Source organism: Scyliorhinus torazame, chromosome 20 (genome assembly GCF_047496885.1).
Source record: "Scyliorhinus torazame isolate Kashiwa2021f chromosome 20, sScyTor2.1, whole genome shotgun sequence".
Classification (NCBI taxonomy): Eukaryota; Metazoa; Chordata; class Chondrichthyes; order Carcharhiniformes; family Scyliorhinidae; genus Scyliorhinus; species Scyliorhinus torazame.
In genome coordinates, this window is record NC_092726.1 from 136898690 (window position 1) to 137187047 (window position 288358).

The 288358-nt window shown below is 46.1% G+C and overlaps 1 protein-coding gene across 1 annotated transcript; it reads left to right on the top strand.

The window, feature by feature from the left end:
• The first annotated feature begins 257533 nt into the window (after positions 1 to 257533).
• On the top strand, positions 257534 to 258567 carry LOC140396789 (probable G-protein coupled receptor 139). The gene is made up of 2 exons (XM_072485507.1): positions 257534 to 257562; positions 257685 to 258567. Exons 1-2 carry the CDS (start codon positions 257534 to 257536, stop codon positions 258565 to 258567), a joined length of 912 nt encoding a protein of 303 aa, XP_072341608.1.
• Positions 258568 to 288358: the final 29791 nt, after the last annotated feature.

The window sequence follows — 288358 nt, forward strand, 5'->3', positions numbered from 1 at the left end:
ACCATTTATTACTAGATCATATGTTCAACTTTCATTGTATAATAATTTTAATAATTATTTTGAAATGCCTGTTGCAATGTTAATTCCATTTTATTCTTTAAAACTGCAATGGTTCTTTGCGCTTTTACCTATCCTATCGCATTAATGATGTATTTTCTGATATATCTCAATTTTTCGATTTATCAAAGGGCCGACTGTAGAAGCCAAGTATTTCAAATACAACTAGTATAGGTAAAAGATAGCTGTTTAAGCATAAATGTTGAGCCCCAGTTTTAAATACCCATTTATACAGCATAATTCACTTTTACTGAAGTCCGTTGTTCTGGCAAATGCATATTTTCAAGATAATGACACTGTCTTGTGCTAATTGTCAAGGTCAAGGGATTGAATACACAGCACCATTGTCCACAATGCAGATAACAGCTAGGTCAGAAAAGCTGATGTTGCACATTGAAGATGGACGGCTTGCCATCAAATCAAATGTGTTTGAGTCTAACCCAAACCAATTAGGATTATATTGGGGTGTAATTAGACGATTTAAGACAGATATGAAAGTGTATAACTGAAAAAGTTTCTCCCGGCCATTTTAGGTTAGGTTGGGTTAGGTTAGGTTAGGTTGGGGTTTTGTTGTCTTTGTGAGTATTGTTTTTAGTTTTTTAAGTTTTGTCTTTCTGTTAGTTTAGTCAGTTTTTGCCTTTGATTCTAGTCTCCATTTTAGTTTATGTCTTTTGGGGGTTGTCAGTTTAACAGTCTGTGTCAGTGATGTTAGTCCACTTTTGACTTTGAGTTTGAGTTTAGCTGAAGATTAGCTTTCTCTCTCTCTTCATGTTTCATTGCCAGACTTTGACCTTTTAAAAGTTACTTTCGAGCTGTCTGCCTAAGCAAAGAAAGATAATGTCTGTAATTCTCTGAAAGCTTCGAATTGTCTACGAATTGCCTTTTAAATGACTTTCAAATTGTAATCAAGCGACTACAAATAAAACAATTCTTTTTGGCACCTGAGGAGTTTATACTGCAAATTTCTGCTGAGTTGCAGTATTCGCAAAGTGCTACTGATAACCGAATAGCAGAGATGATATAAATTCCTTCAACTTTACACAGTCGAATAATACAAGGAATCGAACAACAACTTAACACAGTCTACAAAATATTACAAATCTTACAACTTGTCGTATTGCGCCAGGACTTGATTCATCAACTAAGCTTCCCCCAAACTTGGCGTAGTTCGACAGGTTAAGATTTCCTTAATTATAGTTTCCTTTACCTTTACAGGATGAGCCCTTTCGATTTCGGCGGCAGCGGTGCGCAGGGGCCTTCTTGGATGTGAGTAGTGAATTTTAAAAGCCTTACCTTTACAGGAGCAGCCCTTTGGATTTCGGCGGCAGCGGTGCGCAGGGGCCTTCTGGGAGGTGAATAGTGTATTTAAAAAGCCTTACCTTTACAGGAGCAGCCCTTTGGATTTCGGCGGCAGCGGTGCGCAGGGGCCTTCTTGGAGGTGAATAATGTATTTAAAAAGCCTTACCTTTACAGGAGCAGCCCTTTGGATTTCGGCGGCAGCGGTGCGCAGGGGCCTTCTTGGAGGTGAGTAGTGAATTTAAAAAGCCTTACTTTACAGGAGCAGCCCTTTGGATTTCGGCGGCAGCGGTGCGCAGGGGCCTTCTTGGAGGTGAGTAGTGAATTTATAAAGCCTTACTTTACAGGAGCAGCCCTTTGGATTTGGGTGGCAGCGGTGCGCAGGGGCCTTCTTGGAGGTGAGTAGTGTATTTAAAAAGCCTTACCTTTACAGGAGCAGCCCTTTGGATTTCGGCGGCAGCGGTGCGCAGGGGCCTTCTTGGAGGTGAGTAGTATATTTAAAAAGCCTTACCTTTACAGGAGCAGCCCTTTGGATTTCGGCGGCAGCGGTGCGCAGGGGCCTTCTTGGAGGTGAGTAGTATATTTAAAAAGCCTTACCTTTACAGGAGCAGCCCTTTGGATTTCGGCGGCAGCGGTGCGCAGGGGCCTTCTTGGAGTAGAGTAGTGTATTTATAAAGCCTTACTTTACAGGAGCAGCCCTTTGGATTTGGGTGGCAGCGGTGCGCAGGGGCCTTCTTGGAGGTGAGAAGTGTATTTAAAAAGCCTTACCTTTACAGGAGCAGCCCTTTGGATTTCGGCGGCAGCGGTGCGCAGGGGCCTTCTTGGAGGTGAGTAGTGTATTTAAAAAGCCTTACCTTTACAGGAGCAGCCCTTTGGATTTCGGCGGCAGCGGTGCGCAGGGGCCTTCTTGGAGGTGAGTAGTGAATTTAAAATGCCTTACCTTTACAGGAGCAGCCCTTTGGATTTCGGCGGCAGCAGTGCGCAGGGGCCTTCTTGGAGGTGAGTAGTGAATTGAAAAAGCCTTACTTTACAGGAGCAGCCCTTTGGATTTTGGCGGCAGCGGTGCGCAGGGGCCTTCTTGGAGGTGAGTAGTGTATTTAAAAAGCCTTACCTTTACAGGAGCAGCCCTTTGGATTTCGGCGGCAGCGGTGCGCATGGTCCTTCTTGGAGGTGAGTAATGTATTTAAAAAGCCTTACCTTTACAGGAGCAGCCCTTTGGATTTCGGCGGCAGCGGTGCGCAGGGGCCTTCTTGGAGGTGAGTAGTGAATTTAAAAAGCCTTACCTTTACAGGAGCAGCCCTTTGGATTTCGGCGGCAGCGGTGCGCAGGGGCCTTCTTGGAGGTGAGTAGTGTATTTAAAAAGCCTTACCTTTTGTAGAAGCCAAGTATTTCAAATACAACTAGTATAGGTAAAAGATAGCTGTTTAAGCATAAATGTTGAGCCCCAGTTTTAAATACCCATTTATACAGCATAATTCACTTTTACTGAAGTCCGTTGTTCTGGCAAATGCATATTTTCAAGATAATGACACTGTCTTGTGCTAATTGTCAAGGTCAAGGGATTGAATACACAGCACCATTGTCCACAATGCAGATAACAGCTAGGTCAGAAAATCTGATGTTGCACATTGAAGATGGACGGCTTGCCATCAAATCAAATGTGTTTGAGTCTAACCCAAACCAATTAGGATTATATTGGGGTGTAATTAGACGATTTAAGACAGATATGAAAGTGTATAACTGAAAAAGTTTCTCCCGGCCATTTTAGGTTAGGTTGGGTTAGGTTAGGTTAGGTTGGGGTTTTCTTGTCTTTGTGAGTATTGTTTTTAGTTTTTTAAGTTTTGTCTTTCTGTTAGTTTCGTCAGTTTTTGCCTTTGATTCTAGTCTCCATTTTAGAGATGTCTTTTGGGGGTTGTCAGTTTAACAGTCTGTGTCAGTGATGTTAGTCCACTTTTGACTTTGAGTTTGAGTTTAGCTGAAGATTAGCTTTCTCTCTCTCTTCATGTTTCATTGCCAGACTTTGACCTTTTAAAAGTTACTTTCGAGTTGTCTGCCTAAGCAAAGAAAGATAATGTCTGTAATTCTCTGAAAGCTTCGAATTGTCTACGAATTGCCTTTTAAATGACTTTCAAATTGTAATCAAGCGACTACAAATAAAACAATTCTTTTTGGCACCTGAGGAGTTTATACTGCAAATTTCTGCTGAGTTCCAGTATTCGCAAAGTGCTACTGATAACCGAATAGCAGAGATGATATAAATTCCTTCAACTTTACACAGTCGAATAATACAAGGAATCGAACAACAACTTAACACAGTCTACAAATAGTACAAATCTTACAACTTGTCGTATTGCGCCAGGACTTGATTCATCAACTAAGTTTCCCCCAAACTTGGCGTAGTTCGACAGGTTAAGATCCCATAAATTATAGTTTCCTATAATTGGCGTAGTCAGGCAGTCGGGGGGGAGTACTGAACGACCTTCGGAGGCCCAGGTGACGACGGAAAGCTTTGAAGATAATCGGAGGAGGTCGGGAACCTTCGGGAAGCTTCGGAGATAATCGGAGGAGGCCCAGAAGACAGCCGGAACCCACGGCTAGACTGGGGTAAGAAATATCTTTTTCACCCATTAAAAGTCTTAAAGCCGCATCAATCAGTACTTCGACCCTTGAAAAGAACATTTTTTATAGACTGTTAAATAAATCAAGTGCCAGTCGGTCGGTCAGACTATCAGGCGTGACTGGAAGATTAGTCACTGCAGTAACTAAAATAAAACGGCAGTCAGCGATCAAGAAAAGTTATGGCTGATCCAATTCAAAGTGTAGATTCAGAGCCTTTAGCAGACAGAAAATTACTCCCCACTACATCCAAGGGGGGTGCTGGAATACCAGATGTTTCTGTTGAAGATATGTTGGGGGATTGTAGATCTTTCACTCGCAGACATTTTAACCTATGTGAAACCTCAAAAAAAATTGAATCAAAGTATGATATCCCCAGAGGACAGTGGTCCTTCAATAATATCAAGAGAGCATGGGGAAAATGCACACGATTACACGGTGCAGAACGTGTAAAATGGTCCCTGGTAATTACGGGACAGATACACAGTCAGCAAGAGATCATTGTTAAAAATAAAAGTGATCATCAGCTTCAGTCCACTAAAGACCAACTAAGTGCAGTTCTTGAAGATTTGCAAGATGCAAAATCCAAACTTGAGCATTATGATGAAATTAGAACAGATTTGCAAAATAAAACCTCTGAACTCCAGCAGTTATCTGTTCAAATCGGAGAATTTCAAAATCAAGTTTTTAAAGTGGAGTCAAAATACCAACAATTACAATTAAATACTGAACGAAGTGATGATGAGTATAGGTCTACTAAAAGGCAATTAATTACAGTTGTTGAAGAATTGCAAGATGCAAAATCCAAACTTGAAACAGATTTGCAAGATGCAAAATCCAAACTTGAGCATTATGATGAAATTAAAACAGAATTGCAAGATGCAAAATCCAAACTTGAAACAGAATTGCAAGATGCAAAATCCAAACTTGAGCATTATGATGAAATTAAATCAGAATTGCAAGATGCAAAATCCAAACTTGAAACAGATTTGCAAGATGCAAAATCCAAACTTGAGCATTCTGATGAAATTAAAACAGATTTGCAAGTTGCAAAATCCAAACTTGAAACAGAATTGCAAGTTGCAAAATCCAAACTTGAAACAGAATTGCAAGTTGCAAAATCCAAACTTGAGCATTATGATGAAATTAAAACAGATTTGCAAGATGCAAAATCCAAACTTGAAACAGAATTGCAAGATACAAAATCCAAACTTGAATATTATGATGAAATTAAAACAGATTTGCAAGTTGCAAAATCCAAACTTGAGCATTATGATGAAATTAAAACAGAATTGCAAGATGCAAAATCCAAACTTGAAACAGAATTGCAAGATGCAAAATCCAAACTTGAGCATTCTGATGAAATTAAAACAGGTTTGCAAGTTGCAAAATCCAAACTTGAGCATTATGATGAAATTAAAACAGATTTACGAGTTGCAAAATCCAAACTTGAGCATCATGATGAAATTAAAACAGATTTGCAAAACAAAACCTCTGAACTCCAGCAGTTATCTTTTCAAATAACAGAATTCCAAAATCAAGTCTTTGAAGTGGAGTCAAAATACCGACAATTGCAATTAAAAACTGAGCGAATTGAACTTGAAAATTGCAAGTTAGTGAAAGAAAGATGTGTTTTAGAAAGAAATATAACCAGCGTGACTGAACATTGTAATTATTTGACAAACATGCTTTCTGTACAAAAGATTGAACAAACTCAGAAAGCAGTCCAAGCCACCCACCTAGTGGCACAATCGGCAATTGCACAGCCAAGATCAATTGTTAAACATAAATCATTTTCTCTGTCGGATGAATCAGACGAAGATAGTGTTCCTACAATACAAAATACTAAAGCAATTCGACTAGCCCCTTTAAAACACAAACGGGTTAGAGTTGGAAGCAAAAAAATAGAAGAAGATGGTGAAACTATCACTAGAAACATATTTGACCACCAATGGGTTCATGAACAAATTGATCCTTCTAAAATTGACGAATGGTCCAAGGGTCTTCCACACCCTAAAAAGGGCGGTAAGACCACATGGGATGGAATTCACAGATTACAAGCCATTTACAGTCTCCACCCATTTGATGGAGTACAAATTCTGACTATCATGCTAGGTACTCGTATAAGTTCAACCCTTAGAAATGAAGTAGAAGTTGCCCTTGGAGACGATATGCAAAATTTAGAAGGTGGTTGGCTAACAATCAAGAATTGGCTATTACAATTTCGCCCCCCGAGGACCAATTGGTCTAAGATCACAGCTTGCTTTCAAAAAAAGAATGAAGATATTCAGGATTTTGAGGAAAGATTTTTACGTACTTGGATGGAATATTCAGGGATGACACTCGACCAGGAAAATGACACATGGGATGCAAGCACTTTAAGTCCATTAAAAACGGCTTTTATAGCCGGTGTTAAACCTGGAGTTTCTGCTGCCTTGAATTTGGTTTTACCAGCTTGGGCCACAGCTGGCACATACCGAGACATAGTTGACCGATGCATTCAGATAGATCGTGGTTTGCACAATCAGGCAACTTTTAACACTGCAGCTGCTCAAATGCAGCCTATTTCTCAAATCCAGCCCATGTTACCTGCTGCTCCAGCGGCGGCTGTTGCAGCACCTGCAGGAATATCAGCAGTAACTACAATTTCACCACCAGCACTAGAACAAACATGTACCCTTGCTCCATTAAAATCACGTAAGAAAATACCACAATGTCTTTCCTGTGGTAGAGTAGGACACTGGATGGCAAAATGCTATCAAAAACAACGGATGGATTCAAGAGATGATAATGAAGTAGACAATGTTCACTACAATACATCTCCACCTCGTGGTCAACCATGTAACACGTACCAACAAGACACACCCAGTTTGGCTTCTGGTCAGCAACACTGGCTAAGCAACTACAACCATGGTTTGCTTTTACAGTTAATCAACAACAGTATCATAATAGCCCAACTGTTTACCACATGGCTTTACAGAATCATCTCAGGCAACTGCCTGTTCGGCCTTCCACCATTATCCAATATGAAGATGATGTTCTGATAACCTCTATCAATAAAGATGATCATGAGAAAGATTTACGGATGGTCTTGAACCACCTCAGTACTAACAGTCACAAAGCTAGCTTTCACAAAGCACAAACTGCCCAGAAAGATGTTTACTTGGGACAGAAAATTTCCAAACGAAAAAGGGAACTTACTCAGAAGAGAACGGCTGCCATCAAAGCAGCTAAAGAACCCTCAATGTATCGCTAAAAAGTTGCCAAGAACTGTCAACTTAAGAAAACTGTCATTCTGAACGTTGCTTTATTAATTTAAAGAAATTAACATATCTTGTTAGCTGTGTTTCCTTTAACAGAATCAACAAATTCATCTACAGAAAATCAAGATACAGCACAAGATTGGTTCAGTTATATATTTAATAAGTTATTGTATTTGATAATTTAAAATAAATGTTTGGAATTAGCCTGGAAATTAAAACTTCAAACAATGTGGAAGCTGGTTTAAAAAAAAACCCAACAATCTTTGATTAAAAGCCAAAAGAACAGATCGTTCAAAGAAATTTGATAACGGGAATTTGGCAGCAATCCAACTTTTACTCCCAGTCCATTTGAGTGACAAAAGAAAGTTTAAAGATGCGAATGGCATCATTCCAAGCGATACGCCTCTTTTTGTCTCTGTAAGAAAATTAACCCTTTCAACAAGCTTTTGTGTATTATCCAGAAGATGTCAAAGACTTGACATCAATTTTGATAATCATTTTACCATTTATTACTAGATCATATGTTCAACTTTCATTGTATAATAATTTTAATAATTATTTTGAAATGCCTGTTGCAATGTTAATTCCATTTTATTCTTTAAAACTGCAATGGTTCTTTGCGCTTTTACCTATCCTATCGCATTAATGATGTATTTTCTGATATATCTCAATTTTTCGATTTATCAAAGGGCCGACTGTAGAAGCCAAGTATTTCAAATACAACTAGTATAGGTAAAAGATAGCTGTTTAAGCATAAATGTTGAGCCCCAGTTTTAAATACCCATTTATACAGCATAATTCACTTTTACTGAAGTCCGTTGTTCTGGCAAATGCATATTTTCAAGATAATGACACTGTCTTGTGCTAATTGTCAAGGTCAAGGGATTGAATACACAGCACCATTGTCCACAATGCAGATAACAGCTAGGTCAGAAAAGCTGATGTTGCACATTGAAGATGGACGGCTTGCCATCAAATCAAATGTGTTTGAGTCTAACCCAAACCAATTAGGATTATATTGGGGTGTAATTAGACGATTTAAGACAGATATGAAAGTGTATAACTGAAAAAGTTTCTCCCGGCCATTTTAGGTTAGGTTGGGTTAGGTTAGGTTAGGTTGGGGTTTTGTTGTCTTTGTGAGTATTGTTTTTAGTTTTTTAAGTTTTGTCTTTCTGTTAGTTTAGTCAGTTTTTGCCTTTGATTCTAGTCTCCATTTTAGTTTATGTCTTTTGGGGGTTGTCAGTTTAACAGTCTGTGTCAGTGATGTTAGTCCACTTTTGACTTTGAGTTTGAGTTTAGCTGAAGATTAGCTTTCTCTCTCTCTTCATGTTTCATTGCCAGACTTTGACCTTTTAAAAGTTACTTTCGAGCTGTCTGCCTAAGCAAAGAAAGATAATGTCTGTAATTCTCTGAAAGCTTCGAATTGTCTACAAATTGCCTTTTAAATGACTTTCAAATTGTAATCAAGCGACTACAAATAAAACAATTCTTTTTGGCACCTGAGGAGTTTATACTGCAAATTTCTGCTGAGTTGCAGTATTCGCAAAGTGCTACTGATAACCGAATAGCAGAGATGATATAAATTCCTTCAACTTTACACAGTCGAATAATACAAGGAATCGAACAACAACTTAACACAGTCTACAAAATATTACAAATCTTACAACTTGTCGTATTGCGCCAGGACTTGATTCATCAACTAAGCTTCACCCAAACTTGGCGTAGTTCGACAGGTTAAGATTTCCTTAATTATAGTTTCCTTTACCTTTACAGGATGAGCCCTTTCGATTTCGGCGGCAGCGGTGCGTTGGGTCCTTCTTGGAGGTGAGTAGTGTATTTAAAAAGCCTGACCTTTACAGGAGCAGCCCTTTGGATTTCGGCGGCAGCGGTGCGCAGGGTCCTTCTTGGAGGTGAGTAGTGTATTTAAAAAGCCTTACCTTTACAGGAGCAGCCCTTTGGATTTCGGCGGCAGCGGTGCGCAGGGTCCTTCTTGGAGGTGAGTAGTGTATTTAAAAAGCCTTACCTTTACAGGAGCAGCCCTTTGGATTTCGGCGGCAGCGGTGCGCAGGGGCCTTCTTGGGGGTGAGTAGTGAATTTAAAAAGCCTTACCTTTACAGGAGCAGCCCTTTGGATTTCGGCGGCAGTGGTGCGCAGGGGCCTTCTTGGAGGTGAGTAGTGTATTTAAAAAGCCTTACCTTTACAGGAGCAGCCCTTTGGATTTCGGCGGCAGCGGTGCGCAGGGGCCTTCTTGGAGGTGAGTAGTGTATTTAAAAATCCTTACCTTTACAGGAGCAGCCCTTTGGATTTCTGCGGCAGCGGTGCGCAGGGGCCTTCTTGGAGGTGAGTAGTGAATTTAAAAAGTCTTACCTTTACAGGAGCAGCCCTTTGGATTTCGGCGGCAGCGGTGCGCATGTTCCTTCTTGGAGGTGAGTAGTGAATTTAAAAAGCCTTACCTTTACAGGAGCTGCCCTTTGGATTTTGGCGGCAGCGGTGCGCAGGGGCCTTCTTGGAGGTGAGTAGTGTATTTAAAAAGCCTTACCTTTACAGGAGCAGCCCTTTGGATTTCGGCGGCAGCGGTGCACAGGGGCCTTCTTGGAGGTGAGTCGTGAATTTAAAAAGCCTTACCTTTACAGTAGCAGCCCTTTGGATTTCGGCGGCAGCGGTGCGCAAGGGCCTTCTTGGAGGTGAGTAGTGTATTTAAAAAGCCTTACCTTTACAGGAGCAGCCCTTTGGATTTCGGGGGCAGCGGTGCGCAGGGGCCTTCTTGGAGGTGAGTAGTGTATTTAAAAAGCCTTACCTTTACAGGAGCAGCCCTTTGGATTTCGGCGGCAGCGGTGCGCAGGGGCCTTCTTGGAGGTGAGTAGTGTATTTAAAAAGCCTTACCTTTACAGGAGCAGCCCTTTGGATTTCGGCGGCAGCGGTGCGCAGGGGCCTTCTTGGAGGTGAGTAGTGTATTTAAAAAGCCTTACCTTTACAGGAGCAGCACTTTGGATTTCGGCGGCAGCGGTGCGTAGGGGCCTTCTTGGAGGTGAATAGTGTATTTAAAAAGCCTTACCTTTACAGGAGCAGCCCTTTGGATTTCGGCGGCAGCGGTGCGCAGGGGCCTTCTTGGAGGTGAGTAGTGAATTTAAAAAGTCTTACCTTTACAGGAGCAGCCCTTTGGATTTCGGCGGCAGCGGTGCGCAGGGGCCTTCTTGGAGGTGAGTAGTGTATTTAAAAAGCCTTACCTTTACAGGAGCATCCCTTTGGATTTCGGCGGCAGCGGTGCGCAGGGGCCTTCTTGGAGGTGAGTAGTGTATTTAAAAAGCCTTACCTTTACAGGAGCAGCCCTTTGGATTTCGGCGGCAGCGGTGCGCAGGGGCCTTCTTGGAGGTGAGTAGTGAATTTAAAAAGCCTTACCTTTACAGGAGCAGCCCTTTGGATTTCGGCGGCAGCGGTGCGCAGGGGCCTTCTTGGAGGTGAGTAGTGTATTTAAAAAGCCTTACCTTTACAGGAGCAGCCCTTTGGATTTCGGCGGCAGCGGTGCGCAGGGGCCTTCTTGGAGGTGAGTAGTGTATTTAAAAATCCTTACCTTTACAGGAGCAGCCCTTTGGATTTCTGCGGCAGCGGTGCGCAGGGGCCTTCTTGGAGGTGAGTAGTGAATTTAAAAAGTCTTACCTTTACAGGAGCAGCCCTTTGGATTTCGGCGGCAGCGGTGCGCAGGGGCCTTCTTGGAGGTGAGTAGTGAATTTAAAAAGCCTTACCTTTACAGGAGCAGCCCTTTCGATTTCGGCGGCAGCGGTGCGCAGGGGCCTTCTTGGAGGTGAGTAGTGTATTTAAAAAGCCTTACCTTTACAGGAGCAGCCCTTTGGATTTCGGCGGCAGCGGTGCGCAAGGGCCTTCTTGGAGGTGAGTAGTGTATTTAAAAAGCCTTACCTTTACAGGAGCAGCCCTTTGGATTTCGGGGGCAGCGGTGCGCAGGGGCCTTCTTGGAGGTGAGTAGTGTATTTAAAAAGCCTTACCTTTACAGGAGCAGCCCTTTCGATTTCGGCGGCAGCGGTGCGCAGGGGCCTTCTTGGAGGTGAGTAGTGTATTTAAAAAGCCTTACCTTTACAGGAGCAGCCCTTTGGATTTCGGCGGCAGCGGTGCGCAGGGGCCTTCTTGGAGGTGAGTAGTGTATTTAAAAAGCCTTACCTTTACAGGAGCAGCCCTTTGGATTTCGGCGGCAGCGGTGCGTAGTGGCCTTCTTGGAGGTGAATAGTGTATTTAAAAAGCCTTACCTTTACAGGACCAGCCCTTTGGATTTCGGCGGCAGCGGTGCGCAGGGGCCTTCTTGGAGGTGAGTAGTGTATTTAAAAAGCCTTACCTTTACAGGAGAAGCCCTTTGGATTTCGGCGGCAGCGGTGCGCAGGGGCGTTCTTGGAGGTGAGTAGTGAATTTAAAAATCCTTACCTTTACAGGAGCAGCCCTTTGGATTTCGGCGGCAGCGGTGCGTATGGGCCTTCTTGGAGGTGAATAGTGTATTTAAAAAGCCTTACCTTTACAGGAGCAGCCCTTTGGATTTCGGCGGCAGCGGTGCGCAGGGGCCTTCTTGGAGGTGAGTAGTGAATTTAAAAAGTCTTACCTTTACAGGAGCAGCCATTTAGATTTCGGCGGCAGCGGTGCGCAGGGGCCTTCTTGGAGGTGAGTAGTGTATTTAAAAAGCCTTACCTTTACAGGAGCATCCCTTTGGATTTCGGCGGCAGCGGTGCGCAGGGGCCTTCTTGGAGGTGAGTAGTGAATTTAAAAAGCCTTACCTTTACAGGAGCAGCCCTTTGGATTTTGGGGGCAGCGGTTCGCAGGGGCCTTCTTGGAGGCGAGTAGTGTATTTAAAAAGCCTTACCTTTACAGGAGCAGCCCTTTGGATTTCGGCGGCAGCGGTGCGCAGGGGCCTTTTTGGAGGTGAGTAGCGTATTTAAAAAGCCTTACCTTTACAGGAGCAGCCCTTTGGATTTCGGCGGCAGCGGTGCGCAGGGGCCTTTTTGGAGGTGAGTAGCGTATTTAAAAAGCCTTAACTTTACAGGAGCAGCCCTTTGGATTTCGGCGGCAGCGGTGCGCAGGGGCCTTCTTGGAGGTGAGTAGTGAATTTAAAAAGCCTTACCTTTACAGGAGCAGCCCTTTGGATTTCGGCGGCAGCGGTGCGCAGGGGCCTTCTTGGAGGTGAGTAGTGTATTTAAAAAGCCTTACCTTTACAGGAGCAGCCCTTTGGATTTCGGAGGCAGCGGTGCGCAGGGGCCTTCTTGGAGGTGAGTAGTGTATTTAAAAAGCCTTACCTTTACAGGAGCAGCCCTTTGCATTTCGGCGGCAGCGGTGCGCAGGGGCCTTCTTGGAGGTGAGTAGTGTATTTAAAAAGCCTTACCTTTACAGGAGCAGCCCTTTGGATTTCGGCGGCAGCGGTGCGCAGGCGCCTTCTGCGAGGTGAGTAGTGTATTTAAAAAGCCTTACCTTTACAGGAGCAGCCCTTTGGATTTCGGCGGCAGCGGTGCGCAGGGGCCTTCTTGGAGGTGAGTAGTGTATTTAAAAAGCCTTACCTTTACAGGAGAAGCCCTTTGGATTTCAGCGGCAGAGGTGCGCAGGGGCCTTCTGGGAGGTGAGTAGTGTATTTAAAAAGCCTTACCTTTACAGGAGCAGCCCTTTGGATTTCGGCGGCAGCGGTGCACAGGGGCCTTCTTGGAGGTGAGTAGTGAATTTAAAAAGCCTTACCTTTACAGGAGCAGCCCTTTGGATTTTGGGGGCAGCGGTTCGCAGGGGCCTTCTTGGAGGTGAGTAGTGTATTTAAAAAGTCTTACCTTTACAGGAGCAGCCCTTTGGATTTCGGCGGCAGCGGTGCGCAGGGGCCTTCTTGGAGGTGAGTAGTGTATTTAAAAAGCCTTACCTTTACAGGAGCAGCCCTTTGGATTTCGGCGGCAGCGGTGCGCAGGGGCCTTCTTGGAGGTGAGTAGTGAATTTAAAAAGCCTTACCTTTACCGGAGCAGCCCTTTGGATTTTGGGGGCAGCGGTTCGCAGGGGCCTTCTTGGAGGTGAGTAGTGTATTTCAAAAGCCTTACCTTTACAGGAGCAGCCCTTTTCATTTCGGCGGCAGCGGTGCGCAGGGGCCTTCTTGGAGGTGAGTAGTGAATTTAAAAAGCCTTACCTTTACAGGAGCAGCACTTTGGATTTCGGCGGCAGCGGTGCGCAGGGGCCTTCTTGGAGGCGAGTAGTGAATTTAAAAAGCCTTACCTTTACAGGAGCAGCCCTTTGGATTTCGGCGGCAGCGGTGCGCAGGGGCCTTCTTGGAGGTGAGTAGTGTATTTAAAAAGCCTTACCTTTACAGGAGCAGCCCTTTGGATTTCAGCGGCAGAGGTGCGCAGGGGCCTTCTGGGAGGTGAGTAGTGTATTTAAAAAGCCTTACCTTTACAGGAGCAGCCCTTTGGATTTCGGCGGCAGCGGTGCGCAGGGGCCTTCTTGGAGGTGAGTAGTGAATTTAAAAAGCCTTACCTTTACAGGAGCAGCCCTTTGGATTTCGGCAGCAGCGGTGCGCAGGGGCCTTCTTGGAGGCGAGTAGTGAATTTATAAAGCCTTACCTTTACAGGAGCAGCCCTTTGGATTTCGGCGGCAGCGGTGCACAGGGGCCTTCTTGGAGGTGAGTAGTGAATTTAAAAACTCTTACCTTTACAGGAGCAGCCCTTTGGATTTCGGCGGCAGCGGTGCGCAGGGGCCTTCTTGGAGGTGAGTAGTGTATTTAAAAAGCCTTACCTTTACAGGAGCAGCCCTTTGGATTTCGGAGGCAGCGGTGCGCAGGGGCCTTCTTGGAGGTGAGTAGTGTATTTAAAAAGCCTTACCTTTACAGGAGCAGCCCTTTGGATTTCGGCGGCAGCGGTGCGCAGGGGCCTTCTTGGAGGTGAGTAGTGTATTTAAAAAGCCTTACCTTTACAGGAGCAGCCCTTTGGATTTCGGCGGCAGCGGTGCGCAGGGGCCTTCTGGGAGGTGAGTAGTGTATTTAAAAAGCCTTACCTTTACAGGAGCAGCCCTTTGGATTTCGGAGGCAGCGGTGCGCAGGGGCCTTCTTGGAGGTGAGTAGTGTATTTAAAAAGCCTTACCTTTACAGGAGCAGCCCTTTGGATTTCGGCGGCAGCGGTGCGCAGGTGCCTTCTTGGAGGTGAGTAGTGAATTTAAAAAGCCTTACCTTTACAGGAGCAGCCCTTTGGATTTCGGCGGCAGCGGTGCGCAGGGGCCTTCTTGGAGGTGAGTAGTGTATTTAAAAAGCCTTACCTTTACAGGAGCAGCCCTTTGGATTTCGGCGGCAGCGGTGCACAGGGGCCTTCTTGGAGGTGAGTAGTGAATTTAAAAACTCTTACCTTTACAGGAGCAGCCCTTTGGATTTCGGCGGCAGCGGTGCGCAGGGGCCTTCTTGGAGGTGAGTAGTGAATTTAAAAAGCCTTACCTTTACAGGAGCAGCCCTTTGGATTTCGGCGGCAGCGGTGCGCAGGGGCCTTCTTGGAGGTGAGTAGTGAATTTAAAAACTCTTACCTTTACAGGAGCAGCCCTTTGGATTTCGGCGGCAGCGGTGCACAGGGGCCTTCTTGGAGGTGAGTAGTGTATTTAAAAAGCCTTACCTTTACAGGAGCAGCCCTTTGGATTTCGGCGGCAGCGGTGCACAGGGGCCTTCTTGGAGGTGAGTAGTGTATTTAAAAAGCCTTACCTTTAAAGGAGCAGCCCTTTGGATTTCGGCGGCAGCGGTGCGCAGGGGCCTTCTTGGAGGTGAGTAGTGAATTTAAAAAGCCTTACCTTTACAGGAGCAGCCCTTTGGATTTCGGCGGCAGCGGTGCGCAGGGGCCTTCTGGGAGGTGAGTAGTGTATTTAAAAGCCTTACCTTTACAGGAGCAGCCCTTTGGATTTCGGCGGCAGCGGTGCGCAGCGGCCTTCTGGGAGTCGAGTAGTGAATTTAAAAAGCCTTACCTTTACAGGAGCAGCCCTTTGGATTTCGGCGGCAGCGGTGTGCAGGGGCCTTCTTGGAGGTGAGTAGTGTATTTAAAAAGCCTTACCTTTACAGGAGCAGCCCTTTGGATTTCGGCGGCAGCGGTGCGCAGGGGCCTTCTTGGAGGTGAGTCGTGAATTTAAAAAGCCTTACCTTTACAGGAGCAGCCCTTTGGATTTCGGCGGCAGCGGTGCGCAGGGGCCTTCAGGGAGGTGAGTAGTGAATTTAAAAAGCCTTACATTTACAGGAGCAGCCCTTTGGATTTCGGCGGCAGCGGTGCGCAGGGGCCCTCTGGGAGGTGAGTAGTGTATTTAAAAAGCCTTACCTTTACAGGAGCAGCCCTTTGGATTTCGGCGGCAGCGGTGCGCAGGGGCCTTCTTGGAGGTGAGTAGTGTATTTTAAAAGCCTTACCTTTACAGGAGCAGCCCTTTGGATTTCGGCGGCAGCGGTGCGCAGGGGCCTTCTTGGAGTAGAGTAGTGTATTTAAAAAGCCTTCCCTTTACAGGAGCAGCCCTTTAGATCTCGGCGGCAGCGGTGCGCAGGGGCCTTCTTGGAGGTGAGTAGTGAATTTAAAAACTCTTACCTTTACAGGAGCAGCCCTTTGGATTTCGGCGGCAGCGGTGCGCAGGGGCCTTCTTGGAGGTGAGTAGGGAATTTAAAAAGCCTTACCTTTACAGGAGCAGCCCTTTGGATTTCGGCGGCAGCGGTGCGCAGGGGCCTTCTTGGAGGTGAGTAGTGAATTTAAAAAGCCTTACCTTTACAGGAGCAGCCCTTTGGATTTCGGCGGCAGAGGTGCGCAGGGGCCTTCTTGGAGGTGAGTAGTTAGTTTAAAAAGCCTTGCCTGGTCCCGTGTCTGTTCTTCTTTTCTGTTTTATTTGTTTTTATATAAGGCGGGAACCGGAAGTTCGACCTCTGGCAAGTCCCCCCCCCCCCCAACCAATAAATTCTGGTGGAGAGGAAACCCGAGACACTACACGTGTAGTGTCTCCCACCCGCCCTCCTCCTCTAACCTAATAATAAGACCCATTGGTGTAAGGTAAGTGCCAGATTATATTATTATTATATTAGCATTGTGCAGGTCAAGGATTGGAGGTGGAGGAGCAGTCTCTGTCAGCGAGAGAACCTGATAACATCTCGGACACTCAGAGGTAAGAAGGCAAGTAAGTGATTTTTACTTTTATACCTTTTTTCAAATTGTGTGTGTCGGGGGGAAACTGAAGTGACATCACAGAAAAGCTGTGGCCAGAGTGGCTGGTTGGGATTCTAACCTAAATTTTAAAAAAAATGTGAGTATTTAGGAACTAATTAAACATAATAACTTAATTATAATTTGGAGGATATCTAAGCCAGAGATCGGAGAGTATTATAGTTAGCTATCGCATTTCTATTGGAAATCTAGTGCTAGGAAACAGATAGTTGACAGTAACTTTGCAATTTTAAAAAAAGTATGAAAAAAAAAGACAAATTTTAATTTTAATTAATTGACGCAATGTCAGTTAGAGGGGTGCTGTGCTATGACTGAGATGTGGCAGGTCCGGGAGGCTTCCAGCGTCCCGGATGGCTTCATCTGCAGAAAGTGCACCCAACTGCAGCTCCTCACAGACCGCATGGTTCGGTTGGAGCAGCAATTGGATGCACTTAGGAGCATGCAGGTGGTGGAAAGCGTCATAGATCGCAGTTATGTAAATGTGGTCACACCCAAGGTGCAGGCAGAGAAATGGGTGACCACCAGAAAGGGCAGGCAGTCAGTGCAGGAATCCCCTGTGGTTGTCCCCCTCTCGAACAGATATACCCCTTTGGATACTGTCGCGGGGGATAGCCTATCAGGGGAAAACAGCAGCAGCCAGTGCAGTGGCACCATGGCTGGCTCTGATGTTCAGAAGGGAGGGTCAAAGCGCAGAAGAGTAATAGTAATAGGGGACTCTATAGTCAGGGGCACAGATAGGCGCTTCTGTGGACGTGAAAGAGACTCCAGGATGGTATGTTGCCTCCCTGGTGCCAGGGTCCAGGATGTCTCCGAATGGGTAGAGGGAATCCTGAAGGGGGAGGGCAAACAGGCAGAGGTCGTTGTACATATTGGTACTAACGACATAGGCAGGAAGGGGCATGAGGTCCTGCAGCAGGAGTTCAGGGAGCTAGGCAGAAAGTTAAAAGACAGGACCTCGAGGGTTGTAATCTCGGGATTACTCCCTGTGCCACGTGCCAGTGAGGCTAGAAATAGGAAGATAGAGCAGACAAACACGTGGTTAAACAGCTGGTGTAGAAGGGAGGGTTTCCGTTATCTGGACCACTGGGAGCTCTTCCGGGGCAGGTGTGACCTGTATAAGATGGACGGGTTGCATCTAAACCGGAGAGGCATAAATATCCTGGCCGCAAGGTTTGCTACTGTCACACGGGAGGGTTTAAACTAGTATAGCAGGGAGGTGGGCACTGGAGCAATAGGTCAGAAGGTGAGAGCATTGAGGGAGAACGAGAGAATAGGGACAGTGTGGCTCTGAGGCAGAGCAGACGGGGAGAAGTTGCTGAACACAGCGGGTCTGGTGGCCTGAAGTGCATATGTTTTAATGCAAGGAGCATTACGGGTAAGGCAGGTGAACTTAGAGCTTGGATTACTACTTGGAACTATGATGTTGTTGCCATTACAGAGACCTGGTTGAGGGAAGGGCAGGATTGGCAGCTAAACGTTCCAGGATTTAGATGTTTCAGGCGGGATAGAGGGGATGTAAAAGGGGAGGCGGAGTTGCGCTACTTGTTCGGGAGAATATCACAGCTATACTGCGAGAGGGCAGTGAGGCTATATGGGTAGAGATCTGGAATAAGAAGGGTGCAGTCACAATGTTGGGGGTATACTACAGGCCTCCCAACAGCCAGCGGGAGATAGAGGAGCAGATAGGTAGACAGATTTTGGAAAAGAGTAAAAACAACAGGGTTGTGGTGATGGGAGACTTCAACTTCCCCAATATTGACTGGGACTCACTTAGTGCCAGGGGCTTAGACGGGGCGGAGTTTGTAAGGAGCATCCAGGAGGGCTTCTTAAAACAATATGTAAACAGTCCAACTAGGGAAGGGGCGGTACTGGACCTGGTATTGGGGAATGAGCCCGGCCAGGTGGTAGATGTTTCAGCAGGGGAGCATTTCGGTAACAGTGACCACAATTCAGTAAGTTTTAAAGTACTGGTGGACAAGGATAAGAGTGGTCCGAGGATGAATGTGCTAAATTGGGGGAAGGCTAATTATAACAAAATTAGGCGGGAACTGAAGAACATAGATTGGGGGCGGATGTTTGAGGGCAAATCAACATCTGACATGTGGGAGGCTTTAAAGTGTCAGTTGAAAGGAATACAGGACAGGCATGTTCCTGTGAGGAAGAAAGATAAATACGGCAATTTTCGGGAACCTTGGATGACGAGTGATATTGTAGGCCTCGTCAAAAAGAAAAGGGAGGCATTTGTCAGGGCTAAAAGGCTGGGAACAGACGAAGCCTGTGTGGCATATAAGGAAAGTAGGAAGGAACTTAAGCAAGGAGTCAGGAGGGCTAGAAGGGGTCATGAAAAGTCATTGGCAAATAGGGTTAAGGAAAATCCCAAGGCTTTTTACACGTACATAAAAAGCAAGAGGGTAGCCAGGGAAAGGGTTGGCCCACTGAAGGATAGGCAAGGGAATCTATGTGTGGAGCCAGAGGAAATGGGCGAGGTACTAAATGAATACTTTGCATCAGTATTCACCAAAGAGAAGGAATTGGTAGATGTTGAGTCTGGAGAAGGGGGTGTAGATAGCCTGGGTCACATTGTGATCCAAAAAGACGAGGTGTTGGGTGTCTTAAAAAATATTAAGGTAGATAAGTCCCCAGGGCCTGATGGGATCTACCCCAGAATACTGAAGGAGGCTGGAGAGGAAATTGCTGAGACCTTGACAGAAATATTTGGATCCTCGCTGTCTTCAGGGGATGTCCCGGAGGACTGGAGCATAGCCAATGTTGTTCCTCTGTTTAAGAAGGGTAGCAAGGATAATCCCGGGAACTACAGGCCGGTGAGCCTTACTTCAGTGGTAGGGAAATTACTGGAGAGAATTCTTCGAGACAGGATCTACTCCCATTTGGAAGCAAATGGACGTATTAGTGAGAGGCAGCACGGTTTTGTGAAGGGGAGGTCGTGTCTCACGAACTTGATAGAGTTTTTCGAGGAGGTCTCTAAGATGATTGATGCAGGTAGGGCAGTAGATGTTGTCTATATGGACTTCAGTAAGGCCTTTGACAAGGTCCCTCATGGTAGACTAGTACAAAAGGTGAAGTCACACGGGATCAGGGGTGAACTGGCAAGGTGGATACAGAACTGGCTAGGCCATAGAAGGCAGAGGGTAGCAATGGAGGGATGCTTTTCTAATTGGAGGGCTGTGACCAGTGGTGTTCCACAGGGATCAGTGCTGGGACCTTTGCTCTTTGTAGTATATATAAATGATTTGGAGGAAAATGTAACTGGTCTGATTAGTAAGTTTGCAGACGACACAAAGGTTGGTGGAATTGTGGATAGCGATGAGGACTGTCTGAGGATACAGCAGGATTTAGATTGTCTGGAGACTTAGGCGGAGAGATGGCAGATGGAGTTTAATCCGGACAAATGTGAGGTAATGCATTTTGGAAGGGCTAATGCAGGTAGGGAATATACAGTGAATGGTAGAACCCTCAAGAGCATTGAAAGTCAAAGAGATCTAGGAGTACAGGTCCACAGGTCATTGAAAGGGGCAACACAGGTGGAGAAGGTAGTCAAGAAGGCATACGGCATTCTTGCCTTCATTGGCCGGGGCATTGAGTATAAGAATTGGAAGCAGGGACGATAGGGACATTTACGGGGCATCTTGACAAATATATGAATAGGATGGGAATAGAAGGATACGGACCCAGGAAGTGTAGAAGATTGTAGTTTAGTCGGGCAGTATGGTCGGCAAGGGCTTGGAGGGCCGAAGGGCCTGTTCCTGTGCTGTACATTTCTTTGTTCTTTGTTCTTTGTTCTAACTGTGGCCATTCAGTGACTCAGTTCCAGTTGTCAGTGTGTTTCTCTGGGTGTTTCCACTGCACTCTGGGGTGTAGCTGTCTCTAACTGTGACCATTCAGTGATTCAGTTCCAGTTGTCAGTGTCTTTCGCTGGGTGGTTCCACTGCACTCTGGGATGGAGCTGCCTTTGTAACTGTGACCATTCAGTGATTAATTTCCAGTTGTCAGTGTGTTTCTCTGGGTGGTTCCACTGCACCCTGGGGCGTAGCTGCCTCTGTAACTGTGACCATTTAGTGATTCAGTTCCAATTGTCAGTGTGTTTCTCTGTGTGGTTCCACTGCATTCTGGGGTGTAGCTGCCTCTGTAACTGTGACCATTCAGTGATTCAGTTCCAATTGTCATTGCGTTACTCTGTGTGGTTCCAGTGCCCTCTGGGGTGTAGCAGCCTCTGTAACTGTGACCATTCAGTGATTCATATCCAGTTGTCTGTGTGTTTCTCTGAGTTGTTCCACTGCACTCTGGGATGTAGCTGCCTTTGTAACTGTGACCATTCAGCGATTCAGTTTCAATTCTCAGTGTGTTTATCTGTGTGGTTCCAAAGCCCTCTGGGGTGTAGAATCCTCTGTAACTGTGACCATTCAGTGATTCAGTTCCAATTGTCAGTATGTTACTGTGGCTGGATCCACTGTACTCTGGGGTGTAGCTGTCTCTAACTGTGACAATTCAGTGATTCAGTTCCAATTGTCAGTGTGATTCTCTGTGTGGTTCCACTGCACTCTAGGGTTTAGCTTCCTCTCTAACTGTGGCCATTCAGTGATTCAGTTCCAATCGTCAGTAAGTTTCTGTGGGTGGTTCCTCTGCACTCTGGGTTGAGCAGCCTCCCTAACTGTGACCATTCAGTGATTTAGTTCCAGTTGTCAGTGTCTTTCGCTGGGTGGTTCCACTGCACTCTGGGATGTAGCTGCCTTTGTAACTGTGACCATTCAGTGATTCAGTTCCAATTGTCAGTGTGTTTCTCTGGGTAGTTCCACTGCACTAGGGGTGTAGCTGTCTCTGTAACTGAGAGCATTCAGTGATTCAGTTCCAAATGTCAGTGTGTTTCTCTGTGTGGTTCCACTGCACTCTGGGGTTTAGCTGCCTCTGTAACTGTGACCATTCAGTGAATCAGATCCAATTGTCAGTGTGTTTCTCTGGGTGGGTTCACTGCACTCTGGGGTGTAGCTGTCTCTGTAACCTGAGACCATTCAGTGATTCAGTTCCAGTTATCAATGTGTTTCTATATATGGTTCCACTGCACTCTGGGGTGTAGCTGCCTCTGTAACTGTGACCATTTAGTGATTCAGTTCATATTGTCAGTGTGTTTCTCTGTGTGGTTCCACTGCACTCTGCGATGTAGCTGCCTCTGTAACTGTGACCATTCAGTGATTCAGTTCCAATTGTCAGCGTGTTTCTCTGGGTGGTTCCACTGCACTCTGGGGTGTAGCTGTCTCTAACTGTGACCATTCAGTGATTCATAGAACATAGAACAATACAGCGCAGTACAGGCCCTTCGGCCCACGATGTTGCACCGAAACAAAAGCCATCTAACCTACACTATGCCATTATCATCCATATGTTTATCCAATAAACTTTTAAATGCCCTCAATGTTGGCGAGTTCACTACTGTTGCAGGTAGGGCATTCCACGGCCTCACTACTCTTTGCGTAAAGAACCTACCTCTGACCTCTGTCCTATATCTATTACCCCTCAGTTTAAAGTTATGTCCCCTCGTGCCAGCCATATCCATCCGCGGGAGAAGGTTCTCACTGTCCACCCTATCCAACCCCCTGATCATTTTGTATGCCTCTATTAAGTTTCTAGGCGTCCCTATAGCTCCAGGTTCTATCCTCACAATCTGCCTGACTCCAAGGAGGATTTATTTCTGGCCTACTTCTGCCAGTTGGATGCAGGGCACTCGGTACGAGTTACCAGGCCGTCCTGCAGACTTTTACTCAGGGTTAGTATCTTCTAGTCTACTAACACTCGCACCAAACTGAGTTTTATGTCCCCAAGATCCTACAGAATCCTTCGAAGTCAATCACCCATGACTTATCAAACTAAACTCGGCCGGTATAGTTTGCTCGCCGAGGAACTACTAATCGTCCAGGCGGCCCCGCTCAACCAGAAACTTCTAATAGTCGAGCCTCGACTCGCCTAGAGACTTCAATATTCTAGGCGGCCCCGCTCAACTAGAATCTTCCAATATTCTAACCTCCCCTCGCCGAGAAACTTCGAATATTCAAGTCGGTCCAACCTAGAAACTTTTAATATTCTGGGCCTCCACGCCGGGTGCCAAGGAGTAATTTAGAATGACCCGCTGGGCCCTGAAGACCCACAAACTTTCAACTTTCAAAATCAACCACGTTTGGGCGCCATGTAGTGTTTACCTCACCACTATTCTTAGAATTCCCTCTGTACCAAAACAGGGGTCAATTTATTCTGGGGATTCTCACTCCCCGACTCCTACGCAGACGTTAGCGGCTGCTATTCGGGTCAAACTAGTGTTTCAAGTTACCCCCGGTATAACCCGTATCTTCGTAGAAGAATTTTATTTACTTACCACTTAGTAACTTACACACGGGTCCAGCTTGCTAAGTGAAGTAAAGTAATCTTTTTAAAGAAAATAGTAATAACCACTCTTTCAGGTTATCAATTTCAACTTGACTTTATTTTCAAGTTAAAAGAGAATAACTACTTTTACAGAAAGGGTGAAAGATCTTTTCTTGTTCGGACCAGTTGCAGACTTTCAAGTCTCTCTTGACAATCAGTTTTCTTTAACTTTTGGTCTTCTGCTGACTTCTCTGGGCTGCTCGGTCTGTCGATGTTGCTCGTCCCATCACCGAGGAAGATTCTCTGATTATTTGCTCATTTTCCCCAGTTTTTATAGCCATTTGGGGCCCCTTAACCTCTGCACCTGGCACCCTTCAGACTGTCTCCTTGACAGCTTGAACGCTAGGTTTTAGCAGTTTAGCAGCTTCACCAGCGACAGCGCAGCTTCATCCTCACCAGCTCGCCATTCTGGACTGGACCTTTCTCGCTTTGCTTGACATGTAATTAATTTGTCTCTGCCTTATTTCGCACTCTTTTGGTTTTATGTCTTTTTCAATGAGTTTTCTCAGTTTCGACCCGGGTCATCTTCAGGTTAAGCTAATGTCATGTTTGGGTTACGCCCCCCCCGCCCCCCCCCCGAGTCTCACTTTATCTGCTTTGGCCATCTTCCAAAGGGTTTTAACTTCAAATGTGATGTACGTTATAATGTAACCTTGTCACCTTCTATTTTATTTAATTTGTAAATCAGTTGTTTCACTTTATTACCAGTGTCAGCAACTTTTCACACTTAACAGTTGTTCCTCATCGTATACTTTATATTCTGTCTGCTTTTCCTAATTGTTCAATAAAATAATTCATTACTTAAAGATTTGTGAAACACTGTTCCCTTTCACATAACTTTAAGAGTTTCTAAATCAATCAAATGTATTTTCTAACTTGTGAATTAAAATGAAGTTCCTATCCGTTTTCTTCCCTCTGTGAAGTTGTCAGCGTTGAAAACAGGCTGCTGCTGTTAACCCCTTGTGGGACTTCTCCCTTTCATTTAAAAGCCTCAGGCATTCTCAGTGTTGATTTCATGTTTCAAATGTCATATTCTTCTGAGTTTGCACAACACCCTGAAACAATCCCAAACTAATACCACTGTCCGCGCTCTCCCCATAGCCCTGTAACAATCCCGAAACTAATCCCACTGCCCCACTCGCTCCCCATAGCCCTGTATCCATCCCAAACTAATCCCACCGCCCCATTCTCTCCCCATAGCCCTGTAACAATCCCGAAACTAATCCCACTGCCCCACTCGCTCCCCATAGCCTTGTATCCATCCCAAACTAATCCCACCGCCCCGCTCTCTCCCCATAGCCCTGTAACAATCCCCAAACTAATCCCACAGCACCACTCTCGCACCACAGCCCTCTGTCAATTCCCAAACTAATCTCACGGCCCCACTCTCTCCCCATAGCCAAGTATCAATCCCCAAACTAATCTCACGGCCCCGCTCTCTCCCCATAGCCCTGTATCAATCCCCAAAATATTCCCACTGCCCAGCTCTCTCCCGAGAGCTCTGTATCAATCCCCAAACTAATCCCACTGTCCCACTCCCTCGCTTGAGCCCTATTTCAATTCACATACTACTCCCACTGTCCCACTCTGTCGCCTTAGCCCTGTATCAATCCCAAACTAATTCCATCGCCCGACTATTTCCCCATAGCCCTCTAACAATCCACAAACTAACCCCACTGCGCCACTCTCTCCCCATGGCCGTGTATCAATCCCCAAACTAATCCCACTGCCCCGCTCTCTCGCCATAGCCCTGTATAAATCCACAAACTAATCCCACTGCCCCGCTCTCTCCCCACAACCCTGTATCAATCCCCAAACTAATCCCACTGCCCCGCTCTCTCCCCATAGCCCCGTTTCAATCCCCAAACTAATCCCTCTGCCCCGCTCAGTCCCCATAGCCCTGGAACAATCACAAACTAACCCCACTGTCCCACTCTCTGCCCAAAGCCCTGTAACAATCCCCAAACTAATCCCACAGCACCACTCTCGCACCACAGCCCTCTGTCAATTCCCAAACTAATCCCACTGCCCCGCTCTCTCCCCACAACCCTGTATCAATCCCCAAACTAATCCCACTGCCCCGCTCTCTCCCCATAGCACTGTTTCAATCCACAAACTAATCCCTCTGCCCCGCTCAGTCCCCATAGCCCTGGTACAATCACAAACTAACCCCACTGTCCCACTCTCTGCCCATAGCCCGGTAACAAGCCCCAAACTAATCCCACTGTCCCACTCTCTCCCCATAGCCCTGTAACAATCCCCAATCTAATCCCTCAGCACCACTCTCGCACCACAGTCCTCTGTCAATTCCCAAACTAATCTCACGGCCCCGCTCTCTCCCCATAGCCCTGTATCAATCCCAAACTAATCCCACTGCCCCGTTCTCTCCCCATAGCCCTGTATCAATCCCCAAACTAATCCCATTGCCCCACTCTCTCCCCATAGCCAAGTATCAATCCCTAAAATATTCCCACTGCCCCGCTCTCTCCCGAGAGCTCTGTATCAATCCCCAAACTAATCCCACTGCCCAGCTCTCTCGCCATAGCCCTGTATCAATCCACAAACTAATCCTACTGCCCCGCTCTCTCCCCATAGCACTGTTTCAATCCACAAACTAATCCCTCTGCCCCACTCTCTCCCCATAGCCCTGTATCAATCCACAAACTAATCCCACAGCCCAGCTCTCCCCAATAGACCTCTATCAATCTACAAACTAATCACACTGCACGAGTCCCTCCCCAGAGCCCCGTATGAATCCACAAACTAAACCCACTGCTCGACTCCCTCACCATAGCCTTCTATTAATCACAAACTAATCCAACTGCTCGACCCCCCCTCCCCAGAGCCCTGTATCAATCCACAAACTAATCCCACTGCCCCGATCTCTCCCCATAGTCGTGTGTCAATGTACAATCTAAACCCACTGCTCGACTCCCTCCCCATAGCGATGTATCAATCCACAAACTAGTCCCACTGCATGACTCCCTCCCCATTGACCTGTATCAATCCCCAAACTAAAGCCACTGCTCGACTCCCTCCCCATAGCCCTGTATCAATCCACAAACTAATCCCACTGCCCCGCTCTCTCTCCATAGCCCTGTATCCATCCACAAACTAATCCCACTGTCGCGCGCTCCCCCATAGCCCTGTATCAATCCCTAAACTAAATCCACTGCTCGGCTCACTCCCCAAAGCCACGCATCAATCCGCAAATTAAACCCACTGCTCCACTCCCTCCCCATAGCCCTGTATCAATCCACAAACTAATCACGCTGCCCTACTCTCCCCCTCCATTGTCCTGTATGAATCTCCAGACATTTCCCACTGCCCCACTCTCCCCCGTAGCCCTGTCTCTTTCCCCAAACTAATCCCACTGGCCCACTCTCTCCCCGCACAAACTAATCCCACTCCCCCAGCCTCTCCCTGTTGCCCTGGATAATTCCACACACTGATCCCACATCTCTAGCCTCTCCCTATTGTCCTGGATCATTCCACATATAGTTCCCACTGCCCCAGCCTCTCCCTATTGTCCTGGATAATTCCACAAACAGATCCCACTGCCCCAGACTCTCCCTATTGTACTGGACCATTCCACAAACGGATCCCACTGCCCCAGCCTCTCCCTATTGTCCTGGATCATTCCAGAAACAGATCCCACTGCCCCAGCCTCTCCCTATTGTCCTGGATAATTCCACAAACAGATCCCACTGCCCCAGCCTCTCCCTATTGTCCTGGATAATTCCACAAAAAGATCCCACTGCCCCAGCCTCTCTCTATTGTCCTGGATCATTCCACAAACAGATCCCACTGCCCCAGCCTCTCCCTATTGTCCTGGATCATTCCACAAACAGATCCCACTGCCCCAGCCTCTCCCTATTGTCCTGGATCATTCCACACACAGAGCCCACTGACCCAGACTCTCCCTATTGTCCTGGATCATTCCACAAACAGATCCCACTGCCCCAGACTGTCCCTATTGTACTGGATCATTCTACAAACGGATCCCACTGGCCCAGCCTCTCTCTATTGTCCTGGATCATTCCACAAACAGATCCCACTGCCCCAGCCTCTCTCTATTTTCCTGGACCATTCCACAAACAGATCCCACTGCCCCAGCCTCTCCCTATTGTCCAGGATCATTCCACAAACAGATCCCACTGCCCCAGACTGTCCCTATTGTACTGGATCATTCTACAAACGGATCCCACTGGCCCAGCCTCTCCCTATTGTCCTGGATCATTACAGAAACAGATCCCACTGCCTCAGCGTCTCCCTAATGTCCTGGATAATTCCACAAACAGGCCCCACTGCCCCAGTCTCTCCCTATTGTACTCGATCATTCCACAAACAGGTCCCACTGCCCTAGCCTCTCCCTATTATCCTGGAAAGTTCCACAAACAGACCCCATTCCCTCAGCCTCTCCCTAAAGTCCTGGATAATTCCACAAACAGATCCCACTGCCCAGACTCTCCCTATTGTTCTGGATCATTCCAGAAACAGATCCCACTGTCTATGGCTTCTCCCTATGGCTCTGGATCATTCCACAAATAGATTGGACATCAAAGGTAGTGATCTCAGGATAACTCCCGGTGCTACGTGCTAGTCAGAGTAGAAATGACAGGATATATAGGGTGAATACGTGGCTGAATAGATGGTGTCAGGAGGGGGGTTTCAGATTCCTGGCGAATTGGGACCGCTTCTGGTGGGTGTGGGACCTGGAAAACCGGACCGGTTAAACCTGGGCAGGTCTGGAATTGATGTCTGCTGAGTGTGTGTGTGTGTGGGGGGGGGGGGGGGGGTGGGTGGGGGGGGGAGAGGTATTTCCTAGACAGGTTGGGGACGGTTTAAACTAATATGCCAGGGGATGTGAACCCATGCAAGGAGACAGAGAACGAAGGAGCAACGGCAAAAGCAAAAGGTAGAAAAGTGAATGAGAAAAGTGATAGTTGGAGAAACCAAGGCCAAAATTCAAACAGGGCAGTAGAGAATAATATTGGGAGCAAGAAAAACATTGTGAAAAAGACCAACTTTAAGGCTCTATGCCTTAATGCACGTAGCATTTTCAATAAAGTGGATGAACAATCGTGCAGATCGATATAAATGCGCATCATATAATTGGGACTACGGAGATATGGCTGCAGGGTGAACACGGATGGGAACTGATGTCCTAGGGTTCTCAGTATTTAGGGAGAACAGGTATAAAAGAAAAGGGCCTGGCGTGGCACTGCAGGTTAAAGAGGAAATTAACATAATGGTGAGAAAGGATTAGCTCTGACAATGTAGAATCTGTATGAGCTGAGAAATACCAAGGGACAAAAATAATTCGTGTGTGTCATATATAGTTGATTCGGAGACTAGTGTGCTGAATCAGAATAAAGGGAACTATGAGGATATGAGCCGTGAGTCGGCCTTGATGGATTGGGGAGAGTTACGTTAAAGGATGACAGTGGATAGACAATGGCAAACATTCAAGAAATGCCTGGAGGAACGACAGCAACTGTTCATTCCTGTCTGGCACAAAAGGAAAGCGGTAAGAGGGCCAATCCATGGCTTACAAAGGAAATTATAAATAGCATACGATACAAGGAAGAATCCTTGATCGGCCAAGAAAAATAATAGGGCTGAGGATTGGGAGCAGTTTAGAATTCAGCAAAGAAGGACGAAGGGATTGATGAAGAAGGGAAAGTACAATAGGAAAGGAAGCTAGAAGGGAACATAAAGACTGGCGCTTAACGTTTCGACAGATACGTGAAGAGAAAGAGATTGGTAAAATGAAATGTCGGCCCACTACAGACAGAAACAGGGGAATGCATAATAAGGGACAAAGAAATGGCTCAGCAATTGAATACATAATTTGGTTCTATATTCACAAACGAGGACACAAATCATTTCCCCGAAATGTTCGAGAATGAAAGGTTTAGTAAGAGGAAGAACTAAGGGAGATAAACATTAGGAGAGAAATGTTGCTGGGAAAACTGATAGAATTGAAGGTGGACAAACCCCCAGGGCCTGAGAATCTGCATCCCGGAGTGCTTAAAGAGGTGGCTGTGGAAACAGTGGATGTATTGGTGGTCATCTTCCGGGATTCTATAGACTCTGGATCTGTCCTGCAGATTGGAGGGCAGCTCACGCCCCTTCCATATTCAAAATGTGAGGTAGAGAGAAAGCTGGGAATTATAGACCAGTAAGCCTAAGATCGGTAGTGGAGAAAATGCTTGAATCCATTATCAAGGGCTTAATAGCGGAATATTTAGAAAACAGTGGCAGGATCAGTGAGACTCAGCATGGAGTTATGAAGGGAAAGTCATGCTTGATTAATCTATTATAATTTTTGAAAAGGTCACCAGTACAGTTGACAAGGGCGAGCCAGTCAATGTGGTATATTTGGACTTTCAGAAGGCGTTTGACAATGTCCCGCATGACAGATTATTGTGCAAAATTAAAACGCATGGGATTGGAGGACGTGTATTGAGGTAGATAGAAAACTGATTGGCAGAGATGAAACAAAGACTAGGGGTTGATAGGTCCTTTTCATGTTGGCAGACAGTAACCAGTGGGATATCACAGGGATCGCTGCTGGGACCACAGCTATTCACAATATATATCAATGATTTGGATGAGGGAACAAAATGTAACACATCAAAGTTTGCAGAGGATACCAAATTAGGTGGGATGGTAAATTGTGACGAGTATGCAGGGGTCCTACAGCAAGATCTGGAGGTTGGGCGAGTGGACAAACTAATGGCAGATGCAGTATAATTTGGATAAGTGTGAGGTTATTCATTTTGGAAGTAAAAACAGAAAGGCACATTACTACCTGAATGGTTGGGAGAGGGGAGTGTGCAGTGGGGCCTGGGTGTTCCTGCGCACCATTCGCTGAAGGCAAGTATGCTTGTGCAGCAGGCGTTAAAGAAGGCTCATGGTGGGCAGCACGGTGGCGAATGGTAGCACTGCAGTCTCACGGCGCCGAGGTCCCAGGTTCGATCCCGGCTCTGGGTCACTGTCCGTGTGAAGTTTGCAAATTCTCCCCGTGTTTGCGTGAATTTCGCCCCCACAACCCGAATATGTGCAAGGTAGTTGGATTGAACACAACAAATTGCCCCTTACCTGGAAAAATGAATTGGGTACTCCAAATTTTAAAAAAAGGCTAATGGTATGTTGGCCTTCATTGCGAGAGGTTTCGAATATAGAAGCAGGGATGTATTGCTGCAATTGTACAGGGCCTTGGTGAGGCCACACTTGGAGTATTGTATACAGTTTTGGTCTCTTTCTCTGAGGAAGGATGCTTTTGCTCTCGAGGGAGTGCAGCGAAGGTTTACCAGTTTAATTCCAGGGATGGCGGGACTGTCATGTGATGAGAGTTTGACTAGGTTGGGATTGTTCTCGCTGGATTTCAGAAGAATGAGGGGGGATCTCATAGAGACTGATAGAATCTAACAGGACTAGACAGGGTAGATGCAGCGAAGATGTTACCAATGGTGGGTGTGTCCAGAACCAGGGGTCACAGCCTGAGGATTCAGGGTAAACCATTTCGGACAGACATAAGGATACATTTCTTCACACAAACAGTGGCGAGCCTGTGGAATTCACTACCACAGGCAGTAGTTGATGCTAAAACTTTGAATATATTCAAGTGGCGGCTGGATATAGCCCTTGGGGAGAATGGGATCAAAGGCTATGGGGAGAAAGCAGGATTAGGCTCTTGAGTTGGATGATCAGCCATGATCGCCATGAATGGCGGAGCGGGCTCGAAGGGACAAATGTTCTCTTCCTGCTCCTATCTTCTATGTATTCTCTATGTATCTAAACACCCCGTCTGTACCTGCACCCTGCTTCCGCAAACACCATTCACTCTCTCCTATATACGTCCACCTCCAACTGCTTAAATCCTTCTGTTCTGTCTATTCCCAAGTCCATAGTCCACTGTCACCCAGACGCTCCCCAGCACAATCTATCCAATCAGTCCTAGCACGGTCCTGTACAAAAACCCTCAACGCCTTGGCCTTCTGTTGTCACACCCCTTCCCTCATACATACCTTCACACTGCACATCATCGTCGTCGGTTACCCTCCATACCTATCCACACCCTCTGTCTCATATCTTCAAGTAATCTATTAACCCCTCCAAATAATCAGCCATCCTGTCCACAAAACACGTGACCAAAACTTTCCACCCCACCGCTCCTAATGTCACTCCCTGTCCACACCCACACTTGCACATTCTCCACACAACAATGCCTTAATCAGGTCCCTTACGGCTACCAAACCTTTGAAACTCGAATATACGCAATTATAGCCAGGCCGTTTCATTGCCTTCATTATCCACTTTTCCACATCTTCTGCCAACTCAATAACCACCTCCACACCTCCACTATCATTCCTCCACTCATCATGCAACATCCATCTCATTTTCTTCCCTTCACCGGACCATTTTCAAGCTCTCCAAGGAACCCGCAGCTTGGCCTACTCCCAATGACGTATCTCTACAGCAATTACTATTCGATATTGACCACCGCCGTTCCACTTCAACATATTGTTGCCCTCCCCCAGAAGCTATTACAATGAGGGTCTACAGCGTTAACCACGTGGGAGTTCAGCTTCCCCCATTTCACCTCCATCACGTGTTCATCCTGCAGCACAATGCAACTGATGATTCTCTTCTCTGCGGCAATGTTTCAATTCCATCGCTACTACCCGTCCGGCTTCTGGCATCTCGAACCATATTCTAAATCAGCCCACATAGACTGCAGCATGTCAGTTTGAACTGCTCCTCTGAACTGCCTCATTCGCTGTTTCTTTCTGTTATTAGAATAATACCTTGACTTCAAATGTAATGACCATTGTTGCAGATCGACCAAAAAAAATGTTTGAAGTGTAAGCATGTTCTCAGGACAATCAATACTGGGGCTGGAGTCTCTAATCCCACGGCCGTGTCCACGCCATCGTAAACGGCATCGCATTTTACGTGAACGGGTCGCTCTCATGTCTAATTCTGGCCCCAACAGGCGCTGGAGCGGTTCGCGCCGCTCCAGCTACAGATCCCGGCGGGAACTGGGTACCGCAGGCTCCGTGCATGCGCAGATGCACCGGCACCAACGAGGACATGCACAGTGACGCCAGTGCCAAATTGCGCATGCGCAGTGGCCTCCTTCAACGCGCCGGACGCGATGCAACTTGGCACAGGGCTGCAGGAGCCGGCGCGCAGGAAAGGAGGCCCCCAGCCACATAGGCCGACCCGCCGATCAGTGGGCCCCGATCGCGGGCCAGGCAACATCGGAGTTCCCCCCTGGGGGCGGAACCCCCTCCCCCCTGATGTGCCATCAATGAACACAAGACGAGTAGTGAACGTAACTGAGGCTGTAATAGACTAAACAGAAAGCCTCCTGGCCTCTGATCCCGAACTGGGTCAGAGGCGGAGACCAGCCACCTTTATACTGAGCGTGAGGGGAGGCGGAGCCAGCCACCTTTATACCGAGCCCGAGGGGAGGCGGAGCCAGCCACCTTTATACCGAGCCCGAGGGGAGGCGGAGCCAGCCACCTTTATACCGAGCCCGAGGGGAGGCGGAGCCAGCCACCTTTATACCGAGCCCGAGGGGAGGCGGAGCCAGCCACATTTATACCGAGCCCGAGGGGAGGCGGAGCCAGCCACCTTTATACCGAGCCCGAGGGGAGGCGGAGCCAGGCACCTTTATACCGAGCCCGAGGGGAGGCGGAGCCAGCCACCTTTATACCGAGAGCGAGGGGCGGCGGAGACCTCGGGCAGTGGTTTGCCACATTACATGTAATGCAGTAGCCGTTTACCACAATACACATATTATACACTCCAGCGGTTTACCACATTCACCCCCTATTAAAAAGAAGAGTCCAGCGGGGGTGAAGTGGACTTAAAGATTAATTCTGTCGGGGGCCTTGATCTTCCGCCGTGATCGCCTCAGCCCCGGCTGTGGTGTGGGCACCGGTGTCGAGACGTACACCAGGAGCGTGTTGTCCACTTCCTCACCCAGTAGTTGAGTCGATGGAGGGCGGGGTGGGGGGGGGGGGGGGAGAGATGTATGGGCGAGGGTGGGGGTGATGGTTGCCGGTGGGCCTGTGGGTGCCAGTTCTTTAGGTAGGTGGGTAGAGGTGGGGGAAGACGGTGTAGGGTCGGGGGTGGTGGTTATGGTCGTTGGGGAACCTGCAAATGCTAAATCCCGGAGGGAACCTGTGTCCTGTCGCCCGTCATGATGTGCCACGTAGACATATTGTGGATTGGCCTGGAGGAGCAGGACCTTCTCGATGAGGGGATCTGATTCATGGCGCCTTGCATGCTTCCCGAGATGGACGGGCCCTGGGACTGTCAGCCAGGACGGAAGCGAGACCCTGGAGGTGGACGACGTGGGGAAGGCAAACATATGTTTGTGAGGGGTCTCGTTGGTGGCAGTGCATAGTGACCGGATGGAGTGCAGCGCATCGGGGAGGACCTCTTGCCAGCGGGAGACGAGGAGACTTCTAGACCGTAGGGCCAGGAGGACGGCCTCTCTGACCATCGCATCTCCCTCTCCACCTGTCTGTTGCCCTGTAGGGTTGTAGCTGGTCGCCCTGCTAGAGGCGATGACCTGGATAAGCAGGAACTGACGTAACTCGTCGCTCATGAAGGAGGAACCCAGATCGCTATGGATGGAGGTGGGGAATCCAAACAAGATGAAAAGACTGTGTAGGGCCTTGATGACGGTGGCAGCGGTCATGTCAGGGCATGTTATGGCGAAAGGGAAACCTGAGTACTCATCAATGACGTTGAGGAAGTACATGTTACGGTCAGTGGAGGGGCCCTTTGAAGTCGATGCTGAGGCGCTCAAAGTCGGTCTACTTGTGCGCTGGCACATGTACCGTGGGATAAGGCATCTGGGGGCGCATTGAGCTTCCCAGGTCGAAACAAGATATCCTAGTTGTAGGTGGAGAGCTCGATCCTCCAACGCAGAATCTTTTTTCATAGAAATAGTATTTACAGAGCAGAAGGAGGCCATTCGGCCCATCGAGTCTGCACCGGCTCTTGGAAAGAGCACCCTACCTAAGCCCACACCCCCACAACCCAGTAACCCCACCTAATCCCCATAACCCCACCCAACACTAAGGGCAATTTTTGGACACTATGGGCAATTTAGCATGGCCAATCCACCTCACCCGCACATCTTTGGACTGTGGGAGGAAACCGGAGCGCCCGGAGGAAACCCACGCACACATGGGGAGGACGTGCAGACTCCGCACAGACAGTGACCCAGGCCGGAATCGAACCTGGGACCCTGGAGCTGTGAAGCAATTGTGCTATCCACAATGCTACCGTGCTGTCGTTCCTGATTTTGCCCTGCTGTGTATTGATAAACCTGAAGGCAACCGACCGTTGGTCAGTGAGGAAAGTGAATCGCCTACCGGCCAGGTAATGTTTCCAATGTCGCAGAGCTTCCACAATGGCTTGGGCTACCTTTTTGACGGAGGAGTGTCGAATTTCGGAGGCATGGAGGGTACGGGAGAAGAAAGCCACGGGCCTGCCCGCCTGGTTGAGGGTAGCGGCGAGAGCAAAGCCAGACGCATCGCCCTCCACCTGGAACTGAATGGACTCATCCACAGCGTGCATCGCGGTTTTGGCAATATCTGCCTTGATGCGGTTGAAGACCAGATGGGCATCGGCCGTCAGGGGCAAACTGGTGCATTTAATAAGTGGACGGGCCTTGTCCGCAGAATTGGGGACCCACTGATCATAGTAAGAGAAAAACCGCAGGCATGTCTTCAGGGTCTTGTGGCAGTGGGGGAGGGGTAGTTCCAAGAGGGGGCGCATGCAGTCGGGCTCGGGCTCTAGGAGTCCGTTTTCTACAACTTAGCCAAGGATGGCGAGGCAGGTTGTGCAGAAAACGCTTTTTTCCTTATTATCGGTGAGGTTCGGGAGTTTAGCGGTGTGGAGGAAGTGCCGGAGGTTTTCGTAATGGTCCTGCTGGTCATGGCCGCAGATGGTGACATTATCTAATTACGGGAACGTGGCCCGCAGACCGCACTGGTAAACCATTCGGTCCATTTCTCGTTGGAAAACCGAGACCCCATTGGTGACGCCGAAGAGAACCCTGAGGAAGTGGTAGAGTCGGTCATCGGCCTCAAAGGCAGTGCATTGGCGGTCATCCGGGGAGATAGGGAGCTGGTTCTATTTGGACTTCAAGTCAACTGGATGAAGCTGTCTGTGCTCCGGGAGTCGGAAAGGCAGACCGTCTCGTGCCCCTTGATCCGGACGGTCATTTTAGATTTTGTGGGCTGATGAGGCCGGTCGAGCGTGATGGCAGCGAGCTTCAGAAGGTGACGGGTAGGCCTGTCGGAGGTAGAGGCGGCCAGCATACAACGGGTGAGCAGGGCTCGCGGGAGGCTGCATAGTGGTCCCAAGATGGCGGCCCCCATGAGTCGCGCATGGCGGGTGGCATCGGAGATGGCGTCAAAGATTGTGGCCCCCCTGGTTCGCGCGTGGCGGGTGGTGTACAAGATGGCAGCAAAGAAGTCGGCCCCATGGGTCCCACATGGCGGGCGAAATCGAAGATGGCGCAAAGATGGCAGCGCCCACAGGTCGCACAAGGCGGGTGGCGCGGCAGCTGGGGGCGGCTCCAAAGGGCAGCAGGCATCGCTGCTTGGCCTAGGTGTTTTAGGGAGATCTCGGACCTGGAAGGCTTTCGCAAAGCGGCCATTCCTCCCACAGCCGTTGCAAGTCGCGTTCCGTGCAGGGCAAGCTTTGTCTGGGAAGCTTACCCTGGCCGCGAAAGCAGCACTTCGGGCTTCCGGCGTTGGCAGGCTGCTGTGCAGCAGATGATTGGGCCGCACTCGAGTCGGATGATGGCGGCGCCCACGAGGTCCACGGGGGTGCCGTGTGGTCGGAGGTGTAGGCCTCCATGTTCTGGAAGGCGACATCCAGCGAGTTTGAGAGCTGCACTGTCTCTGGGAGGCCGAGTGTACAATCTAGCAATCGCTGGCGGATGTAATTCGATTTCATACCTGCGACATAGCCGTCCCTGATCAGCAGCTCTGTTGTTGGGTAGCCGATACCGCCTGGCAAGCACAGTTCCAGCCGAGTACCCGCAAGGCACGCAGGAATTCGGCTCATAATTCCCCAGGGCGTTGCCGCCTCGTGGCAAGAACGTGCCTCGCATACACCTCGTTTACAGACTTTAACATTGTCCCTTCAGCAGTATTATCGCCTCCGAATACGAGGGGCATCTCTGATGAGAAGGAAATCTTGCGGGCTCATCCGTGTGTTGAAATTCTGCTGCTTTTGGAGGTTGGTGAAGTCTTCAGTGGCGGATCTGAGGTACGCTTCGAAGCACCAGTGCTCGAATGTTGCAGTGGCGTCGGCTGCCTGTGGGTCCAGCTCCAGGCCTGAGCGATGAATTCATCTTAGACGTTTAGTCCATTAAATTGATGTGCCATCAATGAACACAAGACGAGTGGTGAACGTAACCGAGGCTTTAATAGACTAAACATAAAGCCTCCTGGCCTCTGATCCCGAACTGGGTCAGAGGCGGAGACCAGCCACCTTTATACCGAGCCCAAGGGCAGCCGGAGCCATCGGACAGTGGTTTACCACATTACATGTAATACAGTCGCCGATTACCACAATACACATATTATATACTACAGTGGTTTACCACCCCCCCTCCACAAGCCGATAGCCGATACCCGACCCTTACACGCCGAGGACCCGCCGGCTCAGAGCGTTTATTATGTATTTTCTTTTATTCCCTTTTCTTCTCATGTACTTAATGATCTGTTGAGCTTCTCGCAGAAAAATACTTTTCACTGTACCTCGGTACACGTGACAATAAACAAATCCAAATCCAAATCCAAGTTAGAACAGAGCAGGCGGCACTCGGCTCCTTTCTTATGGCCGATCCAGGCCGGAGAATCGCCAGGCCGTCCACGTAGAGTGGCCCGCGACCGGCTTCGCGCCAACCACGCTGGCGCCAATGGCGCCGATTCTCTGCACTGCGGAGAACCACGTGCTGGCGTCGGGTGGCGTGGCCCGTTCGCGGGGATTCTCTGGCCTGGCGCCGGGCAGGGAGAATCCTGACACACACATTTTTCGTTTAAAATTGTCGAACATTTAATAAATTATTACAGGTATTGAATAATGAGTGTGTGTTAAGTAAACTCATAAATAAGTGAAGAGGATGACGGAAAAATGGGCCATGAACTGGGATTAATTAGTAGAATGGTTCGGTGGAAATAAACATCAATATCCAATTGGACCCATTTGATTTTTACATTTTTTTCAGTGTTGTGAAGTAATTTGACAAATGAACAAATTGCAGTATTTGAGTGGGCTTCGCGTATTGGATGTAATTTCTTCACTCATTGGATTGCAGATATTGGTCAATTGAACGCTGGATAATTTTTACAACGAATAGATTATTTTAAAACATCACTTAAAATTATTTGACCTTCTGCTGATTGGATTTTGTAATGTTGGATGATAATTGTAATGTACTTGAAATGGGACAAGGAGAATGGGAGTCCCGTCTTCAGTAATGTTTCCCCCAACATTTCGCTAATTTCCCTATCAGTGTAAAGGGATATTTGATCGCACTGAGCAGCAGGTTTCTGAACTTTCTCTGGGTTATTGTGTAAATAGCTGTGTTGGTGCAGGAGCTCAGAAGCTGCAGCATTATCCCAGCCTGTTGAAAATGAGGAAAGGTAGCAAGTAGGGATCTGCTCTTGAAGGCCGACGTAATTCTAACGTAGATGAAATATATAACTGTTGTCATCCAGAGCAGGATAAAACTACTGGATATTGCAAAGAGTAACACAATGGATCGTCTCCGGTTCATCAGCTCAGGATCCTTTTCATCCCTGTCACTGCTGTGCTGCCGGAGGCTCATTCGGCCGCGACTGGCGATTAAAATGCGCCTGACGGTGACAATATTAAAGAACAAAATCAGAAAGAATGGAATCACTGGGATTAGCAGCTGCTCAATCCAAGAGTATGCTATCCAAATCGGCTCAATGAAAAAATCTGTGGACAGCTGGCATCCCCACGGCATCCAGCTGGAATAGGAGGAATACAGGAAGGGCCAGGGAATGTTCTTCAAGAAGAGCAGCGAGCTCACAGAGGTGATAACAACAACAGCGGTTTTCTCGGTGCAGTATTTTGTTTTCAGCTTCTGACAGCAAATGGCCACCAGGCGATCAAAGGTAAAAGACACCGTCAACCAAACAGAGATGTCGATTGCGGTGGGAGACATGAAGAGAATGAATCTGCACACGGGAGTGTAGAGCAGGAAAGTGTAATACCAATATATTGTAGCAATGCGATGTAAGATTACATTCCAGACAATAACCATGAGATCGGCTGCCGCCATCGCTACCAGATAGCGGGCGATGCATTTGGAGAGGCCACAGTTTTTGAAAGACAGGATTGCGATTGTGACGATGTTCACTGTGAGAAGGAGAATAGAAACCAGTTAGAATAATAATGTCACAAGCAGGCGCACATGAACTCTGCGATGCGGTTACTGTGGAAGTCGCCACATGCTTCGGTACACAGAGAGAAAATTCATAAAGTCAAATTCACATGTAACACACACATATTTCGTGACTTTCGGGAGGAAACCGGTGCACCCGGAGGAAACCCACGTAGACACGGGGGGAACGTGCAGACTCCACGCAGACAGTGATCCAAGCCGGGAATCGAACCTGAGACACTGGAGCTGTGAAGCAACAGTCTTGATGACTGTGTTACCGCCAGGTTATAGTCCGGGAAGAACATAACATAAGAACATAAGAATTAGGAGCAGGAGTCGGCCATCTGGCCCCTCGAGCCTGCTCCACCATTCAATGAGATCATGGCTGATCTTTTGTGGACTCAGCTCCACTTTCCGGCCTGAACACCATAACACTCAAACCCTTTATTCTTCAAAAAACTATCTATCTTTATCTTAAAAACATTGAATGAAGGAGCCTCTACTGCTTCACTGGGCAAGGAATTCCATAGATTCACAACCCTTTGGGTGAAGACGTTCCTCCTAAACTCAGTCATAAATCTACTTCCCCTTATTTTGAGGCTATGCCCCCTAGTTCTGCTTTCACCCGCCAGTGGAAACAACCTGCCCGCATCTATCCTAGCTATTCCCTTCATAATCTCATATGATTCTATAAGATCCCCGCTCATCCTTCTAAATTCCAACGAGTACAGTCCCAGTCTATTCAACTTCTCCTCGGAATCCAACCACTTCAGCTGTGGGACTAACCGAGTGAATCTCCTCTGCACACCATCCAGTGCCAGTACGTCCTTTCTCAAGTAAGGAGACCAATACTGAACACAATACTCCAGGTGTGGCCTCACTAACACCTTATACAATTGCAGGAGAACCTCCATAGTCTTAAACTCCACCCCTCTAGCAATGAAGGACAAAATTCCATTTGCCTTCTTAATCACCTGTTGCACCTGAAAACCAACTTTTTGCGACTCAGGCACTAGCACACCCAGGTCTCTCTGCACAGCACCATGTTTTAATATTTCATCATTTAAATAATAATCGATTTTGCTGTTATTCCTACCAAAATGGATAACCTCACATTTGTCAACATTGTATTCCATCTGCCAGACCCTAGCCCATTCACTTAGCCTATCCAAATCCCTCTGCAATCTTCCGGTATCCTCTGCACTTTTTGCTTTACCACTTATCTTTGTGTCGTCTGCAAACTTGGACACATTGCACTTGGTCCCCAACTCCAAATCATCGATGTAAGTTGTGAACAGTTGTGGGCCCAACACTGATCCCTGAGGGACACCACTAGCTTCAGACTGCCAACAAGAGAAACACCCATTAATCCCCACTCTTTGCTTTCTATTAATTAACCAATCCTCTATCCATGCTACTACTTTCCCCTTAATGCCATGCATCTTTATCTTATGCAACAACCTTTTGTGTGGCACCTTGTCAAAGGCTTTCTGGAAATCCAGACATACCACATCCATTGGCTCCCCGTTATCTACCGCACTGTTAATATACTCAAAAAATTCCACTAAATTAGTTAGGCACGGCCTGCCCTTTATGAACCCATGCTGCGTCTGCCCAATGGGACAATTTCCTTCCAGATGCCTCGATATTTCTTCCTTGATGATAGATTCCAGCATCTTTCCGACTACCGAAGTTAAGCTCACTGGCCTATAATTACCCGCTTTCTGCCTACCTTCTTTTTTAAACAGAGGTGTCACGTTTGCTAATTTCCAATCCGCCGGGACCACCCCAGAGTCTTGTGAATTTTGGTAAGTTATCACTAGTACATTTGCAATTTCCCTCGCCATCTCTTTTAGCACTCTGGGATGCATTCCATCAGGTACAGGAGACTTGTCTACCTTTAGCCACATTAGCTTGCCCATCACTACCTCCTTGGTGATAACAATCCTCTCAAGGTCCTCACATGTCATAGTCTCATTTCCATCAGTCACTGGCATGCTATTTGTGTCTTTCACTGTGACGACCAACCCAAAATACCTGTTCAGTTCCTCAGCCATTTCCTCATCTTCCATTATTAAATCTCCCATCACATCCTCTAAAGGACCAATATTTACCTTAGCCACTCTTTTTTGTTTTATGTATTTGTAGAAACATTTACTATCTGTTTTTATATTCTGAGCAAGTTTACTCTCATAATCTATCTTTCACATCGTTATAGCTTTTTTAGTTGCTTTCTGTTGCCCCCTAAAGATTTCCCAGTCCTCTAGTCACCCACTGATCGTTGCTACTTTGTATATTTTTTCCTTCAATTTGATACTCTCCCTTATTTCCTTAGATATCCACTGTCGATTTTCCCTCTTTTTACCGTCCTTCCTTTTTGTTGGCATAAAACTTTGCTGTGCACTGTGAAAAATCTCTTGGAAGGTTCTCCACTGTTCCTCAACTGTTTCACTATAAAGTCTTTGCTCCCAGTCTACCTTAGCTAGTTCTTCTCTCATCCCATTGTAATCTCCTTTGTTTAAGGACAAAACACTAGTGCTTGATTTTACCTTCTCACCCTCCATCTGTGTTTTAAATTCCACCATATTGTGATCGCTCCTTCCGAGAGGATCCCTAACTATGAGATCCTGAATCAATCCTGTCTCATTACACAGGACCAGATCTAGGACCGCTTGTTCCCTCGTAGGTTCCATTACATACTGTTCTAGGAAACTATCGCGGATACATTCTATAAACTCCTCCTCAAGGCTGCCTTGACCGACCTGGTTAAACCAATCAACATGTAGATTAAAATCCCCCATGATAACTGCTGTACCATTTCTACATGCATCTGTTATTTCTTTGTTTATTGCCTGCCCCACCATTATGTTACTATTTGGTGGCCTATAGATTACTCCTATCAGTGACTTTTTCGCCTTACAATTCCTGATTTCCACCCAAATGGATTCAACCTTATCCTCCATAGCACCGATGTCATCCCTAACTGTTGCCCGGAAGTCATCCTTAAATAACAGAGCTACACCACCTCCCTTACCATTCACTCTGTCCTTCCGAAAAGTTTGATACCATCGGACATTTAACTCCCAGTCGTGACCATCCTTTAACCATTTTTCAGTAATGGCCACTAAATCATAGTCATTCACGATGATTTGCGCCATCAACTCATTTACCTTATTCCGAATACTACGAGCATTCAGGTAAAGTACACTTATGTTGGCTTTTTTTTTTACCTCTGTTCTGAATCTTAACACCTCGATCAGTAACCTCTCCTAAGTTATATTTCCTCTTAACCTTTCTCCTAATTTTCCTTGTATTCGAACCCATATCTTCATGTAACAACCTGCCGCGTCGCTTACCATTAATGTTTTCACTTCCCGTTTTATTTATTTTAGTATTCCTGGTCCTATTCACTGAGCTCCCCTCAGTCACTGTATCTTGTACTCTGCCCTTTTTGATTTTTGATTATGTCTTCTCTGCCTTACACTTTCCCCCTTACTGCCTTTTACTTCTGTCCCTGTTTTACTACCTTCCAACTTCCTGCATCAGTTCCCATACCCCTGCCACATTAGTTTAAACTCTCCCCAACAGCTCTAGCAAACATCGGTTCCAGTCCTGCCCAGGTGCAGACCGTCCGGTTTGTATTGTTCCCACCTTCCCCAGAACCAGTTCCAATGTCCCAGGAATTTAAATCCCTCCCTCTTGCACCATCTCTCGAGCCACGTATTCATCCTCTCTATCCTGACATTCCTACTCTGACTAGCTCGTGACCCTGGTAGCAATCCCGAGATTACTACCTTTGAGGTCATACATTTTAGTTTATCTCCTAGCATCCTAAATTCAGCTTGTAGGGCCTCGTCCCGTTTTTTTACTATCGTTGGTGCCTATGTGCACCACGACAGCTGGCTGTTCACCCCCCCCTCCTCCCAGAATGTCCTGCAGCCGCTCCGTGACGTCCTTGACCCTTGTATCAGGGAGGCAACATACCATCCTGGAGTCTCGATTGCGTCCGCAGAACCGCCTGTCTATTCCCCTTACAATTGAGTCCCCTATCACTAAAGCCCTGCCATTCTTCTTCCTGCTCAGCTGCGCAGCAGAGCCAGCCACGATGCCATGAACCTGGCTGCTGCTGCCTTCCCCTGGTGAACCATCTCCCTCAAAAGTATCCAAAGCGGTGTCTCTGTTTTGCAGGGGGATGACCGCAGAGGACACCTGCAATGCCTTCTTACTCTTGCTCTGTCTTTTGGTCACACATTTTCTATCTCCCTCAGTACCTTTCACCTGCGGTGTGACCAACTCGCTAAACGTGCTACCCAGACGTCCTCAGCATCGCGGATGCTCCAAAGTGAGTCCATCCGCAGCTCCAGAGCCGTCAAGCGGTCTAACATGAGCTGCAACGGGACACACCTCTTGCACGTGAAGGAGTCAGGGTCAGTGGCCGTTTCCCTGAGCTCCCACGTCGCACACGAGGAGCATGACACGGGTCTGAGATCTCCTGCCATGTCTTAAACCTTCGGTTAACTTCAACAATTACAATTCCCCCCCCCCACCCCCCCACCACCACCAAAAAAAAAATTAAATAAGTAAATAATCAACAAAGAACAAAATAAATAAATATGCCAATGAAAAGAAAAAGAAAACAGAAACACTACTTACCAGTCACTTACCAGGGATAAAAAGAACGTCCTCCCCACCCAGCTTCGAATTCCCACCTAGATTCGAATTCCCAAACTCACTCTTTGCTGTCTCACTCCTGGCTGTCTTCTCTCTTGCTCACTGGGAGGACTCATTGGGAGTGAGTTTACAAGTTGCTCTTTTTAAACTGTCCTGAATTGATTCCCCCCCCCCCACCTGCTTTTCGATCAAGGTAGATTTACGTGACTGACACTTAACTGCCAACCAGTTATGTGAGTGGGTGAGGCACCCCTTGTTCACCCACACTGCACAATAGTAGCTTAATTTATATTAATTTAAACTCCTGAAATTTAAAAGGAGCTGCCTTACTGATTCAATTCAATTCCCACCTAGATTCAAGTTCCCAAACTCACTCTTCGCTGTCTCACTCTGGCTGTCTTCTCTCTGGCTCACTGGGAGAACTAACGTGATAATACGAAAATAACGGCGCGGTAGCATAGTGGTTAGCACTGTTACTTCACCGCGCCAGGGTCCCAGGTTCATTTCCCGGCTTGGGTCACTGTCTGTGCGGAGTCTGCACACTCTCCCCGTGTGTGCCTTGGTTTCTTCCGGGTGTTCCGGCTTCCTCCCACAGTCCAAAGATGTACAGGTTAGGTGGATTGGCCATGATAAATTGCCCTTAGTGTCCAAAAACGGTTAGGTTAGGTTACTGGGTTACGGAGATAGGTTTAAGTGGGCTGCTCTTTCCAAGGGTCGGTGCAGACTCGATGGGCTGAACGGCCTCCTTATGCACTGTAAACTCTATGATTCTATGATATTATTCTGTGATTCTGTCACTGGTCAACACTCAATATAGATAATCTGCTACAGTCAGGTTCAGTTGAAGTATCCAAGGTTTGATAGCCACACCCCCGGCGTGCTGCAATAATCTCCTGAATACCCAGTGCTTGGTGTTGTCGTACATTGCGGATTATCACCTCTCAGCTGTAATGCTATGTTTGAGACGTCAGAGGGCGTTGGATTAGCTGTTTCAATGGTTACATTAAAGCTGGGGAGAAAGCCGAGTTGCAAAGCCGATAATATCCACGGTTAGTGGTTTGAGGGGACAGAAAATAAGAATGATGAACAGACCGCCAGAGAACAAACCAATGATAAAAATGAGCAGTCTGATCAACCGCTCTGGAAAGATGATAGGAAACGGAGCGGAAAGGAGCAGAAAGAAAACACTGCGCTACATTTGAAAGGCAGTTCATCATTAAACATGCAGCTGGTCGGAGGTAAGAGAGTCCAAAGGGGCGGAAAAGGGTGTTGCAGAATATCTGACAAATATAAATTATCAGAAGAAAACATATCAAAATGCAAATGTCTGTTAATAAAAAAAAGTATCCGCACTGTAATGCAGTGGGACAAAGGACGCCTTCAGAGATAATCTACAATGAGTTTTCCAGATCAGATAGTTATTCTCATGTTCAAACTGAAGTACATTGAAAAATCATCACCATCTTTAGCTCAAAATTGAAGGTCAACGCAATACATTTGGCCGGTTTTGAAAATTATACAGAAACAAGTTCAAAATGTCAAGATCTAAAAGTAATTTACCAGGAACGCCGACCGTTGCGAGTACAGGATAGTACACAGCTGCTGACTCGGAAGATTTTGTCCAACGCATTTTCTGTGTCAAGGAATCGTGCTGGTGTTGGTGAAGATCTGTCCCCTGGTGTTTGACACAGTAAAGGGTCATGAACGGTTTATTTATATTAAACTGGATGATCAGTGATGCGAGGTCTGTACATCCCTAATGATGTTTTTCACAGGTTGCTCAACAAAGAAGTTACTGAGAGCAGCTGTGCTCTCACTGCAAGTCTCATTGGGGATTACATCACAATCTTAGGATCAGGCTCGAAGCTCGAAGATGCCGACTAAAGTTAACTATACAATGTTGCTCATTTCAAATCCGGGGCGAGTAACACTGTTTTTGCATTTGAATACTGGGCCCGTGTTGCCCATTCCCTCGCATCATCCCCTCACTCACAATGTCGCGCTCACAGTCCTTATTCTTATTAAAGATCCCTCTCCTTTATTTCTTTCAATTTCCCCAGATTATCTTTTTCTGGACCTTCCCCATTCACGTTTCCAAAATTATTTTCTCTCTTATTATGTCTCCCTTTTATAGCAAATCAATTTCACTTTGCCCCATCTTCAATTTACCTCCACTCTTTGCGTCACTGTCATTTGTTTGTGGCTCTAATTCTCACGTCTCTTCTCTGCTCTGCCCTGCTCACACTGCAATAACTTGGAGGACAAGTGGTGAGGATGGAACAGAGTTACAGAGGGACATACACAGATTGGGTGAATGAACAAAGGCTTGACAGATGGAATATCATGTAGGGAATTGTAATTTTATACATTGCTGGGAAGAATAAAGGTCCTGAATATTATTCAAATGCAGAAAGACAGCAGAAATATGCAGCACCGAGGCGTTTGATGAGAGGTGGGGGGGTCAGACATTAAAAGCCAGCAAGCAAGTTGAGCAGGTAATAGGCGCGTAAAATGGAATGTTGTTCTTTGTTTCACAGGCAGGTGAGCACACAAACAGGGAAGTCTTGTTACACCCGGACAAGGCACTGAATAGAGCACAACAGGATTCGTGGGTCCAGCTGACTACACTGGATTCAGTTATGTGTCAGGCAGAGCAAGGCCAGAAAGACACTTGCAAACACTTGTTGGAATGTGACATTGTTGTTTCTGTTTTTCTTTGTGCCTGGGAAATATCTATATAGGTCAGTGAAAATACTAAATTCGAAAACGTTGTTTCAAGTGGTATAGGAGGGCAGATATTTTGGCTCAGTTAAAATTCGCCAGAGAGGGAGTATGAAACACGATCAAGGTTGCATTGATTTGGTCAGGAGGTGCAACATGATTGAGATAGGAACGTCGGAAAAAGATCGACAGGTTTAATTACTGTTCTGGTTATGAGTGTAATTAAATGATTTCCTCCCAGAATAATAAATATGAAATTTCAGCTCAGAGGAAGATGTGATCGATTCAGACGCTCCAAACATTTCTATGCAACCTCATAACCTTTCACCGCTGTATGTCTGTGTGATACATTTAATGATTGTCTTAAGTCTGTTTCCATTCATACCGAACATTCAATGGAGTTAGTTTCTACCAATATAGCAAACGTCTCCCTGAACCCCCGCGCCGAATCAATATTATAAGACCGTAGGTCCATTAGACATAGGAACATAATTAGTCCATTCGCCGAATGAGTCTGCTCCGCCATTCAGTCATGGTTGTTATGTTCTTCCGTGCCTTGACCTCCTTCTTAAACAAGAACCTATCTATCTCTGTCTTAAAGACACTCAGTGATTTGGCCTCCACAACCTTCTGCGGCAAAGAGTTCCACAGATTCAGCACCCTCTGGCTGAAGACGTTTCTTCTCATCGCAGTTTTATAGTGTCGTCCCTTTAGTCTGATACTGTGTCCCCGGGTTCTAGTTTTTCCTACCGCTGGAAACATTCTCTCAACGAACAATCTATCCAGGCTGCTCATTGTTCTGTAAGTTTCAAAAAGGTCCCCCTCATCCTTCTAAATTCCAACGAGTAGAGATCCAAACGGCAGGCTCTCCATTCCAGCGATCATCCTTGTGAACCTCCTCTGGACTGTTTCCAAGACGAACACATCCTGCCTTAGATACTCGGCCCCAAACTGCTCACAATACGTCTAATGGGGTCTGGCCATAACCTTATACAGGCACAGACGTACATCACTGCTCTTGCATTCTATCCTCTCAACATTAATGCGACCATTGCATTTGCCTTCCTAACTGTCGACTGAACCTGCACGTTAATGGTTAGGTAATCTTCGACTCGGACTAGTGCTTCTCGTTTTCTCAGCATTTCTACATTTAGAAAATATTCTATGCCTCCATTCTTGATACCAAAATGCATGAACTCACACTTTTCCCCATTGTATTCAATCTGCTACTTCTTTGCCCACCTCCTGGCCTTCCCAAGACCTTCTGTCGCCCCCTGTTTCGTCAATAGTACCTATGCCTCCACATATCTTTGTATGATAATCAATTTCATATTGATTATCTTCCTTAAATGTTGTTCCATCTTCAACGTTTCATGGAAAACATTCAAAGTCTCTGAATTATTGCCAGGCAAAGAACTTTCATAATGGATCTGTGGTATTAACTGAAAGATATTTATGTTGGTCATAATTCGTGGTGTTTACAATTGGAAACGACACTGAAATGGTTGAATAGCAGGCTATGGATAAATACTTCTCGTAATGTAAATTGTGTTGTTGCCAAATATATATCACGCTTTTGTGTGAAACAACAGTTTAAATTGGCAACTTTAGCATAATGATGTCTCGTTTGAGACTACAAACAAAATCCGTCACGTTATACTACCACTCATTAAATATTACCTAACCTCCCTGCGTCTACCCCGCCCCGTGGAGTCTGTTACGATCTTCCTCCTCTTTACATTTATAAATTTTACATTTGCAAATTCTATTCGAACTGAGAGTTGAATAACAAGAGATGAGGGTAGAGTGATGGGCATTAGAGAGGCGGGGAGAAGAAAGGAAATATATTGAGAGGAAAGGAACGTACACGAGATGAATAGATTGATATGGGAGGGGATTGAAATAGTGCAACATGTCGGGAAGCTCTCAGAGTGGATTGTTGGCAACTGAAGAGTGGCTGGGAGGTAAAGTAAGGAGTGGAACCGAGAGGTTGAAAAAAAAGGTGTGGAGAATGAAGGCGGAAAAGGAGATGAGAGATGAGGGGAACAGAACAGAATTGTGAAGAAGTGAAAGTAGTGGAGGGTAATTTAAGGTGTGGAGAGGGAAGTTAGTGTAGGAAATGTGGAGTACTTTATTTGCAATTAAAGAGGGAGTAAGACCAGAAGACATAGGAGCAGAATTAGGCCACTCGGCCCATCGAGTCTGTTCCACCATCCAATCATGGCTGATACTTTCCCATCCCCATTCTCCTGCCTTCTCCCCATGAACCCTGATCACATTATTAATCAAAAACCTATCTATCTCTCTCTTAAAGACACTCAGTGAATTGGCCTCCACAGCCTTCTGCTGCAAAGAGTTCCACAGATGCACCACCCTCTGGCTGAAGAAATTCCTCCTCATCTCTGTTTTAAAGGATCGTCCCTTTCGTCTGAGATGGTGTGCTCTGCTTCTAGTTTTTCCTACAATTGGAAACATCCTCCCCACGTCCAATAGGTTTCAATAAGATCTCCTCTCATCCTTCTAAACTCCAACGAGTACAGACCCAGAGTCTTCAAACGTTCCTTATACGACAAGTTCCCCATTCCACGGATCATTCTTGTGAACCTCCCCTGGACACTTTCTAAGGCCAACACATCCATGCTTAGATAGTAAAACTGCTCACAATATTCCAAATAGGGTCTGACCAGAGCCTTTTACAGCCTCAGAAGCCTCAGAAGCACAACACTGGTCTTGTATTCTTGCGCTTTGACATGAATGCTTGCATTACATTTGCCTTCTTAACTGCCCACTGGACCTGAACGTTAAACTTAAGAGAACCGTGAACAAGGACAGCCAAGTACCTTTGTGCTTCTGATTTCCGAAGCATTTCCCCATTTAGAAAATAGTCTATGCCTAAATTCCTCCTTCCAAAGTGTATAACTTCACACTTTTCCACATGAAGTCCCCTTGCTTCCTCTATACTACCCGTCCCTCTAAAGACCTTTGTTTCATCTGCAAACCTGGCAACAGTGCCTTCAGTACCTTCTTCCAGATCATTAATCTATATTGTACAAATTTGGGACCACCAGTCATAATCAGGGGGAATCAGCAGATTAGGAAAGACGCAGCATGCATCTCATTCAAGGACAGTTTTTCTGTTTTGAAAACGCTGGAAGCGACGTTTAATCTGGGGAATGCACCAGAAACAAGGTCATTGCGCTGTGAGAAGTCCAATGAGCGTTTCTACTGCCGTATCTCTGAGTCCAGGTTGGCATTTGGCCTGACTGGTGCCAATGTCATGAATATAGGCAAACCCTTTCAGGGCATTCTGAAGATGGAGTGGGAACAGATAGAGGTCGTTGGTTACACTGGTACCAACGACAGAGATAGAAACAGGGACGAGGTACTGCGTCAATAATTTACAGTTTTCCGAGCAGATTGAAAAGAATGACGTCCGAGGTTAATATCTCCAGATCCTTGACTGCGAGGATTGGATGAAGGGGGGTATAACAGATGAATGCTACAGTGATGGTGTGGGCGAATAGGCTTTATTTTCGCGGCCAGTGATTCCGTTCCTGGGTCCGGCGCAACCTTTAAATCTCGGATGAGTTGCACCTGAATGGGAATGGAATCTACAACTTTGCGGTGGGTTTGCTAAGGCTGTTCGAGGGTGTGACAACTGGATTGGCGAGGGGAATGGGTCACAGTGTGCAGGTTCAGTAGGGGGTCACATCCAGATAAATACAGAAATAAAAACAAGTCAGTCTGGATGGGAGAGCAAAGATAAACTTGCTAGGGCACAAGGGAATCCCAAAATGTACAGGTTAGTTTGACAGGCTATGATGAATGCGCAGGGTATTGATTTACACATGCCAGTAATCTCACTGGAACGAAGGAGGTTGAGGGGCGACCTGATAGAGGTCGACAACATTATGAGGGGCATAGACAAAGTGGATAGTCAGAGACTTTTTCCCAGGGTAGAGGGGTCAATTACTAGGGGGCATAGGTTTAAGGTGGGAGGGGCAAGGTTTAGAGGCGATGTACGAGGCAATTCTTTTTCATAGAGGGTAGTGGGTGCCTGGAACTCGCTGCCGGAGGAGGTGGTGAAAGCAGGGATGATAGTGACGTTTAAGGGGCATCCTGACAAATACATGAACAGGATGGGAATAGAGGGATACGGAACCCGGAAGTGTAGAGGATTTTAGATGAGACGGGCAGTATGGACGGCGCAGGCTTGGAGGGCCGAAGGGCCTGTTCCTGTGCTGTTCTTTTCTTTCTTCTTGATCTTGTTCTTTGTATGTCGGGATTCACTTTCACATCAGATTATAATTCTCCTTTGAATTCTTCCTATCGAACCGGTCATCGCCACACACTCGGGCAGGGGATTCCCCATCCTCACCACTCGCTGTGTGAGAAAGTCCTAGTTTATATCATCATTGCTTCATTTACTCAATCCTTTAATCCAGAGCTGCTCGTCCTCAATCTTTTCACCAATGTGAACGCTTCTCCCCATCTCAGGTTGAGAGGGTTGTTAAGAAGGCGTACGGTGTGTTAGCTTTTATTGGTAGCGGGATTGAGTTTAGGAGCCATGAGGTCATGTTGCAGCTGTACAAAACTCTGGTGCGGCCGCATTTGGAGTATTGCGTGCAATTCTGGTCGCCGCATTACAGGAAGGATGCGGAAGCATTGGAAAGGGTGCAGAGGAGATTTACCAGAATGTTGTCTGATATGGAGGGAAGATCTTATGAGGAAAGGCTGAGGGACTTGAGGCTGTTTTCGTTAGAGAGAAGAAGGTTAAGAGGTGACTTAATTGAGGCATACAAGATGATCAGAGGATTGGATAGGGTGGACAGTGAGAGCCTTTTTCCTCGGATGGTGATGTCTAGCACGAGGGGACATAGCTTTAAATTGAGGGGTGATAGATATAAGACAGATGACAGAGGTAGGTTCTTTAATCAGAGAGTAGTAAGGGTGTGGAATGCCCTGCCTGCAACAGTAGTGGACTCGCCAACACTCAGGGTATTCAAATGCTCATTGGATAGACATATGGACGATAAGGGAATCGGGTAGATGGGCTATAGAGTGGTTTCACAGGTTGGCGCAATATCGAGGGCCGAAGGGCCTGTACCGCGCTGTAATGTTCTATGTTCTATCTCCTCCTGAATCCCTGTGATCTGCAAACCGCCACCAAAGCTCTGGTCAATCCTTTCTGTACTCTACACAATACCTTCAAATCCTTCCAGAACTATGGCGTCAGCAAGTGGACATAATATTCCTGCACAGAATTGTACAAGTTGAAAGTAACCTATTTGCTCTTGTTGTCTATTCATTATCTATAAAGTTGTTTACATGATACTGAATCCTACATTCACACAAAATGCTCCATTATTTATGAAATATTCTTCTGCTCTTGCTGTTTTTATCGATGTGCCATTTACTTTATACAGTTTCTACATGTTCGCCGCTCTGATATGATCTGGAAGCGGTCCCCTGAATTGTAAATTCCCAAACAGGATCCCAGTATTGTGCTATTCCGGGGTGCGGAGGAATGTGCTGACTCCACTTCCTCATTCGCCAACCTCGTTTGGTTGAAGGAAGGATAATGTAAAAGGAACGCACACCTGTGGCTAGCTTTGTAAAATCGTTCGTTTGGATTTGAAAGAGTCAATAACTAATTCCGCTCCCATATGAACTGCACTTGCACTGACTACTGTCCCCTCCCTGTGAACAGCCCCTACACTGACTAATTCCCCTCCCTGTGAACAGCGCCAACCCTGTCTAATCCCCCCCCCAACACTGACTAATTCCCCTCCCTGTGAACAGCCCCTACCCTGACTAATTCTCCCTCCCCGTGAACAGCCCCTACGCTGTCTCATTCCCCTCGCTGTGAACAGCCCCCACACTGACTAATGCCCCCCTCCCCGTGAACAGCCCCTCCCCTGTCTAAGATCCCTCCCTGTGAACAGCCCCTACCCTGACTAATTTGCATTCTTAATCACCTGTTGCACCTTTAAACCAATTTTTTGCGACTCATGCACCAGCACATCCAGGTCTCTCTGCACAGCAGCATGTTTTAATATTTTATCATTTAAATAATAATCCCTTTTGCTGTTATTCCTACCAAAATGGATAATCTCACATTTGTCAACATTGTATTTCCATCTGCCAGACCCTGGCCCATTCACTCAACCTTTCCAAATCCCTCTGCAGACTTCCGCTATCCTCCGCACTTTTCGCTTTACCACTCACTTAGTGTCATCTGCAGCACGGTAGCATTGTGGATAGCACAATTGCTTCACAGCTCCAGGGTCCCAGGTTCGATTCCGGCTTGGGTCACTGTCTGTGCGGAGTCTGCACGTCCTCCCCGTGTGTGCGTGGGTTTCCTACGGGTGCTCCGGTTTCCTCCCACAGTCCAAAGATGTGCAGGTTAGGTGGATTGGCCATGATAAATTGGCCTTAGTGTCCAAAATTGCCCTTAGTGTTGGGTGGGGTTACTGGGTTATGGGGATAGGGTGGAGCTGTGGGCTTGGGTAAGGTGCCCTTTCCGGGAGCCGGTGCAGACGCGATGGGCTGAATGGCCTCCTTCTGCACTGTAAATTATATGACAATAACTTGGACATGTTGCCCTTGGTCCCCAACTCCAAATCATCTATGTAAATTTTGAATAGTTGAGGGCCGAACACTGAACCCTGAGGGATACCACTACACTAGCTACTGATTGCCAACCAGAGAAACACCCATTAATCCCCACTCTTTGCGTTCTATTAATTAACCAATCCTCAATCCATGCTACTACTTTATCCTTTATTCTGAATGCCATGCATCTTTAACTTATGCAGCAAACTTTTGTGTGGCACCTTGTCGAAAGCTTTCTGGAAATCCAGACATACCACATCCATTGGCTCCCCGTTATCTACCGCACGGGTAATGTTCTCAAAAAATTCCACTAAATTAGTTAGGCACCACCTGCCCTTTATGAACCCATGCTGCGTCTGCCCAATGGGACAATTTCCATCCAGATGCCTCCCTATTTCTTCCTTGATGATAGATTCCAGCATCTTCCCTACTAAGGAAGTTAAGCTCACTGGCCTATTATAACCCGCTTTCTGCCTACCCCCTTTTATAAACAGTGGTGTCACGTTTGCTAATTTCTAATCCGCCGGGACCACCCCAGAGTCTAGTGAATTTTGGTAAATTATCACGAGTGCATTCGCAATGTCCCTAGCCATCTCTTTTAGCTCTCTGGGATACATTCCATCAGGGCCGCAGACTTGTCTACCGTTAGCCCCATTAGCTTACCCAACACTACCTCCTTAGTGATATCAATCATCTCAAGGTCCTCCCTGTCAGAGCCTCATTTCCACCAGTCACTGGCATGTTATTTGTGTCTTCCACTGCGAAGACCGACCCAAAAAACATGTTCAGTTCCTCAGCCATTTCCTCATCTCCCAATATTAAATCTCCCTACTCATCCTTTAAAGGACCAATATTTACCTTAGCTTCTCTTTTTTGTTTTAGACATTTGTAGAAACGTTTACTATCTGTTTTTATATTCTGAGCAAGTTTACCCTCATAATCTATCTTCCTATTCTTTATAGCTTTTTTAGTAGCTTTCTGTTGCCCCCTAAAGATTTCCCAGTCCTCTAGTCACCCACTAATCTTTGCCACTTTGTGCGCTTTTTCCTTCAATTTGATACTCCCCCTTATTTCCTTAGATATCCACGGTCGATTTTCCCTCTTTCTACCGTCCTTCTTTTTTGTTGGTATAAACCTTTGCTGAGCACTGTGAACAATCGCTAGGAAGGTTCTCCACTGTTCCTCAACTGTTTCACCATAAAGTCTTTGCTCCCAGTCTACCTTAGCTAGTTCTTCTCTCATCCCATTGCAATCTCCTTTGTTTAAGCACAAAACACTAGTGTTTGATTTTACTTTCTCACCCTCCATCTGTATTTTAATTTCCATCATATTGTGATCGCTCCTTCCGAGAGGATCCCTAACTATGAGATCATTAATCAATCCTGTCTCACTACACAGGACCTGATGTAGGACCGCTTGATCCCTCGTAGGTTCCATTACATACTGTTCAAGGAAACTATCGCGGATACATTCTATAAACTCCTCCTCACGGCTGCCTTTACCGACCTGGTTCATGCAATTGACATGCGGATTAAAATCCTCATGATAACTGCTGTACCATTTCTACATGCATCAGTTATTTCTTTGTTTATTGCCTGCCTCACCATAATGTTACTATTCGGTAGCTTATAGACTACTCCTATCAGTGACTTTTTCGCCTTACTATTCCTGATTTCCTTCCAAATGGCTTCAACCTTGTCCTCCATAGCGCCGATGTCATCCCTTACTAATATCCGGAATAACGTGGGTGAACTTGCGCATGGGTTGGTACCTGGGACTTCGATGTTGTGGCCATTTCGGAGACATGGACAGAGCAGGGACAGGAATGGTTGTTGCAGGTGCCGGGGTTTAGGTATTTCAGTATGCTCAGGGAAGGTGGTAAAAGAGGGGGAGGGCAAGGACATCTCGGAGATCTCGGTGTCCATGTACATAGATCCCTGAAAGCTTTGAAAGCAGACCAAGGCAGGCCAGCAGCACGGCTCAATTCCCGTAACAACCTCCCCGAACATGCGCCGGAATGTGGCGACTAGGGGCTTTTCACAGTAACTTCATTTGAAGCCTACTTGTGACAATAAGCGATTTTCATTTCATTTTTCATTAAACAGTACCCTACAATAAAGAGTCTATTTAACAGTGCCCGACAGTAAAAGGTCTATTTCAACAGCCCTAAAGTAAACAGTCTATTTAAACTGTGCCCTACAGCAAAGTCTATTTAAATAGTACCCTGCAATAAAGAGTCTATTTAAATAATGCCCTACAGTAAGCAACCAACAGTAATCAGTTCATTCAAAGAGTGTCCTACAGTTAATCGAGTCTAGTTAAACAGTCCTGCAGTAAACGGTGTCGATTTAAACAGTGCCCGACAGTTAAGAGTCTATTTAAACAATGGCCTAGAGTAAACCAAACATAGAACATAGAACACTACAGCGCAGTAAAGGCCCTTCGGCCCTCGATGTTGCGCCGACCTGTGAAACCACTCTAAAGCCCATCTACACTATTCCCTTATCGTCCATATGTCTATCCAATGACCATTTGAATGCCATTAATGTGTTGGCGAGTCCACTACTGCTGCAGGCAGGGCATTCCACGCCCTTACTACTCTCTGAGTAAAGAAGCTACCTCTCACATCTGCCTTATATCTATCTCCCCTCAATTTAAAGCTATGTCCCCTCAAGTCCCTCAGCCTTTCATCATAAGATCTTCCCCCCATACCAGGCAACATTCTGGTAAATCTCCTCTCCTTCCACATCCTTCCTATAATGCGGCGACCAGAATCGCACGCAATACTACAAATGCGGCCGCACCAGAGTTTTGTACAGCTGCAACATGACCTCATGGCTCCGAAACTCAATCCCTCTCCCAATAAAAGCTAACACACTTGTGACCTCTTCTTAACAATCCTCTCAACCTGGGTGGCAACGTTCAGGGATCTATGGACATCGAGACTGGGGTTTCTCTGCTCATCGACACTGCCAAGTATCTTACCATTAGCCCAGTACTCTGTCTTCCTGTTATTCCTTCCAAAATGAATCACCTCACACTTTTCTGCATTAAACTCCATTTGCTACCTCTCAGCCCAGCGCTGCAGCTTATCTGTGTTCCTCTGTAATTTGTAACATCCTTCCGCACTGTCCACAACTCCACCAACTTTAGTGTCATCTGCAAATTTACTCACCCATTTTTCTACGCCCCCCTCCAGGTCACTTATAAAAATGACAAACAGCAGTGGCCCCAAAACAGATTCTTGTGGTACACCACTAGTAACTGGACTACTGTCTGAACATTTCCCATCAACCACCACCCTTTGTCTTCTTCCAGCTAGCCAATTTCTGATCCAAAATGGACTGTTTATTGTAGGATGCTGTGTAAATAGACAGGGTTCAGACTGATTAGTGGGATGTTGTTTAAGTAGGCTATGTTTACTGTAGGACAATATTTAAATAGACTGTTTACTGTAGGCTACAGTTTCAATAGAATGTTTACAGTAGGGAACAGTGCAAATAGATTGATTACAGTCAGACACTGTGCAAATAGCCTGCTTACTGTGGGACACTGTTTAACTAGACTGTTGAAAGAACAAAGAATAAAGAACAAAGAACAAACACAAGTACAGTCAAGATGCACCTTATATGTCACTCTGGTCTCTGCTTCCACCACCTCCTACGGCAGCGTGTTCCAGGCATCCACTACCCTCTGTGTAAAAACTTGCCTCGTACATCCTTGTCCCCCGCACCTTAAACCTATGCCCCCCCCCGTATATTTGACGCCTCTATCCTAGGAAAAAGCCACTGATAATATACTCTGTCTATGCCCCTCATAATTTTGTTGACCTCAATCAGGTCGCACCTCAACCTCCGTCGTCCCAGTGAGAAAACAACGAGTTTATTCAACCGCTCCTCATAGCTAATGCCCTCCATACTAGGCAACATCCTGGTGAATCACTTCTGCACCCTTTCTAAAGCCTCCGCATCCTTCTGTTGTGTGGCTACCAGAATTGAACACGCCACTCCAAGTGTGGCCTAAATAAGGTTCTCTACAGCTGCAACATGCTTTGCCAATTATTATACTCAATGCCCCGGCCAATAAACGCAAACATGCTGAATGCCTTCTTGACTACCTTCTCCACCTGTGTTGCCCCTTTCAGTGACCTGTTGACCTGCACACGAAGATCTCTCTGACTGTCAATACGCTTGAGGGTTCTACCATTCACTGTGTATTCCCCACCTGCATTGGAACTTCCAATATGCATTACATCACATTTGCCCGGATTATACTTCATTTCCCATCTTTCCGCCCAAACCTCCAAACGATCTAAATCCTGCTGCATCCTCTGAGAGTCCTTATCGCTATCCAAACTTACGAATCAGACCAGTTACATTTTCGTCCAAATCATTTATATATACTACGAACAGCAAAAGTCCCAGCACTGATCCCTGCGGAACACCACTAGTCAAAGCCCTCCAATTAGTAAAGCACACTTCCATTGCTTCTATCTGCCTTCTATGACCTAGCTAGTTCTGTATCCATCTGGCCAGGTCACCCCTGATCCCGTGTGACTTCACCTTTTGTACGAGTCTACCAAGAGGGACCTTCTCAAAGGCCTTACTGCAGTCCATATGGACAACATCCTCTGCCCTACCTGCATCAATCATCTTTGTGACCTCTTCGAAAAACTCTATCAAGTTAGTGAGACGCTACTTCCCCTTCACAAAACCGCGCTGCCTCTCGCTAAGACGTCCATTTGCTTCCAAATGCGAGTAGATCCTGTCTCGTAATTTCCCTACCACTGATGTAAGGCACACCGGCCTGTAGTTCCCTGGATTATCCTTGTTACCCTACGTAAACAAAGGAACGACATTGGATATTCTCCTGTCCTCCGGGACATCACCTGAAGACAGTAAGGATCCAAAGATTTCTGTCAAAGCCGCAGCAATTTCCTCTCCATCCTCCTTCTGTATTCTGTGGTAGATCCCATCAGGCCCCGGCGACTTATCTACCTTAATATTTTTCAAGACGCCCAACACCTCGTCTGTTTGGATCTCAATGTGACCCAGGCTATCTAAACACACTTCTCCAGATTCAACATCCACCAATTCCTTCTCTTTGGTGAATGCTGATACAACGTATTCATTGAGTACCTCGCACATTTCCTCTGGCTCCGCACATAGATTCCCTTGCCTGTCCTCCTGTGGGCCAACCCTTTCCCTGGCTACCTCGTGCTTTTTACGTACGTGTAAAAAGCCTTGGGATTTTCCTTCACCCCATTTGCCAATGACTTTTCGTGACCCCTTCTAGCCATCCTGACTCCTTGCTTCAGTTCCTCCCGACTTTCCTAATATTCCACTAAGGCTTCGTATGTTCCCCGCCTTTTAGCCCTGACAAATGCCTCATTTTAAGTTGGGCCGAAGGGCCTATTTCCATGCTGTAAACCTCTCGCACTCTGTGACCCTATCCCATCTTCCAGCTCTGTAACGCTGCAGATTCGAGCACTCCATCTCTATGTCCAAGTGATTTTGAAATTTTCCTATGGGTGTCTGCCTCTATCATTCTCATGGACAATGGTCCCTGAGTGAATGAAAGGATCTGAGGAACAGGCAGGAAATGACTTTGAGGCAGAAGCTCAGCTGTGATCAAACTGGATGTTGGGGCAGGAGTGAGTGGCCGGGTCGTCTCACTATGTTGTCATTTACTATCAGTTCCAGTTGCCACAGCAATCGCAGATGATTATAACTGCGCGATAAGATTTTTAAGTTACATCTTTCCATCAATCACTTTAATGTTCGGGGATACAGTTCAGTTATCTGGTCTGCACTGGCTGTGAGGTTGGTGAAGGCAGATACAACAGTGGTTTTCAAATGTCAATGCGAGAAACGACAGCAATCAATTGCATGCCGCTGGGGAAAGGTCGGTCGAGTGGCATTGAATGATCTGCTAATAAAAGAGCCGCTGAGGTTAAACGGAATGAATGTCCTCCATCGGTACTTCGCGCACTTTTAAGTTTTTGGACACGTCTGGCTGTGAGATGATGTGCACCAACACACTGGAGTTTCCCTCAATGTTACCAACCACGGCGATTATGATCACGGTAATCCTTCATATACAATGTGTCCATGTTTGTGACCAGCGTCAGCTTTAGCTCACTCGTTACTTCGCAGCATCAACTTAATTGTAAGTTCGAACCTGTCTTACCGTGGGCGCTGCTTGGCGCTTTTATTATTTCCAAAACATGTGTTGCATAAATAAAAGCAGCAGCACATTTATAATTAGAAGTGGGTGTATTTTGTTTAGAGGTTGCATTCATTGTTTTGAAAAGGGGCTTGCGCCACGTGTTTACTTTCTGATCTCACACTGCGGAAACCCAAGTTCGATTCCAGCTCTGTACAATAACTGACCTATCACACTTTGTCAATTACTCACAACCTAAATGGGGGAAAGGAGCATTAACGATTATCTATTATACATTTTTTGAAATTTCGGAACAAGATATTTTACGCAGGCGAATTGATTAATCCAGTTTTTTCCACGTGAAACGCTGTTCCCCAGATCTCCAAGAACTCAGGGTGTTCGAAACATCCAGGACCAAGCAGTGCGTGTTATTGCTCCTCCTGCTACAGCATTCAATCCCTCCGCCACAGCCATCCCAGAATGCACCGCAATAACTCAACAAAGTTCGTTAGACATTTGTTTCTTAGACAGCACCTTCCAGACCTACGACCTCTGTCATTTTGAAGAACTAGACAAGCCCCTACTTGGGAAAATTACCAACTGCAATTCCCCCTTCAAACCACTCACCACTCCCACTTGGAACCAGATAAACGTTCCTTCAGGGTAACGGGGGAAACAATAATTTAGCTTCCTCCTTTAAAGCACGTGGGTGTACCCAAACCTCACGGCCTGCAACAATTCAAGGAGGCAGCTCACCACCACCTTCTGAAGGGCAACTAGGGATGGGCAATAAATTCTGTCCTAACCAGCAACTCTCACATCCAGTAAAAGTGATGTTTTTAATGGATTGGTGCTTTGAATTTCTGGGGCCTGGGAATTAACTGTTCTCCAATCTTCAAAAATAAATATACAGTACCCAATTCCTTTTTTCCAATTAAAGGGCAATTCCGTGTGGCCAATCCACCTATCCGGCAGATCTTTGGTTGTGGAGGCGAAACCCACGCAAAAGCGGGGAGAATGTGCAAACTGCACACGGACAGTGACCCAGAGCCGGAATCGAACCTAAGAACTCAGCGCCGTGAAACAGCTGGGTTAACCACTGGGCCATCTTGCTGTCCTTATTTGTCATTCTAACGGTGGAATGAATCATGTGCAAACGTGACACCACTGTTTAAAAAAGGAGGTAGGCAGAAAGCGGGTAATTATAGGCCAGTGAGCATAACTTCGGTAGTAGGGAAGATGCTGGAATCCATCATCAAGGAAGAAATAGCAAGGAATCTGGATGTAAATTGTCCCATTGGGCAGAGCCAGCATGGGTTCATAAAGGGCCGGTCTTGCCTCACTAATTTAGTGAAATCTTTTGAGGACATTACCAGTGCGTAGATAACGGGGAGCCAATGGATGTGGTATATCTGGATTTCCAGAAAGCCTTCGACAAGGTGCCACACAAAAGGTTGCTCCATAAGATAAAGATGCATGGCATTAAGGGGAAAATAGTAGCATGGATAGAGGATTGGTCAATTAATAGAAAGCAAAGAGTGGGGATTAATGGATGTTTCTCTGGTTGGTAATCAGTAGCTAGTGGTGTCCCTCAGGGATCTGTTTTGGGCCCATAACTGATCACAATTTACATAGATGATTTGGAGTTGGGGACTAAGGACAATATGTCCAAGTTTGCAGACGACACTAAGATAAGTGGGAAAGCAAAAAGTGCAGAGGATACTGGAAGTCTGCAGAGGGATTTGGATAGGCTAAGTGAATGGGCTAGGGTCTGGCAGATGGAATACAATGTTGACAAATGTGAGGCAATCCATTTTGGTCGGAATAACAGCAAAAGGGATTATTATTTAAATGATAAAATATTAAAACATGCTGCTGTGCAGAGAGACCTGGGTGTACTAGTGCATGAGTCGCAAAAAGCTGGTTTACGGTGCAACAGGTGATTAAGAAGGCAAATGGAATGTTGACCTTCATTGCTAGAGTGATGGAGTTTAAGACTAGGGAGCTTATGCTGCAATTGTATAGGGTGATAGTGAGGCCACACCTGGAGTATTGTGTGCTGTTTTGGTCTCCTTACTTGAGAAAGGACGTACTGGCACTGTAGGGTGTGCAGAGGAGATTCACTAGGTTAATCCCAGAGCTGAAGGGGTTGGATTACGAGGAGAGGTTGAGTAGACTGGGAATGTACTCGTTGGAATTTAGAAGGATGAGGGGGGATCTTATAGAAACATATAAAATTCTGAAGGGAATAGATAGGATAGATGCGGGCAGGTTGTTTCCACTGGCAGGTGAAAGCAGAACTAGGTGGCATAACCTCCAAATAAGGGGAAGTAGATTTAGGACTGAGTTTAGGAGGAACTTCTTCACCCAAAGGTTTGTGAATCTATGGAATTCCTTGCCCAGTGAAGCAGTAGAGGCTCCTTAATTAAATGTTTTTAAGTTAAAGATAGATAGTTTTTTGAAGAATAAAGGGATTAAGGGCTATTGTGTTCGGGCCGGAAAGTGGAGCCGAGTCCACAAAAGATCAGCCATGATCACATTGAATGGTGGAGCAGGCTCGAGGGGCCAGATGGCCTACTCCTGCTCCTAGTTCTTATGTTCTTATGTAACTTCTGCTTCAGAGGAAAGTGAATCTAATGTATTTCTAACAGCATGAATCCTTGAAGATAGAAACTATGTGTTTTCTGCAGTAAGGTGGAAGGGCGTGGTGTGCAATATACTCCATCATTAAACGCTTTCTCCCCTTTATCTCTTTACCATTCTCATTTATTCTGTTTCTGTTTTGTTTCTATTGATATCGGGTGAAGATTTGATTCGCTGTGGGTCTCTTAAACAAGACATTCTTCTACATTTTTTCCAGTCAGCCACATGCTGCGACTGCGTTGCTTTTTGCAACCACAGCAAACATGATGAATAATTGGAAATTCCCAACACTGAAGGAGTCTCCTTGTTCAACAATTACTGCTTCTGTGCCCATTATTACTATTATACAGATACATGGTCAGATTATTGAAGACATGAGTTGGGACATCTTGCTGAAGTTCTTCAGGACAGTTTGAAGAACACACTTCGAATATTGTGAACAGTTCTCGTAACACAAAGATAGAAAGGATATTATTAACCTAGAAAGAGATCAGAAACGATTTGCTCGGCTGCTACCGGACTTGATGTTTTGAGTTAAACGGAGCGGTTGGATAGGCTGGAGCATGTTTCCTGGAGGCTAGGGATGATCTTGACGTCGGCTATAAAATAATGAGGGGCATAGATGAAGTAGATTTTTCCAAGGTTAGTGGAATCCAAGCCTAGAGGGCATAGGTTTAATGGGAGAAAGGAGAGATTCAACAGGGTCCAGAGGAACAATTGTTTCACACAGAGGGTGGTGAGTGTCTGGAACGAGCTGCCAGAGGCAGTAATAGAGGCGTCTGCAATTCTGCCTTTAAAAAGCATTTACATAGATGTATGGAGAAGATGGGCATTTACATAGATATATGGAGAAGATGGGTATAGAGGAATATGACCAAATGTGGGCAATTGGACAGGCTTTGTGTAGTAAAACGGGGCTGCATGGACAAGTTAGGCGAAGGGCCTATTTCCATGCTGTAAACTTCGATGACCCTATGACCTGTCCCACCTTCCAGATCTGTGTCGCTGCAGATTCGAGCACACCGTCTAATGTCCAAATCGGTTTGAAATTTTACTGTGGGGGTCTGCCTTCATTTTTCTTACCGACAGTGAACTTTGAGGGAATGAAAGTATCCGAGGAACAAGCAGGAAATGACACTGAGGCAGAAGCTCAGCTGTGATCAAACTGTATGTTGGGGCAGCAGTGATTGGCCGTGTAGTCTCCCTATGTTGTAATTTGCTATCAGTTCCAGTTGCCACAGCACTCGCAGCTCGCAGGTGAATATAACTGCAAGGTAAGATTTTTAAGTTATATCTCTCGAATAATTATTTCAATGTTCTGGGACACAGTTCAGTTATCTAGTCTGCACTGCCTGGGAGATTGATGGAGGTGGAAACAACAGTGGCTTTCAAATGTCAATGCGAGAAACGACAGGAAATCAAATGCATGTCTCTGGGGAAAGGTCCATCGAGTGGGATTGAATGAACGGCTAATCTAAAGAGCCGCTGAGGTTAAACGGAATGAATGTCCTCCGTGTGTACTTCACGCACTTTTAAATTTTTGGTCCCGTCTAGCTGTCAGATGATGTGCACCAACACCTGGAGTTTCCCGTCATTGTTACCCACCACGGCGAGTATGATCACGGTAATATTTTTTTTAAAATGGGCACATGCTTGAAACCGACGTCAGCTTTAGCTCACTGGTTACTTCACAGCATCAACCTAATTGTAAGTTCGGACCTGTCTCGCCGTGGGCGTGTTAAATGTTCCCAAAACATGTTTGTTGCATAAATAAAAGCAGCAGCACATTTTTAATTCGAAGTGGGTGTATTTTGTTTAGAGGTTGCATTGATCTGTTTTGAAAAGAGGCTTGTGCCACGTGTTTACTCTCTGATCTCACACTGTGGAAACACAAGTTGTATTCCAGCTCTGTGCACTTTGAAGGTGGTTTGTGGAGGAGCTGTTGTCAAGTGACAGTTAACCCGAGTCAATTCTTCAGTGTTTCCCTCCCTACCTCCACCTCTAACCGAAAAAAAAGACAATCACGGTAAGGATCCCAGCCAAGTAAAGAGCAAGAGGGAGACTCGAGGGCAGGTTGAAGTGGAAAGAAGTAGAACTGTGACGTCACAGACTACAGTGAAAGAGCGCGAGGAGAGCGGCGGAGACCCAGTGAAAGAGCGCGAGGAGAGTGGCGGGGACACAGTGAAAGAGCGCGAGGAGAGCGGCGGGGACACATTGTAAGAGGACGAGGAAAGCGGCGGGTCACAGCGAAAGAGCACGAGGAGACTGGCGGGGACACAGTGAAAGAACGCGAGGAGAGCGGCGGGGACACAGTGAAAGAGCGCGAGGAGAGTGGCGGGGACACAGTGAAAGAGCGCGAGGAGAGCGGCGGGGACACAGTGTAAGAGCACGAGGAAAGCGGCGGGTCACAGCGAAAGAGCGCGAGGAGACTGGCGGGGACACAGTGAAAGAACGCGAGGAGAGCGGCGGGGACACAGTGTAAGAGGACGAGGAGAGCGGCGGGGACACAGTAAAAGAGCGCGAGGAGAGTGGCGGGGACTCAGTAAAAGAGCGCGAAGAGAGCGGTGGGGACACAGTAAAAGAGCGTGAGTAGAGTGCCGGGGACACTGTGAAAGAGCGCGAGGAGAGCGGCGGGGACTCAGTGAAAGGGCGCGAGGAGAGCGGCGGGGATACACGAGAAAAGAGCGCGAGGAGAGCGGCTGGGACACAGTGAAAGAGCGCGAGGAGAGCGGCGGGGACACAGTGAAAGAGCGCCTGGAGAGCGGCGGCGAAACAGTGAAAGAGCTCGAGGATAGCGGCGGGGACTCAGTGAAAGAGCACGAGGAGAGCGGCGGGGACACAGTGAAAGAGCGCCAGGAGAGTGGCGGGGACACAGTGAAAGAGCGCGAGGAGAGCGGCGGGGACACAGTGTAAGAGCGCGAGGAGAGCGGCGGGGACCCAGTGAAAGAGCGCGAGGAGAGCGGTGGGGACAGACGAGAAAAGAGCGCGAGGAGAGCGGCTGGGACACCGTGAAAGAGCGCCAGGAGAGTGGAGGGAACACAATGAAAGAGCGCGAGGAGAGCGGCGGGGACACAGTGAAACAGCGCCATGAGAGTGGCTGGGACACAGTGAAAGAGCGCGAGGAGAGCGGCGGGTCCACGTTGTAAGAGCGCGAGGAGAGCGGCGGGGACTCACTGAAAGAGCGCGAGGGGAGCGGCGGGGACACACTGGAAAAGAGCGCGAGTAGAGCGGCTGGGACACAGTGAAAGAGCGCGAGGAGAGCGGCGGGGACACAGTGAAAGAGCGCGAGGAGAGCGACAGGGACACAGTGAAAGAGCACGAGGAGAGCGGCGGGGACTCAGTGAAAGAGCACGAGGAGAGCGGCGGGGACACAGTGAAAGAGCGCGAGTAGAGCGACGGGGACTCACTGAAAGAGCACGAGGAGAGCGGCGGGGGCACAGTGAAAGAGCGCTAGGAGAGCGGCGGGGACTCAGTGAAAGAGCGCGAGGAGAGCGGCGGAGACTCAGTGAAAGAGCGCGAGGAGAGCGGCGGAGACACAGTGGAAGAGCGCGAGGAGAGCGGCGGGGACACAGTGAAAGAGCGCGAGGAGAGCTGCGGGGACACAGTGAAAGTGCTGCGGGGACTCAGTGAAAGAGCGTTAAGAGAGTGGCGGGGACTCAGTGAAAGAGCGCGAGGAGAGCGGCGGGGACACAGTGAAAGAGCGCGAGGAGAGCGGCGGGGACTCAGTGAAAGAGCGCGAGGAGGGCGTAGGGGACACAGTGAAAGAGCGCGTGGAGAGGGGCGGGGACACAGTGACAGTGCGCGAGGTGAGCGGCGGGGACACAGTGAAATAGCGCGAGGAGAGCGGCGGGGACTCACTAAAAGAGCGCGAGGAGAGCGGCGGGGACACAGTGACAGAGCGCGAGGAGAGCGGCGGGGACTCAGTGAAAGAGCGCGAGGAGAGCGGCGGAGACTCAGTGAAAGAGCGCGAGGAGAGCGGCGGAGACACAGTGGAAGAGCGCGAGGAGAGCGGCGGGGACACAGTGAAAGAGCGCGAGGAGAGCTGCGGGGACACAGTGAAAGAGCGCGTGGAGAGGGGCGGGGACACAGTGACAGTGCGCGAGGAGAGCGGCGGGTACACAGTGAAATATCGCGAGGAGAGCAGCGGGGACTCACTAAAAGAGCGCGAGGAGAGCGGCGGGGACACAGTGACAGAGCGCGAGGAGAACGGCGGGGACACAGTGAAAGAGCGCGAGGCGAGCGGCGGGCTCACAGTGAAAGAGCGCGAGGAGAGCGGCGGGGACACAGTGAAAGAGCGCAAGGAGAGCGGCCGGGACACAGTGAAAGAGCGCGAGGAGAGCGGCGGGGACACAGTGAAAGTGCTGCGGGGACTCAGTGAAAGAGCGTTAAGAGAGTGGCGGGGAGTCAGTGAAAGAGCGCGAGGAGAGCGGCGGGGACACAGTGAAAGAGCGCGAGGAGAGCGGCGGGGACTCAGTGAAAGAGCGCGAGGAGGGCGTAGGGGACACAGTGAAAGAGCGCGTGGAGAGGGGCGGGGACACAGTGACAGTGCGCGAGGTGAGCGGCGGGGACACAGCGAAATAGCGCGAGGAGAGCGGCGGGGACTCACTAAAAGAGCGCGAGGAGAGCGGCGGGGACACAGTGACAGAGCGCGAGGAGAGCGGCGGGGACTCAGTGAAAGAGCGCGAGGAGGGCGTAGGGGACACAGTGAAAGAGCGCGTGGAGAAGGGCGGGGACACAGTGACAGTGCGCGAGGTGAGCGGCCGGGACACAGTGAAATAGCGCGAGGAGAGCGGCGGGGACTCACTAAAAGAGCGCGAGGAGAGCGGCGGGGACACAGTGACAGAGCGCGAGGAGAGCGGCGGGGACACAGTGAAAGAGCGCGAGGAGAGCAGCGGCCTCACAGTGAAAGAGCGCGAGGAGAGCGGCGGGGACACAGTGACAGAGCGCGAGGACAGCGGCGGGGACACAGTGAAAGAGCGCGAGGAGAGCAGCGGCCTCACAGTGAAAGAGCGCGAAGAGAGCGGCGGGGAAACAGTGAAAGAGCGCGAGGAGAGCGACAGGGACACAGTGAAAGAGCGTGAGGAGAGCGGCGGGGACACAGTGAAAGAGCGCGAGGAGAGCTGCGGGGACTCAGTGAAAGAGCGCTAAGAGAGTGGCGGGGACTCAGTGAAAGAGCGCGAGGAGAGCGGCGGGGACACAGTGAAAGAATGCGAGGAGAGCGGCGGGGACTCAGTGAAAGAGCGCGAGGAGTTTGGCGTGGACACAGGATGAAGGTGCAGGTAGTATGGAGGAGGTGGGGAGGCTGCAGAAAGATTTAGACAGTTTAGGAGAGTGGTCCAAGAAATGGCTGATGAAATTCAACGTGGGCAAGTGTTGCACTTTCGAAAAAAGAATAGAGGCATGGACTATTTTCTAAACGGTGACAAAATTCATAATGCTGAAGTGCAAAGGGACTTGGGAGTCCTAGTCCAGGGTTGTCTAAAGGTAAACTTGCAGGTTGAGTCCGTAATTAAGAAAGCAAATGCAATGTTGTCATTCATCTCAAGAGGCTTGGAATACCAAAGCAGGGATGTACTCCTGAAGCTTTATAAAGCATTAGTTAGGCCTCATTTAGAAGACTTTAAGCAATGTTGGGCCCCACACCTCGGGAAGAACATACTGGCACTGGAGCGGGTCCAGCGGAGATTCACACGGATTATCCCAGGAATGGTAGGCCTAACATACGATGAACGTCTGATGATCCTGGTATTATATTCATTGGAGTTTAGGAGGTTGAGGGGAGATCTAATAGAAACTTACAAGATAATAAATGTCTTAGATAGGGTGGATATAGGGAAGTTGTTTCCATTAGCAGGGGAGACTAGGACGGGGGGGCACAGCCTTAGAAAAAAAGGGAATCACTTTAGAACAGAGATGAGGAGAAATTTCGTCAGCCAGAGAGTGGTGGGTCTGTGGAATTCATTGCCACAGAGGGCGGTGGAGGCCGGGACGTTGAGTGTCTTTAAGACAGAATTTGATAAATCCTTGATTTCTCGAGGAATTGAGGGCTATGGAGAGAAGGGGTAAATGGAGTTGAAATCATCCATGATTGAATGGTGGAGTGGACTCGATGGGCCGAATGGCCTTACTTCCACTCCTATGTCTTATGGTCATGGTCTTATGAAAGAGCGCGAGGAGAGCGGCGGGAACACAGTGAAAGGGTGCGAGGAAAGCGGCGGGGACTTAGTGAAAGAGCGTGAGGAGAGGGGCGGGGACACAGTGAAAGAGCGCGAGGAAAGTGGCGGGGACACAGTTAAAGAGCGCGAGGAGAGCGGCGGGGACACAGTGAAAGAGCGCGAGGAGAGTGGCCGGGACACAGTGAAAGACCGCGAGGAAAGCGGCGGGGACACAGTTAAAGAGCGTGAGGAGAGCGGCGGGGACACAGTGAAAGAGCGTGAGGAGAGCTGCGGGGACACAGCTGCCTGAGAAGCGACCTTCAGATTTTCGGCGGGAGCAGTGGCCAGGGGTCTGTCAGGAAGGTAAGTTTTCAACTTAAAAAAACTACCTTGAAGAGTGACATCACAGCAAAGCAGTGGCCTGATTGGCTTGTAAGGAAAGTGCTCCAATTAGCAGCAGCTGGGAGAAATTTAACTCTTCGTGTTTTGGTAAGTGTTGTGATTGGTAAGTAAAATCTTTATTCCTTTCACTTATTCATTATTTGATGTTATATTTGTAATCAGTTAAGGTAAAGTGTAAAAATGGCAGGAGATCCCAGACGCGTGGTATGTCCTCGTGCTCAATGAGGGAGTTCAGGAACGCGGCCGATGCCCCTGACTCCTTCATGTGCGGGAAGTGTGTCCAGGTGCAGCTCTTGTTAGACCGCGTGACGGCTCTGGAGCTGCGGATGGACTCCCTTTGGAGCATCCGCGATGCTGAGGAGGTCGTGGGTAGCACGTTTAGAGATTTGGTCATACCGCAGAATAGGATTGGTGAAGGAGGCAAGGAATGGGTGACCAAAAAGGCAGAGAAAGAGCAGGAAGGCAGTGAGGTGTGCTCTGCGGTCATCTGCTTTTAAAACAGAGATACCGCTTTGGATCCTGTTGGGGGAGATGACTCACGAGGAGAAGGCAGTAGCAGCCAGGCTCATGGCACCGTGGCTGGCTTTGCTGCACAGAAGGGCGGGAAAAAGACTGGCAGGGCTATAGTCATAGGGATTCAATCGTATGTGGAGTAGACAGGCGTTTCTGTAGTCGAAACCGAAACTCCCGAATGATATGATGCCTCCCGGGTGCACGAGTCAGGGGTTTCTCAGATCGGCTGCAGGCCATACTGAAGGGTGAGGGTGAACAGCCAGTTGTCGTGGTGCATATAGGCACCATCGATATAGGTAAAAAACGGGATGAGTCCTACAATCAGAATTTAGGCAGTTAGGAGATAAGTTAAAAAGGAGGACCTCAAAGGTAGTAATCTCAGGATTGCTAAAAGTGCCACGGGACAGTCAGAGTGGAAATTCAAGAATAGTCAGAAGGAATAGTGGCTTGAGAGATAGGGCAGGAGGGAGGGGTTCAGATTTTTGTGATATTGGAACCGGTTCTGGGTGTTAAGTAATGGGTTAAGAGACATTGCAATTAGTTGTCTCATTTATGTTCAGTATCCATTAATTCACACTAATATGTAAAGCGGCTTCAGGTGGCCTCTGTCAGTTGATGTATAGTTAAGGTTTTGTACAAAGGCCGTTGGAACGAAATAAATGGGTGTTTGTGAAAAAGGAACGGAACTTTAGACTCTTCAAATCACAGCAACTAAAACTTCAAACAATTGGTAGCAGAGGATGGTTGTCTGTGTAAATGAGAAGGGTTGGAAGATAAAACTTTTCCAGGTCAAACCAAGAGTGAGTGAGAAAAAAAAGGATATATGGCTGAACCGAGGATAAAGATGGCTGGATATGACTATCCTCCCTTGTTTTCTGGAAGGGAATCGTACGACCAATGGAGAAGTGCAGTCGTTATGTGGACGAAGGTAATTGCTTTGGGAAAGAGAAAACAAGGTATGACATTGGCTCTTTCTCTACCATATGGCAGTAAAATCCGAAACAAAGTGCTTTCTGAGCTGGAATTGGAAGAGTTAGACTCAGAAGAATGTCTGGAGAGTTTATTACATTATATGGATAAGATTTATAAGAAAGATGACTTGTTAAGTGCGTATGAAGCATGGCCGGATTTTGATAAGTTCTGGAAAATGGAGATTATCTTCATGGAAGATTATATAATGGAATTGGGCAGACTACATAAAAGGCTGCAGAAACAGAACCTGTAATTTCCACAGTCTGTTGGCCTTTAAATTACGTGACTATGCTAGAGTGAGCAACATGGATAGTCTCCTGATTTTGACAGGAGTTCAGTTTACTGATAAGGATACCTTATTCGAACAGACGACAAAAGCTTTACAAAAGTTTCTAGGGAAACATTCGATTCCGATGGCTCTGATGACCCAAATAGGTCAGCCTGCAATAAGGCAGAATATGGAAGATACATTACTAATAGAATGGCGAAGTCGTATGGTTACGAACAGGGCTCAAGACTATAGAAGGAGACCGAGACTAGGAAATTATGAAGACAGAATCCCAGATAGAACCTACAATAGGAAGATGAACTCCAGAAATGCACGGGGCATGATACATCGATGTTTTCGATGTGACTCTCAATACCATGATGCTTTCAACTGTCCAACTCGTTGTGATAGAGTGTTTGAAGCGACACATGACACGGAAGAGTCAGAAGAAGAAAATGATAGTGAACAGAAAGAAGGCATTGTCCTATTGACAAGCAGGTTTACGCCGGTATTGATGGTGTTGGTTGCAGGATCCTTCAACTGTGCTGTATTGGACAGTGCCTGCACATCTACTGTCCGTGGTATTGACTGGGTAAAATGTTACATGGACTCTTTGAATGCTGAACATCGTAACAAGGTGAAGGAATTTGAAAGTTCCACAAGTTTCAGGTTTGGGGATGATAATACTCTGAAGTCGCTGAAAAGAGTGGTGATCCCTTGCAATATTGCCGGAGTGAATCATTTCATTAGCACGGATGTTGTATCAAGTGAGATACCTTTGCTTCTGAGCAGACCGTTGATGAAGAAAGCACACATGAAACTGGATATGGAACAGGATAAGGCAACCGTTTTTGGAAAGACGGTGGACGTACAATTAATACAGTCGGGACACTATTGTATTCCATTACTGACAAATAATATTACAAGTAGAGTGGTTAAGGATGTGTTAATGGCAGTTGAAATGGGACTTTAGATGATAAAAAGCTTGTGGTATTAAAACTGCATCGGCAATTTGCACATCCGTCTACTTTGAGGCTGAAAAAATGATAACAGGATGCAGGGGTAAGGGATGACGACTATACTAAACTGATAGAACGGGTTCGTGACCGCTGTGAAGTATGTAGGAAGTACAGAAGGACACCAGCACGACCGATAGCAACCCTACCTTTGGCCAGGTAATTTAACGACATTGTGGCCATGGACCTTCAAATCTGGGATGAAGCAAATAATATATTTATTTTGCATTTCGTAGATTTAGCAACCAGATTTAATCAATCAACGCTTGTACGAAGTAAAGAAAAGAGAGTAATCCTGGATCAAATCGTGGAAAAATGGATAGGGACAGGAATGGGTCCACCGGCAAACTCCTTACGGACAATGGGGGAGAATTTGCTAATGATGAGTTTAGGGATATATGTGAAAACATGAATATCAGAGTTATAAATACGGCTGCAGAAAGCCCATTTAGTAATGGTGTCTGTGAAAGAAATCATGCTGTCAACGATGGCATGCTTCGGAAAATTTTGGCAGATCGGCCAAATTGCAGGCTAAATTCAGCTTTAACATGGGCAGTACATGCAAAGCATTCATTGCAGATGGTTGGGGGCTATAGTCCTTGTCAATTAGTGTTTTGTAGAAATCCAAAAATGCCGTCCATTTTGGATGATCAGCCTCCAGATTGGGAGGGAACTACATTTAGCTCTGGTTTTGCTGAACATTTAAATGCATTACATAGCAGTAGAAAAGCTTTTTTGGAAGCAGAAGTCACTGAAAGAATTCGCAGAGCTTTAAGACGTAACATACGGTCATCAGATGCCGTTTTTCAGCAAGGAAGCATGGTATACTATAAGAGAGAGAGTTCTAATGAATGGAAAGGCACAGGGAAGATCATAGGCATAGATGGCAAAACAATTATTTTGCAACATGGTAATCAAACTGTTAGGGTACATGCATCAAGGATAATGGGTACAGATTAAAATGCTCAAATTTAGACAGAGCAGTCAGACATCACGAGGAACCAGAGTCATCTGGTACGCATGTGTTACAGAACTATGAGGACCAATTAACTGAAATAGACAGGGTTTCTGTGGAGGAACACAACACTGCTGATGAATTAGAACACGCCATTTTTCCGAAAGGGCAACTGCCAAAAGTTGGTACAGAAGTGACATACTTGCCTGAAGGGTCTATTCAATGGAATGTTGCAACTGTTATTAGCAGAACAGGGAAGGCCACTGGGAAGTATAAACATGGGTTGATTGTACAGCATTCAGGGGAAGGAGTCAAGACAATGAATTGGGAAAACCAAGTTCAAAAATGGAGGGCACAGAAACGCAAGGAACAAGCAAAGAACAAAGAAATGTACAGCACAGGAACAGACCCTTCGGCCCTCCAAGCCCGTGCCGACCATGCTGCCCGACTAAACTACAGTATTCTGCACTTCCTGGGTCGGTATCCCTCTATTCCCATCCTATTCATGTATTTGTCAAGATGCCCCTTGAATGTCAGTATCGTCCCTGCTTCCACCACCTTCTCCGGTAGCGAGTTCCAGGCACCCGCTGCCCTCTATGTAAAAAATCTTGCCTCGTACATCTACTCTAAACCTTGCTCCTCTCACCTTAAACCTATGCCCCCTAATAATTGACCCCTCTACCCTGGGGAAAAGCCTCTGACTATCCACTCTGTCTATGCCCCTCATAATTTTGTATACCTCTATCAAGTCTCCCCTCAACCTCCTTCGTTCCAGTGAGAACAAACCGAGTTTATTAAACCGCTCCTCATAGCTAATGCCCTCCATACCAGGCAACATTCTGGTAAATCTCTTCTGCACCCTCTCTAAAGCCTCCACATCCTTCTGGTAGTGTGGCGACCAGAATTAAACACTATACTCCAAGTGTGGCCTAACTAAGGTTCTATACAGCTGCAACATGACTTGCCAATTCTTATACTCAATGCCCCGGCCAGTGAAGGCAAGCTTGCCGTATGCCTTCTTGACTCCCTTCTCCACCTGTGTTGCCCCTTTCAGTGACCTGTGGACCCATACTCCTAGATCTCTCTGACTTTCAATACTCTTGAGGGTTCTACCATTCACTGTATGTTCCCTTCCTGCATTAGACCTTCCAAAATGCATTACCTCACATTTGTCCGGATTAAACCCCATCTGCCATCTCTCCGCCCAAGTCTCCAAACAATGTAAATCCTGCTGCATCCTCTGACAGTCCTCATCGCTATCGACAATTCCACTAACCTTTGTGTCGTCTGCAAACTTACTAATCAGACCAGTTACATTTTCCTCCAAATCTTTTATATATACGACCAACAGCAAAGGTCCCAGCACTGATCACTGCGGAACACCACTGGTCACAGCCCTCCAATTAGAAAAGCATCCGTCCATTGCTATGCTCTGCCTTCTATGACCTAGCCAGTTCTGTATCCACCTTGCCAGCTCCACCCTGATACCGTGTGACTTCACGTTTTGTACTAGTCTACCACGAGGGACCATCTCAAAAGCCTTACTAAAGTCCATATAGACCACAGCAACTGCCTACCTGCATCAATCATCTTTGTGACCTCCTCGAAAAACTCTATCAAGTTATTGAGACACCACCTCCCCTTCACAAAACCATGCTGCCTCTCACTTATACGTCCATTTGCTTCCAAATGGGAGTAGATCCTGTCTCGAAGAATTCTCTCCAGTAATTTCCCTACCACGAAAGTAAGGCTCACCGGCCTGTAGTTCCCTGGATTATCCTTGCTACCCTTCTTAAACAGAGGAACAACGTTGGCTATTCTCCAGTCCTCCGGACATCACGTGAAGACAGTGAGGATCCAAAGATTTCTGTCAAGGACTCAGAAATTTCCTCTCCAGCCTCCTTCAGTATTCTGGGGTAGATCCCATCAGGCCCTGGGGACTTATCTACATTAATATTTTTGAAGACACCCAACACCTCGTCTTTTTTGATCTCAATGTGACGCAGGCTATCTACACACCCTTCTCCAGACTCAACATCTACCAATTCCTTCTCTTTGGTGAATACTGATGCAAAGTATTCATTTAGTACCTCGCCCATTTCCTCTGGGCCAACCCTTTCCCTGGCTACACTCTTGCTTTTTATGTACGTTTTAAATCCTTGGGATTTTCCTTAATTCTATTTGCCAATGGCTTTTCGTGACCCCTTCTAGCCCTCCTGACTCCTTGCTTAAGTTCCTTCCTACTTTCCTTACATTCCACACAGGCTTCGTCTGTTCCCAGCCTTTTAGCCCTGACAAATGCCTCCTTTTTCTTTTTGACGAGGCCTACAATATCACTCCTTATCGAAGGTTCCCGAAAATTGCCGTATTTATCCTTCTTCCTCACAGGAACATGCCGGTCCTGAATGCTTTTCAACTGACACTTGAAAGCCTCCCACATGTCAGATGTTGATTTGCCCTCAAACATCCGCCCCCAATCGAGGTTCTTCAGTTCCAGCCCAATGTTGTTATAATTAGCCTTCCCCCAATTTAGCACATTCACCCTAGGAACACTCTTATCCTTTCCACCAGCACTTTAAAACTTACTGAATTGTGGTCACTGTTCCCGAAATGCTCTCCTACTGAAACTGCTACCACCTGGCCGGGCTCATTCCCTAATACCAGGTCCAGTACCGCCCCTTCCCGAGTTGGATTATGTACATATTGTTTTAAGAAGCCCTCCTGGATGCTCCTTACAAACTCTGCCCGTCTAAGCCCCTGGCACTAAGTGAATCCCAGTCAATATTGGGGAAGTTGAAGACTCCCATCACTACAACCTTGTTGTTTTTACTCTTTTCCAAAATGTCTACCTGTCTGCTCCTCTATCTCCCGCTGTCTGTTGCGTGGCCTGTAGTAAACCCCCAACAATTGTGACTGCACCCTTCTTCTTCCTGACCTCTACCCATATAGCCTCACTGCCCTCTGACGTGTCCTCCCGTAGTACAGCTGTGATATCCACCCTAACCAGTAGCGCAACTCCGCCACCCCGTCTACATCCTCCTCTATCCCGCCTGAAACATCTAAATCCTGGAACGTTTAGCTGCCAATCCTGCCCTTCCCTCAACCAGGTCTCTGTAATGGCCACAAGATCATAGTTCCAAGTACTAATCCAAGCTGTAAGTTCATCTGCCTTATCCGTAATACTTCTTGCATTAAAACATATGCACTTCAGGCCACCAGACCCGCTGTGTTCAGCAACTTCTCCCTGTCTGCTCTGCCTCAGAGCCACACTGTCCCTATTCCCTAGTTCTCCCTCAATGCTCTCACCTTCTGACCTATTGCTCCCGTGCCCACCCACCTGCCATACTAGTTTAAACCCGCCCGTGTGACACTAGCAAACCTCGCGGCCAGGATATTTATGCCTCTCCACTTTAGATGCAACCCGTCCTTCTTTTCTGGGTCACAACTGCCCAGGAAGAGCTCCCAGTGACCCAGATAAGTGACCTGTAACTTTTAATCAGCAGGGAGAGAACCTGAGAACATCTGACACCCTGAGAAGGTAAGTAAGTGACTTTTACTCATTTTAACTTTTATTACCTTTTCAAATTGCGTGTGTGTGTGTGTGTGTGTGTGTGTGTGTGTGTGTGTGGGGGGGGGGGGGGTGGGAGGTAACTTACCTTCTCAGGGTGTCAGATGTTCTCAGGTTCTCTCCCTGCTGATTAAAAGTTACAGGCCTCCCTCCTACACCAGCTGTTTAGCCACGTGTTAACTACTCCAGCTTCCCTTTTCTTGCCTCACTGGCACGTGGCACAGGGAGTAATCCCGAGATTACAACCCTAGAGGTCCTGTCTTTTAACTTTCTGCCTAGCTCCCTGAACTCCTGCTGCAGGACCTCATGCCCCTTCCTGCCTATGTCGTTAGTACCAATGTATACAACGACCTCTGCCTGTTTGCCCTCCCCCTTCACGATGTCTCCGTTCGGAGACATCCTGGACCCTGGCACCAGGGAGGCAACATAGCATCCTGGAGTCTCTTTCACGTCCACAGAAGCGCCTATCTGTGCCCCTGACTATAGAGTCCCCTGTTACTATTGCTCTTCTGCGCTTTGACACTCCCTTCTGAACATCGGAGCCAGCCGATGTTCTGCTCTGGCTGCTACTGTTTTCCCCTGATAGGCTATCCCCCCCCCCCCCCCCGACAGTATCCAAATGGGTATACCTGTTCGAGAGGGGGACAACCACATGGGATTCCTGCACTGACTGCCTGCCCTTTCTTGTGGTCACACATTTCTCTGCCTGCACCTTGGGTGTGACCACATTTATATGACTGCTATCTATGACGCTTTCCGCCACCTGCATGCTCCCAGGTGCATCCAATTTCTGCTCCGACCGAACCATGCGGTCTATGAGGGGCTCCAGTTTGGTGCACTTTCTGCAGATGAAGCCACCCGGGACGCTGGAAGCCTCCCGGACCTGCCAATTCTCACAGTCAGAGCACTGCACCCCTCTAACTGACATTGCGTCAATTAATTTGTAAATTAAAGTTAAAAGGTAAAATTTAAAAATCTTTGTGACTGTTAACTATCTGTTTCCTAGCACTAGATTTCTACTATAAATGTGAAAGCTAAATACAGTACTCTCCGATCTCTGGCTTAGATGCCCCTCTAAATTATAATTAAGTAATTATGTTTAATTAGTTACCAATGCTTAATTTTTTTAATTTAGTGTAGATTCCCAACCAGCCACTCAGGTCACAGCTTTTCTGTGATACCACTTCAGTTACCTCCCCCCTCCCCCCCCCCCCCCACACACACACACACGCAATTTGAAAAGGTAATAAAAGTTAAAATGTGTAAAAGTCACTTACTTACCTTCTCAGGGTGTCAGATGTTCTCAGGTTCTCTCCCTGCTGATTAAAAGTTACAGGCCAGAAGAAAGAGAGATAACAAAACGTCCATTGATGTAACATTCCTCCCGACTGTTCTCTGATCCGGAAACATTGTTGCATCATTCCAATCCATTGTTCTCACATTCACAGCCATTGTTGTAACACGCCAGGCTGTGAATGTCAGATTTCAATGTCTCCGCTCACACCCTCTGGAGCTGCTTATCTCTCTCAGATGCCGAAGTGATGCTGCCAAAGAGATTATGGGAGAACAACTTTGAAAGGAGTCTCGGTTTAAAGAAAGTGGACTCTCTCAAGGGAAACAAGTTGGGTCCACGGAGACTGATCCGATTACCAGAACCTAAAATAGCAGGTAGTAGTAATTCAGGGACACAAGGCAATTCTCTGGGGTCCTGGGTTTGAATCCAACCAGGGCATTTGGAGGGATTGAATCCAATAAATATCTAGAATAAAATGCCGAACGATGACCATGAAACCATTTTCGATTGTGGTTAAAACCCAGCTGGTTCACTAATGTCCATCAGGGAATAAGAACAACCTGAGCAGTGGAAAAATCAGGTGCAGTTAACTATTTTCAGTGAGAAAGGATTTGAATCAGACATTGACTAAAATCTAACAATCAGCCTGGATATCACAGTGACGCCGAAGAATTGAGTTTTGTACATTGAACGAGATGAACAAGAAAGGAGAGGCTGATAATCATTGTAGCAATCTCTGCATTGCCAACTGTGGTGAGTTTCTAGAGATCACAGTTCGGGACAAAATTATTCGTTCTGACAAGACATGCGCAACACAAATCGTACCAGATTGACGAATGGGTTGGTCTCACATGCAGGCCAAGGTGGCCAGAAAGCTTGGGAATCTGTTGATCCACCTGACTGAACACACACTGTAACCTGGCTCCTTCACCATTTAACCCGAGCACGGCAAAGAGAATCTCAGGCCACCGGGATCGCCCCCGAAAATGGCAAACTCTTGTTGCTCTAATTCAGGGACATAGGACAATCTGGAGAATGACGGAGGACACAGAGAGATAATCATAAAGCTACATTCCTCTCCCTATCTCGAGAAAAGTGTCATGGTGGAATCACAAGCAGCAGACATCCCGCGCCACCAACCAGACCAGGACTAGCGTCAACCGGCCGGAGTTCTAATTGTGACCTAATAGTTCTAATTCAGTTATTTCCGAGACTCTGACGAAACTAAACATTATTCACAAGTTGCTGAGAAAAGTCTCCAGCACTCGGACGGGCCTGAAGGAGATGGAAGAACCCAGTATGCATGAAAGAAGAACCTTCGTAGTTTTGAGGAGCGCTCGCCCCTGTCTCAATCTACACACGTCCCTCTTTGTAATCAATAACGATCTCTGGCCTGTGCAGCATCAAATGTGAGAATATAGGGCACCTCCTAGTGAACGATTGAGTAGGAGGCATCCAGCCAAATGCCTCTGGGATACTGGAGGATCGCGCACCACTTGGTTCATACAAAGGTAAATCATGTTGAACGGTGTCTACGGTCACTTGTAAAAACGTGGAGAAACTGACCCTTTAGAGTTTCGACTGGAAGTCATATTGATTTTCCATTCTGCTCTCTTGAGTGAGTTATCTCTCGGACATAACACATCCTAGGCTTTGAGCGAATGTGAAAGTTCAGTTTATCCTTTATTGTTTGATAAAATGATGGAGAGTTAAAGATATAATCCCCGATTCCTGTGTCTAACTACACGGACCAAATGTGTGCCGTGGGTAAACTCTGCTTTCAGAAAGATAACCTGTCAGGGTGACCATTAGTGCAACAAGTGTTTGGAATCGAGAGCAGGTTTCAGCGCAACTCAAACATGATAGCAGCAGATTGTCAGCAGAGGTCGCTGTAGAGGGCTGGACCCAAGCTTCAGAAAGAATATGGGTTCCCCAAGGGATCACAAGAAAAATTGCCGAAAGTAATTAGCGGATTAGTGGGGCAGGAACTCCTACTTCCCGTATTCTCAGCAAATAATTCACCTACCTGGCGAGTTAAGAAGCCGCATGAATCCTGGCCCCTAAGTATCCAAAATTAAATAACACAACCCCTTTGACCTCCCTCACGGTAGTGAGCACTGTCGAAATATTGATATAACGAACAACACAAGCCCGAAATGTTACTGTTTTAGATGTTGGTCAATTTCTTTAAGAAAGGAACCCCGACACAAATTCACCTTCACCGTCCTGGTTCGCCAGTCCACCTGCACATGTTTACCGCAGGGATTTCACAATATTCCCATATTCCAAACCCAACATTTTAATTCAATATGAAGACGGCCTTATCCTCCAAAACGTACCGAGAGAGCAACACTGAGATATCCGCGATGATTTGCAAGGCCTTCTCGACATCCTGGGACAAAACGTTAAGCCAAAGTGCTGATATTATGGAAAGCCGGGTCACCAACTAAGGCGCTATGGTGACCTGGACGAATCGCAAGATAGAAAGCAAAAGGCTGTTGACCACCTGACAATTCCCGTTACCATCGATTGAAAACTCTTAACATTCAATTTTAGGATTGTTACAACATTGCTGAAACCACATGGACAGTGTTGCAACAAAAAGCGTCACCGTTGTCTGATCTAATAAAAAAGAACTCCCTTTGGAAGGGGACTGACCTGTTCACATAGGCCATTCGTGAACTAAAAAGACATTGACTCAGGAGCCAGCCATACAAACAGAATCCAGAATTACCTTTTGACATTCCGGTTGCGGCGATGGACGATACTATTTCTGATTCTTACGTCGATAGAATATAGAACATGGAAAAATACAGCAGACACAGAGCAGGCCCCTTGGCCCACGATGTGGTGCCGAACCTTTGTCCTAGATTACTCATAGATTATCATAGCATTTTCAGTGCAGAAGGACGCCATTCGGCCCATCGAGTCTGCATCGGCTCTTGGAAAGAGCACCCTACCCAAGGTCAACACCTCCACCCTATCCCCATAACACATTAACCCCACCCAACCCTAAGGGCAATTTTGGACACTATGGGCAATTTATCATGGCCAAACCACCTAACCTGCACAACGTTGGACTGTGGGAGGAAACGAGAGCACCCTCAGGAATCCCACGCACACACGGGGAGGATGTGCAGACTCCGCACAGACTTTGACCCAAGCTGGAATCGAACCTGGGACCCTGGAACCCTGAAGCAATTGTGCTATACACAATGCTACCGTGCTGCCCTTAAGAACAAATGTATCTACACTAGATCATTCTACCGTAATCCATGTACCTATCCAATAGCCGCTTGAAGGTCCCTAATTTTTCTGACTCCACTACTTTGCCAAGCAGTGCATTCCATGCCCCACTACTCTCTGGGTAAAGAACCTACCTCTGACATCCCCCCTATATCTTTCACCATTCACCTTAAATTTATGTCTGCTTGTAATGGTCTGTACCCCCCGGGGGAAAGGTATCTGCCTGTCTACTCTATCTATTCCCCTGATCACCTTCTAAACCTCTATCAAGTCACCTCTCATCCTTCTCCGTTCTAATTAGAAAAAGTCTAGCACCCTCAACCTTTCCTCGCAAGACCTGCTCTCAATTCCAGGCAGCAACCTGGTAGATCTCCTTTGCACCTTTTCCAAATCTTCCCCATCCGTGCTAAAATGAGGCGAGCAGAACTGTACACAGTACTCCAAATATGGCCTTACGAAGGTTTTGTACAGCTGCATCATCACCTCACGGCTCCTACTTTCAATCCCTCTGTTAATGAACGCTAGCACACCATTGGCCTTCTTCACAGCTCTATCCACTTGAGTGGCAACTTGCAATGATCTATGAACAGAGACCCCAAGATATCTCTGCTCCTCTAGGCATTTTCCACATTTGAACGCCACATACTGGCAGTTTCCTGGGCAGTCCAATTGATTACCCATGTAATTAGCACTAATCCACTCACTATCTCAGCAGTACAGAGTCCCCTCCAATTATTATTAGATGGACGCATAAGAGATGGAATTCTAAGTCAGGATCACAAAGCCCGATGAATGTTAAAGTTACAAGGGAAGGACATTCCTGTTAACAGACGTATTACAATCACTTTCCTAGCAGAAATCAGTAATAGCGGGGAAGCGCTGGACTGTCAGTGTGTGGCAGCACCCTGTCCCAGTGGACTACATCTGCCAAAATAAAACAGGGAGGTAGGGGTAGTGTCCAATAGCCCGGTAGAAACCAGAGAGCAACAGACAGACACAAACACCCACTAAAACATCTAATAGAGGGATCCTCGAATGAGGATGGAGAGAGGGAATTTCGGATGTGGTAATCATACGGTAAACAGTCAAGGGCAAGTGTTAGAGGCAAGAACATTGAACCTACCCAGTGCCATGAGCGCTCATAGTGTCTGATGAACAGTAGTAACATTTGCAGTCACCTACTCGGATCACTCCCCCCCCCCCCACACCCACCCACTCCAAACCACATGATATTGTTTCAGATAGCATGTATGTTTCTCATGGACTGACTGACTTTTTGCGGATAAGTGAAGCTGGAGGATTTGTGTTAATGGATGAACAGTCTCTCCCGTCGACCACCTTACTAAAATATGTAATCGAGAACGCCCAAGGAGGACAAAGTGGGGTAATTAAGGTAAAGATTCGCGATAGACCCTCGCCAGCAGGCAATCTAAATGCAGATGAGTTTGCTCCGCAAGAGGCCAGTTTGCTGCCCCGGTATTGGCAGGCTCGATTTGAGGGGCATTTTCAATTCTAAATGAACAATTTGTTTTCAAACCCATTCGAACCCATTCTCATCATCATTGAAGAAGCAGAAAAACAGGTTAAACATCAGGGAGGGTCTTGGTCTTCAAAATGGAAGATGCGTGTTGCCAACCCTAGATTGTAACTAAGTAATAAATCAATTTATTGCGGATTGGGATAATCATGGAATAGCAAGAACTGTAGACAGAATGAAGAACTTATGTTGGAGGCATGTTTTGATAAATATATAAAGCATTACATTGAAAAGTGCTTGATATGTGCCCGGAAGCACATTGACCGATACGATCATACAATCAGATATTCAGGCGCATAGAGGGGCCCTGGTCGAATTTGCAAATTTATTTTGTGGATGATCTTGCGCTTTGTTGAGAGTTGGGAGGTGGAGGGGGTTACACATATATATGCCAGCAACCAATGATACTTTCAACAAATTGGTCGAAGCATTTCCCTCAAAAGCCAAAACCACAACTGTGACGGCCGATAAACATGAACGCCATGTATTCGCCCAGTAAAAACTTTCCAACGTATGTTGGATCTCATCACTGTTCACACTTTACATGCAAACTGTCATGACCGTTTTGGAAATTCACCGAAACTGTCACATTGCGTCCCTCCCACAGTCAAGTGGATCGTGGAACATAGGAAGAAAATCTTGAAATCCATGAATAATGGTTTAGCTGGTTTAGGCTGGTTTAGCACACTGGGCTAATTCGCTGGCTTTTAAAGCAGACCAAGGCAGGCCAGCAGCACGGTTCGATTCCCGTACCAGCCTCCCCGAACAGGCGCCGGAATGTGGCGACTAGGGGCTTTTCACAGTAACTTCATTGAAGCCTACTCGTGACAATAAGCAATTTTCATTTCATTTCATTCAGAAGAAAATGTACATTCCCGTGCATGGCAAGCCGTGTCGCCTTTGTATCTAATGTATGTACGAGTTTCTATATACGGACTGACTGGATTCACTGCACATGACTTCATGCCGTGGTGATCTATTAACCGAATAAAGACACTACGTGGCCGGAATTGTCATATATCAGTCACGAAAACAGCAAGGATCTGATCTATTTCAGAGGTCATGGATCAATGGTGAGTATTTCTTGGTGTAAATAAGATGTTTGATGTTTTTTAGTTCATATGTGGTCATTAATATGTCTCCAGAAATGTAACTCTAAAGAAAATACAGTTTTTCATCAGGTTTCAGAAGATGATGTCAGGGAACCGAGGCTGAAGCTGCTCTGTGACATGTGTCAGCAGAACACATGGTGGTTGATGATGATATTCATTATCCTGCGCAATGGTGAATCATTTCAGCGTACCCCATCAATGTTAAATATCAGGAAGTTTGGTTTATTGCAATGATCTCTGCGGTCCTCTTACAATTGGTCTGGAATTTATCTTCACTCTCCTGTCTCTCAGTCTCCTCCGCACTCTCATCCTCAACTCCCTCTCCTACCTTCAGTCCTACACTTTCTCTGTCTCTCCTTCAGCATTAAAAAGACGAGCGGAATGGCGAGAGCAGGTACCATTTCAAATTCGATCATAAATGATAAGAAAAAGCCGAAGCTCCAAACAATATTATCGAGGTAGTAATTGTGACTATATCAAATTATTTTAACTATCCCTCCTGTCTCAATGACACAACTGGAATAAACTGTTATCTGTTGGTTTGTAGTTCTCTTCAATAATTGCTGCCACAGCGTATAGATAGGTGCCAAGAATATAACTGACTGTTAGCGCCTGGAAACCCAATCTATTTTATTCTTGGAGAACTGTGAGCACTTTCCGTCTCTTTATGGACGAAAGACGAGAACTGTGTTCGATAATTGACGATTATGATTAGATACTGGTCCAGTGGTATTGTCACAAGACACGTAATGCCACTAGACTAGTTAAAGTCACAACATAACAGCTCGCCAGATTTAAATTCAACTCCAAAGTCTGGAATTGAAAGCTCCTCTCGGTCATGGTGACAATGCAACCATCATCGACTGTCCTTAAAGAAATATCTGGTTTATCAGCATCCTTTAGGGAAGGAAATCTGCCAGCCTCACATGGTCTGACCTACATGTGACCCTCAGAGGTTGACTTTTAACCATACTCTGAAATGTTGAAGGGATCAGTGGTAGCACAGTGGTCGCTGTACGGCCCATGCATTATCTTTTTTAAAAATAAACTTAGTGTACCCAATTATTATTATTATACATGTGTTTGGAAAGATCCAGCTTAATCCAGGATAGTCAGCACGGATTTGTGAGGGGTAAGTCTAGCCTCCCAAGTCTGATTGTATTCTTTGAGGAGGTAACTGAGTACATAGATGAAGGTAGAGCAGTTGATGTCGTTTCCATGGATTTTAGTAAGGCGTCTGGCAAGATGCCCCATGGTCGGCTCATCCAGAAAGCAAGGAGGCATGGCATAGAGGAAAATTTGGCCGATTGGATCAGTAACTGGCTAACACATGGAAGACAGAGGGTGGTGGTAGACGGTAAATTTTCATCCTGGAGCCCAGTCACCAGCGGTGTACCACAGGGATCAGTGCTGGGTCCTCTACTATTTGTGATTTATATCAATGACTTTGATGATGGAGTTGAAGGTTCGATTAGTACATTTGCTGATGGCACCAAGGTTGGTGGAGTAGTGGATAATATGGAGAGCTGTTTTAGGCTGCAAAGAGACATTGATAGGATGCAGATGGGCTGAAAAGTGGCAGATGGAGTTTAACCCTGATATGTGTGAGGTGATTCCTTTTAGTAGGACACATTTGAATGCGGATTTCAAGGTTAACGGCAGGGTTCTAAAGAATGTGGAGCTGGGAGATCTCGGAGTTCATGTCCATAGATCTCTGAAAGTTGTCACTCAAGTGGATAGAGCCGCGAAGAAAGCCTATAGTGTGTTAGCATTTATTAACGGGGGGGGGGATTTAGTTTAAGAGCCGTGAGGTTATGCTGCAACTGTACAAGGCCTTGATTAGACCACATTTGGAGTATTGTGTGCAGTTCTGGTCATCTCATTTTAGGAAGGATGTGGAAGCATTGGAAAAGGTGCAAAGGAGATTTACCAGAATCTGCCTGGATTGGAGGGTAGGTTTTATGAGGAAAGGCTGAGGGAGCTAGGGCTTTTCTCATTGAAGCGAACGAGGATAAGAAGTGACTTAATTGAGGTGTCTAAGATGGTGAGAGTGATAGATAGATTGGACGTTTAGCGACTTTTTCCTCGGGTAGATGGACCTGTTACAAGGGGGCATAACAATAAGGTTCATGGTGGAAGATATAGGAGGGATGTCAGAGGTAGGTTCTTTACTCAGATAGTGGCTGGGGCGTGGAACGCACTCCCTATAATGGAAGTGGGGTCGGACACTTTTTGAACTTTCAAGCGGTTATTAGATATGCATATGGAGTGCTTAGAATGATTGGGAATAGGTTGATTTGATTTTAGTTTCAGACTAGTTCGGCACAACATCGTGGGCCGAAAGGCCTGTTCTGTGATGTCCAGTTCTATATTCCATGTTCTATGGTGTATTGTCAATCCCTTCTTTCTGCACCTTGTATTTCATATCCACAAAATGTTTCTCCCTCCCTCAACGTTTGTACATGCTATATAAAATCCTTGCTGAAATGTCACTGACAAATCAAAACTTGGCTCTCGGCACTGTGTGTACGACTCTTCTTCTGGTGTTCCCACAGCTCCGCCATTCGCTCTGACACTGGATTGCGAGGATACACGGCTCTTTGCTGTGGCAGCGACAGCTCATTCCCACCCGCATTTACCGATGAGTGCACGTTCCCAGTCTGTCTGTGCGATGAAAAAGCCTATCGTTAAGTGTATGGCAGAGGTCCTAATGCCACAATTTACCTGTGACATCTCACGCACCCCCAGCTATCTGGTGTATCAGCAAATTCGGTAAGTACCTTTAATGACATCCCCCGAACAATTTAATGTTACTGGCGATGATGGGGTTCCGGTCAATGGGTAAGATTTCAGCTTCATCAACACTCGAATATTTCAGCACAGGCGAGGGAGACTGCTGACGTCAGAATTAGGAGGTTTTGGAAGTCACGTTATCACCAATACGTCGAGATAACTCCGCTACCAGAGCACGAGGTGTCTCAGGGCTTTGTTACCCTAATCAGAGTATCCGCCAACCCCTCAGCTAACAGTGGGGCCTAGAACGTCCGCTCCGTCCCCTTTGTAGCAGACCTTGCCCCTCATCATTGTAAGCACACAACACTTTCCCTCACTTTACTATAGCTGTCACGATAGGAGCAACACGTTTTGCTATTCAGCGATAGCCACAGTCTCCGCAAATCTCTCTGACACCAGAGTGCTAGGATCCACCCTGCTAATGTTGCGACAGTGACAGTGGGTCCCCCCGCCTTTTGCCGCGGGAGTACTTCCGGTCCGCTGTCTCCCAACGACTCCGATGGGAAAATTGAAACACACAAATAATTGCTCCAAATTGTCAATCATTCATTTCTATACATCTCTGAATGCATCGAAAACCCGAAACAAATGGATACATTAGTACATTCATCAACTGCTCCCTGAAAATGGTTTGGGTTACGGCATAAATACAAGTGTTTGTGCAGCAGCTCAGAAGCTGCAACATGAAGCCAATTTCCAGAACCACATCACTCATCAATGCAGAATCTTCTATCAAATAATATGTCCGTCTCCATATAGAATACACCATTAAAACTGTCCATAACAGGATGAAATTCAACGAGATAACGAACAGCAATATGATTGATTTTGTTCGACTCTCCATCTCTGGGTCTCTAGAACTCTTCGCAGCATTGTTTGCCCGAAGTCGGCTGCGGGCTTTACTGCTCACCACTATGTGCCTGATGGTTGCAACATTAAGCAACAGAATCAGGACGAATGGGACACACGGGGTCACAATGTGATGCAGAAACTCGATGGCTATCCAAACAAGAGATAATTGAGTGGCGAATGTTATAATACAAAAGCTGGGTTTGTTTCTAATAGAGTACGAGTCTGACAACATGAAGTACCAAAAAATGTTTTTAAAACAGCTCAGCAGAGTCACTGTTCCGAGAACCACAGCAGCCACTTTCTCAGTGCAACATTTATTGCTCAGCTTCTGGCAACAAATGGCTACAAATCGATCAATGGTGAAAACCACAGTAAACCAGACAGAACAATCCGTAGCTGCATAAAGAAAAACAGCATGGATATTACACACAGGGATAAACCACAGGAAATAAAACCGCTCCCAGTAAACAATCGGGATGTGTCTGAATATTAGATCGATAATAATGACCAGTAGATCTGCTGCTGCCATAGCCAGCAGGTAGCGAGTGACACATCTGGAGAGTCCACAATTCCGATGAGCCAGGGTCACAATCGTAGCTACATTAGCTGGAGAGGAGCAAAATAAACAGTGAAATTCTGCAGCTGGACGGAGAGAAAACCGTTAGTTTGACAGAATGATTATTGATCCGGTTCAAATATTAGGTCGGCATGGTATACAGTGGTTGTTACTGTTCTTTCACAGCTCCAGGCCCAGGTTCGATTCCCGGCTTGGGTCACTGTCTCTGCGGAGTCTTGACGTTCTCCCCGTGTCTGCATGGATGTTATTCTCCGGATGCTGCGCTTTCGTCCCACTGTTCAAAGATGTGCAGGTTAGATGTAATGGCCATTCTAAGTTTCCCATAATGTCCAAAATGGTTTGGTGGGGTCTCTGGGTTATGGGGATAGGGTCATGGCGTGGGCCTGGGTAGCAAGGGATGAGATTGCAGAGCCTTCGGCTTTGATCATTGGGTCATCACTGTCCACGGGGATAGTGCCAAAGGACTGCAGAGTGGCGAATGTTGTTCCTCTGTTCAAGAAAAGGAATAGGAATGACCCTGGTAATTATAGGCCGGTTAGTCTTACTTCGGTGGTCGGTAAGTTAAGAGAAAAGGTCCTGAAAGATAGGATTTACCGGCCATTTGAAAAGATGCAGCTTAATCCGGGATAGTCAACACGAATTCGGAAAGGGTAAGTCCTGCCTCACAAATTTGAGTGAATTCTGTGAGGAGGTAACTAAGTGTGTAGATGAAGGTAGAGCAGTTGACGGCGTATACATGGATTTTAGTAAGACGTTTGATAAGGTTCCCCATGGTCGGCTTATGAAGAACGTGAGGAGGTGTGGGATAGAGGGAAATTTGGCAAATTGGATAAGTATCTGCTATCACAGAGAAGACAGAGGGTGGTGGTGAATGGAAAGTGTTCAGCCTGAAGACCAGTTACCAGCGGTGTACAACAAGTATCTGTGCTGTGTCCTCTGCTATTTGTGATTTTATCAATGACTTGGAGGAGGGGGCTGAAGGGTGGGTCAGTAAATTTGCTGATAACACAAAGATTTATGGAGTAGTGGATGAGGTGGAGGGCTGTTGTTGGTTGCAAAGAAACATTGATAGGATGCAGAGTTGGGCAGAAAAATTGCAGATGGTGTTTAACCCTGATAATTGCGAGGTGATTCATGTTGGTAAAAAACGTTTGAATGCGGATTGCAGGGTCAACGGCAGGGTTCTGAGGAATGTGGAGGAACAGATAGGTCTTGGGGTTCATGTCCACAGATCCCTGAAGGTTGCCACTCAAGTGGATAGAGCCGTGAAGAAGGCCTATAGTGTGTTAGCGTTTATTAACAGGGAGCTTCAGTTTATGATCCTCAAGGTTCTGCTGCAACTGTACAAGACCCTGGTGAGACCACATTTGGAGTATTGTGTGCAGTTGTGGTCACGTCACTATAGGAAGGACGAGGAAGCATTGGAAAGAGTGCAAACGAGATTTACCAGGATGCTGCCTGGTTTGCAGGATAGGTCTTATGAGGAAAGGTTGAGGGAGCTAGGGCTTTTTTCTTTGGAGCGGAGGAGGATGAGAGGCGACTTAATAGAGGTATATAAGATGATGAGGGGGGTAGATAGAGTGGACGTTCAAAGATTATTTCCTCGGTTGGATGTAGCTGTTACAAGGGGTCATAACTATAAGGCTCAGGGTGGGAGATAAAGGAGGGATGTCCGAGGTAGGTTCTTTACTCAGAGTGTGGATAGGGTGTGGAATCGACTGCCTGCTGTGATAGTGGAGTCGGACTCTTTAGGAACTTTCAAGCGGTTATTGGATAGGCACATGGAGCATACCAGAATGACAGGAAGTGGGACAGCTTGATCTTGTTTTCGGACAAGGCTCGGCACAACTTCGAGGGGCGAAGGGCCTGTTCTGTGCTGTACTGTTTTATGTTCGATATGTCACCGAATCCAGTAACATTCTTCGGTGATTGCTTCGCAAAGGACACAGACGCTATTGGCTGATGGGAATCCTTTATGATGAAAACGTCGATACTTTATAGAAGATTATAAAGAAAGTAGGAAGGTGGTCAAGACGGAGATTAAGAGGGCTGTGAAGGACCATGAAATATCCTTGGCAAGGAAGGTTAAGGTGAATCCCAAAGCATCTCATTCGTACGTAAAAAAACAAGAGCGTGACCAGCGAAAGGATTGGACCAGGTGAGTGGAGGTATCTATATGTTGAATCAGAGGACGTGAAGGGTACTAAGTGACTACTTTTCATTAGTGTTGATCAAAGAAAAGGACTTAGTGGAAGACGATTCTTGGGTAAGGTGCGTGGATAGTCTGGGTCATGTTGAAATCAAAAAGGAGGAAGTATTGGGTCTTTTAAAATATATTAAAGTAGATCCTAGTCTCCTTGGCCGGATGGGGTGACCCCAGAATACTGAGGGCAGCAAGGGAGGAAATAGCTGGGGCCTTAACTGACATCTTTGTGTCCTCATTGACCACAGGTGAGAATCCACAGGGGTGGAGAATAGCTGACGTGGTACCTCTATTTAAGAAAGGCAGCAGCGATATTGAAGGACATTATACGGCGTTGAGCCTCGCGTCGGCAGTAGGCAAATTATTGGACAGTATTTTCAGGGACAGGATTGATCCCCATATGGAACGAAATGGGCTCATTTGCGATAGACAGCATGGTTTTGTGAAGGAGTGGTCATGCGTCACTAATTTGATCGAGTATTTTTGAGGCGGTATCAAAGATGATTCATGAGGTGGATATCGTTTTCATGAATTTCAGTAAAACCTTTGACAAAGGACAGCATGGTGGCACAGTGATTAGCATTACCGCCTTACGATGCCGAGGTCCCAGTTTTGATCTCGGCTCTGCGCCACTGTCTGTGTGGAGTTCTCACATACCTCCCGTGTTTGCATGGGTTTTGCCCCCAAAACCAACAGATGTGCAAGGTAGGTGGATTGGCCATTCTAAATTAACGCTTAATTGGAAAACAAGCGTATTGCGTTTAAAACATTTATTAAAAAGAACATTTGACCAAGTGCCGCATGGCAGACTGGTGCAAAAGGTGAAGTAACACGGGGTCTGAGGTGAGGTGGTAAGATGGATACAGAACTGGCTCGGTCATGGATGACAGAGGGTAGCAGTGAAAGGGTTATTTTCTGAATGGAAGGCAATGGCCCGCGGTGTTCCACTGGGAACTGTGCTGGGGCCTCTGTTGTTTGGAGTTAATTTGAACGATTTGGTGGAAAATGTATCTGGTCTGATTAGTAAGTTTGTGGATGACACCAAGTTTGGTGGAGTGGCAGATAGTGTTGAGGATTGTCAGAGGATAGAGCAGGACATATATAGATTGGAGACTTTTATAGAGAAATGGTAAATGTGTTTTATTCAGGATAAATGCGAATTAATGTATTTTTGGTAGATCTAACATAGAGTGGAAATATGCACTAAATAGCAAAACGGAATATAGAAAATCGGAGAGATCTGAGCATACATCCAGAGATCTTTGAAAGTGGCAATACAGGTGGACAACGTAGTGAAGAAATCATACAGAATGCTTGCCTTCATTGGACGTGGCATTTAGTATAAAAAATAGCAAGTCATGGATAGAACCTTGGTGAGGCCGCAATTGGAATATTGCGCACAATTCTGGATGCCACATTACAGAAGGGTATGGAGATTTTGGACAGGGTGCAGAGGAGGCTTACCGGGATTTTTCCTGGACTGGAGGATCGTAGCTATGCGGAGATGGTGAATAGACTGTTTTCATTAGAAAGACGGAGGTCGAGGGGTGACCTGATAGAGGTCTACAATATTATGAGGGGCATAGATAGAGTGGATGGGCAGGCACTCTTTCCCATGGTGGACGGGACAGGCACCATGGGACATAGGTTTAAGGTCCGTGGGGCAACGTTCAGAGGATATGTGCGAAGCAGGATTTTTACGCAGATGGTGGTGAGTGCCTGGAACGCGTTGTCCGGGGACGTTTTGAAAGCAAATACATTAACGGCGTTCAAAAGGCAACTTTCAAAAACATTGATAGGATGGGCATAGAGGGATAGGGCACAAGGAAGTACAGAGTGTTTTGGTAAATGTCGATATCATGACCGGTACAGGCTTCGAGGGCCGAATGGCCTGTTCCTGTGCCGTATTGTTCTTTGTTCTTTGTTCTAATCATTTCTAGGTGACCCCTTCCAAATGATACCCATTTGTATCCAATTGTGCTGTCGATTGATTGACCTTACAAAGAGTGTTTCCTTTGATTATGTTTTGTTTCCTCCCAAATCAAATAAGCATCTTGTCCATTTGTACCAATAGTATTTCTAAATACAACCGTGATGTCATCTTTATCCAATACAGCAACACCACCTCCTGTTCCATTCTGTCTGTCCTTTCGGAATACTGAGTACCCGTGGACATTTAACTCCCAGTCACGATCCTCCTGCAACCATGTTTCAGTTTTCCCCGCCAAATCATACCCTTTTGTATCTATTTATGCTGTCAGCTCATTGACCTTATTCCGAAAACTGCGTGTAGTGAGGTACACGTTTTCCAAATATGTCCGACTGCTTTGTCTTTCGCTTGGACGATTTTCTTGCGCTCTATGCTTTTCACACATTCTGACCTCCTTCATTAATCTCTGGTAACAATGTGCCTCATCCACAAATTTCACTCCCCCAGTCACCTTACACTTTTTCCCCGTGTCCTTCCGCCTTCGCAGCGGATAGACTAGCCCCGACTGTTATTCTATTAATCTCTACCTCCTCATCACATGCTGACCTGCTGTTCTGGTTCTCATTAACCATTATACATCTTGTAGTTTTACCATTCCCTTCTCCCTATTTGCTAGTTGAAAGTCCTTGTGACCACCCTATTTTCTCCTTCCCGCGGGAACAATGTTCCCAGTCCAATTCAGGTGGACGCCATCCAACGGAACATATCCGTCTTGTCAACATACTGATGCCAGTGCCGCATGAAATGGCACGCCACCAGCACCGCTCGTTTAGCCGCGTGTTTACCTCCCTAATTTTCTCATTCCTGTGCCCGTTTGCAGATGCCTCGGGTAGTAATCCAGAGATTATAATCCTTGAGGACCTGTTCGATTCTTTTGTGCTTAGTTCATGATCATTCACAAAGAGGTCCTCTTTCCTTGTCTTTACTATGTTGTCTGTCCCAATGTGGGCCACTAAAACTGGATCATCCCCCTCCCACTCCAATATAACTTCACGCCAGTTAGAGATGTCCCTCGCCCTGCCACCGGGTAGCCAACATACCATGTGAAACTGTTGGTCCTGCTTATAAATGATGCTCTTTGTCTCCCTAATCATTGAATCCACTACTGCTACCACTTGTCTTTTTGCTTACCCGCTTGAATCATCATAGAATTTACAGTGCAGAAGGAGGCCAGTCGGCCCATCTAGTCTGCACCGGCTCTTGGACAGAGCACCCTACCCAAGGTCAACACCTCCACCCTATCCCCATAACCCAGTAACCCCACCCAACACTAAGGACAATGTTGGTTCTAAGGGCAATTTATCATGGCCAATCCAGCTAACCTGCACATCTTTGGACTCCAATACCACGGAACAGTGGTCAGCTAACTCATCCTCCCTACAGTCCTTGTTCCCATCAACAATTGAGCAAGTATCTCGTATCTGTTGGACAAAGTCAAGAGCTGAGACACCTACGTGCCTGAAGTTCGATACTTTCGACCTGCCACAATAGCAGCCACACGCTCCTGTCTGTCCCTGACCGCTGGCTGAATTCAAGGTAGTGTGCCTAGGTGATGTGTCTGCCTCCTGAAACACAGCGTCTCGGTATCTCTCCCCCTCCCTGATCTGTCGCAACGTCTGAAGCTCAGAATCCAACTCATCAAACCTGAGCCGCAGTTCCTCGAGCAACCAACACTTACTACAGATGTGGTCACTAGGAACCACAATGGGGCCCATCAGCTGTTACATGATGCCGGAAGAACACACCACGCGCCCCTGAAGCTGTAGGTTTTTAAATTATATTTTAATTTTTATCACTTTTAAAACATTTTTCATACTCCCCCATTACCTCAATATGAACACAATTTATACCAGGAAATGTAAAATGGATTTTAAAATTTGGACAGATTCCTTATTCGCCAAGAAAATCACATCTTCCTGTGATAAAACTCTTCACACCCCCTCCCCCTACCCCGTCCCCCAAGTCGGAACACTGTCAGTGAATCATGACACCCCTCTACATTGCCAGGGTCTGTTCGATAATTTCCTGCTCAGCTCTGCGTCCGATATTTCCGTTTCACCGTCTGCCAATTTCACCCAACTCCGTATTTTCCACCCAACTATAAAGCACACTCGTCCTGCCAAGTAGCACTCACAGTGCAGACAAACAATACTGACTGGCTTCCCTGTTTGGTGGCCTCAAAATCCAATGCTCTGCAAACAGAATTAAACCAGTTGCACAATCCAACAGATACAGTCGAGTGTAACTCAGCCGCATCCTGTTTCAGGAATTCAACTCGCCAAACGAGTAGCTTTCAATTACACGATTTGAGGGCTGATGTAGCTTTCAATTGAAGGTCAGTTTAATTACTAGTAACCCCCTTTTAACCAGTTGGAACTCACCACTTGAACTCACTGTTTTTTACCCAGCTTGAAAGCATTATCGTCCATCACGTAATAGTCTCAGCGCAGGCTCCTGGTGACAGAGAGCGCCAGAGATTGCGACAAAGAAGAGATACATATATCTGTACATTAACTTCAAAAAGGGATTAGGAACAGCCGTCAGTGGATAGATGTTACAGAAATATGGAAAAAGTCAATGAGCAGCGCGAAAGGGAATACATGTGCGTCTGCTTGCATCAGAATGAAGTCTTACAACACCAGGTTAAAGTCCAACCGGTGAGGCCGTGGAATGCCCTACCTGCTACAGTAGTGAACTCGCCAACATTAAGGGCATTTAAAAGTTTGTTGGATAAACATATGGATGATAATGGTATAGTGTAGGTTAGATGGCTTTTGTTTCGGTGCAACATCGTGGGCCGAAGGGCCTGTACTGCGCTGTATTGTTCTATGTTCTATGTTTGTTTCGAATCACTATCTTTCGGCCCACAGCTCCTTCATCAGGTGAGGAAGGACCAGAGGAAGGAACTGCGCTCCGAAAGCTAGTGATTCGAGACAAACCTGTTGGACTTTACTCTGGTGTAAGATTTCTTCTGTGCCCGCCCCAGTCCAACGGCGGCATGTCCACATCATGCATCAGAATGGTGATTGAACTGATGTTCTGTGATTTGCAGTTCAAATTACAGAGGCATGGATGTTCTGTGCGCTGCAATGTTTGGTAATCTGAAGTGTTTCGCTTATTACATTGGAGCTCTCGAGTCCTACTGTAATAAAGAGACTTGTTGACAATATGTGAGGAGTTTTCGAAGATAGAATTGGGGAAGTGATATTTTGCAGGTGATATAATAGAGATTTGGTACTGGAGATGATGTGGGTACGGGAATCACCTCAACGTGAAAGCAATTGCAGAGATTGTGAACTATCTTTTCTTAAGGCTCAGACATTGGACAGGTCAGTGAAGTTACATTGACGGAGAGGTAAAGGTGTTTCAGATTGAACTTGACAAAATGCATTTTCACATCCAAATATAAATGACAGCAAAATACCGTGGTTAACAATGGATTGGAGCAATAAAGACATAAAGTTTCTTACCAGGGACACCGAAACCAGCAAGGAAGGGATAGTAACCCGCCTGAATAACTTGGAGTGTCCAAAAGATCCGTTTTTCCAATGACATCCATTTATACAATGTAGAAAGTTGGTAAAGCGCGGCGAATAAACCCCTGTTTACTGTTGGAACATTCCAGTATTTTGTTCTCAGATTATGATCAACTACGATTGTTTTCAGATTCTCACCCATTGATGGAACATTCCTACCCACTGTTGTCAGATTCGGAAACATTGTTGTATCATTCCAATCCATTGTTCTCACATTCACAGCCATTGTTGTAACATGCCAGCTTGTGAATGTCAGATTTCAATCTCTCCCCTCGCACCCTCTGGAGCCGCTGATCTCTTTCAGTTGCCAAAGCGATGCTGTCGAAGAGACAATGGAAGCGCACCTTGAAAGGAGTCTCGTTTTAAAGAAAGTGGAATCCCCCAAGGGAAACAATTTGGGTCCACGGTGCCTGATCCGATTACCATTATCTGAAAAAAGCAGTTAGTCGTAATTCAGGGACCCAGGGTATTGTTCTGGGGTCTTGTGTTTGAATGCAACCAGGGCATTTGGAGAGATTGAATCCAATAAATATCAAGGAATAAATTCTGAACGATGACCATGAAACCATTTTCGATTGTTGTAAAAACCCAGCTGGTTCACTAATGTCCTTCAGGGAATAATAACAACCAGAGCAGTGAAAAAGCAGGTGCAGTTAACTATTTTCAATGAGACAGGATTTGCATCAGACATTGACTAAAATCAAACAATCAGCCCTGAATATCAGAGTGACGCCGAGGAATTGAGGTTTGTACATTGAACAAGATGAACACGAAAGGAGAATAATTGTAGCAATCTCTGTTATCAAAACTGTGATGAGTTTCGAGAGATCAAAAGTCTAAACAAAATTATTTGTTCTGACAAGACATGTGCACCACAAATGATACCAGATTGATTAATGCGTTCGTCTCACATGCAGCCCAAGGTGGCCAAAAAGCTTGGGAATCTGTTGATCCTCCCGATTCAACACACACTGCGACATGGATCCTCCACCGTTTAATCCGAGCACAACGATGGGAAACTCAGGCCACGGGAATCCCCCCAAATGGCAAAATGCTGTTGCTCGAACTCAGGGACACTGGGCAATCTGGGAAAATGACGGTGGGCACAGATAGATACGAATGAAGCTACATTCCCCTCCTTATCACGAGAGACCCGTTCCAGATAAGAGACATGGTGAACCCAGAAACAGGGCACATCCCGCGCTACCGACCAGACCAAGACGAGCGTCAACCGGCCGGTGTTATAATTGTGACCCACTCTGTCACTACTTTCCGAGAATCTTGCGAACCTAAACATTATGCACCAGGTGCAGAGAAAACTCTCCAACCATCGGACGAGCCTGGCGGAGCTCGGATGCACCAATATGCAGGAAAGAATAATCTCTGTCGTTTTCAGGGGCGCATGCTCCTGACTCACCTACCCCCGCTCCGCTGTGTAATCAATGACGGTGTCAGGCCTTTGCAGAGTGGTTCTGCAGCGTCAAATGTGAGAATACAGGTCGCCTGCTAGGGAGCGGTCGGGGAGGAGGCATCCAGTCAAATGCGAGTGATACTGGAGGTCACGACCACATTTAACCCCAGCAGCTCACCCCGAATTGAATGGCGCAATCAAAGGGAAATCATGTTGAGCGGTTTCAACGGCCACATGTGACAAGGTGGAGAAACTGACCCTGTAGAGTTTAAACTGGAAGTCATATTGATTTTCCATTCTGCTATCTTGACTGATTCTTCCCGAGGACGGAACACATCCTAGGCTTCGAGCGAATGTAAACGTTTAGTTCATCCTTTGACATAGCAAATTGTATTGCTTGACCAATTGATGGAGAGTTAAAGACATCATCCCCGATCTGTGTGTGAAAATGCTTGGACCAAATGTGTACCGTGTGCAAACTGTGCGTTCAGAAAGACAACATGTCAGGGGGTCCATTAGTGCAACATGAACTCTGGATTCGAGAGCCGGTTTCAGCCCAACTCAAATCTGATAGCGGCATATTGTCAGAGGGTGGTGGTTGATGGGAAATGTTCAGCCTGGAGTTCAGTTACTAGTGATGTACCACAAGGATCTGTTTTGGGGCCCCTGCTGTTTGTCATTTTTATAAATGACCTGGAGGAGGGCGTAGAAGGATAGCTCAGTAAATTTGCAGATTACACTAAAATCGGTGAGTTGTGGACAGTGCGGAAGGTTGGTGCAGGTTTCAGAGGGACATAGATAAGCTGCAGAGCTCGGCTGAGAGGTGGCAATTGGAGTTTAATGCAGAAAAGGGTGAGGTAATTGATTTTGGAAGGAGTAACAGGAAGACAGAGTACTGGGCTAATGGTAAAATCCTTGGTAGTGTGGATGAGCAGACAGATCTCGGTGTCCATGTAGATATGATGTGGACATGCCGGCGTTGGACTGGGGTGAGCACAGTACGAAGTCTTACAACACCAGGTTAAAGTCCAACAGGTTTGTTTCGATGTCACTAGCGCTGCTCCTTCCTCAGGTGAATGAAGAGGTCTGTTCCAGAAACACATATATAGACAAATTCAAAGATGCCAAACAATGCTAGGAATGCGAGCATTAGCAGGTGATTAAATCTTTACAGATCCAGAGATGGGGTGACCCCAGGTTAAAGAGGTGTGAATTGTCTCAAGCGGTGTGAATTTGTCTATATATGTGTTTCTGGAACAGACCTCTTTATTCACCTGAGGAAGGAGCAGCGCTCTGAAAGCTAGTGACATCGAAACAAACCTGTTGGACTTTAACCTGGTGTTGTAAGACTTCGTTCCATGTAGATAGATCCCTGAAAGTTGCCACCCAGGTTGAGAGGATTGTTAAGAAGGCGTACGGTGTGATAGCTTTTATTGGTAGAGGGATTGAGTTTCGGAGCCATGAGGTTATGTTGCAGCTGTACAAAGCTCTCGTGCGGCCGCATTTGGAGTATTGCGTGCACTTCTGGTCGCCGCATTATAGGAAGGATGTGGAAGGATTGGGAAGGTTGCAGAGTAGATTTACCAGGATGTTGCCTGATATGGAGCGAAGATCTTATGAGGAAAGGCTGAGGACCGTAAGTCTGTTTTCGTTAGAGAGAAGAAGGTTAAGAGGTGACATAATTGAGGCATACAAGATGATCAGAGGATTAGATAGGGTGGACAGTGAGAGCCCTTTTCCTCGGATGGTGATGGCTAGCACGAGGGGACATAGCTTTAAATTGAGGGACAATAGATATAGGACAGAGGTCAGAGGTAGGTTCTTTACTCAGAGAGTAGTAAGGGCGTGGAATGCCCTGCCTGCATCAGTAGTGCACTGGCCAACATTAAGGGCATTTAAATGGTCATTGGATAAAGATATGGATGATAAGGGAATAGTGTAGATAGGCTTTAGAGTGGTTTCACAAGTCAGCGCAACATTAAACGCCGAAGGGCCTGTACTGCGCTGTAATGTTCTATGTTCTAGAGGTTGCTATAGAGGGGCTGGAATCAACCTCAGAAATAATATGCGTTCCCCACGCTGTCAGAAGAAAATGTGCCGTAAGTAATTACCGGATAAGTGGGGCAGGGAGTCCTACTTCCCGTAGTCTCAGCAAATGATTCACCTATCTGGTCAGTAAAGATGCCGGATGCAACTTGGCCCCTAAGTATCGACTACCGAATATTGAAGCAAGCAACCGCTTTGGCCTGCCCCACGGTGGTGAGCAGTCCCGAGATATTAATATAACGACAAACGCAAGCACGAAATGTTACTGTTTTAGATATCAGTAATAGATATTGGTCAGTTTCCTTATGAAAGGAACCCCAATACAAATTCCCCTTATTCTCCAAGATATGCCGAGAGAGGAACACTGAGATATCCTCGATGATTTGCTAGGCCTGCTCGCCATCCTGGGACAGAACGTTAACCCAAAACGCTTGTATTATGAGAAGACGGGTCTCCAACTAAGGCGCTATGGTGACCTGGACGAATCGAGAGATGGAAAGGAAAAGGCTTTAGACCACCTGCCAATTCCCGTTACCCTCGATTTAAAATTCTTACAATTCGTTTTTAGGATTGTTACGATATTGCTGAAACCACATGGACAGTTTTGGAACAAAAAGCTTCACCGTTATCAGATCTAATAAAAAAGAACTCCCCTTGGATGGGGACTGAACTGTTCACATAGGCCATTCGTGAACTAAAAATACATTGACTCAGGCGCCAGCCATACAAACCGAATCCAGAATTACCTTTTGACATTCCGGTTGCGGCGATGGACGCTAGTATCTCTGACTCATATGTCCGACACAACAGACATTTTCCACATTTGAATGCCACATACTGGCAGCTTCCTGGGCAGTCCAATTGATTACCCATGATATTAGCACTAATCCACTCACTATTTCAGCAGTACCGTCTCCCCTCCATTAATTATTTTTGGGCGGATGCATAAGAGATGGAATTCTTAGTCAGGATCACAAAGCCCGATGAATGTTAACGTTACAAAGGAAGAACATTCCTGTTAACAGACGTATTACACTCACTTTCCTTGCAGAAATCAGTAATAGCGGGGAAGCGCTGGACTGTCAGTGTGTGGCAGCACCCTGTCCCAGTGGACTAAATCTGCCAAAATAAAACAGGGAGGTAGGGGTAGTGCCCAATAGCCCGGTAGAAACCAGAGGGCAACAGACAGACACAAACACCCACTAACACATCTAATAGAGGGATCCTCGATTGAGGATGGAGTGAGGGAATTTCGAATGAGGTAATCATATGGTAAACAGTCAAGGGCAGGTGTTAGAGGCAAGAACATTGAACCTACCCCATGAGCGCTCAGAGTGCCTGGTGAACAGCAGTAACATTTGCAGTCTCCTACTCGGAACACCCCCCACCCCCGCAACTGCATGCTATTTTTTCAGATAGCATGTATGTTTCTAATGAACTGAATGACTTTTTGTCGAACGCCGAAGAACAATATGGGGTAATTCATGTAAAGATTCGCCATAGACCCTCGCTGGCAGGCAATTGAAATGCAGGTTTGTTTGCTAAGCAAGAGGCCAGTTTGCTGCCCCGGTGCGTCAGATTCGAAGTGAGGGTCTTATTCAATTCCAAAGGAACAATTTGTTTTGAAACCCATTCGAACTAATTCTCGTCATCATTGAAGACGTCGAAAAACAAATTAAACATCAGGGACCGCCAAGGTATTCGAGGTGGAAAGATACGTGTTGCCAACCATAGATTGTAACTGGGTAATTAATCAATTTATTGAGGAATGGGATCGAGAAAGAACAGCAAGAACTGTGGAAAGAATGAAAAACTTATGTTGGAGGCATGGTTTGATAAATATATAAAGCATTATATTGAAAAGTGTTTGATATGTGCCGGGAAGGACATTGACGATCATAAAGGAGATCTCAGATATTCCAGGCGCATGGAGGGGCCCTGGTCGAATTTCCAAATTTATTTTGCGGATGAACTTGTGCTATGTTGAGTGGTGGGAGGGAGGAGGTTACAAAACAATATGCCAGCAGTCATTGCTACTTTCAACAAATGGGTCAAAGCATTTCCCTCAAGAGCCAACAGCACAACGGTGATAGCCGATACAGTGGAACATCATCTATTCGCCCAGTAAGAACTTCTCAAAGTATGTTGGATATCATCAAGGTTCACACTTTACATGCAAACTGTCATGACCCTATTTGAAACATACCAAAACTGTCACATTGCGTCCCTCCCACACACAAGTGTGTCGTGAAACAAAGGAAGAAAATCGTGACATCCATGAATTGGAAGGAAATGTACATACCCGCGCATGGAAAATAGTGTTATGTTTTGTTCTAATGTATGTACGAGTTTCCCAACGTGGCCGGAATTATCATCTATCAGTCACGAAAACAGCAAGGATCTGATGTCGTTCAGAGGTCATGGATCAATGGTGAGTATTTCTTGGTGTAAATAAGATGTTTGATGTTTTGTAGTTCATATGTGGTCATTAATATGTCTCCAGAAAATACAACTCGAAAAAATATTCCGTTTTCTATCAGCTTTCAGAAGATGATGTCAGGGAACAGAGGCTGAAATTGCTCTGTGACATGTGTCAGCAGAACACATGGTGGTTGCTGATGACATTCATTATCCTGCGGAATAGAACAGATCATTCTCAGCGATTTCCAGTCATGTTTGATATCAGAAAGTTTGATTGATTGCATTGATCTCTGCGGCCCTCTTAGAGTTGGTCTGGAATTGATCTGCTCTCTTCTGTCTCTCATTCTCCTCCCCACTCTCATCCTCAACTCTATGATTCTTCTGTCTTCCAGTTCCTCTGTGTCTCTTTCAGCATTATAAAGAAGAGAGGAAAGGAGAGAGCTGTTACCATTTCAAACTCGATCATGAATGAAAAGATAAAGCCGAACCTCCATACAATAGTATCGAGGTAATAATTCTGACTTTATTAAACTATTTTAACAATTTTTCCTGTCTCAATGACACAACTGGAATAAACTGTTATCTCTTGGTTAGTAGTTCTCTTCAATAATTGCTGCCACAGTCAGGAGCCAACAATAGAACTGACTGTCGGTGCCTGGACACCCAAAATCCTGAGTGAAATTTGAAGATCCGCCTGAAACACGCGCAATGAGCAGAGCAGAGCCACACTCATTATTCCAATAATGTACCAGCTTCCTTGGTGATGTTTAATACACCACATTGAACATCGTCACTGGACAATTAGCGTTTGATGTAATTTACATGTAAAATTCTTAATCCGGTTAATTCCGCCGGATAAAGCTGGCAAAACCGACTCAAGCTAGTGTAAGATCACAATCAGTGCACTTGATCTGTTCTTTATTTGTCAAGGCGTTTTATTCCGGGAATCATCGTATACACTTGTGTGTAACTAATTGAAGCAGTTTTGCGATCGGATTGACGTCATGATCAATCACAAGTGTAAACATCTACAGGATCTTTTTTTGAATGAATGAAAATCGCTTATCGTCACAAGTAGGCTTCAAATGAAGTTACTGTGAAAAGCCCCTAGTCGCCACATTCCGGCTCCTGTTAGGGGAGGCTGGTATGGGAATTGAACCGTGCTGCTGGCCTGCCTTGATTTGCTTTCAAAGCCAGCGATTTAGCCCTGTGCTAAGCCAGCCCCTCATTTTTTTGACTCATTTTACCATGTGCTACATTTTAAGTAAATTGTGGCAAGGTTTGTACACAGAACCCTTTGCCCGAGGCCCTGGCAACGATGTCAATCTATGTGCATGGAATGTTCTACCTGGAGATCGACTTGACGCCACGGCCTTCTTCTCTTTGCCAGAGGGCTGTACGTTCAAGTTATACACCAGGACTTGAGCTCAAAACATCCTGGATGACATTCCAGTACAGTAGTGAGGAGTGGAAGTGATTACACCGGGGAGAGGCCATAGAGGGTTAACGGCAGGCTTCTGAAGAATGTGGAGGAGCAGGGAGATCTCGAAATTCATGTCCATAGACCTCGGAATGTTTCCACCCAAGTGGATAGAGCCGTCAAGAAAGCCGACAGTGCATTTGCATTTATTAACAGGGGGAATGAGTTTAAGAGCCGTGAGGTTTTGCTGCAACTGTACAAGACATTGGTTAAACCACATTTGTAGCATTGTGTGCAGTTCTGTTCACCTCATTATAGGAAGGATCTGCAAGTATTGGAAAGGGTGCAAAGGAGATTTACCAGGATGCTGCCTGGATTGGAGGGTAGGTCTTATGAGGAAAGGTTGAGAGAGCTATGGCTTTTCTCATTGGAGCGAAGGAGGATGAGAGGTGACTTGATTGAGGTGTGTAAGATGATGAGAGGTATAGATAGATTGGACGTTCTGCGACTTTTTCCTCGGGTGGATGTAGCTGTAACAAGGGAGTACAACTATAAGGTTCATGGTGGAAGATATAGGAGGGATGCCAGAGGTAGGTTATTTATTAAGAGAGTGATTGGGGCGGCGAATGCCCTCCCAGCTATGGCAGTGGAGTCGGACACTTTACGAAATTTGATGTGGTTATTAGATAGGCACATGGCGCGCACTAGAATGATTGGCAGTATGTTGATTTGATCTTAGTTTCAGACTAGTTCGGCACAACCCGACTTTTTCCTCGGGTGGATGTAGCTGTAACAAGGGAGTACAACTATAAGGTTCATGGTGGAAGATATAGGAGGGATGCCAGAGGTAGGTTATTTATTAAGAGAGTGATTGGGGCGGCGAATGCCCTCCCAGCTATGGCAGTGGAGTCGGACACTTTACGAAATTTGATGTGGTTATTAGATAGGCACATGGCGCGCACTAGAATGATTGGCAGTATGTTGATTTGATCTTAGTTTCAGACTAGTTCGGCACAACCCGACTTTTTCCTCGGGTGGATGTAGCTGTAACAAGGGAGTATAACTATAAGGTTCATGGTGGAAGATATAGGAGGGATGCCAGAGGTAGGTTATTTATTAAGAGAGTGATTGGGGCGGCGAATGCCCTCCCAGCTATGGCAGTGGAGTCGGACACTTTACGAAATTTGATGTGGTTATTAGATAGGCACATGGCGCGCACTAGAATGATTGGCAGTATGTTGATTTGATCTTAGTTTCAGACTAGTTCGGCACAACATCGTGGGCCGATGGGCATGTACTGTGCTATGCAGCTGTATGTTCTATGTTCTATTTTCTACCCCTTCTTTCTGCACTTTGTATTTTATATCCACAAAATGTTTCACCCTCACTCAACGTTTGTTCATGCTATATAAAATCGCTGCTGAAGTGTCACTGACAAATCACAACTTGGCTCTCGGCACTGTGTAAACGACTCATCTTCTCCTGGTGTGGCCACAGCTCCGCCATTCGCTCTGACACTGGATTGAGAGGATACACGGCTCTCTACTGTGGCAGCGACAGATCATTCCCACCCGCATTTACCGCTGAGTGTACGTTTCCGGTCTGTCTGTGTGTTTTAAAAACCTCTCGTTGAGTGGATTGCAGACATCCTCATACTACAATTTGCCTGTGACATCTCCCGCTCCCCCAGCGATTTGGTGTGTCAGAAAATTCAGACAGTACCTGTAATGACATCCCGAGCTATTTAAAGTTCCTGGCGATGATAGGGTTCGGGTCAATGGGGAAGATTTCACCTTCACCTGCACTCGAAAATTTGACCGCAGGCGAGGGAGATTGCTGACATCAGAATTGGAAGGTTGAAGAAGGCACGGTATCCACCATTAAGTAAAGATAGCTCCGCTACCAGAGCATGAGTGCCTCGTGGCTCTGTTACCCTAATCAGAGTATCCGCCAACCCCTCAGCTAACAGAGGGGCCTCGAACGTCCGCTCCGTCCCCGGTGTAGCAGACCCTGCCCCTCATTATCATTGTAAGTAATTACCACTTTCCCTGACTTTTACCATAGCTGTCACGATAGGAGTAACATGTTTTGCTGTTCAGCGAAAGCCACAGTCTCCTCCAATCTCTCTGACACCAGAGTCATAGGATCCACCGTGCTAATGTTGGGAGAGTGACAGTGCGCCCCCCTCCCCACCGCTTTTTCCCATGGGAGTACTTTCGGTCCGCTGTCTCCCAAAGACTCCGATGGGAAAATTGAAACAAGAAATTAATTGCTCCAAATTGTCAATCATTCATTTCTGCACATCTCTGAATACATCGAAAAATCGAGGGGAGAGATTCAGAAGGGCCCAGAGGGTCAATTTCTTCACTCAGAGGGTAGTGAGTGTCTGGAATGGGCTGCCAGAGGTAGTAGTAGAGGCGGGTACAATTGTGTCTTTCAAAAAGCATTTAGATAGTTACATGGGTAAGATGGGTATAGAGGGTTATGGGCCAAGTGCGGGCAACTGGGACTAGCTTAATGGTAAAAACTGGGCGGCATGGACTGGTTGGGCCGAAGGGCCTGTTTCCATGCTGTAAACTTCTATGATTCTATGATTCTATAATCGAAACAAATGGATATATTAGTACATTCATCAACTGCTCCCTGAAAATGCTTTGGGTCACGGCATAAATACACGTGTTTCTGCAGCAGCTCAGGAGCTGCAACATGAAGCCAATTTCCAGAACAATATCACTCATCCACGCAGAATCATCTTATAAATAACATGTCCGTCTCCATGTAGAATAAACGATTAAAACTGTCCACAACAGGATGAAATCCAACGAGATAACGAACAGCAATATGATTGATTTTGTTCGACTCTCTATCTCTGGGTCTCTGGAACTCTTCGCAGCATTGTTTTCCCGAAGTCGGCTGCGGGCTTTACTGCTCACTACTATGTGTCTGATGGCTGCAACATTAACCAACGGAATCAGGACGCGTGGGACACACGGGGCCACAATGTGATGCAGAAACTCGATGGCTTTCCAAATAGGAGATTATTGAGTGGAGAATGTTATAATACAAAAGATGGGTTTGTTTGTAATAGAGTACGAGTCTGACAACATGAAATATCAAAAAGAAAATTTCAAACAGCTCAGCACAGCCACGGTTCAGAGAATCACAGCAGCCACTTTCTCAGTGCAATATTTATTCTTCAGCTTCTGGCAACAAATGGCCACAAATCGATCAACGGTGAAAACCACAGTAAACCAGACAGAACAATCCGTAGCTGCATAAAGAAAAACAGCATGGATATTACACACAGGGATAAACCACAGGAAATAAAAACGCTCCCAGTAAACAATCCGGATGTGTCTGAATATTAGATCGATAATCATGACCAGTAGATCTGCTGCTGCCATGGCCAGCAGATAGCGAGTGACACATCTGGAGAGCCCACACTTCCGCTGTGTCAGGGTCACAATCGTTGTACAGTAGCTGGAGGCAAGCAAAATAAACAGTGAAATTCTGCAGCTGGATGGAGAGAAAACCGTTAATTTGACAGAACGATTGTTGATCCGGTTCAAATATTAGGTCGGCATGGTATACAGTGGTCAGTACTGTTCTTTCACAGCTCCAGGCCCAGGTTCGATTCCCGGCTTGGGCCACTGTCAGTGCGGAGTCTTGACGTTCTCCCCATGTCAGCATGGATTTTATTCTCCGGAAGCTGCGCTTTCCTCCCACAGTTCAAAGATGTGCAGGTTAGGTGTATTGGCCATTCTAAGTTGCCCATAATGTCCAAAATTGTATGGTGGGGTTACTGGGTTACGGGGCAAGGGTGAAGGCGTGGTACTGGATAGCGTGCTCTTTCCAAGGCCGGTGCAGACTCGATGTGCCGAATGGCCTCTTTCTGCACAGTAAATTCTATGATTGTATGAAACATCGCACCGAATCCAATAACATTCTTGGGTGGTTGCTTTGTACAGGACACAGACGCTATTGGCTGAAGGGAATTTTTTGTGATGAAAACCTCGATGCTTTATAGAGGAGTGTAAAGAAAGTAGGAAGGTGATTAAGAGGAAAATTAGGATGGCTGTGGAAGGACCATGAATCTCCTTGGCAGGAAGATTAAGGTAAATCCCAAAGTACCTTATTCGTACGTAAAAAACAAGAGGGTGACCAGCGAAAGAATTGGACCACTTAAGGTGAGTGGGGGTATCTATATGTTGAACCAGAGGACGTGAAGGGTACTAAGTGAGTACTTTTCATCAGTGTTCACCAAAGAAAAGGACTTTGTGGAAGACGATTCTTGTGTCGGGTGTGTGGATCGTCTGAGTCATGTTCTAATTAAAAAGGAGGACGAATTGGGTGTTTTAAAATATATTAATGACGATACGCCTCCTTGGCCGGATGGGGCTTACGCCAGAAAACTGAGGGAAGCAAGGGAGGAAATTGCTAGGGCCTTAACTGACATCTTTGTGTCCTCATTGGCCACAGGTAGGATACCACAGGACCGGAGAACAGCTGACAAGGTATCACAGTTTAAGAAAGGCAGTAGCGATAATCCAGGAGTTTATAGGCCGGTGAGCCTCGCGACGGCAGTAGGTAATTTTTCTACTGTATTTTCAGAGAGAGAATTGATCCCCATTTGGTAAGAAATGGGCTCATTTGCGATAAACAGCATGGTTTTGTGACGGGGACTTCGTGCCTCACTAACTTGGTCCAGTATTTCTGAGGAGGTGACAAAGATGATTTATGAGGGATGTTGATTTCATGGATTACAGTAAATCCTTTGAAAAAACGACAGCACGGTGGCGCAGTGATTAGCATTACCGCCTCAAGATGCCGAGGTCCCAGGTTCGATGCCGGCCCTGGGCCACTGTCTGTGTGGAGTTCGCACATACGTCTCGTGTTAAGTGGGTTTCGCCCCGAAAACCAAATGATTGCAGGGTAGGTGGATGGCCATGCTAAAATGCCGATTAATTGTAAAAAATATATTGGGCACTTTAAATTTATTTTAAAAAATCATTTCTACTGTATTTTCAGAGAGAGAATTGATCCCCATTTGGTAAGAAATGGGCTCATTTGCGATAGACAGCATGGTTTTGTGACGGGGACTTCGTGCCTCACTAACTTGGTCCAGTATTTTTGAGGAGGAGACAAAGATGATTGATGAGGGGAGGGCGGTGCATGTTGTTTTCATGGATTACAGTAAAACCTTTGACAAAGGACAGCACGGTGGCGCAGTGATTAGCATTACCGCCTCAAGATGCCGAGGTCCCAGGTGGGACCTGTACAAATGGGACGGTCAGCATCTGGGTGGGACCGGAACCAATGTTCTCGGGGGGGGTGTTTGCTAGTGCAATTGGGAAGGGTTTCAACTAATGTGCCAGGGGGATGGGAACCGATGTAGGAAGTCAGTGGGGACAGAAACAAAAGGCAGGAAGGGAGAGTGTGTAAAGCATGACGAGAGAAAGCAGGGCAGAGAGCAAGGAAGGTCTACATTAAACTGCATTTATTTCAATGCAAGGGGCCTGACGGGCAAAGCGGATGAACTCAGGGCATGGACGGGCACATGGGACTGGGATATTATAGCTATGACTGAAACATTGCTAAGGGAGGGGCAGGACTGGCAGCTCAATGTTCCGGGGTACAGATGCTATAGAATGGATAGAACAGGAGGTAAGAGAGGAGGGGGAGTGGCGTTTTTGATTAGGGAGAACATCACGGCAGTACTTAGAGGGGATATATCCGAGGGTTCGCCCACTGAGTCTATATGGGTGGACCCGAAAAATAAGAAGGGAGAGATCACCTTGGTAGGACTGTACTACAGGCCCCCAAATAGTCAGCGGGAAATTGAGGAGCAAATATGTAAGGAGATTACAGATAGCTGCAAGAATAATAGGGTGGTAGTAGTAGGGGACTTTAACTTTCCCAACATTGACTGGGACAGCCATAGCATTAGGGGCTTGGGTGGGGGAAATTTCTTGAGTGTATTCAGGAGGAATTTCTCATTCAGTATGTGGATGGACCGACTAGAGAGGGGGCAAAACTGGACCTCGTATTGGGAAATAAGGAAGGGCAAGTGACAGAAGTGCTAGTGAGGGATCACTTTGGGACAAGTGACCATAACTCCATTAGTTTTAAGATAGCTATGGAGAATGATAGGTCTGGACCAAGAGTTAAAATTCTTAATTGGGGCAAGGCCAATTTTGATGGTATCAGACATGAACTTGCAGAGGTAGATTGGGGGATACTGTTGGCAGGCAAATGGACGGCTGGTAAATGGGAGGCTTTTAAAAATGTGTTAACCAGGGTGCAGGGTAAGCACATTCCCTTTAGAGTGAAGGGCAAGGCTGGTAGAAGTAGGGAACCCTGGATGACTCGAGATATTGAGACTCTGGTCAAAAAGAAGAAGGAGGCATATGACGTACATAAGCAACTGGGATCAAGTGGATCCTTTGAAGAGTATAGAGATTGTCGAAATAGAGTTAAGAGGGAAATCAGGAGGGCAAAAAGGGGACATGAAATTGCTTTGGCAAATAATGCAAGGGAGAATCCAAAGAGATTCTACAGATACATAGAGGGGAAAAGAGAAGCTAGGGACAGAGTAGGGCCTCTTAAGGATCAACAAGGACATCTATGTGCAGAGCCTAATGAGTTGGGTGAGATCCTGAATGAATATTTCTCATCGGTATTCACGGTGGAGAAAGGCATGAATGTTAGGAAACTAAGGGAAATAAATAGTGATTTATTGAGAAGTATGTGGAAAACAGCAGCAGCCAGAGCAGTGGCACCACGGCTGGCTCTGATGTTCAGAAGGGAGGGTCAAAGCGCAGAATAGTAATCGTAATAGGGGACTCTATAGTCAGGGGCACAGATAGGCGCTTCTGTGGACGTGAAAGAGACTCCAGGATGGTATGTTGCCTCCCTGGTGCCAGGGTCCAGATGTTTCCGAACGGGTAGAGGGAATCATGAAGGGGGAGTGCAAACAGGCAGAGGTCGTTGTACATATTGGTACTAACGACATAGGCAGGAAGGGGCATGAGGTCGTGCAGCAGGAGTTCAGGGAGCTAGGCAGAAAGTTAAAAGACTGGACCTCGAGGGTTGTAATCTCGGGATTACTCCCTGTGCCACTTGCCAGTGAGGCTAGAAATAGGAAGATAGAGCAGATAATCACGTGGCTAAACAGCTGGTGTAGGAGGGAGGGTTTCCATTATCTGGACCACTGGGAGCTCTTCCGGGGCAGGTGTGACCTGTATAAGAAGGACGGGTTGCATCTAACCCGGAGAGGCATAAATACCCTGGCCGCGAGGTTTGCTAGTGTCACACGGGAGGCTTTAAACTAGTATAGCAGGGGGGTGGGCACGGGAGCAATAGGTCAGAAGGTGAGAGCATTGAGGGAGAACTAGGGAATAGGGACAGTGTGGCTCTGAGGCAGAGCAGACTGGGAGAGGTTGCTGAACACAGCGGGTCTGGTGGCCTGAAGTGCATATGTTTTAATGCAAGGAGCATTACGGGTAAGGCTGATGAACTTAGAGCTTGGATTAGTACTTGGAACTATGATGTTGTTGCCATTACAGAGACCTGGTTGAGGGAAGGGCAGGATTGGCAGCTAAACGTTCCAGGATTTAGATGTTTCAGGCGGGATAGAGGGGGATGTAAAAGGGGAGGCGGAGTTGCGCTACTTGTTCGGGAGAATATCACAGCTGTACTGCGAGAGGACACCTCAGAGGGCAGTGAGGCTATATGGGTAGAGATCAGGAATAAGAAGGGTGCAGTCACAATGTTGGGGGTATACTACAGGCCTCCCAACAGCCAGCGGGAGATAGAGGAGCAGATAGGTAGACAGATTTTGGAAAAGAGTAAAAACAACAGGGTTGTGGTGATGGGAGACTTCAACTTCCCCAATATTGACTGGGACTCACTTAGTGCCAGGGGCTTAGACGGGGCGGAGTTTGTAAGGAGCATCCAGGAGGGCTTCTTAAAACAATATGTAGACAGTCCAACTAGGGAAGAGGCGGTACTGGACCTGGTATTGTGGAATAAGCCCGGCCAGGTGGTAGATGTTTCAGTAGGGGAGCATTTCGGTAAAAGTGACCACAATTCAGTAAGTTTTAAAGTACTGGTGGACAATGATAAGAGTGGTCCGAGGATGAATGTGCTAAGTTGGGGGAAGGCTAATTATAACAATATTAGGCGGGAACTGAAGAACATAGATTGGGGGCGAATGTTTGAGGGCAAATCAACATCTGACAAGTGGGAGGCTTTCAAGTGGCAGTTGAAAGGAATACAGGACCGGCATGTTCCTGTGAGGAAGAAAGATAAATACGGCAATTGTCGGGAACCTTGGATGACGAGTGATATTGTAGGCCTCGTCAAAAAGAAAAAGGAGGCATTTGTCAGGGCTAAAAGGCTGGGAACAGACGAAGCCTGCGTGGATTATAAGGAAAGTAGGAAGGAACTTAAGCAAGGAGTCAGGAGGGCTAGAAGGGGTCATGAAAAGTCATTGGCAAATAGGGTTAAGGAAAATCCCAAGGCTTTTTACACGTACATAAAAAGCAAGAGGGTAGCCAGGGAAAGGGTTGGCCCACTGAAGGATAGGCAAGGGAATCTATGTGTGGAGCCAGAGGAAATGGGCGAGGTACTAAATGAATACTTTGCATCAGTATTCACCAAAGAGAAGGAATTGGTAGATGTTGAGTCTGGAGAAGTGGGTGTAGATAGCCTGGGTCACATTGTGATCCAAAAAGACGAGGTGTTGGGCGTTTTAAAAAATATTAAGGTAGATAAGTCCCCAGGGCCTGATGGGATCTACCCCAGAATACTGAAGGAGGCTGGAGAGGAAATTACTGAGGCCTTGACAGAAATCTTTGGATCCTCGCTGTCTTCAGGGGATGTCCCGGAGGACTGCAGAATAGCCAATGTTGTTCCTCTGATTAAGAAGGGTAGCAAGGATAATCCCGGGAACTACAGGCCGGTGAGCCTTACTTCAGTGGTAGGGAAATTACTGGAGAGAATTCTTCGAGACAGGATCTACTCCCATTTGGAAGCAAATGGACGTATTAGTGAGAGGCAGCACGGTTTTGTGAAGGGGAGGTCGTGTCTCAATAACTTGATAGAGTTTTTCGAGGAGGTCACTAAGATGATTGATGCAGGTAGGGCAGTAGATGTTGTCTATATGGACTTCAGTAAGGCCTTTGACAAGGTCCCTCATGGTAGACTAGTACAAAAGGTGAAGTCACACGAGATCAGGGGTGAGCTGGCAAGGTGGATACAGAACTGTCTAGGCCATAGAAGGCAGAGAGTAGCAATGGGGGGATGCTTTTCTAATTGGAGGGCTGTGACCAGTGGTGTTCCACGGGGATCAGTGCTGGGACCTTTGCTCTTTGTAGTATATATAAATGATTTGGAGGAAAATGTAACTGGTCTGATTAGTAAGTTTGCAGACGACACAAAGGTTGGTGGAATTGCGGATAGTGATGAGGACTGTCGGAGGATACAGCAGGATTTAGATTGTCTGGAGACTTGGGCGGAGAGATGGCAGATGGAGTTTAATCCGGACAAATGTGAGGTAATGCATTTTGGAAGGTCTAATGCAGGTGGGGAATATACAGTGAATGGTAGAACCCTCAAGAGTATTGAAAGTCAAAGAGATCTAGGAGTACAGGTCCACAGGTCATTGAAAGGGGCAACACAGGTGGAGAAGGTAGTCAAGAAGGCATACGTCATGCTTGCCTTCATTGGCCGGGGCATTGGCAAGTCATGTTGCAGCTGTATAGAACCTTAGTTAGGCCACACTTCGAGTATAGTGTTCAATTCTGGTCGCCACACTACCAGAAGGATGTGGAGGCTTTAGAAAGGGTGCAGAAGAGATTTACCAGAATGTTGCCAGGTATGGAGGGCATTAGCTATGAGGAGCGATTGAATAAACTCGGTTTGTTCTCACTGGAACGAAGGAGGTTGAGGGGAGACCTGATAGAGGTATACAAAATTATGAGGGGCATAGACAGAGTGGATTGTCAGAGGCTTTCCCCCAGGGTAGAGGGGTCAATTACTAGGGGGCATAGGTTTAAGGTGAGAGTGGCAACGTTTAGAGTAGATGTACGAGGCAAGTTTTTTTACGCAGAGGGCAGTGGGTGCCTGGAACTCGCTACCGGAGGAGGTAGTGGAAGCAGGGGCGATAGGGACATTTAAGGAGCATCTTGACAAATATATGAATAGGATCGGAATAGAAGGATACGGACCCAGGAAGTGTAGAAGATTGTAGTTTAGTCGGGCAGCATGGTCGGCACGGGCTTGGAGGGCCGAAGGGCCTGTTCCTGTGCTGTACATTTCTTTGTTCTTTGTTCTTTGTTGTGCATATTACAGAGGAGGAGGTGCTGGAAGTCTTAAAGCGCATCAAGGTAGATAAATCCCCGGGACCTGATGAAATGTATCCCAGGATGTTGTGGGAGGCTAGGGAGGAAATTGCGGGTCCACTAACAAAGATATTTGAATCATCGGCAGCCACAGGTGAGGTGCCTGAAGATTGGAGAGTGGCGAATGTTGTGCCCTTGTTTAAGAAGGGCAGCAGGGAAAAGGCTGGGAACTACAGACCGGTGAGCCTAACGTTTGTAGTAGGTAAGTTGCTAGAAGGTATTCTGAGAGACAGGATCTACAAGCATTTAGAGAGGCAAGGACTGATTTGGGGCAGTCAGCATGGCTTTGTGCGTGGAAAATCATGTCTCACAAATTTGATTGAGTTTTTTTGAGGGGGTGACCAAGAAGGTAGATGAGGGCAGTGCAGTAGACGTTGTCTACAAGGGCTTTAGCAAAGCCTTTGACAAGGTACTGCATGGTAGGTTGTTGCAGAAGGTTAAAGCTCACGGGATCCAGGGTGAGGTTGCCAATTGGATTCAAAATTGGCTGGACGACAGAAGGCAGACGGTGGTTGTAGAGGGTTGTTTTTCAAACTGGAGGCCTGTGACCAGTGGTGTGCCTCAGGGATCGGTGCTGGGTCCACTGTTATTTGTGATTTATATTAATGATTTGGATGAGAATTTAGGAGGCATGGTTAGTAAGTTTGCAGATGACACCAAGATTGGTGGCACAGTGGATAGTGAAGGAGGTTATCTAGGATTGCAACGGGATCTTGATCAATTAGGCCAGTGGGCCGGCGAATGGCAGGTGGAGTTTAATTTAGATAAATGTGAGGTGACGCATTTTGGCAGATCGAATCAGGCCAGGACCTACTCAGTTAATGGTAAGGCGTTGGGGAGAGTTATAGAACAAAGAGATCTAGGCGTACAGGTTCATAGCTCCTTGAAGGTGGAGTCGCAGGTGGACAGGGTGGTGAAGAAGGCATTCGGCATGCTTGGTTTCATTGGTCAGAACATTGAATACAGGAGTTGGGACGTCTTGTTGAAGTTGTACAAGACATTGGTACGGCCACACTTGGAATACTGTGTGCAGTTCTGGTCACCTTATTATAGAAAGGATATTATTAAACTAGAAAGAGTGCAGAAAAGATTTACTAGGATGTTGCCGGGATTTGATGGTTTGAGTTATAAGGAGAGGCTGGATAGACTGGGACTTTTTTCCCTGGAGCGTAGGAGGCTTCGGGGTGATTTTATAGAGGTCTATAAAATAATGAGGGGCATAGATAAGGTAGATAGTCAACATCTTTTCCCAAAGGTAGGGGAGTCTAAAACTAGAGGGCATAGATTTAAGGTGAGAGGGGAGAGATTCAGAAGGGCCCAGAGGGGCAATTTCTTCACTCAGAGGGAAGTGAGTGTCTGGAATGGGCTGCCAGAGGTCGTAGTAGAGGCGGGTACAATTGTGTCTTTTAAAAACCAATTAGATAGTCACATGGGTAAGATGGGTATAGAGGGTTATGGGCCAAGTGCGGGCAACTGGGACTAGCTTAATGGTAAAAACTCGGCGGCATGGACTGGTTGGGCCGAAGGGCCTGTTTCCATGCTGTAAAATTCTATGACTCTATGATTCTATGACCAAGTGCCTCATGGCAGACTGTTACAAAAGGTGAAGTCACACGGGATCTGAGGTGAGATGATAAGATGGATACCGAACTGGCTCGGTCACGGACGGCAGAAGGTAGCAGTGAAAGGGTTGTTTTTCTGAACAGAAGGCAATGACCCGCGATGTTTCGCAGGGAACTGTGCTGGGGCCTCTGTTGTTTAGAGTATATATGAACAATTTGGACGAAATTTTAGCTGGTTTGATTAGTAAGTTTGTGGATGACACCAAGTTTGTTGGAGTGGCAGAGAGTGTTGAGGATTTTCAGAAAATACAACAGGACGTATATAGATTGGAGACTTGGATAGGGATTTTAATCAGGATAAATGCGAATTACTGCATTTTGGTAGGTCTAACATAGAGTGGCAATATACAGTAAATAGCAAAACTCTTAGGAATATAGAAAGTCAGAGAGATCTGGGCATACAGATCCACAGATCTCTAAAAGTGGCAACACAAGTGGACAATGTCGTGAAGAAATCATACGGAATGATTGCCTTCACTGGACGTGGCATTTAGTATTAAAACGAGCAAGTCATATATAGAACCATGGTCAGGCCGCACTTGGAACATTGCGCACAATTCTGGAATCCACATTACAGAAAGATGTGGAGGCTTTGGACAGGGTGCAGAGGAGGTTTACCAGGATTTGTCCTGGTCTGGACGGTCTTAGCTATTCGGATATGCTGAATAGACTGTTTTCATTAGAAAGACGGAGGTTGAGGGGTGACCTGATAGAGTTCGACAGTATTATGAGGGGCACCGATAGAGTGGATGGGAAGGCACTCTTTCCCATGGTGGACGGGTCAGGCACCATGGGCGTCCGTAGGGCAAAGTGTAGCGGACATGTGCGACGTAAGTGGTTTACTCAGATGGCGGTGAGTGCCTGGAACTCCTTGTCAGGGGAGGTTATGAAAGCAAAAACATTAACGGCGTTCAAAAGTCAACTTGCAAAAACATGGATAGGATGGGGAAAGAGGGATATGGCACAAATAAATACTGAGGGTTTTGGTAAACGTTGGTATCATGACCGGTACAGAACCAGAGTGCTAAATGGCCTGTTCCTGTGCCATATTTTTCTTTGTTCTAATCATTTCTAGGTGATCCCTTCCAAATCATACCCATTTGCATCTATTTGTGCTGTCGATTCATTGACCTTACAAAGAGTGTTTCCTTTGATTTTTTTTGTTCCTGACGAATGTGATATAAAATAGTTAGTCTAAATATATTAGTTACAGTAATGTATATGTAGGCCGGTCTAATTCTCGTGAGTTCGCAGACAAAGGATTTCAGAAAGCATGGCAAGGAAGGGGGAGGGGTGTCTGGTAGTGGAGGAGAAAAGGATGCTGGGTAACAAGAGGCCAGGGTTAAGGAATGAGAAGTGAGCCAATTAGGATGTATGGCCAGGTCAGGAGGGGTATAGGATGACGTATGGGAATCGTGTATATGAAACTTGATGCAATTTGAATGTATTTGTAGAGATTCCTTTGTCTCCAATAGCACTCGATTCGGAAGACCCTGGAGGCAGCTTGTGTTCTGGGTTTTTGTGAAGCAAGTCAGACTTGCAAGTTGTTTAAAAGTAAATAATACTAGGCCTACAAATCCATCTCGAGTTTTATTGAGGCCAGACTGACGGGTAAATAATTCAACATTTGTCATTTGGTGCCGAAACCCGGGATTTCTCAAGACGGTTACCGGCCAACTGCGAAATCAGAATTAGACTGATTTTGGACAAGGAAAGTGGAAAAGGGCCCACAATGTGTAGCTGGAAAATGACCGCGCATTGATTTCCCCCTCTTCTTATGGTCTGATTGGTCTGGTCACTCACGGTTGGTACGGAAAGATCGTCTAGACGAAATCAAAGTTCTGTCTGGTGATTAGAAAATTTAACTGATAGGATTTCATAATTGATGGTTGGGTTTGGGTTAGTTTTGGAATTGATGCAACATCAAAATTGATGGTTTTATTCCATATGTGTGTAGTTTTGGGATTGATGGGACATCGAAGTTGATGGTTTAATTCCATATGTGTGTAGTTTTGGGATTGATGAGACATTGAAATTGATGGTTTAATTCCATATGTGTGTAGTTTTGGAGATGATGGGACATCGGCTGATGGTTTAATTCCAGGTGTGTGTGTTTTGGAATTGATTTACTTCCACGTGTGAGTGTTTTGGAAACTACAGTTGATTGAGCTAAAATTGTATCCTTGGACTATAGTGGCGAAAAAACGCAGTCTTGAGGACTAGTTTGAGATTATGGGGAATTGCTTGGATAACACGAATGATCCAGGCACGCCATTGCAAATATTATGTGATATTTATCGAGATAAAGCGAGAGATTATGGAAAATGTCGGCAACCTTAAGGAAGAAATTGGGTGACGAATGGCCACTAGGGGGCACTAAGGACCTGGACATCATTAAGAAAGTTCAGGGGAAAATCTGGAAAAAGAGCCAAAGTATGAAAGCAAAATAATTAATTGGATTATGGAGACAATATTGTCAAGAGGAAAGAGATAAGATCATGTTATCAAGTTGGCAAGAAAATGCCGTTAAAATGGGAATTCCAATTAGTGAATAGGGGAACCAGAAAACTCTGGAGATCTTGAAAAAGGAGTGTGCATTGAAAAAAACGCGCAAGTGAAGAGAGGGTCGACTCGGAAAAAAAATGGGCTACGTAGTTCAATGGCTGGCCTTGCATTGACAGAAGCAGATGAGGACTTCGAAAATTGGACCATGTCGGGTAGAGTGCCGACTGCACCATAGCATTGTCTGCACTATTTCCGGAACCACCAGGGTATCATCATTTATATCCAGTCACTGCTCCCCAGATTCAAATCATGCCAGCCTCTCCAGCCCCTTCGGTTGATAGCTTGGGTCCGATTACAGCATCTTCACTGTCTGTTAGACAAGGAGAGCTCTGTTCAACAAGCACAGTTAGCTTTAGGAACCGATCTCGGACAGTGAGAGAGGGGCCTGATGCTATCCAGAAACAATCACGCATACCAACTGGATCCCTTCAGACCGATATGGTAGGACAGAAAAGTATGAGAATAACCAAAGAGGGTGGGAATAGTTCTGAGGAGCTGGAGCTCCCCCTAGTGGCATGGAAGGACGTCGAAGTCTTTGAAGAGCCAGAAGAAACGGCTAGAGCGCCCCCTAGTGAGACTTTGAGATAGTTGCCGATTCGGAAAATACTAAAACCTGACGCTGTAACGGCGGCCGCCCAGCCCACGATAGACGTTTATTTCCCATGGAGACCCAGTGAGATGATGGCTATTCTGGCTGCAATCCCAGACAGGAGGAAATCTCCTGCTGATTTCGTGGATTATCTGAGAACTACCATCTCAGTTTATCAAGCTGATTCAAGGGACCTCTGGGCCCTAGTCCAGAGGTTTTAACCCCAACAGAGTACCGCAATCATCTCAATCACTTGAATTCTGCTAGCCACGCCGCACTTCAGCAAGGCCATGCTTTGGACGATGATAGATGGGCACAAATTCTAAATGCGTTGAATGTCACATTTCAAAAGCCCATAAACATTTCTGCTGTCAAACCTAAAAAGACTGAAGAGACAGAGGAATTTCTGGAACGTTTTAATGAAATCTAGCGTGGGCAGTCATGCGACTTGCCATATCAAAATGGTCAGAATTCCCCTCAATATTGTGCTATGTTAATGCATTGCCTCCCACATTCCGTGGCTACTGCCGTGAAATGTCGTAACATGAATTGGACAGAGAATGACCCTTCTCAGATGGCCAGGGCAGTCAGATTTCATTGGAAGGAGGGTGTAGGCCAGGAAGGAGGCTCCGTTCCAAAGATTAAGACGGAGTATACAATGAAAAAGGATGATCTGAGACACCAACCAGCGGCAGAAACGGTGGCTTACCAGCTGGAACCCCAATATTGTGACCTAGGGTGGGTGGATCAGCATGGGTTAGGATATCAAACCCACCCAAATGGACCCTCAGCTCCTCTATGGCCCACCGTATGCACGAAGAGCATCACAACTGCCGCCCCCACTGAATGGTCATTGGTCTACTGGGAAAAGAGGACGGGACAGATATAGAGGGAACAATGCATGTTTAATTGCGGCCGTGCAGATCACTGGTAACAGGAATGCCCCTTTAAAAGACGGGCAGCAGAAGGAGACAACCCGACCCAAAGGAGGGCGTACCCACCAAGGGTAGCACAGCCGAGAGACACTGACTTCTCCCAGGCAAACCCTTTCCCAACACAGGATTGACTAGCTAATTTAGTCATAAGGACTCTCCAATCGGACAGGGAACCTATTATTTCACTGCAGATAGGAGATCAACACCAACCATTTGTAATCGACACTGGAGCAGCTGTCTTCGATGCAATCAGAACTTCGACTACCACTATCCGACCACACGCAGCAATAGTCGGGGTTCCAAGGACAGGTGTGTGAGTATCCTATTTCTGAACCTGTGACAGTCACTTACGAGAATAAGTCTGCGGATCATCAGTTTGTGGTGTCTACTGGATTAGACTGTAACTTGTTGGCCCGAGATTTACTGTGTATCTTCCAGCTGCAGCTAGAGTGCGGAGACGAAGGGGTAACGGTTCAATCATGAAGGATAAAACAACAGTGCTATATTTCTATCACCCACCAGTGGTGGACGTTAGACATTGAACATTCACAGCATCACGTTACCCTGGCCTATGAGAGAACCGACAAAACAGGGAGTTGGAGGACAAATACCGGCCGTTAATTGGGACCGAATGACCAGCCAAGGTTACAGCCACAGTCACGGGAAAAGAAGGTACAGCCGATTTGGTTACAATACCTCCACATTTATGGCCACAGTCAGCTTCTGTAGGCCCTCATATTACACGTCAGGTCCACGAACAGTACCATGCCAAGGATCTGGGGCCTATGGTAAGGAGGGCAGTGGACCATTCAGATCCAACAGAGTAGGCATTTCATGTCACGCCAGACGGCACTTCCATAAAATATTTTGAGATCCCTGAAACGATTAACACTCGACTACAGCATCACCGGGGACGTGGCGGTCTTGAATATGTCCATCCACAGGTCAGGGCGGAATACCCATCACAAGTAGGAAAGCCAAATGTTTCACCTATTAAGGTAACGATTAAAGACCATGTAAAGCTGCCTTCCATTCGGCAATACCCCCTGAAACCCCAAGCTGCCCCGTCTATAGACAAATTAACCCGAGAGCTGTTGCAACAGGGTATTTTGGTCCCTTGCCAATCAGAATGTAACACCCCCATACTTTCTGTGCCTAAACCAGCCAAAGCAAACCAGTACCGATTAGTACAGGATTTACGTTCAATCAATGCCATCGCACAGCCGTTACATGCTCTCGTCCCTAACCCTGCCCACATACTGGCTCAAATTCCAGCTCAAGCCCGGGTCATCGCCATAATTGACCTTCAGCACGCCTTCTTTGCCCTCCCTCTCGCATCTGAAAGCCAATATTTGTTTGCCTTCACTTACAATGAACAGTAGTATACCTGGACCCGACTGCCACAGGGGTTCGTTAACTCACCTCCGCTCTTCTCCAGATATCTGCAGCCCCAACTCCAGGCCTTGACATTTGAGCATGCTTCCGCTCTAGTGCAGTATGTAGATGACATATTGGTTCCGATTCCTGACGAGCCCAGTAACAGGGATGATGTGATCCAGTTATTAAACCACCTATCCTCGTTGGGTTACGTTGTTTCACAATCAAAGGTCCTGGTGGCTCAGACAAAGGTCAAGTCCTTAGGAGTTTTACTTACAGCCACAGAAAGAAATCTCGAACCCAGTCGGATTGAACCAATACGCCAATTCCCGGCCCCTGCCATAGCCAAGGAGGTCCGTCATTGGCTGGGTATGGTGAATTATTGTCGACAGTGAATACCAAACATCGCTGTCTATACAAAGCTGCTGACGCCTTACACTAGTGAAGGGGGGAATTTTACTCTCACCACCGAGGCACTCGAAGCCTTCCGTTGCCTGAAGCAGGCCTTGTTACAAGCACCGGCCCTCGGGAGGCCCTTGTGCGACCGACCGTTCCAGATATACTGTACTGTTCTGGAAGGATGTTCAACAGCGGTACTCACCCAGCAACATGGGAACAAGCAATGTCCCGTAGCAAATTGCTCTTCCAAACTTGATCCAGTAGCGTTGGGCCACACTGTTTGCACCCAGATCTTGGCAGCGATATACAAAAGTTTGCAGGCTGCGACCAATATAACTCTCCAACAGGATATTACGTTATATAGCTCCCACTACTGGGGCAACTGCAGGCTCAGCATCTTACGCAGCTCGGCAGAATAGGTATGAAATATACCTTTTGAACAATCCACTTCTGACATCTAAGTACTGTACCACTATCAATCCAGCCTGTTTTCTTAGCGGTCCGCCTGTCCATGAAATCGCACCTGGCCACGACTGTTTAGCCTTGATTCAGGAAACTACCACACTAAGGGACGATCTGAGTGAGATTCCATTAGAAAAACCTGACATGATTATGTATGTTGATGGCAATGCATTAATAAGCCCCATTGGTCGGAGACTGTCCGGTTACGCAATCGTAGATCAGGATGGTCTGATCCTAGAAGCGGCCGCTTTTCAGACCCCTTATTCAGCCCAACAAGCCGAACGTTTTGCCCTTACCCGTGCATGTATTCTTGGGGCAAATCGTAGGGTAAATATTTATACTGACTCCCGATACGCCTTCGGGGTAGTTCATGACTTCGGACAGCTCTGGAAGAATAGGGGATTCCTTACCTCGGCAGGCACGGAAATATCCCACCGGGGTTTAGTTAATGACTTACTGCAGGCCCTCCTTATGCCCGCGCAGATTTCCATCATTAAATGCGCTGCCCACACAAATGGTAAGACCCCAGTTGACGTTGGTAATGAACAAGCAGATTGTGCAGCGCGGACAGCCGCACAAATTCAGCAAGTGATGGTGCCTAAAATGTTAAGTCAGACTAAACGATCTACTATAAATATGTCTGCTTCTGACAAGCCAATGCCAACCATCCAAGACGTCATAAGGTTACAGGAGGACGCTCCTGAGAGTGATAAACACATGTGGAAACGGTTAGGTTCTACATATGATTCTGTTACCTCTTTATGGACCACGCCAGTACATCAGACTTGTATGTCTGATGTACTGGCTTTATGGGTCATCGAATATGTACACTTTGCAACTCATTGTGGGGCTCGGGGGACTAGTGATTTGTTGCTGGACACTTGGTGGCACCCTAAAATGCAGGGGTTGGCCCAGAGTATCAATAATCGGCGTTTGATCTGTCAGCAATATAACACCGACAAAGGTATCCCTTGTGGTACGGGGCAAACCCCGTTGCCCAATGGTCCCTTTGAGACGCTCCAAATGGATTACATTGAGTTGGAAATGTGTCAATGTTGTCAATGTTATAAATATGTTTTGGTCATTGTGGATGTGTCCAGCAGATGGGTTGAGGCGTATAAGACTACCGATAATAAAGCTGCTACTGTGGTTAAAGTTCTGAGGCGGGAAATCATTGCCCGGTACGGTATACCAGCTCAGTTAGGTTCTGATAACGGGCCTCATTTTATCGGACAGATTAACAAGGTGTTCTGCTCCCAGTTGGGCATACGCCAGCAGTTACGCTGTGCGCACAGACCGGCGGCCGGGTTGGTTGAGAGACACAATCAGACCCTCAAAACTAAATGTGCTAAATTAAAAGCAGACACGGGACTGACATGGCTTAAGTTGCTCCCCGTTGTCCTCTTCCAGCTGCGAGTTACACCTGCGGGACCGGCCCGGCTCTCTCCTGCCGAGATCCTTTATGGCAGGTCCCATAGAACTCCCTGGAGCCTGCATGTTCCCAGACTGGTTCAGTTTCACCATATGACTGAAGAAATGGCCACCTATGTTCTAGCCCTATGAACTGACCTTCAGCACGCCTTCTTTGCCCTCCCTCTTGCATCTGAAAGTCAATATTTGTTTGCCTTCACTTACAATGGACAGTAGTATACCTGGACCCGACTGCCACAGGGGTTCGTCAACTCACCTACGCTCTTCTCCAGATATCTGCAGACCCAACTCCAGGCCTTGACATTGGAGCATGGTTCGACTCTAGTGCAGCATGATATCGACTCATGGAAGGTCATCAGGTTAATGGACGTTGCAGGACTCAAACCCTCCCTCCTTTACCATCCCTGCAGTCGGTGTTTAACTGCACGCACTCCCTACTCCTCACCTCGCTAGCACGTGGCACTGGCAGCAAACCAGAGATGACAACATGGTCTGTCCTGGCTCTCAGCTTCCACCCGAGCTCCCTGACTTACTGTTTTACATCCCCGACCCTTTTCCTACCTGTGTCGTTGGTACCGATGTGTACCACGACTTGTGGCTGATCCCCCTCCCCCTTAAGGATCCTGAAAACACGACCGGAGACGTCACGGAACTTCGCACCCGGGAGGCAACACACCAACCGTGAGCCTCTATCGTTGGCACAGAACCGCCTATCTGTCGCTGTAACTAAAGAGTCTCCAATAACTAATGTTCTCCTGTTCTCCCTCTTCCCTTCGGAGCCACAGGGACAGACACAGTGCTAGACCTGGTCACCATGGCTTACCTCTGGTGCCCCCGCCCCCCGCAATAGTATCCAAAATGCTATACCTGAGGGGAACAACCGCAGGGGATCCCTGCACTGACTGCTTCTTTCCCCTTCTTTTAAACGTCAGCCAGCTACCTTCATTCTTAGGAGTAGCATCTATTTGTAACGGACTCTGCCTCCCTAATGATCCTCATTTCATTCAGCTCCAGCTCCAGTTCCGAGTTCTCCAGTCTTTGGGGAGCTGCAAATTGGTGCAATTCCCGCAGGTGAACTCATCAGTGCCTCTGACGGTGGCCCTCACTGCGACCATCCTGCAGGAGGAACATTGCACTGCCCTCTCTGCCATCCCTTCCATTTATCCACTTGACAATTGCAGAGAGAGAAAAAAAAGCTTACCTGATTTTCACACTTCCCGCAGCTTAGAGGTTGTGGGATGGTGGAGAGAGGAAAGGGAAAGGACAGCTTACCTCACCAACTCCCCACACAGTCTTTTGTTTTGTTTAGAGGAGGAGGATTTGGAGGATGGATTTTTTGTGTTGATAGTTGTTATGATGTTGACTGTGGATTTATAAAGTGTGACCTGGTTTCATAAATAAACAGTGTTTTAATTGAAAAGTACTGTAGATTTCTGTTGCATCACCCCTGCAAAGTGGGCCTGTGTGCTCGCCATAACCACAATCCATTCAAAGTTGTGGGTCAGGTGGACTGCATGATACACTTTGGGGTTCTCTAAACCCTGGCCCATAACAACACTTAGATGCCCACACCCTGAATGTATCCACAAATACCCACACACACCCAGTCACGCACTTAACCTCTCATGCACACAAGACACATCCACCCATATACACACATGTACATTTCCACATATTTGCACATACACACTGACCAACACACCTAGGTATAAACACAGACACACATACGCCCACACCCAAACACTCACAGACATACAGAACCACACGCTCACCCATACCGAACACTAAATCATTCACATACACACCCATAAATTCAGGAACAGACAAACAAACAGTCAGACATACATATATGCTCCCACAGATACCCACATACACACCCCACCCACCCACACGCTTACTCACCCACACACCACATGCTCAAACCGAGAACGAGACAAGCAGCCATACTTACCCACAAACACACAGAAAAATGCACAGGACACCCTCACAGCCACCCACACACATTCACACACGACCCCCCCCCCGCTGCACACACACACCCACATACGCAAACTCACAAGTGCAACCACATACACTCACACATACATATTAACACCCATACCAAAACACACCTGTTACCAAAAAAACATACAAACAGAAACGGCCGCACACACAGACCCAACTGGTTAATTACCGCCCCATCTGTCTGCTGCCGATCATTAGCGATATGATGGAACGGCTCAACAGCTGTGCAATGAAGCGGCACTTACTGAGCAGTAACCGGCTCACAGACGCTCAGTTTCAGTTGTGCCAAGGCCACTGACCTCGTCACAGCCTTTGTTCAAACACGCAGAACATGAAGTAGAAGGGAGGTGACATCATAGCAGCATTTGATCGAGTGTGGAATGAAGAAGCCCGAGCAAAACTGGAATCATTGGGAATGAGGAAAACCCTCTGCTGGTTGGAGTCATACCTGTTAGAAGGGAGGATGGTTATGACTCTTGGAGGTTAATAATCTCAGCTCCAGGACATAACTCCATGTGTTCCTCAGGAGGTATCCTCGGCGCAGCCATCTTCCGTTTCTTCATACATGATCTTCCTTATATCTAAGGACAGAAGGGTTGATGTTCACTGATGACTGCACAATGTTCGGTACCGTTTGTGACGCAGATACTGAAGCAGTCCGTGTCCGTATTGTCTGGACAATATCGGGGCTGTTAAGTGGACATTAAAATTGAGACCTCACAAGTATCAACAAAGAACATCCTCATCATGAAAAGGTGAAGAACATTCAGCCCCTTGAAGCTGTTACTGCGGAACAACAGGATGGTGTTGAACCTTTGGGGTTTCTTACACGGAAACATCAGTAACCATTCATACCCTCCAGTCTGTTATTGCGGAACAGGAAGATGTTGTTCATTCTGTGGAGCTTCTTCCAGAGTACACATTGAGACTTAGGGCAGATGTGTGATACCAGGTTCGGCAAGCTAGTCACGAGCAAAGAGCTTTCCCAGAATACCAAACAAGGACAAAGAGCCACAGAGAGAGATATAGTGTCACACATCACAGAAACAGGCCCTTCGGCCCAAAATGTCTATGCTGACCATCAGATGTCTTGATTAATTGTCCAGTGAGTGCCATCTCCTTTGTTTTTGTACACGGATATATCACCGATCTTTCCTCCAACAGAGATTCCTCAATGATGCTGGATTTCCACTGTTATTGATTTCAGAAAGAATTGCATACTCCCTGGGTATTCCATGGTCAGATGACTCATCTTAATCATGGTGGTCTCACTGTCCAGCTCCTACGTTAAAGTCTAGAATGGAGCTGGGTGGCTCTCAGTGACAACGCTCTCCATGTTTGAGGTCGTCCTCCACTCACCAATCCAGCTGGTTGCTGCGTTCAATGATGATCATATATGTCTATCTCTTCAATGGGGCTGATTAGTTACTGTTTGACCCAATGCATTCTTGGTTCCTTCATCCATCCCCCTGACAGCCTCGGATTCAGCAGCATGCTGTTGCAGAGTTTTAACCAGTATTGATTGGTACATTGCTGAGCAATCTGCTGAGATCTGGCAAAACTGAGAACATCTCTATTTTGTCAGGTATGTACTTTTAGTTAATGGGAGCTCTCCTCCTGGTGAGAGTAACTAGCTCAATTTCAGTTCGATAATCCTTAAACCAATCAGCATTCCTCTGATCTATTTCCAGGACTCAGCGACTGCAGAGTTATAGATGATGTTGTGTAGATAGTCCCACTTTGACACCACTCTATGATCTTGGATGAACTAGCCTGATCCAGGATGTTGAGGAACTCCTGACTCCTTTTGGACTCATTGGATGATCAGTGTTGACCCGAGGATGAGCTTTCTTCTTGGAGTTGAGTCATCACGATTGAAGTGTGTTTTTTTACTGTGAGACCGGCTCCATTCTCATTTGTTTCCTCTTGGATTTTCCTGTCGCAAGAATGTGTTGTGTTTCTCTATACAGGATCCATATTGAGCGGGTCCAGTTTCTTACAGTTCTGTAATGTCCACACTGAGCCGCGTAAATTCATTTTCGATCAGAGCTGTCTGGTGTATACCATCAACGTGCAGAAGGTTATTGGTCAGGCCAGGACACAGGGTCAATATGATCCAGCTTGTGATGTGAAAGACTGCTGATTGTCTTTGCGAAGTTTGCCTTGCCTGGTGTACAGCTGAACAACCTGCCTGTTAAGAGAGAATCCCATTGAAGCTGAGCTTCAATGATCCAATGGAAACAGGAGGCCGCGGTGAGACAGCAGTTAACGGACTGGCGACTATGGACGGTGGCTATTCACTGAAACCTGATGCTTTCGTCCACTGTCGACAGCAACCCCTGGTGTTCGAGCGCTGTGGCAATCGAGTGAGAGTTTATAACCGATATCTGCTTCTTCCTGTGTTGTGCCATCGGGAAACACAAAGCTGGATCTTCTCTCCAGGTTACAGGCCTGGGTAAATAATTTCGTGAACCTGAGTTGTCCAAGCATCAGGATCTCTCTCTGGCCATTGCTACTGTTGTTCACAGGAAAGGGAGGAATCAGTGCTGTTTGTTACCAGCTCTGCTGCTGGGCTTGTGAGAAAGCTGCCTGATAGATGACAGACACTCCGCTGGAGAAATTCGCTCCAGGTTTATTGCTCGAGATTTTCACAGAACAGGGACAACAGGGGCTGTGTCAGTGAAAGCTAGTGTCAGAGACTGATATGGTTTGGAGATTAGGAACGGGGAATTTGAGGGGTTGCGTGCTATCAGGCTCTTTTTATACTTGAGCTGGCAAAAACGTTCTGGGTAATGACATGAGCGTTGGACAATTGGACGGAGAATGTCATGGAGGAATTTAATCAGATCTGTGAGAAAATTAATGATTTGACAGAGCGGCCGGCGTTAGAGGTCAGTGAGGACAAGGATGATGAGTGAATTAGATTCGGTCAAGTGTTTGGGACATGGACAGCAGAGTTTCAGGTCAGATTTGATTCTACAGCTGTGTAACTGAGAGGCAGTTCAGCAGAGATTTGGAATAGTAGTCAGAAAATCACATTGACAGCTGTTGTGATCCAGAGGACGATATTCTGGAGGTGACAGTGGACATGGTTAATGATGGGGTGGATATTAGGTCAGAAATCGGCTCAGGATTAAAGGATAACAGAAGTGGTAGTCAGTGGTTCACAAATAGAACAGCTGCATATGGTCCCTGCGGAACACCACTGGTCACAGCCCTCCAATTAGAAAAGCATCCTTCCATTGCTACTCTCTGCCTTCTATGGCCTAGCCAGTTCTGTATCCACCTTTCCAGCTCACCCCTGATCCCGTGTGACTTCACCTTTTGTACTAGTCTACCATGAGGGACCTTGTCAAAGGACTTACTGAAGTCCATACAGACAACATCCACTGCCCTACCTGCATCAATCATCTTAGTGACCTCCTCGAAAAACTCTATTAAGTTAGTGAGACAAGACCTCCCCTTTACAAAACCATGCAGCCTCTCACTAATACGTCCATTTGCTTCCAAATGGGAGTAGATGCTGTCTCGAAGAATTCTCTCCAGTAATTTCCATGCCACTGAAGCGAGGCTCACCGGCCTGTACTTCCCTGGATTATCCTTGCTACCCTTCTTAAACAGAGGAACAACATTGGCTATTCTCCAGTCCTCCGTGACATCACCTGAATACAGTGAGAATCCAAAGATTTCTGTCAAGTCCTCAGCAATTTCCTCTCCAGCCTCCTTCAGTATTCTGGGGTAGATCCCATCAGGCCCTGCGGACTTATCTACCTTAATATTTTTTAAGACACCCAACACTTCGTCTTTTTGGATCTCAATGTGACCCAGGCTATCTACACACCCTTCTCCAGACTCAACATCTACCAATTCCTTCCCTTTGGTGAATTCTGATGCAAAGTACTTATTTAGTACCTCGCCCATTTCCTCTGGCTCCACACATAGATTCCCTTGTCTATCCTTCAGTGGGCCAACACTGATTTCAGTGGAGCGGAGCAGGCTAGTCAATTTCAGCGGGAGCAGTACGCAAGTGATTTCTGGGAGGTAAGTCTCCCCTTTAAAAAACACTTGTCTTTGCAGGAGCAGGCCAGACGATTTCAGCGGGAGCGGTGCGTTAGTGATTTCTGGGAGACCTTCCCAGGAGCCGGCTAGTCAATTTCAGCGGTAAACACTTACCTGGTCCCGTTTTCGTTCCCTCTTTGCTGTTTTTTTTTTAATTTTAGTGTTTAAGGCGGGAACAGGAAGTTCGTCACGCGGACTTCTGGGAAGACCCTCACCAATAAATTCTGGTGGAGAAAAAACCCGAAACACTACACGTGTAGTATCTCCCACCCGCCCTCCTCCTCGAACCTAATAATAAAACCCATTGGTGTGAGGAAGTACCATATTTTATTATTATTATTATTTTTAAAAAAAATTAATTTAGTTGTTAGCCAGTTCTTGGTAGAAAATTAGAGGGATGGCAGGGAAGGGCGTGCAATGTTCCTCCTGCAGGATGTTTGAGGTGTGGGATGCCGTTAGTGTCCCTGCTGATTTTACCTGCAGGAAGTGCTGCCTTCTCCAGCTCCTCCAAGACCGAGTTAGGGAACTGGAGCTGGAGTTGGAAGAACTTCGGATCATTCGGGAGGCAGAAGGGGTCATAGATAGCAGCTTCAGGGAATTAGTTACACCAAAGATTGGAGATAGATGGGTAACTGTAAGAGGGACTGGGAAGAAGCAGTCAGTGCAGGGATCCCCTGCGGTCGTTCCCCTGAGAAACAAGTATACCGCTTTGGATACTTGTGGGGGGGGGGGGACTTACCAGGGGTAAGCCATGGGGTACGGGCCTCTGGCACGGAGTCTGTCCCTGTTGCTCTGAAGGGAACGGGGGAGAGGAGCAGAGCATTAGTAATTGGGGACTCGATAGTCAGGGGCACAGATAGGAGATTTTTTGGGAGCGTGAGAGACTCACGTTTGGTATGTTGCCTCCCAGGTGCAAGGGTACGTGATGTCTCGGATCGTGTTTTCCGGGTCCTTAGGGGGAGGGGGAGCAGCCCCAAGTCGTGGTCCAGATTGGCACTAACGACATAGGTAGGAAAGGGGACAAGGATGTCAGGCAGGCTTTCAGGGAGCTAGGATGGAAGCTCAGAACTAGAACAAACAGAGTTGTTATCTCTGGGTTGTTGCCCGTGCCACGTGATAGTCAGATGAGGAATAGGGAGAGAGAGCAATTAAACACGTGGCTACAGGGATGGTGCAGGCGGGAGGGATTCAGATTTCTGGATAACTGGGGCTCTTTCTGGGGAAGGTGGGACCTCTACAGACAGGATGGTCTACATCTGAACATGAGGGGCACAAATATCCTGCGCGGGGGGGGGGGGGGGGGGGAGATTTGTTAGTGCTCTTTGGGGGGGGGGGTTAAGCTAATGCAGCAGGGGCATGGGAACCTGGATTGCAGTTTTAGGGTAAGGGAGAATGAGAGTATAGAGGTCAGGAGCACAGATTTGACGTCGCAGGAGGGGGTAAATGGTCAGGTAGGTGGTTTGAAGTGTGTCTACTTCAATGCCAGGAGAATACGAAATAAGGTAGGGGAACTGGCAGCATGGGTTGGTATCTGGGACTTCGATGTTGTGGCCATTTCGGAGACATGGATAGAGCAGGGATAGGAATGGATGTTGCAGGTTCTGTGGTTTAGGTGTTTTAGAAAGCTCAGAGAACGAGGCAAAAGAGGGGGAGGTGTGGCGCTGCTAATCAAGAGCAGTATTACGTTGGCGGAGAGGATGCTAGATGGGGACTCATCTTCCGAGGTAGTATGGGCTGAGGTTAGAAACATGAAAGAGAGGTCACACTGTTGGGAGTCTTCTATAGGCCTCCAAATAGTTCTAGGGATGTAGGGGAAAGGAGGGCGAGGATGATCCTGGATAAGAGCGGAAATAACAGGGTAGTTATTATGGGAGACTTTAACTTTCCAAATATTGACTGGAAAAGATATAGTTCGAGTACGTCGTTTTATGAACAGTGTGTGCAGGAGGGTTTCCTGACACAATATGTTGACAGGCCAACAAGAGGCGAGGCCACGTTGGATTTGGTTTTGGGTAATGAACCAGGCCAGGTGTTGGATTTGGAGGTAGGAGGCCACTTTGGGGACAGTGACCACAATTCGGTGACGTTTACGTTAATGATGGAAAGGGATAAGTATACACCGGAGGGCAAGAGTCATAGCTGGGGGAAGGGCAATTATGATGTCATTAGACCTGACTTGGGGGTGGGGGGGGGTGGGGGGGGGTGGGGGGGGTGGGGGGGGATAAGGTGGAGAAGTATGCTGCAAGTGTTGGGCACAGTGGATAAATGGACCTTGTTTAAGGATCAGCTACTGCGTATTCTTGATAAGTATGTACCGGTCAGGCAGGGAGGAAGGCGTCGAGCGAGGGAACCGTGTTTTACCAAAGAAGTGGAATCTCTTGTTAAGAAGAAGAAGGAGGCCTATGTGAAGATGAGGTGTGACGTTTCAGTTGGGGCGATGGATAGTTTCAAGGTAGCGAGGAAGGATCTAAAGAGAGAGCTAAGACGAGCAAGGAGGGGACATGAGAAGTATTTGGCAGGTAGGATCAAGGAAAACCCAAAAGCTTTCTATAGGTATGTCAGGAATAAGCGAATGACCAGGGAAAGATTAGGACCAGTCAAGGACAGGGATGGGAAGTTGCGTCTGGAGTCTGAAGAGAAAGGCGAGATACTAAATGAATATTTTTCGTCAGTATTCACTCAGGAAAAAGATAATGTTGTGGAGGAGAATGCTGAGACCCAGGCTAATAGATTAGATGGCATTGAGGTACGTAAGGAAGAGGTGTTGGCAATTCTGGACAGGCTGAAAATAGATAAGTCCCCGGGTCCTGATGGGATTTATCCTAGGATTCTCTGGGAGGCCAGGGAAGAGATTGCTGGACCTTTGGCTTTGATTTTTATGTCATCATTGGCTACAGGAATTGTGCCAGAGGACTGGAGGATAGCAAATGTGGTCCCATTGTTCAAAAAGGGGAGCAGAGACAACCCCTGCAACTATAGACCGGTGAGCAACACGCCTGTAGTGGGTAAAGTCTTGGAGGGGATTATAAGAGACAAGATTTATAATCATCTAGATAGGAAAAATATGATCAGGGATAGTCAGCATGGCTTTGTGAAGGGTAGGTCATGCCTCACAAACCTTATCGAGTTCTTTGAGAAGGTGACTGAACAGATAGTCGAGGGTAGAGCAGTTGATGTGGTGTATATGGATTTCAGCAAAGCGTTTGATAAGGTTCCCCACGGTAGGCTATTGCAGAAAATACGGAGGCTGGTGATTGAGGGTGATTTAGAGATGTGGATCAGAAATTGGCTAGCTCAAAGAAGACAGAGGGTGGTGGTTGATTGGGAAATGTTCAGAATGGAGTACAGTCACAAGTGGAGTACCACAAGGATCTGTTCTGGGGCCGTTGCTGTTTTTCATTTTTATCAATGACCTAGAGGAAGGCGCAGAAGGGTGGGTGAGTAAATTTGCAGGCGATGGTAAAGTCGTTGGTGTTGTCGATAGTGTGGAAGGATGTAGCAGGTTACAGAGGGATATAGATAAGCTGCAGAGCTGGGCTGAGAGGTGGCAAATGGAGTTTAATGTAGAGAAGTGTGAGGTGATTCACTTTGGAAGGAATAACAGGAATGTGGAATATTTGGCTAATGGTAAAGTTCTTGGAAGTGTGGATGAGCAGAGGGATCTAGGTGTCCATGTACATAGATCCCTGAAAGTTGCCACCCAGGTTGATAGGGTTGTGAAGAAGGCCTATGGAGTGTTGGCCTTTATTGGTAGAGGGATTGAGTTCCGGAGTCAGGAGGTCATGTTGCAGCTGTACAGAACTCTGGTACGGCCGCATTTGGAGTATTGCGTACAGTTCTGGTCTCCGCATTATAGGAAGGACGTGGAGGCTTTGGAGCGGGTGCAGAGGAGATTTACCAGGATGTTGCCTGGTATGGAGGGAAAATCTTATGAGGAAAGGCTGATGGACTTGAGGTTGTTTTCATTGGAGAGAAGGCCAAGAGGAGACTTAATCGAGGCATACAAAATGATCAGGGGGTTAGATAGGGTGGACAGTGAGAGCCTTCTCCCGCGGATGGAAATGGCTGGCACGAGGGGACATAGCTTTAAACTGAGGGGTAATAGATATAGGACAGAGATCAGAGGTAGGTTCTTTACGCAAAGAGTAGTGAGGCCGTGGAATGCCCTACCTGCTACAGTAGTGAACTCGCCAACATTGAGGGCATTTAAAAGTTTATTGGATAAGCATATGGATGATAATGGCATAGTGTAGGTTAGATGGCTTTTGTTTCGGTGCAACATCGTGGGCCGAAGGGCCTGTACTGCGCTGTATCGTTCTATGTTCTATGTTTCCCTGGCTACCCTCTTGCTTTTTATGTTCGTGTAAAAAGCCTTGGGATTTTCCTTAACCCTATTTGCCAATGACATTTCGTGACCCCCTTCTAGCCCTCCTGACTCCTAGCTTACGTTCCTTCCTACTTTCCTCATATTCCACACAGGCTACGTCTGTTCCCAGCCTTTTAGCCCTGACAAATGTCTCCTTTTTCTTTTTGAAGGGGCCTACAATATCTCTCGTTATCCAAGGTTCGCGAAAATTGCCGTATTTATCCTTCTTCCTCACAGGAACATGCGCTTCCTGAATTCCTTTCAACTGACACTTGAAAGCCTCCCACATGTCAGATGTTGATTTGCCCTCAAACATCCGCCCTCAATCTAGGTTCTTCAGTTCCCGCCTAATATTGTTGTAATTATCCTTCCCCCAATTTAGCACATTCACCCTAGGACCACTCTATCCTTGTCCACCAGCACTTTAAAACTTACTGAATTGTGGTCCCTGTTCCCGAAATTCTCCTCGACTGAAACTTCCACCACCTGGCCAGGCTCATTCCCGAATACCATGTCCAGTAATAGATGCATGGACCGTTATCGTCCAGCATGCCATATGTTCCATAAATGTCGCAGAAGATTGAAAAAAAGGCAAATGTGTTTATGCAAAAAATGGACGAAAAGAAGGATACGATAGGCCAGTTAGTCGAAGGCCTATCGTATGAATATTGTCATCTTCCTTCATTAAGGAGGTTATAGTAAAATATTTAGAATACCATAATGGAATAAGGCTCGATCCATGTTGTATTTGATTCAAGGAAAATCGCGGGTATCAATTTTATCAGGGCCCTTTGTGTAAGTAACAAACATGTTTTAAATTGGCGATTCTGAAGTCGAAATGATATTTGATACAGTATGGCGGTACATAAATTAATGCTGCCCGGAATAATAATACAGCAACAAGGGCGATGCAACATCATGCCCGAAGCGCTGGTTAGGAAGCAGCCAATATTTTGTGGGGTTATTTGGCATTTTTCGACAGGACAATCTGTCATCTTGCGATTGCACAGGATGCACTGCGGTGGCTCAGAGCATTGAGTGTCGATATCAAATACTTGAAAAACGGCACCGAATGCATGGCAGATACATTTGCCAATAACAACAAGAAAGGGAACAAAATACAAACGTGGAGTAAGGTGTCTCCAGTTGGTTATAGATAAAAAAATTGAGTGAGAAAAAAAATAGAGAGTAATGTGTAAAACCATGAACTCATCCGCGTTGGCAGGAAAAACAGATCAGCACTATACTGGTTGAATGGTGAGGGTTGCAGAGAACGGTCGCAAGGCAAATGCGTAAACTGGTTGATCAATCATGAACATTTAGCATGCAGGAACACCAAGAGATTCGGAATCAAATGGAATGTTGGCGATTATTGCAAGGCGCCTAGAAAAGTATGGAAGTGCCAATACAAATATACAAGCCATTGGAGACAGGATCTCAAGTATTTGTACTGATTGGCTTTGTTTATTTGAAAACAAATATCTATCGAAAGCAGTTCAGTTAGCATTCCCACGTTGAAAGACCTCGATTACGAAGAATTGAATCGGACAGTGTTTTTCTATCTTTTTTTCGAGCGACCCACTTTGATAGAATAGCGACCCACACCACATTCTCAAAATGTTTTCCATAATTACGGTTAAAAAGTCACACGCATTGTTGGCACTTCTGTATTATTGAATGTAAATTTGTAAATTGGGCAGCTGTTTCACCTTAAACGAGACCTCTTCCCTCATACATTGCTAAAGGGTGTGACGCAGAATTATTTGACAATTTTATTTCTTCACACCCATTGCTCTCATTTGGAAAATTGCGTTCAAGCGCTGGGAAGATTAATAGGCTTAGTATTGCACAGTTTTAACAACGTCATGTCCTGGCGTTCAAAACCGAACTCGACCTCAGATGGGAAAGTACACTCAAAACGTGATCAAAAAAAGATGTGTCCTTTAAGGACAAGAGCGCCGGTGTGGAGAGACAATTCGGAAATGGAAGGAGTGGACATAGAGGCTTGTAGGGGTGGAAGAGTGAGAGAATGATAAAATATACACGGGTTTTGCCAGCGATACCCTGAAATCAAGAAATAATACCACACTGAACTCAAGAAATAATACAGATCCTCACGTTCAGCACAGTAGCAGGAAATGCCACCCAAAGAGAATTTTAGAGGTCTATGACTGCAAAGTGCCCAACTACATCTTGGTGCAGAGAGACAACGATGTCCACGGCACCGGCTTCTTAATCAGCCTCCCGCGGTCATACACTGTAACCCAGTGAGAATTTACCCAGAGAGAAAACGAGAGAGATGGTCAGACGGTATTTGAGATCATTTTGGTGACCTTTTGACGACCTATGTTAAACCATTCAGTATCATCCGCGGGTTCCGACGCCTAGTTTGGAAAGCATTGGAATAGAAGTTTATGTCTATATCCATTGTCGTCAGACGAATGAACACAGATTGTATTCATTCAAATGATACGCTGAAGATTTGATGGGATGGAAAGCAAAAGGTTGTTTGTAATCTTTATTGTCAGAAGCAGGCTTGCAATGAAGTTACTGTGAAAAGCCCCAACTCGCCACATTTTGGCGCCTGTCCGGACAAAGAGGGAGAAATCAGAATGTCCAAATCACCTCACAGTATGTCTTTCGGGACTTGTGGGAGGAAACCGGCGCACCCGGAGGAAACCCACGCAGACATACGGAGAACATGAAGACTCCACACAGACATTGACCAACGCCAGGAATCGAACCTGGGACCCTGGCACTGTGAAGCAACAGTGGTAATCACTGTGCTACTGCGCGGCCCATATCGTAGGGTTTGGTCCGGTCTCCTAAAATTATGCATTTTTTTCCTTTTTCGCCGACTAAGCAAGTCAACCTGACACAGCTCTCCTCTCACTCCTTTCGTGTTTGATCTTCTGTTGTTCTCGTTTCGCTTCATTTGCCAGATTATTCCATAGATCAGAAGTATGCATCTTAAAAACTGGTATTCAAATGCTTTTGCAAAGGCATTATACTGTAGGTAACCGTGAAGTATTTGGAATCTAAATCTCCTCTACTTTGGGTTGTTCAGAGTAGAACAGGCTCCATTTTGAACACTACAGAAATAGACATATGCAGTTCAGAGAGCTTTGCTCCTGATCTGCCCTGCGCATTCCAAGAAATAACTCATGACCTTGTGGATAAACCTTCAGTGCGTCTGCTTCACTAACGGTGTCTTTGGGCCAGGAAATAAAACCCATAGATCGCAGACCCGCGCCCTGCTTGCAGTACCAGTAATAATTGTGCTTACAGATGCTTGCTGGGGGGGGGGGGGGGGGGGGGGGATGGGGGCGCAGGGGGCTGGAGAATCGCATCTGCCCATTGTATGCTACCTATCTTAAACGCGGGACAAAAACAATGATATTATCCTTTGATTTCTCATCGACACTGTAACAGTATGTGAGTAGTTTAGAATGGTATAACTTTGTAAGATCGTTATTATCTAATACTATTTATTTACTGAACTATAATGGGACAGTATTAGAATGTCACATTATACATTGTGACTACTGTCACACACTTGAGTATAACTTGAATTGTAATTTTCTCATACCAATACTTTAAAATAGTCTGTAAATCTACGATCGGGTATTATGCCATCAGTTGTTAGAAAAGTAAAATGACCGAGTTCAGATTTCAAGGCTGCTGTGAAACTGACTGGGGCCTTACAGTGAGCTAACCGATAAGGACAGAATTACAGGCTGTTTGTGCTAGCCGATAATTGGGGGCGACAGCTTTCAATTCACCATCAGTTGGATCAACGAATCTCAGCTTAGCCAATGTCTTGGTCATGATCCATTATCAAATCGAAAGGTCAAAGGAGACTTTGCGAAATGTTTGGATGATAATGTCATCAGATACTTGTTGGTAGAAAACAAGGTTACAGAATGGTGGGACGTATGGTAGGTACGGTCCAATGAGGCCAAAAGTGCATATAACGTCGGCTCGCGCGTGTGTAAGCCGAGATGTTTAGGTCTAACTCCGTGCCTGAAGGATAAGAGGTAATTAGTGAAACATTCTGCAATTAGCCGGTATCGCATTTTCTGCCTTTTACATCCATCTGACGTTTGAAGTTTGAATTTAAATATTTATTTCACAGCATTGTTGCCGTTGTAAATATGTCGATCTAATTGTGATAACATATAAACTATTTACCCATTGTTGTGGCAAGAGGCATTCTCTGATTGAGTTGAAATTTGTGTTTTCCGCTGAGAGATGGAAAAACAAAAAGTCCCATTTGGTGCAAATTTAATTATAGAACATAGAGCACACAGTGCAGAAGGAGGCGAGTCTGCACCAACCCACTTTAGCCCTCACCTCCAGCCTATCGCCGTAATCCAATAACTCCTCCAAAACATTTTGGAGTCTAAGGACAATTTAGCATGGCCAATCCACCTAACCTAGTCTTTGGACTGTGGGAGGAAACCGAAGCATCCGGAGGAAACCCAGGCAGACACGGGGAGAACGTGCAGACTCCGCACAGACAGTGAGCCAGCGAGGAATCGAACCTGTGACCCTGGCGCTGTGAAGCCATTGAGCTAGCCAATAGTGCTACAGTGCTGCCCTGATTGATTATCACTGATGTTCTGTGTCTGTCCACTGTTAAACTCGGGTTCACTTCCTGCCCACCTCTGCGTATTCCACCCAGATCACTGCAGTATTTCATTCGCACGACTGCACTCTTTGAACTTCTATACCTCTGTTAAGTGACTATTTCCCTATATTGATTGTTTGACAAGATCCGAAGCATCTGAATGCTCCTCCTCCCAATGAGGTGTCTGTCCAGCCGCGAGTACACCACAGAGACAACACGATACTCCCAAACTGCTGGTCACGGCTGCAGGTAAAAATATCCAAACATAATGTGGTATCCCTCTCACTGTCACATTCTTCTTAACCTGCCCCATTTTCTGCACGGTATAGTTGCATGAAGCATGTGCATGTGATCTACATTTCTTCATCGCGTCTACAGATTAATTAAGAAGCTGATAGCTATTGTTCAAATACGAAGGATGATCCAGTTCTATCACTGCATAAAAGTCCCATTTATTGCCGTTTGGTAGTCAAACCATTCTCTGGCTGAGCGCTATAAACCTCGTTCAATTTAACAAAGGGGAAAATCTGGCATCTGTTGCAACCAATCCAGATAAAGCTCATCCTCCCTGACGCCACTCATTGTCTGCAAATTAGTCTCACAATATGTTTAATTTGCAGGCGTCTACCACAGATATTATTATCGAGAATGTAGATAAATTTCACTGCACAAATTTCTGAAGGTTGCATGTATTGCACACTATTACTCTATCATGGATATCTAAAAGCATTTATTTATTGGAATATGTTACGAAATGAGTAACGTAACTGACCAGAGCGGCACAGTGGAACAGTGATCAATTCCAAACTTGGGTGACTTATGTCTGCAGTTTGCATGTTCTCCCTGTGTCTGCACGGATTTCCTTCAGGTGTTCCCGTTTCATCCCACAGTCCAAAGCTGTGCAGGTTAGATGGATTGGCCATGCTAAAATTCCCATTAGTGTCCGGAAGGTTAGGTGCGATTGCTTGGTTCGGAGGATGACGTGGGCCTAGGTGGGGTGCTCTCTGGGAGGTCTGTGCAGGCTACATGGGCCGAATGGCACTGCAGTGGTGCTATTATTCTAATAAAAGACGAATATTCAACATGTAATTGAGGTAAAGTGGTAAGAATAGAAAATAGGCAGCACCTTAAGTGTTGAAATCGTACTTGTAACACCACTCAGGTCTGGGAAAGGAATATTTCCCAGTCACGCTGCAACCGAAAAGAATAGCGAAAACAAATTATTTATTTCGGCTTTTCTGCTCCAGTATGTGCCTGAATGGGTAACAGATCGTTGTGACAGCAGATTCAAATGAGGATAATCGGGATGAAGTTCGAGTTGCACATGAAGACAATCAACGCATAATAAACCGGTGCATGCCCTATGAAATCACATTTGACAAATATTTCATAATACAAGCGTCCATTATTTATAAGATGAGTTTTCATTCAATGTTCATAGATATGAGAATTTACTGTTACATATGGATATTGAATGTTTTGGAACATCGCAGGGAATAAAATGACGTAGTTAGATAAGCGGCTCAGTAAATACTTTCCCAAAATGGTTTAGCAGACACATATTGTAGGCGACGTTAATTTCCCATTGCAGAGGTGGTCAGAAATTATTAGTCACTAAATCACAGCCCATATCAATAAAAGAGTAAGATTTTACAAATGTGTTCCTCATTGTTTCATTTCAATTTACAGAGCTTGCTGATGAATTTAGTTTTTTGCTTGAATAGATACATGAATTATTACATATACATTATGCATTATACAGTAAATATCATTGCACCGATAGTGAGTGCCTCTTTAAGGACAAAGAACAAAGATCAAAGACCATTACAGCACAGGAACAAGCTCTTTTGCCCTTGAAGCCTGTACCGGTCATGATACCAACCTTTGCCAAAACCCTCAGCACTTCCTTGCGCGTTATCCCTCTATACCCATCCTATCCATATATTTATATATCCTATCACGCTGCCTTTTGAACGCCGTTACTGTATGTGCTTCCACAACTTTCCCTGTCAACGCATTCCACGCATTCACCACCCTCTGCACAAAAAAACTGCCTCGCACTTCTCCGAACTTTCCCCCATGGACCTTAAACCTATCCACTCTATTCATGCCCGTCATAGTTTTGTAGACCTCTAATAGGTCTCCTGTGAACCTCCGTCTTTCTACTGAAAACTGTCGGAGTCTATTCAGCATGTCCACAAGCCAACACCCTCCAGACAAGGCAACATCCTGATAAACCTCCTCTGCACCCTCTTCAAAGCCTCCACATCCTTCTGGTAGTGTGACCAGAATTGTGCGCAATATTCCAAGTGTGGCCTTACCAAGCTTATGTACAACTGCAGCATGACTTGCCAGTTTTAATGATCGATATCCCGTCCAATGAACACACGCATTCCATTTGCTTTCTTTCTTTATAAATTTAGTGTACCCAATTATTTTATTTTTTCCAATTAAGGGGCAATTTAGTGTTGGCCAATCTACGTAACCTGCACATCTTTGGATTGTGGGGGTGAAACCCACGCAGACATGTGGGGAATGTGCAAACTCCACACAGACAGTGACCCAGGGCCGGGATGCGAACCTAAGTCCTCAGCGCCGCAGTCCCAGTGCTATCCACTGCGCCACATGCCGCCCTCCATCAGCTTTTTGATTACTCTGTCCACTTGTGTTGCCACCTTCATAGATTTGTGGACTTCCACACCCAGATCTCTATGACTTCTATTTTCCTAAGAGTTTAACATTTACGGTAAATGTGCCCTCTATTTTAGACCTACCATAATGCATGACCTCACATTTGTCCGCATTAAACTCCGTCTGCGATTTTTCTTACCAAGCTTCCAAGCTATTTATGTCCTTCTGTATCTTCTGAAAATTCTCAACACTCTCTGCCACTCCACCAACCTTGGGGTCTTCCACGAACTTACTAATCAGACGGGGTACATTTTACTCCAAATCGTTTACGTACACTACAAACAAAAGAGGCCGACGCACAGATCCCTGTGGAACACAGTCGTCACAATTTCCCATGCATAAAAATACACGCTTCTACTGCTACCCTTTGCCTTCTGTGGCCGAACTAGTTCTGTATCCATCTTACCAACTCACCTTTGATGCCGTGTGACTTCACCTTTTGTACAAGTCTGCCATGAGGTACTATGTTCAAAGGATTTACTGAAGCCCATGTAAACAATATCCACCGTCCTACCCCTCATCTATCATCTTTGCCACCTCCTCAAAAAACTCGACAAGTTAGTGAGGCACGACCTTACCTTTACAAAACCATGTTGTCTATCGCTTCTGAGTCCATTTGTCTCCAAATGGGGATAAATCTGTCAATGAGAATTCTCTCCAACAATTTACCTACTATGACCTATGACCTTAAGTTCGGTCATAATGTTAATCAATAAGTTATTGGATACTTTGGAACAGGTACGTTTAGTTTCCACGCTTCTCCTCAAAAATATAATGTCCCAATGTGGGCAAAAGGATATTTGAGCGCATCAGTCACTTCTTTTCTAAACTTTCTCTGCGTCATCATATAAATGGCTGTATTTGTGCAGGAGCTCAGGAGCTGCAGCATCACACCAACCTCTTGGAACGTTACTGCGAACTTATATAATCTGAAATTAAACAGACTTAAAATTCTATAATATAGAAAATATACAATAGTCACCATCCAGAGAAAGATAAAACTATTGGAAATGGCGAACAGTAAAACTATCGATTTCCTGCGGTTCTCCAGCTCAGGGTCCCTTCGATGCTTATCATTAGCGTTGCTCCTGAGGTTCCTTCGGGCGCGACTGGCCACAACAATGTGCCTGATTGTGAGGGCATTGAAAAGAGTAATCAAAATGAATGGAATTAATGGAGTTAGCAACTGTCCAATCCAAGAAAATGCTATCCATGGCACTCGAGTATAAAACCGTGAAAAGAGATAGCACCCTGTTGCTATGCTGTCCATTTGACGGTAACGTATATAAACGAATGGCCAAGGAATGTTCTTTAAGCAGAAAAACAGGTTAAGTGTCGCTGTAACTATAGCCGCGGTTTTCCCAGTGCAATATTTTGTTTTCAGCTTTTGACAGCAAATCGCCACGAAACGGTCAAAAGTGAAAGCGACGGTTAACCAGACGGAAGTGTCGATGGCAGCGGATGAGAGGAAAATAATAAATCTACAAACAGATGTGTAGAGCAGAAAAGTGTTCCACCAATATATTCCCGCAATGCGATGTAATAGAACATTACAGGTAACCACCATGAGGTCCGCCATCGCCATGGCCAACATATAGCGAGTAACACACTTGGAGAGCCCACAATTTCCACGAGACAGGATTAGAATCGCCACCAAATTCACTGTGAATAATAGCATATAATAAAAGGAACTAAGTTAGAATACATGGAGTAGCAGTGAAATGACTGCTGAGTGCACACCAAGATTGAATTATTGTGCTTTCTGTGATGTTCATCTCTCCTTAATATTCAGAAATGCTAATGTTCCATATCATGTGGAAATATTTAGGTCGCCATTCTGTAGATAATTCCCGGCCTTCAAAGAATGTCGAACAACATAGCAAATACATTTCGCCGGAGGTAAAAAAAAAACACAAGTTTGTAATCGATCAAGATTAGAAAAACAGGAACAAAGAAGAATTAAAACTACACAAGGTAAACTACAAAACCACTGGACCACTGAAGAAGACATGGAATACAAAGGCTAAACATGTTAGAAGAAGTAAATCATAGATTAACAAAAGTGGGCAGGAAGGAAGGCACAGCAAATAAAAAATGAATCACTGCTTCATATCCATTGACGGACTGAACGATAAAGAGACAAGCTGGTGATATTTCAGATAACGCCCAGCATAAAATGGGATGCGATAGACGTATATATCAATGATCCGATGAACGGAGAGCAACAAAACCATAGTTCAAACGTTTACCTGAAACAAACTACAACTGGAATGTATTGTGTTGGAGTTTGTAACTGAAGAGCAAGAACATTGAAAGCGTGTTGCAGAACTTTTGATGGTAAAACGTAACGCAGGAAAGGAGGCAGCAGCAGAAATGAGATGGAGAAGGTTTAAGTGAAAATCAACATTAATGGCAGGCGTGAGAATCTATGAACCCCAAGCGGAAAATATAACAACATCATCGAGATCATTTTCAAGCAAAGGCGTGAAACTGTCTTGTACATCGATGAATTGAATTATTCAGGCATGGGTAACTGTAGGAATATATTTAATTGATATAATATATCCATAAGACATTAAGAAAATTACTTACCAGGCACACCAACTGCTACGAGAACAGGGAAGTACATGGCCTCAATCTGAACAATCAATCTCCGTCCCATTTTCGTGTGTTGCAGAATCCTGATGGTACTTGAGGTGATCGATCCAACCCGAACAATAAGACAATGAAGATAACGTTCGGTTTATTTATAATTGATCAAATCCCCAATGATTTCCAGAGTGCATCCCTGAGGCAATTACTTAGAGGCTGTTGAACAAATACAGTCTTTCTTTTTACATACTTTATTATTGCAGAGCACATTAAGCAAGCAGATCATTCATCTGTGCATGTTTAGTCACCCGAAAGCACAAGTTCAAGGATAAAACTATGTAACATAGTTATTTACCTAATTTCTATTGCAGGTAATTTAACATCATCGTCCTGGTTTGAAGCATTGTATTATCTACCGGCTGCCATTCTCTGTTCTCGTAAATCCTACCACTGGGCAGCCTGGACCCATTATTAGTCACTTACTCCTCACTTTCCAATCCGTATTTCTCTCAGAAACCCAATTTCCCGGTATATAACACAATAAAGATGGAAACAAACACAGCGTTACCCATTCTATGAGGTTAAAACATTGTTCAGCTTTATATTTCCCTGTAAAACTCTTTTCTATTCGTCTTAGCTGCAATTTTACCTGATTGATGGTTGTGTATACTCAGTTATTTGCTTTTACTTTATGCTGTTCTTCGTCGTTTTCCACAGGCAACCTTAACATTCTGACACAACTGGGCGGCACGGTGGTGCACTCGTTAGCACTGCTGCCTCCGGCGCTGAGTTGCTGGGTTCAATCCCGGCTCCATTATGGTATGTCTGGGCAAATTACTCTCAATTGTATGCATCTACAAAATTGACACTGGTTGGTATCATGTCAAGGCTTTCAAATATTTTTATATTTTATATGTGTCTTACTTCAGACAAATACATTTTTCCAGGGACAGTGCTGCGATATCCTTCGTCTCCAGCATTGCAATTATCTCCAAAATCATGGCCGTTGATCGTCCGGTTCTATTCCTTTCCTATGATTCCTTTTTAGCATGAACACAACTAGAGTCGCCGAAATACAAAATTAATTCACTTAGATCCATTCCACATTTCCAATACCGAACAATGCAAAAATAGATTTTTTTAAGAGCTTCTACTTGACGAAACCATGTATAAAGGAGGCTCAATGGAAGGAGCACATTAATAATATCACAGTCTGTGAGGCAATTGTTAAAAGAATTGTGAAGCCATTGGTGGCTGGATACCTAATAGGTTGTGGGGCAGTTTGGAAGCAAGTGGTTGCTAAAGATAAATGCATACAGCAAGTAAGGTTGGAAATTCTGGACGTGGAAATTTGCTGAAAAAGTTGAGGGAAAGCATTGTTCAAATAAAATCTCAGATGTTTATTCTTGACAGTAGTCTTCGGGAACATTCTTGTGGAAGCTTTTTTTTAAAAAGTTTATTTTTTAAGGCGGGAACAGGAAGTTCGACCCGCGGACTTCTGGGAAGTCCCTCACCAATAAATTCTGGTGGAGAGGAAACCCGAGACACTACACGTGTAGAGTCTCCCACCCGCCCTCCTCCTCTACCTAATAATAAAACCCATTGGTGTGAGGTAAGTGCCATATTATATTATTATTATTTTTTAATTTAGTTGTTAGCCAGATCCTGGTTGAAAGTTAGAGGGAAGGCAGGGAAGGGAGTGCAACTTTCCTCCTGCAGGATGTTTGAGGTGACGGATGCCGTTAGTTTCACTGCTGATTTTACCTGCGGGAAGTGCTGCCATCTCCAGCTCCTCCAAGACCGAGTAAGGGAACTGGAGCTGGAATTGGAAGAACTTCGGATCATTCGTGAGGCAGAGGGGGGTCATGGATAGCTGCTTCAGGGAATTAGTTACAACAAAGATTGGAGATAGATGGTAACTGTTAGAGGGACTGGGAAGAAGAAGTCAGTGCAGGGATCCCCTGCGGTCGGTCCCCTGTGTAACACGTATACCGCTTTGGATACTTGTGGGGGGACGACTTACCAGGGGTAAGCCATGGGGTACGGGCCTCTGGCACGGAGTCTGTCCCTGTTGCTCAGAAGGGAAGGGGAGAGGAGCAGAGCATTAGTAACTGTGGACTCGATAGTCAGGGGCACAGATAGGAGATTTTGTGGGAGCGTGAGAGACTCACGTTTGGTATGTTGCCTCCCAGGTGCAAGGGTACGTGATGTCTCGGATCGTGTTTTCCGGGTCCTTAAGGGGGAGGGGGAGCAGCCCCAAGTTGTGGTCCACATTGGCACTAACGACATAGGTAGGAAAGGGGACAAGGATGTCAGGCAGGCTTTCAGGGAGCTAGGATGGAAGCTCAGAACGAGAACAAACAGAGTTGTTATCTCTGGGTTGTTGCCCGTGCCACGTGATAATGAGATGAGGAATAGGGAGAGAGAGCAATTAAACACGTGGCGACAGGGATGGTGCAGGCGGGAGGGATTCAGATTTCTGGATAACTGGGGCACTTTCTGGGGAAGGTGGGACCTCTACAGACAGGATGGTCTACATCTGAACCTGAGGGGCACAAAAGTCCTGGGGGGGGAGATTTGTTAGTGCTCTTTGGGGGGGGGGGTTAAACTAATGCAGTAGGGGCATGGGAACCTGGATTGTAGTTTTAGGGTACGGGAGAATGAGAGTATAGAAGTCAGGAGCACAGATTTGACGTCGCAGGAGGGGTCCAGTGTTCAGGTAGGTGGTTTGAAGTGTGTCTACTTCAATGCCAGGAATGTACGAAATAAGGTAGGGGAACTGGCAGCATGGGTTGATACCTGGGACCTCGATATTGTGGCCATTTCGGAGACATGGATAGAGCAGGGACAGGAATGGATGTTGCAGGTTCCGGGGTTTAGGTGTTTTAGTAAGCTCAGAGAAGGAGACAAAAGAGGGGGAGGTGTGGCGCTGCTAGTCAAGAGCAGTATTACGGTGGCGGAGAGGATGCTAGATGGGGACTCATCTTCCGAGGTAGTATGGGCTGAGGTTAGAAACAGGAAAGGAGAGGTCACCCTGTTGGGAGTTTTCTATAGGCCTCCAAATAGTTATATGGATGTAGAGGAAAGGATGGCGAGGATGATCCTGGATAAGAGCGATAGTAACAGGGTAGTTATTATGAGAGGCTTTAACTTTCCAAATATTGACTGGAAAAGATATAGTTCGAGTACATTAGATGGGTCGTTTTTTGTACAGTGTGTGCAGGAGGGTTTCCTGACACAATATGTTGACAGGCCAACAAGAGGCGAGGCCACGTTGGATTTGGTTTTGGGTAGTGAACCTGGCCAGGTGTTGGATTTGGAGGTAGGAGAGCACTTTGGGGACAGTGACCACAATTCGGTGACGTTTATGTTAGTGATGGAAAGGGATAAGTATACACCGCAGGGCAAGAGATATAGCTGGGGGAAGGGCAATTATGATGCCATTAGACGTGACTTGGGGGGGATAGGTTGGAGAAATAGGCTACAAGTGTTGGGCACACTGGATAAGTGGAGCTTGTTCAAGGATCAGCTACTGCGTGTTCTTGATAAGTACGTACCGATCAGGCAGGGAGGAAGGCGTAGAGCGAGGGAACCGTGGTTTACCAAAGAAGTGGAATCTCTTGTTAAGAGGATGAAGGAGGTCTGTGTGATGATGAGGTGTTACGTTTCAGTTGGGGGCGATGGATAGTTTCAAGGTAGCGAGGAAGGATCTAAAGAGAGAGCTAAGACGAGCAAGGAGGGGACATGAGAAGTATTTGGCAGGTAGGATCAAGGAAAACCTAAAAGCTTTCTATAGGTACGTCAGGAATAAGCGAATGATTAGGGTAAGAGTAGGACCAGTCAAGGACAGGGATGGGAAATTGTGTGTGGAGTCTGAAGAGATAGGCGAGATACTAAATGAATATTTTTCGTCAGTATTCACTCAGGAAAAAGATAATGTTGTGGAGGAGAATGCTGACCCCCAGGCTAATAGAATAGATGGCATTGAGGTACGTAGGGAAGAGGTGTTGGCAATTCTGGACAGGCTGAAAATAGATAAATCCCCGGGGCCTGATGGGATTTATCCTAGGATTCTCTGGGAGGCCAGGGAAGAGATTGCTGGACCTTTGGCTTTGATTTTTATGTCATCATTGGCTACAGGAATAGTGCCAGAGGACTGGAGGATAGCAAATGTGGTCCCTTCGTTCGAAAAGGGTAGCAGAGACAACCCCGGCAACTATAGACCGGTGAGACTCACGTCTGCAGTGGGTAAAGTCTTGGAGGGGATTATAAGAGACAAGATTTATAATCATCTAGAGAGGAATAATATGATCAGGGATAGTCAGCATGGCTTTGTAAAGGATAGGTCATGCCTCACAAACCTTATCGAGTTATTTGAGAAGGTGACTGAACAGGTAGAGCAGTTGATGTGGTGTATATGGATTTCAGTAAAGCGTTTGATAAGGTTTCCCACGGTAGGCTACTGCAGAAAATACGGAGGCTGGGGATTGAGGGTGATTTAGAGATGTGGATCAGAAATTGGCTAGCTGAAAGAAGTCAGAGGGTGGTGGTTGATGAGAAATGTTCAGAATGGAGTTCAGTTACAAGTGGAGTACCACAAGTATCTGTTCTGGGGCCGTTGCTGTTTGTCAGTTTTATCAATGACCTAGAGGAAGGCGCAGAAGGGTGGGTGAGTAAATTTGCAGACAACGCTAAAGTCGGTGGTGTTGTCGACAGTGTGGAAGGATGTAGCAGGTTACAGAGGGACAGAGATAAACTGCAGAGCTGGGCTGAGAGGTGGCAAATGGAGTTTAATGTAGAGAAGTGTGAGGTGATTCACTTTGGAAGGAATAACAGGAATGCGGAATATTTGGCGAATGGCAAAGTTCTTGGAAGTGTGGATGAGCAGCGGGATCTAGGTGTCCATATACATAGATCCCTGAAAGTTGCCACCCAGGTTGATAGGGTTGTGAAGAAGGCCTATGGAGTGTTGGCCTTTATTGGTAGAGGGATTGAGTTCCGGAATCAGGAGGTCATGTTGCAGATGTACAAAACTCTGATACGGCCGCATTTGGAGTATTGCGTACAGTTCTGGTTCCCGCATTATAGGAAGGACGTGGAGGCTTTGGAGCGAGTGCAGAGGAGATTTACCAGGATGTTGCCTGGTATGGAGGAAAAATCTTATGAGGAAAGGCTGATGGACTTGAGGTTGTTTTCGGTGGAGAGAAGAAGGTTAAGAGGAGACTTAATAGAGGCATACAAAATGATCAGGGGGTTAGATAGGGTGGACAGTGAGAACCTTCTCCCGCGGATGGAAATGGCTGGCACGAGGGGACATAGCTTTAAACTGAGGGGCAATAGATATAGGACAGAGGTCAGAGGTAGGTTCTTTATGCAAAGAGTCGTGAGGCCGTGGAATACCCTACCTGCAACAGTAGTGAACTCGCCAACATTGAGGGCATTTAAAAGTTTATTGGGTAAGCATATGGATGATAATGGCATAGTGTAGGTTAGATAGCTTTTGTTTCGGTGCAACATCGTGGGCCGAAGGGCCTGTACTGCGCTGTATCGTTCTCTGTTTTATAAGCTGGAGTATGGTGAGAACAGTGGGCTCCACTGGGGGAAGGAGATGGTTAATTGAAATTAAAACATAAGTTTTCGGTTGCTTTTACCACTTGATTTCAGCGCGGGTTGCGACTAACCACAGTTCTAATATTGGTTTACAGTGTCTATTTAGTTAATGTACAAATTCTGTTTCCATTGAAATCTGTGTACATTTGTGAAGGCCTCTGTCTGTGTGGAGGTTTTGCCTTCTCCCATTTCTGAATGGGTTTCCTCCGAGTTCTTTGGTTTTCTCCCACACTCCAAAAATGTGTAGGTTAGGTGGATTGGCAATGCTGTCTTGCCCCTTGCGGCACAGGTTCTGGTTTACGAGGATAGGAGGGCGTGGACGAGGGAGTTTTAATGGATAGAGTGGTCATTCGAAGGGTCGGTGAAGGGCGTGGACGAGGGAGTTTTAATGGATAGAGTGGTCATTCGAAGGGTCGGTGACTACTTGATGGGCCGATTGACATCCTTCTGCACTGTAGGTATTCTATGATTCTATACTTACGTTGGTCGGCATTTAATTCATTAATTCACTTGCAAGAAACACGTGAAAGCTTGATGTAGAATGTGTTTGTGAAAAATGCGTTTTCTCACTGTTATGTTTTTACATCAAATACTGTAAATATTACTGCATCAATTTAGAATTTTAAATGTTCATGCATTTGAAAAACTAAAACAGAATAACACTTATTAGTTTGATCAATCAGTCAAACGAATCATTTATGTATAAATTGCCTTGATAGATATTTACGCATACCAACTTGTGACCACCTGTATCCATTGACCAATCTCCTCTGAAGTCGCGGCCTCAAAGAATTACTTGCATGTTGTTCTCACACCCAGAGCAATTATCGCCCCACTTGACCCGGAGACACTACACAAGTAAACTTACCAGTAATTCATTCTCAAAGTCGTTCGCCCTTGGCTGCCCAATAAATCAAATCACTAGGTTTATAAATGTTAACACAATTACTGTTTATTTAAAAGGAGAAATATAATGAAATGTGCAGCGAATACAACTGGTTAACTATTATCTAATTCCTAATATCCTACTTTAACTTGCCACCAAGCTCTACACACACACTGGATTCAAACAGAGATGGGTTGAAAGGGGCACAATTACAATAAAATGAAAGCTATTCGTTGTTTCAGATGATAGATTTTAACACGCCTCCCTACTCAGCAAGCTTTAAGGTTACACTTTCTGTTGGTAGACCGTAAATTTCTTCTCTGTAGCTTCCCTCATTCAGGGACTCTGTCGTATCAAGTATACAGTACGCCCAGCTTTTCTAGAATGTATTACAAAGTTCTGGTCTTTGTTTTTACAGCCGGCAATGGTTTTCTTGTTAGTTCAGAAATACAAAGCAGCTGTTCTGTAGGGAGTTGGCAGGCTCTTATCACTGTGCTAGCAGCATTAAAACTGAAAAGCCTTAGGACATTGAAAAGTATTCCAGTGGGGTTAGTACAATCACTAACTGTTACCGGGAAGAACACTGACATTTTTGGGCCATTTCACTTTCCACATTTTTGGGTGTTATTCGAGGCGCCACAAAAATTCACCCCAAGGAGGAGGAAACATGCAAAGCGAAGGGCAAAGCATCCATGGTTGACGAGGGAAGCCAAGGACAGCATAAAAGCAAATTAAAAAGCATAAAAAGTGGAGGGATTAGTGGGAAGCCAGAGGATTGGGAAGCATTTAAAAGCGAGCAGCCGAGAACTAAAAGGGCAATAAGGTGGGAGATCACGAAACATGAGTGCAAGCTAGATAGTAACATAAAATAAAATGTGAAGAGCTTTTTTCCAATATATAAAAGGAAAGATAGAGGCAAAAATAGACATTAGACCACTAGACAATGTGGCTGGAGAAATAATAATAGGAGACCAAGGAATGGCAGAGAAACTGAATGGTTACTTTGCACCAGTCTTCACGTTTGAAGACACCAGTGGAATGCCAGAGCTCCAGGAAAATGAGGGGGCAGAGGTGAGTGCAGCGGCAATCACCAAGGAGAAGATTCTGGGGAAACTGAAAGGTAAGAATGTGGATAAATCACCTGGACCGGATGGGCCACACCCCAGGGTGCTAAAAGCGATAGCTGAGGAGATTATGGAGGCATTGGTGGTGATCTTTCAGGAATCTCTGGAGTCAGGAAGAGTCTCTGGGGACTGAAAAGTGGCTAATGTAACACCGCTGTTTAAGAAGGGAGGCAGGGAGAAGACGGAAAACTATATGCCGGTTAGCCTGACTTCAGTCATTGGCTAGATTTTAGAGCCCATTGTTAAAAATGAAATCGGCGAGTACTTGGAAGTACATGGTCAAATAGGATTGATTCAGCAGCGAATTTTCAAAGGGAGATCATGTCTTATACATCTGTTGGAGTTCTATGAGGAGGTAACAAGGACGTTAAAGAAAGCAGAGCTAGTAGACGTGATGTATTTAGATGTCCATAAGGCCTTGGACAAGATGCTGCATAGGAGACTGTAAAAGAGTTAAGAGCCCATGTGGTTAAGTGTAAGATTCTGACATGGATAGAGAATTTACTTACTGGAATAACGAGTGGGGATAAAGGGGTATTTTCAATGAGTGCAGTTGGTGACTAATGATGTGCCGCAGCGGACTGTACTGAGACCACAAACTTTCACAATATAGATTAATGATCTGGAAGAAGGAACTGAAGGCACTGTTGCTAACTTGGCAGATGATTCACAAATCTGTAGAGGGGCAGTTCGTATTGAGGAAGCAAGGGTTCTGCAGAAGTAATTGGATCTTCTGGGAGAGTGGGCAAATAAGTGGCAGATTGAATACAATGTGGAAAAATGTGAGGTTATGCATTTTGGAGGAGCAATGGAGGCATAAACTATTTTCTGATTGGGGAAATCCTTAGGAAATCAGAAGCACAAAGGGACTTTGGAGTTCTTGTTCATGATTGTCTTAAGATTAACGTGCAGGTTTGGTCAGCAGTTAGGAAGACAAATGTGATGTTAGCATTCATGTCGAGAAGGCTAGAATACAAGGCCAGGGATGTACTTTTCAGGCTATATAATACTCTGGCCAGAGCCTATTTGGAGTACTGTGAGCAGTTTACGGCCCATATCTAAGGAAGGATGTGCTGGCTTTGGAAATGGTCGGGAGGAGATTCACAAGAATGATCACTCGAATGAATCCTTGTGTGGTATGCAAAAGATGTATCAAAAACACATATCCACCTAATCCATCCAAATAATTTACGTTTTCTTGCTAGTCTCTATATTGATAACTAGTAAGGCCTTAAATGCGTACAAAGCATCTACAATTAAATTATCCTTTCCGGAATGTGTTCAATTATAACATTGCACTGTTGTAATAATATGCTCCATCTGTATAATCCTGTATTCCGGACAATACATTTGTCTGCAAACGAACGTGCACTATCATAGAATCATAGAAGTTTACAGCATGGAAACAGGCCCTTCGGCCCAACCAGTCCATGCCGCCCAGTTTTTACCATTAAGCTAGTCCAGTTGCCCATAACCCTCTATACCCATCTTACCCATGGAACTATCTAAATGCTTTTTAAAAGACACAATTGTACCCGCCTCTACTACCTCTGGCAGCACATTCCAGACACTCACTACCCTCTGAGTGAAGACATTGCTCCTCTGGGCCCTTCTGAATCTCTCCCCTCTCACCTTAAACCTATGCCCTCTAGTTTTAGACTCCCCTACCTTTGGGAAAATATGTTGACTATCTACATTATCTATGCCCCTCATTATTTTATAGACCTCTATAAGATCACCCCTAAGCCTCCTACGCTCCAGGGAAAAAAGTCCCAGTCTATCCAGCTTCTCCTTATAACTCAAACCATCAAGTCCCAGTAACATCCTAGTAAATCTTTTCTGCATTCTCTCTAGTTTAATAATATGACAGGATAGCTAGGATGAATACGTGGCTTGAGATATGGTGCTAGAGGGAGGGTTTCAAATTCCTGGGACATTGGAACCGGTTCTGGGGGAGGTGGGACCAGTACAAATCGGACGGTCTGCATCTGAGTGGCACAGGAACCAATGGTCTCGGGGGGGGGGGGGGGGTGCTGTTTGCTAGTGCAGTTGGGGAGGGTTTAAACTAATGTGGCAGGGAGATGGGAACCGATGTAGGAAGTCAGTGGGGACGGAAATAAAGGCAGGAAGGGAGAGTGTGTAAAGCATTACCAGATAAAGCAGGGCAGAGAACAAGGAGAGTCTACATTAAACTGAATTTATTTCAATGCAAGGAGCCTGACAGGCAAAGCGGATTAACTCAGGGCATGGATGGGCACATGGGACTGGGATTTTATATCTATGACTGAAACATGGCTAAGGGAGGGGCAGGACTGGCAGCTCAATGTCCCGGGGGTACAGATACTATAGAAAGGATAGAACAGGAGGTAAGAGAGGTGGGGGAGTGGCGTTTTTGATTAGGGAGAACATCACGGCAGTACTTAGAGGGGATATATCCGAGGGTTCGCCCACTGAGTCTATATGGGTGGAACTGAAAAATAAGAAGGAAGAGAACACATTGACTGTACTACAGGCCCCCAAATAGACAGCGGGAAATTGAGGAGCAAATATGTAAGGAGATTACAGATAGCTGCAAGAAAAATAGGGTGGTAATAGTAGGGAACTTTAACTTTCCCAACATTGACTGGGACAGCCATAGCTTTAGGGGCTTGGATGGAGGGAAATGTGTTGAGTGTATTCAGGAGGAATTTCTTATTCAGTATGTGGATGGACCGACTAGAGAGGGGACAAAACTTGACCTCGTCTTGGGAAATAAGGAAGGGCAAGTGACAGAAGTGTTAGTGAGGGATCACTTTGGGAAAAGTGACCATAACTCCATTAGTTTTAAGACAGCTATGGAGAATGATAGGTCTGGCCCAAGAGTTAAAATTCTTAATTGGGGCAAGGCCAATTTTGATGGTATCAGACAGGAACTTTCAGAGGTAGATTAGGGGAGACTGTTGGCAGGCAAAGGGACGGCTGGTAAATGGGAGGCTTTTTAAAATGTGTTAACCAGGGTTCCGGGCAAGCACATTCACTTTAGAGTGAAGGGCAAGGCTGGTAGAAGTAGGGAACCCTGGATGACTCGAGATATTGAGACTCTGGTCAAAAAGAAGAAGGAGGCATATGACGTACATAAACAACTGGGATCAAGTGGATCCCTTGAAGAGTATAGAGATTGTCGAAATAGAGTTAAGAGGGAAATCATGAGGGCAAAAAGGGGACATGAAATTGCTTTGGCAAATAATGCAAAGGAGAATCCAAAGAGCTTATACAGATACATAAAGGGGAAAAGAGTAACTAGGGACAGTGCAGGGCCTCTTAAGGATCAACAAGGACATCTCTGTGCAGAGCCACAAGAGTTGGATGAGATCCTGAATGAATATTTCTCATCGGTATTCACGGTGGAGAAAGGCATGGATGTTAGGAAACTAAGGGAAATAAATAGTGATGTCTTGAGAAGTGTGCACATTACAGAGGAGGAGGTGCTGGAAGTCTTAAAGCGCATCAAGGTAGATAAATCCCCGGGACCTGATGAAATGCATCCCAGGATGTTGTGGGAGGCTGGGGAGGAAATTGCGAATCCCCTAACAGAGATATTTGAGTCATCGGCAGCCAGAGGTGAGGTGCCTAAAGATTGGAGAGTAGCGAATGCTGTGCCCTTGTTTAAGAAGGGCAGCAGGGAAAAGCCTGGGAACTACAGACCGGTGAGCCTAACGTCTTTAGTAGGTAAGTTGCTAGAAGGTAATCTGAGAGACAGGATCTACAAGCATTTAGAGAGGCAAGGACTGATTCGGGGCAGTCAGCATGGCTTTGTGCGTGGAAAATCATTTCTCACAAATTTGATTGAGTGTTTTGAGGGGGTGACCAAGAAGGTAGATGAGGGCATTGCAGTAGACGTTGTCTACATGGACTTTAGCAAAGCCTTTGACAAGGTCATATTTGTATCGCCTGCACAAACTAAGCTTTGTCTATTGTCATGTTCGATAGATAATTCAAAGTGCTGAAGGACAATGTTGGATTTGAGGAGTACCTTTCTGGCATGCAGTTAATTCCCTTTCGAAAAGCTCTCCATTGGCTTCTCTATCACTTCCATCTGTGGCATTTTAAATGATCTATACAAGTCTGGGGTAGCAAGCACCGGTTCGCACACAAACATCACCTTCAATCTGTCTCTGATTGTGTTTTCGGAATCCTTAAGGGGGGGGGGCAGCCCCAAGTCGTGGTCCAGATAGTTACCAACGAGATAGGTAGGAAAAGGGATAGGGATGTAAGGCAGGAATTCAGGGAGCTTGGGTGGAAACTTAGATTTAGGACAAACAGAGTTATTATCTCTGCGTTGTTATCCGTGCCACGTGCAAGCGAGTCGAGGAATAGGGAGAGAGAGGAGTTGAACACGTGGCTACAGGGATGAGCAGGAGTGAGGGTTTCAGATTTCTGGATAATTGGGGCTTATTCTTGGGTCGGTGGGACCTCTACAAACGGGGTGGTCTACACCTGGACCAGAGGGGTGCAAATACCCTGGGGGAGGGGATTTGCTCATGCTCTTCGGGAGGGTTTAAACTAGTTCAGCAGGGGATGGGGAACCTGAATTGTAGCTCCAGTATACAGGAGGTTGAGAGTAGTCAGGTCATGGGTAAGGTTTCAAAGTTGCAGGAGTGTACCGGCAGGCAGGAAGGTGGTTTAAAGTGTGTCTTCTTCAATGCCAGGAGCATCGGGAATAAGGTGGGTGAACTTGCGGAATGGGCTGGTACCTGGGACTTCGATGTTGTGGACATTTCGGACACATGGATAGAGCAGGGAGAGGAATGGTTGTTGCAGGTGCCGGGGTTTAGATATTTCAGTAAGCTCACGGAAGGTGGTAAAAGAGGGGTGGGGTGGCATTGTTAGTCTCGGACAGAATTACGGTGGTAGAAAGGACGTCTGATGAGGACTCATCTACTGAGGTAGTATGGACTGAGGTTAGAAACAGGAAAGGAGAGGTCACCCTGTTCGGGGTTTTCTATTGGCAACCGAAAAGTTCCAGAGATGTAGAGGAAAGGATTGCAAAGATGATTCTGGAGAGGAGCGAAAGCAACAGGGTAGTTGTTATGGGGGACTGTAACTTTCCAAATATTGACTGGAAACGCTATAGTTCGAGTACTTTAGATGGGACCGTTTTTGTCCAATGTGTGCAGGTGGGTATCCTGACACAGTATGTAGATATGCCAACGAGAGGCGAGGCCATATTGGATTTGGTATTGGGTAATGAACTAGGACTGGTGATAGATTTGGAGGTCGGTGAGCTCTTTGGTGATAGTGACCACAATTCGATTACGTTTACTTTAGTGATGGAAAGGGATATGTTTTTACCGCAGAGCAAGAGTTGTATCTGGTGGAAAGGCAATTATGATGCGATGAGGCGAGACTTAGAATGCATCGGATGGAGAGGAAAACTGCAGGAGATGCGCACAATGAAAATGTGGAGCTTGTTCAAGGAACAGCTATTGCGTGACCTTGATAAGTATGTACCTGTCAGGCAGGGAGGAAGTGGTCGAGCGAGGGAACCGTGGTTTACTAAAGCAGTCGAAACACTTGTCAAGAGTAAGAAGGAGGCTTATGTAAAGATGAGACATGAAGGTTCAGTTAGAGCGCTCGAGAGTTACATGTTAGCTAGGAAGGACCTAAAGCGAGAGCTAAGAAGAGCCGGGGGGGACATGAAACGTATTTGGCAGGTAGGATCAAGGATAACCCTGAAGCTTTCTTCAGCTATGTCAGGAATAAAAGAATGATAAGGATAAGAGTAGGGCCAGTCAAGGACAGTAGCGGGAAGTTGTGCGTGGAGTGCGAGGAGATAACAGAGGTGCCAAATGAATATTTTTCGTCAGTATTCACACAGCAAAAAGACAATTTGTCGAGGAGAATACTGAGATTCAGGCTACTAGACTAGAAGGGCTTGAGTTTCATAAGGAGGAGATGTTAGCAATTCTGGAAAGTGTGAAAATAGATAAGTCCCCTGGGCCGGATGGTATTTATCCTAGGATTCTCTGGGAAGCTAGGGAGGAGATTGCTGAGCCTTTGGCTTTGATCTTTAAGTCATCTTTGTCTACAGGAATAGTGCCAGAAGACTGGAGGCTAGCAAATGTTGTCCCCTTGTTCAAGAAGGGGAGTAGAGGCAACCACGGCAAGTATAGACCAGTGAGCCTTGCCTCTGTTGTGGGCAAAGTCTTGGAATGGTTTATAAGAGATAGGATGTATAATCATCTGGAAAGAAATTATTTAATTAGAGATAGTCAACACGGTTTTGTGAACGGTAGGTCGTGCCTCACAAACCTTATTGAGTTCTTTGAGAAGGTGACCAAACAGTTGGATGAGGATAAAGCAGTTGATGTGGTGTATATGCATTTCAGTAAAGCGTTTGATATGTTCCCCACGGTAGGCTACTGCAGAAAATACGGAGGCATGGGAGTCAGGAAGATTTCGCAGTTTGGATCAGAAATTCGCTCGCTGGAAGACGACAAAGGGTGGTGGTTGATGGGAAATGTTCAGCCTGGAGTCCGGCTATTAGTGGTGTACCACAAGGATCTGTTTTGGGGCCTCTGCTGTTTGTCATTTTTATAAATGACCTGTAGAAGGATGGGTGAGTAAATTTGCAGATGACACGAAAGTCGGTGGAGTTGTGGACAGTGCGGAAGGATGTTACAAGTTACAGAGAGACATAGATAAGCTGCAGCACTGGGCTGAGGGGTGGCAAATGGATTTTAATGCAGAAAAATTGGCTTTGCATGGAGTTTAATGCAGCACGGTAGCCTTGTGGATAGCACAATTGCTTCACAGCTCCAGGATCCCAGGTTCGATTCCGGCTTGGGTCACTGTCTGTGCGGAGTCTGCACATCCTCCCCGTGTGTGCGTGGGTTTCCTCCGGGTGCTTCGGTTTCCTCCCACAGTCCAAAGATGTGCAGGTTAGGTGGATTGGCCTGATAAATTACCCTTAGGGTCCAAAATTGCCCTTAGTGTTGGGTGGGGTTACTGGGTTATGGGGATAAGGTGGCGGTGTTGACCTTGGGTAGGGTGCTCTTTCCAAGAGCTGTTGCAGACTCGAGGGGCCAAATGGCCTCCTGTTGCTCTGCAAATTCTATGAAGTGTGAGGTGATTCATTTTGGAAGGAATAACAGGAAGACAGAGTACTGGGCTAATGGTAAGATTCTTGGCAGAGTGGATGAGCCGAGAGATCTCGGTGTCCATGTACATAGATCCCTGAGAGTTGCCACCCAGGTTGAGAGGGTTGTTAAGAAGGCGTACGGTGTGTTAGCTTTAATTGGTAGAGGGATTGCGTTTCGGAGCTATGAGGTCATGTTGCAGCTGTACAAATCTCTGGTGCGGCCGCATTTGGAGTATTGCGTGTAATTCTGGTCATGGCAGAATAGGAAGGATGTGGAAGCATTGGAAAGGGTGCAGATGAGATTTACAGAATGTTGCCTGGTATGGAGGGAAGATCTTATGAGGAAAGGCTGGGGGACTTGAGGCTGTTTTCGTTAGAGAGAAAAAGGTTAAGAGGTGACTTAATTGAGGCATACAAGATGATCAGAGGACTGGATAGGTGGACAGTGAGAGCCTTTTCCCTCGGATGGTGATGACTAGCACGAGGGAACATAGCTTTAAATTGAGGGGACATAGATATAAGACAGATGTCAGAGGTAGGTTCTTTACTCAGAGAGTAGTAAGAGCGTGGAATGCCCTGCCTGTAACAATAGTGGACTCGCCAACACTAAGGGCATTAACATGGTCATTGGATAGACATATGGACGATAAGGGAATAGTGTTGTTGGGCTTTAGAGTGGTTTCACTGGTCGGCGCAACATCGAGGGCCGAAGGGCCTGTACTGCGCTGTAATGTTATATGTTCTATGTTCTAAATCCTTTTTTCGGGACCTGCCCTAACCGGAGGGGTCATTGCACATGCCTTTGCTATTGCTCTCTATGATTCCTTTGAGTCATTTTTGAATATTCCACCTCCCAACACTGTCATATCAACATATTTTCCTTCACTATGTCTCAGGACTCCTTCCACATTTCCTTGATTTATTACATGCTCGTCTATCGTGTTATACATTTGTTCAGAATTGTCTAATGATACCACACGTACCATCATTGTCCCGTGGCTCAGAAGCGTGGCACTCGCTGCCCCTTCCTCTAATTATCTTCTCTCGGTTACCTCCTCATCAATTTTTTGCTGTAGCTCCGGGTTGTATTTATGAGCTAATATGCCTGATATTCCTGCTCCTAATTTCCCATTTCTGTGGCAAAGATTTACCTGCACATCCCCTTGGGCATTTATAAAGTCCCCTTCCACTAAGTGTACTTGCATTCCTTCCACTTGCAATATTTTAATAGTTTTCAAACAAAGAAACAAAGAACAAAGAAATGTACAGCACAGGAACAGGCCCTTCGGCCCTCCAAGCCCGTGCCGACCATGCTGCCCGACTAAACTACAATCTTCTACTCTTCCTGGGTCCGTATCCCTCTATTCCCATCCTATTCATGTATTTGTCAAGATGCCCCTTAAATGTCACTATCGTCCCTGCTTTCACTTCCTCCTCCGGTAGCGAGTTCCAGGCACCCACTACCCTCTGCGTAAAAAACTTGCCTCGTACATCGACTCAAAACCTTGCCCCTCTCACCTTAAACCTATGCCCCCTAGTAATTGACCCCTCTACTCTGGGGAAAAGCCTCTGACTATCCACTCTGTCTATGCCCCTCATCATTTTGTAGACCTCTATCAGGTCTCCCTCAACCTCCTTCGTTCCAGTGAGAACAAACCGAGTTTATTCAACCTCTCCTCATAGATAATGCCCTCCATATCCTTCTGATAAATCTCTTCTGCACCCTGTCTAAAGCCTCCACATCCTTCTGGTAGTGTGGCGACCAGAATTGAACACTATACTCCAAGTTTGGCCTAACTAAGGTTCTATACAGCTGCAACATGACTTGCCAATTCTTATACTCAATGCCCCGGCCAATGAAGGCAAGCATGACGTAAGCCTTCTTGACTATCTTCTCCACCTGTGTTGCCGCTTTCAATGACCTGTGGACCTGTACTCCTAGATCTCTTTGACTTTCAATACTCTTGAGGGTTCTACCATTCACTGTATATTCCCTACCTGCATTAGACCTCCCAAAATGCATTACCTCACATTTGTGCGGATTAAACTCCATCTGCCATCTCTCCGCCCAAGTCTCCAGACAATCTAAATCCTGCTGTATCCTCCGACAGTCCTCATCGCTATCCGCAATTGCACCAACCTTTGTGTCGTCTGCAAACTTACTAATCAGACCAGTTACATTTTCCGCCAAATAATTTATATATACTACAAAGAGCAAAGGTCCCAGCACTGATCCCTGTGGAACACCAGTGGTCACAGCCCTCCTATTAGAAAAGCATCCTTCCATTGCTACTCTCTGCCTTCTATGGCCTAGCCAGTTCTGTATCCACCTTGCCAGCTCACCCCTGATCCCGTGTGACTTCACCTTTTGTACTAATCTACCATGAGGTACCTTGTCAAAGGCCTTACTGAAGTCCATATAGACAACATCCACTGCCCTACCTGCATCAATCATCTTAGTGACCTCCTCGAAAAACTCTATCAAGTTAGTGAGACACGACCTTCCCTTCACAAAACCGTGCTGCCTCTCACTAATACGTCCATTTGCTTCCAAATGGGAGTAGATCCTGCCTCGAAGAATTCTCTCCAATAATTTCCCTACCACTGAAGTAATGCTCACCGGCCTGTAGTTCCCGGGCTTATCCTTGCTACCCTTCTTAAACAGAGGAACAACATTGGCTATTCTCCAGTCCTCCGGGACATCCCCTGAAGACAGCGAGGATCCAAAGATTTGTGTCAAGGCCTCAGCAATTTCCTCTCCAGCTTCCTTCTGTATTCCGGGGTAGATCCCATCAAATCTGGTGCTGGTTAAAGAGGAAATTAACACAGTCGTGAGAAACGATATTAGCTCTGACAACGTGTAATCTGTATGGGTAGAGTTGAGAAATACCAACGCATAAAAAACATTAGTGGGTGTCATATATAGACCCCCCAACTGCAGTGCTGAGGTTGGGAATTTCAGTGAGCAAACAATTAGATATCCATAGAACAAGGGAATATCGGTGATCATGGGTGATTTTAATCTTCACATAGATTGGGCAAATCAAAATAGCCACAAGTCCGTGGAGGAGGAATTCCTGGAGTGTATACGGGATTCTCTTCTTGACCAATATGTGGAGGAGCCAAGTAGAGAGCAGGCCATCTTAGATTGCGTACTGTGTAATGAGAAGGGAACTGTTGCCAATCTGGCTGTCCGAGACTCTTTGGGGATGAGCAACCATAACATGTTATAATTTTTAATCAGGATTGTGAGTGAAGCAGTTGATTCGGAGATTAGGTGGTTGAATCTTAATGAAGGGAACTATGAAGACGAGGCTTGAGTTAGCCTTGATAAATTGGGGAGAGCTACTTAAAGGGATGACAGTGGATAGGCAATGGCAAACATTCAAGGAACGCAAGGGGGAATTATAGCAACTCTTCATCCCTTTCTGGCACAAAAGCAAAGGAGGTAAGAGGACCAATCCATGGTTTACAAAGGAAATCAGAAATAGTATCCGATCCAAGGAAGAAGAATACAGATTGGCCAAGAAAAATAATAGGTCTGAGGATTGGGAGCAGTTTATAATTCAGCAAAGAATGACGAAGGGATGGATCAAGAAGGGGAAAGTACTGTACGAAAGGAAGCTTGCAGGGAACACGAAGATTGATACGAAGACGTTCTGTGGATATGTGAAGAGAAAGAGATTCGTCAATAGACATGTAGGCCCCCTGCAGACAGGAACAGGGGAATGCACAATAAGGGACAAAGAAATGAGTGGGCAATTGAATACATACTTTGGTTCTGTCTTCACAAAGTGGACACACATGAGATACCAGAAATATTGTAGAATGCAAGGTTCATTGAGAGGGAAGAGCTGAAGGAGATCGGCATTAGTAGACAAATGGTGCTGGGAAAATTGACAGGACTGACGGCGGATAAATCCCCAGGGCCTGAGAATCTGCATCCCAGAGTACTTATGGAGGTGGCTCTGGAAATAGTGGATGCATTGGTGGTCATCTTCCGGGATACCATAAATCTGGAACTGTCCCTGCGGATGGGAGGGTAGCTAACGTCTCTCTGATATTCAAAAAGGAAGGTGGCGAGAATGCAGGGAATTATAGTACAGTAAGCCTAACATCGAGAGTGAGGAAAATGTTCGAATCCATTATGAAGGCCTTTATAGCGGAACAAGGACAAATCAGTGGCAGGATCACTCACAGTCAGCATGGATTTATGAAGGGAACATCATGCTTGACAAATTTGTTGGAATTATTGGAAGATGTAACCAGTGCAGTTGACAAGGTGTCGCTCGTCGATGTTGTATATTTGGACTATTAAAAGGCATAAGATATTGTTGTGCAAAATGAAAGGGCATGGATTTGGGGGAAACGTATTCAGGTGGCTAGAAAACTGGTTGGCAGAGAGGGAACAAAAAGTAGCGATTAATGGATCATTTTCAAATTGGCAGGCAGTAATAAGTTGGATACCACAGGGATCGGTGCTGGGACCTCAGCTATTCACAATATATATTAATGATTTGAATGAGGGAACAAAATGTAACATCTGTGTTTGCAGATGATACAAAGTTAGGTGGGAGAGTGAATTGTGACGAGGATGCAGGGATCCTACAGCGTTCTCTGGGCAGGTTGAGCGAGTGGGCAAAGCAATGACAGATGCAGTATAATTTGGATAAATGTGAGGCTATACACTTTGGAAGCAAAAACAGGAGGCAGATTACTACATGAATGGTTGTAAATTTGGAGAGGGGGGTGTGCAGCGGGACCTGGGTGTCCCTGTGCACCATTCGCTGAAGGTAAGCGTGCGGGTGCTGCAGGCGTTAAAAAGGCGAATGGTCTGTTGACCTTCATTGCGAGAGGTTTCGAGTATAGAAGCAAGGATGTGTTGCTGCGATTGGTGAGGCCGCACCTGGAGTCTTGTGTGCAGGTATTATCTCCTGCTATGAGGAAGGATGTTCTTGCTCTCGAGGCAGCGCAGATAATGTTTCCCAGATTGATTCCAAGGATGGCGGGACTGTCATATGAGGAGAGATTGAGTAGTTTGGGATTGTTCTCGCTGGAGTTCAGAAGAATGAGGGGGGATCTTATAGAGACTTATAAAATTCTAACAGGACTAGACACGGTAGATGCAGGGAAGATGTTACCAAGGATTGGTGTGTCCCGAACCAGGGGTCACAGTCTGAGGGTTCATGGTAAACCATTTCGGAAAGAGAGAAGGAGACATTTCTTCGCACAAAGAGTGGTGAGCCAGTGGAATTAATTGCCAAAGGATGTTGTTGATGCTAAATGGTTGAATATATACAAGAGGCGGCTGGATATATAACTTGGGGAGAATGGGATCAAAGGCTATGGGGAGAATGCAGGATTAAGCTATTGAGTGGGATGATCAGCCATGATCGTGATGAATGCGGAGTCGGCTCGAAGGACCATAATGCCTCCTCCTGCTCCTACCATGTATGTATCTATATATCTATGTATATGACACGTGATCGGCGCAGGCTTGGAGCGCCGAAGGGCCTGTTCCTGTGTTGTCTTGTTCTTTGTTCTTTTTGAACGCAAAATGCCGCCACAGCGCTAACTTGGTCCACTAACCCGGTACTCAGGTGAGTTTTTAAACCTTTTGCTTTGCACGGAACTTCGTCAGTCTAGCAGAGGCAGGAGACATCGGCAGGCAATTTTAGGGTTGGTTAATGTTTTAAATAGATGGTGCTTAGCGTTTTTATATTTGTTAAAATGCAAATACAACGTAAGGAATATATATATATATATATGTGTGTATTTGTGTGTATATATGTATCGATGTCACAGAAGATGAATAATTATTTTCTTTAAACTTTGTTTTGGAATAAGTACGTTAATTCCATTTAAGGATCTATATTGGATGTGGTGATCACTCGGTAACGGATACGATTGTCCACCTAAGACACGAGCAAAGACCGTGTTCATGGACACTATGGTGGCACTCATGTCCTCCAAGCTGATTCAACGTTAAAGTACATGTGGATGTTTCAATGCATTTTAACCTGTGTTGCTTATGTACCTTCCTGATGAAATGTTAATCTTTAGAATCTTATAAGACCATAGACAATAAGGCGTTGGAGCAGAATTAGGCCACTTGCCCCATCGAGTCTGCTCTGCCATTCAATCATGGCTGATATTTTCTCACCCCATTCTCCTGCCTTCTCCACATAACCCCTGATGCCCATATTAATCAAGAACTATCTACGTCTATCTTAAAGACACTCAGAACAACCTTCTGCAGCAAAGTGTTGCACAGATTCACCACCCTCTGGCTGAAGAAATTCCTTCTCATCTCTGTATTTAAGAATCGTCCCTTTAGTCTGCGATGGTGTCCTCTGGTTCTAGTTTTCCTCTAAGTGGACACATCCTCTCCACGTCCACTCTCTCCTGGCCTTGCAGTATCTTGTATGTTTCAATAGGATCCACCTTCATCCTTCTAAGCACCAACGAGTACAGACCCAGAGTTCTCAAACGTTCCTCATACGACAAGTTCTTCATTCCAGGAATTTTCATTACTTAGAATCTTAATTATTTAGAATCGCCGAATTATTGAATACCTACAGTGCAAAAGGTGGCCATTCGGCCCATCGAGTCCGCAACTTCCATTTGAAAGAGCACTCCACTCAAGTCCATATGCCTGCCGTTGCCCAATAACCCATTAACCTATCATATACATCTCTGGTCACTAAGGGGCAATTTAGCATGGTCAAGCCACCCAAGCCACATATATTTTAACTGTTGACGGAAACCGGAGCATCCGGAGGAAACGCATGCAAACATGGTGAGAATGTGGAAACTGTGCACAGTCAGTCATACAAAGTCAAAATTGAAACGGGGTTCCTGTCGCTGCGATGCAACAGTGCCAACCACTGTGACACCATGGCGCCCATTTTAACTGATTTAACACAGTTTTATGACTTAGTTGATACAAGCAAGCCTTCGGTAAGCTAATGTGAACTATTTGTCTAACAGGTATTGCAGCGAACCAATCACCCACTCCCAAGAGTGCACTGCCAAAGAACATCCCGAAATGATGTCAGAGGAGGGGGGGGGGTGCCTGTCCTCTGCGCCTCAGCAGCTGCTGTTTCGGATGTTGAGCTTGGAAATTAACAAGTGAAATGTCAAAACTCTCCCCTTCCCTCCCTCACTTTAACCACGCTTCGAGCTCTCTTTCCGACCTCATTTTCTCCCCTTCCCCCTCCCTCCCCTCTTCACTACCTCCCCTTCCTTCCCTCCCTGCCAAAAATATACAACGTTTTGTGTTTCAGTGAGTAAATGTGCTTTATTGCAAGAAATTTGTAGAAGTTAAGGTACTTAATCGAATTATTCAGCTGATGAAGTTAAACCTCAAGCTAAGGGTTAACTGGAGTTAAACCTTTGTATTACAACATTATTGTTGTTAATAAATGTTTTGCATTGAAGTTTGCATGCTGACACATCTGAACCACACATTTAATTGAGATGATTATTAGTTAAAATATAATACAGTAAACAAGATAGAAACATATTTAACAAGGTGGCACACTGATTAGCACTGCGGCCACACAGCACCGAGGGACCCGTGTTTAATTTGAACCTTGGGCGATTGTGCAGTGTTTGCACATTCTCCTGTGACTGGCGGTTCCGGGAACCACAGAATGGAACCATAGTATTCCTACACTGCAAAATGAGGCCATTTGCTCCATCAGGTATACACCAACCCTCTCCAAGTGTACCTAACCTGGGACCACCCACTCACCCTATTCCAGGAACCTAACCTGCGCATTCCTGGACATTATGGGAAACTTAGCTTGACCAATCCACCGCACCTGTGGGAGGAAATCAGAGCACCGGGAGGAAACCCACGTAGACACGGGAGAACATGCAAACTGCACACAGCCAGTCGCAAAAGGCTGGAATTGGACAGAAGTCCCAATGGATGAAATGGCCTTCTTCCGCACTGCAATGATTCGATAAACACTAATGAACAAACAGTTAGATATTGCCAGGGAAGTTTGAGTAAAAAGCCGCGGGGCACGTTTAAAAACGCTTGACCAAATCTAAATGAAAACATTCACTCGTTTCTAAGCATGCAACTAGTAAAGTTAAATAATATTGTTCCGCAGATTGAAATAGTTTAACAGGTTTAAAACAAATAGTTAAATCTATGTTCGTGTATAAATAATCACCTTTAGTCATAAAAATTACTTTAAAAAAATCAACAACATTCTTAATGTCTGTTTACAAGAAAGAATGATGAACAACATGATTTGAAAGGTCTATATATCTTTTAAATACTGACAAATAGTTAGCTGTTACTCTCAATTTAAATCTATTGTTTCAATGACTGCCCTCCTTGGGCGTTCCCAAACTGGCTGCGTCCTAAAGGGGCGGGGCTGTCCCCCTCCTGCCCCGCGCTGGAGCTGCGCAGACCGGGAGCTGGAGGCCCTACGCTGCCGCATGGAAAGGAAGGTTGGACACAGCGTCACAGCGCAGGTGACTGCTTACAGTTTATTTTTATAATTATCGCACATGGATTCTCAACACCAGCAGGAGGTTACGGTCCATTGGCAGAGGATTCATGTTCTTTAGCCCACCCGCAGCGCATTTACGAGGGGGGGGGGGGACACTGCAGCTGGATTTTGACCCCCCCCCCCCCCCCATTCCCCCATACCGACGCCCCAGTTTATCAGGAACACTGTCGGTGAAATTTGCCCCTCATGCCCCCAACCCACGTTTTATCAGGGACACTGTCGGTGAATTCTGTCCTTCATTCCTCCCTCCCCCTGCTTATCATGGACATTGTCGGTGAACTCTATCCTTCATCACCCCCCCCCCCCGTTTATCAGGGACACTTTCGGTGAGCTCTGATTCCCCCCCCCCCCCCCCCCCGTTTATCAGGGACACTTTGGTGAACTCTGTCCCTCACCCCCCCCCCCGTTCATCAGGGACATTGTTGCTGAATTCTGTCCCTCAGTTCACCCCGACCCGTTTGTTACGAACAGTGTCTGTGAACACTCACCGTCATTCCCCCCACCCACCACCCGTTTATGAAGGGCAAGGTGAATGACGAATAGTAGTTGTCACACAACCCACAGAACATTGTCCAAATACGTAAGAGCCAAGGCGAGGCTCTGTAGATACAAACAAAATAAGCACCATTATAGGAAGTAAAATGAGCAACATCTTCTTCGTACCATTGGTCTGTGGAATTCCCATCAGCAGTAAATTGTACAGGCCTGTCGGTGGGGAGGAAACAAGATAATCCTCTATTAGCACTAGAGTATATGTGTATGCCCTACTTACATGAAAATAATGTGTCCCATTTCCTGGCCCTCAGGGTGATGACTTGTGAAACATATTGATCAGTTTTCAGAAAAGGTGGTGGTAGATTTATAGGCGGAGGATTCAGGTCCCGATGGTAAATTGGTTGTTACCACCCTGAAAAGTTAGTTAATGGGTAACATGGAGACCTCCACCACTGAGCCTTCGTTATCACTCAGACAATGATTTTTTTTCCGCCTGAATGTATTGGCTACCTGTCGAACTTGGGAAAAACGGGCGATGCTTTGAATAATGTGCCATTCTGCTGATTCAGAAATACAAAAAGCAACTGAATAAAAACATAGATCAAATAATGCAGAAACTGGTCAGAATATAGCGAAAAGCACAAAATATTAACGCAAAAAAAAGTATAAATAAATCACTTTTCAACAAAATTAATCTATAGATGTTTCAAAGATTCGGGAAGGCACAAATTCGGCATAAAACCTCGACCACGAGGTCTTACTTTTAAGGAAATCAACATCTGAGCTCTAATCGCTCATTTACTCTCATTGGCTTCCAATTGCCAGTTGAAACCTCCTGATTCGTTCAAATGGACATCTCTACCTAGAGGATGATTTATTGATCAAACATTGGCAAATTATTATGATTGCCAGATGACTATCAAGGTTAGTTGAGGGTAATACCATGAGAATAAGTTTTTCACGCCGCTGCTGTACACAGACCTTGATGTAACGAATTGAATTGATGTATTTTGTTACTAAGTTCCCTAAAAACATGTCGTTTAATTTTTCAGAAACGATCATTGTCACATTATGCACCAGTCAATTATTCACATGGAACATTCTGTGAAACAATGTCTATACTCCTACAGACATGACACCAATGTTCAATAGTTGAAACAATAACTGTGTTGCCACAATAATTGTCTTGGAAAATCATTTCACATTTTCACCCATGCATTCAATTAGTACCCAAACCCATGAATTAATCAATGAATCTATAAATCAAGAACATATCACAGGTACACTGTCGGTGAATTCTGTCCGTAATACACTCCCCTCCGCCCGCAAACCCCCCCCCCCCACTTTATCAGGGACACTGTCGGTGATTGCTGTTCTTCTTTCTCCAACCACCGTCGATCAGGGACACTGTCGTTGAACTCTATCCCTCAACTCATTCTCCCAACCCCCTTTTCTCAGGGACACTGTCGCCGAACTCTCTCTCTCATCCCACCAACACCCATTTATCAAGGACACTGTTGGTGAACTGCGTCCATCACCCCTCACCCACCCACAACCCACCGTTTATCAGGTAAACTCTTTGAGTGGAGGGCATGATCTCAGGCTGCAATTTGTAAATGTGGGGGCAGTTATCAGAAGTTAATCCTATTCAGAATGAGAGTTCGTGGAACCTTTGCTGAAACTCTCTCATTCACTGACACATTCTAAATGTTTTCGTTGTTTTTCAATTTCATGAAATTGCTGAGAAGGGAATTATCTTCATTTCACAAACTTGGCTGTGTGAATATGTTTGGAAACATCAAAATACTATTTCTGTCAGTGGATATATATTTTTTGAGATATCTTCCAGTCTTTTCCCCATTGTGGCTGTTGCTGTTCCCCCTCTTCCTTCTCCTCTCCCGCCGGCAGGCCCGCTACAGTTCTCGCTGCGTCGGCTGCTACTCCTCTCGGAGTCATCCCTTGGCCACGCACACCTGGCCGTGCCTCCCACACGCACAGAAAATGCAAGATACCGACGACCAACTCTCCGGCAACGCAAGATGACTTCCGACTGTCTCTCCGGCAATGCAGGATGGGCGCCGACTATCTCCCCCGCAATGCAAGGTGGACCTCGACCGACTCCACGGCAACCAACATGGTCATGCCCTTCTCCCCTTGTAACGCAAAATGCCCCCCCCCCTCCCACTGATTCCCCTGGTCATGCAGGATGGCAAATCAGGGTGAGGCTGGCTGTTGATGGCCAGTTCCACCGCAAGTGGGGTGGGGGAGAGGGATGCCGTGTGTGTGTGTTTTCTTCTCAGGATTTAATGAATTGAAGAATTGGATTAAAGGGTAATTTCAGCACATTCGTCAACTGCTGTCTGAACTGCGTCTGTGTCACGGCATTAATCGCAGTGTTTGTGCAGCAGCTCAGGTGCTGCAACATGAAGCCCAATGCCATAACGTAATAATCTAAAGTTATAGATTTATACCCCAGAAAAGCCATCCGGCTCCATATAGAATAAATCATTATCACTGACCATAACAGGATGAAATTGGCCGAGATAATAAACAGTAAAATTACGGATTTCCTACGACTCTCCATTTCTGGGTCTCTGGGACTCTCCCCACTGCTGAGAGCCCGTAGTCTCCTGCGGACCCTGCTGCTCACAACAATGTGTCTGACAGTGAAAACATTGAACAGCAGAACCAGGACAAATGGAACACACGGGGTTAGAATGTAGTGAAAGAATTCGATTGTTCCCCAGACCGGAGAGTACTGAACATCCATTGTGGCTTCACAAAACCATGGGTTGTTCCCCAGCCGATAGTCACCTCTGAACATAAAATACCAGAAAATGTTCTTCAAACAGCTCAGCACAGTCACTGTTCCAAGAACCACAGCCGCCGTTTTGCCACTGCAATATTTACTTTTCAGTTTCGGACAACAAATGGCCACAAAACGATCAAATGTGAAAGTGACAGTGAACCAGACAGAACAGTCGGTGGCTGCATAAAGCAGGACGGCGTGACTATTACACACGGGGATGTCCCACAGGAACTGAAAACTTCCAGCATAAACAATAGGAATGTGTCTCAATATCAGGTCGAGTATAACGACCAGCAGATCCCCCACTGCCATGGCCACCAGGTACCAAGAGACACATTCGGACAGTCCACAGTTCTTTCTCTTCAGGATCACAATTGTGAGGAGGTTCAGTGAAAGGAAGGGAAATAAACAATGAAATTATACTTCAGGCTGGGGGAGACATTACCAGGTTGACGGAGATAGTGCTGACAAAGACAAGAATATACACACAAATTAATACACAAATAGATACACACACATACAGACACTCACAGACACACAGTTACACAAAAACACACTCACAGACACAGGGAAATAAATACACACACTCACAGACATTCAGAGACACAAATATACACACTCACACACACACACAGACACAACCACTCACAGACACAGGGAAATAAATACACACACTCACAAACACACAGTGACACAAAAAACACTCACAGGCACAGGGAAATACATACACAAACTCACAGAGATTCAGAAACACAAATACACACGCGCACACAGAGACACAACTACACACACTCACAGACACAGAGACACAAGGGCACAGTCGAGACCATAACACATACTCACAATCACAGAGTCACAAAAAACTGCACTCACGGGTACAACTAGGGAACTCAGCGACACACTTGTAAAGACACATACAAACATATTCACAAATACACAGAGACTGATAAACATAATCATTTGACAGAAACACTATTATACACACTCAGACTCAGAGACACATACATTCACACACAGAGAGAAACAGACGCAAATGAACACACACTCTCATACATTGAGACAGAAATACACACACTCAGAGAAACATAATGAGGTAAATATACCCACTTACAGACACAGGGACACAAATACACAACACTCACAGACAAATGTTAACAAAGACACAAATGCACACACTCACACACAGAGACACAACTACACACACTCACAGACACACAGTGACACAAATACACACTCACACACAGAGCCACAACTACACACACTCACAGACACACAGTGACACAAAAACACACTCACAGACACAGGGAAATAAATACACACACTCACATACATTCAGAGACACAATTATACACACGCACACACACAGAGACACAACTACACACACTCACAGACACACAGTGACACAAAAACACACTCACAGACACAGGGAAATAAATACACACACTCACAGACATTCAGAGACACAAATATACACACTCACACACAGATAGACACAACTACACACACTCACAAACACAGGGAAATAAATACACACACTCACAGACATTCAGAGACACAAATATACACACTCTCACACACAGAAACACAACTACACACACTCACAGACACACAGTGACACAGAAACACACTCACAGACACAGGGAAATAAATACACACACTCACAGACATTCAGAGACACAAATATGCACACTCACACACACAGAGACACAACTACACACACTCACAGACACAGGGAAATAAATACACACACTCACAGACATTCAGAGACACAAAAATACACACTCACACACACAGAGACACAACTACACACACTCACAGACACAGGGAAATAAATACACACACTCACAGACACAGTGACACAAAAAACACTCATAGGCACAGGGAAATAAATACACAAACTCACAGAGATTCAGAAACACAAATACACACGCGCACACAGAGACACAACTACACACACTCACAGACACAGAGACACAAGGGCACAGTCGAGACCCATAACACACACTCACAATCACAGAGTCACAAATAAACGCACTCACGGATACAAGTACGGACTCAGAGACACACTTGCAAAGACACATACAAACACATTCACAAATACACAGAGACTGATAAACATAATCATTTGACAGAAACACTATTACACACACTCAGGCTCAGAGACACATACATTCACACACAGAGAGAAACAGAGACGCAAATGAACACACACTCTCATACATTGAGACAGAAATACACACACTCAGAGATACATAATGAGATAAATATACCCACTTACAGACACAGGGACACAAATACACAACACTCACAGACAAATGTTAACAAAGACACAAATGCACACACTCACAGACACACAAATATACAACACTCAAGACATATGGCAACACTGACTCAAGCACTCAGTCACAGACAAACAGACAGAACAACTAAGAGACACAAACACACGCACATGCACCTGGAAACATAAAAGGCGCTCACTCATGAGATACAGAAATGCAATCACGCATGCAATCAAACAGACACACACGCCCACACCTATGCAGGCAGACGCATACACATATAGACATGAGCTCTCACTCACACACCCGCATCCGCCACAAAGACTCACAAACTCTCTCACTCACACAAATGCGCAACCACACACACGCAGACAGACACATTCACAGACACACACACTCCCCCACTCGCACAAGCACACATATACAAACACACACGCACACTCCCCAACACACACATGCACACATACACATACGCACCCAGGGATCCACGCACATATATCCACACACTCACCTAAACACACACACACAGACGCAATGCACGTATAAATGTACGTGCACACACGCAAACACTCACCCACACACACAGAATACATACGCAAGCCCTGACATGCACACGCACATACCTGCACAACCCACCCACACAAACCCACTCAAATACACCCTCACACATACCTAGCATATACACACGAATACGCTCATACTGAGAAACAGACATACCCACACACATATGCTCACAGGCCCTTCACACTTCGCCACAAACACTTACACGTACACAATGACACGCGCACATATACACGCACATTCACTCACACTCATCCACGTCCACCCACACGCAAAACCCCCCACACACAACCACACAAACAAACGCATCCTCACACACCCACACGCATCCACACACACCAAGGGCCACAATGCAAGATACCCACACGCACTCTGACACGCACACAAACTCCCACACGCACAAACTCCCACACGCATACACACAGTCCCAGAGGCAGAAAGCCACAAACGAAATTGTCATACACACCCATAAACACTCTCTCACACACATATAAATACACACACATAGTCACACACACTTAGATAATCACTCTCACACGGATACACGCACTCATACACATATAGTTACACAATCCCTACTAAATACTCTCCTACAAAACCACACGCTCACACACACTCACATGCACATTCACAGGCACCCACTTACTGACACACACCCAGACACACACTTGAACACAATCAGGCATACAGACCCACACCCATAAACACACTCACCCACTTTCACACCCACAAACGCACCCACATAGACGCACGCACACTCATAAGCACATTCACACGAAATGCATCTACACACACATACTGTCACACACAAACACACCCACATGCACACACACAGCTCATGAACATACACACAAACATAAGCACACCCACACTAGCACCCACGCGCCCAGAGCCACACACATCGAGACACTGAGACAAACACATGCACAGAGACACGCACCCCTACACAAATTCACAAACACACGGAGACTCACAGGAACTCACATTCACCCATACGCAAATGACACACACATGCCCAGACGCACAGAAACTCATATACTCACATACGCCCACATACTCAAGACAACCACACACACACTCTGAAAAACACGCTCGGGCACCACGGTGGCGCAGTGGGTTAGCCCTGCTGCCTCACGGTGCCGGGGTTCCTGATTCGATCCGGCTCTGTGTCACTGTCCGTATGGTGTAGCACATTCTCCCCGTGTTTGTGTGGGTTACTCCTCCACAACCCACAAGATGTGAAGGATAGGTGGATTGGCCATGCTAAATTGTCCCTGAATTGAATAAATGATTTGGGGACTCTACGGTTATGAAAAAAATGAATTGCACGCTCACACGCATACACATCCTCCCACAGACAGACACACGCATGCTCACACTCACACATACTCACTCTCACACGAGCGCAGCATCACACACGTGCCCACACACAACCTCACACTCAGATACATACATACTTATCCAGACATGCTCAGATCCTCATTCTCACACGCGCATCCCGACCCACACACACCGCCTCACTCAAACCCTCAACCACACATTCCCCCACAGATCCACACATTCACACACACATATAAATACACACATACTCACCCACATGCACTCACACAGATCCAAACACAGCCACACACATCCTGCCCAAAAAACATACTCTCTCTCTCACACACGCACACGCGCTCTCATACACATACCCACACAGTCACTCTTAAAAAGATATACCCACCCACACTCAGATTCCAGCTCTCAGACGCACATATTCCCGGTACTGGTATTGAACCCGCGCTGTTTATATTACAGCTGGCTTGGAATGCAGCACAATGCCAGCAGCGCGGGTTCAATTCTGTACCGGCCTCTGCGAACAGGCGCGGGAATGTGGCGACTAGGGGCTTTTCACAGTAACTTCATTGATGTCTATTTGTGACAATAAGCGATTATTAATATTATTATTTTATGGACCCATACTTACCTTCTCACACAGGCTTCAAGGACAGTAACACATAGCCACACACACTCAATTGCACACCGACATACGCACGCACACACATTCACCCACATACGCTCACACACATCCAAACACACCTCCACACATATACCTCCACAAAAACACTCTGTCTCTCTCCAACACACACACAGGAACTCACAGACCAGCAACCACATAAAATCACCCACATACAGAAGCATAAACACATATTTTCTTGCGCACAACCGGACACACACACAGATTACCAACGCACACACACAGATTACCACACGCACACACACAGCCGCAATCACACTCACATACATACCAATGCACACACATTCGCACACACATGCTCAGAACCACGCAGACATATCCAAATATTCACACACTCACATACACACTGTTGAGAAAAATGAAAAGATGTCATTTGAAACATGAAGATGTGATGGAAAAATAAACCAAGAAACATGCGAAAAGATCCCATAAAAGTAAATGTAATGCAATGCTAAAATGAAACAGCAGAAGGCGCTCGAAGGGTTAACTGCAGACAAAGGTTCTTTAGAAAGCAGACAGCCATTATCACACAGGCCTTGAGATCAGGAAGCAGTTCATGCTGCAAATTAATATCTTTAGATCAACAAATTCTTATAAAAAATTAAGTATTAAGTTAAATAAAGAGAATTAGTTTTATACCCTTTAATACAAGTTAATTGGTTTAGAAAGCAATTGATTGGAATTGTCAGAATCTTAATTTTGAATAATTTGAAACATTTAAAAATACAAGAAAATACAATGCTTTCAAAAGATAAGGGAATGAAAGGCTGGAATGCCCCCGAATAATTAACAAGGAAACCTCCCTTCCAGTAAACTGGCAGACCAAGGTCAGGTTTAAACGAAGGGCCTCTCATGATATTATGAGGACTTGATGTGGAATCACATGGGCAGAAAAAGTATTGCGATCAGGAGCAGAAGAAAATACTTTAGAACAATATCATGTAATCAGCAAAGCTGTTTTAAAGGTGTTATATATCCAAGATCGCCCACAGCCAGGCACTCATTATCAGCCTGCAGGGTGATTTCGGTACATGGGACTGACAGGAGACGAAAGTCGAGCAGAACCGCAGAACAACCGGGAGGGGACCAACAGATAAAGGAGAGATTGTCGAGGAGGCCCGGGAAGGTCTGATCAACCGACCAGGAGAATCCAGAAGCGATCTTTTTTTTTCTGTAAAGACAGTGATTTTATCTTTCAAAAGAAAAAATAAAATAGCTTAAAGTTGAAACCTGAAACAGTGGTTTATTACAAAAGTCTACTTTACATATCAAGCAACGCGGGACCCAGGATCGAGGCTACTAGGTGGTAAGTAGATAAAATTATTCTACAAAGATACGGTTTATCCGTGGAATAACTTGAAACAATAGTTTGACCTGAATAGCACCTGCTTACGTCTGTGTAGGAGTCGGGGAGTGTGAATCCCTGCCCACCATTTAGAATCTCTTGACCCTTGTTCCGTAAAGGGGAAACCTAAGAATTCTAAGAATCGTGGTGAGGTTTCAATACATGGTGCCCAAACGTGGTTCATTTTGAAAGTTGAATGTTTGTGGGACATCAGAACCCAGCGGGTTGTTTTGAATTACTCCATGGTACCCGGCGTGGAGGTCTAGAATATTAGAACTTTCTACGTAAAGCGAGGCTAGAATATTAGAAGTTTCTCGTTTCGCAAAGTGGGGGCTAGAATATTAGAAGTTTCTATTTAAGCAGAGTGGGGGCTAGAATATTAGAAGTTTCTAGTTGAGCAGAATGGGGGCTAGAATATCAGAAGTTTCTACGTAAAGAGAGGCTAGAATATTAGAAGTTTCTAGTTAAGCAGAGTGGCGGCTAGAATATTAAAAGTTTCTCGTTGAGCAGAGTGGGGGCTAGAATATTAGAAGTTTCTAGTTGAGCAGAGTGGGGGCTAGAATATTAGAAGTTTCTAGTTTCCAGATAACGGTTAGAATACTAGAAATTTCTAACCGGTACAAGGGGTGGAATATTAGACGTTTTTGGTCTATGTGTGAAGTGAGCTTTACCTACCGAGTTTAGTTCGGAAAGTCATGTGTGATTGACTTTTGGAAGGATACTCTGTGGACCGAGGGGACTGAAAACTCAGGTTGGGTGTGAAGATCAGAAGACTAGAAGATACTGACCCTGAGTAAAAGTCTGCGAGACATCTTAGTGACAGCACTAAAAATCTTGCATCCATTACTGGTAAAAGGAGGCCAAAAAATAAATCACCCTTAAAGTAAGGCAGATTGGGAGGAAATCCTCGAGGAATAGGGACGCCTAGAATCCATTAGAGAACTAATAACCAATCGACCCTTAACTAAAACAGGAAGAAAGTGCCTTAGTTAGCCTTGGGTAGGGCCCAGAAAGGGTACTTGTCCTAAAATTCAGATTGCAACTGAAAGGGATAACCAGGAGCAGAAGTTAGAAATCCAAAAAATAGCAACTAAACTTATCCTCTTGCCCTGGAGTACGGACGAGAGAAATGATATAATGAGGCGAGAGTGGAAAAGATTAAAAGAGGCAAAATACTCCTGGATAAGAGAGACTTATCAGAAGGGAGGGGTCTCAATTTTTGTTCAAATACCTAAAGCCCTGCAACAAAGAGATCCAATCGGGATCCTTAAAACACTTTGTAAATTTGCAAATGAAAATCAAGCGATACCACTAATTGTGAGCCGAGACAAACAGAACCAAGCAGCTGCTCGAGTTTGGGTCAGCACAGGACAGAAGTTAGGTTAGGAGACTGAAGAATGGAGACCATTGTCCGCTATATTGAGTTTTCTTTGCAAATTCAATCTTTTATTTGCAGTTTGTTGGGAGGAATGAAAGTAGAATGCTTTGAATTCCTTTCGTTTGAGTGGAGATTTCAGTGGTGAATGAGTGTATGTGTGTTTGATAAGGATTTGTGAATTTACTTTGGTGTTTCTAGTTTTAAAATGTTGTATTTTTAACGAGTTTCAAATTTATTATAAGTTATAAACGGCAGGTAGAAATGTGATCAGTATTATAAGGTGGTAAATTAGTATGTTCAGAACTAAATTGGTCTTAGCATAAACACAAAGAGAAGTTTTACTCGCGAGCAGTCAGAGCTCGGTGCAGGAAATGACTTTAAAACTAACACGTTGAAATTGACACGGCACAGCTTCACCAGGGTCCTAGTGCCGAAAATTCACAAGACAGTCACGAGTAGGGAACATGATGTTTAGAATTTTAAATGCATTGTAAAAGGAGCTTTAGGGAATAAAGATGTCAGACCAGAAGTTAGATTAGGAGAATTACTTGCAGTATCAGGAAATGGAAATCTGATGGCAGGGAAAGATTTAATAAAAATAGGTTTGGAAAAATTAGGATATTAAAACCAATTGATGACACCGAGGAAGTTTGGGTTAAACTACCAACTAAAACCACGGGGAAAGTAATCAGTGAAGCTGTCAAAGGTAAAGACAAGATCATTCATAATTTAGGTGAATATACAGTTGAATTATAGACGCATGGCGTCTGGAGCAGCAGCAATATCCGAAATGTATCAGGGTAAGTTTCGACCTGATTGGACCACTGAGAGAGCAAAAGAGGAGGAATTTGAGATTCTTCGAATCTCACTCAGGGGGGCAATGATAGAAGGAGGAGGCTTAACAGGCCTTAATCGTATGATGTACGTAAATGATCAGAAAAAGAAACCAGTTAAGAAAGAAAAAAGAAAGAGATGGTGGCAAAGAAAATCCGGAAGTCCTGGAGACGGCACTTCTGGAAAATCCAAACAAGAATAGAAAGATACAAACTAAGAAATATGGCCCTCTCCAACCTTGGCCTGTTCTTTTGATTTTGCAGATAGAAAAAATAATACAGATTCATTTGTTTGGACGGAGAATGAGGACTACACTCAAGAGCAAAATAAGGATCAAGTTTGAAGAAGGAACGGATGAAGCTAGGACTAGGAGTAGGCGTGATTGGTTAAAATGAGGGGCGACAATATTAACAGGGGTTACAGTAGTTAGTTTGGGAATATTGGTCTGGCTAATCACCATGGGAAAATCAAGTGAAGTAATGGTAATGGAAAAATAGACACCAGATTGAATCACATATAACATATAATAAAAATAAGAATGAACAAGTGTTTAAATATAACGGAAGAAATTATTGATTTCCAGGACATGCAGAAGGTGGGGCTCAACAGCAGTATGTTAGAATCAAGCAACAGTGTCAGTAACAACATGGCCAGTAGAGTGTGGGGAGCGCTGACAAGCAGTCTTGGGTACGTACTAAACCTATCAGACCGGTTAAAGATTTTTCGACAGCATTCGGGTAAAACGAATGATACTCAATGGGACCCCGAGAAAGGGCAAGTTAAGAAAGGAAATACATTGCACAACAAAACCACAGATAGGAGAATGAAACAAAATAGATGGAAGAAATGCCAGAAACCACCAATAAAGGGAAGTTTACGTGAATTTAAAAATAATCTCACAGGGTGGAACATTAGTGATGTATGGGTGAAGGAAGGAAGAATTGAGTTAACTAAAGTGAAAACATGCCCAGAACAGGTATAGGTAAAGGAAATAATGGATAGATTAGAAGGCCGGAACGAAGTCACTATAACAAGGAATGTAACATTAATAGATCGGGGGACATGTTATGAAGTAATAAGCGAAGATGAAGTCACACAACTATTTGGCTTAAATAGTCCTTATCCTCATAACAAAAACAATAATAATAATAATAATAATAATGCACACCTGGGCAAATGTGAGGTAATGCATTTTGGAAGGGCTAATGCAGGTAGGGAATATACAGTGAATGGTAGAACCCTCAAGAGTATTGAAAGTCAAAGAGATCTAGGAGTACAGGTCCACAGATCACTGAAAGGGGCTACACAGGTGGAGAAGGTAGTCAAGAAGGCATACGGCATGCTTGCCTTCATTGGCCGGGGCATTGAGTATAAGAATTGGCAAGTCATGTTGCAGCTGTATAGAACCTTAGTTAGGCCACACTTGGAGTATAGTGTTCAATTCTGGTCGCCACACTACCAGAAGGATGTGGAGGCTTTAGAGAGGGTGCAGAAGAGATTTACCAGAATGTTGCCTGGTATGGAGGGCATAAGCTATGAGGAGCGATTGAATAAACTCGGTTTGTTCTCACTGGAACGAAGGAGGTTGAGGGGCGACCTGATAGAGGTATACAAAATTATGAGGGGCATAGACAGAGTGGATAGTCAGAGGCTTTTCCCCAGGGTAGAGGGGTCAATTACTAGGGGGCATAGGTTTAAGGTGAGAGGGGCAAAGTTTAGAGTAGATGTACGAGGCAAGTTTTTTACGCAGAGGGTAGTGGGTGCCTGGAACTCACTACCGGAGGAGGTAGTGGAGGCAGGGACGATAGGGACATTTAAGGGGCATCTTGACAAATATATGAATAGGATGGGAATAGAAGGATACGGACCCAGGAAGTGTAGAAGATTGTAGTTTAGTCGGGCAGTATGGTCGGCACGGGCTTGGAGGGCCGAAGGGCCTGTTCCTGTGCTGTACATTTCTTTGTTCTTTGTTCTTTGTTCTTTGATAAACGTTCAGATAACCAGATGAAAACCTGGTGGACAGATTTAAAGGAGATGTGGAGGAACGGATTACATGGCATTGCCTCTGCTCCCATGTTAACAAGAGAACCAGTGTGGTTGGTAATCAGACCAGAGGATAAGAGAAAAGTAAAAATAGCACTGAAGATTTCATTTCCATGGGTACATTAAGAGAGGAATGGGGGTTAGCTATAGATTGGGACCAAAAAACTCCCGGACAAACAGCAAGGATAGAAGGAATTATTGGCAGCAGAGAGAAATTAAAAGTAAGTAGAGTAGGAATATTTTATAGTGAAGGATGGAACGTGGACATGGATAAAGTTAAGGAGATAGAAAAAGGGATGATGAGAAAAATAATGGAATTATGGCATGGTAGACAAAAGAAAGGTGTTACTAACGGATGGAAGGGTTTGGCCACCCATTCAGAAGATGCTGAAGGAGAATGGACCGCGTAAAGAACAATGTGTCGGTAGTAGTCTCTCAGAAAGGGCAACGACTTGCGATGCTTCTGAAAGAAAATACAACTGTACTGAGCAGTTGCACAAAGAAATAATGGAAAGGTATCGAGTGAGACAAAGAGTAGCAGGAGGATTTCGTCAACTTGAGACCTATGAAGGAAGTCTAGGCAAAGCCTATACATTTATTGGATTTATTGAAGGAGAACTGATTAAAATAGTAGAAAAACCAACAACGTGGACGCCTGAATATACATTGATATTAGCAAAATGGTTTGGTGACATCTATATCAAATAATTGATTAAAACTAGCGACACCATTAAGAGTGAGACTATCAAGACGGAGATACCGCTGGAACAGAGAAATTAAAATTGCATCAAGGGCTGTGGACACAGGATATAGGGCCGCTGTTTCAATCCCGTGGGCAAAAACCAAAAAAGGATACAAATTTGTAGGAATATTTTGTAAATGGAGAGAACCTAACAAGAAGATTGAATTTGAGCGATGTACATGGGGAAATATGACGAGGATGAAAGGCAGTAGTCAGGCAAAACCAGTCTGTTTAAAAAGGGAACAGCCTGAAACAGGGCCAAATCTGATGAAACAAGTAACAGCCAGATATGAGTCGAGCAAACAGGAAGATGGAATAGCCACTTCGTATTTGGATAGAAACGTAGGGTCAGGAATAGTGTGTCAGGTAGACGACAACGAAATGTTAATGGAAGGATGGAAAGATTTCAAGGAAGAAGAATGGTGTAAGGGAGGAACTTGGAATAGGAAAAGCTCAACTAAAACAGTTAACACTTGTGTGTCAGGAATAGAACATCTCCCCTACTACCCCAGCTGGAGTAATTTGGGAAAAGATTTGGTAGATGTAGGTTTAAAAATTATGGAAACAGTTAAAATAGCAATTAAAGTTATAGCAAGTCCATTTACATGGTTTTGGACTATGTTAACCTGGATTCTAAACAATTGGTACTTGTTTGTATCAATAGCAGGGGGAATAATAGTTGCAGCATTGCTGTGGAAATTGGGAATTTTAAAATTATGTCAAAACTTATGTTGCAAATGTTGCAAAAAAATCGCTCGGCGGAAAGAAAAAAATGATAAAACTGGCTAAATATCTAAGAGATTTGAGATATCAAATTATCACCGAGCAGTGAGACATCCGGTCACACATCATTGGCTGGACGTGTGTCCATGACATCAAGGGATGGATGATCTGCAGTCTCAATGGGACACATGCTACGCAGTGAAATTATTAAGTGTCTCGGCGGATAATGGCGACTGACGAGGCACCAACATGCTTAATGACAATAGCTTAAGAACATTTAGCAATAGCAGCTTGATGGCGCAACGGGAACTTTGTATCAAAACTTTCTTTTTCTAACTAACTGTTTATATTATAACCAATGCAGCATACAATTTTGCATTAAAGAACTGTAATTACTAAGAAAGAAATGTTGTGTATGTTATTAAAGACTATTATATAATAGACAGGGAGAGAAGGGGAAAGTATCACTATGTTTATTTTTTAATAACCAGAGGGAGTTAGGACAGTTTGGATCGGGAGGTGATTAATTGATTAGGAAGGAATGTTAGACAAATAAGTATGTAAATGCAATTGGGTTAGGGTCTGAATAGCATGAAATATTACTAAGCTATAAGTCATGATAAAGACAGCGTGTGATTTGTGAATGGAAGTTGCTAAGTTTCTAGACAATTGCAGCAAAACAAAATCTAACAGGGTTGCGTACGACAGGTGGCAAGACTTAGCATAACATGGACCAGCACGAGAATTTCAGTGATGATGTAGATGAAGGTGTGTGTGACGGTCCAGAAATTGATTGGCAATTACATGGGGTAAGGATATTTCTAAACTGTGTGAATATTTTAATAAAAGGGAGTAAATAAAAGTATACTTTTGATAGTTAGTTTAGTGTGTGTGTTAAAAACGTACCTGATCACAAGGTCACGAATAACAATGATGTTGTTAACATACCATGGGTATTTTGCATGTTTTGTAAACAAATGCAGAGTTTTATAAAGCACTTGAATAAAGCCTATAAGGAGTGTGTCACTATTATATTATTTTGACTATTGTTAAGATTGTGATAATTGCTAAAAATGTTTCATGATATAACACACGTGCTACTCCTGGGGTTAAGAAATGAACACAATGTTAAGATGAGACTTATTTTGTTGGCTTTGTATTTGAAAACAGGCGGAACTCGAGGTTTGTCTGGAAAAGGACAAGGTGATGGGTCGAAGTATGGAGAGAGGGATTCATTGGGTTCTACCGTGTAATAATGAATGTATTAAATGTACCTGTATATGTAATAGAGGCAGGGTTGTAACCGCTCTCCGCTAGTTATGTAGCAAATGTTTTAATGGCAAATATACGCTGCATATTATAAGGGAATTGTTAACGGAAAAAAGGGATCTGAAGGAAACATGGCAAACAGTTATCATCTTTTGTACTCCAAAGGGTGTCAGACGTAATTGGTTCAGAATGATGATAGAAGTCAATGAGAGAAAGTTAGGGCAAGAAGCAAGAGTGGTAAAACCTTTTAAAGCAATGAGGCAAGGGAAAAAGTGGATGATTCATGATATAGTGATTCACGATACTAATGAAATACGGAAAGCACTTTGGATGGAGAGAGAATTGGACACTAGACTGTCAGTGATAGACAAAATACCTTTTTGGTTACTGATGGACTGAGTGGCGTGCTGTTTCTAAGGGACACGAGAAAGCGTCTACGGTGCTGCCACCCCAAGATGGTAAAATGCTTTGGAGGTGTTAGGACACACGGGATTAGCTATTGTGTTACCTTTCTGGACAACCACCAGTATGGTTAACGGTGATTGAATTAAGGACAACATGTTTGTCGACACTGGAAAGAGCAATGGATTAATTTGAACGTCGTTTTTAAACAGGACATGAACATATGGACAATAATGATCTGGGATGTAAGACAGTAAGAAATGATTAAGGGGAAGAGAATTAAAGAAGAATAGGGTCATGTTTCAAATGCCAAGAGGGGGCGTTCAGAAAAATGCAAAGATGTAATTTGAAACATGAAGGTCTGATGGAAAAAATTCCCAAGAAACATGAGAAAAAGCAGAGTAACAGAAAAGATCCCATTAAAGTAAATGTAATGAAATGCTAAAACGAAATAGCAGCAGGCGCTCGAAGGCTTAACTGCAGACAAAGGTTCTTTGGAAAGCAGACAGCCATTATCACACAGGCCTTGAGATAAGGAAGCAGTTCATGCTGCAAATTAATATCTTTAGTTCAAGATATTCGTGTCAAAAATTAAGTTTTAAGTTAAATAAAGAGAATGAGTTTTATACCCTTTAGTAGAACCCTTTAGCGAGCAATTGATTGGAATTGTCAGAATCTCAATTTTGAATAATTTGAAACATTTAACAATACAAGAAAATACAATATTTTGAAAAGATAAGGGAATGAAAAGCTGGAATGCCCCAGAATAATTAACAAGGAAACCTCCCTTCCAGTAAGCCGGCAGACCAAGGTCAGGGTTACACGAAGGCCCTCTCATGATATTATGAGGACTTGGTGTGGAATCACATGGACAGAAAAGTATTGCGATCAGGAGCAGAAGAAAACACTTTAGAATAATGTCATGTAACAGCAAAGTTGTTTTAAAGGTGATATATATCCTAGATCGCCCCCAGCCAGGCACTCACTCTCAGCCTGCAGGGTGATTTCGGTACATGGGACTGACAGGAGACGAAAGCCGAGCAGAACCGCAGAACAACCGGGAGGAGGCCAACAGATAAAGGAGAGATTGTCGAGGAGGCCCTGGAAGGTCTGATCAACCAACCAGGAGAATCCAGAAGCAAGATCTTTTTACTTTTCTGTAAAGACAGTGATTTTATCTTTTAAAAGAAAAAATAAAGTAGCTTAAAGTTTAAATCTGAAACAGTGGTTTATTACAAAGGTCTACTTTACTTATCTAGCAAAGGGAAAACCTAAGAATTCTAAGAATAGTGGTGAGGTTTAAATACAACACACACACACACACACACACTCATTTCTGTCTCCAAGACATTCCTTATTGTCCTGTGCTTTTTTCGCAAACGTCCTGACTTCTTGTTCCAATCACACTGCTCAAAAAGTGATTCATTTCTCAGTACCATCTCCAATCAGGATCAATTTTCAGCCTTATTTACAGTCTATCAGACTGCCAATCCTTACTCCCTGCCGTCCCAGCTGAATCGATTTACATGTATAGTAAGTGAATTTCAGTATGTGATGTCAGTGCAGTGTCATCAGCAAACCAAAACTCATTAACAGGGACGTGACACACTTTGATCTTGCTGTGCAGTGTTCCTAGGTTGAATAGATTGTTGTCGGCTCTGTCATATGGGTGGATAACGTCATTTGACTTGTCAAACGTGTACAATAGCAGCATGTAGAACAATATGTGACGGAGAGTGAGCTCCAAGTCACAGCCCTGACTTACCCCGTTCCTGGTGGTGGAAGTCTCCGGCGATGCTGCATTGTCACTGACGAAATTGTGTAAGTCCCTGTGGAAAGAAGAACTGACGCCAAGTGTCCAGGCGGAAGACTTTTTCCCGCAGGAGTTTAAAGAGTCTGACTCTGCTAACAAAGTCGAAGGCTTTGGCGAGGTCTATGGACACAATGTGGAGAGCTCTGTGCTGATGACGGAAATTCCCCTGTAACTGTCGACGTGAGGAAACCATATCGGCACATGGCTGTTGGGTGAGCAGGGATGGGAACTGAATGTTCCAGGGTATTCAGTATTTAGAAAGGAGAGGCATTAAAAAAAACATGGTGACGTGGCACTGCTCTTTAAAGAGGAAATTGACACAATAGTGAGAAAGGATATTAGCTCTGACGATTTGGTGTCTACATGTGTGGAGTTGAGAAATGCCAAGGGGCAAATAACATCAGCGGGTGTCTATATAGACGCCCAAACTGCAGTGGTGATGTTAGGAATGGCATAAAACACGAAATTAGAGATGCATGTATCAAGGGACGATCAGTATTCATGGGCGATTTTCATTTGCATATAGACTGGGCAAATCAAATTAGCCACAATGCCGCTGACGAGAAATTCCGGGAGTGTATATGGGATGGTTTCTTGACCAATATGTGAAGGAACCACCTCGAGAGCAGGCCATCTTCGACTGAGTGCAGGAAAACGAGAAGGGAGTCATTGCCAATCTGGCTGTACGAGACCCCTTGGGGATGAGCAACGATAATATGATAAAAACATTTATCAAGATGGATAGTGAAGTAGTCGATTCGGAGACTAGAGTCCTGAATCTTAAAAAACGGAACAATGACGTTATGAGGCCTGAGTAGGCCTTGATAGATTGGGTAGAGTTCCTCAAAGGGATTACAGTGGCTAGACAATGGAAAACATTCGAGGGAAGCATGGAGAAACTGCAGCAACTGTTTACTCCTGTCTGGCACAAAAGCGAAATGCTGGAAATTAGAAAGAGCTTCCGATCCTAGGAAGAAGCATATAGATTGGCCAAGTAAAATAATAGGTCTGAGGATTGGGAATTGTTTAGAAATCAGCAAGGAATGATCAAGGAATTGATGAAGAAGGGGAAATTACAGTAATAAAATGAGCTTGCAGGGAACACATCTAAGAGTTTCTATAGATACTTGAAGAGAAAAAGATTCGTAAAGACAAGTGTCGGCCCTCGACAGAAGCAGTGGAATGTATAATAAGCGCAAAATACATGGCTGAGCAATTGAATACATACTTTGGTTCTGTCTTCACAAAAGAGGACACAAATCAGATATCCGGAAATGCTGGAAAATTAAAGGTTTAGTGAGAGTGAAGAACTGAGGGAGATCAATATTAGTAGAGAAATGGTGCTGGGAAAATTGATGGTATTGAAGGCGGATCAATCCCAAGGTCTGATAATACGCATCCAAGAGTGCTTAAGGAGGTGGCTCTGTAACTGCTGAGTGCATTGGAGGTCAATTTCCGGGATTCAATATACTCTTGATCTCTCCCAGCAGATTGGAGAGTAGCTCACGTCAGCCCAATATTCAAAAAATGACCTGGAGAAAAAACATGGAAATAGACCAGGAATCCTAACATCGGGAGTGGGAAAACTTCTTGAATCCGTTCGCAAGGACTTCATAGCGACACATTTAGAAAGCAGTGGCAGGATCAGTCAGAGTCAGCATGGATTTATGAAGGGGAAAGCATGCTTGATAAATCTGTTGGAATTCTTTGAAGATGTAACTACTACAGTTCATAAGGGGGAGCCAGTCGATGTGGTATATTTGCGCTTTCAGAAGACGTTTGACAAAATCCGACGTCAGATTATTGTGCTGGATTAAAGCGCATGGGATTTTGGAAAGTCTTTGAAGGTGGATAGACAACTGGTTGGCAGGCTGGAAACAAAGAGTCGGCATTAATGGGTCATTTTCAAATTGGAAGGCGCAAACTAGTAGGGTGCCACAGGGATAGGTGTTTGGACCCCAGCTATGCACAAAACTTATTAATGCTTTGGATGAGGGAACAAATTGTAACATCTCAAAGTTTGCAAATGATACCAAGTTAGGTGGGAGGGTGAATTGTGACGAGGATGCAGGGATCCTACAGCATGATCTGGACAGGTCGGGGGCATGAGCAAATCAATGAAAGATGCAGTATAATCTGCATAAATGTGAGCTTATTCACTTTGGAAGCAAAAACAGGAAGGCAGATTCCTACCTGAATTGTTGTAAATTGGGAGAGAGTAGTGTGCAGAGGAACCTGGGCGTCCTTGTGCACAAGTTGCTGAAGGTAAGCATGCAGGTGCCGTAGCCGGCAAAGAAGGCAAATGGTATGTTGGCCTTCATTGCGAGAGGTTTCGAGTACAGGAACAGGGATCAGTTGTTGCAGTAATACAGGGCCATGATGAGCCCACACCTAAAATATTGTGCGCAGTTTTAGCCATTGAATATATTCAAAAGGTGGCTCGATATAGCACTTGGGGCGAATGGGCTCAAAGGTTATGGGGAGAAAGCAGGATTGGGCTGGTGAGTTAGATGACCTGCGATGATCGTGATGAATGGTGGAGCTGGCTCGACGAGCCAGAAGGCCTCCTCCTGCTCCTTTCTTCTGCGCATCTATATAACTATCCATCTGCCAACTCTGAGTCCGCACTTAGACTCAGGGTAGATGTGTGATATCAGGATAGGCCATCTGGTCAGATTAACCGAGCAAAGACCTACCCCCACAATAACGAAAAAGGAGATAGAGTCATGGCGAGAATCACAGAGTCACGCGGCACAGAAACAGGCCCTTCGGCCCACAAAGTGTAAGCTGACCATAAGATGTCTTGGTAATTGTTCCAGTCGGTGCCATCTGCTTTTTTTTGAACACAGTGACCATGTTTACATCACTGGCGTCTTGAATCATCAATCTTTCCTCCAAACAGCGACACCAATGTGATTTGAAATGCCGCAGTAATTCTGGAATTCCACTGTTGATGAGCTCGGATGGAATTCCATCATATCCTGTGATTTCCCATTGGAAAGATGGCCAATGGTCCTTTTGAGCACAATGATGCCCACCAACCCCTTTAGAGGGAAGTATGGCAGGGCGATGAGAGGGTCTTCAGTCACAACGTTCGCCGTGTTTGAGGTAGTTCTGCACTCACCAATAAATCTGATTGCTCCGTTCAATGATGATGATCTATTCAAAGGGCTGATTAGTTACAGTTTGACCCATATGGTCCTTGATTCGCTCACACATCTCTATAAACCCAAAGGATTCCGCAGCATATCTGTTGTTGTTGGGAAGGTTTTTCGTTCCTTTCTTCTTTTAGATTTTAGAGTACCCAATTCACTTTTTTCCAATTAAGGGGCAATTTGGCCTGGCCAATCCACCTGCCCTGCACATCCTTTGGTTTGTGGGGGCGAAACCACGCAAACACGGGAAGAATGTTCATACTCCACTCGGACAGGGACCCTGAGCCGAGATCGAACCTGGTACCTCGGCACCGTGAGGTAGCATTGCTAACCACTACAAAACTGTGCTGCCCTTTGTTGCGATGTTTTAACGAGTATTGATTGGTGCATTGCGAAGTAATTTGCTGAGACTTCATTTTCATAGCTCTGAACAAAAGACCATAAGAACTAGGAACAGGAGTAGGCCACCTGGCCCCTCGAGCCTGCTCCGCCATTTAATGAGATCATGGCTGATCTTTGTGGACTCAGCTCCACTCTCCGCCCCGTACACCATATCCCCGAATCCCTTTATTCTTTAGAAAGATGTCTATCTTTTTCTTAAAAACGTTTAAAGAAGGAGCCTCAACTGCTTCACTGGGCATGGAATTCCAGAGATTCACAACCCTCTGGGTGAACAAGTTCCTCCTAAACTCCGTCCTAAATGTATTTCCCCTTATTTTGAGGCGTTGCCCCCTAGTTCTGCTTTCCCCGACCAGTGGAATCAACCTGCCCACATCTATCCGATCTATTCCCTTCATAATTTTATATGTTTCAATAAGATCCCCCCGCATCCTTCTAAACTCCAATGAGTACATGCCCAGTCTACTCAACCTCTCGTCATAATCTAATCCCTTCAACTTTGGGATCAACCTAGTGAATCTCCTCAGCACTCCCTCCAGTGCCAATATGCCCTTTCTCAGGTACGGAGACCAAAACTGAACACAATACTCCAGATGCGGCCTCACCAACACCCTATACATTTGCAGCATAACCTCCCTAGTCTTGAACTCCATCCCTCTAGCAACGAAAGACAAAATTCAATCAGCCTTCTTAATCACCTGTTGCACCTGCACACCAACTTTTTGCGACTCGTGCACCAGTACACCCAGGTCCCTCTGCACAGCAGCATGTTTTAACATCTTACCGTTTAAATAATAATCCATTCTGCTGTTATTCCTCCCAAAATGGATCGCCTCACACTTGGGAACATTGAATTTCATCTGCCAGACCCTAGCCCATTCACCTAACCTATCCAAATCCTTCTGCAGACCTCTGGTATCATCTGCAGTTTTTGCTTTAACACCCATCTTAGTGTCGTCTGCAAACTTTGACACATTGCACTTGGTCCCCAACTCCAAATCATCATGTAAAATGTGAACAACTGCGGGCCCAACACTGATCCTTGAGGGACCGCACTAGTTACAGGTTGCCAACCAGAGAAACACCCATTTATCCCCACACTCTGCTTTCTGTTAGTTAATCAATCCTCTACCCATGCTACCATTTTGCCCTCAATGCCATGCATCTTTAGTTTATGCAGCAACCTTTTGTGTGGCACCTTGTCAAAATCTTTCTGGAAATCCAGATATACCACATCCATTGGCTCCCCGTTATCTACTGCACTGGTAACGTCCTCAAAAAGTTCGACCAAATTAGTCAGACATGACCTACCCTTTGTGAACCCATGCTGCGTCTACCCAATGGGCCAATTTCCCTCCAGGTGCCCAGCTATTTCCTCCTTAATGATAGATTCCAGCATTTTCCCTACAACCGAAGTTAAGCTTACCGACCTCTAATTACCCGCTTTCTGCCGAACTCCTTTTTTAAACAGTAGTTTCACGTTTGCTACTTTCCACTCCTCTGGGACCACCCCAGAGTCTAGTGAATTTTGATAAATTATCACTAGTGCGTTTACAATTTCCCTAGCCATCTCTTTTAACACTCTGGGATGCATCCCATCAGGAGACTTGTCTACCTTTAGCCCCATTAGCTTGCCCAATACTGCCTGCTTAGTGATTACAATCATCTCAAGGTCCTCACCGATCATATCTTTATTTCCATCAGTCACTGGCATGTTATTTGTGTCCTCCACTGTGACGACTGACCCAAAAAACCTGTTCAGCTCCTCAGCCATTTCCCCGTGTCCTATTATTAAATCTCCCTTCTCATCTTCCAAAGGACGAAGATTTACCTTAGCCACTCTTTTTTGGCTTATATATTTGCAGAAGCTTTTACTATCTGCTTTTATGTTCTGAGCCAGTCTACTTTCATAGTCTACCTTACTCTTCTTTATAGCTTTTTTAGTAGCTTTCTGTTGTCCCCTAAAGTCATCCCAGTCCTCTAGTCTCCCACTAATTTTTGCCACTTTGTATGTTTTTTCCTTCAATTTGATACTCTCTCTCACCTCCTTAGATATCCACGGTCGATTTTTCCTCTTTCTACCGTCTTTCTTTTTTGTCGGTATGAACCTTTTCTGAACACTGTGAAAGATCGCTCGGAGGGTTCTCCACTGTTCCTCAACTGCTTCACCATGAAGTCTTTGCTCCCAGTCTACCTTAGCTAGTTCTTCTCTCATCCCATTGTAATCGCCTTTGTTTAAGCACAAAACACTAGTGTTTGATTTGACCTTGTCATCCTCCAACTGTATTTTAAATTCCACCATATTGTGGTCGCTCCTTCCAAGAGGATCCCGAACTATGAGATCATTAATCAATCCTCCCTCATTACACAAGACCAGATCTAGGACCGCTTGTTCCCTTGTCGGTTCCATTCCGTACTGTTCCAGGAAATTATCCCGGGCACATTCTATAAACTCCTCCTCAAGGCTGCCTTTACCAACCTGGTTAAACCAATCGATATGCAGATTAAAATCTCCCATGATAACCGCTGTACCATTTCTACATGCATCCGTTATTTCTTTGCTTATTGCCTGCCGTACCATCCTGTTGCTATTTGGTGGCCTATAGACTACTCCTATCAGTGACCTTTTCGCCTTACTATTCTTGATTTCCACCCAAATTGATTCAGCCTTGTCGTCCATTGAACCAATATCATCCCTTACTATTGCCCGCATGCCATCCTCAAATAACAGAGCTACACGACCTCCCTTACCATCCACTCTGTCCTTTCGTATAGTCTGATAGCCTTGGATATTTAACTCCCAGTCGTGACCAACTTTTAACCATGTTTCAGTAATGGCCACTAAATCATAGTCATTCACGATGATTTGCACCATCAACTCATTTACCTTATTTCGTATACTATGAGACTTCAGGTAAAGTACACTTATGCTGTTTTTTATATCTTTGTTATGAATCCTAACACCTTGATCAGGACATTTTCGCAAATTAGAACATAGAACATAGAACAATACAGCGCAGTACCGGCCCTTCGGCCCACGATGTTGCACCGAAACAAAAGCCATCTAACCTACACTATGCCATTATCATCCATATGTTTATCCAATAAACTTTTAAATGCCCTCAATGTTGGCGAGTTCACTACTGTAGCAGGTAGGGCATTCCATGGCCTCACTACTCTTTGCGTAAAGAACCTACCTCTGACCTCTGTCCTATATCTATTACCCCTCAGTTTAAAGTTATGTCCCCTCGTGCCAGCCATTTCCATTCGCGGGAGAAGGCTCTCACTGTCCACCCTATCCAACCCCCTGATCATTTTGTATGCCTCTATTAAGTCTCCTCTTAACCTTCTTCTCTCCAACGAAAACAACCTCAATCCATCAGCCTTTCCTCATAAGATTTTCCCTCCATACCAGGCAACATTCTGGTAAATCTCCTCTGCACCCGCTCCAAAGCCTCCACATCCTTCCTGTAATGCGGTGACCAGAACTGTATGCAATACTTCAAATGCGGCCGTACCAGAGTTCTGTACAGCTGCAACATGACCTCCCGACTCCGGAACTCAATCCCTCTACCAATAAAGGCCAACACTCCATAGGCCTTCTTCACAACCCTATCAACCTGGGTGGCAACTTTCAGGGGTCTATGTACATGGACACCTAGATCCCTCGAATCATCCACACTTTCAAGAACTTTACCATTAGCCAAATATTCTGCATTCCTGTTATTCCTTCCAAAGTGAATCACCGCACACTTCTCTACATTAAACTCCATTTGCCACCACTCAGCCCAGCTCTGCAGCTTATCTATATCCCTCTGTAACCTGCTACATCCTTCCACACTATCGACAACACCACCGACTTTAGTATCATCTGCAAATTTACTCACCCACCCTTCTGCACCTTCCTCTAGGTCATTGATAAAAATAACAAACAGCAACGGCCCCAGAACAGATCCTTGTGGTACTCCACTTGTGACTGTACTCCATTCTGAACATTTCCCATCAACCACCACCCTCTGTCTTCTTTCAGCTAGCCAATTTCTGATCCACATCTCTAAATCACCCTCAATCCCCAGCCTCCGTATTTTCTGCAATAGCCTACCGTGGGGAACCTTATCAAACGCTTTGCTGAAATCCATATACACCACATCAACTGCTCTACCCTCATCTACCTGTTCAGTCACCTTCTCAAAGAAATTATTTTTCCTCTTACCCTTTCTCCTAATTTTCATTGTCTTTGAACCCATATCTCTACATAATAACTTGTCACGTAAACTGCTGCCTTGATCTCCATTAACCATTTTACTGTCCATAGCTTTACACTTCCCCCCCCCCCCCCCCCCCCACAACTTGCTAGTTTAAAGTCTATGTGACCAACCTATTTATCCTATTCGCTAGAACACTGGTCCCAGAATGGTTCAGGTGAAGACCGTCCCAATGGTACAATTCCCTCCTGCCCCAGTACTGATGCCAATGCCCCATGAAATGGAATCCCTCTTTCCCGCACCACTCCTTTAGCCACGTGTTAACTTCCCTAATTTTCTCAACCCTATCCCAATTGGCATGTGGCTCGGGTAGTAATCCAGAGATTATAACCCTGGAGGACCTGTTCATTAATTTAGTCCCTAGTGTTTGATAATCTCCAATCAGGTCCGCTTTCCTAACCTTACCTATGTTGTTAGTCCCAACGTGGACCACAACAACTGGATCCTCACCCTCCCTCTCCAAAATCCTTTCAAGCCGATCAGAGATGTCCCTCACCCTGGCACCGGGCAGGCAACACACCATGCGGGACTCTCGATCTGGCTTACAAAGGATGCCATCAATTTCCCTAATTATAGAATCTCCTACAACTACCACTTGTCTTCTTGCTTCCTCCTCTTGAATGGCTTCCTGGACCACGGTGCAGTGGTCAGTCAACGCATCCTCCCTACAGCCCTCTTCCTCATTCACACAGGGAGCAAGTACCTCATATCTGTTCGACAAGGTCAAGAGCTGAGGCTCCTCAACTCCTAAACTCAGGATCTCTCTACCTGCCTCCCTTGCAGTCACACCATTCTGTCCCTGAGCACTGTCCGAATTAACAGTACTTATTCTACCGGGTGTGACTGCCGCCTGAAACAAAGCATCCAGGTAATTTGCCCCCTCCCTGATGTGCCGCAGTGTGTGCAGCTCGGTCTGCAGCTCATCAATTCTGAGCCGAAGTTCCTCGAGCAGCCAACACTTGCTGCAGATGTGGTCACTGGCGGTCTCAATGGGATCCACCAGTTCCATCATCATACAGCAACAGCACATCACCTGTCCAGCCATATTCAATTAGTTAATTAATTTAAATAATAATTTTTTTAAAAATGTTTTGTATATAACCTCAAGGATAAACCCGAACACCAACAAAAACACAGCCCTCTCTCGCCTCTCACCCGAACTCAGTCACTCACCTAATCTCAGTTGCACTCTGTTCCAATCAGCACTCCGTGTCTAAAGGCATTCCTGCCACACCTTTTGTGCACTAACCTCTCCCAGCACTGTCCCGGATCTCTCCTCCCGCGCTTTCTAAATCTCCCGGCTCTCTCCTCCCGCGCTGTTTTCACTGTCCGGGCTCTCTCTCCTCCCGCGCTGTTTTCACTGTCCCGGCTCTATCTCCTCCCGCGCTGTTTTCACTGTCCCGGCTGTCTCTCCTCCCGCGCTGTTTTCGCTGTCCCGGCTCTCTCTCCTCCCGCGCTGTTTTCACTGTCCCGGCTCTATCTCCTCCCGCGCTGTTTTCGCTGTCCCGGCTGTCTCTCCTCCCGCGCTGTTTTCGCTGTCCCGGCTCTCTCTCCTCCCGCGCTGTTTTCACTGTCCCGGCTGTCTCTCCTCCCGCGCTGTTTTCGCTGTCCCGGCTCTCTCTCCTCCCGCGCTGTTTTCACTGTCCCGGCTCTATCTCCTCCCGCGCTGTTTTCGCTGTCCCGGCTGTCTCTCCTCCCGCGCTGTTTTCGCTGTCCCGGCTCTCTCTCCTCCCGCGCTGTTTTCACTGTCCCGGCACACTCAGCTCCCGCGCTGTTTTCACTGTCCCGGCTCACTCACCTCCCGCGCTGTTTTCAATGTCCCGGCTCTCTCTGCTCTCGCGCTGTTTTCACTGTCCCGGTTCTCTCTCCTCCCGCGCTGTTTTCACTGTCCCGGCTCTCTCTCCTCCCGCGCTGTTTTCACTGTCCCGGCTCACTCACCTCCCGCGCTGTTTTCACTGTCCCGGCTCACTCACCCCTCGCGCTGTTTTCGCTGTCCCGGCTCACTCACCTCCCGCGCTGTTTTCACTGTCCCGGCTCTCTCTCCTCCCGCGCTGTTTTCACTGTCCTGGCTCTCTCTCCTCCCGCGCTGTTTTCACTGTCCCGGCTCTCTCTGCTCTCGCGCTGTTTTCAATGTCCCGGCTCACTCTCTCCTCCCGCGCTGTTTTCACTGTCCCAGCTCTCTCTCCTCCCGCGCTGTTTTCACTGTCCTGGCTCACTCAGCTCCCGCGCTGTTTTCAATGTCCTGGCTCTCTCTCCTCCCGCGCTGTTTTCCCTGTCCCGGCTCTCACTGCTCTCGCGCTGTTTTCAATGTCCCGGCTCACTCACCTCTCGCGCTGTTTTCACTGTCCCGGCTCTCTCTCCTCCCGCTCTGTTTTCACTGTCCCGGCTCTCTCTCCTCCCGCGCTGTTTTCAATGTCCCGGCTCTCTCTGCTCTCGCGCTGTTTTCGCTGTCCCGGCTCACTCACCTCCCGCGCTGTTTTCACTGTCCCGGCTCTCTCTCTCCTCCCGCGCTGTTTTCGCTGTCCCGGCTCACTCACCTCCCGCGCTGTTTTCACTGTCCCGGCTCTCTCTCCTCCCGCGCTGTTTTCGCTGTCCCGGCTCACTCACCTCCCCGCGCTGTTTTCACTGTCCCGGCTCTCTCTCCTCTCGCGCTGTTTTCGCTGTCCAGGCTCACTCACCTCCCGCGCTGTTTTCACTGTCCCGGCTCTCTCTCCTCCCGCGCTGTTTTCACTGTCCCGGCTCTCTCTCCTCCCGCTCTGTTTTCAATGTCCCGGCTCTCTCCCCTCCAGCGCTGTTTTCAATGTCCCGGCTCAGTCACCTCCCGCGCTGTTTTCAATGTCCCGGCTCTCTCCTCCCGCGCTGCTTTCAATGTCCCGGCTCTCTCTCCTCCCGCGCTGTTTTCACTGTCCCGGCTCTCTCTCCTCCCGCTCTGTTTTCACTGTCCCGGCTCTCTCTCCTCCCGCGCTGTTTTCAATGTCCCGGCTCTCTCTGCTCTCGCGCTGTTTTCACTGTCCCGGCTCTCTCTCCTCCCGCGCTGTTTTCACTGTCCCGGCTCTCTCTCCTCCCGCGCTGTTTTCAATCCCCGGCTCTCTCTCCCCTCCCGCGCTGTTTTCACTGTCCCGGCTCTCTCTCCTCCCGCGCTGTTTTAACTGTCCCGGTTCTCTCTCCTCCCGCGCTGTTTTCAATATCCCGGTTCTCTCACCTCCCGCGCTGTTTTCGCTGTCCCGGCTCACTCACCTCCCGCGCTGTTTTCGCTGTCCCGGCTCTCTCTCTCCTCCCGCGCTGTTTTCACTGTCCCGGCTCTCTCCTCCCGCGCTGTTTTCAATCCCCGGCTCTCTCTCTCCTCCCGCGCTGTTTTCACTGTCCCGGCTCTCTCTCCTCCCGCGCTGTTTTCACTGTCCCGGCTCTATCTCCTCCCGCGCTGTTTTCGCTGTCCCGGCTGTCTCTCCTCCCGCGCTGTTTTCGCTGTCCCGGCTCTCTCTCCTCCCGCGCTGTTTTCACTGTCCGGGCACACTCAGCTCCCGCGCTGTTTTCACTGTCCCGGCTCACTCACCTCCCGCGCTGTTTTCAATGTCCCGGTTCTCTCTGCTCTCGCGCTGTTTTCACTGTCCCGGTTCTCTCTCCTCCCGCGCTGTTTTCACTGTCCCGGCTCTCTCTCCTCCCGCGCTGTTTTCACTGTCCCGGCTCACTCACCTCCCGCGCTGTTTTCACTGTCCCGGCTCACTCACCCCTCGCGCTGTTTTCGCTGTCCCGGCTCACTCACCTCCCGCGCTGTTTTCACTGTCCCGGCTCTCTCTCCTCCCGCGCTGTTTTCACTGTCCCGGCTCTCTCTCCTCCCGCGCTGTTTTCACTGTCCCGGCTCTCTCTGCTCTCGCGCTGTTTTCAATGTCCCGGCTCACTCTCTCCTCCCGCGCTGTTTTCACTGTCCCGGCTCTCTCACCTCTCGCGCTGTTTTCACTGTCCCGGCTCACTCAGCTCCCGCGCTGTTTTCAATGTCCTGGCTCTCTCTCCTCCCGCGCTGTTTTCACTGTCCCGGCTCTCTCTCCTCCCGCGCTGTTTTCACTGTCCCGGCTCTCTCTCCTCTCGCGCTGTTTTCACTGTCCCGGCTCTCTCTCCTCCCGCGCTGTTTTCACTGTCCTGGCTCACTCAGCTCCCGCGCTGTTTTCAATGTCCTGGCTCTCTCTCCTCCCGCGCTGTTTTCCCTGTCCCGGCTCTCACTGCTCTCGCGCTGTTTTCAATGTCCCGGCTCACTCACCTCTCGCGCTGTTTTCACTGTCCCGGCTCTCTCTCCTCCCGCTCTGTTTTCACTGTCCCGGCTCTCTCTCCTCCGGCGCTGTTTTCAATGTCCCGGCTCTCTCTGCTCTCGCGCTGTTTTCGCTGTCCCGGCTCACTCACCTCCCGCGCTGTTTTCACTGTCCCGGCTCTCTCTCCTCCCGCGCTGTTTTCGCTGTCCCGGCTCACTCACCTCCCGCGCTGTTTTCACTGTCCCGGCTCTCTCTCCTCCCGCGCTGTTTTCGCTGTCCCGGCTCACTCACCTCCTCGCGCTGTTTTCACTGTCCCGGCTCTCTCTCCTCTCGCGCTGTTTTCGCTGTCCCGGCTCACTCACCTCCCGCGCTGTTTTCACTGTCCCGGCTCTCTCTCCTCCCGCGCTGTTTTCACTGTCCCGGCTCTCTCTCCTCCCGCTCTGTTTTCAATGTCCCGGCTCTCTCCCCTCCAGCGCTATTTTCAATGTCCCGGCTCACTCACCTCCCGCGCTGTTTTCAATGTCCCGGCTCTCTCTCCTCCCGCGCTGTTTTCACTGTCCCGGCTCTCTCTCCTCCCGCTCTGTTTTCACTGTCCCGGCTCTCTCTCCTCCCGCGCTGTTTTCAATGTCCCGGCTCTCTCTGCTCTCGCGCTGTTTTCACTGTCCCGGCTCTCTCTCCTCCCGCGCTGTTTTCACTGTCCCGGCTCTCTCTCCTCCCGCGCTGTTTTCAATCCCCGGCTCTCTCTCTCCTCCCGCGCTGTTTTCACTGTCCCGGCTCTCTCTCCTCCCGCGCTGTTTTCACTGTCCCGGTTCTCTCTCCTCCCGCGCTGTTTTCAATGTCCCTGTTCTCTCACCTCCCGCGCTGTTTTCGCTGTCCCGGCTCACTCACCTCCCGCGCTGTTTTCGCTGTCCCGGCTCTCTCTCTCTTCCCGCGCTGTTTTCACTGTCCCGGCTCTCTCCTCCCGCGCTGTTTTCAATCCCCGGCTCTCTCTCTCCTCCCGCGCTGTTTTCACTGTCCCGGCTCTCTCTCCTCCCGCGCTGTTTTCAATGTCCCGGCTCTCTCTCCTCCCGCGCTGTTTTTACTGTCCCGGCTCTCTCTCCTCCCGCGCTGTTTTCCCTGTCCCGGCTCTCTCTCCTCTCGCGCTGTTTTCAATGTCCCCGCTCTCTCTCCTCCCGCGCTGTTTTCAATGTCCCGGCTCCCTCACCCCTCGCGCTGTTTTCGCTGTCCCGGCTCACTCACCTCTCGCGCTGTTTTCACCGTCCCGGCTCACTCACCTCCCGCGCTGTTTTCGCTGTCCCGGCTCACTCACCTCCCGCGCTGTTTTCACTGTCCCGGCTCTCTCCTCCCGCGCTGTTTTCACTGTCCCGGCTCACTCAGCTCCCGCGCTGTTTTCAGTGTCCTGGCTCACTCAGCTCCCGCGCTGTTTTCACTGTCCCGGCTCTCTCTCCTCTCGCGCTGTTTTCAATGTCCCGGCTCAGTCTCCTCCCGCGCTGTTTTCACTGTCCCGGCTCTCTCTGCTCTCGCGCTGTTTTCAATGTCCCGGCTCACTCACCTCCCGCGCTATTTTCACTGCCCCGGCTCTCTCTCCTCCCGCTCTGTTTTCACTGTCCCGGCTCTCTCTCCTCCCGCGCTGTTTTCAATGTCCCGGCTCTCTCTGCTCTCGCGCTGTTTTCGCTGTCCCGGCTCACTCACCTCCCGCGCTGTTTTCGCTGTCTTGGCTCTCTCTCCTCCCGCGCTGTTTTCGCTGTCCCGGCTCTCTCTCTTCCCGCGCTGTTTTCGCTGTCCCGGCTCTCTCTCCTCCCGCGCTGTTTTCGCTGTCCCGGCTCTCTCCTCCCGCGCTTTTTAAATCTCGCAGTCCTCTCCTCCCGCGCTGAAAAAATATCTGCAATTTGCTGGGGTCGTGTTTTTGGTTAATAGGGCCGCTCCTCTTGGTTATAGTAACTGGTCCCATTTCAGTTCAACATTACTGAAATCTGTCAGCATTCCTCGGACCTCGTTTCCAGTACGCAATGAGGGTAGAGTTATAAATGGTGTTGTGTACATAATCCCACTTTGACACCAGACTCTGTCCTTCGGCATTGTCAGAAAGACTCTTGGGGATGACCGTCGTCCTTTCGGACTCCATGGAATGATAAGTGCTGACTGGAGGATGAGGTACTTCTTAGAGTTTCCTTGGCTGAAGCCTGACCTTGCTCCACACCAGGGAGTGGTCAGTATCACAGTGAGCGCTGTAATAGCTACAGGTGACGAGGGCACTGCTGAGGAATCTGTGCCTGGTAATGATGTCCAGCTGGGGTGTGGGGAGTGATCTGAGATGTCTCCAGGATACCGTGTGGCATGACCTGGTTTAGACGTAGCCTTTCCTCACGGATTCTCCACTGTAACGGCCGAACTCCAGCAACCGCTGTCAACTTACGAACATCTTACTGATTCCCCGCTGCACTGTGCACGTTGCCAAGTTGTGTCGCGGATACCCACACTTGGGGTGAAGATCCCGAGACAGTCCAGTCAATAAGAGCTGGGAATTCTTCTGGTAGTGGCATTAAATGTATCTCAGCATTGATCCTTCACATCTGGGTGTAATTGTTGCGACATAGATACAGATCAGGATAACTGGACTCTGTCTTGATTACAAGTGACGATTTAGAAATCGCTATGAGATTTCTATGGAGGTTCACTCATCCCGATTCGAGTAATTTGTTTTGCAGTGAAACCGGCTGAATTCCCATTTGTTACCTTAGGATTTTCCGCTGTCACGAGAATGTGTCGTGTTTCCCTTTACGGGATACGCATTGTCCGGCTCATGTTTCTTAGATTCAGTAATGACCAAATTGAGCCTTGTAAATATATTATCAGCAGCTGTCTTGTATACATCAACAACCTGCAGAAGGTAATTGGTCAGGCCAGGACACAGGGTCCGTATTTCAGCTAGTGATGTTTTTGTAGAGTTTGTCTTGCCTGGTGCACAGATTAACAACCTGTCTGTTAAGAGAGGCTTCCTGAGCTTCAGTAATCAATTGAAACATGTAGGCCGCCATGAGCTGAAGGATTGGGGACTATGGACGGTAGCTGATACATTCTCCCACTGGCAACGGCAACCCCTGGTGTTCTGGCTCTGTGCCAATTGTGCCAGTGTTTTTAACCGACACATGCTTCTTGCTGTGTTGTGCCATCGGGAACCACAGAGCTGGAGTGACCTCTCCAGGGTACAGGCCTGTGTAGCCACCTGGGTTGGCCACTTCCCGACTTAAAATGGAGATCCGCAAAGGATGCAGGGAAATTCAGCCAACGCAGGAGAAACATGCAGGCGCAAAGTTTCCTGCGTATTAGAACTTGCAGAAACCCAGACAGCACTGAAAGTAACAACCGTCTGCATATTAATTAGCGATCCCCGGGAACAATTGGAAAATGTAAGGTAAACAAGGCCAAGCCAGACTCCTCGGCGCCAGCAGGAGCCAAGACAAAGAAAGGCTAACGAACTCTTAGGAACCACCCAGCGATCAGGGACCAGCTCCAGTATTGGAGAAATCGAGCCAGGTGATCAGAACGCAGTCCAGTCACTTGGAACCAGGTACGGGGTCCGCCCCGAACGGCACGAAGCCACTGGGGACTATAAAATAGAGTCCCCAAGTTCAAATCGTCCTTCTTGGCAGGGTCACTCAGCAGCTCGAAACAACCCTTGACAGCGACCTGCCTAGCCGCCGCATCAAATAAGTAAGTCTCCAGTCAACGCACGCTACGCGACAGGCGCACCCCGCCATCAGTCTATACCAGCTTTGAAGCCTGCAGAACTCAGAATCGAACGAAAGGCCTGACCTGGTGGGCCAGTTCCGAAGTTAAGTTTAGGTCTTTAGTGATAGAGATAGTCTAGTAAGTAGAGTTTATGCATGAGTAGTGATTGACTGTGTATAATAAATGTGTTTTGATTTGAAACTTACGAACTGGTGTATTGAGTTATTGATCAGCACTTGAACCTGAACCTCGTGACTGGATCATAAAGATACCTGGCGACTCAGAGCAAAGGTTATCGAAACAGAGCAAATTAAGTAAAGACACAACAGAGCAACATTTAAGAGTCAACCAAAGTTAACAACACCTGGGTAAATAGTCTGGAGAATCTGAGTAGCCCAAGCATCAGTATCTCTCTCTGGCCATAGCTAGTATTGTTCACAGGAAAGGGCGAAATCAGTGCTGTTTGGTACCAGCTCTGATGCAGAGCTTGTCAGAAAGCTACCTGAAAGATATCAAATGGCCACCGACAGGAATTCGCTCCGGACTTTCTGTCAGGAATTTAATCACTCTCGCTTACCTCCCGAGACTCCCACAAGGCAGTGTGATTATTCTCCTGTAGCTGTGGTCTGGCTCGAGGATACCGTGTCGTAACCACATGTCACTGGGACAGCAATGCACATGTCAGAGTGCAAGCCCTCCTCCGACTCCTCTGTAACTCAGCCTGGGTCTGGGAGATGTCCAGTTTAGGAAAGTCACCACTGGGATCTACTAAACGGGATTTATTGATGAGGAGACGCCGCACTGACGGGAGAGGCTCCCAGGCTCACACCTCCTGCTGCAATAGTTAGACTGTTAGCCAGTGGGAGCTGGAAGCGGTGACAACGACACTGACACTGACACACTGAACACAGCACATCAGCCGGAGAGAACAATCCTCCACATTGTTACACGGCAACAGTGTGGGAGGAGGCCATTCAGCCCCTCGAGTCTATTACACCAGAGCAGGAGGAGGTCATTCAGCCCCTCGAGTCTATTACACCAGAGCAGGAGGAGGCCATTCAGTCCATCGAGTCTGTTACACCAGAGCAGGAGGAGGCCATTCAGCACCTCGAGTCTATTACACCAGAGCAGGAGGAGGCCATTCAGTCCATCGAGTCTGTTACACCAGAGCAGGAGGAGGCCATTCAGTCCATCGAGTCTGTTACACCAGAGCAGGAGGAGGCCATTCAGTCCATCGAGTCTGTTACACCAGAGCAGTAGGAGGCCATTCAGTCCATCGAGTCTGTTACACCAGAGCAGGAGGAGGCCATTCAGCCCCTAGAGTCTATTACACAAGTAGAGGAGTGGGAAGCCATTCAGTCCTTTGAGTCGATTGCACAAAAAAAGAGAAGTATGTGGCCAATCAGTCCGTCGAGCCTGTTACGGTGGAACACTTATGGGAGTTAGAGGCCATTCAGTACCTAGAGTCTGTCACTCCAGACCAGTACGGGAGAAAGCCATTCAGACCCTCCACCGTGTTAAACCTGATCTGAAGAAGGTCGATTGAGGCCCTCCAATCTATTGCACCAGAAGAGGATGAGGAGACGGCAATTCAGTCCGTCGAGTTTGTTACATCAGAGCGTAAGGTCGAGGGCATTGAATCCACAAGTCAAATAAGACAGAAGAGTTGGAGGAACAGGTGTCCTCAATCCTCCAATGTTTTACTCCAGAACAGTATGGGAGTAGGCCATTCAGTCCCTCGAGCCTGTGACACCACAACAGGAGGAGGAGGAGTAGTATACCAGAACAGTTGTAGGATGAGGCAATTGAGTTCCTCGAGTCTGTTATACCGGAACAGGAAGGGGAGACCAGTCAGTCTTTCCAGTCTTACAGCTGAAGAGGAGGACGGGGAAACAACTGAGAACTCGAGCCTGTTAACAAGGGGCTGTGGCGATGATATGGTGTGTCCATGCCGCTGGCTAGGACACCGAGTCGGTCAATGAAGAGGAGATTACAGCATCACGTGCGCGTCAGCCCAGCCGCACACGTTGCCCGGCCCCTGTGCCTTCCCAGATCCCATATCCGACCATCCTCATCTTGCTCCACATCATCCTCATCGTAGTTCATGGCGTTCATCCTCCTCCTCCAGCAGGTCGCCCCACTGCTGTGCTATGTACTGGAGGATGCAGCTGACCACCCGATGTGGGCTATTCAAATAGCGCAATGCTACAGGGCCCCTCCAGAGCGATCATGCAACAGAACTGCATCTTCAGGAACTGACGTCCGCTCAATGACGTTCATGGTGCTGCGTGGACGTCATTGTAGTGGGTCTCATTGTTGTGGCCTCCTATTATGCGTCATCAGCTACAGCCGCAGAGGATATCCCCGTCACCCAGGAGCTAACCCAGCAGTCGGGGGAGCGCCTTGAAAAGGTCAGGAAACGTCGGGTCTGCCTGGATGAATGCAACGTGCTCACTGCCCGGGTATCTGGCGCAGCCGTGCATGTTGTGCTTGTGATGGTCCCACACCAGCAGCACGTTCAGCGAGTGGCACCCCTTTTGTTGTGAAGATTGGCCTGTCGATGCCGGTGCTTGTAGGACACATGCATGCCGGCGATCACGATGGTGGCGAACTCCGCTGCCCGGGCATAGTGGAGGGCTCAGTTCACATTGAAATGGATGCAATGTGCCGACTGGTCATATAGGGCCTCCGGATCAGCGCGGCTGATCTGGACACTGAGCTCTGAGAGGTTCCAGACAGATCTAACCACTGTGTAAATCATGCTGCCCTTTAACCCTCCCCATTTCCAGGCAGTGCCAGGTGCGCAATGATCTGTCAGATATGTCACACTTTCCTCATGCTCCGCCGGAGTTTTCAACAGCGTCCCCAGTCGAGCAGGTCCTAGAATTACAGGCACTGCAGGTACACGCGATGACACATGCGGCGCTTGTTCCCTCCTCCTATTCGGCCAGTTGGGCGCTTGCTCTCCTCCCTCACTGGCTGGCTCCTGTTGATCGGGGGCAGGCGCTGCTGCGGCAGGATTCTCCCCGAGCAGCCTCAGTGCACGCGAAGCGGCTCTGGTGACTATAATGAAGGCGACCATTCCTGGCAAGTTTCCGAAGTACAACGCATGATTAAGACGGAAGTAAGAAATGTTAGAATAGTACATATCCCCGTGGCAAACCAGGCCCAAAAGCTCCCGATCTGCATTGCAGACATTGCCGCGCATGGCCTCTCCCCCGTTCTCCGCACCCACCCCCTGCCATTCCGTCTGACAGTCTGCCCTCCGCTCGCATAGTGCCATTGTTGCCCGGCGCTGTGGGGGCCTCTGGTACTGGCAAGCGTCCTTGCTCCCAGGAGTACCATTGGCTGCCGCTACGATACCAGTGGTCTACTGAGGCTACTGCAGGGGCTGCAGGGGTGAAGGAGCTACTGAGGGTGCTGCGCTTGTGTGAGCGACGTGGTGCCCATCCAGAGAGTGGAAGCAGTTTGCGGTGGGGTATGGGGGGGGGGGGGGGGAAGTTAGCACGATGGATGGTGAGGGATGTGGGTAGAGGGATGGAGGGTTGGAGCTGGTGAGTGAAGGATGTGATGCAGGATTGTGGTGTCGGTGCAACCATGCAGTCTGTGTCAGGCCGCACAACCGTGTTAGTGGGGTGAGTTACAATGTTGCTGCCTCCCAGCCCGCGGCAATGTCGATCAATGTCTGGATACCCCGGTCCCATCCTGTCACCATCGGCTGAGGCTCCCGTGTCTGATAGAAGTCCCCCACCTGCCAATCTTGCCTGTGGCAGACTTCCCAGCCCAACGTCGCGGCCCTGCATGCCCTACCTCCTCTCTCCCTCGTCGGCCATGGCGCCTGTTTGCCGATTTTTGAGACCACAAACGTCACGACTGATTCTCCGACAATCGCCTTTCCCGATGTTTGCGTTTGCCGAGAATGCGGGTTTGGGACAGGCAGAGTATGGATTGCCAGGCGGTGTTTCAGCTATTGTTATTCAACGTCAGCAAACAGAAACCTTTGGGGGAAATGGAGAGAGTGTGGGGAAGTCATAGGAACAATGTCACGGAGGGATGTGATCAGTTGAGTGAGAGGTTCAGGCTTTGCATAAATAAAGAAAATGAGTCGGGATGGTGTTGTTAGCTGAAGACAATATCAGAGCAACATAGTGAGAGAGAATATTGGCTCAGAACATCTAGAAGTGCAATCAGTCTTGTTGGAACCAAATGGCAACAAGGAGTGGAAAATATGAGTGGGGGTTGTCTGTAGACCCAAGCAGTAGTAGGAAGAGAGGATATGGGATGAAACAGAACATTCGAGATGCAGGTAACAAGTGTGCGATAGTAACAATGGGTAACTTTACTCTCCATATAGTTTATGCTAACAAAACTAGTAACACAATTGTGACAGATTTATTCCTCAAGCGTCACATGATTTTAGACTGTTGAGGAATAAACTGGGCAACATTATATACAAGAGTGTTGTTTTTTTAAAAAAATTGTTGACAGTATGTGGGTTTCGCTGGATTGGCCAACATTTTTTGCTCATCCCTAGTTGGCTGACACAAAGTAATGGTGAGCTACCTTTTGGAAACGCTGCAGTCCCTGAGTTGCATGTACACGCACCTTGCTGGGGGAGGGAGTGCCATCATTTTGTCCCAGGGACATTGAAGGAAAAGCGATATATTTCAAAGCCAGGGTAGTGAGTGACTTGGAGGAGAATCTCCAGGTGATGGAGTCCCCAGGTGTCTGCTGTTCTTGACCTTCTATCTGATCGTTGTGGGATTGTAAGCTGCTGTCTGAGGAACCTTGGTGAGTTACAGCAGTGCATCTTGTGGATGGTACACTTGCCTGCCACTGTTGGCCGGTGGTGGACTTTAAATGATTGTGGAAGCGGTGTTATTCAAGCGGGCTGCTTTGTCCTGGATGGTATCGAGCTTCCTGAGTGTTGTTGGAGCTGCTCTCATCCCGCAAGTGGAGATTATTTCATTACACTTCTGACTTGTGCCTTGTGGACAAGCTTTGTGACGCGGTGCCTGGGGGGGCGGGGGGGGGGGGGGGGAGGAGGGTTGGCGGTGTGTGTCAGTTGGTAAGTTCCTCGACGTAGGATTCCGAGCCATAGGTCTTATCTGGTACCAATAACATTAACGTGGCTAGTCCAGTTCAGTTTCTGATCAATGTTGTGCATTCCCTCTTGGAAGTCGTCCCCCCGCCCCCCCCCCCCACCCCCCAACCGATAAATTCTGGTGGAGAGGAAACCCGATACACTACACGTGTAGTGTCTCCCACCCTCCCTCCTCCTCCAACCTAATAATAAGACCCATTGGTGTGAGGTAAGTGCCATATTATATTATTATTATATTATTAGCATTGTGCAGGTCAAGGTTCGGAGGTGGAGGAGCAGTCTCTGTCAGCGAGAGAACCTGAGAACATCTAAGACACTCAGAAGGTAAGAAGGTAAGTAAGTGATTTTTACTCATTTTTACTTTTATACCTTTTTCAAATTGTGTGGGTCGGGCGGAAACTGAAGTGACATCACAGAAAAGCTGTGGCCAGAGTGGCTGGTTGGGATTCTACACTAAATTTTAAAAAAAATTGAGTATTTGGTAACTAATTAAACATAATAACTTAATTATAATTTAGAGGGATATCTAAGCCAGAGATCGGAGAGTACTATAGTTAGCTATCGCATTTCTATTAGAAATCTAGTGCTAGGAAACAGATAGTTGACAGTAACTTTGAAATTTAAAAAAATATATTTTAATTTTTTTTTTTTAAATTAATTTTAATTTTAATTAATTGACGCAATGTCAGTTAGAGGGGTGCTGTGCTCTGACTGTGACATGTGGCAGGTCCGCGAGGCTTCCAGCGTCCCGGATGGCTTCATCTGCAGAAAGTGCACCCAACTGGGGCTCCTCACAGACCGCATGGTTCGGTTGGAGCAGCAATTGGATGCACTTAGGAGCATGCAGGTGGCGGAAAGCGTCATAGATCGCAGTTATGTAAATGTGGTCACACCAAAGGTGCAGGCAGAGAAATGGGTGACCACCAGAAAGGGCAGGCAGTCAGTGCAGGAATCCCCTGTGGTTGTCCCCTTCTCGAACAGATACACCCCTTTGGATACTGTCGGGGGGATAGCCTATCAGGGGAAAACAGCAGCAGCCAGAGCAGTGGCACCACGACTGGCTCTGATGTTCAGAAGGGAGGGTCAAAGCGCAGAAGAGTAATAGTAATAGGGGAATCTATAGTCAGGGACACAGATAGGCGCTTCTGTGGACGTGAAAGAGACTCCAGGATGGTATGTAGCCTCCCTGGTGACAGGGTCCAGGATGTCTCCGAACGGGTAGAGGGCATTCTGAAGGGGGAGGGCAAACAGGCAGAGGTCGTTGTACATATTGGTACTAACGACATAGGCAGGAAGGGGCATGAGGTCCTGCAGCAGGAGTTCCGGGAGCTAGGCAGAAGGTTAAAAGACAGGACCTCGAGGGTTGTAATCTCGGGATTACTCCCTGTGCCACGTGCCAGTGAGGCTAGAAATAGGAAGATAGAGCAGCTAAACACGTGGCTAAACAGCTGGTGTAGGAGGGAGGGTTTCCATTATCTGGACACCTGGTAGCTCTTCCGGGGCAGGTGTGACCTGTATAAGAAGGACGGGTTGCATCTAAACCGGAGAGGCATAAATATCCTGGCCGCGAGGTTTGCTAGTGTCACACGGGAGGGTTTAAACTAGTATGGCAGGGAGGTGGGCACGGGAGCAATAGGTCAGAGGGTGAGAGCATTGAGGGAGAACTAGGGAATAGGGACAGTGTGGCTCTGAGGCAGAGCAGACAGGGAGAAGTTGCTGAACATGGCGGGTCTGGTGGCCTGAAGTGCATATGTTTTAATGCAAGGAGCATTACGGGTAAGGCAGATGAACTTAGAGCTTTGATTAGTACTTGGAACTATGATGCTGTTGCCATTACAGAGACCTGGTTGAGGGAAGGGCAGGATTGGCAGCTAAACGTTCCAGGATTTAGATGTTTCAGGCGTGATAGAGGGGGATGTAAAAGGGGAGGCGGAGTTGTGCTACTTGTTCGGGAGAATATCACAGCTGTACTGCGAGAGGACGCCACAGAGGGCAGTGAGGCTATATGGGTAGAGATCAGGAATAAGAAGGGTGCAGTCACAATGTTGGGGGTATACTACAGGCCTCCCAACAGCGAGGGGGAGATAGAGGCGCAGATAGTTAGGCAGATTTTGGAAAAGAGTAAAAACAACAGGGTTGTGGTGATGGGAGACTTCAACTTCCCCAATATTGACTGGGACTCACAGTGCCAGGGGCTTAGACGGGGCGGAGTTTGTAAGGAGCATCCAGGAGGTCTTCTTAAAACAATATTTAGACAGTCCAACGAGGGAAGGGGCGGTGCTGGACCTGGTATTGGGGAATGAGCCCGGCCAGGTGGTAGATGTTTCAGTCGGGGAGCATTTCGGTAACAGTGACCACAATTCAGTAAGTTTTAAAGTACTGGTGGACAAGGATAAGAGTGGTCCGAGGATGAATGTGCTAAATTGGGGGAAGGCTAATTATAACAATATTAGGCGGGAACTGAAGAACATAGACTGGGGGCGGATGTTTGAGGGCAAATCAACATCTGACATGTGGGAGGCTTTCAAGTGGCAGTTGAAAGGAATACAGGACCGGCATGTTCCTGTGAGGAAGAAAGATAAATACGGCAATTTTCGGGAACCTTGGATGACGAGTGATATTGTAGGCCTCGGCAAAAAGAAAAAGGAGGCATTTGTCAGGGCTAAAAGGCTGGGAACAGACGAAGCCTGCGTGGAATATAAGGAAAGTAGGAAGGAACTTAAGCAAGGAGTCAGGAGGGCTAGAAGGGGTCACGAAAAGTCATTGGCAAATAGGGTTAAGGAAAATCCCAAGGCTTTTTACATGTACATAAAAAGCAAGAGGGTAGCCAGGGAAAGGGTTGGCCCACTGCAGGATTGGCAAGGGAATCTATGTGTGGAGCCAGAGGAAATGGGCGAGGTACTAAATGAATACTTTGCATCAGTATTCACCAAAGAGAAGGAATTGGTAGATGTTGAGTCTGGAGAAGGGGGTGTAGATAGCCTGGGTCACATTGTGATCCACAAAGACGAGGTGTTGGGTGTCTTAAAACGTATTAAGGTAGATAAGTCCCCAGGGCCTGATGGGATTTACCCCAGAATACTGAAGGAGGCTAGAGAGGAAATTGCTGAGGCCTTGACAGAAATCTTTGGATCCTCGCTGTCTTCAGGGGATATCCCGGAGGACTGGAGAATAGCCAGTGTTGTTCCTCTGTTTAAGAAGGGTAGCAAGGATAATCCCGGGAACTACAGGCCGGTGAGCCTTTCTTCAGTGGTAGGGAAATTACTGGAGTGAATTCTTCGAGACAGGATCTACTCCCATTTGGAAGCAAATGGCCGTATTAGTGAGAGGCAGCACGGTTTTGTGAAGGGGAGGTCGTGTCTCACTAACTTGATAGAGTTTTTCGAGGAGGTCACTAAGATGATTGATGCAGGTAGGGCAGTAGATGTTGTCTATATGGACTTCAGTAAGGCCTTTGACAAGGTCCCTCATGGTCGACTAGTACAAAAGGTGAAGTCACACGGGATCAGGGGTGAGCTGGCAAGGTGGATACAGAACTGGCTAGGCCATAGAAGGCAGAGAGTAGCAATGGAGGGATGCTTTTATAATTCGAGGGCTGTGACCAGTGGTGTTCCACAGGGATCAGTGCTGGGACCTTTGCTCTTTGTAGTATATATAAATGATTTGGAGGAAAATGTAACTGGTCTGATTCGTAAGTTTGCAGACGACGCAAAGGTTGGTGGAATTGCGGATAGCGATGAGGACTGTCGGAGGATACATGCATTTTGGAAGGTCTAATGCAGGTAGGGAATATACAGTGAATGGTAGAACCCTCAAGAGTGTTGAAAGTCAAAGAGATCTAGGAGTACAGGTCCACAGGTCATTGAAAGGGGCAACACAGGTGGAGAAGGTAGTCAAGAAGGCATATGGCATGCTTGCCTTCATTGACCATGGCATTTAGTATAAGAATTGGCAAATCATGTTGCAGCTGTATCGAACCTTAGTTAGGCCACACTTGGAGTATAGTGTTCAATTCTGGTCGCCACACTACCAGAAGGATGTGGAGGCTTTAGAGAGGGTGCAGAAGAGATTTACCAGAATGTTGCCTGGTATGGAGGGCATTAGCTATGAGGAGCGGTTGAATAAACTAGGTTTGTTCTCACTGGAACGAAGGAGGTTGAGGGGAGACCTGATAGAGGCATACAAAATTATGAGGGGCATAAACAGAGTGGATAGTCAGAGGCTTTTCCCCAGGGTAGAGGGATCAATTACTAAGGGGCATAGGTTTAAGGTGAGAGGGGCAAGGTTTAGAGTAGATGTACGAGGCAAGTTTTTTACGCAGAGGGTAGTGGGTGCCTGGAACTCGCTACCAAAGGAGGTAGTGGAAGCAGGGACGATAGGGACATTTAAGGGGCATCTTGACAAATATATGAATAGGATGGGAATATAAGGATACGGACCCAGGAAGTGTAGAAGATTGTAGTTTAGTCTGGCAGCATGGTCGGCACGGGCTTGGAGGGCCGAAGGGCCTGTTCCTATGCTGTACATTTCTTTTTTCTTTGTTTGTTCTTTGTTAATTCCAGATGTTGTTTGTGGGGGATTCAGCGATGGTAATGCTGTTGGAAAGCAAGGAGCGACGGTTAGACACGTTTACCGAACGTGTCTGGTACTTGCGTGGTGCGAATGTAACTTGCCACCTATCAGTGCAAGCTTGGATCTTTTCCAGGTCTTACTGCATTTGGACATGGACTGCTCCATTATCTGAGGTGTCGTGAGTGGTGCTGAACATTGTGCAGTCATCCGAAAAATCATCCCACTTCTGTCCTGATGATGGAAGGGAGGTTATTGATGATGCAGTTGTAGATGGCTGGGCCTAGCGCACTACCCTAAGGAACTGATGCAGTGATGTCCGGGAGTTGAGGTGCTTGACCTCCAACCAGCAGAGTTATCTTCATTTGTGCCAAGTATGACCAACCAGAGAAGAGCTTTCCCCTGAATCCCAGTGACTGTAATATTTCTTGATCCAATAAGCAGTCAGTTTCTGCCTTGATGTCAAGGTCAGATTCTTGTTCTCAGTGACCTCGCAATCAGCGTCACAGTGAAGCAGTCTGGAGATTAAAATATGTGACCTACTGGAAGGCGAGATGAACTGAGAAACAGCCCAAATTATTGCAAGTCAGGGCCATTATAATAAAGCAACACAACTGAACACAGTAGGGTTAGGGAAATAACATTCGCGTAAGGGAGGTAAGTTAATGATAGTCTGATATGAACATAATTTTCTGTTAAAAAAGAGCAAACAAAGGGCCTGAGGTAGTCATGGCAGGGGAGCTGTCATCCGTTATAGGCTCCTCCTGTACTATGTGGTGAATCGTGGAAGATACAGTTGTCTCTGGTGACCACGTGTACATGAAGTGTGTCCAACTGCGGCTACTGGATAACCGCATTTCAGAACTGGAATCATATAATCATAGAATTTACACTGCATCAGGAGGCCTTTCGGATCATCGAGTCTGCACCGGCCCTTACAAAGAGCACCCTACTGAAGCCCACGTGTCTACAGTATTCACATAACCCAGTAACTCCCACTTAGCATTTTTTGAACACTAAGGGCAATTTAGCATGGCCAAATCACCTAACCCGCACATCTTTGGACTGTGGGAGGAAACTGGAGCCCCCGGAGGAGCCCCACGCAGACACGGGGAGAGCATGCCGACTCCGCACAGAGAGTGACACCGCTGGGAATTGGAGCTGGGACCCTGGAGCTATGAACCAACTGTGCTAACAACTGTGCTACTGTGCTGCCCATCATTATCAGCTGGAGCAGAGCGTGGATTCACTGTGAAGCACCCGTGATGCTGGGCAACTCATGAATAGCCGTGCAGTGAGGTGGGCACACAACAGATGGGGATTGAAAGGCAGAAAGGGTGACCACGAGATAGAGTAGAGGAAGGCAGGTAGTGCAGATGTTCACTGTGCCAACCATCTTTCCCACAGATATACGTTTTAGATACTGTCAGGTGGAAAGCAGCCGCAGCCTGGGTGTGTCTGCTGCACCCGAGGGGAGGGGGAAGAATGGCAGGACTATAGTGCTCGGGGATTCAATTGTAAGGGGAACAGGCATGCGGTATATAATGTAACATACAGTGCAGAAGGAGGTCATTCGGCCTTTCGAGTCTGCACCGACCCACTTAAGCCCTCACTTCCACCTCATCCCCGTAAACCAATGTGACAAGTGTCCTTGGAGGGAGATTTGTTACTGCTGTTATAGATGGTTGATAGCGCAGTTGGGGAGGAATTCAACTAACTTGTCAACGGACTGGGCCCCTGAGAGGTTCAGCAGAGACAGATGTACATCCAAAATTATAAGAAAGCTCATGTGAGTCAAGGCGGCAGAGATTGTTAAGTCCCAATGGGCTTTGTCAAGGTAGAATAGTATTTTTATTTTACTGTCAGTGATTTGAAACCTGACGGTATAATCATAGAATATAGAAGATACAGTGCAGAAGGAGGCCATTCGGCCCATCGATTCTGAACCTATCCAATTAACCCACTTAAGCCCTCACTTCCACCCTCTCCCCGTAAACCAATAACCCCTGCTAACCTTTTTTTTTGAACACTAAGTGCAATTTATCATGGCCAATCCACCTCACCTGCACGTCTTTGAACTGGTAGGAAACCGGAGCACACGGAGGAAACCCACGCAGACACGGGTAGAACGTGCAGACTCCGCACAGAAGTGACCCGGCCGGAAATCGAACCTGGGACCCTGGCGCTGTGAAGCTACAGTGCTATCCACGTGTGCTACCGTGATGCCCCAAATGTGGTATGACGGCAGTGATGTCACTGAGATTTGGTTGAGATAGGTACAGGCTGAACAGCTGAATATTCCAGGATACAGAATCATGCGAGATGGAGAAGGAGGTAAAAGAGGAGGAGAGGTCGATATTTTGAGCAGGGAATCTTAGTAGGCTCGTCAACTGAAGTCATATCGGTCGTGCCTAAAAGCAATAATGGCGCACTCACAGTGCTGGGAGTGTTCTATTGGCCCCTAATAGTCCAAGAAATATAGAAGAGCAGATATGTTGGCAAATGTCAGAGAAGTGTAAAAGTAATGGGTCGCGATAGCGGGAACTTTAAACTTCCCAAAAATTAACCGGCGTGGTCATAGAGTGAAAGATTTAATTGGAGTGGATTTCTAACAATGCATGCAGGAAACGATATTAAGCAAGTAGAACGTCCAACAACACATAATTTCACGGAAGAAAGCCAGGCAAATAGAGAATTTTGCAGACACTGATCGTAACTACATTAGATTCAAGATTGTTGTGGACAAGGATTGACTTGAAATCAAAGTTGTAAACTGCGGGAAGGCAGATTTTAATAAGGTCGGATATGATTTGCCCAGAGTGGACTGGGAGATGACACTTTGAAGTTACTCTGTGACGGAACAGTGGGACGCATTCAGGAAGGAAATCGAGATGTTCAGGGCCAATCTTTTTACAATCAGCGAAAGAGCGAGACAAGTAAATTCAGTGAACCCGTTATTTCGAAGGATAGACAGTATTGGATCAGTCGAAAAAAAGGGAGGACTGTGACAGACATCGAAGGATCCAACAGCAGATGTGCCAGAGGTGTACAGAATGTGGAAGAGGGAACTTATAAAGGAAATTAGGAGAACAGAAAGCGGTCATGAAAGGAACTTGGTTGGTGAAATAAAGGAAAATCCGAAGTTGTTTTCCAAGTATATTAAGGACAAAATATATATAGTGATGAAATAATGTGCATTAAACATCACAGTGCTAATTTGTGTCTGGAGCCGGAGTTCTAAAAGAAATACTTTGTGTTCATGTTCACTCGTGAGAGAGACAGTGTGGACATAGAATTCAGGGAGAAGGACTGTCATAAAATTAAAGATATTAACGTGGAGAGAGAGAGAGTTCAGCGTGGCCTGGCAGGCTTAAATTTAGACAATTCTCCAGGTCCAGATGGACTTCATCTCAGGCTGTTGAAAGAGGCAAGGGAGTAAATAGCAGGAGCACTGACAATAATTTTCAATTCCTTTTTTAAATAAAAATTGAGAGTACACAATTCATTTTTTCCAATTAAAGGGCAATTTAGCGTTGCCTATCCACCTACCCTGCACATACTTGGGTTGTGGGGGCGAAACGCACGCAAACACCTGGAGATTGTGCAAACTCCACACGGACAGTGACCCAGAGCCGTGATCGACTTGTGACCTCAGCGTCGTGAGGCAGCAGTGCTAACCCCTGGGTCAAGGTGCTGCCATTATAATTTTCAGCACCTCTCTGGCCACCGGGGAGGTCCTGGAGGATAACGAGTGTGGTATCATTATTAAAGAAGGGAGGAAGAGATGAAGCAGGAAACTGCCAGCCGATCAGTCTAACCTCAGTAGTTGCGAAGCCATTGCAAATAATTATGAGAGTCAGAATGAATCCGCATTTGGAGAGCGGGTATAATTAAGAACAGTAAGCATCGTTTTATGAAGGCGAGGTCATGGCTGAACAACTTGACTGACGTTTTCGAAGAGTTTGCCAGATAAACAAATTTGACATATTCCATTTGGACTTAAGTAAGACTTTTGATAAGGTTCCACATGGGGACTGAAAGAGAAGGTAGGGCGCCATGGGAACCAAGTAAATTTAAAAAGTGGATCCTGAGTTAGTTGAGTGACAGGAAGCAGAGGGGGATGGTTGAGGCATTTTTTCTGAACGGAAGCCTGTGTCCAGCCGTGTCACTCAGTTATTAATGTGGGGCTCATTCTGTTTGTGGGTTATATCAAATCTTTAGATCTGGTTCTCGGAGGGTTGATCAGTAAGTTCGCAAACGATACGAAAATCAGTGCGGTGGTAAATCGTGAGGAGTACAGGTAGAGATCAGAGGAGGATAGAAGCGGGCTGTGAAGATTGGCTGATCAATACTGTTAGGTACAGAGAACCAGGATCATTATTATTTTTTTTAAATTTAGAGCACCCAATGATATTTTTCCAATTAAGGGGCCATTTAGCGTTGCCAATTTACCTACTCTGCACATATTTGGGTCGTGGGGGCTAAACCCACGCAAGCACGGGGAGAATGTGCAAACTCCACATGGACAGTGACCCAGAGCCGGGATCGAACCTGGGACCTCGGCGCCGTGAGGCAGCAATGCAAACCACTGCAACACCGTGCTGCCCCGAGTACCAGGATTATTACTGGAAATTGGTCAGTTCATGATTTATAGGTCGACCACCTTAGGCCCTACTGCATCAGAAAAGATAAACTCAGTTGTGAGGTCAAATTCTTCCACTGGGCTCCGTGGGTGGTGGTTGCACCACCAGCAAGTCAGCGGATGCTGCAGGAGTTATACAGCGCATTATCTGGCCGCACAAACGTGGGAATGTTGGCCAGGTGCTACACATGGTGGCTCAGCATCAATAATGATGTTGAGCAACTGGTGAACCAGGGTGATTTCTGCCAGGAACCACAAACCATTGCCAACCACAGTCGGCCTCGATCCTTGGAAATAACCTGGTCGTCCATGGACACGCTTACATACTGATTCCGCACACCCTTTCCGGTTAAGGTCGGTCAAGGCAACCTTGAAGAGGAGTTTATAGAAAGTGTCCGCGATTGTTTCCTACAACAGTATGTAATGGGACCTACGAGGGAACAAGCGGTCCGAGATCTGGTCCTGTGTAATGAGACAGGATTGATTCAGGATCTCATAGTTCGGGATTCTCTATGAAGGAGCGATCACAAGATGGTGGAAATTAAAATACAGATGGAGGGCGAGAAGGTGAAATCCAACACTAGTGTTTTGTGCTTAAACAAATGTGATTACAATGGGATGAGAGAAGAACTAGCTAAGGTAGACTGGAAGCAAAGACTTTATGGCGAAACAGTTGAGGAACAGTGGAGAACCTTCCAAGCGATGTTTCACAGTGCTCAGCAAAGGTTTATGCCAACAAATAGGAAGGACGGTAGAAGGAGGGGAAATCGACCGTGGATATCTAAGGAAGTAAGGGAGAGTATCAAATTGAAGGAAAAAGCATATAAAGTAGCAAAGATTAGTGGGAGACTAGAGGACTGGGAAATCTTTATGGGGCAACAGAAAGCTACGAAAAAGGCTATAAAGAAGAGTAAGATAGATCATGAGAGTAAACTTGCCCAGAATATAAAAACAGATAATAAATCTTTCTACAAATATGTAAAACAAAAAAGAGTGGCTAAGATAAATATTGGTCCTTTAGAGGATGAAAAGGGAGATTTAATAATGGGGGATAAGGAAATGGCTGAGGAACTGAACACGTCTTTTGGGTCGGTCCTCACAGTGAAAGACACAAATAACATGCCAGTGACTGATGGAAATGAGGCTATGACAGGTGAGGACCTTGAGAGGATTGTTATCACTAAGGAGATAGTGATGGGCAAGCTAATGGGGCTAAAGGTAGACAAGTCTCCTGGACCTGATGAAATGCATCCCAGAGTGCTAAAAGAGATGGCTAGGGAAATTGTAAATGCACTAGTGATAATTTACCAAAATTCTCTAGACTCTGGGGTCGTCCCGGCGGATTGGAAAATAGCAAACGTGACACCGCTGTTTAAAAAAGGAGGTAGGCAGAAAGCGGGTAATTATAGGCCTGTGAGCTTAACTTCGGTAGTAGGGGAGGTGCTGGAATCTATCATCAAGGAAGAAATAGCGAGGCATCTGGATGGGAATTGTCCCATTGGGCAGACGCAGCATGTGTTCATAAAAGGCGGGTCGTGCCGAACCAATTTAGTGGAATTTTCTGAGGACGTTACCAGTGCAATAGATAACGGGGAGCCAATGGACGTGGGATATCTGGGTTTCCAGAAAGCCTTTGACAATGTACCACACAGAAGGTTGCTGCATGAGATAAAGATGCATGGCATTAAGGGGAAAGAAGTAGCACGGATAGAGGATTGGTGAATTAATATAAAACAAATCGTGGGGATTAATGGGTGTTTCTCTGGTTGGCACACAGTAGCTAGTGGTGTCCCTCAGGGATTAGTGTTGGGCCCACAATTGTTCACAATTGACGTAGATGATTGGGAGTTGGGGACCAAGGGCAATGTGTCCAGGTTTGCAGACGACGCTAAGATGAGTGGTAAAGCAAAAAGTGCAGAGAAAACTGTAAGTCTGCAGAGGGATTTGGATAGGCTAAGTGACAGGGCTAGGGTCTGGCAGATGGAATACAATGTTGACAAATGTGAGGTTATCCATTTTGGTAGGAATAACAGAAAAAGCGATTATTATTTAAATGATAAAATATTAAAACATGCTGCTGTGCAGAGAGACCTGAGTGTGCTAGTCCATGAGTCGCAAAAAGGTGGTTTCCAGGTGGAACAGGTGATTAAGAAGGCAAATTGAATTTTGTCCTTCATTGCTAGAGGGATGTAGTTTAAGACTCGGGAGGTTATGCTGCAATTGTATAAGGTGCTAGTGAGGCCACACCTGGAGTATTGTGTCCAGTTTTGGTGTCCTTACTTGAGAAAGGACGTACTGGCACTGGAGGCTGTGCAGAGGAGATTCGCCAGATTAATCCCACAGCTGAACGGGTTGGATTACGAGGAGTGGTTGAGCAGACTGGGACTGTATTCGTTGGAATGTAGAAGGTTGAGGGGGGATCATATAGAAACATATAAAATTATGAAGGGAATAGATAGGATAGATGCAGGCAGGTTGTTTCCACTGGCGGGTGAAAGCAGAACGAGGGGGCATAGCCTCAAAATAAGGGGATGTAAGTTTAGGACTGAGCTTAGGAGGAACGTCTTCACCCAATTGGTGTGCATCTGTGGAATTCATAGCCCAGTGAAGCAGTTGAGGCTCCTTCATTAAATGTTTTTAAGATAAAGATAGATCGTTTTTTGAAGAATAAAGGGATTAAGGGTTATGGCGCTCGGGCCGGAAAGTGGAGCTGAGTCCACAAAAGTTCCGCCATGATCTCATTGAATGGGGAGCAAGCTCGAGGGGCCAGATGGCCTACTCCTGCTCCTAGTTCATATGCTCTTATGTTCTTATGAAGCACGGTAGCATTGTGGATAGCACAATTGCTTCACAGCTCCAGGGTCCCAGGTTCGATTTCCGGCTTGGGTCACTGTCTGTGCGGAGTCTGCACGTTCTCCCCGTGTGTGCATGGGTTTTCTCCGGGTGCTCCGGTTTCCTCCCACAGTCCAAAGATGTGCAGGTTAGGTGGATTGGTCATGCTAAATTTCCCTTAGTGTCCAAAATTGCCCTGAGTGTTGTGTGGGGTTACTGGGATATGGGGATAGGGTGGAGGTGTGGGCTTGGGTAGGGTGCACTCTCAAAGAGCCAGTGCAGACTCGATGGGCCTTCTGCACTGTAGTTTCTATGATTAGTATAAACGGTCGGCACAACATCGAAGGTCCTGTTCTGTTCTGTACTGTTCTATGTTCTCTTTTCTTTGTTCTAATGTAAAAGGGCGATGGTTCGATTATCTCTTCTTTGAGGTGCTTAAGGCCTGGCCCTTGTCTATCGTATAATTTACTTTGCCGAAATGAAATGAAATGAAAATCGCTTATTGTCACAAGTAGGCTTAAAATGAAGTTACTGTGAAAAGCCCCTAATCGCCAAATTCCGGTGCCTGTTCGGGGAAGCTGTTACGGGAATTGAACCGTGCTGCTGGCTGCCTTGGTCTGCTTTCAAAGCCAACGATTTAGCCCTGTGCTAAAAGGAGGCCATTCTGCCCATCGAGTCTGCACCGGCTCTTTGAGAGAGCACCGTACCCAAGCCCACACCTCCACCCTATCCCCATAACCCAGTAACCCAGAGAACGAGTAAGAGAGAACCTGTTTTCCTCCGATTTGACACAGTTGCCGCAAAGGGGAGTTGATTCAGCCTGAATCCCCAATCGTGGAGCTGGACTGACATGAAAATGGTCGCTCTGGAAAAGCTCTGTTCTCACCGGATACATGGCGCCTGTGTGTGAGGCATACAGAGTAGTGGGGTTTCCAGAATCCAATGGAACGCGCAGCAACATTGAATTCAGTCGACTGAATATATTCGGGGATTGGGGGAATGTGTCTGTCCATTTCTTTCAGCTTGCGGACCCACCCGCAGACTCACTCTCCAGTCATTTCTCTCCATATTTACTCTTCGAATAAAACGTGAAAAATGTGATTTGTCCTGATTTGAATTGGGAGGTTAGGGAGGTTAGGGTTTAATAGAGACGCAGGATATTCAGATTGTCTATGTCACTTGACGGTTGCTTCTGGGACATTGCTCTGAACGGCAACAACTCATCGTTAATGTAACGACTTCCTTAATGTTGCTGAGGTCCTGGAATTGAATTTCGAAGTGTGAGGCTTGTAAAGTATTGTTGTCATCACCGAATATCTTCTGTGCTGAAAGATGAACGATACATTGGACATTTAATTAACATGTTGGTGAAGTGGTTGTGCTCCGTCGGGGGGAGAGGGTTTTGTGGGTTGGGGGTGCGTGTGGGGGGTGCTGCTACCTGTGAGGTTGCGTGTATGATGGAACTTTGATTTAGGTCAATGAGTTATCTAAAGTGTAATAGCATTCCCGTACTCCACCCCCTCAACCCCACCCACACCTGCGCTACCTGATTTAAAGAGGGAAAGGTTCTGGCTAAGATTATTCAAACAATAAGGCGTGTTCCACGCTTTTGAAGCATAAACAGGTACGGGTTATGAGAAGTTAGCTTTCTCTGCGCCCAGACCGACAGAACATATCATCATTTGGTTGCATATGATACACACAAGGTGGATGAAACAAAACTCACATAGCTAATACATGTTTCACTTTTCGCATGAATCACACACGAGAGGAAATTCACGTGTTGAATGCATTGTGTCTGTCACTGGGCTTATTCGTGACTCATTCTGCATTTATTAGGTTCACATCCTCCACCTCATCTTTTCTTTGGCTATAATGTGGCATTCCGTTTAACTCTGTACTTCTTTCTGGTGGTGTCTTTCTGTGTAAAATTCGGAGGAACCATTGACATATTTGGAGTTGACAGACTCTGTATGTTGTTGGTTCAGATCAAAGCTTACGATCAAAATTGAAAAAAAAGTCGAAATCTGTTCATAATATTATTATCTTTTTAATCAGTTATATATTCAGTATTTAATATAATGTATTATTTTATAAAGAGGAATATACACCACATTTTTCAACTGCTTCCTGAAATTGCTCTGTGTGACGGCATATATATAAGTGTTTGTACAGCAGCTTAGGAGCTGCAGCATGAAACCTATTTCCAATACAAAAACGGGCATAAATCCATAAATATCCGCCATATTAAATATTCTCCACCACATAGAATACGCCATGAATATGGACCATAAGACGACGAAATTCCCGGAGACCGCAAATAGTAAAATTATGGATTTTCTTCGACTCTCCATCTCTGGGTCTTTGTGACTGTTGACATTGCTTGCATTTCGCAGTCTTCTGCGTGCTCTACTGCTCACTAAAATGTGCCGGACGGTTAAAACATTGAGGAGTAAAATCAGAACAAATGGGAGTCCTGGCGTCAGAATATTATGCACTAACTCAATGGCGCCCCAAAACCGTGAGATCTTAATTCTGGTACTCATGTAACAAAACCATGGGCTGTTGTTCAGCCTGTACCAAGCTGTCAGCATAAAATACCAGGGGATGTCCTTTAAAGTGCTCAGAATCGCAACTGTTCCCAAGACCCAGGCCGCCGTTTTTTCGGTGCAGTATCCACTTCTCACCTTCTGACAACAAATGACAATGAATCGATCAAAGGTGAAAGCGACGGTGAACCAGACAGAGGAGTCGCTAACCGCATAAAGCAAAGCAGCGTGAATGTTGCACACTGGAATTAACTTCACACTTATTAACTGATACGCAATTGGAATCTGCCTCAATATCAGGTCCAGGAAAACTACCAATAGATCTGCCGTTGCCATGGCCACCAGGTAGCAAGTAGTTGAACTGGATAGTCCACATTTTCCCCGAGATAATATCACAATCGTCACTACGTTAACTGTGAGGATAAATAATATAATTAAGAGAAACAGTGACAATGTACAATGTCAACAAACGAGGCGGGGAGAACGAGTGTGTGTTCAATTTCTTGATTGCCGAGAGTGCGTTGATGGAAATTACCGTACATCCCGTGAAAAGCGTTTTGATATAATCTTTGTGCAGTATTGATAAACAAACTGATTAACCCAGCTTCCCTGCAACGTCTTAAAAGGAAATGGGAAGGGTCAATAAAATGTGAAAAATCCGTGATAATCAAGATGAATAATGAAGTACACATCTACATCAAAATATGAATTAGAAGTGCCCAGTAAATATGCTTATCGGCATCATTACTGCTTGTTCGCCAGTCCCCGGCCATAACTCGGTCATGAGATGGTATCGTGCAGATGTATTCTGGGTGAGAATTTTAAACTATTTCATTCGAAATTACTCTAAAGCTCCAAGTGTGGCAGAGCTGGTGAGCAGCTGAGTAAATTAATCCTGCTGACAATTTAGAATTGGGTATAGCAGTGCATGAGTAGCATCAGATGAAAGATCAAAAAAGGAAAAATAGTCAATGGGAACGGTGAGCCAAATATGAGAATGCGTGATTGCACGTCCAGGCAGTATGAGACATTGATGAGGCAGAACATAAGAAACAGAATGATCGGCAAATAATTAGTGTCTAGACCTTGGAGCCTCTATCGCCATCCTATCGCTGTTTGGAATGAAGTTCACCTTTAAGCCCAGTTCCCATTTTTCTTGCATGGAGACTGGAATTATCTAATTCTAAATAAACTAAATGTTGGAAAATCTATCAATTCTCGGGGCAATTGTCCCAAAGGTTCGCAACCCTTTCGTGCAGAAGTGTGATTGCATCTAACACATGAATAATTGACTATTGACTTGAGTACCTGACTCTCTGAAGTGGACTACATACGTTCAGGCAATATTAATTCTGCTTGTCTACCCAGTCAAACTCCTTCAAAATCCAGTGCTGCAATCTGATCACCTCTCGGTTCTTTAGAAACTGCAGACAAAATAAAACCCCACAGTATGTATTACTTCACAATCCGTCAGCGCGCATAACCCAGGAGCCTAATTAATGACTTGCTCCAATAAAAGCATGATCTATCTCAGATATGGAGATTGTAACATCGCACATTTTTGCAGGTAGTAACGCAGTGAATTACCGTCACGTAGTTGATACATCATCGTTTTGTTCTCCACTCGACTTGCAATTTCACTTCCTACTCGTTCATTCACCAGCACGCTAACTCAAGAAGATTACAGGCCGCTCAATCTGGTTTCTTCGGTGGGCATATAATTATAATTCATTATGAGAGACACGATAAACTGTCACGGAGAAAGCAGGGGTTTATCAGCGATAACCAAATTGAAATATGTCAACTCAGTCGATCTTATTCTGGAAGTAACCACGAGGTATGATGAGGCTGGTGTAGAGAACTTTGTCTATGTCTATTTTCATAAAGGTCACAGATGTGAAACCGGATAAAATATGACTCTCCAGGGGCAGAACGGTGGCGCAGTGGTGAGCACTGCTGCTTCACGGCGCAGAGGTCCCAGGTTCCGTCTCTGGGTCACTCTCCGTCTGCAGTTTGCACATTAGAATATAGAACATATAGTACAGCACAATACAGGCCCTTCGGCCCACGATGTAGTACCGACCATTTATCCTAATCTAAGATCAACCTAACCTACACCTCTTCAATGTACTGCTGTCCGTGTATCTGGGCGGGAGTCGCTGAAATGTCCCTAATGACTCTGACTTCATCCCCTCCGCTGGCAGTGCATTTCACGCACTCACCACTCTCTGTGTAAAGAACCTACCTCTGACATTCCTCGTATACTTTCCTCCATTCATCGTAAACTATGTCCCTAGTGACAGACATTTCCGCCCTGGTGTAAAGTCTCTGGGGATCAACTCTATCCATGCCTCCCATCACCTTGTTTACCTCTATCATGTACCTCCATTCCTTCTTCTCTCCAGTTGGAAAATCCCTAGCTCCCTCAACCTTTATTCATAAGACAGTCCCTACAGTCCAAGCGGCATCCTGGTAAATCTTCCCTACACCCTCTCCAAAGCATCCACATCCTTCCCATAATGAGTAGTCCAGAACTCTTACCAATATTCCAAGTGTGGTCTAACCAGGATCCTAAGCTGCAGCAAAACCTCGCGGCTCTTAAACACAATCCCCCTGTTAATGAAAGCCAACACACCATACGCTTTCTTAACAATCCTATCAACAAGGCTGGTAACGTTGATGGATCCATATATGTGAACCCCAAGATCCCTCTGTTCCACCACACTTCCCAGAATCCTGCCTTTAACCCTGTATTCAGAATTCAAATTCGACTTTCCAAAATGAATCACTTCACATTCATCGACACTGAACTCCATCTGCCACTTTTCACCCCGGCTCTACTTCTTGTCCATGTCCTGCTGTGACCTACAACAGCCCGCGACACTATCTAAAACTCCACCAAACTTCGTGACACCGGCAAATTACTAATGCACTCTTCCACTTCCTCATCCAAGTCATTTATAAAAACCACAAAGAGCAGAGGTACAAGAACAGATCCCTGCGGGACACCACGGGTCAGCAACCTCCAGGCGGAATACGTTCCACCCACTACCACTCGCTGTCTTATTTTGGCCTGCCAATTCTCTCTCCCGACAGCAACATTTCCCTCTATCCCATGCCCCCTAAACTTCTCAATGAGTCTACCATGGGGAACATCCTCAAATGCCTTACTGAAATCCATATACAACACATCCACTGCCGGATCATCATCTATGCGTCTCTTCACATTCTCGAATATTTCAATGAGGCTTGTGAGGCATGAACTTCCCCTCACAAAGCCATGCTGACTATCTTTAATCAAACTATGTTTTTCTAAAAAATCATAAATCGTATCCCTTAGAATCCTTTCCAATATTTCCCTCACCACAGACGTAAGGCTGACTGGTCTGTAATTCCCCTGGAATTCCTTATTCCATTTCTTGAACACGGGAACAACATTCGCCTCCCTCCAATCATCCGGCACTACTCCAGTGGACATTGAGGACGCAAAGACCATCTCCAACATCCTCCCTCGCTTCCGGTAGTCACCGTGGGTAAACCCCGTCAGGCCCAGGGGACTTATCTATCCTGATGCTTTTCAAAATTTCCAGCACTTCCTCCTTCTTAATATAAACCTGTTCGAGTCTATTAACCTGGTTCACACGGTTCTCAGACGCAACAAATTCCCTCTCTCTAGTGATTACTGAATCAAAATATTAATGTAGGGCCTCCACTACCTACACAGACTCTCGGCACAAGTTCCCTCCCTTATCCCTGATCGGCCCTACTCTCAATCCGATCACCCTAAGTGTCGAATGCCTTGGGATTCTCCCTAATCCTTCCCGCTAGGACACTTTCATGCCCCATTCTAGCTCTCCTAAGTCCATTTTTCAGTTCCTTCCTGACTACCTTGTAACCCTCTAGAGCAGAGTCAGATCCTTGCTTCTTCAATCTTATGTAGGCTTCCTTCTTCCTCTTGGCTAGAAGGTGCACATCCCCTATCATCCAAGACTCCTTCACCTTACCATTCCTTCCTTGTCTCAGTGGGGCAAAACTATCCAGCACTCGCAGCATGTGCTCCTTAAACAATCACCAAATGCACAAAACGTTTGTGCATTTTCTCGAAACAACTGCTCCTAATTTATGCTCCTCGGCTCCTGTCTAATAGCAGTATAATTTCCCCTCCCCTAATTGAATACCTTCCCATATTGTCTGTTCTTATCCCTCGCCATGACTACGGTAGAGGTTAAGTTGCGGTCATTGTCACCGAAATGCTCTCCACTGAGACATCTGACACGTCGCCTGGGTCGTTGCAAAGCACCAAATCCAATATGGCCTCCCCCCTAGTCCACCTATCTACATATTGAGTCGGGAATCATTCCTGTGCACACCTGGCAAAATCTGCTCCATCCAAACCATTTGAAGTAAGGAAGTTCCAGTCAATATTAGGGAAGTTGAAGTCACCCGTGACAACAACTCTGTTACTTCTGCACCATTCCAGGATCTGCCTCCCAATCTGTTCCTCCATCTCTCTGCTGCTTTTAGGGCGGGGAGGGGGGGGGGGGGATCTATAGAAACCTCCCAACAAAGTGACTGCTCCTTTCATGTTTCTGACTTCCACCCATACTGACTCAGTGGACAAATCCTCGTCGACGAACTCCTTTTCTGCAGCTGCGCTGCACTCCCTAATTAACAGTGCCACTCCCCCTTCTCTTTTAACTCTCTCCCTATTCTTTTTAAAACATCTAAACCCCGGAACACCGAGCAACCAATACTGCCCCTGTGAAATCCATGTCTCCGTAATGGCCACAACATCGTATTTACAAATAATGTTCCATGGCCTAAGTTCATCTCCCTTATTGCTGACACTCCTTACATTGAAACAGGCACACTTTCAACCCATTCCACTGAGTGCAACTTTGCCCTATAAACTGTCTATCCTCCCTCACAGACTCGCTGCATACTATTCCTGCCTGATCCCCTGCTACTCTGTTTTCTGATCCGCAGATCTGGATCCCATCCCTCTGCAAAACTAGTATATACCCTTCCGAAGAGCTCTAGCAAACCTCCCACCCAGGATATTGTTGCCTCTCCGGTTTAGGTGCAACCCGTCCTTCGTGTTAAGATCCCACCTTTCGAGAGTCTCGTTCGCGAACATAGAATATCCTGTCCGTTCCTCTAATCATTCAGTCTCCTATCACAATTGCTTTTCTATTCCCCTTCCCTTCTGAGCCACAGCGCTAGGCTCAGCGACAGACACTTGGACGCTAGGGCCTTGCCCTCGTAGGTTTACTCCCCCAATCAGCAACCAAAACTGTATACATACTTTGAAGGGGAACGGTCACGAGGGATCCCTGCACTGTCAGCCCGTTCTTTTTCCTTCCCTTGACTGTAACCCAGCGACTTTTGTCCTGAAACTTGGGCGTGGCTACGTTCCGGTAACTCCTCTCGATCACCCCCTCTGCCCCCCCCCCCCCCCCCGAAGTTCATTCAGCTCCAGCTCCACTTCCCTGACGTGGTCTCTAAGGAGCTGGAGTTGGGTGCACTTCCCGCAGGTGTGGTCAGCGGGGTCACCGGTGGTATCCCTCACCACCCACATCCTACAGGAGAAGCATTGAACTGCCCTATCAGCATTCCCTCTGATCAGAATTCCCAGATATTTAAAGGGGAAAAACGATTAAACACCCGTTAGGCCCTTAAAATATATATATATATATACATATATGTATATATATATATACTGCTGCTATTCAACCAAGTGAGCCCTCTAAAATTTGTGATTCTGCTAAATGATACAAGTACAGCTTGCTGCCCCCACCCCGAAAAAAAAGCCCACAATTCTTACCTTACAATGCACTTGCCCTCTGAACCAACTGGAACTCCGCCCTCCGACGCAGCTCCCAGTAAACTCCCGGCTCCCTTCACGCTCTTGGAGGAAATGTCGGAAATGAAATGAAAGGAGCACTTTGCATCCTCCTCACCTAATTCGCTCAGTCACCAAACTCTCTGTTTAGCTCTCTAATGCAGCGCAAATTCTGCATTCCAGTGCAGTCAAATTCAGCACTGGACGATGGCTCACCTTTATACTGCCTGACTCTAGCTTGTGAAAACTGGCTTAATCCAATTAACCATTAAAACAAGCTGCAGCTGCAAGTAGAGCCCCCCCCCCCCCCTCCCCCGTGTTTCAGACGCACGACCCAATGATCTGCAGGACAGGTCAATTGGCCACGCTAAAATGCCCCTTAATTGGAAAAAAATGCATTGGGTACTCTTAATTTTTTTATAAAGTGAATCCCCGTGGGCTACAAGGGGAGGCAGCGGCCTGGATCGAAACTTCGGTCAGTTGACAGAAAATAAGTTTCAATTATTTATTTTAAAAATAGAAATGACAATCTGTTTCCAACGGCGTTCCATGGGATTCCGTACTCGCATGCTGTCTGTCTGTCCATACATTCATCATTTACAATCGCATATGGGGTGCATGGTTGGAACATTTCTAGATTATACAAATTTGCCCATGCCGTTTCTGGCGAAGAAGATAGCTGTTGACTCCAGAATTATATCGACAAATTGGTTGAGTGGATGGAAAATTGACACATGGAATGTAATCCGTACAATTTGAGTGCTGATGCGTGTGCGGTGATTGCTCGATAAACGGGAGAATATTGAGAGGAGTAAAGGATTTGGAATGCATAATCCAAGGTCCAGGAAAGTGATAGCACTGGAATATAAGATGGCAAACACGTCAGATGGAATGTTTCCCATCATTGAACGAGGTATTAAAGACGATAGGAATGATGCAATGTCATATCTGTAAAACACACTCGTTGCCAAAAATGGAAATTTGTGCACAGATCACAACATCATAGATGGTCGGCATTGCTCTGGAGAAAGAAAATATGAGTTTCACACGAATGTTGTCAGGGTTCAAAATGTCACCGAAGGGGAATGAATAGCAAAATGGATGTTTGTTTTCCTCATTCGCCCAGCATACATCTCTATCATTCTCCGAATTCGTTATTGTTGGCGATTTCTTTTTGATTTCCGGAAAAAGCGGTGGATCTTTGTGATAACTGAATGATAACTGAACGTGAGAAGTCCAGTTCACCTTGATCGTTGGCTCTATTGTTGAAAATTGAAGGTCTAAAGCTAAATGGAATAGCCAGGACGTGTAATAAAGTAGCAATAGGTGAGATTTCAATAAGTATTTATACTCAGCGAAAATAACTCGAAGCAGGAAAATCATAGAAGATGACAATATTACGTGCACCATCGCAACACACATTAATTCGCTCCAAACTAAAGAGCCGAACAGCTGATGATCTCGGACAAGAATTCGTATTAATGCAGTGAATTCCACTCAATAACTGATAACTTTCAATTAAACTGACTACTGGGCATAATTAGTTACAATCAGTGTTAAATGAGGCAGCGAGAGTAAGAGACATAGGTATGTTCTCCAGTGGACTTTTCCGACCTCCGCAATATTATTTTGTCAAAGGTAACAGCAGAAATCCGTTCCATGGTCTAGGGTTATATGTAAACATTACTGACTCAACGTGCGGACTATTATTTATCCAAACCACCCAGAAAATGAACTTAAGGAGCAAGCGAAGGAAGAATTTCGACCTGCTGGCTGGAGGTGAATCACAATTCAAAATTCACTGTAAATGTCTGCCGGATGCGTTCCCATTAGTCAGTGATGTATCCTGCAAAACAATTAACCCATATATCGGATAATAATTTTTTTGGTAGTTTGTTTGTCATTTACAACATCGACAGAGACCATTCGGCCCATCGTGTCTGCACCGTCTGCCAAAAGACCAACCCGGGTAGTCCCATTCTCCAGCCCTATCTCTGTCGCCCTGTAAATTCATTACTTTCAAATATATACCCAGCTCTCATTTGAAACGTCCTATGGAATCCACCTCCATCACAGTCCCAGGCAACACATTCCAAACCCCAACAACTCTGAGTAAAGAAGTGTTTCCTTATCTATCTCCGATCTCTCTAGCTGACCACATTGAAATTGTTAACCCGAGTCACTGACATTCCAACAGGTGGAGATAAAATATTCTTCTTTTCATAGAATTTACAGTGCAGAGGGAGGCCATTCAGCCCATCGAGTCTGCACCGGCTCTTGGAAAGAGCACCCCACCCAAGGTCAACACCTCCACCCTATTCCCATAACCCAGTAACCCCACCCAACACGAAGGGCAATTTTGGACACGAAGGGCAATTTATCATGGCCAATCCACCTAACCTGCACATCTTTGGACTGTGGGAGGAACCCGGAGCACCCGGAAGAAACCCACACATACACGGGAAGGGTTTGTAGACTCTGCACAGACAGTGACCCAAGCCGGAATCGAACCTGGGGCTCTGGAGCTGTGAAGCAATTGTGCTATTCACAATGCTACCGTGCTGCCCTACCATTTACCCTATCAAAGGTGTTCAGAATTTCGAACAGCTCAATAACGTCGCCCCTTAATCGTCTCTGCTCCAAAGGGAACAAGTCCAATTTCTCCGATGTTTTAATGTATCGACAAGGAAGCTATAATCCTTATTAGCAACATGCCTGGTCACTTTCAGAGGATTTTCATTTTTGAACTCAGGGGTTCCTCTGCACCTGCACGCCCTCAAAGTTGTAACATTCAGACTACGTTTTCGCACCATGTTTTTCGACCAAAATGATTACCTCACATTTTGCTCCATTGAAGTTCATCAGCCAGGTACCTGCCCATTTGGCCAACTTATCAATGTCTCTCTGAAGTCGCTCAGCGTCAACCTCACAATTAACTATCATCCCTAGCTTAGCAGCATTTGCAAATGCAGAGGTTTTGCCGTCAACACACACTTCTGAATCATTTATGTAAATCAAAAAAAGATGCGGTCCAAACACTGCGACCTGGGGAACACCACCCTCAACTCGGCTGTAGTCTGTGAAATGGCCATCGATACCGACTCTCTATTTCCAATCTCAGCCAACTTCTAATCCATGCTACCAAGGACCCATCAATCCAACCTTTTTAATTTGTTCATCAACCTGTCATGTGGGTCTGTATCAAATACTTTCTGAATGTCTAAATGTACAACATCCATTACCTTCATGCATTGCCTGCGTCACCTCGTCACATTTTCATTTTGAGTTGTCTTTTCCAGATTTCTACTGCTATTATTATTCTGGCAGACATCATATGCCTCATTTGTCTTCCTCATTTTATCATCAATATCCTTAAGCATCCAAGGTACTCCAGCTTGGATATCACGTATTTATTTATTTTTGGTTACGTAGCTAGCGAGCACATCTATTAATCTCTCCTTTGAAAGACTCCCGTTTTGATCCACGGGTTTATTCAAAAAAATGCGTATCCAATCAACCTGTTCCAGTTTAACATTTAAACCCATAATATTTGCTTCATTCCAGTCTTGGATATTAATTAGTGACTGTTTTTTTTATCCTTTTCCAATATAATGTTGAATTGAATTATATCATGGCCGCTACTTCCCAACGGCTCCTCCACTCTGACGTTCTCCAACTGCCCTGCCTCATTTCAGAGGGACAGATCCAGCACAGCTTTCTATTTGGTAGTACTGGAAATATACTGTTCCAGAAAGTTCTCCTGCACACAATGCTGGAATTTCTCCCCTTCCGTGCCTCATACTCTACCGAGCTACCCGCTTCCCCGCCTATCTTAGCGTTATTTAAATCCCCAACAATCAGAACCCTACTTACCCTGCAGGTTTCCATAATCTACTTACCCTGAATGTTTCTATAATCTGCCTACAAATGCCCTGTTTCCCTTTCTCCCGTCCATTTGCAAGTCTATTGTAAATACTAAAGATGGTTGCCGCTCCCTTCCTGTTTCTCACCTCCAACCATATATATTCTGATTCAGGAACTGCATTACGTTCAAGAGCAATGATACTATCTTTGAACATGACTGATGCACCTCCTCCTTTTTTAACCAACCCTCTTCCTACTAAAACCTTTATACTCGGGATGTTAAGTATCCAGCCTTGTTCCGGTTTGAGCCATAATTATGTCATTGCTGCTATGTCATATGCCGTGAGATCAATTTCTGCTCATATTTTCCTAATTTTTTTCACTATACACCGTGCATGTACATACACACAATGTTAACCTGCCCTTATCAGTTTCATTGCCCTATCGAAGGCGACGATTTCTTTGTTCACTTTCAGCACTCAAGCGTTGTCACTCCTTTCCCTATTCCTCATCGTCTCTCGTTTTCCCTCACTGGGAGATCTAAAACTATGCCCTTCAGTCAACCCCTGCCTTACAAATTTAAATCCACCCCCACTACATTATTTATTGATATAAATGGTCAATGCAGCAAGAAGTCATTAGCAAAGTCTTTATAGAATCGTACAATCATAGAAAAGTTACCGCAAAGAGAGAAGCCATTCGGCCTACATTGACCATATCAGTTTGAGGATACCCAGGTGCCCTTTCCAATCCCACCATCCTGAGCCCCGCCGTAGCTCTGTAGCTTAGAGTATTAAAGGTGCAGATCCAGGTACCTTGTCGAAGAATTTCGTCTCCGTGCCTCCACCACCAACTCGGCAGCAAATTACCAGACTCCCACTACTCTCTCCGCAAAAACGTTTTTCTACATGTTCCCTCTGCACCCTTTGCCACTTATCTTGAATCTATGTCCCCTCTGTTTCAAGGAATATAACCTATGGAATCTCTCCTCGTGGTTACAATTTTCGATCCCTGGCAACATTCGTGTAAACGTCCTCTGCAGTCTCTCCAGCTTAATAATGTGGCGACCAGAACCTCACACACTATTCCAGTTGTGGCCGCGTCTGCAGAGTGTTTTATGCAATTCCAGTATAAAATCGTTCCTTTAATATTCTATACATCTACCAATGAAGGCGGGCATTCCATATGATTTCTTCAGCATCGTGTGTATTTCAACTGCTGCCTTCGTGAACCTGTGTACTTTTACGCCAATATTTCGCACTTCATATACCCGTTTTATTGACTTTCCATTTATTCTGTACTCCCTACAACTATCTGACATCTCCAAATGCGTGACCACACACTTCTCGGTTTTAAATAGCATCTGGCACTTAATCATCGACTCCTCGAACCCATCTATATCATTCTGGAGATTATCGCTACCTGCTACACTGTCCACCACTCGGCCAAACGTTGTGTCATCTGGTAATTTGCGAATCGTCCACCCCCGTTCACGTCCATATCGTTAATATATAACACATACAGTGAGTGTCTCAACGCCGAGCCCTGTTGGACACCACTTGAAACAATTTTCCAATTGAAAGGGCAGCCATCGACCTATACATTTTATATCTTGTCACGAAGCCAACGTTTTAACCAGTTAGCCAAGTTGCCCTGTATCCCATTAGCCTTCACATTCAAAACCAACCTGCCATGTAGGGTAGACACACGCTGATCCATTCAGTGTAGCACGCGTGCAGCCCCGGACATCTAAAGGCATCACAGACCTGTTATTGCTCAATCTGGTGTGATGTGGGACTTTGTCAAACGCCTTGCTAAAATCCTTGTAACCATATCTCCTGCACTAACTTCATCAACCCGGTTTGTCACTTCTTCAAAGAATTCGATCAAATTCGTGAGGCAAGCGGGCAGCACGGTAGCACACGTGGCTAGCACTGTGGCTTCACAGCGCCAGGGTCCCAGGTTCGATTCCATGCTGGGTCACTGTCTGTGCGGAGTCTGCACGTTCTCCCCGTGTGTGCGTGGGTTTCCTCCGGGTGCTCCGGTTTCCTCCCACAGTCCAAAGACGTGCAGGTTAGGTGGACTGGCCGTGATAAATGCCCTTAGTGTCCAATAATGGTTGTAGGAGTTATTGGGTTATGGGGACAGGATGGAAGTGAGGGCTTAAGTGAGTCGGTGCAGACTCGATGGGCCAAATGGCCTCCTCCTGCACTGTACGTTCTATGTTCTCAGACCTTTCTTTAACTCGTCCATGCCTTTTGATGTGACAGTTAATCTTCTCTCTCAGCATAGGTTTTGCTATTTTGCCCACGGCTCACTTAAGACTCTCTGTCCTATAATTGTTTCGCATTTTCTTTAATCCCTTTTTGAACAATGGAGCCTAGTTTGCTTTTTTCAGCCTTCAGGTATCGCCCATGTTTCTAGTGCGGTTTGTAAACTCACCCTCAGAGCATCTGCTATCTCTATCCTGACCACCTTCCTGACCAGGCTTTTCCCCAGGGTAGAGGGGTCAATTACTAGGCGCCATAGGTTTCGGGTGAGAGGGGAAAGGTTTAGAGTAGATGTACGAGGCAAGTTTTTTACACAGAGGGTAGTGTGTGCCTGGAACTCGCTGCCGGAGGAGGTGGTGGAAGAAGGGACGATAGTGACAGTTAAGGTACATCTTGACAAATACATGAATAGGATGGCAATAGAGGGATACGGACCCAGGAAGTGTAGAAGATTGTAGTTTAGTCGGGCAGCACAGTCGGCACGGGCTTGGAGGGCCGAAGGGCCTGTTCCTGTGCTGTACATTTATTTGTTATTTGTTCTTCAGTAGCCTCGGAAACAATCCATCTGGCCCTGGAGATTTATTACCTTTCAAGTATTTGAATTCTTCGTGGGCTTCCTCTGCCTTTATGATTATCCCGTATAATATATCGCAGCGTTCCTACTGGAACATTATGTATGCATCATCCATTTCCTTTCTAGACATGCAAACAAAATATCATTTAAAACCATTCCCACAGCATCTACATTCGGCACACAAGATCCCCATTCATCTCGGATGGTTCGCATTTTTTCCTGAACTAGCCGTTTTACCATTGCATTGATAAAACATCTTGGGATTTGCATTTCTCAATTAGTTAACATCAAGCCGTTTCGTCTATTTGGGGAATGAATAGAAGTTTCTGATCTAACATTTACCATCTCACATATAGAAACCAATGGAGAGACACTGGCCCAATGAATGCACTCCGAACATGAAAGTTTGAATATGAGAGAGTCGCATATGGAAATCGTAGAATATTCTGTGACACACACGAGGAAAGAGGATACATTTGAAAAGAACATAAGAACATACGAACTAGGAGCAGGAGTAGGCCATCTGGCCCCTCTAGCCTGCTCCACCATTCAATGAGATCATGGTTGATCTTTTGTGGACTCAGCTCCACTTTCCGGCCCGAACACCATAACCCTTAATCCCTTTATTCTTCAAAAAAACTATCTATCTTTATCTTAAAAACATTTAATGAAGGAGCCTCTACTGCTTCACTGGGCAAGGAATTCCATAGATCCACAACCCTTTGGGTGAAGAAGTTCCTCCTAAACTCAGTCCTAAATCTACTTCCCGTTATTTTGGGGCTATACCCCTAGTTCTGCTTTCACCCGCCAGTGGGAACAACCTCCCCGCATCTATCCTATCTATTCCCTTCATAATCGTATATGTTTCTATAAGATCCCCACTCATCCTTCTAAATTCCAACAAGTACATTCCCAGTCTACTCAACCTCTCCTCGTAATCCAACCCGTTCAGCTCTGGGATTAACCTACTGAGTCTCCTCTGCATACCGTCCAGTGCCAGTACGTGCTTTCTCAAGTAAGGAGACCAAAACTGAACACAATACTCCAGGTGTGGCCTTATTAACACCGTACACAATTGCAGCATAACCTCCCTAGTCTTTATCTCCATCCCTCTAGCAGTGAAGGACAAAATTCCATTTGCCTTCTTAATCACCTGTTGCACCTGTAAACCAACTTTTTGCGACTCATGCACCATCACACCCAGGACTCACTGCACAGCAGCATGTTTTAATATTTTATCATTTAAATAAGAATTCATTTTGCTGTTATTCCTACCAAAATGGAGAACTTCACATTTGTCAACATTGTATTCCATCTGCCAGACCCTAGCCCATTCACTTAGCTTATTCAAATCCCTCTGCAGACTTCCAGTATCCTCCGCACATTTTGCTTTACCACTTATCTTAGTGTCGGCCGCAAACTTGGACACATTGCCCTTGGTCCCCAATTCCAAATCATCTATGTAAATTGTGAACAGTTGTGGGCCCAACACTGATCCCTGAGGGACACCACTAGCTACTGATTGCCAACCAGAGAAACACCCATTAATCTCCACTCTTTGCTTTCTATTAATTAACCAATCATCTATCCATGCTACTACCTTCCCCTTAACACCAAGCATCTTTATCTTATGCAGCAACCTTTTGTGTGGCACCTTGTCAAAGGCTTTTTGTAAATCCAGATATACCACATCCATTGGCTCGCCGTTATCTACCGCACTGTTAATGTCCTCAAACAATTGCACTAAATTAGTTAGTCACGACCTGCCCTTTATGAAACCATGCTGCGTCTGCCCAATGGGGCAATTTCCATCCAGATGCCTTGCTATTTCTTCCTTGATGATAGATTCCAGCATCTTCCCCACTAACGAAGTTAAGCTCACTGGCATATAATTACCCGCTTTCTGTCTACCTCCCTTTTTAAACAGTGGTGTCACGTTTGGTAATTTCCAATCCGCCCGGACCACCACAGAGTCTAGTGAATTTTGGTCAATTATCACTCGTGCATTTGCAATTTCCTACCCATCTCTTTTAGCACTCTGGGATGCATTCCATCAGGTCCAGGAGACTTGTCTACCTTTAGCCCCGTCAGCTTGCCCACCACTACCTCCTTGGGGATAACAATCCTCTCAACGTCTTCACCTGTCATAGCCTCATTTCCATCAGTCACTGGCATGTTATTTGTGTCTTCCACTGTGAAGACCGACCCAAAAAACCTGTTCAGTTCCTCAGCCATTTCCTCATCTCCCATTATTAAATCTCCCTTCTCATCCTCTAAAGGACCAATATTTACCTTAGCCACTCTTTTTTTATATATATATATGTAGAAACGTTTACTATCTGTTTTTATATTCTGAGCAAGTTTACTCTCATAATCTACCTTACTCTTCTTTATAGTTTTTTTAGTAGCTTTCTGTTGCCCCCTAAAGATTTCCCAGTCCTCTAGTCTCCCACTGATCTTTGCTACTTTGTGTGTTTTTTTACTTCAATTTGATACTCTCCCTTATTTCCTTAGATATCCACGGTCAATTTTCCCTCTTTTTACCGTCCTTCCTTTTTGTTGGTATAAACCTTTGCTGAGCACTGTGAAAAATCACTTGGAAGGTTCTCCACTGGTCCTCAACAGTTTCACCATAAAGTCTTTGCTCCCAGTCTACCTTAGCTAGTTCTTCTCTCACCCCATTGTAATCTCCTTTGCTTAAGCACAAAACACTAGTGCTTGATTTTACCTTCTCAACCTCCATCTGTATGTTAAATTCCACCATATTGTAATCGCACCTTCCGAGAGGATTCCTAACTATGAGATCCTGAATCAATACCGTCTCATTACACAGGACCAGATCTAGGACCGCTTGTTCCCTCGTAGGTTCCATTACATACTGTTCTAGGAAACTATCGCGGATACATTCTATAAACTCCTCCTGAAGGCTGCCTTGACCGACCTGGTTAAACCAATCGACATGTAAAATAAAATCCCACATGATAACTGCTGTACCATTTCTACATGCATCAGTTATTTCTTTGTTAATTGCCTGCCCCACCATAATGTTATTATTTGGTGGCCTATAGACTACTCCTATCAGTGACATTTTTGCCTTACTATTCCTTATTTCCACCCAAATGGATTCAACCTTATCCTCCATAGCACCGATGTCATCGCTTACTGTTGCCCGGATGTCATCCATAAATAACAGAGCTACACTGTTCCCATCCACTCTGTCCTTCCGAATAGTTTGAGACCCTCGGATATTTATCTCCCAGTCGTGACCATCCTTGAACCATATTTCAGAAATGGCCACTAAATCATAGGCATTCACGATGATTTGCGCCATCAATTCATTTACCTTATTCCGAATACTACGAGCATTCAAGTCAAGTACACTTATGTTGGCTTTTTTACCTCTGTTGTGAATCTTAACACCTCGATCAGTAACCTCTCCTAAGTTATAGTTCCTCTTACCCTTTCTCCTAATTGAAAGCTTCTCCATCATAGGAAAAATACAGTTTCACATTAATCGGGATATAAACAATTAATAGCTGACGGTAGCAACATACCAGAGACCCCGACAAAAGCCAGGATGGGATAGTATATCTTTTCTATCTCATGGATTACTGCGAATACCAAAAACACGTCCATTGCTTTACTAACTGTCGAGCTTCTGCTCCCTGTTGGTGTCGAGCGCGATCGTCTCACTCACACTACAGGTGAACAAACGAACTATCGTCTCTTATTAATGGGTGAGATGAATTATGCAACCCTCAAGTGAGACACGAGGAATCCAAGGAGACTGACATAATTAAAGGCACTGAACAAACAGGTTCAGATAACCCCTTTCACTTTGGGATCTTGAAGTAAGTAAATATATTGTAAATCTTCTGTGACCGTTATCTGATTTTTGGACCTAATGTTTCACAAACTTAATAATAATAATAAAAATAATAATAGCTTATTGTCACAAGTAGGCTTCAATGAAGTTACTGTGGTAAGCCTTTAATTTGTTTCCAATTCTCGTCTCTGTCATAGGATACATGATTCAGAATTGTATACGCAATTACAAGCACTGCATATGAAGCAAGAGCGATGCATCGTGGCATTGTCTTCGACCCACATACATGTCCTCAAAGCTCTTGACTCTGATGAACTCAAATGTTTAAATCGAGTGGATACAGGCTACCCTACATTTGGGCCTGCCCAAGTTGGTCTTGCGTTCAAGCTCACAGTCTCTCAATTTTTCCAACAGAATGTATTCACCCCGAATATGGAACATAGAACATTACAGCGCAGTACAGGCCCCTGGGCCCCCGATGTTGCGCCGACCTATGAAACCATTCTAAAGCCCATCTACACTATTCCCTTATCGTCCATATGTCTATCCAATGACCATTTGAATGCCCTTAGGTTAGCGAGTCCACTACTGTTGCAGGCCTGGCATTCCACGCCCTTACTACTCTGTGAGGAAAGAACCTACCTCTGACATCTGTCTTATATCTATCTCTCCTCAATTTAAAGGTATGTCCCATCGTGCTAGACATAATTATCGATGAAAAGGGCTCTCACTGTCCACCCTATCCAATCGTCAGGTCATCTTTTATGCCTCAATTAAGTCACCTCTTAACCTTCTTCTCTCTAACGAAACAGCCTCAAGTCCCTCAGCCTTTCATCTTAAGATCTTCCCTCCATACCAGGCAACATTCTGGTACATCTCCTCTGCACCCTTTCCAATGCTTCCACATCCTTCCTATAATGCGGCGACCAGAATTGCACGCAATACTCCAAATGCGGCCGCACCAGAGTTTTGTACAGCTGCAACATGACCTCATGGCTCCGAAACTTATTCCCTCTACCAATAAAAGCTAATACACCGTACGCTTTCTTAACAACCCTCTCAACCTGGGTGGCAACTTTCAGGGCTCTATGTACATGGACACCGAGATCTCTCTGCTCATCCACTCTGCCAAGAATGTTACCATTAGTCCAGTACCCTGCCTTCCTGTTCTTCCTTCCAAAATGAATCACCTCACACTTTTCTGTATTAATCTCCATTTTCCACCTCTCAGCCCAGCGCTGCAGCTTATCTATGTTTCTCTGTAACTTGTAACATCCTTCCGCACTGCCCACAACTCCACCGACTTTAGTGTCATATGCAAATTTACTCACTCATCTTTCTACGGTCTCCTCCAGGTCATTTATTAAAATGACAAACAGCAGTGGACCCAAAACAGATCGTTGTGGTACACCACTAGTAACTGGACTCCAGTCTGAACATTTCCCATCAACCACCAGCCTTTGTCTTCTTCCAGCTAGCCAATTTCTGATCCAAACTGCTAAATCACCCTGAATCCCATGCCTTCGTATTTTCCGCAGTAGCATACCGTGGGGAATCTTATTAAACGCTTTACTAAAAACCATATACACCACATCAACTGCTTTACCCTCTTCCACCTGTTTGGTCACCTTCTCAAAGAACTCAATAAGGTTTGTGAGGCATGACCTGCCCTTCACAAAACCGTGCTGACTATCTCTAATCAAATTATTCCTTTCCAGATGATTATACAGCCTATCTCTTATAAACCTTTCCAAGATTTTGCCCACAACAGAAGTAAGGCTCACTGGTCATAGTTACCGTGGTTGTCTCTACGCTCCTTCTTGAACAAGGGGACAATATTGGCTATCCTCCAGTATTCTGGCACTATTCCTGTAGACAAAGATGACTTAAAGATCAAAGCCAAAGGCTCAGCAATCTCCTCCCTAGCTTCCAAGCGAATGCTAGGATAAATCCCATCTGGCCCAGGGGACATATCTATTTTCACAATTTCCATAAGTCCTATCTCCTCCTCCTTATGAACTTCAAGCCCTTCTAGTCTAGTAGCCTGAATCTCAGTATTCTCCTCGACAACATTGTACTTTTCCTGTGTGAATACTGACGAAAAATATTCATTTAGCAGCACTCCTATCTCCTCGGACTCCAAGCACAACTTCCCACTACTGTCCTTGACTGGCCTTACTCTTACCCTTGTCATTCATGTATTCCTGACATATGTACAGACAGCTTTCGGGGTATCCTTGATCTTAGCTGCCAAAGACTTCTCATGTCCCCTGCTGGCTCTTCTTAGCTCTCCCTTTAGGTCCTTCCTAGCTAACTTGTAACTCTCGAGCGCCTTAACTGAACCTTCATGTTTCATCATTACATAAGCCTCCTTCTTCCTCTTGACAAGTGTTTCGACTGCTTTAGTAAACCATGGTTGCCTTGCTCGACCACTTCCTCCCTGCCTGACACGTACATACTTATCAAGGACACGCAGTGGCTGTTCCTTGAGCAAGCTTCACATTTCCATTGTGCCCATCCCCTGCAGTTTTCCTCTCCCTCCGACGCATCCTATATCTTGCCTCATCGTATCATAATTGCCTTCCCCCCAGATATAACTCTTTCCCTGCGGTATATACCTATCCCTTTCCATCATTAAAGTAAACGTAATGGAATTGTGGTCACGATCACCAAAGTGCTCACCTACCTCCAATTCTAACACCTGTCCTGGTTCATTACCCAGTACCAATTCCAGTATGGCCTCGCCTCTCGTTGGCCGATTTACATACTGTGTCAGGAAACCCTCCTGCACACCTTGGACAAAAACGGACCTGTCTAAAGTCCTCGAACTGTAGCGTTTCCAGTCAATATTTGGAAAGTTAAAGTCCCCCAGAACAACTACTCTGTTGTTTTCTCTCCTATCCAGAATCAACTTTGCAATCCTTTCTTCTACATCTCTGGAACTTTTCGGAGGCCCACAGAAAACCCCTAACAGGGTGGCCTCGCCTTTCCTGTTTCTAACCTTAGCCCATGCTACCTCAGTAGACGTGTCCTTGACGAATGTGATATAAAATAGTTACTTTCGAGATATTAGTTACTGTAATGTAGAGATAGGCCAGTCTCATCCTGGTGAGTTCACAGACAAAGGATTTCAGAACGCATGGCAAAGCAAAGGAAGAGGTGTGTCTAGCTACGGAGGGGAAAGGGATGCTGGGTAATAGGGGCCAGAGGAAGGGATTGGAAGTGAGCCAATTAGAGTGTATGGATAGGTCAGGAGGGGTATAGGACGACCTATGGGAATCATGCATGTGAAACTTGATGCCATTTGTGTTATTAGTAGACATCCCTTTGTCCTAATGACTCACTTGATTCCGGAGGTGTACGAAGCAAGATGTGCTTTGTACTTGCTGTGAATTGAGAACGACTTGCAAGTCAAATAAAATAACTAATGCTGTACCTGCAAATCCATCTCGACTTTTATTGAGGCCAGACTGACGGGTAAAGAAATTTGGGATTTGTCCCGGAAACCCGGGATTTCTCAAGACGGTTCTGAACAACTGCGAAATCAGAATTAGACTGATTATGAACAGGAGGATGGGAAAAAGGGGCCCACAATGTACAGCTGGAAAATGACCACGCATTGATTTTTCCCCTCTTCTTATCGTCTGATTTGTCTGGTCACTCGCGGTTGGTACGGAAAGATCGTCTCGACGAAATCAAAGGTCAGTCTGGGGATTATAAATTTAATTGATGGGATTTCATATTGTTGATTCGGCTTGGGTTAGGTTTTGGGTTGATGGGACATCTAAAGCGATGATTCAATTCCATGTATAAGTGTTTTTAAGACTGATGGGACTTCAGCAGATGAAGGGTCAGTTCAATAAGTGTTTTTAAATCTGAAGATGATTCAATTCCATGTGTGAGTGTTTTAAATCTATAGCTGATTTAGCTAAAATTGTACCCTTGGACTGTAGTGGCGAAAAACGCAGTTCTGAGGATTAGTTGAGATTATGGGGAATTCCTTGGATAGCACAAATGATCCAGGCATGCCACTGCAAATATTATGCGATATGTATCCGGATAAAGCAAAAGATTTCAGGAAAATGTCAGCAACGTTAAGGAGTAAAATTGGGGATGAATGGCCACTAGGGGGCACCAAAGACCTAGAGGTTATTAAGAAAATTCAGGGACACATCTGGAAAAAGAGTCAAAGTATGAAAGCAAAAGAATTAATTGGATTATGGAGACAATATTGTCAAGAGGAAAGAGATAACATCATATTATTAAGTTGGCAGGACAATGCCCTTAAAATGGGAATTCCAATTAGTGAACAGGGTAACAAAAAACATTACAGGTCTTGAAAAAGGACTGTGCATTCAAAAAACGCGCAAGTAAAGACAGGAAGGGCTCGGGGCAAACAAAAGATGGGCTCCGTAGTTCAATGTCTGGCCTTGAGTTGACAGAAAATGACCAATTCGATGATTTGAAAATGTCAGCAAAAGTTCCGACTGCGCCTGTAGCATTGTCTGCACTAATTCCAGAACCACCAGAGTATAATAACTTATATCCAGTCACTGCTCCCCAGATTCCAATCATGCCAGTAACTCCAGCCCTTTTGGTTGATAGCGTCCCGATTTACCATCTTCACGATCAGTAGGGGAAGAGGAGCTCTGTTCCACAAGCCCAGTTAGCTCTAGGGCCCGATCTCGGACAACGAGAGAAGGGCTTGATCCTAACCAGAAACAATTAAGCATAGCACCTAAATTCCTTCAGACCAAGGGGAAACCGCAAATTTCGAGAACAAAGGGAGATGCCACAGATGATTTTGAAGAGAAAGAACTCCCTCTAGTGACAGGGAAGGACGTCGAAGTCTTGGAAAAACCAGAGGAAATAGCTAGAGTGCCCCCTGGTGAGACTCGGAGACAGTTGCCGATTAGGAAGATACCAAACCCTGACGCGGTGACTGCCGGGGCGCAGCCCACGATAGACGTTTACTTCCCATGGACACCCAGTGAGATGGTGGCTATTATGGCTACAATCCCAGATAGAAAAAAAACTCCTGCTGCTTTTGTGGATTCCCTGAGAACTACCATCTCAATTTATCACGCTGATTCTAGGGACCTCTGGGCCCTAGTCCAGCAGGTTTTAACCCCAGCAGAGTACCGCAATTATCTTAATCACTTGAATTATGCTAGCCACGCCGCACTTCAGCTAGCCCATGTGTTGGACGACGATAGACGGACACAAATCCTGAACGCGTTGAATAGCAATTTCAAAAGCCCATAAATATTTCTGCTATCTTAGCCCTAAAACCTAAGACGATTGAAGAGCCAGAGGAATTTCTGGAACGTTATAATGAAATCTACCGTGGGCAGTCAGGCGACTTGCAATATCAAAATGGTCAGAATTCCTCTCAATATTGTGCTATGTTAACGCATTGCCTACCACCTTCCGTGGCAACGGCTGTGAAATGTAATAACATGAATTGGACAGAGAACGACCCTTCCCAGATGGCAAGGGCAGTCAGATTTTATTGGAAGGATGGTGTAGGCCAGGAAGGAGGCTCAGTTACAAAGGTTAAGACTGAGTATGTAATGAAAAAGGATGACCTGAGACCTCAACAAACGGCAGAAACGGTAGCTCACCAGCTGGAACCCCAATATTGTGACTTTGGGTGGGTGAATCAGGAAGGGGAGGATATCAAACCCACCCAAAGGGACCCTCAGCTCCTTTTTATGGCCCACCGTAAGCACCAACAGCTTTACAACCGCCGGCCCCTCTGAAGGGCCATTGGTCTACTGGGAGAAGAGGACGGGGTAGATATAGAGGGAGCAATGCATGTTTTAATTGCGGCCGTGCAGATCACTGGCAACAGGAATGTCCCTTTAAAGGACAGGCAGCAGACGGAGACTACCCGACCCAAAGGAGGGGGTACCCACCAAGGGGAGGACAGACGAGATACACTGACTCTCCAAGGCAAATCCTTTCCCAACACAGAATTAACTAGCTAATTTAGTCATAAGGACTCTCCAATCGGACAGGGAACCTATTATCTCTCTGCAGATAGGAGATCAACATCACTCATTTGTAATCGACACTGGAGCAGCCATGTCTCCTGTGCAATCAGAACTTCGACTACCACTATACGACCACACGCAGCATTTGTCGGGGTTCCAAGGACAGCTGTGTGAGTATCCTATTTCTGAACCTGTGACAGTCACTTACGAGAATAAGTCTTCAGATCATCAGTCTGTAGTGACTACTGGATTGGACTGTAACTTGTTGGCCCGAGATTTACTGTGTATCTTCCAGCTACAGCTAGAGTACGGAACCGTGGGGGTAACGGTTCAATCATGGAGGATGAGACAACAGTGCTATATTTCTATCACCTCCCCCCCCCCCCCCCCCCCCCACCGCCCCCCCCACCCCCAGTGGTGGACGTTAGACATTGAACATTCACTGCATCACGTTACCCTGGCCTATGCCAGAACTGGACAAAACAGGATGTTGGAGGACAAATACCTGCCATTTATTGGGACCGAATGGCCAGTCAAAGATACAGCCACAGTCACGGGAAAAGAAGGTACAGCCGATTTTGTTACAATACCACCACATTTATGGCCACAATCAGCTTCGGTAAGCCCTCATATTATACATCAGGTCCACGACCAGTACCATGCCAGGGATCTGGGGCCTATGGTAAGGAGGGCAGTGGATCATTCAGATCCAAAAGAGTACGCACTTCATTCACGCCCGACGGCACTTCCATAAAATATTTTGAGGTCCCTGAAACGATTAACACTCGACTGCAGCATCACTGGGGACATGATGTTTTGGAATGTGTCAATCCACAGGTCTGGGCGGAATACCCATCACAAGTGGGAAAGACAAATGTTACACCAATTAAGGTAACGATTAAGGACCATGTAAAGCTGCCTTCCATTCGGTAATACCCCCTGAAATCCCAAGCTGCTCCGTCTTTCGGCAAATTAATTCAAGAGCTGTTGCAACAGGGTATGTTGATCCCTTGCCAATCAGAATGTAACACCCCCATACTTGCTGTGCCTAAACCAGCCAAACCAGACCAGTGCCGATTAGTACAGGATTTACGTTCAATCAATGCGATCGTACAGCCGTTACATGCTCTCGTCCCTAACACTGCCCACATTCTGCCTCAAATTCCAGCTCAAGCCCGGGTCTTCACCATAATAGACATTCAGCAAGCCTTCTTTGCCTTCCCACTTGCAACTGAAAGCCAATATTTGTTTGCCTTCACTTACAATGGACAGCAGTATACCTGGACCCGACTGCATCAGGGGTTCGTCAACTCACCTACGCTCTTCTCCAGATGCCTGCAGATCCAACTCCAGGCCTTGACATTGGAGCATGGTTCCAATGTAGATAACATATTGGTAGCATGTCCTGACGAGCCCAGTAATAGGGATGATGTGATCCAGTTATTATCGTAATAATACGATAATATCCTCGTTGGATTATGTTTTCTCACAATCAAAGGTCTTGGTGGCTCAGAGAAAGGTTAAGTTCTTAGAAGTTTTACTTACAGCCAGAGAAAGAACTCACGAACCCAGTAGGATTGAACCAATATGCCAATTCCCCGCCCGCCCCTACAATAGCCAAGGAGGTCCGTCATTGGCTGGGTATGGTAAATTATTGTCGGCAGTGGATACCAAACATCGCTGTCTATACAAAGTTGCTGCCGCCTTACACTAGTGAAGGGGGGAACTTTACTCTCACCACCGAGGCACTCGAGGCCTTCCGTTGCCTGAAGCAGGCCTTGTTACAAGCACCGGCCCTCGGGAGGCCATTGTACGACCGACCGTTCCAGATATACTGTACTGTTCTGGAAGGATGTTCAACAGCGGTACTCACCCAGCAACATGGGAACAAGCACATTACTCTTCCAAACTCGACCCAGTGGCGTTGGGCCGCCCTGTTTGCACCCAGATCTTGGCAGCGATATACAATAGTTTGCAGGCTGCTGCCAAGATAACTCTCCAACAGGATATTACGGTTTGTAGCTCCCAATCGGTCATCGCACTATTGAGGCAACTGCAGACTCTGCATCTTACCGCAGCTCATCAGAATAGGTATGAGATATACCTTTTGAACAATCCACGTCTGTCATTTAAATATTGTACCACTATCAATCCAGCCTGTTTTCTTAGCGGTCCCCCTGTCCATGAGGACGCACCTGGTCACGACTGTTTAGCCTTGATTCAGGAAACTACCACAATAAGGGAAGGTCTGAGTGATATTCCGTTGGAACAACCTGACATGATTATGTATGTTGATGGCAGTGCATTAGTAAGCCCCACTGGCCGGAGATTGTCCGGTTACGCAATCGTAGAACAGGATGGTCTGATCCTAGAAGCGGCAGCTTTCCAGACCCCTTATTCTGCCCAACAAGCCGAACGTTTTGCCCTTACCCGTGCATGTATACTTGGCGTAGATCGTCTGGTAAATATTTACACTGACTCCCGATACGCTTTCGGGGTAGTTCATGATTTCGGACATCTCTGGAAGAATAGGGGATTCCTTACCTGGCGGTCACGGAAATATCCCACCGGGGTTTAGTTAATGACTTACTGCAGGCCCTCCTTATGCCCACGCAGATTTCCGTTATTAAATGCGCTGCCCACACAAATGGTAAGACCCCAGTTGACGTTGGTAATGAACGAGCAGATTGTGCAGCGCGGACAGCGGCGCAAATTCAGCAAGTGATGGTGCCTAAAATGTTAAGTCAGACTAAACGATCTACTATCAATATGCCTGCTTCTGACAAGTCAATGCCAACCATTCAAGACGCCATAAGGTTACAGGAGGACGCTCCTGAGAGTGATAAACAAATGTGGAAACGGTTAGGTTGTTCATATGATTCTGTTTCCTCTTTATGGACCACGCCAGCACATCAGACTTGTATGCCTGATGTATTGGCTTTATGGGTCATCGAATGTGTACACTTTACAACTCATTGTGGGGCTTGGGGGACTAGTGATTTGTTGCTGGACACTTGGTGGCACCCTGAAATGCAGGGGTTGGCCCAGAGTATCAGTAATCGGTGTTTGATTTGTCAGCAATATAACACCGGCAAAGGTATCTCTTGTGGGATGGTGCAAACCCCGTTGCCCAGTGGTCTCTTTGAGACGCCACAAATGGATTACATTGAGTTGGAAAGGTGTCAATGTTATAAATATGTTTTGGTCATTGTGGATGTGTTCAGCAGATGGGTTGAGGCGTATCCGACTACCGATAATAAAGCTGCTACTGTGGTTAAAGTTTTGATGCGGGAAATCATTCCCCGGTACGGTATACCAGCTCAGTTAAGTTCTGATAATGGGCCTCATTTTATTGGACAAATTAACAAGGAGTTTGCTCCCAGTTGGGCATACGCCAGCAGTGACACTGTGCTTACAGACCGCAGGCGGCCGGGTTGGTTGAGAGACACAATCAGACCCTCAAAACTAAATTGGCTAAATTAAGAGCAGACACGGGACTGACATGGCTTAAGTTGCTCCCCGTTGCCCACTTCCAGCTGCGGGTTACACCTGCGGGACCGGCCCGGCTCTCTCCTGCCGAGATTCTTTATGGCAGGCCTCTTAGAACTCCCTGGGGCCTGCGTGCTTCCAGACTGGTTCAGTTTCACCATATGACTGAAGAGATGACCACCTATGTTCTAGCCCTCACTCAGGTGCTCAAGGAGGTCCATGGTGGCTCACCAGCAATCGCCCCTCCCCCCCCTACACCCCACCATGGCGGCTCACCAGCCCCCCCCCCCCCCCCCCGCTCCACCCCGCCCCCCCCCCCACCCCAGTACCTAGCTCACATTCAGTCCAGCCCGGTAGTTATGTCATGGTCAAAAATTGGACTAGGATTGGTTCGGAGCCGCGATGGAGGGGCCCTTACAAGTTCTCCTCACCACCCTGAAATCTGAAATCCTTTGTCTGTGAACTCACCAGAATGTGACTGGCCTATCTCTACATTACAGGAACTAATATCTCTAAAGTAACTATTTTATATCACATTCGTCATTCCCTCCTTTTACCATTCCATGGTAAGCGAACTATCCAATCCATAGCTACGGTCCCTCATCTAAAAAGATCCGTCGCTGCATTTCCAATTCCTGGCGTAGCCCCCGTTCATCTGCTGCACCCTCATGGATTTTGACAGCCAAGATTTTAGGGGCGTTGATCTGTTCCAGTGCACCCCGCATTCTACCCATCACACGTTTAAGGATGGCTGGGCCCACAAAGATGCAGCCAATAGCCACTGCTAATTACATGGCCATGTTTATCAACCAGTCCTTCCAACCTCCAAATCCCCAGTTACCCCAAGAGCCAGGATCCTGCATTCCGTCCAGGTGATCCCGTATGCGATCCATAAATTTAGCGAGTATCCTTGCTCCGTGTGCATGCTAGCATCACAATCAGTATATCGGTTGCGCAGGGATCCCCCAGTACCCCAGTTTATCCAGCTTTGGAACACCCATTTCGGGCCGCCTACCAATGCGGAAAGCCCTAGTCCCAACAGTGATATGAGAGACATTCGCCCAGCCACAAAGGAGCTGGAGGCCGGCGTTCAATGGAACGCAAGTGGTGTTGTAACAAACGCATTGGCCAGACGCCTGGGTGATATGACACCTCCTGTCCGTACAGGTGGGGAACAGACATGTTATATTCGTTTCCATCTCTCCCAGCAAACAGCCGTACCCTTCACTGCTGAAACAATTCTCGTACGACCGGGAATCTCTATTGGGAGTGAAGTGTCTAGGTATGTACGCCCTCCACCGTTGCAGCCTATCATACTGTGAGTGGGAATTATCCCGAGGAACGGGAAGGCAAATAGCCGGTGGTGCTGAACCCGGATCGTAAGGAAGAGTGACTTGCTCGGGCGGTGGCTCGGAACGCTGACAATGATCCACTGTTTGGGGAGTGCCCCAAAGCGGTGAAACAGAAAATAACCTAGACACTGCTGCGGGGTTCGGGTAGCAGACAACCTTCCCTGGCCATACAAGCGGTGGTAAATCTGGTAAAAGAGATTCATACTACCCGGGTTTTCCTCAGTTTGGCCTTTAACTAAATTAAGTGTATCTCCTGAGAACCTACGTTCTAACTGTACTTCCCTTGTCAGACGCCCCGTCCTCTCTAGTCCACCCCCCCCCCCCCCCCCCCCGCTCTCTCTCCCAGCCTCTTCCTACGCTCTCCTGACGGCCTGATGTTACCTTTATCGCACCAATCTTAACACATCCAAAATCAAATTGACATGTGCTCCAAAAAGAAGGCAATGTCTATATAATATTCCCTTCCCACCGCCGGGACCGGTGCAATTGCTTCATGAGTCCTGCATTCTCCTTAACTTTGATGACCTTCCATGAGTCGATACCATGTCCTCGTATATGGGGGCAGCGAAGAACATCACCTTTGAATAAATCAAATGTCCTTGTAGATTGGTTGGGGTTACAAATGTAGATAATATTCCCCTTTTCCATGTCCGTCGCCAATAACACTCCAAGCGAGGTGAGGCCGTAGATCACACAGGCGGTGCGCAGCCACCCCATCATGCTCCACGCCTGTAAACTAGCACTGGGGAAGGGAGGCAGGTTAATCTGTCCAAGAAAATGAGGCCCGTTATCAGAACTCAACTGAGCTGGTATAATATACCGGGGAATGATTTCCCGCATCAGAACTTTAACCACAGTAGCAGCTTTATTATCGGTAGTCGGATACGCCTCAACCCATCTGCTGAACACATCCACAATGACCTAAACATATTTATAACATTGACACCTTTCCAATTCAATGTAATCCATTTGTAGCGTCTCAAAGGGACCACTGGGCAACGGGATTTGCCCCATCCCACAAGGGATACCTTTGCCGGTGTTATATTGCTGACAAATCAAACACCGATTACTGATACTCTGGGCCAACCCCTGCATTTCAGGGTGCCACCAAGTGTCCAGCAACAAATCACTAGTCCCCCGAGCCCCACAATGAGTTGCAAAGTGTACACATTCAATGACCCATAAAGCCAGTACATCAGACATACAAGTCTGATGTGCTGGTGTGGTCCATAAAGAGGAAACAGAATCATATGTACAACCTAACCGTTTCCACATTTGTTTATCACTCTCAGGAGCGTCCTCCTGTAACCTTATGACGTTTTGGATGGTTGGCATTGACTTGTCAGAAGCAGACATATTTATGGTAGATCGTTTAGTCTGACTTAACATTTTAGGCACCATCACTTGCTGAATTTGCGCGGCTGTCCGCGCTGCACAATCTGCTTGTTCATTACCAACGTCAACTGGGGTCTGACCGTTTGTGTGGGCAGCGCATTTACTGACGGAAATCTGCGTGGGCATAAGGCGGGCCTGCAGTAAGTCATTAACTAAACCCCGGTGGGCTATTTGACCACACATAATCATGTCAGTTTGTTCTGACGAAATATCACTCAAATCGTCCCATTTTGTAGTAGTTTCCTGAATCAAGGCTAAACAGTCGTGGCCAGGTGCGTCTTCATGGACAGGGGGACCACTACGAAAACAGGCTGGATTGATAGTGGTGCAGTGTTTAAATGTCAGACGTGGATTGTTCAAAAGGTATATCTCATACCTATTCTGGCGAGCTGCGGTAAGATGATGAGTCAGCAGTTGCCTCAGTCGTGCGATGACCGAGTGGGAGCTATACACCGTAATATCCTGTTGGAGAGTGAGAGCATGTAACGGCTGTGCGATGGCATTGATTGAACCTAAATCCTGTACTAATCAGTACTGGTCTGGCTTGGCTGGTTTAGGCACAGCACGTATGGGGGTGTTACATTCTGATTGGCAAGAGACCAAAATACCCTGTTGCAACAGCTCTCGGATTAATTTGTCTATAGACGGGGCTGCAGTCGAGTGTTAATCGTTTCACGGCCCTCAAAATGTTTTATGGCAGTGCCGTCTGACGTGACGTGAAGTGCGTACTCTGTTGGATCTGAATGATCCACTGACCTCCTTAACATAGGTCCCAGATCCCTGGCATGGTACTGGTCGTGGACCTGGCGTGTAATATGAGGGCTTACCGAAGCTGACTGTGGCCATAAATGTGGTGATATTGTAACAAAATCGGCTGTACCTTCTTTATCCGTGACTGTGGCTGTAACCTTGACTGGCCATTCGGTCCCAATTAATGGCAGGTATTTGTCCTCCAACTCCCTGTTTTGTATGTTCTGTCATAAGCCAGGTTAACGTGATGCAGTGAATGTTCAATATCTAATGTCCACCACTGGGGGGTGATAGAAATACAGCACTGTTGTCTCATCCTCCATGATTGGACCGTTACCCCCTCGTCTCCGCACTCTAGCTGTAGCTGGAAGATACACAGTAAATCTCGGGCCAACAAGTTACAGTCCAATCCAGTAGTCACCACAGACTGATGATCTGCAGACATATTCTCGTAAGTGACTGTCACAGGTTCAGAAATAGGATACTCACACACCTGTCCTTGGAACCCCGACAATTGCTGCGTGTGGTCGGATAATGGCAGTCGAAGTTCTGATTGCACAGAAGACATGGCTGCTCCAGTGTCGTTTACAAATGAGTGATGTTGATATCCTATCTGCAGAGAGATAATAGGTTCCCTGTCCGATTGGAGAGTCCTTATGACTAAATTAGCTAGTCAATCCTGTGTTGGGAAAGGGTTTGCCTGAGAGAAGTCAGTGTATCTCGTCTGTCCTCCCCTTGGTGGGTACCCCCTCCTTTGGGTCGGGTAGTCTCCTTCTGCTGCCTGTCTTTTAAAGGGGCATTCCTATTGCCAGTGATCTGCACGGCCGCAATTAAAACATGCATTGCTCCCTCTATATCTGCCCCGTCCTCTTCTCCCATGGAGACCAATGGCCCCTCAAAGGGGCCGGCCGTTGTAAAGCTGTTGGTGCATACGGTCGGCCATAAAACGGAGCTGAGGGTCCCTTTGGGTGGGTTTGATATCCTCCCCCTCGCTGATCCACCCACCCAAAGTCACAATATTGGGGCTCCAGCTGGTAAGCTACCGTTTCTGCCGATTGTTGGGGTCTCAGATCATCCTTTTTCATTACATACTCAGTCTTAATCTTTGTAACTGAGCCACCTTCCTGGCCTACACCCTCCTTTCAATAAAATCTGACTGCCCTTGCCATCTGGGAAGGGACGTTCTTTGTCCAATGCATGTTATTACATTTCACAGCAGTAGCCACGGAAGGTGGTAGGCAATGCATTAACATAGCACAATATTGAGGGGAATTCTGACCATTATCATATGGCAAATCGCCTGACTGCCCACAGTAGATTTCATTAAAACGTTCCAGAAATTCCTCCGACTCTTCAATCTTTTTAGGTTTGAGGTCTAAGATAGCAGAAATATTTATGGGCTTTTGAAATGTGCTATTCAACGCATTCAGGATTTGTGTCCGTCTATCGTCGTCCGACGCATTGGCTTGCTGAAGTGCGGCATGGCTAGCATAATCCAAGTGATTAAGATGATTGCGGTACTCTGCTGGGGTTAAAACCTGCTGGACTATGGCCCGGAGGTCCCTAGATTCAGCTTGATAAATTGAGATGGTAGTTCTCAAGTAATCCACGAGAACAGCAGGAGATTTTTTTATGTCTGGGATTGTAGCCATAATAGCCATCATCTCACTGGTCTCCATGGGAAATAAACGTCTATCGTGGGCTGGGCCCCGGCGGTCACCGCGTCAGGGTTTGTTATTTTCCAAATCGGCAACTGTCACTGCGTCTCACCAGGGGGTACTCTAGCTATTTCCTCTGGCTCTTCCAAGACTTCGACGTCCTTCCCCGTCACCAGAGGGAGCTCCTTCTCCTCAGAACCATCTCTTTCTTCTCCCTTTGTTCTCGTAGTTTTCTGTTCCCCCTTCTCGGTCTGAATGGATTTATGTGGTATGCTTGATTGTTTCTGGATAGGATCAGGTCCTTCTCTCGCTGTCCGAGATCGGGTCCTAGAGTTAATTGGGCTTGTGGAACAGAGCCCCCTTTCTCTCTCAGACAGTGAAGATGGTACCAAAGGGGCTGGAGGGGCTGGCATAATTTGAATCTGGGGAGCAGTGACTGGATATAAATTATTATACTCTGGTGGTTCTGGAATTAGTGCAGACTGTGCTACAGGTGCAGTCGGAATCCTAGCCGATGTGGTCAAATTGTCCAATTCGTCATATTCTGTCAATTCAAGGCCAGTCATTGAACTACGTAGCCCATCTTTTGTTTCACCAGAGCCTTCCCTGTCTTTACTTGCGCGTTTTTTTTGACTGCACACTCGTTTTTCAAGCCCTGTAATGTTTTTTTTTGTTACCCCCTTCACTAATTGGAATTCACATTTTAAGGGCATTTTCTTGCCAACTTGATAACATGATCTTATCCCTCTCATGTTGACAATATTGTCTCCATAATCTGATTAACTCTTTAGCTTTCATACTTTGGCTCTTTCTTTTTTATTATTATATTTTTTTATTTTTTATTTGCTTATTTATGACCAATGGCAATTTTTGCTCCTTGGCAAAATTATTGAAAAGGTTCTACCAGTGTTCTTTTAAAACTTAAAATGTTTGAAAATTCAAATTGAATTACTGCAACCTGCAAACTTAGCTCTGATCTCAACTCAGAACTAAATTTACGATTTGCTTAACACAATTTGTCTAACTTTTACAACTTAATTAATTCTTTATCTTAACAATTTTCTTTCAACAAGTTTTTCTTACATTCACAAAATGCTGGCTGCTATCAATGAGCGAGCAGTTAGCTGCTGTGATTTATACCGGAGCAACGTCAACTGTCACCTCCAGATTTACAATTTTTAAAATGGTGTCAGTGAGTTTCTTTAAGTTTCTGTTAATTCACAAATAAAATGAGATTGACATTATTTCAAGTAAGTAAAACTTAAGATTCTGGCAATTTCAAGCAATTGCTTTCGAAAAAAATAAACTTTTATCAAAGAGGTGGAGAAACCCACTGGTTTCCTTGAATTAATTCAAAACGTAACTTTGCTGGAGTTCACTGACTCGAAAGAAAGGTATCCGATTACACCACAGGCTGCCTGTTAACTCAAGCTGCTGTAACCCTTTGAGAGACTTCTGCTTTAACTAACATGCAGAAACCAGCTTGTTTTAACTTTTATCGTTTCTCGCCACTTCAGTCCAAGGACACAATTTTAGCTTAATCAACTATAGATTCAAAACACTCATTGAACTGAACCCTCATCCTGAGGTCCCATCAGTTATTCAATACACTCGTAGAACTGAACCGTCTCCCGATGTCCCATCAATTCATCGACAACTCAATTAACCCAAAACTGAACTATCAATTATGATATCCCATCAGTTTAATTGTCTAATCCCCAGACTGACCTTTGATTTCGTCGAGACGATCTTTCCGTACCAACCGCGAGTGACCAGACAAATCAGACGACCAGAAGATGGGGACAATCAATGTGCGGTGATTTTCCAGCTTTACATTGTGGGCCCCTTTTTCAACTCTCCCTCCGTCCATAATCAGTCTAATTCTGAATTTGCAGCTGGCCAATGACCATCTTGAGAAATCCCGGCTTTCCGGCACCAAATCACAAATCAAAATTTCTTTACCCGTCAGTCTGGCCTCAATAAAAGTCGAGATGAATTTGCAGGTACAGCATTAGTTATTTTATTTGACTTGCTAGTCTGATTCATTTCACAGAGGCACAGGACACATAACTAATCTCCTAGACCCTTGGAAAACGAATGAAGAAGGAGACAAAATGAATTTCTGCAAATACATTCAAATGGCAGCAAGTTTCACAGACACGATTCCCATAGGTCATCCTATACCACTCCTGACCTGGCCATACATCCTAATTGGCTCACTTCCAATCCCTTCCTCTGGCCCCCTGTGGCCCAGCATCCTTTTCTCCTCCTTTGCTGGACACTCCTCCCCTTTGCTTTGCCATGCGTTCTGAAATCCTTTGTCTGTGAACTCACCAGAATGAGACTGGCCTATCTCTACATTACAGTCACTAATATCTCTAAAACAGTTATTTTACATCACATCCATCACAGCGACCTACTTTATGTTGAGATCGCAACAGTTAAAAGGCAAAGCTCCATCTCAAGGGTACTGTTCAGAGAGAAAGAATGCTCTGTAGATCGAATTTTCCACGCTATCCTGTCAAACTGGAGGCAAAAGGAAACTTGTGACATCTTATGTGTAATGGTTTCCACGACGAGTGTCAGCACAGAGAGTGTGTCAACATTGGGCATTTTCCATGGCAATTCGCTCTTGGTTGTGCAGACTTTCTAAGAACATGCACATAAGAACGACACTGACTTCCTCATCCATTTCAGCTTCTGCATCAAAAACTTGATCATGTTTATCGAACATGTTTTGCAATTCATATATTCGTGAGGATTGACTTGTATTAAAGCATTTGCCCCAAGCAAGCAATGCAGTTGTATTTGAGCAAGACCTCGTGAATGTTCAGCATCAGTAACCCACGCGGTCTGGCTGAATTCAGTGTTTACTCATCTACTAAAGACCAATAAATGCAGCCATTGTGAAGCCGACAGTCAGTCACAACTCACACAAGCAATCTAGATTGAAATGTTGTAGTTCCTCCTTCCACTATTCCCCATTTTGCTTTTATCAGCAATCCATAGATCCCAGGACGGCGCATTGTTCCTCTTCATCATGGTACACACTGGATTGCAAGTGGTTAATTGAACCTGTTTGTTCCGTGACTGGAATTAATGTCGGTCACTCTGGAACCCAACTGTGTCACTGGAGAGATACCCACTCCTTTAAACATGTTGATTAATGAGGGATAGATCAGAATCTGAAACCAACAGATGAGTATTTTACAACATCGGGTGAGAATCCGAGAATAACAGAATGAATGTTACAGCAATGAATCAGAGTCAGAGTAACATTCATTGGACTGTGACAGAAATGTCTGTGAATTTGAATATATCAGCTTTGGAATGTTAAAGCAGCCGACAGTGATTTATCCGTGGCTCTTTTCTGTCTATTTTCATTTTACGAAAGGGTGCGCGGCGTCATGGCGGTTCGAGTGCATACTGAAAGTTATTCAGGCTGGTTACTATCCATTTCTCGCCATCGTGGCTGTACCCAGTAAGTACTTCTACCGTTTATAAACGTTAAGCACGATGTTTAACTGCATTATTTTATTGTCTTCGATTTTAGATACAGTGCATGCATTGGATTCAGTTTTCCTCACAATCTATGTTCACATGGTCAGTGATTCCAATCCTTTCCTGGTCAGTAGCTGAGGTGGCCGCTTTGTCCCAGAATTGACATGAAATTCCCTATCCTATCAATCATTAATGCTGCTAACGACTCTCTCCATAATTTCAGCATTGCATTAAAACAATCTAAATGCTTCATCATGTTAAATCCTCTACAAAATGATCTGTTCATATTTTCTGCGTAAGACGAACATTCCAACATTCAGCAGTCTGCCCTTGTAACTGCACCACCCCTCATCCATGGAACCATTTGAGCAGAGATGTGCTCTCTGCAAATACGATGCATGTTAAGCTATCGTACCCAGTATTTGACACACATGTATTAAACATAGAAAATAGGTGCCGGTTAGGCCATTCGGTCCTTTAAGCCTGCACCACGATTCAGTATGATCATGGCTGATCATGCAAATTCAGTATCCCACTCCTGCTTTCTCTCCATACCCCTTGATTCCTTTATCCTCAAGGGCAACATCCAGATCCCACTTAAATGATTCCAATTAACTGGCCCCAACAGCTTTCCATCGCAGAGAATTCCACAGGTTCACAATTCTCTGAGGGAGGATGTTCATCCTCATTCCAATCCTGAATGGCTTACCACGGATTCCTAGGCTGAGAACCCTAGTTCTGGAGATCCCCAACATCGGGAACATTCTTCCCGCATCTTCTCTGTCCAGTTCCATCTGGATTTTATGTTTCCATGATATCCCCTCTTTTTATTCTAAACTCCAGTGAGTACAAGCCCAGTCGATCCAGTCTTTCTTCATATGCCAGTCCTGCCATCCCGAGAATTAGTCTGGTGAACCTTGGCTGGACACCCACAATAGCAAGAGTGTCCTTCCTCAAACTAGGAGACCAGAACTGCACACGTTCATGCCTTCAAAACGAAAGGCAGCGCATTCACCCAACGTCAGGCACTCTGTCCCCCAGCTATCCATTCCATCGCTCTGTCTGAAAGCGAGCTGCGGATCACACAATCTGATTCTAGGTGTCCCATTTGTCATCCAAATGAGCTTCCACCACGTAAGCTGGTTATCACCATTTCCGTCTATTTCCTGCTCTGTAAGTTCGCTCATCTTTACTTTCCCCTGTCTCAGCTCATTTGTTGTTTGAAACCACGGCAATAAATTTGTTACTTCTAGACTTGATATTCTAAATCTCTCGTGTCTTAACACCCACGTTATATCTTTCAAAATATCAGGCTTATACAAAATGTTAGTGCCTGTGTCGCAATCCGCCCACATTCCCTATCGCCTAAGCTGGTGCTGCTATGCTGTGTCCCCCGGTCAAGTCACGAGGTCGGAGCATTTGAAAGCACAAAAGAGGCCCTTCAGTCCAATGTGTCTGCGCCGGCCTTCATGAACATCTCAGGTCCTGTGACATAGCTTCGCAAATTATGCTGTTTAAAGTGTTCATCGAATCGTTTCATGAAAGTTGTGACAGTTCCCGCCTCGACAGTTTCATGCGGTGAGTTCCAGATTTACACCGCCCTCTTCGTGATGTATGTTTTTCAAGATCCACTCTGAATGTTCTTTATTTAACGGCCTTCTCTTCGCTGTTTGTAAAACCATACATTTTCCTGGAATTTGCGATGTTACAGATTATACTTCCAACTTTCAGGTGTACATCGTTAATGTTTACTCCAAAGAGTAGGGGAGTAAGCGCTCATTCCTGAAGTAGATGACTGGTTAACGGCTTCCAGTCGTATAAACAGTGTCCGCCCATCACTCTCTGTTCCAAGCCCAATGAGCCAATTTTGTATCTCGTAGTCAAATTGCCCTGGATCCCAGGTGTTTATACCTTGCTGATCACAGTCGCCTGCGAGAACGTGTTCAAACTCTCACTGAAATACATCACCAGCACTGCCTTGCTAAATATACCGCGACTCGAAAAAATCAATCAAATGTGCACGACATGATCTCCATATGACAAAGTAATGCTCCAACATCTTCATCATAAACTTCATCTGCTTATTTTGAAGTTACACCGGATGGCGTCAGGATTAGGTTCCTCGGGATAATTCGGGCGGGGCATAGTGGAGCTAATTTTGGCAAAGGTTCCAGTTTTAGGAGAACTCGTTAGTGGCAACTGAACAAAGCTGGAGCTGCAGTCTGTACTTGGTGGAAAGGAATGCGGAAGGTGCAGCGAAGGCGCCGGCAGTGACATTCAAACCAACACTCTGGAATCGGAGCTGGAGAGGAATGGAACTTGGAGTTGCCAAGTTAGGAGCCCTGGAGAGGCAGTGAGCTGCAGTTCTGGCAGTGGAGATGGCGTTAACTTTTCAGCAAATGTGTGAGCTCGGCTATTTTATTTGGTACTGGAGACTGTGTGGTCCAGGGAGAGATAGGTTAGGAACGCTTGGCGCATGGATATGGCATTTGGATTGAGGAAGATGTTATGCAGTAAGGAAGGACCCATAATTAAAGGATTGATTGTTTGCCGGGGATAACACGGGGAGCTCAATTGCTGGAACTGGGATGAGAAATGTAGGTGTTAGCAGGCGAGTTGGAGAAGGTAGAATACAGTAGTGTGATTTACAACAGCAGAAGTGAAAGGTGTGGACAAATAACATCAACTGAGGCAAAACAAATCAGATAAAAAGAACAAAACGTTATTTCTTTAATTTGAACAACAACCTCAATGGGCATGTCTTCAACCTCACATACAATTTGGGTGCAAGTTCAGATTCTTAGTAAAGGTTTATCCAGGGTTCAATCTGTAAGGTGGTAGAACACGTAGAGCCATTTCCCAACGTGTCAGCGGTAAAAGCCTCTGGACCAATATTCAGCATCTATGCCTAGGCCTGAGTGTGCAACCTGGGGTCAAAAGTTGATGCGTCATCGCAGCCACGCTATTCTCCATCTTCCTCTGAGCAGCCCTCAACCCCATCGCTAGGAAGCTCCCCGCTGGAGTGGAGCAAACCTACCGGACAGGAGTGAAATATTGACCCTCCGACGCCACCAGGCCAGAGCGAAGGCCACCACAACATTTGTCATCGGGCGGCAGTACGCACACGTCGCCTGTGTATGTGCACACTCAGAGACCGAACTACAAATCATTGTCGCCGTTTTCTCCAAGGCCTATGAGAGAATAGGCCTCAGACTAAACATCTGAAAAACAAAGCTTCTCTGCCAGCCCGCTCCGACCACGGTGATCCATTGTGAACCGCCAGATAATATGGGTAATTCTCCACACCTCGGGAGCCTCTTCTCATCGTGAGCAAATATCGATGATGAAATCCAGCTTCGACACCAGTATGAAAGCACACTCTTCGGACGCCAGGGGAACAACGTCATCGAAGGCCAAGGCCTCAGATCCAACTCGCGTACCTGACATTGCCCATATGCCCGACAGAAGACTTCCTAAGCAATTGCTCTACTCCAAGCTTTGCAAAAGCAAACAATTGCTCCAAGTTCAGAGGGAACGCGACAAAGACACTCAGAAGGTCTCCCTAAATAAATGTAACATCCCATGGACACATGTAATCGCCGATATTACAACCCACAAGCCGAGGATGAAGCATCCACAAATGCGCCAATCACCACGAGTGTCACAGAGAGGTGCACACAGAGGCCATGCTTAAAAAGTGGAAGGAGAGAACTGAATCCAGAGCATTCCACCCACCCAACTCATTAAACACCAGCTGCCAAACCTGTGGTACAGTGTCTGGATCCAGCACTGGACTATTCCGCCACAGCAGAATCCTAGTCACTGGAGGCAAGCAAATCATACTCGACTCTAAAGGACAGCCCAAAAAGAAGAAGGCAACGAAGCGGTTTGGAGATTAGCAACCTTCAAACCAGGGAAGGAAACAATGAGGTGAGGAATATGATGTGTATTTGGCAGCCATTTTCAACATCATCCCCTTTGCCGCGTAATGTGCCACGCTTTACCCGCATGACGGTCATTTCTGTTTGTTCCTTCAGGTAAAACTATTCCAATCCACCGCATGATCTTCACCCTTTGACATTACAATTGGTACTTCAGCAAACCGATCATTTTGCTTCCAGCCTGATTCATAAAAATCATGTTTTTTTCTCTTTCACAGAGTTAATGTAGTGGCAATGGTGATCCTGTCCCGAGGGAAATGTGGCCTTTGCAAATGTGTCACATACTACCTCATCGGCATGGCAGGGGTGGATCTATCGGTTGTTATATTCGATCTCATATTGAGACACATACCAATCGTATTTCGGGAGCAATTTGAGTTCGTGCTTCACATCCCCATGTGTAATATCCACTCCGCCCTGCTTTATGCAGCCACTGACTGTTCTGTCTGGTTAACCGTTACTTTCACTTTCGATCGATATGTAGCCATTGGCTGCAAGAGGCTGAAACAAAAGTACTGCCCTGAAAAAACGGCGGCTGTTGTTCTGGGAACAGTTACTTTTTTGAGCTGTTCAATTGATATTTACTGGTATTTCATTCTGGCAGGTCCGTATTGGAGGGGAAACCAACCCTGGTTTTGTCATGTACCCATCAAGGACATGCTTTCTGTGGTCTGGGGAACAATTGAGTTCCTTCATTACATTTTAACACCTGGGGTTCCATTTGTCCTGATTATGCTGCTTAATGTTTTCACCCTCAGACACTTTTTAGTGTCCAACAGAGACCGCAAGAGACTCCGAGCTCACAGCTGTGGAGAGAGTACCAGAGACCCAGAGGTGGCAAATCGAAGAAAACCAATGATTTTACTCTTTGTCATCTCGGCCAATTTAATTATCTTATGGTCGGTGATTATGCTTTTTTCAATAAGGACACGAATGTATTATCAGGGATATGAGGCGATGTATCTACATTGGTTTGTGCAAGAAATGGGATTCATGCTTCAGCTCCTGAGCTGTTGCACAAATACTTGTATTTATGCAGTGACGCAGACCAAATTCAGAGATGAGTTGAAAAATGTCTTTGAATGCCGATTTTTACGATAATCTTACGATGAGTAAAACGTAATCAAACATTATAACATTGCAATGGGCGCGTGCTGCTGTGATAATGGCGGGGCCGGTGACGATCTCAATGTTCAACGAATAGCAAGGGACCTGTGGTCATTGAGGAGCAGCGTGCGTTTGGCAACTCACAAAATGGGTAGAAATGTAAGTACAAAAATTGTATCAGTCAGTGTAGTTGATGTATCAATTTATACAGAGGAAGAAGTACATATTTCAGTAACGTTAGTTATGTTGTGCCACATAATAGATGCTCTGGGTAGGAAAGTAGGAAGAATACCAGGGGAAATGCGAGGGGTGAGAGAACATGTACATCGGGGACTGGTGAATAATGTGCGTACGCCATTAGAGGCGGCATATATTAGCGTGGAGTGGGTACATGTACCAGGTAGACTATGTTTGATACAGCATGGGCACCGGGGAATTGGCTGGGTGGACTATGTACACGGTATGTTGGGATATTGATTGCTACAACGGGCAGAGGTGAGTGCCCTATACCAGTTCAACCATTCACAGGAGGGCAGATACAGTAGGCATGTGGGGTGAATGAGGAATTGCCACACAAATGCTAGCATAGATGACGCTGATGTATGAAGTACATGGGGATATGTGTAGACATCGGACGGCAACACGACTGAGTTGGTGCGTTCTTCCAGGAAAATCGGCGGAGGGAGAGATATAGAGGACTGTGGGAAGGGTGTTATTTGTACTGGTTTGACCGGGGAAATCAGGAGATAGGTTCATCGCTGGATAAAAGCAAATAGATATAGAGGACTGTGGGAAGGGTGTTATTTGTACTGGTTTGACCGGGGAAATCAGGAGATAGGTTCATCGCTGGATAAAAGCAAATTACTGCGGATGCTGGAATATGAAACGAAAGAGAAAATGCTGGAAAATCTCAGCAGGTCTGGCAGCATCTGCAGGGAGAGAAAAGAGCTAACGTTTCGAGTTCGATGACGCTGTGACAAAGGGCGGACATATTGAGAAATATTGTCAGAAAGATGCAGGGGTGCAGTCGAGACTGCAGAGCCTTCTCTCTCACTCTCGGCCTCCAGCACCGTGAAGAACAAGGCCCGCAGCTACAAGGGAGGTGCACCACATGCAAATCCATCTCAGAAGCCCATACGGCATAATTTGAAATGTCATTTGTATCAGTGCACTATTGTATTGTCAAAATCAGAGAACTCGCTTTGTAAAAGCTGTAGATGCAGCTACACCACATTGGCTGAAGTGTCTGAAGAGAGAGATTAACACATCGCCATGTAATGGGTATTTACAGATGGCCAACAATTGTTGGACAGCGGTGCAAAATAACAAAAATAAACAAATAAGCCTCACCATGTGTGATGTATTGATGCACTAGTTACAGTGGGGCAGCCGGCGATATGTCTGTTGCAGCATGGGGACGTGCATCTATGCCATCTGGAGTGGCAGAGTGGGAGGTGATTACCAGGTACCCTTGAGCAAGGTTTCTGATATCACAGCTATCATGCAGGAGGGGTGGAAGACGATTCTGTAGGTGCACTGGGGTTGATATACCCGGTAAATCATGCAATTGAGTGCAATAAAGCAGGAAGAGTAGCATAGGGGAAGTAGTCAGCAATGTTAGATGGATAATATTATCACGAACATTCAGGAGCCATGTAGTTAACCAGGAAAACTGTCTCAACAGCTGAAACAGCTACGCTGGGGAGGGATTATGATGTGCCTTAAACAACAAAACGGGAATAAAAAGCAGGAAAAGCATGAAAGGTAGATGTCGACAATGGAAAGGTTGTGTGGAAGAACTATTACCAAATATATGGGCAGGGGAATACGATAAGCTAACTGAATAGCGGGAATGACGGCAACATCGAAGTAATTGGGAAGGAGGACATCGTCCAAGAAAACTGGGAACCGTGATGATACACCAAGTTATTTTGATGTCTGGGGTGATGTACAAGGTACACAGGGAAATGGCTCTACATACCACGTGCATTAGCATAAGCGTGTGGTGTATCAGGCACACCTGAAGGAAGGCGTGATGTAATAGAATATAGAAAATACAACACAGAACAGGCCCATCGGCCCACGATGTTGTGCTGAACTTTTTTCCCAGATTAAGAACAAATTAAACTACACCCCATCATTCTACCGTAATCCATGTACCTATCCAATAGCCGCTTGAAGGTCCCGAATGTTTCCGACTCAACTACTGCTACAGGCAGTACATTCCATGTCCCCACTACACTCTGAGTAAAGAACCTACCTCTGACATCCCCCCTATATCTTTCACCTTAAATGTACACCCCCTTGTAATGGTTTGGTCTACCCGGGGAAAACGTCTCTGACTACCTACTCTATCTATTCCCCTGATCGTCTTATCAAGTCACCCCTCAACATTATCTGTTCTAATGAGAAAATGCCGAGCACCCTCAAATTTCCTCTTAAGACCTACTCTCCATTCCCGGTAACATCCTGGTAAATCTCCTTTGCACCTTTTTCCAAAGCTTCCACATCCTTCCGAAAATGAGGCGACCAGGACTGCACACAATACTCCAAATGTGGCCTTAACAAGGTTTTGTACAGCTGCATCATCACCTCACGGCTCTTAAATTCAATCCCTGTGTTAATGAACGCTAGCACACCATAGGCCTTCTTCACAGCTCTATCCACTTGTGTGGCAACTTTCAAAGATGTATGAACATAGACCCCAAGATCTCTCTGCTACTCCACATTGCCAAGAACCCTAGCGTTAACCCTGTATTCCGCATTCATATTTGTCCTTCCAAAATGGACAACCTCGCACTTTTCAGGGGAAGCACCATCTGCCACTTCTCAGCCCAGCTCTGCATCCTATCTATGTCTCTTTGCAGCCGACAAAAGCAATTCTCAATAACCACAACCCCATCAAGCTTCGTATCGTCTGCAAATATCCAGACCCATAATTCACCTCCCTCATCCAAGTCATTAATGAAAATCACAAACAGCAGAGGACCCAGAACTGATCCCTGCGGTACGCCACTGGCAACTGGGATCCAGGCTGAATATTTGCCATCCACCACTACTCTCTGACTTCTATCGGTGCGCCAGTTTGTTATCCAACTGGCCAAATTTCCCACTATCTCATGCCTCCTTACATTTTGCATAAGCCTACCATGGGGAGCCTTATCAAATGCCTTACTAAAATCCATGTACACTACATCCACTGCTTTACCTTCATCCACATGCTTGGTCACCTCCTCAAAGAATTCAATAAGACTTGTAAGGCAAGACCTATCCCTCACAAATCCGTGCTGACTATCCCTAATCAAGCAGTGTCTTTCCAGATGCTCAGAAATCCTATCCCTCAGCACCGTTTCCATTACCTTGCCTACTACCGAAGTAAGACTAACTGGCCTGTTATTCCCAGGTTTATCCCTGTTCCCTCTTTTGAACAGGGGCACGACATTCGCCACTCTCCAATCCTCTGGTATCACCCCTGTTCACAGTTGGGACGAACAGATCATTGCCAACGGCTCTGCAATTTCATCTCGTGCTTCCCATAGAATCGCTGGATCTATCCCCTCAGGCCCGGGGACTTGTCTGTCCTCAGGTTTTTCAAAATGCCCAACACATCTTCCTTTATAGCAAGTTTCTCCTCGAGCTTACCAGTCTGATTCATACTGTCCTCTCCAACGATATGGACCCTCTCATTTGTAAATACTGAAGAAATGTACTCGTTCAAGACCTCTCCAATCTCTTCAGACTCAATACACAATCTCCCGCTACAGTACTTGATTGGACCTACCCTCGTTCTAGTCATTCTCATATTTCTCACATATGTGTAAAAGGCCTTGGGTTGTTCCTTGATCATACTCGCCAAAGATTGTTAATGTCCTCTTGTAGCTCTCCGTATCCCTTTCTTCACTTCCCTCCTGGCTATCTTGTATCTCTCCAGCGCCCTGTCTGAATCTTGTTCCCTCAGCCTTACATTAGTCTCCTTGGAGTACTGTGTTCAGTTCTGGTCGCCTCATTTTAGGAAGGATGTGGAAGCTCTGGAAAAGGTGCAAAGAAGATTTACCAGGATGTTGCCTGGAATGGAGAGTAGGTCTTACGAGGAAAGGTTGAGGGTGCTAGGCCTTTTCTCATTAGAGCGGAGAAGGATGAGGGGCGACTTGATAGAGGTTTATAAGATGATCAGGGGAATAGATAGAGTAGACAGTCAGAGACTTTTTCCCCAGGTGGAACACAGCATTACAAGGGGACATAAATTTAAGGTGAAAGGTGGAAGATATAGGAGGGATATCAGAGGTAGGTTCTTTACCCAGAGAGTAGTGGGGGCATGGAATGCACTGCCTGTGGAAGTAGTTGAGTCGGAAACATTAGGGACCTTCAAGCAGCTGTTGGATAGGTACATGGATTACGGGAAAATGATATAGTGTAGATTTATTTGTTCTTAAGGGCAGCACGGTAGCATTGTGGATAGCACAATTGCTTCACAGATCCATGGTCCCAGGTTCGATTCCAGCTTGGGTCATTGTCTGTGCGGAGTGTGCACGTCCTCCCCGTGTCTGCGTGGGTTTCCTCCGGGTGCTCCGGTTTCCTCCCACAGTCCAAAGATGTGCGGGTTAGGTGAATTGGCCAATGATAAATTGCCCTTAATGCCCAAATTGCCCTTGGTGTTGGGTGGAGGTGTTGAGTTTGGGTAGGGTGCTCTTTCCAAGAGATGGTGCAGACTCAAGGGGCCGAATGGCCTCCTTCTGCACTGTAAATTCAATGATAATCTATGATTAATCTAGGACAAAGGTTCGGCACAACATCGTGGGCCGAAGGGCCTGTTCTGTGCTGTATTTTCTATGTTTTATGTTCTATGTCCTTCTTCCTCCTAACAAGGTATTCAACTTCTCTTGTTAACTATGGTTCCCTCAGTCGACCATCTCTTCATTGCCTGACAGGTACATACATATCAAGGACACGTAATATTTGTTCATTGAACAGGTTCCACGTTTCAATTGTGTCTTTCCCTGACAGCCTATGTTCGCAACTTATGCACTTCTGTTCTTGTCTGACAGCATTGTATTTACCATCCCTCAATTGTTATCGTTGCCCTGTTGCACGCACCTATCCCTCTCCAATACGAAAGTGAAAGTCACAGAATTGTGGTCACTATCTCCAAATGCTCCCCCACTAACAAATCTATCACTTGCCCTGGTTTATTACCAAGTACCAAAACCAACATGGCCTTCCCTCTGGTCGGACAAGCTACATACTTCGTTAGAAAATGTTCCTGGACACACTGCACAAGCACCACCCCATCCAAACTATTTGATCTAAAGAGTTTCCACTCAATATTTAGGAAGTTGAAGTCACCCATGACTACTACCCTGTGACTGCTGCACCTTTCCAAAATCTGTTTCCCAATCTGTTCATCCACATCTCTGCTGCTATTGGGGGGCCTATAGACAACTCCCAACAAGGTTACTGCTACTTTCCTATTTCTGACATCAACCCATCTACCTCAGTTGGCAGATCCTCCTCAAACTGCCTTTCTGCAGCTGTTAGATTTCTCTAATTAATAATGCCACCCCCACCTCTTTTACCACCCTCCCTAATTTTATTCAAACATCTATAACCAGGAACCTCCAACAATCATTTCTGTCCCTTTTCTATCTAACTCTCCGTGATAGAACACAGAACATTACAGCGCAGTACAGGCCCTTCGGCCCTCGATGTTGCGCCGACAAGTGAAACCACTCTAAAGCCCATCGACACTACTCCCTTAGACATAGACATAGACATAGAATTTACAGTGCAGAAGGAGGCCATTCGGCCCATCGAGTCTGCACCGGCTCCGGGAAAGAGCACCCTACCGAAGGTCCAAACCTCCACCCTATCCCCATAACCCAGTAACCCCACCTAATCTCCATAACCCAGTAACCCCACCCTACGGGCAATTTTGGACACTATGGGCAATTTAGCATGGCCAATCCACCTAACCTGCACATCTTTGGACTGTGGGAGGAAACCGGAGAACCCGGAGGAAACCCACGCACACACGGGGAGAACGTGCAAACTCCGCACAGACAGTGACCCAAGCCGGAATCGAACCTGGGACCCTGGAGCTGTGAAGCAATTGTGCTAACCACCATGCTACCGTGCTGCCCCTTATCGTCCATATGTCTATACAATGATCATTTGAATGCCCTGAGCGTTGGCGAGTCCTCTACTGTTGCAGGCAGGCCATTACACGCGCTTGCTACTCATGAGTAAAGAACCTACCTCTCACATCTGTCCTATATCTATCTCCCCTCAATTTAAAGCTATGTCCCCTCGTTCTAGACATCACCATCCGTGGAAAAGGCTCTCATTGTCCACCCTATCCAATCCTCTGATCATCTTGTATGCCTAAATTAAGTCACCTCTTAACCTTCTTCTCTCTAACGAAAACAGCCTCAAGTCCCTCACCCTTTCCTCAGAAGATCTTCCCTCCATATCAGGCAACATTCTGGTAAATCTCCTCTGCACCCTTTCCAATGCTTCCACATCCTTCCTATAATGCGGCGACCAGAATTGCACGCAATACTCCAAATGCGGCCGCACCAGAGTTCTGTACAGCTGCAACATGACCTCATGGCTCCGAAATTCAATCCCTCTACCAATAAGAGCTAACACACCGTACGCCTTCTTAACAACCCTATCAACCTGGCTGGCAACTTTCAGGGATCTATGTGATGGCCACCACATCGTCGTCCCAAGTACCAATCCATGCCTTATGTTCACCCACCTTATTCCTGATGCTTCTTGCGTTGAAGTATAAACACTTCAACCCATTTCCGTGCCTGCAACTATTCTCCTTTGTCATTGATACCTTCCCCACTGCCCCACTACACGCTTTGACGTCCTGAACATCGGCTAACGTAGTTGCTTGACTACAAATCCGGTTCCCAATCACCTGCCAAATTAGTTTAAACACTCCCGAAGAGAACTAGTAAACCTCCCTCCCAGGATATTGGTGACCCTCTGGTTCAGATGCAACTCGCCCTGCTTGGACAGGTCCCACCTTCCCCAGAATGCGCTCCAATTATCCAAATACTTGAAGCCCTCCCTCCTATACATTCCTGCAGCCATGTGTTCAACTGCACTCTATCCCTATTCCTAGCCTCGCTATCACGTGGCACCGGCAACAAACCAGAGATGCCAACTCTGTCTGTCCTGGCTTTTAACTTCAAACCTACCTCCCTAAACTCGTTTATTACTTCCACATCCCTTTTCCTACCTACGTCGTTGGTACCAGTGCGCACCACGACTTCTGGCTGTTCACCCTCCCCCTTAAGGATCCTGAAGACACGATCCGAGACGTCATGGACCCTGGCACCCTGGAGGCCACAAACCATCCGAGAGCCTCTCCCGTGCCCACTCGGTGTACCAGGTTCACTGCGAATTGAGATGATTAGCCCGGTCCAGTAGGATGTTCTGCCAGGTATCCTGAATGAATTGTGTGATATACAAGGTCCAATGAGAAATGTCATCATATATCCGACGCAGTGGAGGAATCGGGTGAAATGCCAAATACATTGCAGAAATGGGTGAACATAGCAGGTGGACGAGTGAAATGATTGACATAAATTGTACGCGGGAACATGGTGATTCAATACAGAACATAGCACGTAGGCATAGAACATTGAACATACAATTCAGAAGGAGGCCATTTAGCCAATCGAGTCTGTACCGACCCACTTAAGCCCTCAGTTCCACCCTATTCCCGTAAATCAATAATACCCCTCACATTTTTGGACACTAAGGACATGTTAATGTTAATGTTAATGTTAATGGACATGTTAATCAGTTAACATGACCAATCCACCTAATCTGCACGCATTTGGACTGCGGAAAGAAACCGGATCACCTGGGAGAAACCCATGCAGACACGGGGAGAACGTGCAGGCTCCGCACAGACATTGAGCCAAACCGGGAATCGAACCGGGGCCCTAGCACTTGAAAGCCACAGTGCTAGCCACTGTGCTACCGTGTTGCCCTCACAATGCATATTGGTGATGCGATGATATACTAGTTAAACAGGGGAATGGGGTTGCATCATAGGCAAATTAGATGATACACAAGGTCCATCTGGATAATGTAACGTAATTGAAGTTAATCCCAGGGAACATTTGTGATATTTCTGAAAGCCATATCTTACTAGGCTGAAATTGCCTGCACGGAAGGTTCAGTGTGTTATACCTGATTGTCACGCAGTTGTCTGAAGTATCAGGTAACCAAGGGGATAGATAGAAACACCAGGTTGATACACATGCACATTGAGCCGGAAGGCATCATGGGAAAGAGTTCACTGACTAACTTTGAAGAAGCTAACAAGAAAACTGAAGCTCTGTGCACAATGGATTATCATGAGAACCAGGGCCAATAACATCGCGAGTAACACCCTTGTTTGGAACAGGGAGGACAGGCTCGAAAGACGTCTGAAATCGGGATGGATTGCTTGTTAAACCGTATAAAATATAGTACGAGCGAGATTTATCCAGCGATAACCCGGGATCACCACAGTCGTTAGAACTGCTGCTTCACTGCGCCAGGGTGACTTGAGTCACTGTCTGTGCGGGGTCTGCATGTTCTCCCTGTGTCTGCGTGGATTTCCTCCGGGTGCTACGGTTTCCTTCCACAAGTCCCGAAAGACGTGCTTGTGAGGCAATTTGGACATTCTGAATGCTCCCTCAGTGTACTCGAACAGGCGCCAGATTTGGCGACAGGGCGATTTTCACAGTAACTTCATTGCAGTCCACTTGGGCCAATATTTTTTTTAAAAATTATAGTGCCCAATTATTTTTTTCCATTTAAGGGGCAAATTAGTGTGGCCAATCCACCTAACCTCACATTTTTGGGTTGTGGGCGTGAAACCCACGCAGACACGGGCAAAATGTGCAAACTCAACACAGACAGTCACCATGAGCCGGGAACGAACCTGTGTCTTCAGCGCCTTAGGCAGCAAACTTGTGGCAATAATAAAGATTATTATTATTTGGCCTGACTTTCAAAGCTCATCAGCTCGTGGCCTTCTGAGTGAACGTAGCCAAGCTCTCTCAAATGGGAAGTGTACTTCATTCTAGCCGTCAGCCTTGAAAGTTATGTTGCTGTTTAAATAAACACATCGTGGTAGTCTTGTTGAAGTGTTAGAGAAATAATAAAAGCTGCATGTAAAAGGAAACCAACCTGACTGTGAGTATTCAATTCCGCTCGGATTCCTCAGTTGCTGCAAGCAGAGGCACAGCAAGGTACCCAGGCACCTGGAGTGATATACTTTGTAAGAGAAGCATTGCATGAATCCGATGACTGGTGAGCCTGTTACACCGGACATCTGAATGGTGGAGTATGAATTAGCTGGTACCCATAAGGAGGAGACCACTTCCAGATGCACCATTTGGACTTGTAGGCATGTACACCCGAGGAGCGGAAAATTACGAATTTCAACGTCAGACGGTTTCCGATATCATGTAGCCAGGGGTGCTCGCGGCTGATATAACAGCTTCATGAGCGAGGTGAAAAATGCTTCAGTTGCAGAGAAAGATGGTGCAATGCTATCAGGGAAAGGCAACAAAAGGGGGCCAAGGTAACATTATGGACCCTTCAGCTTGAAGCACAGGCGGTGGATATAGTAGTTTGGGAAATCATGGAATCACAGAATCATATAATTTACAGTGCAGGAGGAGGCCATTCGGCGAATCGAGTCTGCAAATGAGAGTCCCTTGGAAAGAGAACCCACCTTAAGCTGGGGTCGAGCGACGTGTACTACAGGAACGGGGCATCTGGTCTGAGGAATACTCAAATATTTTCGGAAGTGTGTGGCTGGCACCGAGAATCGCCAGAAGAGATCAAATCTGAGGATGAGAACGTGGAAGTTATTGAAACTGTGTGCTTGCAGTAAGTGGGGAGAGATGAAGGGTGATGGAAGGAGTTGTGGTATTGAGTGAGCTTGTGGTACACAGTTGTGGATAGTCCGTGCTGTGAAATGGAGATCGCTGTGTCGGTGAATGCAAAGGACATGTCAGAGGCGACACAAACGCAGGAAAATGATGGTATAATTAAAAACAAAGCAAATATAACCTTTAGGAAATGGCGCCGGTGACTTCATCAATTTTCCAAGGAATCGAAGAAGGATTGGAAAAAAGAATGGAGCTGAATTCTGCGTTACCCAGGCGCGTGATTCTCCGTGGAGCGTCAATCCCTGGCACCAGAATTCTATATCCCTCGGCTTGTTGATGTGATCTGTTATTTATACGTGCAGAAAATGAAAGAGGGTAGCCAGGGAAAGGGTTGGCCCATCGACCGACAGGCGACGGAATCTATGTGTGGAGCCAGAGGAAACGGGCGAGGTACTAAATGAATACTTTGCATCAGTGTTCACCAAAGAGAAGGAATTGGTGGATGTTGCGTCTGGGGAAGGGTGTGCAGATAGCCTGGGTCACATTGAGATCCAAAAAGATGAGATATTCGGCGTCTGGAAAAATATTAAGGTAGTTAAGCCCCAGGGCCTGATCGGATCTACCCCAGAATACTGAAGGAGGCTGGAAAGGAAATTGCTGAGGCCTTGGCAGAACTCTTGGGATCCTCACTGTCTTCAGGTGATGTCCCGGAGGACTGGCGAATAGCCAATGTTGTTCCTCTGTTTAAGAAGGGTAGCATGGATAATTCAGGGAACTACAGTGAGCCTTACGTCAGTGGTAGGGAAATTATTGGAGAGAATTCTTCGAGACAGGATCTACTCCCATTTGGAAGCAAATGGACGTATTAGCGAGAGGCAGCATGGTTTTGTGAAGGGGAGGTCGTGTCTCACTAACTTGATAGAGTTTTTCGAGGAGGTCACAAACATGATTGAGTAGGTAGGGCAGTGGAACTTTTCGCTATGGACTTCAGTAAGACCTTTGACAAGGTCCTTCATGGCAGACTAGTACAAAAGGTGAAGTCACACGTGATCAGGGGTGAGCTGGCAAGATGGATACAGAACTGTATAGGTCATAGAAGGCAGAGAGTAGCAATGGAAGAGTGCTTTTCTGATTGTAGGGCTGTGACGAGTGATGTTCCGCAGAGTTCAGTGCTGCGACCTTTGCGTTAGTAGTAAATATAAATGATTTGGAGAAAATGTAACTGGTCTGATTAGTAAGTTTGCAGACGACATAAAGGTTGGTGGAATTGCAGATAGCGATGAGGAACTGTCAGAGGATACAGCAGGATTTAGATCGTTTGGAGACTTGGGCAGAGACATGGCAAATGAAGATTAATCCGCACAGATGTGAGGTAATGCATTTTGGAAGGTCAGATGCAGGTAGGGAATATACAGTGAATGGTAGAACCCTCAAGAGTATTGACAGTCAGAGAGATCTATGTGTACAGGTCCACAGGTCACTGAAAGGGGCAACACAGGTGGAGAAGGTAGTCAAGAAGACATACGGCATGCCTGCGTTCATTGGCCCGGGCATTGAGTATAAAAAATGGCAAGTCATGTTGCAGCTGTATAGAACCTTAATTAGGCCACACTTGGAGTATAGTGTTAAATTCTGGTCACCACACTACCAGAAGGATGTACAGGCTTTGGAGAGGGTGCTGAAGCGATTTCCCAGGAAGTTGCCTGGCATGGAGGGCATTAGCTACGAGGAGAGGTTAAATAAACTCGGTTTCTTCTCACTGGAACGACGGAGGTTGAGGGGCGACCTGATGGAAGTGTACAAAAGTATGAGGGGCATAGACAGAGTGGATAGTCAGATACTTTTTCTCAGGGTAGAGGGGTCAATTACTAGGGGACATATGTTTAGGGTGCGAATGGCAAGGGTTTGAGGAGGTGTACGAGGTAATTTTTGTACACACACGGTAGTGGGTGCCTGGAACTCGCTGCCGGAGAAGGTGGTATAAGCAGGGACGATAGTGTCGTTTAAGGGGCATCTTGACAATTACATGAATAGGATGGGAATAGAGGGATACGGACCCCGGAAGTGCAGGAGATTTTAGATTAGACGGGCAGCATGGTCGGCACGGGCTTGGAGGGCCGAACGGCCTGTTCCTGTGCTGTACTTTTCTTTGTTCTTTGTTCATATTGGGGTGAATTTTCCGCCGGTGGGATTCCCAGCTTTGTCGGCGGAACACTCCAGCCTGCGAATTTCCCTGCGTTGTGGGTATGTTAGTGGCTGCACCGGGCTGGAGAATCCTCCCGCCAGCGTTGGCGCGCCGCCGAGAATCACACGGCTGGGGTGGCGCAGAATTCAGAACCCCCAACCCGCTCCCCCGCTTCTCCCCCTCGCCCCTCCCCCCCCACCCGATGCGGGCGGGTAACTCGCGGGCGGGGCTGCGCTGCCGGTGGCAATAGAGAATCGAAACGACCAAAGCGAACATGTCGACACATATTGTACACAGGTATGGTATGGGGAGCCCATGCAACCTCCGCGGAAATATTTTAGTTCAGATTCTACTGACTTTTAAACACGTGTTCTGCTCCAGCTGTTCTTTGCCACATATTCCCGGTGCAGAAATGGGGATGAGGATGCGGCCAGCCTATAAAGTTCCAGACTCTCGGTGGTGAGAAAGACACGAAATCCAGCGCAATGTATGTTTTTTTCAAAATAAATGAAATCAATGTGCCCTCGGCATGACTGGCAGGAGTTGCTGGAGAGGAACTGGCCGGTCAATGGACCCGGACTCTCTGACGGGCAATACTGTGAGTTGGGCAGAGTTCGTGTTCACCGGACTGTGCAGCAGAGAGGCCAGACTGACAGGGACAGCAATTAGACGGGACAGTCTGGAGAACAACTCCGAGCTCAAATGGAAGGAGATCACTGGTGTTGTGGGAGAGGAGGGACAATGAGCCAGTCGATATTCATTTGTCTATTTATTTGTATTCATTTTTTTCTTTCGTGTTTTGGAATTGTAGTTGTATAAGTGAACCTAAGCTTTTAGACATGGTAGGAGATCCCAGACCCGTGTCATGCTCCTCGTGTGATATGTGAGAATCAGGAAAAAGTAAACTGACCCTGGTTCCTTCACGTGCAAGACGTGTGTCCAGCTGCAGCTCCTGTTAGACCACTTGACGGCTTTGAAGCTGCGGATGGACTCACTTTGCAGCATATGTGACGCTGAGGATGTCGCGGACAGCACGTCTAGCGAGTTGGTCACACCGCAGGTGAAAATTACTGAGGGAGATAGAAAATGGGTAACCAAAAGACAGAGCAAGAGTAGGAAGGCATTGCAGGTGTCCGCTGTGGTCATCTCCCAGCAAAACAAATATACCGCTTTGGAGACTGTTGAGGGAGATGGCTCACCAGGGGAAGGCAGCAGCAGCCAGTTTCATGGCACCGTGACCGGCTCTGCTGCGCAGCAGGGCAGGAAGAAGTATGGCAGGGCTAGAAAGGGGTCTCAATCGTAAGGGAAATAGACAGGCGGTTCTGCGGACACAAATGGGATTCCTGGATGGTATGTTGCCCTCCTGGTGCAAGGGTCAAGGATGTCTCGGAGCGGCTGCAGGACATTCTGGGGGGGGGGGGGGGGGGAAGGGGGAGGATGAACAGCCAGCTGTCGTGGTGCAAATAGACACCATCGATATAGGTAACAAACGGGATGAGGTCCGACAAGCTGAATTCAGGGAGTAAGGAGTTAAACTAAAAAGTAGGGCCTCAAATGTAGTAATCTCAGGATTGCTACCAGTGCCACGAGCTACTCAGAATAGGAATGTCAGGATAGATAGGATGAAAGTGTGGCTCGAGAGATGGTGCAAAAGGGAGGGATTCAAAATCCTGGGGCATTGGAACCTGTTCTGGACTGGGAAAATCAGGTTGCTAGTGGATCCCAAAAAATTTAATTTGTGGTATGTCGAAGAGATGGTTTTTGGAGATACTTGTGACGGAGCCTACAAGGGAACAGGCAATTTCGGATTTGTAATGAGGCAGGCTAGATTAGGGAACATAAGGTGAAGGAACCCTGTGGAAGCAGTGACCACAATATGATAGAATTTACCCTGCAGTTTGAGAGGGAGGACCTGCAATCAGATGTTACAGTATTACAATTACATAGGGGTAAATGCAAAGACATGGGGAGGAGCTGGCCAGAGTTGATTGGAAAAGGAGCCTAGAAGAGAAGACAGTGCGGAGTTTGGGGGGTTATTAGGGAGGCACAACATAAATTCATCCCAAGGAGGAGGAAACATGCTAAGGGGAGGACAAGGCATCAATGGCTGACGAGGGATGTCAAGGACAGCATAAAGGCTAAGGCAAAAGCATAGAAAGTGGCGAGGATTAGTGAGAAATAAGAGGATTGATGAGCCCTTAAAAGCGAGCAGAGGACAACTAAAAAAGCTATAATGGGGGAGAAGATGAAGTATAGTGCAAGCTATATAGATAGGAAGAGTTTCTTTAAATATATAAAAGGTAAGAGAGAGAGGCAAAAATAGACATTGGCCCACTAGGAAATGTGGCTGGAGAAGTAATAATAGGAAACAAAGAAATGGCAGACGAACTGAATAGTTACTTTGCATCAGTCTTCACGGTGGAAGACACCAGTGGGATGCCAGAGCTCCAGGAGAACCATTACTAAAGAAAAGGTTCTGGGGCAACTGAAAGGTCTGAATGTGGTTAAGTCAACTGGTCCGGATGGACTACTCCCCAGGGTCATAAAAGAAATAGCTGAGGAAATCGTGGAGGCATTGTTGGTGATCTTTCCGGAAACACTGGAGGCAGAAAGGGTCCCAGAGGACTTGAAAGTGACTAATGTAACACTGCGGGTTAAGAATGGAGGGAGGCAGAAGAAGGGAAATTATAGGCCGGTTAACTTGACTTCGGTCATTGGTAAGATTTTAGAGTCCATTATTAAAGATGAGATTGCGAAGCACTTGGAAGTGCATGGTAAAATAGGACTGAGTCAGCACGGCTTTGTCAATGGGAAAACGTGTCTGACAAATCTGTTAGAGTTCTTTCAGGATATAACAAGGAAGTGAGACAAAGGAGAACCAGTGGACGTGATTTATTTAGATTTCCACAAGGCCTTTGACAAGGTACCGCATAGGAGACTGTTAAATAGTTTAAGAGCCCATGGTGTTCAGGGTAAGATCCTGGCATGGATAGAGGATTGGTTGACTGACAGAAGGGAGAGGGTGGGGATAAAGGGATGTTTCAGGATGGCAGCCGGTGACTTAGGGTGTGCCTCAGGGGTCTGTGCTGGGACCACAACTTTTTACAATTTGTATTAGTGATCTGGGAGAAGGTACTGAAGCACTGTTGCTACGTTTGCAGATGATACAAAGATCTGTAGAGGGACAGATAGTATTGAGGAAGCAAGGGGGCTGCAGAAGGATTTGGACAAGGTAGGAGAGTGGCAATGCTGTGGCAAATGAAATAAAATGTGGACAAGTGTGGGTTTATGCACTTTGGAAGGAGGAATTTAGGCATCGACTATTTTCTAAATGGGAAATGCTTCGGAAATCAGAAGCACAAAGAGACTTGGGAGCCCTTGTTCACGATTCTCTTAAGGTTAATATGCAGGTTCAGTCGGCAGTTGAGAAGGCAAATGCAATGTTAGTATTCATGTCAAGAGGGCTAGAATACAAGATCAGGGATGTACTTCTGAGGTTGTATAAGACTCTGGTCAGACCACATTTGGAGTATTGTGAGCAGTTTTGGGCCAGGTATCTAAGGAAGGATGTGCTGGCCTTGGAGAGTGTCCATAATAGGTTCACAAGATTGATTCCTGGAATGAAGAACTTGTTGTATGGGGAACGTTTGCGGAATCTGGATCTGTACTCGTTGGAGTTTAGAAGGATGAGAGGGGATGTTATTGAAACTTACTGCGAGACCTAAATAGAGTGGACGTGGAGAGGATGTTCCCACTTGTCAGAAAATCTAGAAGCAGAGGACACCATTTCAGATTAAACGAACGATCTTTTAGAACAGAGATGAGGAGGAATTTCTTCAGCCATAGGGTGGTGAATCTGTGGAACTCTTTGCCGCAGAAGGCTGTGGAGGCCAAATCACTGAGTGTCTTTAAGACAGAGAGACATAGGTTCTTGATTAATAAGGGAATCAGGGGTTATGAGGAGAAGGCAGGAGAATGGGGATTTAAAAATATCAGCCATGATTGAATGGGGGAGCAGAATCGATGGGCCAAGTGGCTAGTTCTGCTCCTTTGTCTTATGGTCTTATGATATGGATTTAGAGCCAAGAGAATTAAAGATTACCTCCGCACGTTCTCCCCGTGTCTGCGTGGGTTTCCTCCGGCTGCTCCGGGTTCCTCCCACAAGTCCCGAAAGACGTGCTGTTAGGTGAATTGGACATTCTGTATTCTCTGTCTGTATACCCGAACTTGCGCCGGAATGTGGCGACTAGGAGATTTTCACAGTAAGTTCATTGCAGTATTAATTGAAGTCTGGTTGTGACAAAAATATAGATTATTATTGCGACCGTTCTTAAACAAAAAAACAACATTCGCTAATCTCCAGTCCTCTGCGACCTCACCGGTAGCCAGTGAGGATGCACGTTTTTTTGTCAAAGTCCCAGAAATTTGCTCCCCTGCCTCACTCTGTATTCTGGAGTAGATCCCAAGAGGCACTGAGGATTTATCTATCTTAATTATTTTCGAGACAACAATCACCTCCTCCTTTTTGATCACAATGTGACCTAGTATACCTACACATCCTTTGTGAGAGTCAACATCGACAAAGCATTGCTCTTGTGAATAATGATGCAAAGTACTTATTCAGTGCTTCGCCCATTTCCTCTGGTTTCACGCATAGATTACCGTCTCTCTCCTTCAGTGGGCCAACTCTTTCCCTGTGTACCCTCTAGATTACGGTCTCTCTCCTTCAGTGGGCCAACCCTTTCCCTGAGTACCCTCTAGATTACCGTCTAACTCCTTCAGTGGGCCAACCCTTTCCCTGTGTACCCGCTAGATTACCGTCTCTCTCCTTCAGTGGGCCAACCCTTTCCCTGTGTACCCTCTAGATTACGGTCTCTCTCCTTCAGTGGGCCAACCCTTTCCCTGAGTACCCTCTAGATCACCGTCTCTCTCCTTCAGTGGGCCAACCCTTTCCCTGTGTACCCTCTAGATTACCGTCTAACTCCTTCAGTGGGCCAACCCTTTCCCTGTCTACCCTCTAGATTACCGTCTCTCTCCTTCAGTGGGCCAACTCTTTCCCTGAGTACCCTCTAGATTACCGTCTCTCTCCTTCAGTGGGACAACCCTTTCCCTGTGTACCCTCTAGATTACCGTCGCTCTCCTTCAGTGGACCAACCCTTTCCCTGTGTACCCTCTAGATTACCGTCTCTCTCCTTCAGTGGGCCAACCCTTTCCCTGTGTACACTCTAGATTACCGTCTCTCTCCTTCAGTGGCCCAACCCTTTCCCTGTGTACCCTCTAGATTACCGTCTCTATCCTTCAGTGGGCCAACCCTTTCCCTGTGTACCCTCTAGATTACCGTCTCTCTCCTTCACTGGGCCAACCCTTTCCCTGTGTACCCTCTAGATTACCGTCTCTCTCCTTCAGTGGGACAACCCTTTCCCTGTGTACCCTCTAGATTACCGTCTCTCTCCTTCAGTGGGCCAACCGTTTCCCTGTGTACCCTGTAGATTACCGACGCTCTCCTTCAGTGGGCCAACCCTTTCCCTGTGTACCCTCTAGATTACCGTCTCTCTCCTTCAGTGGGCCAACCCTTTCCCTGAGTACCCTCTAGATTACCGTCTTTCTCCTTCAGTGGGCCAACCCTTTCCCTACGTACCCTCTAGATTACCGTCTCTCTCCTTCAGTGGGCCAACCCTTTCCCTGTGTACCCTCTTGATTACCGTCTCTCTCCTTCAGTGGGCCAACCCTTTCCCTGTGTACCCTCTAGATTACCGTCTCTCTCCTTCAGTAGGCCAACCCTTTCCCTGTGTACCCTCTTGCTATTTGTATACGCGTAATAAGACTGGGGATTTTCCTTAATCCTGTTTGTCCATGACTTTTCGTGACTCCGTTTCTCCATCCTGAATCGCTTTACTGAAACAGATGACAGTCCCCATGGGGAGAAAAATATCCAAGATCCGTTCAGCTTTTCAGTGTGTGGGCATTCAAATTATGTTTGGACGAGCAAAAGTGGCAGATGGTTCGATTATTCGTTCAACAGACTTCCGATTCTGTAATCACAGATATTGATTTGGAATTACGTGTTTTCTCCCAAGAATATGTCAATGACCATCTGGAGATCATGAGGCGCTGCGGATCTGAATGGTGAACAAACCTGCTCACCATTCACACAGGGGGGAGGCAGGATGAGGTTCACCTGTCCGAATTCAGAGAGCCGGTTAACAAACAGGTACGGATCAGTGATAATGCCTGGATAACTACCACTGCCATAAGTAACTGACTGTATCAACTGGAGGATATGTCGCTGGAAATGTTGAACCTGAAGGACGACTCTTGATTATGTGAATTAGTAAATGGATTTGGTGCATATGCTACTTGTGTAGGTCAGACAGATTGCACCTTCACGGTGACAGGGCTGGGTTTGTAGTCATGGATCTTGATCTTGCTATTGAGGAAGGTGTTACATAAACTGGAAACGAGTTTGGGAACCAGATGGAAATACGAACAGGAATCCAGGAATGAAAGGCCAGGGTGCACAACAAGAGATACAGAACACTAAACCAGAGGTCTAATTTAATTGTTGGCGTTCCTGAAAGGAGAAAGTAATAGAGTCTCAGCCAGGTTCAGAGTGCATGCCTGCTAATTAATATAGTTGGGTTATGAAGACTGATGAGTTCCAGGCATCGATCTCCACACATCATTCCAATGCAGAAATGTAACAGAGACCTGGATCAAATAGTGACAACATTGTGCATTACTTTTTGTGAGGAAGAGGCGAAGGAGTAAGACGAGTTTTAATTTTATGTTGCTCTCAGATCAGTCACGATCGATCACAATGTTGGAACAGTCCGAAGGACTAAAGTTTCTACTGCTAATCTTTATTTGTATGTTCTCGTGGAAGTGGACATGCCCGCGCAGAGTCAGGAGGTGGAGGTGGACCTGGAGGGAAGCCGGTACTGATTAACATCATTATAGTTCTGAGAGAATGGATGTCTCAGGAAGACGAAGGAAATGTGTTGTTTGGCTAGAACTTTGGAACAAACATGTGTAATTACATTGGCCTTTGCAATCCATAGTTCAGCAATACAATACTTAATAATAAAATAAAGTGATGTTCAATATTCACCTTCAGTTGGATAGTGCAGCAGGTCCAGTATGGAGAGGGCAGAAAGGAGTGGAATGTGGAACTGACGTGACAAATTATTGGGAGCACCGTGTGAGGTTGCAGACTGAACGACGTACATCAGCAAAGTGGCCAGGCTTTGTGTGGATGGTATTTTCCCGATGTCCAGGGCAGTCTATTGTGTGAATTTCAATAAAATTACTTTTTCACCTGGAATGTATGCTTGCGATTTTGTAAAGTTAAAGAGATGGAGGTAACTGAGCACGTGATGCACAATAATAATCTATATTGTCACAAGTATACTTGCACTAACACTGCAATGAAGTTACTGTGAAAATCCCCTGGGCGCCACATTCCGGCGCCTGTTGGGTACACGGAGCAAGAATCCAGAATATCCACTTCACCTAACAAGCATGTGTTTCTGGACATGTGGGAGGAAACCGCAGGACCGGATGAAACCCACGCAGACACAGAGAGAACGTGCTGACTCCGCACAGACAGTGACCCAGCCGGAGATCTAACCTAGGACCCTGAAGCTATGAAGCCACAATGCTAACCACTGTGCTACCCACGTGATACGTAGGGAATGTTTGAATTATTAGTGGTTCAGTCACCTGGTTTGGGACTCCGGGAAGACTGGGCCTGGGATTGACCACGCACCTGTACATGTTGTGGTCGCAGCATCATTAATCACGACAGTGCAGAGTCCAATATCCGTAATCCCATCACCTGACCTGCACATCCCTGGAAATCAAGGGGAAATGCAGAATGGCCAATCTACCTAACCTGCATATCTTTGAACTGTGGGAGGAAACCGGAGCAGCAACAGACATGGGGAGAACTTGCAAACACCACCTAGACCGTCACCCAAGGCCGGGATTGAACCCGGCTCCTTGGTGCTGTGAGGGAGCAGCACTAACCACTGTGTCACTGTGCAGCCCATGTTCGAATTCACGGGGAAATTCAAGGCAGATGGAAACATCAGAGAGGTCTGGAGATCCTGGAATTGATCCTTGCTAAAAACGGCTGGGGCGAAGCATGCCGTGGAAGAAGCGGACAGGGCGATTCATTTTGAGAGAGGAATTTACAAATACTCCTGTGGATGCAGGTATCAAAGGAGGCAAGTTGACTTGCAGAGAGTGTGTTTTGTGCGGGGGGATGTTTGTAAGTGTGTGTGCGTGTGGGAGCGGGTGGGAGGGCAATTCATTGAAGCTAATATGCCCGGCATCTCGCTCTTGATTTTAGAGTGATGTTCGTTTGATCACAGTTAGCTTGTTTGTTTATGAGGCCGAATGCTTAGTGGCAACATTATAGCCTGACTTAATTTGTGTTCTGTAGCATTGTCCAGCATATTGCTGCCCTTGTGAAGATATGTGGGAGTGTTCCTTCTTTTGCTGTTGTAATGTGCGAACTCGTGGTCATGTGACTGTTTGGAACTCAGTTGTTTCAAAAAAGTTACAGTTCATAGAATTTACAGTGCAGAAGGAGGCCATTCGACCCATCGAGTCTGCACCGGCTCCTGGAAAGAGCAGCCTACCCAAGGTCAACAACGCCACCCTATCCCCATAACCCAGTAACCCCACCCAACACTAAGGGCAATTTTGGACACTAAGGGCAATTTATCATGGCCAATCCACCTAACCTGCACATCTTTGGACTGTGGGAGGAAACCGGAGCACCCGGAGGAAACCCACGCATACACGGGGTGGATGTGCAGACTCCGCACAGACAGTGACCCAAGCCGGAATCGAACCTGGGTCCCTGGAGATGTGAAGCAATTGTGCGATCCACAAGGCTACCGTGCTGCCCGTTAGTTCGGGTATTTTGAACGAGGATTTGATTCTGTCACCTTCCGGCCTTGTCGCAATATATCAACCAGTGTCGCAAAGCCAAACGTCATAAGACCATGAGATATTAAGACATAGGAGCAAAATCTGGCTATTCGGCCCATCGAGTCTGCTCCACCATTCAATCATGGCTGATAATTTTTCTCATCTCCATTCTCCTGCCTTCTACTCAAAATCTCTGATCCCCTTTTTGATCCAAAACATATCTATCGCTGTTTTAAAGACACTGGGTGATTTGGCCTCGACAGCCTTCTGCGGCAAACAATTCCACAGATTCACTACCATCTGGCTGAAGTAATTCCTCCTCATCTCTGTTTTAAAGGATTGTCCCTTCCGTGGAATATCAGATTCGTAGTGGATCCCAAGAAATGGAATTTGTGCAATGTCTAAGAGATGGTCTTTTGGAGCAGCTTGTGACAGAGCCTACAGAGGAACAAGCAATTCTGGATTTGGTGATGTGTAATGAGGCAGGCTTCATTAGGGAACATAAGGTGAAGGACCCTTCGGGCGCATTGACCACAAATGATAGAATTTACCCTGCAGTTTGAGAGGGAGAAGCTGCAATCAGATGTAACGGATTTACAATTAAATAAGGGTCACTGCAAAGACATGAGGGAGGAGCTGGCCAGAGTTGATTGGAAAAGGATCCTAGCAGTGAAGACAGCAGAATAGTGATGGCATGAGATTTTGGGGGTTATTAGGGAGGCACAGCAGAAATTCATCCCAAGGTGGAGGAATCATGCTAAGGGGAGGACAAGGCATCCATGGCTGACGAGGGATGTCAAGGACAGCATAAAGGCTCAAGAAAATGCATACAAAGTGGCGAGCATTAGTGGGAAACCAGAGGATTGGGAAGCCTTTAAAAGCGGGCATAGGACAACTAAAAAAGCAATAAGTGGGGAGAAGATGAAGTACGAGTGCAAGCTAGCTAGTAATATAAAGGAAGATAGGAAGAGATTTTTTTCAATACATAAAAGGTAAGTGAGAGGCAAAATTCGACATTGGACTACTAGAAATGTGGCTGTAGAAGTAATAATAGGAAACAAAGAAATGGCAGACGAACTAAATAGTTACTTTGCATCATTCTTCAAGGTGGAAGACAGCAGTTGGATGCCAGAACTCCAGGTTAATCAGGCGGCAGACGTGAGTGCAGTGGCCACCACGAAGGAGAAGGTTCTGGGAAACTGAAAAGTCTGAAGGTTGATAAGTCACGTGGACCGGATGGGCTATACCCCAGGGTCCTAAAAGAGATAGCTGAGGAAATTGAGGAGGCATTAGTGATGATCTTTCAGGAATCACTGGAGGCTGGAAGGGTCCCAGAGGACTGGAAGGTAGCTGATGTAACACCACTGTTTAAGAAGGGAGGGAGGCAGAAGTCGGGAAATTATAGTCCTGTTAGCCTGACTTTGGTCATTGGTAAGATTTTAGAGTCTGTTGTTAAAGATGAGAATGGAAAGTACTTGGAAGTGCATGGTAAAATAGGACCGAGTCAGCACGGCTTTCTCAAAGGGAAGTCGTGTCTGATAAATCAGTTAGAGTTTATTGAGGAGGTAATAAGGAAGTTAGACAAAGGAGAACCAGTGGACGTGACTTATTTTGATTTCCAGAAGGTCTGTGACAAGGTGCGGCATAGGAGACTGTTAAATAAGTTAGGAGCTCATGGTCCTCAGGGTCAGATCCTGGCATGGATAGAGGATTGGCTGACTGGTACAAGGCAGATAGTGGCGATAAACAGGTCTTTTTCAGGATGGCACCGGTGACTAGTGGTGTGCCTCAGGGGTCTGTGCTGGGACCACAACTTTTTGCAAAATATATTAATAATCTGGAAGAAGGTACTGAAGGTACTGCTGCTAAGTTTGCAGATGATACAAAGATCTGTCGAGGGACAAGTAGTATTGAGGTACCAAGGGGGCTGCAGAAGCATTTAGACAAGCTAGTGGAGTTGGCATTGTAGTTGCCAATGGAATACAATCGGGAAAAGTGTAAGGTTATGCACTTTGGAGGGAGGAATGTAGGCATAGACTATTTTCTAAATGGAGAAATGCTTAGGAAATCTGAAGCACAGAGGGACTTGGGAGTCCTTGTTTACGATTCTCTTAAGGTTAACGTGCAGATTCCGTTGGCAATTAAGAAGGCAAATGCAATGTTAGCATTCATGTCAAGAGGTCTATCGTACAAGACCGCGGATGTACTTCTGAGGCTGTATACGGCTCTGGGCAAACCCCATTTGGTGTACTGTGAGTAGTTCTGGGCCCCGTATGTAAAGAAGGATGTGCTGGTCTTGGAAAGAGGAGGTTCACGAGAATCCCTGGAATGAAGAACTTGTCAAATGAGGAACGGTTGAGTTCTCTGGATCTGTACTCGTTGGAATTTAGAAAGTTGAAGGGGATCTTATTGAAACTTACAACATACTGCGAAACCGGAATAGAGTGGACATTGCAAGGATGTTTCCACTTGTACGAAAAACTAGAACCAGATGACAACATCTCAGACTAATGGGACGATCCTTTAATACAGAGATGAGGAGGAATTTCTTCAGCCAGAGGCTAGTGAATCCGTGGAACTCTTTGCCACAGAAGGCTGTGGAGGCGAAATCACTGAATGCATTTAAGACAGCGATAGATAGGTTCTGGATTAATAAGGGGTTCAGGGGTAATGGGGAGAAGGCAGGAGAATGGGGATGAGAAAATATCCGCCATGATTGAATGGCGGATCAGACTCGAAGGGCCGAGTGGCCTAATTTTGCCCCTATGTCTTATGGTCTAATGCTCCAAAAGAGCAACTCGGCTGAATCAGGCATCGGTGACTCGAGCGAAAGCCATAGTGCCGAATATACTCTGGGAAAAGGGAGGGAGTTTGGTACGCAGATTTGAAACGTAGTAGCAGTGGGTATCTCAATAGTTCGACGGACAATCTGGTTTGCAGCCAAGTTCCCAATTCCCATCTGGTCTTTTGTCTCCCGGGTGTAACACTATACATCCAGTCCTACCAGCGAGTAAGCTGTGCTGGATCTGGTCCTAGTAAATGAGGCAGGGCAGCTGGATAACATCAGAGTCGGGGTGCATTTGGGAAATAGCGATCGTGGAAATTACCTTTCAATATTATATTGGGAAAGGATTAAAAAAGATCAGTGGAGGATTAAGATCCCTGACTGGAAAAGGGCAAATTCGAGGCGCTAAAAGTTGAACTGGAACAGGCTGATTGGAAACGCATTTAGTGGAAAATGGGGGGCTTTCAAAAGAGAGATTAATAAAGTGATAGTTTGGTACATACCCAAGAGAAATATATCCAGGATATCCAAAGCTGGAGTATTTGGATGCCCAAGGATATTGATAATAAAATACGGAAGAATAAAGAGGTGTATGATATATCCAGGAATATTAAATCAATATAAATCTGGAAAAGGATCTCAAATTTCGCGGTAACTAAGGCTGCAATGCGGGTCGCTAAGAGGAAGCACGAGGAACGGACGGCAGGCTGTGCTGAAACAAATAGGAAAATGTTCTGAAAAACATATTGATGGTAAAAGATCAGTGAAGGACAGAGTGGGTCCCACAAGGAAAAAGCAAGTTAAGCTTCTCCCTGAAATCAAAGGGAAGGCAGTGGGACTAAATGAATAGTTTGCTTCTGCCCTTAAATATTCGAAGCTGGTGACAATAGAAAGTTGAAGGGGTTCTTATTGGAAATGTGCGGCTTGAGCAACTAAGCAGTATAGTGATAGATAAAAAGCAAGGTTGGCAACATTCCAGGTAGAGAAGCCTTTCGCATACACTGGCGTCTTATTTTTACAGGCATACACCGGAATAAAAGACTGCAATTTCTGTCCGTGCCGTCCGCCCCCCACCCCCGCCCCCCCCCACCCCCGCCACCTGCCCAACCACCAGACACCACCCTGCCACGTCAGGGGTAAACGTCACGACGCCGTCAATATAGAATGACATGTTGACAACTGCCGTTAAAGTCATGCATCTCTCTGTATCTCTCCTTCTCTCTTCATGTCCTCGGTGACTCTGTGAGCTAGGAGCCACATGGCCTAATTTTGAATAATTAGCTAAATGGCAACGACATTCATACTGCTGTACACTTCTGGCAATTACAGCTGTTCGGACATTATGGAGCTGTCAATCAGAGACGTAAAACTGACTTTTGGCAGCACAGATGTCGATCTCTTAGACAAAATGGATCGTTTTGCTCAACTGATAAACGGGCTGATTCGTTGTCCGATGATGAAAGCGGCCCGGGACTGGCAGAGAATCCCTGATTGTCTAATGCGTTAGCTAATGATCACCTGGCCATGTTCCAGGACTTGCTGAGATGACCATTACTGACTCGAGCAACACATCTGAATGCCTAAACTGCGTTTGGTCATCGTGACCGATGATGCTCCTGATCCGCTGATTCAGTCAATGGGCGGAGTTCCTCGATTGGCTGAGTCTCTGTTTAAATGCAGTAAGCGGATATTTCACTGCCAACTTGATTTGCTCTCGGAACTTTGACTGAGTGATTACATAAATAAACATATTTGAGCAGCAATTTAAATTGAGCAGAATCTTTCCGACATCTTGGAAGATATATTCAAAATCGCTCATGGAAAATAGCCCTCTAAATTTAATATATACGAATTGTACAACATTGACCGACCACAGGAAAACGAAGGTGCCAGATATGCTGCACAGCAAAATCATAGACTTCCTTCTGCTCTGCATCTCTGGGTCACTGCTAATTCCACCCTTCCTCTGTGCTCTCAGTTCCGTACGGACTCGACTTGTCAATAAAACGTAACTGACTGTCATAGAGTTGATCAACAAAATTAAACCAAATGGGAGCAATGGCGTTGTAACCTTCTCGAACCACTGAAATACAATCCATCTGGGATCAGTGTAAGAGCTTATCGTTGATTGACAGCCCCACGGTACATTGCGATAGATGAATATAGGTTGTTTTGTAAAGTAAAAGGGAACGTTCTTTAAAAGCAGCAGGATGCCGGTTGTTGCCAAAGCCACAGTCGCCGTTTTCCCGGTGCAATATTTTGGTTTCAGCTTCTTGCAACGAATAGCCACAAATCGATCAAAGGAAAACGTGACTGTGAACCAGACAGAACAATCTGTTGCTGCGCCCATCAGGACAGAGTTAATACTACACACAGGGGTGATGTACAGGAAACTCACTGGGAAATAATAATGATTGACGTAGTTCAGTATATCCACCAGAATAATAACCAGTAGATCCGCTGTTGCCATGGCGAGGAGGTAACGAGTGGTACAGATGGAAAGGCCACATTTTCCTCGGGACAGGATAAGAATTCCCAATAAATTAACTGAAAGACAGAAATGGATGGGCACACAGGGCATTACTGATAAAATTTGAGTGTCCTTGGTATTGGTCTCAATTTAAGATATTGACAATCTCAACCTGGACAAAATCACCTCCAATCCGCGCAAGGCACAAATTTGCTGGAGTTGCCACAGGCGTCAAGCTGACAAGAGGAACGTTGATAATTGAAAGGTTTTAATGTGTTTGGACATCTGACCTAACTGTTTTGGAGACGTTTAATACTGGCAGGTCACATTTCTATATCTCAAATCAATGTCTGCACGAAGACACCTCCGATTGGCAGCCATACAACATCTAACCCAAACATCCGACCCTATCCGGAATTGACAGATAATGGGGGCTGGACCCTTTTCACGGTTGGAACAGACAGTGGGATTATTGCCTTCCCAAAGGATCAGTACCCACATCGTGTGCTTAGATTCTTTACCATGATAATAAAGACAACGAGAACATACATGTAGACACTGCGCAGGACACACTCTACTCAGTGAGATACCCTCGCCAGGTTTAACCTCTTTCCAGAGTATACAACTCACACGAATGACGACCCTGTGGTTTGAGTCCTCCTCAGATATGGCACAAAGTGCTCTTTTCCCTAAAGCTCCAACTAGTGCACATGGTCCTTTCCCACCTTCCCCGGGATGGGCTATTTCCTCGGCTCGAAGCAGGGCTGGTATTTGAGACAAGCTAATATCCGTTCCAATCCATGGACCTAAGCACCACAAAAATGCTCGCATGTCTGGTAAAGATCCACCGACTGAATTCAACATCTCTCACAGTCATATTTCTCCCAGGATCAGGATTCCACTCCGAAACAGTGATCCGCATGCTCTCAGGAACAGTGCACACTCGGGGTCAGACCAATATTAAAATCATGCACCCGCACCGCACACAATCTGTATCATATCCACTCAGAATCAGCACATTTACAGGAATTTAAGACATTCCGAGGCATGGAAGGGCCTTGAGATTCGTCAGCTCCCTCTGGGATCTGAACCCGCTGCTAGATCAGACAACTCATTAGAATAAAAATACAATTAATGCCAGACATCGCCTTGAAGATCGGTCCTTTCCTAGGATCTAACTGAATCTCAAGTTAATGAGACGCACAGGCGCAGAAGCTATCACGATCAGATCATCCCTTTCAGTCAGATCGTGCCCTCTACAGCAGGCCCCGGAATAATCCCCACCATGGTAACACGTAACGATCCCGTATCCCCGCTCATTGTTCCATTAATTCATTTGGAGTATGCGAAGGTTCACTAATAAACGGTCTCAGTATCAACTAATCGTCCACACTTAGGGCCAGTCCTCTGTAAACATTTAACATTTCCTCACTTACAGATCAATTCCATTGGATTGGATCGCCTTTCTCTGGCATCAATGACCAGGGTCTCCAACAAAGGAGCAGCCACGCAGCACACACATCCCCACATCCCAGTTTGAGTCAGACACTCGAGCGGCCATGTCCGTGGACTCACATTTCATTGTTCAACAAATCCAGAAAGATGTGCTGTTAGGTGAATTGGAGATTCTGAATGCTCCCGCAATGTACCCGAACGGTCGCCGGAGTGTGGCGACTAGGGGCTTTCAGAGCAACTTCATTGCGTGTTAATGTGACAATAAGGATCATTATTTTATGACGGACAGGCCAACTAGTAGCAGACAGTGATTTCGGATAAGATGAGATGTTCAGGTTGAAGTATGTAACTAGTGCCTTTCCACAGGGATAGTTGCAGTAGCTACAATTAATGAGGATACATATATTGATGACTTGGACGAGAGAAGTGAACGTAATATTGCCAATTTTACGGAAGGCACAAAAACTGTGGAAAGGCAAGTGGTTAGGATGACCCAAAAATACTACACAGGGATAGGAAAAGGTTCAGTGGATGTGCCACAACCTGGCAGATGGAATACCGTGTCAGAAAAAGTGAAGTTGTGCACTTTGGGCGGAAAACTAAAGCGACTAAATATTATTCAAATGGTGAACGATTGCAGAACGCAGCAGCATTGAGGGACTTGGGTGTCTGCATACAGAATCACCAAACGCTGGCATACACATTCAGCAGGTAATAGGGAAGGCATCTGAAATATTGGCGGTTATTTCAAAGCGAATAGAGTATTGAAATAGGGAAGTATAGCGAAAACTATAAAAGGTAATAGTCAAACCAAACTTAGAAGAGAAGGTTGATCCGGGTAGAGAGCGATTTACTGATGAAGAACGGTTGTCTAGTTTGGGCCGGAACTCCTTCAGATTTAGAGGAATGAGAGGCGATCTTATTGAGACAGAGTGGATTCTAAACGGGCTGAACACTATCGATGCTGATGTGATTTCCCCCTGGCGGAAGGGTCGTGGATCAGACGGAGATTCTCGCAAAGTAAGAGGTCGTCCAGTATAATCAGAGATTATGAGGAACTTATTTCTAATTGGGGGCGGGGGGGGGGGGGGGTGAATGTGTGCGATTCTCTCCCGAAAGAGAGCTGTAGAGGCTGGATGTTAATATGTTGAAGGCTCAGATACACATATTTATAAACAGTAAGGGAAACAAGGGTTTTTGAAATCAGGCAGGAAAGTAGAAATGACGATTATTATTTCAGATCAGTTATTATTTCATTGGATGGCGGAACAGACTCGATGGGCCAAATGGTCGATTTCTGCTCCTATCTCTGACGGCCTTATAATATAGAACATAGAACAAAGAACATAGAACAGTTCCGCACAGTACAGGCCATTCTGCCTACGATGCTGTGCCGACCATTTATCCTAATCTAAGATCAACCCCTTCAATTTACTTCGGCCCACGTGCCTGTCTAAGAGATGCTTAAATGTCCCTAATGGCTGTGGCTCCACCACCTCTGCTGGCAGTGCATGCCACACCCCCACCACTCTCTGTGTAAAGAACCTACCTCTACATCTCCCCTATTCCTTCCTCCAATCACGTTAAAATTATGACCCCCTCGTGACAGCCATTTCCACCTTCCAAATGTACCCACAAGAAAACGACGTTTTGGAACAAAAATGGAAGACACACGCAACATAATTGGGCAGCACGGTAGCATTGTGGATAGCACAATTGCTTCACAGCTCCAGGGTCCCAGATTCGATTCTGGCTTGGGTCACTGTCTGTGCGGAGTCTGCACGTCCTCCCCGTGTGTGCGTGGGTTTCCTCAGGGTGCTCCGGTTTCCTCCCACAGTCCAAAGATGTGCAGGTTAGGTGGATTGGCCGTGATAAATTGCCCTCAGTGTCCAAAATTGACCATAGTGTTGGGTGGGGTTGCTGGGTTGTGGGGATAGGGTGGAGGTGTTGACCTTGGGTAGCGTGCTCTTTCCAGGAGCCGGTGCAGACTCGATGGGCCGGGTGGCCTTCTTCTGCACTGTAAATTCTATGATAATCTATGATAA

Excerpts from the sequence above, each read along its gene's own strand:
- LOC140396789 (XM_072485507.1), top strand. The coding sequence starts at position 257,534 with ATGACGGTCATTTCTGTTTGTTCCTTCAG. Across the intron at positions 257,563-257,684 it reads ATTTCTGTTTGTTCCTTCAG|AGTTAATGTAGTGGCAATGG; the intron begins GTAAAACTATTC and ends TCTCTTTCACAG.